Source organism: Natator depressus, chromosome 1, assembly GCF_965152275.1.
Source record: "Natator depressus isolate rNatDep1 chromosome 1, rNatDep2.hap1, whole genome shotgun sequence".
In the NCBI taxonomy this organism is placed as follows: domain Eukaryota; kingdom Metazoa; phylum Chordata; order Testudines; family Cheloniidae; genus Natator; species Natator depressus.
This window is the reverse complement of record NC_134234.1, coordinates 301,269,923-301,515,486: the sequence shown is the minus strand read 5'-3', so window position 1 is coordinate 301,515,486 and position 245,564 is coordinate 301,269,923. Positions and strand designations below refer to the sequence as shown.

At 43.4% G+C, this 245,564-nt stretch overlaps 1 protein-coding gene across 1 annotated transcript; it reads right to left on the bottom strand.

Annotated features, from left to right (window-relative positions):
• Nucleotides 1-48,145: 48,145 nt before the first annotated feature.
• MET (MET proto-oncogene, receptor tyrosine kinase) lies at nt 48,146-165,153 on the bottom strand. Its single transcript, XM_074942295.1, has 22 exons — nt 165,091-165,153; nt 134,741-135,955; nt 115,767-115,958; nt 101,527-101,661; nt 100,078-100,251; nt 93,093-93,253; nt 89,508-89,610; nt 89,141-89,277; nt 86,835-86,999; nt 86,311-86,410; nt 76,452-76,670; nt 67,611-67,757; nt 64,535-64,691; nt 63,864-64,004; nt 61,275-61,505; nt 58,689-58,769; nt 57,355-57,536; nt 54,360-54,469; nt 51,825-51,990; nt 50,845-50,981; nt 50,519-50,733; nt 48,146-48,652 (listed from the first exon to the last, which is right to left on the bottom strand). Exons 2-21 carry the CDS (start codon nt 135,938-135,940, stop codon nt 50,523-50,525), a joined length of 4,149 nt encoding a protein of 1,382 aa, XP_074798396.1. The 5' UTR covers nt 135,941-135,955; nt 165,091-165,153; the 3' UTR covers nt 48,146-48,652; nt 50,519-50,522.
• Nucleotides 165,154-245,564: the final 80,411 nt, after the last annotated feature.

The following is a 245,564-nucleotide window of genomic DNA, read 5'->3' as shown; positions in this document are numbered from 1 at the left end:
CAGCTGTATGTTTACGGACACACTCAGCATGGTGTGTCCCAGATAAGCTTGGCTAATAGCCTCCAGGAATTTATCTAATTCTTTTTTGAACCTCATTATACTTTTGGCCTTCACGATATCCACAGCAATGAGTTTGGCAGGTTGACTGTGCACTGCATGAAGAATGACTTCCTTGTGTTTGTTTTAAACCTGCTGCCTATTAATTTCAGTGAGTGACCCTTACTTCACATGTTATGTGAATGGGGTAAACAACACTTCATTATTCGTTTTCTCCACTCCATTCATGATTGGGTAGACTGCCATCATCTCTCTCCCCTTGGTTGTCTCTTTTCTAAGATGAACCGGCCCAGTCTTTTTTAATCTCTCCTCATATGGAAGCTGTTCCATACCCCTCATCCCTTTTGTTGCCTTTCTCTGTACCTTTTCCAAGTCTAATATATCCTTTTTGAGATGGAGCAAGCAAAAATGCAGAGTATTCAAGGTGTGAGCACACAATGGATTTATATAGTGGCATTATTATATTTTCTGCTTTATTATCTATCCCTTTCCTAATGGTTCCTAACACTGTTAGCTTTTTTTGTCTCCCACTGTACATTGAGCAGATATTTTCACAGAACTAATCACGACTCCAAGATCTTGTTCTTGAATGGTAACATCTAATTTAGACCCCAGCATTTGGGATACCAATTATCAGAGAGCAGCCACGGCAGGGAAGGAGTTATTGTGAACTCACCCTCACTATCACCCACTCTGGCAGGTTTTTCATCTCTCCAGCTGAGTGCACAAGCACCAGGATTTCCTAGAAAGGGAAACTACTCAGAATGTGGTACAGAGGGCTGATAGTGAAGACAGACACCCACGGGAACCATGGAGAGGGTAGGAGGAGAGTGGCTGCTCCTGCTACTAAACAGTCACTAACATGTCTCTCCTGGACTGTCATTCCACAGATGACAGTAGTCATGTATATACCTCTCTGCTGCTATCAGCACTAACATGATACACATGGTAACATGGACTGACCTCAGGGTTTGGCAACAGCAGCAAAGCCGCACAGGAGATGCCACTAGCTCTGAGTTGCACATGGTTCATTGTTGACACAGACTGGGCTGCATTTTCACAGGGAAAAAGCTGCCCATGAAGCAGGTCAGTAGCAAATACTTCAGTCTATAGCACCCACATTACTGCCAGCCTACAGTATGGGCAGCACGGGGCTGGGTGTGTCAGGAGAACTAGAGCTCCAGCGTGATGCTGAGCACAACAGACCCCCACCCTCCTCAGCATTTTCAGAATACACAATATTAATTCCCCTGTGATAGAGCCTGTGCAACTCTGTCCTTGCTTTTTGGTTTCAACAATAACATGAGCCATTTAAATCTCTCATTGGAAGTTTGTATGGGCAGACACACAGCTGAAAAGTCCAAGTTTTCAGACACCCACTCAGCAACATCCCCATGGCACAGTGACAACTACTGCTGCTTCTGGAAGGGATACACAGCTACTGAGGATGCAGCGTCTGGGCTGCAAGAAGGTGCTTTCAAGGGGACAGTAACAGATAAGAGGAAGAAGGCTATGAACAATAAGTGAACCAAATGTTTACATTGCCAATCCCAAGAATTCAAAAATCATGCATCAGGCCCCCAAGTCTTTTGGGTACTTTTTGTTTGCCTTCTGGTTTTTGAGTCTTTTAGGTTACACTTGTGTTTTCAAGCTTTTCTCCACATTCACTAGAAACTTAGTTTCCATTCTAAAAAAAAGTAAGATTCTCATGCAGTCACATGAATCTAGGAGCTGGGGCTTTAAGGAAAAAAACCCACCAAATGTTGCAAGACCTGCAATGAAGTTGTGAGTGTTGGCACCACTGTGTTCAGAGCACAAAAACAAAGTGTTGTTTTACAGTCAGGAAGACTGCTATGCTGTTTAAGAAAGTGAATCCTAAATTTGATATTATGCAGGGGAAGCCTCCACAAACATTTCATTTGCAGTAAAAAACACGTAATATCCCTTCCGAAATTCAAAACAAGCAGCCAAATATTTAATCACACCACATCTAACACTTTTGTTCCCTGTGTCTGCTGGGCTGTACAGTGCCTATTGCAACTGCTTATCTCCCTTTTCAAAAATGTCATGACAGTCCAAAGGCTCCAAAACCTCTTTTTAGCCACCTGTCCTGGGTCTAGCTGCACCTCTGGCCCCTTTATGGTCTCTTTGAGTACACCCCTTCAGCTGTTGGGCCTCATGCCCTTACCTGTCCTGGGTGGACTTTTGCAATTCTCCCATTCTTAGACCATGAGCAGAACTATGGTACCCTGTGTAATCAACCATTCTTACCCGACAGGTATGACTTGAGTTCAGGCTGCAGTGGTTCTTACCTTCAAGAGTCTGTTACCAGTGGTATATAGTGACAAAACAGCCCTCTTAAAACAAAAGTATTGTTTATTTTTGCAGTAGGCATTAAGTATTACAGAAAAAAGAACTTTAAAAGAAACAGTCTACATACATGTCTAATTTACCTAAAGTCTTACTACACCCTGATGGTAACCCAGACAGGCTTTCTGTATTCAGGTACCCCTAGCGAAGTCCTGGGTCTCACTGACTCTGGTTCCCCCCAGACAACTACTTACTTTCTTTTGAGAGAGGGTCTCATTAAATCCCACCAGAATTCTTTGGTTATTTGTGTTCATTGGGCTTTTTCTTTTCCTGGTCAAAACCAGTTTTGTAGGTTGGCTGGAGACAGAGGCAGCCTCATCCCGACAGCAACATGGAGCCCCCAGATCCTGAGACAAGGAGGGGAAAGATCTCCAGTGACTCTAGCTTACTCTCTTCTCCCCTTCTTGCTTCCTTCCTGTGCCCATCTGGGCTAATGAGTTAATTAGCCTTTTACCTCCTTCCAGGCAGCGCTTTCCAGGCTATCAATTGGGAGCCATTCCCGTAGTCAGGTATGCTCTGGGACAACTAATTGGAGATGCAGTGACGAGATCGCTGGCCCAGATCCTGTTGCCCAGGGTGTCACAGCCCCAACCAGGCTGAGATCATTCTTGCTGGCTGCCTGCTGGCCTTCCTCCTGGGAGGGAGCATGTGACACCACCACCACCAGGTTCTCTTCCGGCTGGGAGCCTGTTGCTGCCACTGTCAGAGGACTTGCTGCGGCTACTGCTGCTGGAGGAGGCTGTCAGAGGTGCTGGTGCCGCGACAGAGACTGCTGCTGTTACCAGGACTGAGTTTTGTTCCATCATTGTCTTTGCCGGCACTGCTGTCATCTGGGAGCAGGATGGGGGCATGGAGCTCTCTCCCCAGTCATCTGCTTCCCCACTACCACCATCTTCACCTCCGCAACCATAGATGTTGAGTTATATGGGCCCGTAGTGCCCATGCTCCACCAATATTTAGGAACGTGGGCCCAGCTCCACCAATGTTTGGGCTTTCTGCACTTTGGGGGGCCCTGCGCTTCAGGGGAACGCAGGGTCCCGGGCAGCCTGGGGGATTAGTGGGGGGCCTGGTGCTGCCAGCAGCCCATCTCCAGCCCACCCCACTGCACTCCGCCCCACTGGCTCCTGGCGTCTCTTGGGGGAGGGGGTGAAAGCGGGAAAGAGGCAGGGTGGGGGCTTGAGGGAAGAGGTGGAGTGGAAGCAGCGAGGGGGCGGAGCAGGGAGGGGCTGGGTTGCTCGCTGCTGCCGGCGCCAGGTCCCCCGCTAACCCACCAGGCCACCCTGGACCCCGCGTCCCTCTGAGATGTGGGGCCCCCCAAAGTGCGGGGCCTGGGGAGGTTGCCCCAGTCCCTCCTATGGACAGGACAGCTCTGCTTGGACCCATTCTGGGCACCACCAAAAACTATACAAACCTGGCGCCCACGTCCGCAACTCCTGTAGACCATCTGGAACTGCCTCCACTTACCAGACCAGCCAACTTGCCTTCACCCTGCTTGCCACATGGGACTCTGACAGCAACTGGGACTTTTTGCTCACGCGCATGCATGGGTGCACATGCCCCCCCCCCTGCACTTGCCATTCCCCCAGCTACACTGAGCTGGCGGGCCCACCCTTTGTTTACCCACCAGGCCCCCTGCAGCTGTTTGCTCCCCTCTTTGCTGCCTGCCCCATCTGCCCCACTACTGATCAGCTTGTTTCTCCTCCCTACCCTGCCTTAGTCCCCTTATACAGTTTACTTTGTTCGCCAGCCCCACCCTATCCCTTGGGAGTTTGGTTACCTTTCCTGCCCCACCTAGTCCATTCTCAGCCCATTCCATTCCCCATTATCCTTGGTTGCTTGACCCCTACCCCACTCCATCCTGCTCGACCAGTATGCCCATGCCCCCACAGCACTTGTGACCCCCCCCCTTTTTGTTGCTCACCCATTCACTGCACCCCACATTGTTGCTATTGTCCCCCTCCCAGTGCAACCGGAGGAGCTGGTACCGAGGGGTGAAAGTAACTTACCAGTACTCTGGAGTCCTGAGAACGGGGGTGTGGCCTCAACCAGAAGAGGCGAGGCCTTTAAATACCCACCATTGCGGGGAGCCTGGGGCCCTTTAAAGCTCCAGCCTGGGAAAGCCGGTCCGGTCCAGCACGGTGTACTGGCTCTTGCCAATACGCCATACCAGACTGTACTGGCTTACTTTCACCTCTGCTGGTACCCCACCTTGTGCTGGTTATCATGCTCATCCCCTTCCTTGCATTGTTTGGCACCCCTGTGGTCCATTCCTGTTGGCTCCTCCGCCCCTGCCCTCCGCCTCAGAGCTTGCTCCTGTCCACTTTCCTGGATGGCGGTGGAAACTGGGGGAGAGAGCCCCCTAGTCGACATCATTGCCCACCCTCAGCTTGCGCCCCCATCTGCCCTCGTGGCTACCACTACGACTGCTGCTGCCGAGTCCATTGCCACCACCCCTCCCAGAGCACTGGCAGCAGCGGGCATGGACAGGGTTTCCACCACTGCCACAGCTTCTGCCTCCAGCACTCTCAAGGGAGCGCTCTTGGCCAGCAGAAAAGGCCAGGGGAAAAAGAAGGGCAAGAGCCACACCCAGAAGGCAAAGCCTCCCGCAGCAGGGACCACTCCTCCTGCCACGGCCCCACTGTTGGCTGCGGCTCCCCCTTCCCCTGCCATTCCCTCCACCACCTCTCAGCCCCCAAAGTGTACACCCAGGTGGCTGCAGAATGAGTGGCTGGCACAGTGGCCAGGCGGCACAGTGAGTGGCTGAGGGAGCAGCCAGGTGGTGCAGCAATGGAGAGGCGCAGTGAGCGGCCAGCAGGGCAGCTGGCAGAGAGGGGGTGGTGAGCGAGTGCCCGAGCAGAAGAGTAAGGTGCATCCTTAACCGCGCCCCCACACTCCTCCACCCAGGGTGGGGGATGAACTGAGCAGATTCACCTTTGAACTGTGGGTCTGACCAAGGACAGCAACTGTGAGTGGAGTGCAGAGAAGGGACAGGCACAGTGAAGGGACTTTTGGGTTGCTGGATTTAAGAACCTGAGGGGAAAAGGACACAGCCCAACTTACTTTTGCTCATGGTTTATGAACCCTGTTTGCAGTGTTTTCCCAAATTAAAGCCGAGTTACTTCCCTCCTTTTATTAAAAGTTTCTTTTCTACACTCAGACTCTGTGCTTGCAAGTGGGGAAGTATTGCCTCTTAGAGGCACCCAAGGGTGGTGTGTAATTTTCCCAGATTACTGGGTGGGGGCTCGAGCGAGTTCTGTGTTGTATCAATGGAAAGGAACCCCTAGATATTGAACCCAGCCCTGCTGGCTCTACCTAGCAGAAGGGTTACATATAGATAGTATGTTTGCCCTTCTCCAATCCTCTGGGACATCACCTGTCCTCCATGAGTTCTTGAAGATAATTTCTAATCATTCTGAGATTGCTTCAGTTAGTTCCTTAAGTACTGCAGGATGAATTTCATCAGGTCATGCTGACTTGACTACACCTAATTTATGTAAATATTCCTTAACATGTTAATTCCCCTTTTTGGGTTGCATTCCTTCGCCCTTGTTGTTAATATTAATTGTGTTGAGTATCTGGTCACCATTAACCTTTTTAGTGACAATTGAAGAAAAACAGGCATTAAACACCTCAGTCTTCTTGATGTCATTAGTTATTAGCTCTCCTTCCCCACTAAGTAGGGGACCTACACTTTCCTTCATTTTTCTCTTGCTCCAAATGTATTGAAAGAACCTCTTTGTATTGGCTTTTATGTTCCATGCTAGGTTTAATGCATATTGTGCCTTAGCCTTTCTGATTTTGTCCCTACATGCTTGTGCTATTTTTTGTACTCCTCCTTAGCAGTTTGTCCATGTTTCCACTTTTTGTAGGATTTCTTTTTAGTTTTCAGGTAATTAAAAAGCTCTTGATGGAATCATATTGGCCTTTTACTATTCTTCTCATCTTTCCTTTACATCAGGTTAGTCTGCAGTCGTGCTTTTAATATTGTCACCTTGAGAAACTGCCAGCTCTCTGAACTCTGTTTTCTCTAAATTTTCTTCCCAAGGACCTTTGTTTGATAAAAATCTGCTTTTTTGAAGTTCATCATCCTTATTTTGCTGCTCTCACTGCTTCCTTTCCTTAGGATCATGAAGTCTAGCATTTCATGATCACTTTCACCTAAATTGCCTTCCACCTTCAGATTTGTTACCAATTCCTCCCTTTCGCTCAGAATCACATCTAAAATGGCTGTCCTGCTGGTTCCTTCTTCCACTTCAAAAATTTGTCCCCAATACATTCCAAGAACTTATTGGAAAAATTGTGTTTTGCCACATTACTTTTCCAACACATATCTAAGTTGTTAAAGTCCCCTATTTACCACCAGATCTTGTGTTTTGGATATTTCTGTTATTTTTTCTAGAAATGCCTCATCCACCTCCTCGTCCTGATTTTGGAATCTGCAGTAGACCCCTACCATGACATCACCCCTATTTTTTACTCCTTTTATCTTTACCCAGAGACTTTCAACTGATGTTCCTCTCACCTCCTTCTGGACCTCAGTACAAGTGTCTATATATTCTTGATGTGTTTTCCCTTTTTACCCTGCCTGTCCTTCCTGAACAAGCTATACCCCTCTATACCAATATTGCAGTCATGAGACTTATCTCACCAGGTTTCTGTGATGCCAATTGTGTCATAATTTAGACTGTGTACTAAGATTTCTGATTCTTCCTGTTTATTCCCCATACTCCTTACATTTGCATATAGACATCTAAATTAAGCAGATTCCCTACTGATTTCCCTCTTGTTGCTTCTATGCCCTTATTGTAATTTTCTATATTCCTCTCAACATCTAGCCTTCTACTAAGGTCATCTTTTTTATGCTCACCTGTGGGCTTCTATTACCTGGCCCCTTTGAAAGTAGTTTAAATCCCTTCTCAGTCGGTTGGCGAGTCAGTGTGAGAAGATGTTCTTCCCCTTCTTGGTCAGGTTGACCTCAACTCTTTCCAGCAGACCTTTCTGGAACAGAATTCCATGGTTCAGGAAGCTGAAGCCTTCCCATTGACACCATCTGTGCAGCCATGCATTCATCTCCAGGATGTCCGGGTTCCTGCCTGGGCCCTTAAACTCAACTGGGACACAAGAACACAAACTTCACCCCTGACTCTTTCACTCTTGCTCCCAGAGCCCTGTTTTCACGGTTGATCTGCTCACGGCCACACCTGGCAGTGTCATTAGTGCCCATGTCTATGAGCAGCATGGTGTAGTGGTCAGAGGGACAGATGAGCTTCAGCAACTTTTCCATAATGTCTCAAACATGGGCCCCAGGCAGGCAGCACATCTCCTGGCGCATCATGTCAGGTCAGCAGATGGATGCCTCTTTTCCCCTCAGAAGGGAGTCCCCAACCACAAATAGCCTATGCCTCCTCCTCTTGGACTGGGTAGCCATGAGCCTACTAGCCTTTGGGATAGGGGACTCCTCCTCTTAGGTCATTAGGATCTGCACCTCATCTCCAGTGTTCACTGCAATGGATGTGGGACATGGGTAGGTGTAGGAGCATTGTCTACTGCCCAAGAGGGCCAGCAGTTAATCTCCTCCCCATATAGCAGTCAGTTCTCTCCTTCTTCCTCTGGTGCTGCTCTACCACCTGTAATTGGCTAGCAACCTCCATCCCAGATGTTTCCACCTGCATCCTGTCAATGAAGTCCTCATGCTCCCAATGCTGTGCAGACAAGCCACCTCCACCTGTCTTACCTGCTTTCGGAAGGAACCCATCAGAAAACACCTCCCACACCAGGTGGCTCCCCCTGCCTGGCTTTAATCAGTGGAGACATGCAGGCCACATACTCAGCAAAGTCAAGACCAGGACCTGTGTGGAAGCCTCTAGGGTCAGGATGCCTCTCTGGTTGAGGGTCCCACAGGTGCAAGTAAAGGAAAAGCTAACAGTGGTGTTGGCTACACACCATTTCCCTCCCATTGTGGTTCTTTCTTGTAGAATACCTGCAGGTTAAGAAAAAGAAACACACCCAACCCTACCTCCCTCCCTCCGCTGGTGAGCTTCCTTACTCTCCCAGCTGCCTGCATGTCATCAACTGTGTATCTTAACAGCCACTGGGAGCCTGTGTGCTTTTTAAAGCCTGGGCCTCACACACAGCTGGAATGGGTAACTCAACCCCTGTTGCTCAGCTGCGTCTAATCACTGGCTTATCCAATCAGAAACTGCATGGCTCCCACTTCAAAGAGTCCTGCTCAAGCCCTTCAAACAGCCTTGCTAGAAAGCAGGTGCTTACTCACCTAACTGAAGGTCAACCTAGCTCAGCCAGCCAGCAACCAAGCTGAGATTTCAAAACACAGCAATCACACCAACCAGGCCAGAGTCCTACCAAACATGATGGCAAGTTCCCAGCACAGAAAGCGTTCCTCTTTTGCCCTTCCTAAAGTTAATAGCAATAAAGTGGTAGTGCCCCAGTGATACTCACCAACTGGCTCACTCCCTTAGTTTCCTAGCTGTCTTTGTGTCACCAGCCACATGTCTCAAGTTTAGAGTTTAACAGTTGATAACATATCAGACGTGCAAAAGCATCTCAGTCCAAAACTCTTTGATGAAATATTCCTGATTTCCTCCGGGAAGAAACACAATACTCTCATATCTCATTTACTAGGCAAAGAGAGATTAGCAGAGATTTATGGTGTATTTTGTTTCAAAGCTAATCCATTTATTTAAATTGCAGCTGCACCAGTTGTCTTTTCTTTTTGAAGCGCGAGGAACTGCAGTGTAATAAAAATAAGTTCTGAGATCATTACAAGGTAGTTTGATTAAGATATGCTTGCTTGTATTGAGAAATGATAAGGCTTGAAATTCCAGCACCAGTGTTATCTGGACTAAGGGGAAGACCGTTGGAAACTTTCTGACTAGTATGAGGATTGCTCACTGTGCCTTACTGAAAACTTGCCACTATGGGCTTTGGCCTTTCTGATGATGACAAGTATTTTTAAGTGAATGAGATGATAGCAATGTGCCCTAACTGTACAATAGAAACTAGAAGGCCTATTAGAGTTCCCATTGTATACCCAGTTATTCAGAGGTGGCAGCCTAGCCTTTTGGGGTTCTCCCTTTCCCCCGTACAGCTACCAATGGAGAGAAACTCAGGTGGGAATGGAACAGAATAGGGGAAGAATCCAGTGGAAAGTTGGAGAGGAATCCGAGGGGCATGTGTATGAAACAGAGCATTCAGTGACAAGAAGAAAGATTCAAGAAGGGATCAGGAGGAGAAGTAAACAAAGGCTGGGGAAACAGGATCAAGGAGAAAAGGGAAAACAGACCACGAGAGGCAGAAGGACCACTGGAAAGGAGAAAGAACAATGCTGAATTTGGCTGTTAGTCCTACGCCCCCTAGGGACTCTTTTACTTTAGAGGTATTCACTAGAGTGGGGAAGGGCAAATGCCCTAGTGCTCCTTTGCACCAACCTAGCTGTATTTCTGTGTCATCTCTACAGCAGCCCCCACACAGGCATAGCGGTATTACAGGATCACAGCAAGAGCTGGAGTAGGCAAAGGCCATCAGAGGGAATGGGCAGATTGGGAGTGGGAGGAGGCATGGCCAAGGTGGTCCTGAACCCTTGCAGTGGCTCATCAGGGCCATTAAGGTAGGGGCACAACTTAAGGAAGCTACAAGCATTCCCGGTAGCCTCAGTCAAGGGGTGATTCAGTCTCTAACAGTCCCTGAATATGGGATGCACCAGCTGCCTTTCTTCATCCCTGCTACACCAGGATGAATCTGGCCCTATGGGTAAACCTGGAGGAAGAGGAAAAGGATCAAGGAGCTGTAAGAGAGTAAAGAGAAACAAGCAGAGCAAGGCAGGAGCAGGGCTTGCCAGGCTTTTCCCAGACCCTAATCTATTAGAACAATATAACCACCCTAGTTTTCAGAGGTTGCATAAACAAAACATGCCAACTGCTTTCTTTCCCTTTCACCACACCTGATTTTTTTTACAAAAATTGGTTCGGTTTCTAAAAGAGAAACTGTAGTTTTCCAGCTGGTGTTTTAGAAAGGACACAGCCTGGCAATCTTACTTTTTTTCAACAGTAAATTAAAAATGTCCTGGTTTGTATAACCTGGTAGGGTTCCACAACAGGAGTCCAACATTCTTCTCTCCCTGCCCTCCTTCGAGTTCACTTTCATCTGAAGATAAAATCCCAACAAATAGAAACCACAGTTTGAGCTAACTTCCCTACATGGGCAGATGAATGAACTAAAGGTTCTGCCTGAAGGACTCCTGTTCTCTATAGAGCTCCTCTAGTTACTGGGAGAGGGCTTGGCAAACAGAGCTACATAATTCAGGGCCCCCTGCTGCATAATTCAGCTTTAGCATACCCTATGGAACACGGGCTTGGTTCTAACTGAGAGACTAGTGTGTACCACATATTACAAGAAATCAAAGAACACAAAGGCCAAGATTTTCTAAAATAGAAGCCTAAAGCCATTTTTCTACATACATGTTTAGGCCTCTGCTTGATTTGCAGGAGTGCTGAATACCCAAAATTCCCAGTGTACTCAGTGGGAGGAGCTAGGGCTAAGCATTGCTGAAAATCAAGCGCAGATATGGATGCAGAAGACTAACTTTAGGCTTCTACTTTTGAAACTATGAGTTTCAGCAATGACTAGTGATTCTGAGTGCCTCCGTTTCAAGGTACCCCATCTGAGGCAATTTAGAGTCATAGAGTTAAGGCCAAAGGGATCACATCAGATCATCAAGTCTGACCTCCTGTATATCACAGGCCGCCACCACCACCCAGCACCTGCACACTACACCCAACAGCCAAAATGAGACCAAAATGTTACAGCCCACAGGAGATTAGACTATTATGTGTGACAGACAGAGACTAGGAGGAATTTAGGTGCTCCTGAGGCCCCCACAATGGCAGGGAAATCATTACGTGAGATATACCCAGGCAAATGACCTGGCAAATGACCACCTGTACATGTGCTGCAGAGGAAGGGACCCCTTGACCTGGGGGATATTTCCTTCCTGACCCCACATATGGCTATCAGTTAGATCCTTAAAGGGGCCTGATTTAGAAAGAGCAGGAGCTCAGCAATGATAATCAGGTCCCTTTCAGGTGTCTCAGGTTGGGAACCCTGCAATTGCAGCACCCAAAAATCACTAGACATTTGAAAAGCTAGGCCTTTTGTCATAGGTGTTTCTCTTTGGTGGACAAGAACGTGAATGAGCAAAGCAATGATGACGTACAAAATGTACTGAAAAATATGTGAATGTTGCTTTCTACAGGTGGACGCCAGCAAAGTCCAACTGGCCTGAGCCCTGCATCTTTAGTGTTTGTGCAAATAGGAGTAGGCTCCCATTCACACTGGATGGGCAGGAAAAGAATAAAGTGACATTCTCAATTCAGCTGACCAATGGCTTGTGAATCAATACCAGAAAATGCAGGAACTGTACAGTGAGACTTAGGTAATGCTAAGAAATACAGACTGGGAGTGTCTCTGCTGTCTGAATAACTATGGTGTAACAGTATAACTACTGGTGAGCACTACTGATTACCTGGCTTTCTGTTGAGAGTGAGATGCAAGGGGAAGTTCTTGAAGCTGTTGGAGATTTCTGATATCAGTACTCAGAGTTTTCATGTATGGGCAGAAAGGTGTTTTAGTCCACATGCCAGCATGAGATTCTGTTCAGCTCTTTATGACAGTAATTCATTTTCAAGGGATGCTTCCAAGTTTTGCATCAAAGGAAGGAAAAAAATCATATCTATTTTATTTTTAAATGAGTTAACTATGCTGACAATGGAAATGGGCCAGATTCAAAGCAGGGTTACACCTGGGTAAATTCAGGCACAGGGTTTCCAAGACAAAAAGCCTGCCAGAGAAGGAATTAGGGCAGCTCAAATCAGCTACAACTTCAACTTCCTTTGTATGAGCCCAAACATTCAAATAAATGGGATTTGCAAAGACTGTAGGATTAGATCTTGTATTTTTATTTCTAAATCAATCTTGGCTCTCTATTTCTAATATAGTAGCTACCACCATGGTATCAAAGCACTTCCTCTCCATAATCCAAATATTATTGAAAGGCATGTTATAGAATTAAGTTGTATTTCACAGCATCTAGTCACCAGAGAACATTTAAAGTAGCAATTGGGTATAAAGAAGTTTTCATCATTTCAGTTGAGTGCAGCCTGTGAATTAATTACCCTTTGATGCCATTGCAATTGATGCAATATCAACTCAGACACCCCAACTAAGGAAGAGATCATTCAAGCCATCACATCCTTAAAAAATGGGAAAGCTCCCGGCAAGGATAACTTGAATGCAGACTTGTTCAAGGTAAATCCTGAGTTAGCATCTATCCTGACCCCTCTATTTACATCAGTCTGGGAAAGGGAAAAAGTGCCAGATGAGTGGACCAATGGGGTTATAGTGAAGATATCAAAGAAAGGAACTCTCTGTGATTGTTATAACTGGTGTGGCATCACACTTTTATCTGTGCCAAGCAAAGTATTGTGTAAGATCATAGTCCAGCATATATCAGAGGCAGTTGATAGAGTTCTCAGAAAAGATCAAACTGGTTTTTGGAAAGGGCGTGGATGCACAAACCAGATCTTCACTCTACGAAACATAATAGAACAATGCTTAGAATGGCAATGGCAGCTCTACATAAACTTCATAGACTTTGAGAAGGCTTTTGATAGCATTCACAGGACCAGCCTATGGCGCATTCTGTGGCCATATGGAATCCCTCTCCGTATAATCAACATCATCAAAAGCTTTTATTTCAACTTTACATGCAGTGTTGATCTCAGTGAACTCAGTTTTGAAGTCAAAACAGGAGTACGTCAGGGGTGTGTCATGTCTGCAATTTTCTTCAGTGTTGCCATCAACTGGGTAATGCAACATACAACAGAAGACATGCCAAGAGGCATTAAATGGACAACCTTTTCATCCCTTGAAGACCTGGACTTTGCAGATGATCTCGCTCTCCTATCACATACCCAACACCATATGCAAGAAAAAACAACTCGACTCAATGCATTCAGCCAGCAAATTGGACTGAAAATCAACTGCAATAAGACACATATCATGACCTTTAAGATTGCCTCACCATTACCAGCATGGATAGAAGATTATGTTCTCACCAATGTAGAAACATTCACGTACTTGTGCAGCACCATCAGCCAGGATGGCGGAACAAATCAGGACATCCAGAACAAAATCAATAAAGCCATGACCACCTTCAGGGGCTTAAATACAGTCTAGAAATCATCAAAATACAACACCAAAACCAAACTCAAGATTTATCAGAACTGCGTACTTTCAACATTACTTTACAGTGCAGAATACTGGGGAATGAGAAAGTATGACAGGTTCAAACTGTCTTCATTCCAGAACACCTGCCTCAGAAAAATCCTCCATATCTTTTAGCCCAGAACAATCTCAAACCAAGATCTATTGACACAATGCAGCCAAGAGAATATGAGCACCCTCATTGCCAGGAGGCATTGGAGATGGATTGGCCATGTGCTTCAGATGGAACCTGATTCCATCACCAGGGTAGCAATAAGGTGGACACCTGAAGGCAAGCAAAAACAAGGCCACCTGAAAACAACATGGTGAAGAGCTGTGGAAGCCAAGCTGAAAAACCTGGGGCACAGCTGGGGAACTATTGAAAGACTTGCCAGAAACAGACAGAAGTGGAGGAGCTTCGTCGCTGCCCTAAATGCCAGAGGTGTAATAGGAACACAGTCATGATGATGATGATGCAATTGCAGTAGAACCAATCCTCTTTCACAAACTTATCTCTGGGCTGGGTGGGAAGGTGGTTCTGAAGCATAAAGAAGTTTTAAAGCCTAGGCTCTCTGTTTAGGAGCAACTTCTTGTGATGAAAGTATATACCTGTCTCTGATTCCTCCCTCCACCCCCAGTTTTTTTGGCTTTACAACCACATTTTGCTATTTTTGAAAACATGTTTTCCTCTCCCCTGTGGTATGGAGCTTTCCTAAGTCCTGGATCCTGCAACTGCTTCTGTGCCGGTGAGTCCATGAGCCAATGTGATGCTCTGTGGTGCAGAGATTGACCCCTATGACTCCTCATGGCACAAGAATCTGCCCAGTGGGTGCAGCTGGAGGTCCTTATCTCTATACAGGGGAAGCAGTGAAGTTGACTAGTGCATTAAATGCCCAGTATAAACAAACTGAAAAAATAAAGAAAACTCCCTTTTTTCTGTTCTCTTTTAGTTATTATAAGCTTAGGGGTTATTGTAACTATATTAGCAATAAAGTTTTCAGAGAGCATGGGTGAAATTCTGGTGCCACTGATATCAATGGCAAAACTCTCATTGACTTCAATGGCACAAAGATTTCACCGACAGTATTGTGGTTCTTAAACTGAAGGTATCCTAGTGTCTTCAGCCATATGGAAAATGGAGATGATGATACTTTCTATTACTACCTACTGTGGTAAATTGTAAAGTGCTTTGAGATCTTTCAGTCTGACTGGCAATGTAGAAGTTCAAAATATTATTTTTTTAGTGCTTTTGTCCAGAATAAAACTAAAGCCATATTAGAACTCAAGGAGGAAGGTTATAGGCAAATGGGCCATGTGTCTAGGAGATTACACCAGATTCTTCTTTGAGCGTTTGCACATGTCCATTCTGATTTAGGTGTGTGTGTGCCCTGAGCACAGCTGTCGGAAATTTTCCCCTAGTGGTATCCATTTGTGCCCCCTCGTGTCACGCACTCATAGCACGGGTATAAGGGGGCCCAGCCGAGCCTGTGCTCCTCAGTTCCTTCTTACCGTCTGTGCGGCTGTTGGAACTTCACCTCTTTGCCTCGAGCAAAGTGTCTTAGTGGTTTCTAGTATTTTTATTGTAAATAGTTTATAGTTCATAGCATAGTAGTTTAGTAGTGTTAGTATAGTAGCTTGGGACTCCTCTCCATACTCGGAGAGGTGGTCCATCTGTCCCCTGGTACTGGGGCATCCCTCGGATGCCGGGGTTTAAGCAGCGTTCTTCATGTGGCAAGCCTATATTAACTAGTGACCCTCACTTGAGTTTCCTCAGGTGTTTGGGAGAGGGTCATAGAAAAGAACACTGCCCCATTTGTTGGGAATTTAAACCCAAAGCAGCAGGACAGAGCGGTGAGACTGAAAGTCCTCCTTATGGAGGCAGCACTGTGACCTGCCTTGGAACCAAGGTTAGACTCGGCACTGAGTACTTCGGCGTCAGTGCACAATGCGCCGCCGGCCGCTAAGAGCTCTCAGCACTGTTTCTCCTCTCTGGTGCCGAAGAAGAGACATCGAGGCCACCGGGAGAAGACCCGCTCTCCAGCACAGAAAAGAGATAAGTGGGCAGAACAGGATAGAATGAGACCTGAGCTGGGCTGCTCTCCCTCCCTGGCATCGCGGCAAACGCCGGTATTGGTGGCTGCACCAGCACCAGTACCACAGACCCCAGATGTCCAGCCAGCTTCGTAGCGCTGGGCAGACCAGTTCATGGTACCATCAATCCCGGAGGCCTACACGGTGGTGAAGGCCTTATTAACTTTACTTGTATCAAGCCCGGCCGGGAGGCAGGACACAGCACTGCCAGTGCCACCCAGCGGCACTGAAGCATCGACCAGCTTCAGACTGGTCTCAGGGCCAGCCTCCAGGGTCAAGCCACTTTCATTGCCTCGCTGGAGATATCCACACAGCACTGATCACCGGCATCAGGAGAATCGGTGCTGCCGTGGTCACCACAGTCCTCCTCCTCCCCTGCCAGTTCGGACTTGGGGTCCGATATTGCAAGACACTGGCACTAGCAGGAGGGTCCATGTCAATCCCTGCACCCAGCTATATCTTCGGGGGCGCTGGGAACAGTGATGCCACACAATACATGGCTCATTGGTCTGTGTGGCCTGGCACCACTACAATGGTCCTTTTGGAACCCGTGGGGGTTTCCCCAGGGCCAAGGCACCAGCTCGAGGCGGTCTTACTTGGTGCGCTCAGTGACCACAGCAGCATCAGGGGCGCACTGGGAGACTCTGGTACTGATCTCCAGACAATACATCATCCATGTACTACATCAATAGATAGGGAGGGGCTCATTCTTCCCCCTTGTGTTGAGAAGCAGTACATCTATGGGACTTCTGCATCGAACACTTGATCGAGGTCTCATATCTGCCAGGGGTACAGAACCAGTTTGTGGACTGGCTCAGCAGGTCCTTCCTGACTCATCACAAGTGGTCCCTATGCCCAGATGTCGCGATGAGTATCTTCCACAGATGGGGCTTTCCCCACTTAGAGCTGCTCTACACACGGTCCAACTGGATGTGCCAGCAGTTCTGCTCCCTGAGAGATCACAGCCTTGGCTCCATGACAGATGCTTTCTTGAAGAAGTGGTCTCATAACCAGTTCTACACCTTTCTGCCCATTCAGCTAATCCACAAGATGCTGACAAAGATCAAGCAGGATCAGGCTCAGTTCATACTGATAGCTCTGGCATGGCCCAGACAACACTGGTACACCTTGCTCGTCCGTTTGTCCTGCAAGGCCTCGATCAAGCTTCCCCTGTGCTTGGACTTGATCTCACAAGACTATGGTTGGTTACTCCACTCGAACCTTAGCTCCTTGCATCTGACGGCTGGAATCTGCGTGACTGAGCCCTGAGGAATGGACTTGTTCAGAACAGGTTCAGAAGATTCTTTTGGGCAGTAGGAAACCTTCCACGAGGTCAGTTTACTATGCAAAATGGAAGCGGTTCTCCCTCTGGTCTTCAGCTCATGGGGTCCTACCAATGCAAGCATTGATCCTGCTTACCTTGGACTACCTTTTATCACTGAAAGAGCAGGGCCTGGCCTTCTCCTCTCTAAAGGTCCACCTGGTGGCCATTTCAGCATTCCACCCAAAGGTTGACAATAGGTTGGTGTTTACACATGAAATGGTGATCTGTTTCCTCAAAGGCCTATGTAATGGGACGCCTGCCCCACACTGGCCTGAAAGGGGTTAAAGCAACCCTATAGAGGCTGCGTAGCACGCAGCCAATTGGAGAGGACCCTACGAAGTCTGTGCAGGAGACAGCCTATTGGAAAGGGGCTGCGAGGAGCAGCCAATCAGGGCTAGGCAGGCCCATATAAGAAGAACCACAGGGCAGAGCAGGTCAGTCACTTCCTGGAGCTCCAGGAGGGAGGAGGACTGGCTACCTTGCAGCTGGAAGGCAGCTAGCACCTTGGACAGAGTAGTACTGGCAGGATCAGGGGAGCGAGTGCGAGCTCCCGACTGACTGTGGACATGCTGGGGCCCTGAGACAAGGGTGGAGAAGGTGCTGGGGCTGCGGGGAAGTGGCCCAGGGAAGTAGACTGTGGGGTTGGAGGGGACGCAGCACATGGTTGCCATCTGCAGGGTCCCTGAGCCGGGTCCCAGAATAGTCGGCAGGCCTGGGTCCCCTCCCTGCCCCCACTTGCCACTGAGAAAGTGGCTGGACAGTGGACTACAGTTCCCCCGGAACGGGGGAGAACAGAGTGTGACACAGCCAGAGGGCTGTGTCCTGAAGAGGACGCTGTGTTCTTTGGGACGATGTGCTTCCTGAAGCAGACGTGAGGGCGGGGAGACATCACCAGATGAGGGCGCACTGGTGAACTAAGCTAATTCCCAGGACAGTCAGCAGGAGGCACCACAGCGGTGAGTCTACCCCGTCACAGCCTAAAAAAGACTTTTCCGCAGATAAGAGAACCTCTCCCTCCATGGGACTTATATCTTGTCCTCTCAAAACTAACGGGGCTACCCTTCGAGCCGATGGCGACATGCTCTCTGCTGCATCTTTCATGTAAGACAGCCTTCCTGGTGGCGATTACTTCATCCAGGAGGGGTTTCAGAGATTCAGGCCCTCACAGCGGAGCCCCCCTGTATGGTTTTCTTTGTGGACAATGTGCAGCTTTGGTTGCAGCTGAAGTTTCTTCCGAAGGTTGTGTCCCAATTCCATTACAACCAATTCCATTTCTGCCAGTCTTTTACCCCCAAGCCTCATGCAAATAGGGAAGCACATTGCCTATATTCCCTGGAAGTCAGACGTGCTCTAGCCTTTTACACTGAAAGGACCAAACCATTTAGTAAATCACCACAGCTCTTTGTGGTGATTGCCGAGAGAATGAAAGGATCTCATCTCGCATCACATCCTGCATAAGAACATGCTATGACCTCGCGGGCCTTCCCCCTCCATCAAACTTAACTGCCCACTCCACAAGGTCCCAAGCCTCTTCAGTGGCCTTCCTAGCTTAGGTCCTGATCCAGGACATATGCAAAGCAGCAACCTGGTCCTCAGCGCACACATTCTCGACGCACTATGCTATCACACAGCAGGCTAGAGACGATGCCCACTTTGGCAGAGCAGTTCTACAGTCGGCTTGTCCTTAATCTCTGAGCCCACCTCTGAGTCTACTGCTTGCTAGTCACCTAAATTGGAATGGACATGTGCAAGCACTCAAAGAAGAAAACTTGGTTACTAACCTTTCTGTAACTGTTGTTCTTAGATATGTGTGGCACATGTCCATTCCAAGACCTGCCCACTGGCTCCTCTCTCGGACAGGTCAGTAAGAAGAAACTGAGGAGCGCAGGCTCGGTGGGGCCCCTTATACAGGTGCTATGAGCGTGTGACACCAGGGGGTGCCAGAGCCAAGCCGAGGGATACCACTAGGGGAAAAAATTCCGACAGCTGTGCTCGGGGTGCACACACATCTAAAGCGGAATGGACATGTGCAACACATCTCGAAGAACAACAGTTACAGAAAGATTAGTAACTGTTTTTTTTATAAGATGACATATTGTCTCAATCTAACATTTTTATTTTCACTCATTAGTTGACTTCAAAAAGACTCCTTTCCTTATCTCTAGGTGTGTCCCCCTTGCTGTGAGCTAAGCTATGTGAGCTGCAATTGCATGGAGCCCTTTGCAGCCTCAGGGCCTAAGTCATAAGCAAACCCATCTGCCAGGTGGTGTCAACGGCAACAAGGGCCAGGTTCAACATCTAGGAATTTCTCTTAATCTGTCTAGTAATCTGGGAAAACTAGACACCGCCCCTGGGCAGCTCTAAGAGGTAATATTTCCCCACTCACCAGTACTGAGTCTGTGTATAATAACAGAAAACTTTTATTAAAAGAGAAAGGGAACCCAGCATTAATTTGGGAAAACACCACAACCTTGTAATCACAAGCAGGTAACCATAAGCGAACAGACACCCAACGGTGCACTGCGCAGTGTCCTTTGCCTCAGTTTCCCAGCCTGAAATGTGAAAGCCCAACAAATCAATGTCCCTTTAACACGCCACCTCCTTCCCCTCTGCTGCACCCCACTCACAGTTGGTTGTCTTTGGTCTTCAGAGATCAGAGGTACATTCACATGGTTCACCTCCCAACCCTGAAAAAAGGGGTGGGGCAAATGCCACCGCCGCTGCTGCTACCTCGACATCTGGTTCGCCGCTGCTGTCTCTGCTGCTGCTGGCTGCTGCCTCTGCCGCTGTGGTCTGCCACCCTCGCCGCTGGCTGCCGACTGCCGCATACCGCCACTTCTGCTGCCGCTATGGCTGCCGCTATCACCGTTGCTGCTTGCTGCTCATGGTCGCAACTGCACTGCGGCATTCTGAGGTTCTGCCACTTACCCAGCTCTTCGTAATTTCATGGGGTAGTGTGGAACCTCCCAGCTAGTGCAGTCTCTGCATTGTCCCCCACTGTAACACTGTCCCCACATCAGGTCTCCGCCCGGGTCTACACTACAGGCTGAGGCCGCTTACGTCAACCTCACTCTGTAAGTGTCCAAACTAAAATTTTGCTCCCACTGACGTAGATTACCCACTAACCTGACTTAATAACTCCACCTCCGTGAGAGGCGTAGCGTCAATGTATTAAGGTCAACACAGTGTCAGTGTAAGCACTGCATTGCTTACATCAACTGTTGCTGGTTTTCAGAAGCTATCCCACAATGCCTCACACTGACAGTTCAATCGGTGCAAGCGCTTGGTGAGAATGCACGCTGCTGACACAAGGAACAAAGTATAGACACCCACAAGTGATGTAATTACTACAGCACCTCTTTGTTGAGTCCCATCAGCTCTGTCATTAAACACTAGCAACAGAAGGGTCAAATAACGTCCTCTCTTTAAGTAACATCCACAGCACCTGTTAGGAGCATCAGTCCCCACTTTCATTTTCTTTTACTAGGATTTAGCATCCTTACTCCCTGCGTAGCAACTGAGGTTCAAAGTAGGGTGACCTCAGTTAGGGCATGTTAGATACACTTCTTCTACCATTCAGTAAGGATAACAACATTTCATTACCCCTGCATTCAATACAAAAATGAATTGTAACCCAAAAACCAGCCAGAATTGATCACTTTGGCAAAGCTGCTCTGTCTGTTGAACACCTAGGCAGAGGAGGTGTGTCTATGCAAATACAATCTCCTCCTGAAGTCTTTTCCCTCCAGTTTGTCAGGGGAGACGTCATTCAGACCCTGCTTATATATAAAAGGCCAGCTGCAATGCTTCCTGCTTCTCTCACCTTCCTCAAGTGGGCCCTGTGAGATGGTTCTTCCTTTCCATCCCTATCTCCTAGTCCTTTGGAACTCATCATTGGGCCCCTGCCCTGCAAGCCTCCCCAGCCGCCCCTGACATGCCACTTGAGCCAGCTGTATGACATCCAACTGGTCTGCTTTTGAACTGCGCCCAGAAAACATCGGTACATGCTCGTGCTTCATACCATCCACTTCCTCACCCTTGTGTCCTGCTCTGACACCAAGTGATGGGACCTCCTGCCACCAGAGGTGGGTAAAGAACCCTGGTGAGCCAGCCTGTATTCCACTCTGGTTCCATGCCCTGGTGGGGATATGAGTTGGTAGTTCTTCCACGGAGCTGTGAGCATGTGTGTGTACCTGGTGCAGTTCATGAAGTCCCCTGACTCATGCCCCTTCTGAGGCAAGAGGGATACCCTGGTACACATCTATGTGGGGTGCATCAGGCGGCAGCCCCTCCTCCCACTCTTCTTCCCTGCATCTCCTGATCTATGCATGCCCCATCCATGGCCCCATATAGTTGCAAGACCTCTTGTCAGCCTCCTCCTGGTGCTGGCCAAGATGGCCATCCACCATACCAGGAGGAAGATGAATGAGAGGCTGCTCTGTTACTGTGGGGCCTATTTTCATTCCCTGGTTTGATCATGTCTCCCCTGGGCCATGTCCACTGACTCCTTAGATACCTTTGAGGAGTGGTGGGCACTGTCTGGGGTTCTCTGCTCGTTGTCCTCTTCTGATTCCCTGATTTTCAACCTTTGACCTCACTCCCATTACTGTTTTTTCATTTGTTGACTCATGTATTCACTTGTGGCCTGGGCTTAGTGGTTCCTCCCCCTGAGCTAACTGGGTAGGCCTTTAGTTTTGGGCAGGCCTAGACCCGTCCCAGACCCGCAAATAAAAAAGAAAAGGCCAGCTGCAATAATTGTCCACTCCATGGATGTACCTCAATGGTGCTTCACTTTGATTTGTTTTATAGATTTCATATTGACAGCTCTTTACTGTTTTACTTTAGCAGCTCTAAAAGTATTTCCAGTGATGATTATTTATATCGGGACAGAGTTTTCGTTAAGGTTATAATTCATCCTATTGCCAATGGAACAATTAAAAAGAAAAGAAAAGTGATGTTCTTTTTGTTCTGGTAAACTGTGGTGTTGGGATTGTAATCTAAATTTCTCCCTAGCTTCTAAAAGGAATGTAGGGCAATTGACAAAGGTCTCATGCAAACCAAGGGGAAATAAATCTCATTACAGTTCTGCCAAGAATATAGACTTTTGTTAAGGAGGACAGCTCAGAGCAAAAACAACACTAGATTAAAGGTCAAATTGTGTTGGTTTTGCTTCTTTCTCCCTGCTACAAGAATGCACACAGGAACAAGCCTTAAAGCTAGTTTTAGCAGGAATCATTGCAATTTTCCTCTTTGTAACCCTATAATAGCATCTTGTTTGGGCTGACTGAGATAAGAATCCAGGTGCCAAGATTTTCTATTTTGGTGGTACAAGTAGTCGCACCAGAGACTTTCAACAACTCATTAGACTATCAGTCAATATTTTTTTAACTTAAATGTCTTACACATCTTGAAAAGGAATGATGTTGTAATCCACAATTACTATAAATTAGTTCCTCAATTCTTTATAACCTTTTGATTTGTTTTTTCCTTCTTCTGTGTACCTGTGCTCATCTGAATGCCTGCAGATGATGATGTAGTGACATTCCGAGCTTCAGCACTGAATAAACCTTGTTAAGAGTGATCATTAATCCAGAGTATCTCTCTCTCCAACAGAAGTTGGTCCAATAAAAGCTACAGAGCCATAAACAAGCATTTTAGCACCCGGGGTGAGCAAGCATATTTGTGCCCCCTGCAGATGATGCATGGGGGTCATGTAGGGTCATGTGCCCCCCCCAGATTTCTGCTTTCTATTTAGCACAGAGGTTTTCAAACTCTGGGGTGAACCTCCCTAGGGTTATGCACCCCACAGTTTGAAAACCATCGCCTACTCCTGAGGCCATTCTGTGCCAAAAAATTAAAAATTCTGTGCACAATATTTTAAAATTCTGCAATTGTTATTTGTCAAAATTATGTGGAGGCTCCAGCATGGCATTGGGAGAGCACAACCCACTGGCTGCACAGAGATGGGAGATGACTGTGCAACTCCAGCTTGGGACACGGACTCAGCAGTGAGGCGGCACCCAACCCTGACACAGTGCAAGGACTGGGCCTGCCCCAGAAACACCCCAGTGCCTTTTCCCTCCATGCCTGGTGCACCAGGTGTGGGCAGGCAGGATCCAAGTGTGGAGGGGCTTAGTGTGGAGGGAACCAGGGGTGGGTTGCGAGGGTTCTGTGTGGGGCAATCTGGGTGTGGCTGGCTCAGAAGGGGGTCTGGATGCACAAGGGCTTGTTGGAGGGTTCTGGGTGCAACAGTAATGGGACTCTACAGGGGGGTCCAGGTGAAGGTGCTTGAGGCTCAGTGTGGGGGGGATAGAGCTTGGCAGGGGGTGTCTGGGTGTGGGGGGCTCAGTGAGGGGTCCAGATGTTGGGGGAGTGGGGCTCAGTGGAGGTGGGGATCCAGGTGTGGGTGACTCATTGGGGTAGTCCAGGTACAGGGGGAGTGGGGCTCATTGGGGGGGGGGGTTCTGAGTGTGTATGGGGGGGTGAGGCTCAGTGGGAGGGTCTTGGTAGGAGGGAGTCTGGATGCATGGGGGTTGGGTGGATGGGGGAGCAGCTCCCTGTACAGGGATCCCTCCCTCTGCAGCTGAGGAGCGATGGGTGCAGGAAGCAGGGGTGGGTAAGTTTTCAGAGCTTCCTGCAGCCCGGGGAGAAATCTGGGCGTGGGTCTAACCTGGCCCCGGATGCTGTGCAGAGGAAGAGGAAGTCCCGTCCTCCCCAGCCCAGCCGGGACTAGCAGCTGAGCCCAGCACAGGGAGGAGCCACCAGTCAGGTCTTCTCCAGTCCTGCCTCCTGCCCCACAGTAATTTACCTCTCTGCCAGCTGCCCAGAGCACCCAAAACATACTGCTGGGGAGGGTTGCATGACTGCTCTTGTGGCTTCCCTTTGCTTCCCCATCAGAAAGTAAGAAAGAAATCTGCGGGGGTCATAAATTCTGCATATGCGCAGCGGTGCAGAAGTCCCCCAGGAGTAATCACCTGCTGTCAGGAGCCAGGATGTAATGTCAGAACCTACCACTGACTGATTTTGCTACCAGTAGTTACTGACATCCATGGGTGTTCTCTTTTGCTGCCCTGTCACAATTTGCTACCTCTCACCTTTGTCATCCTCTAGTCCAGGAGTAGCCAATTGGTAGCAGATAAGGTAAATTTGTGAACTGCTAGGAGACTTTATGCAAACATATAAGGGGTTCATTTAAACACTCAAAATGTGACACACATATTTTTACATATGCCCCCAAAAACTATTTCACTGAATCGAGTCTCCTGTAGCACCTCGGTACGTTATATCAGATAGAGAGGAGCTGCTGTGTCTAGGCCTTGGGAAGCCCTGTGCCTTTGAGGACACAGCCCAGGGAAGCACATGCTAAGATGTACTGTCCTGTGGGAGGGGAAATAAAAGAAGCCCCTCTGCTTCCCCACACCCTGTTTTTGCAAGCATCTGGGGTAACTGTTACCCCTTCTGTCCCTCCCTGTGCTGGGGTTTTGCCTTCTGCCACTGTCTGGCAGCACCTCACCCTTGGGGGGGATGTGGGACACTGAGCATCCTGGGCTCCAACCAATGCTGCTGGGTCTGATCCTGCACCACCCCATTTTGGTGCCCTGCCTGGCTTTGCGCCCTGGGTGGCTGTCCCTCTCACCCCGTCCGGTTGGAGTCAGTCTGCTGATCTGGGGCTATGAAGGTGGGTGCAGGGCTGGAGCGGGTCTGTAACAGACCTGGAGCAAGGTCAGAGTAGAGCACAGACAAGGCTGGAGAGGGCTGGAACAAGACTCAGGAAAGGCTGGGGCAGGAACAAACCCAGATCAAGGGCAGGCTGAAAGCCTAGGGCATGTGTGACACTGTGAGGCAGCAGCAGCAGGAGTCCTGGCCAGGTAGTTCTGTTGCACACACTAACTTGCAGCTCAGTGAAATACCTGTGCCTGGGGCTCATCTGACCTGGGCCCTACTCAGGGATAGGCTGTTGCCACATGCCTGAGGGCAGAGTCACTTCAGGCTTTGTTGGTTGAGGTGAGTCACAGCAGCTGAGTGAGCAGCCCTGGGCTGGCTGTGGGTTTGCCTCACGCTTCCTGAAATTACAGTAGTAATCTACTGTGAACATACAGTTCCTGTCCTCAAAAGTGAACAGGTCTGTTCCAACCTTTTCCCCGGGTCAGGTTGGGATTTCATGAGGCTGTACACTGGTCCTTCTGTCCTTGACCACTATTCTCATTACACACCTCCTGCAGATCCATGTGCACTCTTAATTGGGCATTCGTGCCTGATACAGGCATGCTTGACATGAACCAGGGAGTGAAGAGTGTATCTGTATCATCATGTCATCTCTTAAATCTGCGGGGGTTACTGCCTGGTCCCCTTTAAACAAAATCCCATTTTGCACACACAGTTCATCCCTTACCTGGCAGTAGGGGTAACCTCCTGTTGCACTTGCTCCTTGCGATCTAGCCGTATGAATTGTGTTACTGTCTGTAGCACATCATCCTGGTCAGTATTTTGTTGGATTGCCTGGAGCTTGCCATTGGAGGTGCAAAGGCACTGCAGTATGTTGACAGACTATCTTCTGTTCCACAGAGCCTCTGGAAGGGAGGCCCTGCTTGGTGTATCTGCCACCAGTAGTGACTTTCCTTGGCAGTGCCACATCCTCACATCAAATCGCTGGAGTCTCAGTGATATGCATTGTAGTCAGGTGGGTGCACTCAGCAGTGGCTTCTTCTTGATGCTTTCTAATGATTTGTGATCAGACTGCACGTCCAGCTGGTGCCCAAAGGTGAACAGCTGGAATTGTTCCATCCCAAAGAGCACAAACAGGAGCTCCTTTGTATCTGACCATATCCTCTTCTGTGTCTGCCAGGGCTCTCCTAGCAAATGCTATGGGCAGCAGGCTTTGCATCAGTGCTGCTCCTAGGCCTCCTTCCAAGGCTTCTCCACAGGGTTTCAGTACTTTAGGACTGGTGCCTTCCTGTGATTTTCTTTACTCTTTTAAATACCTGCTCGTGGGTCTGTGGCCATTTGCATAACACATCACTGTGTGTTAACTATCTCAAGGGTTCACAGGCTTCTGATAGGTGTATGGAGAATCTGAAAAGATTGTTGGTCTTCCCTCTAAATTACTGGACTTCCTTCACATCCTTTGGGCTGGACATTTCCTTAATGGCTCTGTGATGGTCCTCACTCAGGGGCTGGTTGGTTGGATAGTGTCATCTAGTGATCATGGATAAGGCCCGTGACCTGCAGGGAGGTTGTTGGTAGGGGAGCTGGGGCCTTCCCACTCCACCGGGCTCCGACCTAGGGCCCTTTGAGGGCTATCAGTGATCTGACAGCCAAGGCTGCTTAAGGCTGCCATCCCTGGGCCACTTCCTATCTTCCCTCCTTCCCATCTCTGCCCACAATTGTCCCAAAGTCACCATCCAGGTTCAGGCAGTGTGAAGGGTGCCTGCTCATCACAGGACACCTTCTGGTGGCGGCATGCAGCGTGGTAACTCTCTTTCTCAGGTGGCAAGTGCCTCCTTCTGTGGTATGGCTCACGCTCCTGTGCCAGATCAGTCCAAACTGATGGGGTAGTCCAAACAAAAAGTAAAGGGGATTACCACAGTCCAGAGTTCATATGAGGGGGAGAGGGGAATGCTTCCCTCTCTGGCTGTCTCTGTGGTAGGTCCTTCCTTCCCTCAGGGAGGGACCTTTGGGCAATTGTCTTAGGAAGAAATTCTGCCTTCCCTCCACTCTCCTCTGCTGAAGCTGCAGGTTGCAGGTCTGCTCTCTTCCCTGGTCTATCACCAAATGAGCTGTTCCCCTGCCTTTTAACTCCTGCCCTAGTTGGAGCATATCCTACAGGTATGGCGGGGTGGGGCTGGGCTAGATGGGCCCAAAGTAGTTCCTTAGCCCCTTGTTGCCCAATGTGGGATTTGTACACCCCATCACAGGCTCTCAGTTTCTCAGGGTCCATCTGCAGTCTCTCAGAAGCTAGCAGATATCCAGTGTAGGGGACTTCAGTTCTCAGCTTCAGCCTGTCTGCATTCAGCCTATTATTTCGCTCCTGGCACCTGCTTAGGAATTGTCACAGCTTGGTGTCATGTTCCTGGATTGCCTCTCCTTTGTCATCTCCTTCTCCTACAATAAGAATATCATCATTCAAGAATGCTACATCAGCCTGAGAGTCCGTCTAGTGCCTGGTTCAGATTACACTGGAACACCTCTGCAGCTGGGTTGATGCCCATAGGCATTCGTACCAGCAGTACCTGCTCATTAAGTTCAATATGCCAGAGCCCATTTTTGACATCACAAACAGTGAATACTTGTGCCCTGGTTAGATCAGGCAGTATGTCCTCAAACTTTGGGAGCAGGTAGTGACTTCTTTTCAGTGCTCTGTTAAATGGATTTGGATCAATGCAGTGTGCAAACAGCAGTGTAGATGAGGAAGGCACTGCTTGGGCACATAGAGAGCCATGTAGGATATATACCAGGGGTGGCCAAACCACAGCTCGTGAGCCACATGTGGCTCTTTTACAGTTACAATGGGGCTTGTGGAGCACCCTCATGTTCCCCCCTGTTCTCCGCCTACCAGACTGGGGAGATAGGGGGGAGAAGCACAGGGCTTCTGCCCTGAGGCAGAGTGGTGGGGCTAGGGGCTTCTGCCAGAGATGATTGGGGCCTGCTGAGCATGGGGGGAACACAATTTAAAGGTTTGGGCCCTCCCAACAGCTTGAGTCAGGCCCCCCTGGCATGACCCCCTCTTACCCTCAGTGGCCCCACCTCCCTACAACTCCCAGGTGTTAGCTCTGCAGGGAGTGGCAGCAGCAAAAGCAGGAGCTCTCCCTGCAGCTCTCAGCTGTTCGTCGCTGCCTCTCCCCATGGCCACAGCTCCCAGCTTGCCAGGTCCAGCAGCTGCCATGCAGGCAGTGGTGAGCTGGAGCCGGTTCGCACTGGCTTGCTAGAACTGGCTGTTAAATTTAGAAGCCCTTTTAGAATCAGTTGTTCCGCGAGGGACAACCGGTTCTAAAAGGGCTTCTAAATTTAACCGGCTCAAAGTGGCGCCTTAGGCGCCGACTCCGCGGGTGCTCCAGCCCTGGAGCACCCAAGGGGGAAATTTGGTGGGTGCAGAGCACCCACTGGCAGCTCCCTACCCCACCCCCGGCCCCAGCTCACCTCCGCTCCGCCTCCACCTGCTCCCCTGAACGCGCCGCCCTGCTCTGCTTCTCCGCCCCCACAGGCTTCCCACGAATCAGCTGTTCGCGCGGGAAGCCGGGGCAGGCTGAGAAGCAAGCAGCGGCTTCCCGCTCAGGCCCAGGGAGGCGGAGGTGAGTTCGGGCGGGGGGGGGGGGGTGCGAGGAGGGCTGCCCGCACTGCAGCAGGTAACCCGGGGGAGGGGGCGGTGCAGGGGAACCACTCCCCACCCCAGCTCACCTCCGCCACCCTCGGCCTGAGTGTGAAGCCACAGCCTGTGTCAAGGTTCCTCCACTCTGAACTCTAGGGTACAGATGTGGGGACCTGCATGAAAAACCTCCTAAGCTTATCTTTACCAGCTTAGGTCAAAACTTCCCCAAGGTACAAAATATTCCACCCTTTTGTCCTTGGATTGGCCGCTACCACCACCAAACAAATACTGGTTACTGGGGAAGAGCTGTTTGGACACGTCTTTCCCCCCAAAATACTTCCCAAAACCTTGCACCCCACTTCCTGGACAAGGTTTGGTAAAAAGCCTCACCAATTTGCCTAGGTGACTACAGACCCAGACCCTTGGATCTTAAGAACAATGAACAATCCTCCCAACACTTGCACCCCCCCTTTCCAAGGAAATGTTGGATAAAAAGCCTCACCAATTTGCATAGGTGACCACAGACCCAAACCCTTGGGTCTGAGAACAATGAAAAAGCATTCAGTTTTCTTACAAAAAGACTTTTAATAGAAATAGAAGTAAATAGAAATAAAAAAAAAATCCCCCCTGTGAAATCAGGATGGTAGATACCTTACAGGGTAATTAGATTCAAAACGTAGAGAACCCCTCTAGGCAAAAACCTTAAGTTACAAAAAAGATACACAGACAGAAATAGTTATTCTATTCAGCACAATTCTTTTCTCAGCCATTTAAAGAAATCATAATCTAACACGTACCTAGCTAGATTACTTTCTAAGGCTTCATTCCTGGTCTATCCCCGGCAAAGACAGAATATAGACAGACACACATACCCTTTGTTTCTCTCCCTCCTCCCAGCTTTTGAAAGTATCTTGTCTCCTCATTGGTCATTTTGGACAGGTGCCAGCGAGGTTACCTTTAGCTTCTTAACCCTTTACAGGTGAGAGGAGATTTCCTCTGGCCAGGAGGGATTTTAAAGGGGTTTACCCTTCCCTTTATATTTATGACAGCCTGCTTCTGAGCCCTCCCCGGCTTCCCGCCGAACAACTGATTTGCAGGAAGCTGGGGTGTGGGGGGGGGCGCGGAGAAGCAGAGCGGGGCGGCGCATTCAGGGGCGGAGGCGGAGCGGAGGTGAGGTGAGCTGGGGCCTGGCGCAGGGTGCGGAGCTGCTGGTGGGTGCTCTGCACCCACCAATTTTCCCCGTGGATGCTCCAGCCCTGGGGGCCTAAGGCACCACTTTTGATGTGATCAGTGGGGGAGCGGCTGCTCCCCCTGCTCCCCCCGCGCTACGCTCCCCCGCCCCTAGGAGCCAGAGGGACCTGCCGGATGCTTCCTGGGAGCTGCCCCAGGTAAGCACCTCTGAGACTCCCCACCTCAGCCCCCGGCAGGTGCCTCTGGCTCTTAGGGGTGGGGTGGGCACCTATTACGGTGGCCCACGAGACCCTCCTGCCCGGTTCTGGGGGCAGTCATGGGACAGGGGAAGGGGGGTGGATGGGGCAGGGGTCCTGAGGGGGGCATCAAGGAATGCGGGGGGGGGTTAGATGGGGCAGGAGTCCCGGGGGGTGGGAGTGGGCAACAACCCCCTCGTGGGGTGAGGAGGGAACCCGTTGTTAAGATTTTGGCAGCTCATCACTGCATGCAGGGAGGGGGACTCAGAGGCACCCTGTGACTGAGCAGAGCAAGCAAACCCTGTAAAAAATCTAGGGGGGGCATGTGACCCCATGTGCCCCCCCCACGCATCACCTCTGGCTTCTGCCTAGCTGGGAAGTGGGTCTCAGGGCTTCAGTTCTGTGGGAAGCACCTGCTGGGGCTCAGGACTTTAGCCCCACTTCTGCTGAAACCCCAAGCCCTGGCAAGTATGCCCCACTCTCGAACTTCTGAAGATTATCGTATGCAGCTCAGAGGGTCAGTAAGTTTGGCCACCCTTGATATATACCTTAAGGTTCTGGAATATCTTTACTCTGCTTGCCTAAACAGTGCTCACCGTCTACATTGCTCGGCGGGTGTGGAGTGTCTGTATTCTATATGCTACCATAAGTGAAGACATAGCCTTAGAGACATAAGGCTTGAGAGACTTGAATTGCAATCTTGCCTAGAGAATAAAATATGAAACCTAAATAATGCACAATTGACTCTTCTTTTTGTCATTTGCTATATACAGCAATATGTTTGTCATTTGAGTCTTACCCTACACTATTGCCTATGGGCGTAAGATTAGTAAAGTCAAGAAGGATTATAAAAAACACTGAAATTTGAATCCTCACAGTAGAAAGGAATCCTAGGCAATTGGCATCAAGATTATAATCTTTCTCTTCCTGTTATAGGATTTACAACCTTTATCTTGGGCTCCTTTTTATGGTACAGTCACTCTAAGTTAACAATAGACAATAAATATATATCTTAGGCTAGTGTGAGGTGCCAAATATAATCTCCATGTTATGCTTCATGAAAACTGCAGAACATTGGGTAAGGGAAGCAAAACTATTGTCCAGTGTTCTTGAAAGGCAGCATTCTTATAATAGGAGATACCTTGAATTAGTCATTCCAACAATACATCTTAGATAAAGTATAAAACAAAACAACAACAAAAGACAAGACTGCAGTCCTGAAAACCTGTTATTCATCCATGTAGTCCTTCACATGAGTCAGTCAATGGAACTATGCACATGACTAAATGCAGGATCGGCCCTAACATTTTTATCAACACTCTTTTGGTTTAACCAAAGTTATTGAGCTCAATTTAGGAGTATCTGGGTGAAATTTAATGGCCTGTGATATACTGGAGTTCAGATTAGATGATCTAATGGTCCCTTTTGACCTTAAACGCTAAGAAATCTATAACATTTACTTTATATAAAATAAAATCATTTTATTTAATTACTTAATTTTGTCTAATATAGAATTGGTACATAAAACCCCTATGATACTAGCTAGAGAATAGGATCAAAAGGCAAATCTGTCTAACAGATCCCATTATCCACTGAACCACTAATTAGGAAATGTTGCCTTCCTTTTTCCCTTCCTATTTTTATTCCCCGGGATAGCCTCTCAGAAAAACACAACTCCATATCATAAGAATCTTAGTGGGACCCCAGTCATAAAACTCTAACTGATAGTACTGCAGTGCAGAATAAATAGTTCAATGTAATATAATTATACTATCTAACATAGACAACAAGGAGTAGTTCAATTTCAGTTTTATGTAAAGATGTAATCCAATTGGCTGAAAAGTTATTGTTAATGTAGAGTTGTTAACTATGGCAGTTAATTCACAGCTGCCGTAATAATCAAATAGACCAGTCGTTATATTCTGATAACAGCTATTAATAATACAAAACCAAAGATTTTGTCAGTCTAGAAGCCATTTATTTTATGTTGGAAGGACTTTGGGGCGGGGGAGACTTTAAGCCCACTGAGTCATTTTCGTTTATGTCATTAGCTATTTCTATTTAGTAGTAGGAGCACCATCTGAAATGTAGAATCTCATACACAGAGCTTTGTTTGTTATTATTTAAGAACACATTGAGGCACTAGATGGCACTGTTGGTTTTAGTGTACCTACTACTTTCTCTGCTAGAAAGAACTAGTCTTTGAAACTTTAATTAGCTTCCTTTGGAAAATAAACATGGTGTTTCAACAGAAGGTCAGTGTACATTGTTCTGGGCTGCTGCTTTTATGTTTATAGTCATGTAATCAATATGTCGGAAGAATAATTAATTTTTAACTTCAGTCCAATTGTAGATCAAATGCCAGCGGAGTCACTGGGTGTAGAAGGTTTAATTTCTTTTGAAGCAAAGACACTGATTAGCTGAAAAAGGAGTTTGCAGTTAGTTGTTAGGGTTACACGAGACCTTGTGCTTTGAAATAGTGGAGCTAACCTTAAACTAACATTATTAAAACAGATTCAGATTAATGATTGGGTGCTGCAATACTGATAAAGTTACTGTAATACATCTGCTGTAAGTCTCCTTCTCTAATCATATTTTCTGGAACTTTTAAATAGCTTCAGTTCCTTTGACTATCGCGGTCATTATAGTCATAGATGTGGACTCCATGGGTGCTCTGGGGCGGGAAAAATATAGTGGGTGCTCAGCACTCACCAGATACCCACCGATCAGCTGTTTGTCGGGCCCCGCTCATAAGCTGGTCGGCGAGCCCTGCCAATCTGCTGCTTGGTGGGCCCTGCCAATCAGCTTTTTGGCAGTGGTGAGGAGGTGCTGGGGAAGGGGGTGGAGCGGGGGCAGGAAGAGGCGGAGCGAGGGCAGAGCATGCTTGGGGGAGGGGGTGGGGCCTCAGGGGAGGGGATGGGGCAGGAAGAGGTGGAACAAGGGTGGGGTCTTGGGGGAAGTGGCGAGTGGGGGCAGGGCCTCAGGGGAGAGTGGGGGCGAGGGGGAGCATCCACCCAGAAAGAAAGTCGGCACTTGTGACTATAGTGATGGAATACCACTAAAATATTATGTCACCCTAACTTAATCAAGCCCCCCCCTTCTCCTTTTTAACCATTCTTTCCCAATACTCTGTCATTCCAGTCCCTATTTTGAGGTATCCTGATTATTCCCTGCTTCCTTCTGTCCCATCTGGCCTCTTGACTTTGTCTTGTCCTTTCTGTTGATCTCCCTTGCTCCTGTTCTCATTCCCATCTCTTGTGTTAAACCCTAACCTCTTCCAGTCCCCTGGCTCCTTTTCTTCAGCATTCAGGCATGCTCTAGCATTTCTCACCATCAAACAAACAAAAATCCAGTAATCCGCAACTCCACTTGTTTATCAAATGACCTTTTCTCCCTTTTCCCCTTCATCGCTAAGATCAATGAAGGGGCCTATGATGGGGTAAAACCCATTGTGGGCTCAAAAAGGGTTAATAGTTAGTTAATGATGGCATAGGTGCAAGAGGTGTACCTAATTAGCCACAGGGACTAAGGAAAAATCAAGTGGTATCTTAACAAACACCTGGGCCAAATAAAAGGGGAGCGAATTCAGTCTGAAGGGAGAAGCCACAGGGAGCAGGCAGACAGGCTAGCTCCTGTGAAGGGCTAAAGAGCCAGAGCCAGTTGGAGGCCTCAGGAAGACTTTGGTTGGGCAGGTCAGCGCTTGATGATACCAGAGCCAGGGAAAGGCAGTGGAACGCCAGGAAAGTGCTGAACTCAGGCTCCAGAGGACAGGATGATTCCTTGGGACTTTGGACTAAACCTGGACATTGGTTACCCAGGAGGGCATTTGGTTTAGCTGCTTCTCAGCCCAAGGGCTGATTGGCATGAAAAGGTAGACAGCCTGCAACAGTGCCAGAGACAAAAAACCCTGCAACATCACACCCTGATGCAATGGGGTGCCCTGGTGGTGAGTAGCTATGTAATACATTATACCAAAAGTGGGATTAACCACTCTCCCCTCTGGGAAAGGAGGAAAGAGAGACAGAGTAAGGGTTTTATTATTATTATTATTATTGTCAGAGGTAGCCAGCCAAATGGAGAAAAACATCCTCATGTTGGCTGCACAACAGGAGCAGACTCACGTGTTATTACGACTTTCACCAGGGCAGCAGAAGCAGCAAGAGGCCCAACAGTTACAGCAAGAACATTTTCTCCAGTGCCTTGAGATATGGGGACCTGACAGATGGGTAGCTCCATGGGAAGAGGACCCTAGTAGGCCAGTCCTGATCCCATCAAAAGTAGGCCCTGGAGATGACATGGAGACATTTTTATATGCTTTCAAATGAGTGGCAGTAGTGTCAGATGGCAGTGGCAGCCCGGGTGGCCCTGTTCCTCTCAGGGGAGGCACAAGCCACTTCCTGTGCTCTCTTAGATGAACAAGCAAAAACATATGTTATCAGAAAGGGGACTAACTGTGGACGGCTACAAACTCTTCTTGAGAGCAGAGCCTTTGCCACGGGGAGGATGTCCCCACATGGTGGCTCAGCACCTACAGAACCTGGCAAAACAGTGGTTGCGTCCATAAATGAACTCATTGGATAAAGTGCTGGATTTTGTAGTCTTAGAACAGTTTTTACAAGTTCTGCCAGTTGCAGACTAAAGTTGGGTCTGAAAGTTTCAACCACAATCCATCAAAGAGGCTGTAGAGAGGACAAAGGCCTATCTAGAAGCCAATGGCATAAAACAGCCTGAGCAATGGCCTAAATTAAGGATATTTTACCAAGGGAGGTAGGATGGAGGAGAACCCCAAACTCCAGATGGTAAGGGAGATGGATGAGGAAAGACACTTCTTCATTTCTAAATATCAGGGACAAGAGGTGCTAAAAACACCCCAACAGTTCCCACAACCTGCAAGGGACCATCAGAGGGCAATCAGGAACACTATGTGGTCTGTTTCTGCTGTGGTCAGCCTTATCTGCTGCCTTATGGAATACAGCTCTCTGGGGTGCTATTATAGCCAAGTTTGTGGATGGGGACGCTCCCATAATAGGGGTCAAACCCCACCATATGTAGTACCCACTTGACTATGGGACCGAGTAGCCATGGGCTTGGTGTGACCTAGGAACCTCTCTGTGCCAAGGGGGGCATAAAGTCTTACAGGGATCCCCTGGCCAAGTATATGCACAACAATTCACCAAAGGGTGGCATGTAAGCTCTCTGCCAAGAGCCCATTGGTCATCATAATCATTGCCAAGTGAATGTACGGATACATAACTTCTTACATTTTATCCATATTGAAAGCTATGTTCTTCGTACCTTGAATTTAAAGGTTCTGTTCTGACAGGGGGTAGTAGGCACTTACCTCTCTGTCTGGTCATTGTGTGTCTCACAACCGTCTGCCTATTTGCACATGGAACCAGATGCTGATTAAAGTTGCAAAGTCAACAAGAGACGGGGGCCACAGGGGAAAAAAATAGCAGCGGGGTTGACCTGTTTACGAAAAAGAACTGTTCTTATATATCTAAAGGTACCAAAAGATACCCTGGATCTTTCACCTAGGAAGCAAACTGGCAGCTTGACTTGTCTCATGAATGTAAATCATAGGCAAGCCTGGCTGAAAAACGCTGGATGGATTTTGAGTGAGCTTTTTTTCATTAAGACATGAAAATATCTAGCTAAATGAGTTGAGAGTCTAGAATGCGTGTTATGATTTTACTTTATAAATAATCATTTGTTTCTAGGTTTCAGAGTAGCAGCCGTGTTAGTCTGTATCCTCAAAAAGAAAAGGAGTACTTGTGGCACCTTAGAGACTAACAAATTTATTTGAGCATAAGCTTTCGTGAGCTACAGCATGCATCTGATGAAGTGAGCTGTAGCTCACGAAAGCTTATGCTCAAATAAATTTGTAAGTCTCTAAGGTGCCACAACTACTCCTTTTCTTTTTGCATTTGTTTCTAATATTTCTACTTGGGTCACTTGAATCTCTATACTTGATTGAATAAACTTTCACTTGTTTTCACTATAAACATATTGAAATGCTGTGGGTTAAGCAGGGCGGTGATCTGAGGTGTAACAAGTAGGGAACAGCCAGTCTGAGTTGTAACTTTGGGAACAGCCAGTCTGAATACTGTAAGTGTCCAATGGAACAGGGGCTGGGCACTCCAGGGAGGGGTCAGGGGTTGGAGTGTGCCTATTGCTAACCTGCAAAGGAACAGCAGAACCTGCATGGGCTGAGATGGGACTGGTTGTGTGGCTCATGGCTGGTGGAGTCAGGGAACTGACACAGGGCAGGCACAGACAACGCTTCCTCATGCTAAGGGCGTGTGGTAGTGACGTGCCTCACTGCCCTCGGAATCCTGGAGAAGGGTCACACCTGGTCGACTTGGGCTCTGGACAGACATTGGTCTGGGGGCAACAGCCTTCTATTAATAAAGATGGACAGACACTTGCTGGTACACATTTCTTGTGTGCATGGGAAGAACCATGTTAACCGGAGAGCAGAGGCAGATATTGAAGTATGAGGTCAGTGGTGCTGGCTGTGGGTTAGGGTGGCAAGGTAGCTGCCCCGCCCATGATTGTGGGATGAGACAGGTGGGGTTTTCCAACCCTGAGGCAACACTCAGTATTTCCTGCATTGCTAGGTGACATGTCAGCCCTGGCCCAAGAACTAGGCACCAGGCTTGGGTTCACTTAGCCCTGCTGAACAGAAGGGAAGTGATCAGAGAGACCTGACTGTCCATGTAGGAGATGTTGAAAGGGCTGAAGAGAAAGCTTTAAAGTATCTTCAAAGCCTGGGGGTGAAATGACAAGACGTGAGGGCCAGAGATGAGGTAAGTGAAAGCCTCCCAGCAGAAGATTATGTTCGGACCAGAGAAATGGGAACAGAGGTTGCTACAAACCAAGGTGGAATGGGATCATAGAAGTTTATCCATCAACGGAAGCGCCAAGACTCAGGAAGTCAGGAACAAGCCTTCATGGGCACTGAAGGGGAAGAAAATTGGGCAGACTTTTGGGAAAAGGATGTTTTCTGTGAGAGGGCAGAGGAGTCTGCACTAACCATAGAACGTGGTTCTCAACCTCGGGAGAAATCAGAGAAGGCTGAGGGAAAGGCTCAGGGAACATAGACTGAGAAACTGCAGAAAAGATTGGTGTCTGCCAGTCAGGCCCTACAAAAGGTCACACAAGAAAAAGAATGGCTGGAGGAATATAGCAAGAGATCCTGGAGGAAAAAGACTTGTGGTTTATGTGGGTGGATGAACTGGAAGCTGGAACTGTGGTTTGGACCTCCTGATGAGGTACCTGAAGAGTACCCAGTTGGCAGGGCCAATCAGAAGGAGAGCCAGGAGGGCCATTTGGCCTGGGCCTCAAGCTCAAAGGGGGCCTCAAATTTAGACACTTGTTAATTTTTTGGCATTTGATAAGTTTCGCAGCTTGTTTTTATGCGCATCCCCATCTGACCAAAATGTGACACACTCTCTCAGCTTAGAGCTGCACATTTAAGAAATAAGAGATGTGATTTGGTAAAAGACATAATTTTTTTGTTAAGTGATATAGATTTTGTCATATTAAAGAGTTACAAATGTTCATAAATATTAATAAAAATATATCTGTTCTGATGGCACAAGGTTAGACCATGTGTTGTGATTTTTAATTTTTATTACAGCTAGGGGCCTCAAAATATGGAAATGGCCTGGGCCTCTCTGCACCCCTGAGAGGGCCTGCCAGTTGGGTACTGTCTGGAGATGGGGGAGAGATGTGTGATGGGGTGACGTGCATCATGGGCTAAAAAAGGGTTGAAAGTTAATTATGGAACAGGTGCAATAGGTGTACTAAAATTAGCCACAGGAATTAAGGAAAGATCAGGTGATAATTTAATGGATGCTTGGGCTCTATCAAAGTACTGGGATGCGTTATCTAGGGAGGTGGTGGAATCTCCTTCCTTAGAGGTTTTTAAGGTCAGGTCTGACAAAGCCCTGGCTGGGATGATTTAGTTGGGATTGGTCCTGCTTTGAGCAGGGGTTTGGACTAGATGACCTCCTGAGGTCCCTTCCAACCCTGATATTCTATGAAAGGGGAGAGAATTCAGTTTGAAGGGAGAAACCACAGGGAGGAGACAGGCTTACTTGCTTCTGTGAAAGGCTGAAGAGCCAGAGACTGTTGGAGGCTGTAGATCGCAGGAAGACTTTGTTTGGGCATGACAATTCTTGATACCTGAGCTGGGGAAAGGCAGTGGAAGTCCAGGAAAGTGTTCAGCACAGCGCTCAGAGGACAGGATGATTCCTTGGGACTTTGGACTATACCTGGACATTTGTTAGCCTGAAAGGGGTTTCAGCTAGCTGCTTCTCAGCTAAAGGGCTGAGTGGTGCACAAAGACAGATGGCCTGCACCACAGATGAAAACCCCTGCAACATCACACCCTGACACTGGTGGTGAGTTAACTATGTAACAACGAATGGCCTACTGACTTCTCTTCTAGTTGTCTCGAGATCTTCTCTCCAGTATATTGAAACTACTCATGCTATGGGCTCCAACAATCTATTTACCAAGAATGTATACAAAGTCCTGTTTCCTTGACACAGTAGGAACAAACAATGGGATGCAGTTTCCTTGCTAAGTAATTCAAACCTGTTTCCAACCAGCATTCTATCTAAAAGAATGTCTCTCTCTCTCAAGTTGTTTTCAGTGCCCAATTACCAGTGTTTCTCCCACTGTCTCCTGGCTTTCTCTAGTTGTTTTTCTGCTTCTTTCACACACAGGCACACACAGCTGCCCTGCTTGCAATCAGTTCCCAGGGAAACCCCTCTGATCACATAGCTCAGCTTCTGATCAGCCTTGTATGAAGCAAGTTTCTTGGGCAGTGATGTCTTTTGTTTCTGTTATCTTATTCCATAAAGGAGTTTAATTACTTTGTAGAGTTTAAGGCCAGCAGGACCACCAGATCACCTAGTTTGACATTCTGTATTTCACAGGCCATCAACACAACCCAGCACCCACACTCTAAACCCCACAACAGAAATTAGGTCTTTCGTGAGTCAGACAGGCTGGATACCACACCCTGGTTCCCCAAGAACACAGAGCTGATAAGAAATTAGACCAAAGTATTACAGCTCACATGGTATTAGACTTATATGCCATAGGAAGAGAATAGGAGGGACTGAAGCGCACCAGTGCCTAAGCAATGGTGGATTAACCACTGGGCCACCAGCGCCTGTGCCCAGGGACCCCGACCAATTGGAAAAATGGGTGATCCCACGCCCTGACCCCGCTCCCTCTGCCTGCCCAGCACTCCTGCTGGGGAGCAGGGTAGGGGTGTGGGGGCTTGCCCCACTCACCCATGTGGCACTCCTGCCAGGGAGTGAGGGAAGCTCCCGTGCCCCGACCCCACTCCCCGGCAGGAGCGCCAGGTGGGTAGGTGGAGCAGGCAAGCCCCTGCAAGGACGGGTGAGCATCCTCTGGTGTGTGTATGGGGGAACAGAGCAGGCTCCAGGAGGGAGCCCGCTGCACCTGCTTGCCCAGGCGGTACCCAGCTGCCGTAGGAACCCCTTGGTCCAGGTGCAGGACTCAGGCCCATCAGGGGGCTGGCGCGCTGCCCCCCCCCCAGTGTTCTGGTGGAGCTGCAGCAGCCAGTGCATCCTTTCCTGCCCCCCCCCCCGCCCACTCCTAGCCAGGCACAGGTATGGTAACCCCTCTCCAGTGTCAGCCCATTGCATCTTTGTGCTTTGCAGCTGATCCCCCACCACACCAGGCACGGAGGCCGCCTGTCCCTGCTGGGGATCTGCTCCTATTCCGTCCCCTCTCCGCTGAGGGTACGTCCCATCACCAGCTGCCCGTGTCACTGCAGGTTCAGCAGGGAGTGGTCCCTGTCAGAGCCTGGTTCCAGCCCTCCTCCGATTGCCAGCCCCAGCAGCTGTGCCCTTAGTAGAAGCTTGGGGAGGACAGTGACCCCCACTCCGCTGGAAAGCCGGGAAGTCAGCACGAGGGGACAAGATTGGTGATGCAGTCCCTCCCAGGGGGCCAGGCCAGAGCAGGGCTGCTCCCTTCCCTCCCTGCTGGAGAGGCCATCCTTCTCACTCTCTGCTCACAGGGTTACAAGGCCCCTTCGAGCAGAGCAGTAGCCCCCTGAAACTGAGACACCCCCCTCCCCGACACAGCACAGGCTCTGGGCTTGGAAGGGATTCCTTATCCTAAAGACCTCTCCACCTACAAGCTGCCTGCAGGCCATTCTAATATTGTTATGGCTCATGCTCTGACCCTGCTCCCTGGCAGGAGCCCCAGGTGGGTGGAGTGGAGACCCCGCTCCCAGGTAGGAGCGTCAGGCAGGCTGGGGAAGCCCCCACACCCTGACCCCATTTCCCTGGCAGGAGTCTGGGGTGTGTGTGTGGGGGGGAGTGAGGGGTGGGAGGGGGACTGTAGGCAGAAGGACTGGGGAGAGGCCCCCACTTGCTGTGGCCCAGGGCCCCACAAAACCTTAATCTGCCTCTGTGCCCAAGGCCCCTGCAATGATCAAGTGAGATATACCCATTTAGTTTTTGGGCCGTACCTAGATTATCTTTAATCTCCTTCCCATGCACATTGCACAGTGGCCCAGCCTCATCCTTTCTGAGTCTCTTTTTATTTATATACTATACCTCTTATTTATTTTAATTTCCTTGGCAAGAGCTAATTCTGCTTGACTTTTAGCAATCCTCACTTTATTCCTACATTTTCTAACCTTCGCAGCATTCTTTGCTGATCGGTCCCTTTTTCCATTCTCTGGGGGCTCGCTACTTACTCCTAGTAAGCTTTTTCAGGTGGTTATTTATCCAGGTTGGTCTGGAGCTTTTCCCTACATGGTTTTTTCCCCCTTGCTTGGATGCAGATTTCAGATAGTTTTAGTATAGCTGATTTGAAGAAATTCAAAGCTTCCTCTGCTTTTAAGTCCTTGAGCTTTTCAGTCCAGTTGACTTCTTTAACTAATTTACTTAATTTTCCAAAGTCTGCCATTTTGAATTAATAGACCATAGCTGACAACCTGGTTTTGATTATCCTTCCATTTAATTTAAACTGGATGACCTTGATCCAAGGTTATTTCCTACTACTGGCTCGTCTATGATGTCCTCACTACTTATCAAAACCAATTCTAAAATTTCATCACCTCTTGCTGGGCTGGTGACAATTTGATGAAGAAAACTGTCATCTGTCACAGCCAGGAATAACTGGGCCCTATCAGTATTAGTAGCATATAGTCTCCAATCTATAGATGGGAAGTTAAAGTCTCCAATTATGACACAATTCCCAGTGGTACTTCTCTCTCTAACAACATTAAAGAGATCTCTATCCATATCTGGGTCTGATCCTGGGGTGGGGGCCTATAGCAGACTCCTAACATTAGCGAAATAGAACATCTTTTACCATCCTTCGCTACAGTGATTTTGACCCAAACAGATACTGTTTTGTCCGTACTATTGCTTATTTCTTAACAGTTTATTGTATCATTGATGTACATTGTTACTCAACCACCATTACCTCTTTCTTTCTTTCTTTCTTTCTTTCTTTCTTAAACAGCACATACCATTCAGTACTTGTATTCCAGTGTGAATGCTATTCCACCATGTTTCTGTAATCCCTATAATATCTGGTTTGACTTCCTGCACCAGTAGTTCCACGTCCTCCGTTTTATTGCCCAGACTCTGCATTCACGTACATTGTTTCCCTTGGACCTCATCCAGTTTTCTAGCTGGGTTAGATGTAGTCCAATCACTAACTGTGACTACTTGTCCAATCAATATTTGTATTTTCTTTCTCCATGCTGTCCATGCTATTACTTCTGAGGTGTTCAATTGTCTCTTACTATAGCTTCATTTAGTTGATTTTACTCCTCCTGTGTATTGATGGCAGGAGTGGAGAGTTCATGAGTCTCTCCCAACCTTCTCCCTTCATCTCCTAGTTTAAAGACCTGATCAATCATGCCAGACTTGATCCCAAAAGAATAGTAGTCCAGGTACTCAAGTGGAGTCTATCAGTCGAGAATGCTTCCCAATGATTGATCATCCCAAACTTTCCTCATGGCACCAATCCTTGAGCCATCCATTGATCTTCATTATCTTATCATGCCTTCACCCTCCTTCTCTAGGGACTGGAAGCATTCTGCTGAAAATCACCTGAGCTTCCACTTCCTTAAGTGCCCACGCACCCAAGCGTAGTCCTCCTTGATCCATTATCTTGACTGAATGGTGGCTAGAATTCCCATCAGCTTCAGAGTGGTCTGTGATTGGCTATATATCAAAGACACACCTGCACATAGCCTGATGCTCTGCTCCTCAAGAAGTTTTATTTATTTAGATATTGATGGGAATGCTAAAAGCCACTTTACATGCCTTTTGCACCCCTCCTCTGAGTGCCTTTGATGTACATTTAAAAACACCATCACATAGGCATTACAAAACATAAAGCATCCAATGCAACAGTGCTTCTCCTTCCTACCACCCATCATTTACTTACCATTCATGTGACCAATACATCTTAAATCAGCATTGCACTTTCCTACCCTCAACCTCCTATGTCCATCACTTCGTGCTCCGACATGTGGAATTTACAATGTATCCAGAAGGTCAAAAGATTGGGGCTAGGAGGGGGAATGGGGAGAGGGGACGAGCATTATTCAGATCTCAGGGAAGCAGAGCATTCCAAAAGAAAGGATCCTTACAGAGAATGTTCCTCCAGCAGCTTTTATAGCTGCTGCCATTACTGTGGCAGTATGGGACCACTGAGACCTAAACATTAGTGATGGTAAATAAATACATAACAGAAAAAAGCAATAATATTAAACTACAAAAGACGATATCGGGCATCTCAAGCAGTGAAAACCTCTTATCTCATCTTCTTCTGTAATTTCCTGATTGTGGCTGAATGTGTGAACAATGAACAAAGATTCTGTGTCATCATTCAGGCATTTAAAAAAAAGGGGGGGGGGGAGGGGGACTAGTTTTCACTCAGATGAAACAGCTCTACAAACTGAATTCATGCTGAAAAATATCACAGTGATTACACTGCCAGCAAATGCCACATTTTATGAATGAGTCTATTTTATAATATCTCCTTGGCAGAACAAGCACATAAATATTACAGATATTATCTACACTAAGCATTGCATAAAGCATGGACACTTCCTAGTGTATTTTTAACGTGGGCCATTAACCCCTAATGGACATTCATTTTTTCATGGCATGAAGGTAGTATTATTATTATTTTAATCTCCTTGGGGTTTTATTCTGCAAAATATAGGACCAAATAATCCTCTGCAGAGAGGGATAAAATCCTGTGGATCCCAGCAGGAGAGCCATGGATGGGGAGAGCTGCTTTGGCACAATAACTCCTATGCAGGGCTGGGGATCTGAGCTATGGAGGGGCAGGACAGGATTAATAATTGTGATCCAGAAACCTCCTGGTGCCAACTGGCAGAGGGCACGGGGTACAAGGATCCACTGGGTGCACCCAGGGTCTCTATGTAAGGTTTCTATTTAAAGCGTGTGTCACACTGGTCATCATGATTAGAGCTCCGTGTCTGATACGGAGATCACCGTTCTGTGACCTCCATGACTTCTGCAGTGGCCCCTGGCACAGTCACACCAGCTGCTGCTCCGGCGGCCCTGGGCAGCGGCCCCCAGCCGGCCAGAGCAGCCCCTGGCAGCTGGTGCTGCTGGGCCCAAGTGCCCCCCCCTCAGCAGCACCCCCATTGCCCTCCCCCGGAGCAGCACCAACCCGCCGCCTCCAAGAGTTAGTCGCAAGTATTTTTAGTAAAAGTAATGGACAGGTCACAGGCCATGAATTTTTGTGTATTGCCTGTGACCTGTCCATGACTTTTACTAAAAGTACCTGTGACTAAATCGTAGCCTTACTCATGATCCTTGTGAAGTGGATGTGCAGATAATGTGTAAAGAGTTATGTATGTCTACCGAAAATTATGTTCTTAAAGTAGGCAAATTAAGACAGGTAACTAGATGAGAAACGGATTCTAGGCAGGAAGGGGTTAGTAAACACTTATCTGCCTGGCAGACCTTCATGTATTGTATACCTCTGGGCCAACTCAAGCAGCGTAAAAACAATGGCTGTTCTTGGAAACAGGCTATGTTTGCTGTCTGGGTCAGGTACAGACCTGAGGATTTACAAAGGCAAAGGAACCCCAATATCAGTCTCTGAAGCAGGAACCTCCTGGGGTAAGGGACCATGTTCTGTAACTGCATAAGAGAAGTGGAAAGGGGACGAGATTTCATCCTTTGGTGTGGGAAGAGAAGCTGTCACCAGGCTTGATCTTATCAAAGGAGTGTCTCAGCCATCCTGGTTGAGAATGCTAGGAAAAAGACTTGGGATAAGCTAGGCTAACAGAGGAAAGTCTTGTGTGTTACATTTAGGCTATAGAATGAGTGTCATGAGTTTGTTTTATATGTAACTCCTTGTTTTCAGTAGTCTGAGTTAGTATCATTTGCTTTCATAAACTTTATTCTTGTTTTCACTATATCTAAGTGCTGCGTGTTAAGTGCAGTGGTGAGTCTGAGGTGAAACTAGTAAGATGATGAGTGTTATTCCTTTGGGAGTAGAGAAGCTGAGAGTTCTGTGAGCACTCAGTCCAAGAGGGATGCTTGGAGGACTTGGGAGTTGGTGTGTGCCTACTGCTAACTTGGACACAGAGCGAGGCATGGAAGGTAGGGCTTGTGCTGCCAGAGGCTGGTGGAGTCTGGAAGCTGACCCACAGACTTCCTCACGCTAAGGGCAAGTGGTAGTGAGGTGCCTCACAACCCTAGATACCCCTGGGAAGCATCACAATAATGTCCCAGGCTTTGGAAAACCATCTACCAGTTTGCTGGAACTTGATGTGACTTCCATTATGACCAGTTTTGCTGTCAGTGGCTATAGGTTTATAATAACATACACGTCTATTTACCATTAAGTTCATACAGTCTCCATACTAATATTACAAACTTCCACTCAGCTTTCTTATTTAAATTGTGCTTCAGTTTTAGAGCCATAAGTGCAATGAGCAAGTAGAGACCTCCCTAGCCTGAAGTACTTTTTTGTGGCTTAATAGCCAGTAAGCCCCCCTGTCAATATGTACAAAGCATTCCTTTTGGCACACGCCCTGCACCCTAAAGTTTTTGGCAGTAGCACTTACTACACTGTAGGGGAGCGTTTTCAAGTCTCACTTATTCTGAGGAGGGGTTCAAATGTACTTGGTAATTAAAATGGGCAAATCTGAATCTCTTGTCAAATTGCCATAATCAGACACATTAGCTCTACTCTTGGTCTCAAGGAGGCAGAGATTTAGGGTCAAATCTTCCCTATCTAGGTTATGCCACTCATGGAGTTTCCTGTGTATCATTCTGTTGGGAGCTGCCTCCCATCCTGGAATTGATAGGGTGTTCAGACCAAAGAAGACACAGATCCCTCACACATCACTGAAGCCAGATCATGGCACAGTAGCCCAGTGTGCAACAATTTTCCCTGATTCCACATGACCTTTTAGTCCCACAGAGTTTCCCTGAAAGGCTGTGGCAGGGTCAAGGTTTATGCCGCTAAAGAGAAACTTCACAAAACTCCTTCTCTGGGGGTTCACATTTATTTTTATGTTATGTTACATACAAGACCACACAAAGTCCAAATTCCATCCCAGTCTCTTGCCACATTCTCCTCATATAGTTTACATCCTTGAACACCTATGATTTTATCTTTTCCTGATTTACAGAGCTGGGGCCAAATTTCACCCTGAGTTACTCATATGATTTCTGAGGGTAGAATTTGTCATATGGATTAAATCCTTTTGAAGCAGTTTTAAGAGATTCCTCAGCCTTACTAATCCAGGAAACTATAACAGAAATGTTGGCATACATTCTTATATAAATTAAGTTGTATATGGCAATTAGAGTGATATTATCAGATTAATATTTCAACAATAACAAACTTGCAAGAATACCAGTGGGAGGGAGGGAAATACTAGTGTGCAACACCTAGCCAGCTCAGTGTGGTAGTAAAGTATCACTGGTTCCCTTGTTTTAGTAGAAACTTTATTGTATTTTATTAAGTGTCTACTGTAAAATATAAAAGCCGTGTAAAAGGGCTGAGTAAACATTACATTAAAAACATGGGTGAAATCCTGGCACCATTTAAGTCAATGGCAAAACTTCAGTGTGGTCAGGATTTCTCCCCTTGATTTCTAACCTCTTGGCTTTTGTAGGCTTGATTTCTCAAATCTTAGTGTTTTGCTTTCTTGTTAGCTTTTGCACTAATGTACCAGAACAATAGACAGTATTAACATTAATGGAGCGATGCCAATTTAGGCCAGCTGAAGATCTGCCCCACCATGTTATGTGCATTATATAAAGAAAGTTACTAGAGCACATAACCAAGTGTTAGTCTTGTGATTCTGGTGTCCTTTTAGCAGCGCAGCAAACTTCAAGTCTTAACAAATCATGGGAAGGAAGCAGAGGAATGCATTACAAATCTGGTATTTCAGCTACGTACGTCATTCGGCTATACGTTGTAATGCAACAGACTGATGACACTGCAACTGATTTTTGACTGCAGTAAAATCTCCAGGTTCATTGAGAAGTTTTAGATGACTTTTTCCAGCGCAATCCTCAATCCCAACATGTAAGATGTACTAATGGAGAATAATTCACGGATATTAAAAATGGCAACACTATTAGTGTATTGGGCTTATGACACAACAAAAGTGCACTTTCATTCTAAGCCCTTATTTTCAATAACTTTTTTTTCAAAATTACCTTTGGGGTTGAAGTTGCTCATTCTTGTCCTCAGTCAACAAGTCAGATTTTCTCCAAACAAACTCTTCAGCTATTCCTGAGTTAGAGCACAAAAATGCTGTTTTCAACCAATTAGACATTGATTTTTAACCCCACTTAGTTAACTAAAAAATGGTTTGGATTTAAAACTTAGGCAAATCATCTAGGCCAGGTCTACACTACATAGTTTTGCCAGCATAACTATGCTGGTAAAGGGTGTGGAAAATAAGAGAAACAGCTATGTGGCAAACCCCCATGTAGACACAGCTTATACAGGCAAAAGAGTCTAGTATAGCATATGTCCTTTGGAAAGGTGGTTTATGGTTTAACTATACTGGCCAAAGCACTCCTTTGGCCAGTAGATGCTGCATCTCCACCGGGGGCTTTGCCAGTATAGAAATAACAGTATATAGCTGTATCAGCAAAACCTTTGCAGCTGTGATACTCAGAGCTCAGTGGTTCAGGGGCCAAATTAGTGATCAACATTATCCAAAAGAGCCACAATCGTGTGAATTCATTGTTTCATTTACTATTTTATTTATATCTATATATATAGATATATAAAATCTCACAGCAAAATGAATGACCAAGTATTCTACAATTGGTTAATAACAGTAAAAGCAGCCTAATTAGTTAATAATTAAATTACAGTGTTCTAATATCATGTGCGCAATATAGAATAGACAGGCCAAGGGACCACTGGCACCTCAGACACTGTTGCGTCTGGTCTACACAACAGAGTGGTTAGAACGCTGGCAGCCACTGGTGCTTTATCCGTACTAGCACTTTCACCACTGCATACGTGAGATCAGATCCAGAATCAATGCCACCGAATTAGTGACTACGGCACTTCCCTGAATATTCGCTGAATATTGCATTCCTGCCCATGCTCCCAGTCACCCTAGAGATTGCTGTAACTGGGAGAAATCTAAGAGGAAAAACACTTTGTTTCTCTGCTTTGTGCATCTGACAACACTTCAGCTGATTCCATCCATCTTAGAGAAGAATTAACTCCCACTCAAATAGCCACCTGGCTTAGAGAGGAGCATGCTAGAAAGTGTAGTGTTAATGTGGCCCTCCCTCTGTTGACACCCTCCTCCCACAGCTCTCATTGACTTGGGATGGAGCGTTTCTGTGGGGAGGAGGAGAAATGCAGCAGGAGAAATCCTTCCCCCCGACCTACAATCATGCCCAATTACCTATGGCACTCCCTGACACCAATTGTCATTGAGACCTGGAGCTTAGAAGGATTCAGGACTAGAGAAATCTCGTTCCATTAAATAGAACAAAAATGTAAAAATGATACAAACCTTGCTCCAGAATGGAAGCTGAGCACCAAATTCCTGCTGTCTGGAAGAGACTAATGGACAGGCTGTGCCACAATTGTCCATTATAGGGAATCTTGTGCCTTACTTTAAAACATCTAGTACTGGCCATTGCCAGGGACCGGATACTGGACTACACGGACCATTGTCTGATCCACTGTGGCAATCCCTATGTTTTTGTGTGTCTAAACTGTTCCCTCCCATCTGCTCCCTGAGTCCAGTTCCACAAGTTTCCGATCCCCTTGCTCATGTTAGTGGAAGGGAATATAAAGGCCTATGTCAGCTTAACAGTCAAATACAAATAGTAGTAACATGAATTATCAGCACACAGAATGTTACGATACTTCATTTTAATAACTTTTATTAGGTCACACCAACAACTATCTCCATAAGTACCATTCAGCTCATTTGCAAATGCATGAATTGACAAACATCAAATCCTTACCAGAATCATATACTCTTACAGGTGTCCCAGACACAACATTAACTATATTAAGCAAAATTCATAAATAGTAAAAATGTTTTTTTTTTTTTTCACATTGCAGCCTTCCTCAAGCATGGATGTACGGCTTTGGAGTATCCTCCCCAAATCTTTGTGTCATAAACTTTCTTAGCCATTGTAATGACCGTAGAGATGATTCTTTTTCCTGCAGTAAAATCTTTTGTCCTTTAGCAGTTTACAGTTAGTAGTGCTCTTAGCACACATGAAATGTTTGCATCTGAAATGAAAGTGGTGGTGTAATACAATACAGTATTATCAGCTTGTAGTTTGCCCACACACTCCACCCTCATTAGAAACCTTTCCGTTGTAACACTCTTCCTCAAGAACAATGAATCTCCCTCATAATCAGGTCCTTTCTAAACACTACCTCACCTTGCACATATTAAAGTGTTTGACTTCCAGCAATGGTTATATTATAGTTAGGGTGGAGTATCAATCAGTTCTTTTCCTCCTTAATATTTACATAGTCATTTTTAACCTCACTACAATGTATGACTCCAACGTTGACATACATTTTCTGAAACATTCACAGTGCAGTATTTTGTGGCCTGACCAAACCTGGTATATGTCATTAAAAATAAACATTTTTTATAAAAATAGAATACTTTAAGTGTTTACACTAACAACCAGTTATATCCTACACCAAACAAGCTATACAGTAATACGCACAGAATTCCACAGGAACAGAAATGACACATGATGCTTGCCCTAAAGCTACAGTACTCTTCCCTACATAACAAAAACTTTAATTAGTATCTCTTTTGAAAATCACTTCTGGTCATGATTTAGGAATATACTGTGTATCATAACTCACTGGGCTGGATTAACTCAAGGAGCAACTATGGGTGATAAAAAAATGTTTCTTCTTTTGTTCAATTTTCTTAATCCTTCAGTACTGGCATGCAAAGGATGGCAGCAATCCCACCACATTACAGCCTTGTTGGCTTTCCTCAGCTGGCTTGTTGGCTTTCCTCAGCTGGCTCAGCATCTCTTCTCAACCCCTTACACACACTATGCTGCAGCTCCTTTGCGTGGCTGGCTGGCAGAGTTGCAGCTACTAAACATGTGGTCATACCAGCTCCTCAGGGTCACTTGGCTCCTCGCACTGTTACTGGTCCACTGTTTACTTGACTCCCTCTCCAAATGGTGCTTCCAAAACTGCTGCATCATAGGCTTTAGCCTACTGGTTAATATGGACTCCTTAAATTTTTACTCTCATGGAACAATTAAAGCACTTTATTGACAGAAGAGAAGCCTCACAATTTTCAGTAAGAAATCTGTACATACAAATTATTTCTCAAAGGAGCGACTGAGTTTTGGAACGATAGTGACATTAACATTGAGATAGTTTTTTTCCGGGTGTGTTCCCTTACATTTTATGTGCAGCATAAATATACTGCTCCTCAAAAGCTGACATACTCATTTTATTTCATGGCATTTTGGAATGTTGACTATCATTTTAGAAACTTGCCATGAGACTGGCTCTAAGGAACCTTATTGATATAATGGGCAAACAAAGAACAACGGTAGAGTCTACTTTATACAACAGGAGACATTGTACAGTCTTGGAATTCTCATTATCTGGCCTGGTTTTGTGTGAAAACCGTTACTGCACTGCCCATTGCCCAATAGCACATGCAACAGGAATGGTACATCAAGCTTGAGCGATTGGTACTCTAGCTTTTCCCTTCTTTGCATTAATCATGAGTCTCTGTACATCCCTGCTGCTCACCCCTCATTCTGCTGTACATGCTCTAAACTACAATAAAACCCAGGCTGCAAATGGTGAGCACATTCATTTCACAAATGAATGAGAGCTGGTGGGTATTAGCACTAGATGGTGGTAGATGTAGTCTGGTAAATAGATACAGCCGCCCCAAATATTTGGGATTTACCACTGTAGTGTGTAGAATCCCATAGCTATAAACAACATATCTCATCAACAGTGCAGTTTGGACAACATCAAACATGTGCAACAGTGTTTTCACAAAAACTGGGCAGTGAAAAAGTAGTGGACAAAACATTTACTTTTGTTCATACTACTACTAATGGATTTCTCTCTGGCATTGTATTGTAGACAGACCTGGTCATGTATCCACATCCCTGTCTCTGTTATCTTGTGATGACAAAAGAGAAGGATAGGGAGCAACGCATTTCACATTGACATATGTAGCACTGACATGAACATAATGCTCGCCGATAAAAGTGGAGAAGATTGTTGATATATTAGAAACCAGTTCAGAAAATGCTGGGCGCATTTCAGGTTTTGGATGCCAACACTTTAGCATGACTTCATACCTGCCATTGAAATAAAAAGACAGTAAGTGCTCATCTATGAAATATGTAAAATAAACCCAAGAACCCAGAAGCAATAACATTTGCAGGATATGTTGCAATCTATTTACTTACAGTGGATCAGGGCAGTATTCCGGTTGCAGTAGCCTTCTTCCTTGTAACAAGTAAACAGTTATATCAAAAGAATTCACGTCTGGGTAGGGCGGTGCTCCTCTTGTCATAAGTTCCCACAACAACACACCAAAGGACCACTAATAAAACAAACCAATAGTAAATCACAGGGGAGAGAAGGTTTTGAACTCCACTTGCAGAATATGGTCTGACAGATCTGATCATATCCAATTTCCCTGTGAAACAAGCTATTTTACTGCATGCAGCCTATAATGCTGCAAAGAATTGAGGAACCACTTAAACTAGAACGAGAGAAACTGAACTAAGTAAGGTGAAATTGGCAGAGCTCCTTTGAGGTCAATTTACAGCAGCTGAGGACTGGGCTAATGCCATATAAATACATACTGGAGAATACAAATGGCTGAAATTCTATACATCAGACTAATCTGAATCTGAATTGAATTTAGGCTAAAATACAAAATGATGCAGCCAACTAGTGACTTCAGCTACTAACTTTTTTTCTTCATATGTAGCCAGGTAACATTTGGTCGCAATGGTCAAAGTATTTATAAAGCAAATAAAGCCTCTTCAAGAGGTGTTATCTGTTAAGAATGTGAAAGCTAACTTTGTGTTTTCTATAGTTGCAGACCTAGGAACTAATCCTGCTCTCAGTAAATTCAGTGACAGATTTATCCTCCGTTTTACTGGGAGTGTGATTAGGCCTCCATTTCTTTCCTGAGCAGCAACTGACAAAACATGCCAAACTGCTGTCGCTTTGTGATGAGCACAGATATCTCCTGTGCACTTGGATACCACCAATTTCATATTCTTTTGTGAGCTAGAGTAGGATTCCACCCTAGTCTCGGCTTGGACATATAGTCTTAGTGCATTAATCAAATGCCATAAAGATGCCTTTGGTGGTATTTCTAGGGGTGTTTTTAAATGAGGTACATAAAAATATACATAAATAGTCTGTACATTACCACATCTGATTTTGTAGTGAACTTCTGAGTTTGCAAACTTTCTAAAGCCATCCATTTCACTGGCAGTTTAGCTCCTGTTTTATTGTGCACACTGTAGTATTCTTTATCATAGACATCTCTAGCAAGACCAAAATCAGCCACCTTGACAGTGAATTTTTCATCCAGCCTATGAAAATGACAAAAATTATTATCTGTAGCTGAGCAGACAGGATTTACAATGACTGTGAATATTCTCTAAATTATAATAAGTGACTTGTGTGTTTGAGACCGTAACTTTTGAAGCCAGCACTCTATCTTGCATCTATTAACTCATGCTAAATTGAAACAAAAGACATGTGATATCCATTTAACAAATTGAATGAACTCAGAAATATTACTGCTATTGCCCTGATCATTCAAATTACAATTCTTTAAAAACAGTTGTATCATAAAAAAGGTCTCTAATACTGCCCTGTACATCCAGACAGTGAATGCTGAATCATTTCTTATATAGTTGCTTCTTCTTCCATCTACTTGGAAATCTACTAGTTTTCATATTGAGATACCACCTTTCCCATTCACTGATAGTTTAGACAAGACAACTCCTCTTTATCACACTAATTGTTCAGATTTGATGATAGTCCATAGCAAAGGCGGTATTAGGTGTACATATTGAAATACACAGAGCTGATCCATTGGTTGGTGTATTTTTGTTATTTAATAGATAAGTAATACTAGATGGAAAAAGGCCCATAGGGCAAATCCTTCCGCCTTCCTTCCTGGCTTTGGAGGGTCCCAGACACAGTATTATTGGTGTGGTTTTATTGGGTGGGAAGGCAGCATTTGGGAGCCCACACAGGAGGTTAATGTTTCCTGTGTGCTGTGAAACCCAGCTCTATGTGGGCTCCCAGGTTATCCATAAAGCAGGGCTTGGGGTAGGGAAGGATTTGGGGTGAAGGTGGACCCACCAGCTGCTGAGAAGAGTCACTGGCCATTACCCTGTATGAAATGGAGGTGGATGAGTGGCAGTAACTAGTGCAACCTCAAGGCTACAGTAACAGCCATGTTGCATCCGAGGAAGAAGGATGTTTCCACCCAAGCCCCAATAGGACAATCCTGTACCACACCCAGCCACCTGGATGAAGGGAGACATTTTAGCCCTTACACTGTAACTAAAATACATTTTTGGAGTAAACTTGAGATTGTTTGCCTAAGAAGGAGTCCTATAAGAGGTAACAAAATAGAAGTATGTAAACTAATGCATGTAACAGAGGAAGTTCTGTTCTTTCTTCCTCATAAAGAACAAGGTAAAACTGAACCATGGCAAATTAAAAACTGATCAAAAGAAATTATTTTTCACACAACACATGATTACTTAGACAGTGGAACTCATTGCCACATGATATCATTGAGGGATCTTGCTAGTAAGATTCGAAGAGGGATTGAACATTTATAAGGATAACAAAAACATCCAAAGAATTCTAATAGATAATGCTAAAGAAGGAGTATTGGAAGAGACATTAAACCCCATGCTCAGTGCTTGAACCAATCTCTAATTATTAGTGATTGGGATGAGACCTTCATCGGGCAAATTATCCCATATCTGCCGAAAGTGGGGTTTCTTGCATATTCCTCTGAAGTATCTGGCACCAGAGAGAGAGAACACTGTACTAGATGGACCATTGGGTCTGATCCAGTCTGGCAATTCCTTTGTTCATAAAAAGCCTGAAAAATATGTAACCCCTCACTCTTCATTACAAATCCCTGGATCTGCAGAGTAACTGAATTAGGAGATGCTTTCCACAGCAGGCACATTTAAAAATATTATATAGCAAGGGTGAATAACCTTTTTGCTACCAGGGCTCCACTTCCTCACACGTACAAAAAGTAAATTCCAATGATTAATACTGTAGCACATTAATTCCTACTGTAGGTGATGAATCAGCATAACATGGGCAAGTACATGGGCATGTCAGTCATTGTGCGAACTAAGCTGTCTGGTCACCCAGACACTAATAAGATTCTTTGCATAATTTTGTTTCATGCCCTTTTGTGCAGAATCAAGCCAAAATGATGTCAAGTCCGTGCAATGAAAGACCCACTGTCAAGCAGTCTCATTGTTACTGTTTCTTTGTTTTCCCCATTTTGTGTTCCACAAAGTTTCACCACATTTACCTCCTTACTGCCAGGTGAGGCAGCACAGAAAGGCAGTTTATGAGTAGCCTGGGTGAAAGCACAGCGTTAAAAAAGGCAAGTTGAGACAACGCAGTTTAAATTCCCTCAAAGGAGTCCTTTTTAATTCTCTGGCAGCTCAACCTTGAGAGCTGCCATCCTCCCTTTCCTTTTCCTTCTGCCTGCACAAAACGTGCATATGTGTAACCGTAAATCTTTAGCAGGTTAAAGCAGCTCATTTTTATGTGAGCATAATAGTATCAGTATAACATAAAAAATACATTTCTGCTGCAATATATAGTCCAGGAAGCTTTACATTTACCACAGGGTTACTCTCCCTAAATAATGTGATAATGTGGCATGGAATTAGATTATTGTACTTACATACAATTTCTTGCAGCCAAATCTCTATGGACAAACTTTTTGCTTGCAAGGTATTTCATACCTTTTGCTACTTGAAGGCCAAATCCAATCAAATCTTTAACTGTTGGGTTCTGTAAAACATGGACATTTACAATCGTTAAAAGGATATAGTAAATTATGGGGAGTACTGATTGGGAATGCAGTTGGCCATCTTTTGCTATGACCATAATGTTTTGGGGCTTTGTATCCTGCCTTCAATTTGTATTAAAAACTCCCAGTGAGAGGCAGAAGTTGGCAATGAAACCAGGTACAAGCTTAGATCAGGCTCCAGCTAATAGAAGCTAAACATAACTTTTATCTTGATAGGAAGACAACATAAGAAGCAGCAAGTAAAACCAACAAAACTTCCGGTCTGTGGATTCATAGAATATATAATATAATGGACCAGAACCCCTGGCCTAGTCAAGCTCAGTGCAGTACCAAGGGGATGGGTTAGGCAAAGGCTGGCAGGGGGCCAGTTTGACCCCCAGTATAATTTCAAGCAGCCTGTAGGCTGCACTAAATTACACCTGGCTGCCATTGTCCCAAAGGATCATCCCAGCAACTGGAGGTCACCAGAGTGCAGAGGACTCACACTTGGCCTTACCAGCCTCAATGCTGGGGCTGGGGTCACATGTAGTTACTATGCCAACTCTACACCAGGAATCCCCAGGTAGCAGATTAAATTTGAAGTTCACATCAGTAAGAGAACAGCATTTGGCCCATTCTCTTTACATACTCACTTCCAATATCACCTGCACAGTCACTACAATCTTTTGTTCCCTGTCACAGTGACTGTATCAATTTATGAATTCTTTTCTGTTTTCCGAACAACAATTATGATTGCAACCTTCAGTGTGGATTAGAACCTCTGTTTTGGGGGCAGGAACCGACTAAGGCTGGGAGACTGAAACAGGCCCATCGACAACTGAATAGGTCAGCCCTGGCAGAACAATGGGGTTGCTCTGACACAACCACTGACTTTTAATGACTCTGCCTCAGCAATTCCAGTGGGGGTTGGAGCATGGAAAATACCCACTGGAAGGGCAGAAAGAGAAAAGGCTTCACATGCAGCTTTTAAAATGACGTGCTCTCCAAGCAAGGAGAGTCATTCCAACCTGAGAAACATGACAAAGCTGGAGGAGTGGGGGCAGTAGGATCTGGCATTTCCCCAATGCCAATGCCAACTGACCAAATCCCAACACCACTCAGGAATGACAAGGACTTGGGATGGAGGGGTGTCTTCAAGATGTTGTTTTGCCTACATTTGCCTACAGGAGTATTGCTTCTGTGCTGAGAGTAAAGTGTGTGTGTTAAAGAAGTTCCTGTGCAAAGCCTGTGTTCCCTACTTTACCTGCCATGTGTTCACAAGGAGTTAAACTATACACCAGCATGCCCATGGGGGTAGAGCTCTGGGCGGAGTCTGAATAAATGACTGGGAAGGCTTGGGGGTTCAGCGCTGGTTTCAGGGCCTAGGGCAGTTGAACTGCAGGGTCCCACATCTCAAGGAGGGTGCCAGATGGGGAGTATGCACTCTGGGAGTGTGCCTTGAAGACCAGGCCTAGCAACAGTGTCTGGACACTGCCCAGACCCTGCAGGCCTCAAAGTATGTGGGATCCAAAGGTTGGGACTGATGCAGCAGACTGGTGACCATCCACTAGGGGGGCTCAGCCAGGACTGTCACAGTTGTTATTTTGAGTCCAGTCTGAACATACTGCCTAGGCAGACCTGATGCCCAAGGCCAGCAATCCAATTTATTCAATCAGAAATTACATAGACTCAGAAGTTTAATACCAATGTGTAAATTCTGTATCTGGCTGCATGACTATTTGTTATACAACTATAACACCCTCCAGGTTTCTATGAGGTTAAGCTTGCTCTGGACAGTTCTTTCTGTGAAACAACACTGTTCCACTGGCTTTTGTTTCTTTATTATATTATCATTTGTATCACTGTATCCCCTAAGAGCCCCAAACACGGACCAGGACTGCACTGTGCTAGCTGCTGTATAAACACAGAGCAACCAGACAGTCTCTGCCCCAAAGAGCTTACCATTCTAGCACATCATTTGTTTAACTGAATATTTACTAAGTGAACTGACTATTTACTAACTGTATCTTGCTACACATATACAGCCTCAGTTACCCAAAGGCTCCTTTACACTGCTATAAGTGAGCAAAAATGCGCCAGAGCCGTGTAAAGAAGCCTTAACAGAACAGAGAATCAGGTCCATTATCTTATACTTGGTAAAAGCGCTAAAACACATTCTACTAACTTGTACTCTTAGTGCAAATTTGAGAGACTTGAACTGGTACCAACCATTGCTCTGTTTTCTCATTTCTTAAAAAAAAAATCACAAAGACTTTGTTGTGAGTAAAAAGAAAAGGAGGACTTGTGGCACCTTAGAGACTAACAAATTTATTTGAGCATAAGCTTTCATGAGCTACAGCTCTCCGATGAAGTGAGCTGTAGCTCATGAAAGCTTATGCTCAAATAAATTTGTCAGTCTCTAAGGTGCCACAAGTCCTCCTTTTCTTTTTGCGGATACAGACTAACATGGCTGCTACTCTGAAATTTGTTGTGAATGTGGCACTGACAATAGCAGCCAGATACGATTGTCCCTTTACATCAAACACACAGGGCCAGATCTGCAGTGGGTGTAAACTGGCACAGCTCCCTTGAAGTTAATGGAACTGTGCCAATTTATACCACCGGATGGTCTCGCACACCAACTTTAATCTCAGAAACCAAGTTTGTTTATAACAAGGGGCTTATGGATGGCAATGGTAAATCTTTATTGTCAATGAGTTTTGGGACTATATTCTGAAAAAGAATATAGCACTCTCAGAACAGTGGTTAATATACAAAAATAATGCCATTTTATAAACAGAATGTAGTGGTCAGATCTGGTAACCTATAATACTGTTATAGGGAGTGCTCAAACGTCACCATTTAACAGATCTGATAATGTACTTACATGAGTCTCATTCCTAATGAAGTTTCGAAGATCTCCATGTTTCATATATGGAAGCACCACCAAAGGAGACCCCTCACTGGGCAAGCAAATTCCCAGTAGCGACAGGACGTTGGAATGAGTAAAATCTTTCATGATGATCCCTTCTTTGAGAAACTGAGCTACTTCTTCCAGGTCTGTAATTCCTGAGAGATACGGCAGTGGGAGTTGGGGTGGGGGGAAGAGAGATCAATTTGCAATACATCTAAGGTGCAATAAATTCTAACTTACCAGAATCTAGAGGGGATAGATATAATTTTGAAAACGGGCCATTTTCTTCCCCTTCCCAAGCAGGGAGGTATAGTTGAAACTATGATCCAAATCTGGTTGTGGAGTTTGACACATGGTTCACATTGAAGTCAGTGGACCTGATTCCATAAAGCAGGGGTTCTCAAACTGGGGGTCGTAACCCCTCCGGGGGTCACGAGGTTATTTCGTGGGGGTCATGAGTTGTCAGCCTCCACCCCCAAACTCTGCTTCGCCTCCAGCATTTATAATAGTATTAAATATTTAAAAACGTGTTTTTAATTAATAAAGTTGGTCAGGTTCAGAGGCTTGCTGTGTGAAAGGGGTCACCAATACAAAAGTTTGAGAACCACTGCCATAAAGCATGACTTTACTCATGAACATGCTCATGAACTACACATGTGAATAGCTTCATTGAGGTCAAAGTTACCAGCATGTATTGAGTGTTTTCAGGCTTGGGCTCAGTTTGAACTGCATACTAATATTTATATTTAGAGTATAGTCCAGTAAGTTTTCAACACTGTCAGGTTCAAAGCAAGCTGTGTTATAGAACATATTCAATAATCCATCATCTGGATATATCGGTCTCTCTCAAATACTTTATTATTTTTTATTCCCCCCTTTTTATAGTCATTTTTTAAAAAAGTAATGCCTGAAGATAAAGCCAGGAATGAATCATTACTATACTATGTACGAACTTCCTTCTGCTGGTTTTCAATTTCATTTATAAAAACCAAACCTAAGCCAAGTTAATGGTGTGCAAAATGCTATTTGCCCTCCCCTAGCTCTTCCCCCTATGTCCGTGTTTGTATTTGGAGAAGATGTGAACGTTCTCCTTGACAAACAAATTTACAGAGCCAAATTTATCCCTTCTGTAGCTGAACTGAAAGCAGTGGAATTACCCCAGGGATGAATTAGGCTAATAGTAGTTGCAGCTGAAGTCAGTCTTTTATAGGTGAAAGTGGAACTCTACAGAGCAATTTGCTATTTTGGGTTACTCTGGCTGCCTTATGAGCTATGATGATATCTCACTATTAAAAAATGTAACTCACTGTTCAAGGACTTCACAGCACAATGAATTTTCCTGCCATCATTATCCAACAATGTCCCATGGTACACACACCCAAAATGCCCTGTGTGAAGAATGAGTAAGGTTAACCTCAATCTCAATAAGTAAGATTAGCTTTATATTACATTTTACTTTACTGACTAGCAATTATGCTATAACATAGTCATAATAGACTCTAATTTCAGACTGTTGCAATGTATACTTTATAACACATTAAGCTGCAAGTACATAAAGCTAAAGCTCTATTTCCAGCATAATTGATATTTCTTGATTTAGATGAAAAGAATAAATAAATGACAAAAGGGTAGCTCCACAACTGCCTAATATTCTTGCAATGACTATTTTAAAAAACCAACATTCCTTTTTTCCCCCCATACTCTGCTATTTGATGTATTCTGGAGGAGGGGACTGAATGGCTCAAGGGAATGATAAGGGGGAACTGAGCATTTCACCTGCAGTTCATGAGTTAAAAATCCAGTCAGTAGGGCACGATCAGAAGTCTCTGTGAAATAAGCTGGGCATCTTGCATCAGGTCAGATTCAAAGCTCTCCGAAGTCAATTGGAGTCTTCCCATTGACATCAATGGGCTTTGGAACATGACCCTAGTTTCCACATGGTATGTCACCGAAAAATGATAATCACAATTTGCCTTCTTGCTGGCAGTCTCAGCAGAGAAATGAATAGGTGTGTAGAGGAGACTGAAATCCTCTCTCATCCCTGGAGAGGGGCCTTTGGGTTAAGGAAGGGGCAGTGTGGAGAAGCACCCCCAGTCACAGCCCATGCTAACCTGCTCTGTGGATCAACAGAGAACTTAGAGCTTCAGGGCTGTGCATTTTCTGAGAACACTTACTTATCACAATTAATAAAAACAGATATTCTGGAGGATCCCAGTCAATGAGGTTGCATGTTCTTAAACAGATCTAACGATAGGGTTTGCCTGCCAACATCATGAATGCACATTCATTGGGCACAAGAGGTAAAAGATCATTTAAAGTTAATATTAACATTTGCAGTCACAGAGCTGAAGCAGTTTTTCAAGCATTAGCACTGCAGAAAATAAGGCTGAGGAATTCTACTTAGGATCCAGAGTCACAAGTTCTGGGCAAATCCAAAGGCGGCTTTAGTCCTGCAAACTGGAATTGGCCAGGAGTCTGTTTTGCAAAAGCAACCAAAATTTCCCAATCTTGGAAACTGGGCACATTTTATGCAAACCCTCAAGTATGGGTCAGTTAAATTTTTCTGGTTTTGGCCCTTTTCTGGTTTTGGCCCCCTTAAAAAAGGGGATGATGGGACATAGTAAATGAAATCAATGACATTTTCTGGCAGTTTCCCAATATTTAAAAAAATGAAGGGAATTTTTTATGTTTGTTTGGGGAAAAATAATGCCCTGCTCTTGCTATAGGAAACATAATGTATAACTAGGGTTGGCAGAATTCAATTTTTTAAAATAATTTCAACAGATATCAATATTTTATTTTTAAGCTTTTTTATTTTTATCAATTTTAATTTTCAGTTATGGGAAATTATGGGGCATCAGACAACAATTATTTAATGACAGACCTTGAGATTCAAAAAGTTAAAGCTATACAACCATTAAAACTCACATTGCCAATATCACATGTCAAAATATACAACATAAACATCCATAAATCAAACTCTGTTAAGTTCTCAAGCAGCATTTTTCTTACTTTGCTCATCTGTAAATGTTGATTATTATCAATAGAAATATTGTGAGGTATGGTGAAATCAACATTTACAAATTCAGAACCCAATCCTTCCCAGTCTAACTATAATGCACTGAGGGGGATACAGTGCCTGTTTATTTGATTTGTGACTATTTTCCTGCACCATAGAAATTGGACAAATGGTTTACAGCCAAGTTTCCATCATTGTTCACTGGTTTTCTACCCCTCAGTTTTTGTGTGTGCAACTGGAGACATTTTATGCCTGATTTTGAGAGGTGCTGAAAACCCCAAACTTTCACTTAAGTCACTCAGGTATATTGAAGTGCACAAATTTAGTGAACACCTCTAAATATATTGACCTTGGCATGGGGGTCAGGAAGAATGGGGGACCCTGGTGTGTGGGGGAAAGGAGGAGATGGGGTGGGTCAGGCACACAAAATCTCGGGCATTAAAGGGAAGAACTGGGGCATTGTTATAGGGGGAAGGGAGAATGAGGGGCACACAGAGCCCCTGGCATGGGGGGAAAGGGAGCAATGACGGGAGAGGGACATGGTAAACACAGAGCCCATGCCATGTGGCAGATGGTGGAATGGGGGAGGATGAGACAGAGCCCCTGGCATGGGGGATAATGCAGGGAGTCCATGAAATAGAGGGGGATGGTGGGTAGCACACAGGGAGGTTGGGGTTGGGGTGCATATGGAGGGATGCAAGATGTCCCTGGTACGAGCAATGTGGTCAACCTATAAAAACAACAAAGTGTGCAAGTCTCTAGTTAAATGATTGCAGTATCTTTCAGTGATATGTAAGATGCTGCCTTCAGAAAGGAATATGATGAATGGCTGTGCAGAAATGTTATTTAGCAAGATAAGAGTTGAAATACTTACCTCTTCCTATTATCTCACTAAAATGCACAATCAGGCTGTCAGCACCAATGACTACATGCTGAACTTCTTTGACCAGGTCTGGATTTAAGGCACTGATGTCAATGTGGACATTAGTTTGCAGCAGTGGACTGGCTAAATCCGAGTCCCCACTAGACAGATTGGATGATAGGTCTGTGTGAGGATACTGTACTGGTCTGCATGAGCCATTCTGAGACAAATTTGGAAACTGATCTGCAAGATGAAGAGAAATTATTTTAATTCTTTTACGCTTCCTGCTGTGCTCAATGGAAGATCAAGAGGTGTATTTAACTGGTACTTGTACAAAGTCAGTTATATTCAATCAGTCTAGAAGTTAGCCTGCTTTACAACACACTCCGTCACAAAAGGGAAAAGAAAAATATACGTAGCTGCCTTGCCAAAGCTCATGTAAACTTCATCAGCGAAGACAGAAATTCACTCTGGGCCCAACCCAGCTTCTTTTGAAGTTAATGGCAAAACTGCCACTCATGTCAGAGGGAACAGTACCAGGCCCTTCCACTTCTAGCCAATGTAAAAAAAAAGAAGTGTGTAGTATATTTAGACTATGTAGCCATACGAGTACAACTGAAAAAGAACACAGATGCAAGTAGGAAGTAGTAAAGGATGCAAAATACAAAACTTTGGGTTATTGTCAGATTGTAATTTGGTAGGCAACTTTAAATTGCATGACATTTCATTAAATTCCCAAATTGCCAGTGACAAGCTATATTTATCTAATGGTCAATATTCAACCAGGGAAATGCCTAAAGGTGAGTCATATCCTGTAGCTTCCAAAGATAATACAGTTGGTGTAACATGAAAAAAACCAACAATTTGTCAACAGATTTTAAATTACAGCAATTGCAAAGTTTCAGTTAAGCATAGTAAATGATCTGGGAATAGGTTAAATCAATATAAAATTCACTTTTTTGGTATTGTTTCTTAAACATTTGTATAATAGAATCAAAGAGCCAAATTTTGCTTTCAGTTACATATGGAATGACTCCAGCAGAGTCAATGAGCAGAATTTAGCCCACGGTCAGAGAAAACGCCTAACAGATGAGACTATTTTATCAGAGAGAAAAAAGGAATTGGACATAGATATGTTACATGAAATTATAAAATGCAGACAGTGCTAAAATTATTCATTAGATTCCAGATACTAACTTCATGCTGTTATGTTTAGAAACACAAATCCCTCGCATTTATGCTGCACAAGGAGGGAATATATCCAATTATCACTACGTAACTGAGGCGAGTCTTTCCAGTTTTGTAAAATAATGTTAATTGCTATTACCAATGTACCTCAAAGTTTTCCAGTGTTCTTTTCGTTTTATTCCTTACAGTAACTGATATGCATATCAAAGGCATATTCAATATTAATTTAATTGTTGTGATTTTCTTGGAATAAGCTGTAGCTTTCTTTTATGTCAAGAAGATGAAGAAGCCTTGTAGGAGAGTATAGCAAACATGTCCTGCACAGAGCGAGGTGAATAACTTATTTTTCAGTTTGCTGATAGTTCAAAAAAAATTGGGGGAGGGGAAAAATCAGTTTGACCCAAACCAAATTAGAAAATTCTGAAAAATTTCAGAAGTCAAAAAAGTCCACAAAGAATTATTTTCTGGTTGAACAAAGCATTTACTTTGACCCATAATGAACTGTTTGGTGCCATTTCTGGACATTTTTTTAACATAAAAGCAAAGAAAATTAAGGGCTAGCTTCACCAAACAGCTGGAGGTGGAGGTGGTGGTACCTTTAGCCCAGTGGTTAGGGCACTCACCAAGGATGTGGGAGACCCACATTCAGTTCCCCACTCTGCCTGATGTAGACCAGCAATCTGAACTTAGGTCTCCCACATCACAGGAGAGTGCCCTAGTTATTGTGGTCTGGCTTTCTCCATTTCTCCTGTATATATCGCCTCGTGAATGCCCTAACCATCAGGCTAGCCTCCAGCCCAGTGACTTATTCAAGCATTTTGTACAAAGTGGAACAGCTTTGACAGGAGAGACTGAGAAAGACCCACATAAGCAGACTTAATCATACAGCTTGATTTTTGAACCATCAGTTGAGCTGCAGTGTTGGGCAGTTAGAATATACGTCATTTCATTTTTAAGTGAGCATAACTGATGTAGAAGTCATTGAGACACACTTAATGTTACCCTTGCAGGCTCTTTCTGGAGTAGAATTGCACCTTTACCTGGTAGACCTACATAAACATATAAGAGTGAAAAAATCATAAATCCACAGCTCCTCATTAAGGTTTGGAATATGGTATTTTTTTCTTTAATTTTTTTACCCTGATTTTACAATGTGTTCACTAATCTCATCTCTTTTTGCCACTCAGACTATAGTAAAAATTAAAAAAAAACCCTCAGTTTAACATGGTGAAATACCCCTGAAGTCTACTTTCTATAAAAAAGCAGGTGAAGGTCCCTAACAAAAGATAGACAGGTCTGATGAAAAATTGAGCAATAAGATATAGTTCAAAACAGGTGGTCATATGAAGATAGCTGAAAAACAAGAAAGTTAAAATATGGCAATGTCTGCTCAGATTAACAACAGAGACGCACCTTCTAGCAACGTTGATCTGTAGTCTACAGAGTCACTAGAAACCATTTCTGTAGTTGGACTTACGCTCCTTGCGCTCACAAGCCTATCCAAATGAGGAGTGTGCACTCTTCCATCATAACGAACTAAATCACTACCCAGATCTGAAAGGGGGTTTGAAAGAAACAGTGTCAAACATTCATGTTTTTGGCTGTGCTGAGAAGGGGGGCCACCAGGGAAATTCAGGGAAATGTGCTGTCCTGAGCCTCAACAAAAGTTAGGGCCGCTTGGGGGCTGCTTTAATTTATACCAGCTGGTTTTCGTCTCCCACAAGGGGACCCCACAACGGTTGAGTATAGATGAAGTACAGTTCACTCCAGTCATGCCCTCTTCCTGCCCCTTATGCCAAGACTGACTTGGGGAGAGGAATGGCTAGGGTTCTGCCCCACTTGAGAGCTCCCCGACCTCAGGGGAATTGTCAGCTGGCCAGATCTGCTCTCTGGCCCTTCACACAACCCTGGCACCAAAAAGGTGTTGAAATGCAACCGAAGATTGGGCCTATATTTTGCAATTTCTACTGGCGGGGTATATGAGAAGGATATTACATTACATGTAGGCAGTGCATAAAATAGTTTAAGCTTTAATAGAACCCACATATTTTTTAAATTACTTCATGAAGTTAGCAATGATGCACCTTTAATTTGTTTTTTCTTCTTCATCCATAGAACACCCCCCAACAACAATAAAAATAACAATGATGTTGAGACAACTCCAGCAATCAGTCCTGTGAAATTCTGATCTTGCAGAATCATCACTTTCCCAATAAGCGTTGAAAAAACTTCTTGCTTCCACTAACAGAAATAAAGAAAAAGATATTGTAATACTATGAAGATTTAAAATAAAAAATCCACCAAAAATATATAATACATATTAGCACTGAAATAGTGAGTCTGAAATACCCTTTATGGGCTAAATCCTGGCCTGAAAGGCTCCACCATGGAGAGAAGTTTGGAGTAATAAATTTACACTGGTGGAAATGAAATTGGAATCTGGTCCTCTGTGGTTCATCACATCCTTTCAAGAAGCCAAGTAGCCATCACACCCACAAAATGATATTATACACATGAAACTCAGCATTTGCACACACAGACAATTACTTTGTTTTTTGCATTATGTAGCACATAGGAGCTGCATGCCTGGACCAGAACCCCTTTGTGATAGGCATAGGCGGCAGGTGAATGTCCCCTTTGGGGAGTCTAGCCCCCAGCCTCGCCCCTTCTGCCCGAGACCCTGCCCTTGCCTGCTAGAGCCCCAAGCCACCCCCCTGCAGCTGGAGGAGCCCCGACCCCGCCCTGTGGCTGGAGGAGCCCCAGCCCATCTGTCTCAGCCATGCCGGTGGGCCCAAGCACTGGGCCACTGGTGGGCCTGAACACTAGGCTGCTGGCTTGTCCGAGCACTGGGCCACTGGCCGGACAGATCTGCCCTGGGCCGCTGGCCACAGCAGAGCCAGCAGTGGCTTCAGGGGAGAGGGGGAGTGACGGCAGGGCCTTGGGGCAGAGCATAGGTGGAGCCAGAGGCCTGGGTTAGGGGAGACTTAGCCTTCGCTGGCCTACGATACCTGCCGCCCATGGTGATAGGCGCTGCACAAACACAGAACAAAGATGACAGTCCCAGCTCTGAAGTGCTTACAATCTAAATGGCCACTTTGTGTTAATCACCTTTTACTCAAATTGCACTGGCAAAAGTGGGGGTTTATAGGAAAAAACACTGTAACTGATTTTAAAACAGCCCTAGTACATGTCCTTCTGGCTGAAATATGCTGCAGTTCCTGTAGTACAGTTCCCAACGTCATGTGATTCTATCCTTGACAATTTTTAGCTAGTCAACAAGTTTTAAAAAAACAAGCAAACAAACACTGACCAGCTACCAGGGCAAAATTATTTTAGGACACATGGCACTATCTCAGTCAACTGGAATGCATTTGGCAATCCTTCGTCTTTCTTGTGTGGAAGTCAGTCCTTTGGGTACTGTAATGAAGGATTAGTCCATCAAAAGTGCAAAATGTCTTCTTTGCTGGGCAGACAGCAATTTCCAAGACTTTTTGCCAGTAAACAAGAACACAACATGATTAACCCCTTCACTACTGACCTCTTTGCTTCCACATGTAGAATGTGCCACACCTGTGGTTGTTAGGAGTCAAAGGGTTAAGGAAATAGGACATAATAGAACTGATTAAATAAGTTACATAACCAACGACATAAATGTAAAAGTGCGTGTGTATTTAATATCATATATACATAGATAAAATATGAGAGACATGGCATTTTCAATCTTCTATGAAAATGTATTTGCCAAAGGGAAAGCTTAAGGAGAACATTTGATGTCATAGTTTGCCAGCTCTACATCCAAGAATTAGTGCCTGTGCTTTTAACAAAAATTGTCTAATATAATTATTTTATTTGTACTGAGGTAGAGCTTAAGAGGCAAGTCATGGACCAGGACCATATTGTGAAAGGTGCTGTACGAACACACGACAAACAAACAATCCTTACCCCAAGGAGCTTACCATCTAAATCAGTGGTCCCCAAACTGCAGGGCGCACCAAGGAACATTAAGAGGGGTGTGACAGGGCTCGGGCCAGCCCCCACAGAAAGTGTGGAGGGAGCCTCCCAGCTCCACTCCGGCTCCAGCCCCAGCCTCGCCCCCAGCAGAGGCCCTGGTTTGGCTCCTGGCATTGACCAAAGCTTGGTTCTGGCCTTGACCCCTGACTGCGGCCCCCAGCCCTGGCCCCACTCCTGCCTGTGGCTCTCGCTCCCAGCTGTGGCTCTGGGTGTGGTCTCAGCCCTGCTCCTGGCAGGGCACGGACAAATTACATTATGGGTAAGTGGGGACCATGACATAAAAAGTTTGGGGACCACCAAACTAAATGAAAGTCATACTGTAGGTTTCGATCCTATTCACTCTAAAGTCATTGTTGATTTCAGTGGAGCAGGACAAGGCCCATAATGTATAAGCTGCATAGTTTAAAGGAACATCATTTGTGATTTTTGTCTTTTCTCAACAATTTTATCAACAATTTTGAAAGATGCTTGTAATGCCATATGAATCAACACAGGGTCAAATCCTGGCCTTATTTTAATCAATGGCAACACTATCAGTAACTCAGTGGGATCAGGTTTTGGTTCATAGAGGGTGAAGGACCTGGGTTCAAGTACTTGTCCTAAATATCTGGATTTTATCAAACTAATAAAACTGAATTGTTGTAGGTGGAGAACAGGTTATTTCATGCTTTTTCTACACAAAGTGCCTGATCCCATTGACTCCAAGGAAGGCCTGCAGGATCAGGACCAAAACTGTTGCCTCATGGTTTCCACCTGCTTCCCTGTCTATCTGTCCACATCCACCTGTTGTCTCTTGTCTTACAATTTGATTGTAAACTCTTTGGCGGCAAGGACCGTTTTTTGTTGTTTGTCTGTACAGCACCTAATACAATGGAGTCCTGGTCCATGACCGGGGCTCCTAAGTGCTACCACAATACAGATAATAATCATGTTTCTCATAAAAGAATTCACATTTTTCTGAAGAAAGCTGGAACTTAGAAATAATAAGACCTACACACACACACACACACACACACACACAAAAGGGAAAGTTCATGAACTGAAACCACTACCAACATGAGGATTAGATTTGCATTTTAAGTTTGCAGGCACCATAATTCCAGTGGGATCGTTATTAGCTACATCATATATGGAGCGAGGGTATCCCACCTCTATATTTAGCTCACTGTGCAATTTCAGCAGATCTCTGGGAATCATACAGAAAACTGATTCAGACTGTAAGTAGATGTTCTCACAACTTCTATTTCCAACTTTTAGCACTTCGCCTTTAATAGCTTCTGAATCAATGTAATTTCCCTACAAAAAAATTTAAAAAATATTACATTAACAATCATTTAATATAATTCTTAAGGAGATGCTCTACTATTGACTCAGAAAATGTTATTTTATGGTGGCAAAAGCAACAATTATGAAATCAAACAAAATACTACACAATTGGTCTTCTATGGCCCAGCCAATGTACATGTTTAATTTCTGTTAATGTAAATGGCAATTTGGCAGAAAAACAAAAAGGGAAGTAAAATGTTTAAGGCCAAACTCTGTTCTCAGTTACACTCATGCAACCCACATGATTTCTAAAAATGTAAACATCCAAGGAACATATTCTGCTGGGTTTTTTTACTGTCTCACATTTTTGCATAATTCACATGAGAAAGGAAGCATTATATAGCCCTGTTTACACAAAACTGGCATTCTGTTATCCACTACACTGTAGGCATCTCAAACATTTTGTTTTGCAAATGGCGAGGGGAGATACATTATATTTACAAAGGGAGTGAAACTTGAGAGCGAACTGCTCTCATAGAATTGGGCAAATAGTAGGACCATCCTATTTTGGCTGGGACAGACCCCTTTTTAAGTCCTATCCCGGATGTCCTGACTTTTTTTTGGCAAAACTAGGCATTTGCTGATGATCAGTTGGCAAGAGCAAATGGGACAAATACCTGGTTTTGCCAAAAAAGTAGAGCGCACCTCCCTAGGGAGAGTGCAGAGGAACAGTCGGGGGGCGTGTGGTGACACCAGGGGGCAGGGCTCAGGCTATCAGCCCCAGCCCCAGGTGGCAGGGCTTGGGCGAGCAGTGACGTTCTGGCAGTTCAGGCCAGCCCCATGCAGGGGGAGAGGGCTTGGGCCAGCTCCATGCAGGATGGGTGAGGGCTCGGGCCAGCCTCTTGTGGTATCCTGTTTTCACTTTAGGAAATATGGTCACCCCAGTAAATTGGATAAAAAGAAACATGCTAAAGGAATTGGCGGATGTGATTGCAGAGCCATTGGCCATTATCTTTGAAAACTCGTGGTGAACGGGGGAAGTCCCAGATGACTGGAAAAAGGCTAATGTAGTGCCAATCTTTAAAAAAGGGAAGGAGGAGGATCCTGGGAACTACAGGCCAGTCAGCCTCACCTCAGTCCCCGGAAAAATCATGGAGCAGGTCCTCAAGGAATCAATCCTGAAGCACTTACACGAGAGTAAAGTGATCAGGAACAGTCAGCATGGATTCACCAAGGGAAGGTCATGCCTGACTAATCTAATCGCCTTCTATGATGAGATTACTGATTCTGTGGATGAAGGGAAAGCAGTGGATGTATTGTTTCTTGACTTTAGCAAAGCTTTTGACACGGTCTCCCACAGTATTCTTGTCAGCAAGTTAGGGAAGTATGGGCTGGATGAATGCACTATAAGGTGGGTAGAAAGTTGGCTAGATTGTCGGGCTCAACGGGTAGTGATCAATGGCTCCATGTCTAGTTGGCAGCCGGTGTCAAGTGGAGTGCCCCAGGGGTCGGTCCTGGGGCCGGTTTTGTTCAATATCTTCATAAATGATCTGGAGGATGGTGTGGATTGCACTCTTAGCAAATTTGCGGATGATACTAAACTGGGAGGAGTGGTAGATACGTTGGAGGGCAGAGATAGGATACAGAGGGACCTAGACAAATTGGAGGATTGGGCCAAAAGAAACCTGATGAGGTTCAATAAGGATAAGTGCAGGGTCCTGCACTTAGGACGGAAGAACCCAATGCACAGCTACAGACTAGGGACCGAATGGCTAGGCAGCAGTTCTGCGGAAAAGGACCTAGGGGTTACAGTGGACGAGAAGCTGGATATGAGTCAGCAGTGTGCCCTTGTTGCAAAGAAGGCCAATGGCATTTTGGGATGTATAAGTAGGGGCATAGCGAGCAGATCGAGGGACGTGATCGTTCCCCTCTATTCGACATTGGTGAGGCCTCATCTGGAGTACTGTGTCCAGTTTTGGGCCCCACACTACAAGAAGGATGTGGATAAATTGGAGAGAGTCCAGCGAAGGGCAACAAAAATGATTAGGGGTCTGGAACACATGACTTATGAGGAGAGGCTGAGGGAACTGGGATTGTTTAGTCTTCAGAAGAGAAGAATGAGGGGGGATTTGATAGCTGCTTTCAACTACCTGAAAGGTGGTTCCAAAGAGGATGGTTCTAGACTATTCTCAGTGGTAGAAGATGACAGGACAAGGAGTAATGGTCTCAAGTTGCAGTGGGGGAGGTTTAGGTTGGATATTAGGAAAAACTTTTTCACTAGGAGGGTGGTGAAACACTGGAATGCGTTACCTAGGGAGGTGGTGGAATCTCCTTCCTTAGAGGTTTTTAAGGTCAGGCTTGACAAAGCCCTGGCTGGGATGATTTAATTGGGGATTGGTCCTGCTTTGAGCAGGGGGTTGGACTAGATGACCTCCTGAGGTCCCTTCCAACCCTGATATTCTATGATTCTATGTTCTACAAGCAAAAGATGAGCATTTACCAGTAAAAATGACAGCATTAAAAGGACCCCATTCTGCACTCCTTAGCCAGGAAAACTGCCCTTGACTATATCCAGACTAAGATGAATAATCATTATTATTGCTACTTGTATCATGTTAGTGCCCAAAGGCCCTGCTCAGGATTAAGGAGGGTGGCCACTCATGCATCCCCAGAATACTGAACATTCGGTAATTCCGGGAATAGCATGGACCTGCCCCCGGCTGTGAGACTCCACCCCGCCAGTGTGACCTTGCATGCACAGTGCGTACAAGGTCACAATGGTGGGGGAAGAGCAGTGCATTCTTCAAAATGGTGTCCCGGTGATAGTGTGCTGGGCAACAGCAGCTGTACTGCTGTATCACCAATTAAATTGCCCTGGAGTGAACCTATGGGGCAAAGCTGTGCCCAGTTGATAGATTGGGGATGGGCAGGAGAGTGCTGCAAGGCTAATTAGCCCAGAAGGTAGAAGGGCACAGGAAGGAAGTGCCCATGGGGGAAGAAAGACTGGTAGCGTTTTCAGGATCAGAGCCAAGAGAGATCTCTCAGATGGAAGATACCTTGTAAGGAGCTAAGGAGTGTAAGCTATTGTAAATACAGAGTTGTGCAAATTTGTAAGGGTGGTGGGGAGAACACTAAATAAATTGCAAAGGTGTTTGACCAGAAGAAAGCCTCTGAGTGGTTTGTGGCTAGAAAAGAGACAGGATCAGGACTCCGTCCTGTCATAGTCCCGAAGCCATGATAGCAAACATAACCACTGCCGTTTTTGTCTCTGTACCGACAGGGACAAACCATTTAAAAACAGGGCTGTCCAACTTAAACCCTGTCTAGGATTAGTGCCCCCTTGGTGGTGGGCAGCATACAATATTTAAGAAGATACAACTCCTGCCATGAAGACCTTTCAATCTAATTTGAGACAAAACACAAAGAGTAATTTTAACAAACAATCGAGGGAAGTGGGGCAGGCAGGCTGAGGGTAACAGTAATAAGAACACACTTTCCATTGGCTAGCTATGGATTTATTATTAATTATTATTATTTTTCCCTAAGAAAGGAGTGCTGCAATGAGTTCCACTGCAATGAGTTCCATGGGAGCAGATCCCTGTACCCATGCATAGCAGATCATAATAAATATACGATCGATTTGTAGGATTAAATTCTAAGATCCTTAATCAAGCCTCTTATTCAATGGCAATTCTGCTCAGTTAAGGACCACAGAATGTGTCACATATTTAGGGATAGAAGGGAGTGCCTACTGATTACTACTGGGGTAGGAGAATAAGATTCCCTTTCATATTAGTTCTTTTGTTTTTTTTAAAAAATCTGTTACCCATCCCCACCCTGTTTTTAATAGTTGATGCCTCTTCAAGCCAGACGGGGCAGTTAGTTACTACTTGGAGTAGCCATCACAGACCAACTACATATACCATTTGCTCCCACATCTATGAGTATCTGAAGCATGTTGAAGAGTACTAAAGGATTAGAATGGTCCTACAGATCATAAGTAGGAATAATGGAATGCAATTTAAGAATGGAAGATGCAGGCTTAATGTCAGAATAATTCCGAATGGGAAGATTCTAGACTGTAACAATCTGCTAAAGGACATAGAAGGAGATAGATCAATAGAGTCATTTAAAAATGGACTGGACAAGCTTCTTAACGTAATGGGGACTACAAATTCCATACTACGCATAGACAGAGGCGGGAGGAGAGTCTCTCTGGTTTACAAACAAGCGGCTTGATCACACCCTGACATAGCTGCCAGAACTACCAATCCTGGAGGCAGGCACCCACAACTACAACCAATAGAGAAAACAACACCTGCTATAAAGGGGAGAGCACAGAGGAGGAAAGGGGAGGCAGAAAGGCCTGAGCTAGCAAAGGGGTGACAGCTCTACACCAGGCTGCCTCCAAGAAAGCAGCCAGGAGACTGAAGGAGACTGCAAGCCCTAAAATTGAAGGGCTGATGGACTTAATTGGATGTGAAGATCCAGGAACTGACCTGATTGAGACCAAGCTCAGAAGGGTCAGTCAGAAGAAGCTGAGACCCCTAAAAAGACCACACCAAGAGGCAGTGACACTTAAGATTACCCCACAGGGAACATCCTACACTGGACTGGGAATGGACAAAGAGGCTTAATAGATCACTTCCATCTTTGATTTCGTGTCAAGTTTGATTGTTTGACATAAAATTGTGATGGTCCCAATATTTTCCATGGCCAGAATGAGTTCTGTTTAAAAATCAAGTCCTGCTATATATAAGTAATACTTGTAGTCTGTCTCTGGTTTGGTATGTGTGTATGAGCTCTGATCAGGCAAAGCCTTGGGCCTGTTGCTCAGTCCCTGCTTAGAAATTGAATGGAAATGGGGATTGAAGTTGATATAAAACTGCAGTAAGAGCATGAGAGGAATCTGGTGGTGAGGACAGTGGACTCAGACAATACTCTGGAATCTGGGGGACTGGCCCTACAGAGATACAACCGGAGTCAATTGAAACTACCTTTGGCTTAGTTCTCTGTCCCATTTACACTGTTAATAGAATTGTCTAGTTCTTTAAGCTGATGGACTCCTGTAGAACAGCTGCTCCAGACATCGTAGTGCACTTGTGCACAATCTTGTAGGGGCTCAGATGTAGCAGCACTTAATTAAATAGCCTGCCTCTGACTCAGGACAGCACTGATGGGCATTTTCAAGAGAATCTTAAGTAATTATCACATGCAGAGCTAAGACAAGTTAAAGTGTCTCACTGATAATTCTAACCTAGAGCTGCTATGGAGTCGGTTGCAGCTGTTTCTTCTACTTCTGTGTATTTGCCTGTCACTTCCTACATGCTGGGACAAGCTGCTGACCTGATCTGATAGGCTGTTAAAATTCCTTGTTGCCCTGCTTGCCCGGCATGTCCAACCGAGGCTTAAAACAAACATTGGTCTGTACCTATGGCTTCCTTGTGAATGCCACTGGACTGCAGTTATGTACTACGATAATGGATGACAGAAATACCCAAGAATAGACAGACAGATATTGCATTTGGGAGGTTTTTGCATGTATAATTAGCCTATACATATGATACGGGGCAATTGGTTGAGTAGTGCCATAGAAGGAATTCAACAAAAGGAGCCGGCCATATGGACAAATCATCCATTCCTTGTGCAGTCTGGTGATGTTCACAAGCAAACTTGGACAGGAGGTCATTTTTCATTTACAGCTAGGATGCACTGGGCAGTCAGCAGGCCCAAAGTTCATAAGAACGGGTCACTGACTTCTTTTGGCTGGCAATAAGTAATTACATTTTCTTATCCAGACTGAGTTTTTGGTTGTCCTAGATTGACAGACAATAAGATTTATCCTAACTTGTGTGCTTTGCAAGTTGGCAGGAGATGGGAGCATTTCAGAAGCAGTGTGCTCAGCTCATTGGGTGGGAACTGACCAAGAGAGTGCCTCATGTCACTCTACCATGACCCCTCTGACCAGCCTATGAGTAGCACTGATAGACTTCAAAGAGAGTCATATACCTGGCAGGTTTCAGAGTAACAGCCGTGTTAGTCTGTATTCGCAAAAAGAAAAGGAGTACCTGTGGCACCTTAGAGACTAACCAATTTATTTGAGCATGAGCTTTCGTGAGCTACAGCTCACGATGTGAGCTGTAGCTCACGAAAGCTCATGCTCAAATGAATTGGTTAGTCTCTAAGGTGCCACAGGTACTCCTTTTCTTTTTGCATATACCTGGCAAAGGAAGATGGCTGTGATGAGGGACCTTGACACAGAGTGTAATATGGAGTTTTGGAAGCCCTCCACTGAAGACAAAAAACATCTGGCACTCCAGGAATACAATGCCCAGATGGACAAAGTCCTAGATAAAGCAATTGAATAAGTATAGTTTTTCTGAGCAATATTTTCTTATAAAACATCTTGTGTTCATCAAGGGAAACCAGAGAGAACCTTTCAGTCAGTATCCAGTCATTTGTTGGAAGCTAAATGTGTCACACTAGATTAATCCGACTGAAAAACTCGTGATAAAAGCTCTCCCCACTTCTAAAACTAATTAAGAAAAAGATAAAAGAACTTTGGTTTGGTAGAACAGTTTGCTCACTGAAGCAAGCTGCCATTTAATTTCATGCTGTGGTTGCTTAATTATTGCTCAAAATAAGACCATGAGGCATGTAAACTTACGTGTGTGTGATTTTATCTGTGTGTCAGGGGCGAGGGGTAAGTGTTGCCAGTACGGCTTATAATGATCTTTTGGCTCCTGAACATAAATTCTAAAGTCGCCTCAGTGTTTAGATGGAAGCATCCCACTATAACTAATTTTATTTGGAGGAAGATGTTAAATTGCCTCCTGCTCATGCTGTATTCTAGGAGACCAGCTTCGACTAACATCATTCTCTAGTTGGTTGCCAGGAAATCATCCGGGCATTGGGCTTCAGAAGGCAGCTGCCTAGGGCACCATGACAAGGTAAACCAACAGAGCTGAAGTGTCATTGCGGTCACCCTCCAATAAGTCAGTCCTAAACCAAACTCCTCAGCCATCATGACTGCTTCCAACAAAGCATAAACAGGACACCCTCTTGGAGGAGGAAATGGTAAATATAGTTGTTGGGACTAAGCTAGGAGGGCAGAAGAAAGCATGGAGTGAATGGGGAAGCACCAAATCCCAAATCTTCACCTACAGGAGCAGCCTGTCCCCCACGCAGTGAGTGTGCAAGACCAGGAGTGCAATGGCAATGCTACGTTGCCACTGCATGAAGAAGCTGGGTAGAGAGAGAGATTCCATGCTCTCTCTGTACGCTGCATAGCTGAATGCTGTAGAGGATCTCTCCAGCTGAAGGAGAGAGGATTGTGTGGGCAGGGGTTGCAGGTGAGGCTGGTTGGGAAAATGGCAATGAAATGCTCTTTTGTCAGAATTTGCTGATTAGTCAAAATCGAAATGTTTTGTGGACATGGTTGAATTTTGTTGAAGTTCCAATGGAACCCAAGCATGGGTCTGACAGAACCCTGTCTGATTTCCTGGCAGCTTGCTCACCTGATTCCTTGGCAGCCTACTTGCTGGACTGTCGCGGAGTCAGGGACCCCAGAGATCTTCCAGGGTTCATGGCTCCAGGACAGTCTGGCAGGTGGGCCCGCCTCACAGCTCAGCCCAACCTCCCTTTTGTGGAGAATTTTGAAATTTTTGGTTTTCATTCTGAATCACAATGAAACCAGATTTTGCTCTATCGAAATCCTCTGCACAGTGGAATTACCTTTCTTTGCCCAGCTCTAGTTCCAAGCACGCAGCCTGGGCTGTGTCTGCTAGTACACCCACATCCTGCATTAACCCTATATGCTGGGTTGGGACTAAGAATGCCATGCCTCAGCCTGATTACTCAGAACATGCACTCATTATCAAGTTTGCACCCTTCATAAATTCATAAATTTTAAGGCCATAAGGGACCATTAAGATCATCTTGTTAGACCTCCTGCATCACAGAGGCCATAGAATTTCACCCAGTAATTCCTGCATCCAAGATCTAGAATGCCAGTGCTGCTAGGGCAGTTCCATTTTCCTCCAGAGGAAAGGACACAAAACCATAGAGGAGAAATAGATGAGTCTACAGACCAACCATTTCAAATTCTGAGCTAGATCTTTACTCCTGCTAATTCTTAAGTGTGCAGCTGAAGATTCCCCAAGTGTTCCTGAGCTCATGGTGGGAAGGAGATATTGCTGGAGCATGCTGTGCTCTGGATTATCCATTCTGTTATAACAGCTTGTAATAGGCTGTTAAAAGCTGGTGCAATTTAGAACAGTCCTGAGGCTGCTCTAACTTGCACTGGGGCTGAATTAGCCCCTGGGTCCCTGGAGGACCAAGAATGTCACCTTTGCATTCCCACCCGGTGTGCCAAGTGTTCCCCTGGCATATTTGTGAAATCAGCTCTTTATAGTTCATGACAACTGGGACTTCAGAACAATGTGGTACAAGGAGAAAACAATGCTCTCAAGATATTCCCTGCTGAAAAATTCCCTACATTTTTCTGCAGAGATCCTTTAGATCTTTTCTCGAAACCTTCATTAAACATCAGGCCCCTACTACACATAAGTATTATGACAGATAGTTTGTGTTTTAGTACCTATTTGCTGGTGTAAGCTGCAATATTATTACAGAATATTGTTTACTGAATAGTGTTTCAGTTTATCTGCATAAAGTCTAGTAGATCAAAGCCAATGATTTAAAAGACCATTAAACATTTCTTACCTTAATTTCCAATATATTATGATTGCCCCTTGAGATCACCACTGGCTTTTCAAAAGGTTTAAATACAGGATTATTCACATAATCAAAATCAAAGTATTGGTTGCTGACTCCATCAAAAATGAAAAACACTTTTGTTGCAAAAGGTAGTTGCAGATTAAAGGATTTCAGTGAAGGAGTTGTGCAACAGATTATCTCTGTGTTAGAACGATGGTTACATGTCTGTAATAAGAAAGGGGTACAGAATAGAGAGATGCATTTAATATACTGGAGGTGCATAAACATTTTCAAATACCATACAAATACTTACATTAAAATATATTCTTCAATTGCCAACTCTTTTCAAATAAAGTTTATAAAAGCTGCAGAGCAGTAGGTATCTTGCTATAAAAAAATCAAATCATGCATCTTATGCAGCATTTTTCTTAGATCTGAGTGATCAGTGCAAAAACTTCACTTTGATAGCATTTGCACACTTTTGAGGAAGTATATTAGCAAACATATTTCCTAGCATCAGTGTGCACATATTAGGCGAATATTTTTCAGATAATTAATGGAAAGTAAATCTCAAAGCCAAGGATCATCAGTATATTATGTTCTGGCTGCTTTGTTACTGCTCCAGTGACACAACTCAGCCAAAACCCAAAATAACCAGTCTCTGTCAGAGGGCCTCCCATGTGGAGATCTGCTGGAGTGTCTTTATACTGCCAAAGTGACATGAAGTGACCAGCACATGGCTGCCAAAAATGCTATGAGAATCTGTGCCAAAAATTCTCTAATTTTCTTTTAAAATTATATAGTTAAGGCTCCAGTCCTGCAACATACAATGCTCAGGTGGACTAATGTGCCCATGCAGAGCACCACTGCAGTCTGCCCGTGTGTTGTATGCTACAGGATCCGTTTCAACCTGTATTTCCTGACAGCAGCTGAGACAAAATGATCCCAGGATGAGCTTTTGAAGGGCTGTGTCTTTGGTTATACCTTTTGACAAAAATGGTTAGAGAGGATGGTAGAGCTGCCACTGGAGATGGTCAGGAATATTTTGACAAAAGCTTTTTTCATCGGAACACGTTGATTCATTGGGAAGGTTTCTCAGGTCTAGGATGGAATTTTCTAGTCAGAAAGAGAAAGAGAGAGCTCCCACCCCATGATAGCTCGCAGGTTCAGAGCAGACTTGAACCTGGGTCTGGATGAGTGCCCTAACCATTGACTTAGTGGCTATTCTGGGGTGGGTCTTTCTCTCAAATATTTTTTGAAAGGTCGCAATTTCTTTCCAATGAGGGATGAAAACAAATTCTGAAATCTCATTTTCCACCCCCACCAATGTCTCTCTTCATCTCCATTCCTCTACTGTGCACCTCAATTGGGTGTAAACAGGAGTCAGCTAAGCCAAGGGTAGGAAATACATGAATACCAAAAGCGCAGCACTTAATATTTATTTCAATATTCACCTTAACAAAATACTTGGTATTTTGCAGTGGCAGTTGCTGCCAAAATAGGTGGCGCTTCCTCTGACACGTTAACCAGATTTTCAAACAAGGACACTGGTGGTGGATGTCATAGGAGGGGGTTTGGTGGAGGATGAAGGAGGTTGATTGGAAAATAGAAAGAAAGGAGCCCTCTCTTCCCCTACTTTGCATCCTCCCCATTTCAGAATGAAAACATAGGGCACATTACAATATAGGGCAGGGCACAGAGAAAGGAGTATTTGTCCCTGCGGGACTGCTTGTACTCTTGCCTTCCTGCTCCCTACTGTATACCACTGGCTCATCTACATTCACCTTCATTCACCAGTTCCCTCATTCCCAACCCCTACTCCTTCCATTCTCCCACCTCAGCTCTGCCAAACCTTCCCCCTCAATTCCCTCCCAGCAACCGAACTCACTTCTTAGAAATCTTCTCCTTCTCCTTCCCCTAAACCCTCATCCTGGGCAATGCCCGGCTATGCACACAAAACCCCTCCCATCTGATCATGACTCAAAACAACCCCCCATCAGAAAATCCCCTCTATCCCATAGGGTTGCCAACTTTCTAATCCCTGAAAACTGAACACCCTGACCTCCCCTTCCCCCGAGGCCCTCCCCCCCCCCCCCGATCCCCTGGGACTCACCTGCCACCTGCAGAGCCAGGCTGGGAGGAGCTGTTACAGAGCCTGCCCACCTGCCCAATCAGGGCACAACAGGGCACGGCAGGCATCAGTCCCCAGAGCGAGGGGCTTGGGTGGGGAAATCAGGGCACAGCAGGGTGGGGGGCTCTGTCCCTGGAGCGAGGGGCTGGGGAAATTGGGGCACAGCGGGGCAGAGGGATCCCCGGAGCAAGAGGCTGGGGAAATCGGGGCACAGTGGGGTGGGGGGCAGACAGGTTACCCACCTCGATGGCACTGGTACCTACTTTGGAGCCCAGTCTGGGAGACAGCCAGTACTCTCCATCAGGCTGGGGGGTGGGAAAAGCAGCACCTGCTAAGCAAAGCCACTTCTCCAGGCTCCAGCAGCCGCTGCTGCTCTTCCCACCCCCACCCCTCAGTAGCCGAGGCCAGTTACTGCAGGTAACCGAACTTTTAGTGTCTGGTCAGATGTGCTGACCAGATCTTGCCCGTTTTCCTTTTCGACCGGACATTCTGGTCGAAAACTGGACACCTGGAAACCCTACTGTCTCACATAGCACCCCCTCAGTTCAGAGCCCCCAGTTTTTGCTTGGCCTAGTCAAGAGGCAGAGGAAGCAAGGAAGGCCTATATCTACAGTAAACATATCTAGGGGGCATAGTGACTGTCCCTGAGACTCTAATATGAGTCCGTCCTACAGAAGCCTGTACTCTCTACTTTGAGTCCATTCCCTCTGCTGCCTGCAGCTCATATGCAGATGGGGTTACTTCAGCTCCGCAAGAAGTTCCCCAAAGGTAAGCAAGTGCACTGCACCCTCCAGCACAACAGCCACTTCTTAGAGACTATACTTGTCTGTAGCATGGCTGACAGTTGGGACATTAATGATGGTTCTTAGCACTACCAGCTAGGGTGACCAGATGTTCTGATTTTATAGGGAGAGTCCTGTTATTCAGGGCTTTGTCTTATATAGGTGCCTATTACCCCCCTACTCCAACTTTTCACACTTGCTATCTGGTCACCCTACAGCTGCCCCTAGTGTTCTGTACTCTAACCCCCCCACCCAAATCCTTAGAAAACCAATATACTGTTTAATAACTCTGCATACATAAATAGAGCCAAAATACTCCTTTTTAGTTATATTGGTTCTCATTATAAAATCCAGTCTGAATGTTGCCTTGAAATAATTTCCATTTGTTTCTTTCATACCAAGTTAATGCAGTACAATTTAGCTCTGTATCAAATTAGTATAATAATGGTTAAAGCTATTTACTCACATTAGCTTGGAATTAAATTATTTGTCTCTAGATCAGCACTTTTTCTTATCATCACAGTAATTCATGTTTTCATACCTAAAAGTGTGAAATCTTAGCTCTGCCAACATTTTTCCAAGAATCTGGAAAGGAACACTGGAGTTTTAAATCTGTACTACAAGTTTTACTTAGCTACGGACTATGGGCCCAGTTCTGCTCTCAGTTAAATGGTTGCTGCTCTCACTGAAGATAATGGGAATTGCACCCATGTAACTAAGAGCTATTTGGTTTTATGGACCATACTCTGTCTTCAGATATACCTACACATTCCTGTTGACACCAGCGTGATCTCTGGGGTGCAACAGAAGGTGTAGAATCAGGCACCATAATTTTATAGTACAACTAAACTATGTTCTTTTCTATATTTCAGTTGCATTTGTTACTTGGCTCCCTGGTCACAAGGTGATCTACTGCTGTTGGCATGAAAACTGTATTTTAACCGACAGTATAACACTTATTGAACTTCAGTTCTGCAGTGAAAAGCCCCAATTTCTCTAGTAGTTACAGGTTTCTTTGATTTTTTTAAAGAACTATCCTGGTGTCCTTCTGAAAAACCAACAGGTGGCAGAAATGTCCCAACGAGAGCTGCTCAGAATTTAACAGGATACATTTTAAATTCCCCCTTTTTTTTGACCAGCATTGGTCCCAGTGTTGCTATATTGCCAATTTTCCTGTGCATGGAGATCTGAGTTTTAAATCCTGCTCAGAACCCCTTCTTTCTGGTTTATGGATCAGTCTAAGGCAGAGCAGAATTTCAAAACTAAATTTGTGCCCATGCTGTAGGGAGAAAGGAGATAGCTTTTCTTACTGTTAAGACAATCTGGGATGCTGAAGATTAATGTGAACACACGTAACAGGAACATATTCTAAATGGGTGCTTCTCTCTCTCTCTCGTTGCTCTCGTGGGCCTCCCTTCAGATATTTAGGTGTGGGCCTTTCGCCCTGCCATGTCAAGCTCTAACTGAAGGGCCTGCAAAGCTCTCATCAACTTCAATGGGAGCAGGAACAGGCCCAAAAGTCAACACCCTGGACTTAACTACATGCAGGTGCCTTCCTCCCTGTAATGTCTTTTCAAATTCAGCTGGCTCGGAGCATACAGAGAGTTAATAATTCATAGATTCCAAGGCCAGGAGGGACCATCGTGATCATCTAGTCTGACCTCCTGTATAACACAGGCTGTAGAAGAATTCATAGAGCACATCTTTTAGAAAAACTTCCACTCTTAATTTAAAAATTGTCAGTGATAAAGAATCCACCATGACCCTTGGTAAATTGTTCCGGCGGTTACCATCTCTGTCTGGTCCCCAACAAGTCCAGCTCACTTGTCTTGTGCAACATAACCAAGTTTCTTTGGCCCAATGGAACGTTGTTGTAGGATTCTCTTTTTGACTCAAGTCTATGAACTCAGGTCTAACACACCCTAATATATTAAACCGACTAGCCTAGTATAAATGAATTGTTAAAAATAACTACTAAACAAGGTGGGGTCAAATCCTGAGCTGATGTAAATCGTCATAGCAATTTACTCCAGCTGAGGATGTGCTCTGGTATGTTTACTTCTGAATGCTGAGTGATGGGCCATGTACTGTAGTTCAAGTTTTACTGTGTCTAATGGACCTAGAAGATAATTTGAGTCAATGTGTTAATAACAAATGTATGATGAAAATATAGAATCAAGCTATTTTTTCCTTATTTATGACTATCCTTTTTAAAGATTCCTATAGCATTGTGCTGGTCAGCAAGTCATCACTAAAATACATATGTTTAAACAACCAAATACATCTTAGGTAATCATTATACTTATTTGATTAATGTGAATTCATTACACATCTTATCTACTGTACAGTAGTGATGTCTTTTAAATCAATAGCAGTGGTATTCATAACTTTGTTTGTGGCTATCTGTTGGAATTGGTTCTGAAGCCATCTACTTTATCAGGCCGGTCTCTGAAGGGGATGCTCTCAGAGAATGATAAAAATCTAATAATGCTCTTTAGAGGTGATGCAATGTGACTGATTGGTAAGGTCAAGATAAATCTTATTTGCAATGCCCTTTTTGTTACGTGATTTGACATGACATTTTTACCTTGAAATTGGTTTTAGCAATTGAAAAATATGATGGTTTAGTTTTCAAGAAATATTGGATTGAGAATCTATAAGGAAAGAATTATAATTCAATCAATTGCCTACTCAATTAAGATACTGCCTATCAGGCAGCACCTTTAACTTTTATTTAATTAGGTTTTAAAATACATTTACTTTAAAAGCTGAACCTGTGTTCTGCTTATGACTATAATCTGCATCAGAAGAAAATGAGGAAGAAAAGATGCCAAAAATGTGGAGTGTTTCACAAGCATATAGCAAATAAGTTTACCCAGCGGAGAATAATGACCCTTTGCTTAATGTATTTGACTCACCACTTAAAGATATGTATTTTTGCCTTCATAAAATGTGACTCTTGAGGCAATTAATGAAAGCTTGATTTACAGAATCTGAACTTCAATCCACAGTTTGATTTTTTTCAACAGGATAAAGAGCAGAAATATTTCTCCACATTTAAGGGATCACCCAGCAGCTGACCCAGATACCATGTGATTTGAAACTGTCAGAAGGGGCAGAGAGGAGAACTTCACCTTTGACACAGAGTCTAAAATTTTGGAGTTTTCCAATGATGAATGAAAGATGGATGAGATCTACAGCAATTTGGGAGACTTTTATATTGTCTCTGCTCCCCTAGATATCTGTATCTCAGAGTCCAAAGGGTGATTTCTCAGTAATCTGGTAGACGACAAAATGAGAGGTAGGGATAGGAATTCAATGGCCGGCTTGGGGAGTATAGTCTCCCATCTCAACAGGATTTTCTCTCTTGGTGAGAATGTCAGAGGTAACCTTACTTGGTCTGTTGATCATGAAGATCTGTCACAGAATGCACCAGCCTTTGCAAAGACAGATGCTGCTGTTTAGGCTGCTGCACAAGTGGGTATTAATGATCCAGTGGCATCTGCCCCTATTTCTCTTCTAGTCATCTTATTGGATGAAAATACAGAAAAAGAGTGTCTGTTCCAGACGGTACAAACTCCAAGCTGTCAGATCTCTGTGCCAAACAGTAGACAGAGCTACAGCCTCACCTGATTTTGGGTTCCTGCTTCTCAAGGCCAGACCTGGGCTCAACAGAAATTTCAGCTGCTACCAGTTCTACCACTGGCTTAGGGTCTTTAATGGACTCTACATCACTGGAGGATTAGTGTATCTTCAGCACTCCTCCCTTTTGCCCCTCCTGCACAGTCCATATACCAGGAGAGATGCAGGGCCCATGAACATCTGCAGGGAGTTCCCCTCCAACAAGGGAATTCTCTGCTGGGCATTTGTAGCAGGCTTACAGCTGCTGTGTATGACTGAGGTAATCCAGCTAGAGAATCTGACCCTCAGTATCTGTTAGGGGCAGGCAAAAGTTCTTCAAGAGAGGAAAAGATGAGCTTCTGTGATTTCCATGGAATAGAATAAACCAGCAAAGTTACCTCCAACATTATCTCATAAAGCTACCCCAGACTCGCATGATCCCAGGCTTTAGGGTTTGATGGGTACCACAAACAGGGATAGATTCAGGATATCCCAAATCTGAGAAAGCTTTTATACTATTCCTTTAATCTCATGGGAGGTGACTGGGAATAGACGAGAGAGAGCAGCATCACAGGGGGAGCAATTAAAAGGTTCTCAAGGCTATCCAATGGAAGGGGCTAGATATTGTGGACCCAGTTTTGTAAATGCTTGAAATGAAAAAATAATAATGAGAAAAGAGATGATCTTATGCTGTTACAATGCAAAAGCCACAAAATACCTGGTCTGATAGCAGGACAAATCCATATTGGATCATAGATGTGACAACTGACTATATTTTACAGGCTGTGGAGGTAGAGGAGGTTTTGTCTAAAAATCTAAGTACTTCCTAATTTTGCACCTCAGACACCCTGGGACATTCCTTTATAGAAGAAGTTAAGAGTATGAATATACTGTCCAAATCAATGGATGGGGATGAGGATGGGCCATTCCTCTACAGTAAAAGATTCCCAAATGACCACTTGTTTGCTATTAGGGAATCAATGCAAAGTATAGGCTTTCAAAGAGAAAATATTGACCTCAAATGCTTAGGGGACAGAAGAGATCCATTAACAAGGCTTACAGCAGAGGTTAGAGGGACTTCATTTTGCAGGCAGGCACATGAGCTGAAAATTTGTTTCCAGATGGTAAGGCCAGATTAAACAAAGCCTTTATATAACCGCACAAGAAAGAAGGAGCCTCTCTCCTCCTTCTGTCCTCAGCCTGGGATGGGACGTATGAGAGTTCTTCATCAGGCAATGCAAGGCCTCTGCAGAGCTAGTGCTATTCTTGAAACTAACTAGTGCTGGTCAGAAAATGGAATTTCCATTTGGAAGGAAATTCCAACTTCTCAAAATCTGATTTCCATCTGACTTGGAAGGAAGGGTCAAAATTTCAACATCATAGAACAGAAATGCAGAAAAAATTCAATATGGAAACATCAGAATGTTTCTTTTCAATAATGCAGAATCATTTTATTACAATAAGGGGAAATGTTTTGTTTTGATAATGTCAAAGTGTTATAATATTTAATATAAAACAGTAAACACAATATATATATATAATATTAAAATTAACACTTGAATATAGGAAAGTCTAAGTGAAATAAATCAAAATGATAAAGTTGAAATGAAACACTTTCATGTTATTGAAACGAAATATTCTGACATAAAGAAATGAGAAAACCTAAATGATTCCTGTCAAAAATTTTGTTGTGAAACATTCTGATTTTGAGAAAACTGCATTTTCTGTTGGAAAACTATTCCGCTAATTTTTTTTGACCAGTTCAAACACTGACTTCTTCAAAGGGCTGAGGAGAACAGGCAGAGCAGAGCAAACTCTCTCCAAAGCTGGCTAATTGCTGTGTTCCCTAAAGCTTCAGGCTACCCAGCACCTCCTGCAGCTCCCACTGGGGAAGTCAACTTCTGTGCACACATATTGCCCATCATGGAGCTGTGGCCCTATGTCATATACATGCAGGGCACTTGGATGCTTTGGATCCTAGCTGAGGGAAATGGAAGGAAGAGTAATATCTCCTCCTTCTCTTGACACCAGGGTTGCTCCTCTGTGAGCGTTCCTCATGGTTAAGGGCAGCAGCCAAGCCCACTTTGCACCACCAACCCCTGCAGGGTCTGAGTGCTGAGTCTGTCAATATTAACTCTCTCTCCCCCCGCACTTCTCCCTTTGCAATGCGGAACCTGCCTTGAGGAATAAATCTGGGGGCAGAGACAGGTGGAGGAATGACTGGCAGTGAAACTCAACAGGAGGTAGGCTGGCAGAGAAGCACAAAAACCCAAGGAGCACAGCAACAGGCTCCAATGTTTTATTCTTCTTCAAAGACTTAATTTAAAATGTAAAAAAAAAGTGTGATGTGATTTCTTATTTGTGCTTATCTTTATGTTTGCTTTTCTGAACTGCGCTTTGCAATGTAACTTGCAATTTAATTTGGGTTGAATCATCACTCATGTCTCAAGCACAGGTCCAGTCCCACACCATTAAAGTCAAAGGCAGTCTGGCAGTTGGCTTCAATTGGAGCATAATCTGTCCCTATAATTTCTTTAATTATTTACTTTGCACTATTCTATTGCTCTCAAATTGCAAAACTCCTCTATAGCATCCTTTATAAGATATTATTATTATTAGTGCTAAATAGATTTTAAAAATCTAGTTTTCAAATGATCATTGAGCTTTGTTGCACGTAGCAGAATCAATCAGAATTATGTGGATAATGAAATCTGGGTCTGATCCTGTTCCCAACAGAGTCAATGGAAAACCTCCCTGTAACAAGGAGGGGCTTCTCCCGAGCTTCCAAACACTCACTGTTATGCCCAGTCTCCTTTTGGAAGGCTCATTTTCTGACCCCAACCAAGTACCATAATAGAAAACAGTCTTTTAACTCACTCCTTTCCCCCTAGCTTCAGGTTCCACTGGTCTCTGGCCCTCCTTCTCCTGGCAGCTTCCCAATTTGAGTCCCCTCTATTTCCTTCCTGGGGCAGTAGTCCCAGGGCTGCTTCCCTGAGCACCTGACCCATTGCTCCAGGGACCCAGACACAGCCTGTCCCACCCATTCTCTTCCCTCTATCATTTCCTGCCCTCTGGCAGCCCTTTATAGGCCCACTTGTAGCCTAGCCCCCTTGAAGTGGCTGGATTGGGCTTACCTGCTCTGACACAGGGGCACTGGGCCCAGTTCTACTCACATGGACCAATTCCCCTCTGACACTTCTGTTGACTCCAGTGGGGGCAGGATCAAGCCCCCAAGGTACAAGGTACAAACAAGCCAGGCTGACCAAAGAGAACAGAGTCATTCAGGTTACAATGATGAGATGATATTTTATCACCCAGGGGGATGACTCACCACAGTGAAGTTCTTTCCTAGCTTAGGTACAGTGATCACCATCTGAGGAAGACACACTGAATTCAAGTTGATTCCATGAACTGTGATTGTGCTCCCACCACTGGTAAAAATTAAAAATGAATCATTACTATTGTATTTTCTAGAAAAATCCATATAATCAAATATATTTTAGATCAAATTACAGCATGGAAACAAAATTAAAGACATACAAATGGAATAGGAAATACAAGCTGAAATATAGCTTATAGTAGTGATATTTATTTCTGGGAATTAAGTTTCTTTCACACTCATGATAAAAAAACCAAACGAACAGGAACAAAAGAGAAAAAAGAAAAATAATTTACAAAACTGAATAATTGCATTTAATTTCTGATACACCAGAACAAAAAAAGGAAATGTGCATTTCAAAGGAAGATAGAAAAAAGTCCTAAGTATTTGCTAGTGTATTTTACACATTGCTTTCAAAGCACAGCTTAAAAGAGTCTGTCCTTTTCACACTGCTGACTTAAGACACTTTTACTCACCTAAGAAAAGATTTAGCTGGATGAATATTAAAAACAAAAGGGTCTTCCTTGTACGTAAAATGACCCTTAGCTTCTCGAGTAGCTAAATCAATCTTCATTTTAACAGGATATTCCGATGGAATTCTTTGTGCAGGTGTGTAACACACTATGGTGCTATCAGATTCACTGAAAGGAAATTACAGAAGAAGAGGGGAACTTGTCTTGCAATAATCATAAAACACATAATCTGTTTAAAACACACTCCTAAATTGGGCCCTGAGTTTGCAGGGGGATCCACTAGCACAAATTGCCAGTGGGGTCCAAACAAGCAATTCACATTGCAAGATCAGGGCCTCAAAAGTAAACATGAGATGAAGATGAGACAATAATGCCATTTATGCTAAACTGTCTTTCAAATGTCTTTGTCCTTGTCATCCCAGTCCTGCTCTGATGAGAAAAGACTGACATTGTACAATCTCTATAATGATCTTGGCCCTCCAAAAACAGGCTATGTGAAGTTAAACTGGGATTTTGATCTTGGAGAATGTTAGCATTTTAACCCTATTCCAACTACCTTGCATATATATGGCCACACAAGGCCAGATCTTTAGCTGTAGTAAATTGCCATAGCGCCACTGAAGCTGATGGATCTATCCTGATTAACATCAGTTGAGGATCTGGCCCATAGCCTTTAATAATAAGACAAAGGGCTTCTACTGAGTAGGCTTTGAAAGTCACCTAATACTGTACATGTGGAAGTGGCCTAAGATAATGGTTTGTCACTCAGCACAGGTCACAGCGCCTTTCAAAAGGTGAAGGAAGAATGAACAAAGGTCAATACTAAAAAAAAAACAAGGACAAAAGACCATATTGTAATCCCATGGTGGCAATTTGGCTGCAGTGGAGGCTATCTCACTTTGTCTTGGGGAGGAGGTGAGAGTCAACTTGTGCCTTTATTTATTCAGTAGTTTGAGAGATCAGTGGATGTAAGGCTCATCACTTTCACTTTCACCAATGAAACTCGGGAGTAACTTAACCAAAATCAGTGGAGTTACACTAGTGTAAAACAAGTACGAGTGTGAGGAGAATCAAACTCATTGCCTTAACAAACTGAAATAGGCTGTTAATGGGCAACAATATTTTCATTATTTTGAAGTGTTTTTCATACTTCCTGCAGTCACATCTGCAGAGGAGGTATGCCATTATTTTGCGTGAGCAATTCTCATAATTTTAAAAAAACATATACGATACAATACTTTGCACCTTAGATCCAATTGCTTCCCTGCAAGGTAAGTATCTCCATTTTACAGACTGGGAAATGGAGTTTCAGAGAATTCAAACAACTTGGTCAAGAACGTACATTAAATCAGTGTCAGAGCCAGGAATGAAATACAGCCCTCCTGACTCTGACACTAACACATAGACCATTGCTCTCTCATGTGTCCCACAAGTGTGAGTTTTTGCCATTAGGTCTCTCCATAACCATGTGGAAAAACTCAATATTTAGACCAATTCTGCCCCAAAGAAAATGGGTACAACTTTCATTACCTTAAGTATGCATCACACCCATTTAACCGAGGATAGGACTGGGCACAACGTATGTAACAATAAATGCAACATCAGTGTTTGTACAGCGCCTAGCATAACAGTGTCCTGGTCCATGACTGGAGCTAAGCACTACAATAATACAAATATTATTATTGTAGATGAGCAAAATAGCAAGAACTTCATGACATTTCTCAGCCCAAAACCTATAGCTATTATTATTATTTAATGATTATACGGAGGTAGCATTTAGGATACGTCTACACAGCAAAACAATACCTGCAGCAGCCAGTCTCAGAACCCGGGTTAACTGAGACTTGGTGCAGGGGGAGGCCTTAGAGGCCTCAAACAGGTCAGGGCCCCACTGTGCTAGATGCTGTACAAACATATAGAAAATACCTCAATGGTCTTAAAGACAAGATATAACAGATCGACCAGAAGAACAAATGGATTGGCATGGGGGTGGGGCAGACAAAAATAATAGGATGTGTGCCATTCTTAGCCAGTCAGGAGCTATCATCACAACTTGTCATCACCTTTTACTTCCTCTTGGGCTGTAGTGAAATGTATGCACTACAGAAGAGGTGAAATCTTCTCCTGACCTGTAGGGCAAAGGGACTACACCAGAACGGAAAACTAGCACATTCAAATATTCTGCACATATACTACAGTGCCACTTCTACATAGCATTAGGGGATGGATTCATTTACTTTGTATGTCCAAAACATTCAATCAAACCCAATTCATAATACAAAGCAAACACACTCTTGTGAATATAATACCTTTTTAAGGTGCATGGTTTCTCACCAACATAAATCTCTCTGGATTTTCCACTCTTTAAGTATTTCCCTGATAATGTTAATAATGTTCCACCAGACTTGGGACCATAGGTGGGAGAGATACTTGTTATTACAGGATTCTGTAGGGGTAAAAATAATAAATGACCTTGTTAAATTGTGCTTCAATATCTTTAAAAAAGGATTTTAGAAGATACAATCATAATATTCTTAGCACTTTAATGAGGCAACAATGACACAAATAGGAACATAGGAATTGCTGTGCTGGGTCAGATCCATGCTCCATCTAATCTCCTGTTTTAATGAATAATTAAATTAATTTTGACACTACAATTTTAATCAGAGTGCTTACCACATAGGAAAATGTGTTGAAGGGAGATGTGCCATGTCCACTTGAAACACTGCTGGTTATATTAAAACTGGGGTTCTTTGCAGCAGCAACAGTGCATTCTAGCCTTTGAAAAATAAAAAAGAAGATTTTTTATTTTGTTTTCTGGATTGCCTATTTCATATGAAAATGGAGTCACATGAACTCATAATAATATAGCATCTATACTAAACAAAAATCATAAATCCATCTGAGTGATGGATACTTTAGAAATAACAATCTAATGAACTGTAGTTCTTTAGTATCACACTAAACTTCACATCACTATAGTGTTTAAATAGCGCCAGAGAAAATTATAGTGATGTATCGAATATTATATTTCTGAAAACACTGAGCATGTGCCAGAAAGCCAGTGTATCTTATACATGTAAATAATTTGTTTTAAAAATTTCTCTTTACATCTGAATTTTGTCAGGCAGCAAAAATGTACAACTATTAGCTTCTTTTTTAAATTTAAACTTTACTGAAAAAATAAATTAGAATGTGATGGCAATATGCATCAATAAATTTTATATATATATATATAGTCAATTTCTTTTCCTTGTTTTATTTGCCATGTTAAACTATTCAGGAGAGTTATCATGGCATAGCAGTGACATCTCTATTAGAAAGGAAAGAGCACATCTTTGCACAGCTTAAGATAGCAACAGTGGCTATACATGGCATTTTCTATCTGGAACTAGATGGGTAGTGATGTATCTAGCAAGACCCTGAGACAGCAGGTTGCTCTATCAATATATAGGCAGATGTCATCAGCTGAAAGAGAATATTCATAGAATTTGCCAGTTCCTCAAGATGCTAACCAATGTCTCTGTCTTGTCCACAGTGAGCTTAAGACTTTTATCCTGGTGTCTCTGCCAGACATCAGGAAAATATGGAAACAGTTTTTTTAGTGTCTGAGGCAGAGGAGATGTACAAAGAGTCATCAGACTATTGGTGACAATAATGCATGTATCCCCTCATCATCTCCGAGGCAGCTTCTCAAATTTGAAAGGGAGAGATGGCAAAACCGAGCCCTATGGGACCTTGACTAAGGTATCATAGTTATGAAGAGCAGTTATCCATTACCACCTTCTTGGATCTCACTAACAGAAACAAGCAGAACTTTCCTAAGACCCTTTCACCTTTGTCAGGTCCCACAGATGTGGCAGCACACCTCATGGTCAATCGCAGTAAAGACTACTGAAAGAACTATCAGCCTTAGCTAGGATATCAGACCTCCAACATGGAGGTCCTCAATGGATTCCCCTTTTCTGAGGAGGCTGTTGCCCAAGACTAATGCTGTTTCTATACTACTGTATGGGTCTGAAACCTGGGAACTGGAGGAAGCCAGATGCTGTTGGAGGGCTACAATCCAGCAAGTAGAAAAGGAGTATTTGTGGCACTTTAGAGACGAACAAATTTATTTGAGCATAAGCTTTCGTGAGCTACAGCTCACTTCATCGGATGCATGTAGTGGAAAATACAGTGGGGAGATTTTATATACACAGAGAACATGAAACAAAGGGTGTTACCATACACACTGTAACAAGAGTGATTAGGTAAGGTGAGCTATTACCAGCAGCAGAAGGAAAAAAAAAACCCTTTTGTAGTGATAATCAAGGTGGGCCATTTCCAGCAGTTGACAACAATGTGTGAGGAACAGTGTGTGTGTGTGTGTGTGTGGGATAAACGTGGGGAAATAGTTTTACTTTGTGTAATGACACATCTACTCCCAGTCTTTATTCAAGCCTAAATTAACTGTATCCAGCTTGCAAATTAATTCCCATTCAGCAGTCTCTCGTTGGAGTCTGTTTTTGAAGTTTTTTTGTTGAAGAATTGCCACTTTTAGGTCTGTAATCAAGTGACCAAAGAGATTGAAGTGTTCTCCGACTGGTTTTTGAATGTTATAATTCTTGATATCTGATTTGTGTCCATTTATTCTTTTACGTAGAGACTGTCCAGTTTGGCCAATGTACATGGCAGAGGGGCATTGCTGGCACATGATGGCATATATCACATTGGTAGACACGCAGGTGAACGAGCCTCTGATAGTGTGGCTGATGTGATTAGGCCCTATGATGGTGTCCCCTGAATAGATATGTGGACACAGTTGGCAGTGGGCTTTGTTGCAAGGATAGGTTCCTGGGTTAGTGGTTCTGTTGTGTGGTGTGTGGTTGCTGGTGAGAATTTGCTTCAGTCTGGGGGGCTGTCTGTAAGCAAGGACTGGCCTGTCTCCCAAGATCTGTGAGAGGGATGGGTCGTCCTTCAGGATAGGTTGTAGATCCTTGATGATGCGTTGGAGAAGTTTTAGTTGGGGGCTGAAGGTGATGGCTAGTGGCGTTCTGTTATTTTCTTTGTTGGGCCTGTCCTGTAGTAGGTAACTTCTGGGTACTCTTCTGGCTCTGTCAATCTGTTTCTTCACTTCAGCAGGTGGGTATTGTAGTTGTAAGAACGCTTGATAGAGAACTTGTAGGTGTTTGTCTCTTTCTGAGGGGTTGGAGCAAATGTGATTGTATCATAGAGCTTGGCTGTAGACAGTGGATCATGTGGTGCGGTCTGGATGAAAGCTGGAGGCATGTAGGTAAGCACAGCGGTCAGTAGGTTTCCGGTATAGGGTGGTGTTTATGTGACCATCGCTTATTAGCACCGTAATGTCCAGGAAATGGATCTCTTGCGTGGACTGGTCCAGGCTGAGGTTGATGGTGGGATGGAAATTGTTGAAATCACGGTGGAATTCCTCAAGGGCTTCTTTTCCATGGGTCCAGATGATGAAGATGTCATCAGTGTAGTGCAAGTAGAGTAGGGGCATTAGGGGACGAGAGCTGAGGAAGCGTTGTTCTAAGTCACCCATAAAAGTGTTGGTATACTGTGGGGCCATGCAAGTACCCATAGCAGTGCCGCTGATTTGAAGGTATACATTGTCCCCAAATGTGAAATCAAGAATTATAACATTCAAAAACCAGTCGGAGAACACTTCAAACTCTTTGGTCACTCAATTACAGACCTAAAAGTGGCAATTCTTCAACAAAAAAACTTCAAAAACAGACTCCAACGAGAGACTGCTGAACTGGAATTAATTTGCAAACTGGATATAATTAACTTAGGCTTGAATAAAGACTGGGAGTGGATGTGTCATTACACAAAGTAAAACTATTTCCCCACGTTTATTCCCCCCCCACACACACACTGTTCCTCACACGTTCTTGTCAACTGCTGGAAATGGCCCACCTTATTATCACTACAAAAGGTTTCCCCGCCCCCCCCCCCGCTCTCCTGCTGGTAACAGCTCACCTTACCTGATCACTCTTGTTACACTGTGTATGGTAACACCCATTGTTTCATGTTCTCTGTGTATATAAGATCTCCCCACTGTATTTTCCACTGAATGCATCCGATGAAGTGAGCTGTAGCTCACGAAAGCTTATGCTCAAATAAATTTGTTAGTCTCTAAGGTGCCACAAGTACTCCTTTTCTTTTTGCGGATACAGACTAACACGGCTGCTACTCTGAATCCAGCAAGTGAAGACTCTAAGGGATTTACTATGCAGGACATTTTAAGTATCTTACTTGTTTTTGTTGCTAACTTTTACTTCCAGAGTACAAGGCTTTCCTCCAATAAGAACTGTTGTATTTTTTAAGTCGAATCTATTATTTTTGCTGAATCCAAAGTCCCAGCCACACACTGTAAGTGTTGTTCCGCCTTCTAATGGAGCGCTCCTTGGGACAATCTATAAGAAAAAAATATTCTGTTGTATTAGTTTTGCTAGAACTTCAGATGAATTTCACAGAATGTGCAAAGGAGGAGAATAGTTTTATAGAAGCAGTTCTTCTGGTAGACGGTATCCTACCATTTATCTTAATTGTTCATCACCTTTCGTTCATCACATTATGGGCTTCCTCAGACAGTAGCAATAAATAACAAAACCTTTGCTAGAAAGCTTTGAGGGATAGTGTTTAGGGGCACTGAACAAGCTGTGCACTGTAACAGCCTTTTTAATCCTCCTGATCTTGTCTTTTACGTCCCATTTCTGGTATGTTAAACATATAATGTATGTATTTTATTACGAGCTGGATGCTGAACAAAAAAAGAGTCCAAAAATGACCATGTAACTTTTTTGTTAGCTTGGTGAAAGGGCAGGTTCATAATGGAGCAGCTTCAAAGACATCTTAATCAGATATTGCTTGGCAGTTACAAAGTTAATAAGACTTCTACTATTCTTTGACTAAAATCTGTTACATTTGGTTACTTCTAATTCTGAGTTAAAAATAAACTACCTCTCAGCAACATACTGACAATCTAGAAAGGAAATGCTTTTTTTCTGTATATTGTAAATTGTGTTGTAAAATAGAACAATGGTGGGAAAAACATAGGAACACTATAGAAGTTGTACAAACCTCAGTTAAGGTATTCAGCAAAGCACTGCCAATAAAAATCTAAAAGACACGGGGGTTTAGGGTTGATGTGGGCTTTTAACAATACTGCCTAAGTTTGCAAACATTCCAGTCACTACCAGATAATCAACAGACTTAACTTACACTTGTGATCATAGTACTTAAATGTCTTTGGCTTAATGCTCCTAGAGATAGCACATTTGCCCTTAAAATTCAATACAATTGTGCCTTTCATAAATTCTACTTCTGCACTCTCAAGCTGAAAGAAAACTGCTTAAGAACTACGTGGCTATTATTTCATCTAAAATCCAGTAAGACAGACTCATTTCCTTTCAACTCTCCTAGTAGCTATACATGAAGAATCTCACAAATGAAACTGTAGGTAAAAAGCTGTTGAGAAATACTTCACAGGAATTATATCATATATTCTATACAGTGAAATTTACTACTGTCATCAAAAACCAGAAGAAGCTCATTGAAAGCAGTGGGAGTCTTTCAATTGACTTCAGCAGGCTTTGGATCAGGCTGTGACTGAGCAAAATACAGGGGACCTACCCAAGGGTTGGGGGAATGGAGTTAGAATAAAACAGAGATGCCCACATAGCCACTCAGCACATTATATTGCAGCCAGTATTACACCTTCTACAGTATGGGGCACTAGGCCATTATGGGTTTGTGTTCACTGGTTCTCAGAGTTACATTTTCCTTATTTGTTTTCTGTTTCTAGGTCCCCAAAGTTGAGACTGACTTTGGATCATTGCCCCTGCTCCATGTAACTCAGCGTGCACTCTGCCTTCGGAGTAACACTCACCATGAAGCCCTACTAGGGAATGAAATTGTTTTGTAGGGGTGAGGTAAATCCCATTGTCTGAACAATAATGCACAGGTCCGTACCATTTGAATATCCCCATTTGTAGCCAGTCAGCTATCAAATAAGGAAATTAAAAGCAAACTTCACAAAACTATGCAATATTGTAAGCGAAGGGACTTACCTGACCCCTCTTAAATGGCCTTATTCCTCAAAGGTAGGGTGTGACATCAGCCATATAATGTATGCTGGGGGATGACATGAATCAAGGGATACCAAATCTAGCCATTACATCCTGCAAAACAAGCTTAAAAGGTAAGTTTTAGAAGTGGATATTAAAGGATAGAAAACACTTTCTGATCTTTTGTGTTTTTTATATTGAATAAAAAGGCCTGCAATGAGTTTTAATTCATTTATTTATTTTTATTGTTTGTTTTGTACCTTAAATATATCAAAAGAGTCCAGCCTTGTTTTCCAGACTTTTTCTTGGAGGACTAACAGAAACTGAATTGTAAGCCTTCTGAAGGGTGTTTAACAAACAGGTCTTTCTGCAACCTCTTCATAGTGCATTTGCATTAATTAGGTGTTAATAAAAGTAAACAAAAAACAAACAGTTCTAAACAGTCAGAAACTCAGGACCTGTCTACCTGTTTTAATTAGAAGAATTTATGGAACGAGTGGAGAACTAGTAGGAGTAAGAAAACATCACAGATAACAGCAATGAAACCCAATTCACGGCTTGATCCAAAGCCCTTTGAAGTCAAAGGCAGTCTATCCATCATCTTTCCTGGGCTTTGGATCAGGCCTTAAATGAGAGCAGAAGTGATTTTTATTCAGAAAGTTTAAAACTCTGGTTTTTTTACTTGGTTTTAACAGCCACCTTGTTTAACTTCAAATGCCCTATAAACTGTTGGAAGAAAAAATGTTAAAGATTCAACAGCTCCATCCCTTCAATTAAGGGACAAGAAAGCTCACAATGCACATCTGAAACCTCGAATGAGTCCTCCTATTAAACAGGGAACAAAAGGCCTGACATTCCTGATATTTCTAAGATAAAAAGCCACCCTGTTTAAAAACAACAACAAAACCTCTCAGGGCTTCTTTATACACAGTAAACAAGCAAGATTGGACACAATCCTATTTTTTTCTCCTGTGCAGTTCACATGCCACAGTGACCTGAATCCCACAAATGGAGCATTGCAATTTGTTCCATTACCAAGTTATCTCTGATGAGACCCATCCAAGACTCCCAGATTTGATTTAGCACTGTCTGTCCAGGCTGAGAAAACGCACTTATTTGTTGGCATAAGCAATAATTGCAAAACATTTCGATAGGTGTACTGTGCCAAACAGTTGAGTGTTCAAAGAAACCCTGTCTGTGAGAACTGGAGTTGTTTGTCTCACCAACAGCTAGCTGTGTTTTTCTGTATGGCACGATGGAGGGATTCCGTCTGTTTTTACCATTTAGAGAATGTTTGGAAAGAAGCAGTTTGGAGTGCAAGAACCCCGCTGAGACCTCTCCAGTTGGGAGAATGGTCACTGTGACCCAAAACTCCAAGTAAAGATCTGGGATATTTAAAGCAAGGGGGAAACAACTGGGAGATCTACAAGGCTCCTTTCTTCCTCGCTTACAGGGAGAAAATCCCCTAGTAGATTTTTCATGGAATAAAACGCTATGGAATATACTGGGAACGATTTTTTCAGACCCTGATCCAAATCCCACTGACATCAACCATTTACTTCAGTGGGCTTTGGATCAGGCCCTCAAAGCATCTCTTGCATCTGCTTCAGGTGAAAGATACCATAGAACATATTTAAATCCTCTGCCTCCCTGAAATCTCGCTTACTTTTTGTGGGATTTTAGGATTGAATGTCAAACATCATGCAAAGCAGGCTTCCTCCATTTGTTAGGAACAAAACATGCTTAGCTCTTGTATTTTATGCACATGAGTTTAAAGATAGAACAGAAAAAGATTAATAATCTGTTTAAAATAATTTTTTCAGTAATAATGTTAAATGTCATGGTCAAGCAAAGCAAGAAATTTGCCTTAACAGCTAGCAATCCACAGGGAACTAAGCACTTAGCTGCATTATTTTCCTTCCAAGCCTTCTAGAAACAAGTTTTACAAACTTGTGCATGCTGTAATGCAAACCTTCAGGAGACTCACTTTGAAGACCAATCACTGCCACATAGTCACTGAAATTTAAAATATATATACACACACACATTTGAACACAGGGCACTAAATTATAAATAAGTATGAAAAAACTTATGAGATCTTGCTCTTTTTAAAGTTCTAGGGGTCCAATTGTGCAATCCTCACTTGTACTGAGAAATACTTTATTGAGAGTAATCATTGCATTGAACTTAAAGGGATTACCCTCATGAGTCAGCACTACTCAATATAAGGATTGCAGAACTGGGCTCTACAGGACAGGTTTTAAGAATGGCTCAGTACACTCAACTCTGATTGAAGTCAATGTACATGCTCAGGATATCTGAAAATCAGTACCTACACACAAAATAAGCTATGTTATATAGCTTTGAACAGTTTGGTCTTGTAGAAACATCATATGTATATATTTAATTATGATGCAATGGAGACTCTCTGGGCTTGATTCTCTACTGCCTTGTGTCCAGTGTTATGCACCCATGTACATGTGTGATTCACAAATTCATAGATTTTAAGGCCAGAAGGGTCATTAGATCATCTAGTCTGGACTGTATAACACAGGCCATAGAATGGGGTGGGCAAACTACGGCCCGTTGGCCACATCTAGCCCGCGGGACTGTCCTGCCTGGCCCCTGAGCTCCTGGCCGAGGAGGCTAGCCCCTGGCCCTTCCTCCGCTGTTCCCCTTCCCCTGCAATTATGCCGCTGCGCGGGCAGTGCGGCTTGCGCCTGCCCACCTCACAGGCTTTCAGATGAGCCTGTCCTGCTGCTCTGAGCAGCCTGGTAAAGGTAAGGGGACAGGGGGAGGGTAGGAGGTCCCAGGGGGCAGTCAGGGGTCAGGGGGCGGTTGGATGGGGTGGAGGTTTGGTGGGGGTGGTCAGGAGCCAGGGAGGGTTGGATAGGGGGTGGGGTCCTGGGGTTCAGGGAGGACCAGGGAGCAGGGGGGGTTGGATAAGGGGTGGGGTCCTGGGGGGGCAGTTAGGGATGGGGGTCCTGGAAGGGGGCGGTCAGGGGAGAAGGAGTGGGGGAGGGATGGATGGGTCGGGGGTCCCAGGGGGTTTGTCAGGGGGTGGGGGTGTGGATAGGGGTTGGGGCAGTCAGGGGACAGGAAGCAGGGGGGTTTGGATAGGGTGTGGGGTCCCAGAGGAGACAAGGAGCAGGGGGGGTTGGATGGGTCGGGGGTTCTGAGGGGGGCAGTCAGGGGGTGGATAGGGGGCAGAGGCCAGGCCGTTTGGGGAGGCACAGCCTTCCCTACCTGGTCCTCTATACCGTTTCGCAACCCCAATGTGGCCCTTGGGCCAAAAAGTTTGCCCACTCCTGCCATAGAATGTTGTGCACTTGTACAAAGTGAGTGTAAAACATTCCCATTCTTATTTTACAGACCTTTGCACAGATGTAAATGACTGCACAAGACAGCGGAGAAGCAGTAACAAAATCATTTTGGTATTCACAATCCTAATATAAAGATAAATAAGACTTTTGTAGGTTTGGTTCCCATTAAAATTTCATTGTTTGTTGATTGGGTTTTGTCTACTTTACCCCCAGAGTGACTTCGTATTTGAAACATAAATGTAGAAAAGAAAAACCACCATTTAAAATGTTTTTTATAGGTTATTAACAAAACTCAAACTTCTTTCAGCAGCTTTGCTTGGATATTATGTTTAAGCAGTTACAGCATGTGAAATCATCCACCTCTGGGTTTAGTGAAATATTATTTATTTTAAAAAGTGTCTCTCTCTTTGTGCTGAGTCTTTCAAGTTTCTAAGTTTCATCCCTATTTATGAGTTCAGATGTGCAAAAGGAATAAGAATTTAACACTGTATACATCAGTAAAAATAATGGCTATAAATGCTGTAAGAAGGTTTTATGCTTGTTCTCCGCTCCATTTACTAGTGTATTAACTGCTCCATGAAACAAGGCCTTCGTAATTGTTTCACACTTAACACAAAATGACTTGGTTAAATGCACAGTCAGCCAGTACAAATCTTGTCTTAACCATAGCTAAATGAAAACAGCAACGAGCTAGTGGGCTCTTTGATTATCAGTGTAATTTTGCTCTTGTGTACTTTTTAACATTTATGGGGTCTTCTACAACTGAAAGCAGCCTTCAACTGTCCTTTTTCCCACAGACAGAGCCACAGACTCTGCCCTGCCCCAGGGCCATGCATATGACAACCAGGCCTATGGGAATGACACTCAAGAAACTGTCCAGGCTGGGGAGATGTTTGAAAAAGCACCCGGCCTAAAGATGTTCCCTTTCTCTCCCATCAGTGCCACAAACCAAGAAGTGGCAGGGGTGGTGGGAGGGAAGAAGAGACAGAGCTATCCATCAAAATATGAGATGGGATGGGGAACTCCTCCACATCATCTCCAGCAGCTGTGAGCAGGAAGCTTCTTCTTACCCATTCTCCCTATGAGGAAGGCTTTGAGAGGTGACTTGCCCTCCTTCTCCCCACCAGGTGAAGGGAATTTCCTCTTTTAAAATCACAAACAGATCAGCTGAAACCCTGTCCCAGTTCCACATTTAAGACAGTAAATGGTAGTTACTGAAGATGAGGGCTTCTTCCACAGACCCCAGCAGAGGGACAAATCCAGAATGGGAGAGCTGTGGAGCACAGAATGTGGGGTATTTATTTACATGAGGCCAGCAGCCTGTTAAGGGTAATTACACTGAGGGGAAAGTAAAGACAGCGGAAACTTTATTTATCATAATTTAAAAAAAAGAGAAAAAATTTATATTAAAATTGTATCTATTTGGTTGTAGTCCTCTCCCCTCAGCATCCATGTGTAATTTGCGTTCATACACTGTAAGCTCTTTGGGGCAGGGCCATGCCTTCCTATGTGTTTATACAGATCCTAATGCGATGACACCACCAATCCTGATACTGTTGGAATGCAGAATAACAGGAATAAACAGTTACATGAACACAAACTCTCTTCATCACAGACAGCTCTGCTCCTGGTCTTGAAAAGCTCTGAGATTTTTAAGGGGAAAAGGCAGCTTGCCCTTTTTACTGCCTAGGCCGGCTAGCTGAAAAGCTAGCATCTGCAGACTTCCAGGGCTCAGAAGGCTCAAGAGGCCTGAGGTACATTCTGTTGGACAGGTATGCTTGAAATAGCATCCTACCTCTGAGATAGCAGTCCTACCTCTGAGATAAATTTTGGGGGAAAAAAATTTACCTCATAAACTCTCGGCAAACATGTCTCCCGGGTCCACATCCTTTTAACACACTCCCAGGACCTCACACACTGATCACTACACCAGCCACACTGCATGAAAGGAGGTGCTGAAAGACACTGACTGCAGGACTTAAAGTGATCACAGCCTGGTCCATTCAACGGAATCTTGGTTATCTATTGATAAGAGAATTATACACAGATCTTTACAAAAATATCTTAACTAGCAAGGAGAAACTCCTAATTTATGCAAAGTATAATGATGTTACTCTGGTTTCAAATGTGAAAATTACTCCTCTACTGTAGTTTAGTTCAGTAATTAGAAGATCTGATAAGTAATTTAATTGGCACATTCCTAAATTCACTCTTAAACCCTAAAGCCATACTGATAATATCTATAGTCACAATAAACAGCTGTTGCTTACAAAGAGGGGTTACCATCTTGTGATTAGAACTTGGACAGAGTATCAGGAGAACACCTGGTTTCTTCTCCCAGCTCTGCATTAACTCACTTGAAATATCAGTCAGTGTAAATCAGTTTACTCATTTGTAAAATGGACATAATACCTACTTCACAGGTATGTTGTGAAGATTACTTGTTATCTGTAACCCATGTTAAGAGCTTTAGAGCAAAGATGCTCTGCAAGTGGTTTTCATTTTATGACTTTAATTAATATACAGTTACTTCACCATATTTCCATGCCACATTTAAGCCTATTTTGATCATACTTTGTTTTAAGGTTACATTTATATCTAATTCTTAAAGGATTAGTAAATGATTAATAGATATTTCAATAAATGGTTAATCAATTCTTATAGATTGTTAGAGAATTCAACAGGTCAAGAGGTTGCCTATAACCATGGCTTATAATCATCTATAATATCTTCTACCGATGTGCTTTCAACCATTTATAACACATAGTACTCATGCCTGTAACATACTTATATCATCTATTAATCAATCATTCATTAACCTTTGACAAACTATTGCTAAATGTAATCTTAATATGAATTGTGACCATGGTTTTAAACACCCACAACTCCCCCCCCCACCATTTAAATAGTGTTATAATGTTACAATACCAATCTACAAAGACCAGGAAATTCTAAACACTATTTTTTACTCAAGCCATTGTGTATTTTTCTTTACAAGAGCTTGAATTAAGGACAGGGTGTCAGCCTTAAATTTGCATTTCCTGGCTTTTTGTTGGTTTCTATCACAATTCTCACATTATTTGCACATTTCTCAATGTTAATTTACTTGTTGGTTTAATAGAAAAAAAAAAAGCTTTTGAGGAAACAAACAACACACCCAAGAGACTGGAAAGGATGCAAAGGTTGCATGTTATGAGAACTCAAAATACTGTACTGACTAACCACTCTTATGTAAAGCTGATACTATGAATGTAGGTTTACATAATACAAAGCGTGATTAGATTATGAACCACTCACCTTCATTCCGGTGACAACCAGAGTATAGCCATCTGCTACTAATGAATGGTGAATAATAACTTGTGGGGAGACTGGGTGGGAGTCCAGGGGAAAATTCACATGTGGTGGAGTAGCTTCTGAACGGGAAATCACTATCTAAAAAAGAAAAACCCTCAAAATCAATAGGGGCAAAGAGTCCTGTGGCACCTTATAGACTAACAGACGTATTGGAGCATGAGCTTTTGTGGGTGAATCCCCACTTCGTCGGATGCAGACTAACACAGCTACCCCTCTGAAGCTTAACATCAATAGGCTACATGTTACTTGTGTGCACATTGAGCAGTGATTCCACATTCCCAATATTTTCTTTCTGATGGTTAGTACTAACCAGCATTGTTGCACTAACCCCTTTGAAATACATTATGAAGCAATAAAGCCACGCTTTATAACATATGCTTTGCTTAAACAGAGCAATCTCATGACTGCCTGAAAGACTTTTATAATATATCACATTTGTAACACTAAGAAGGAATCATCCCTTGCTTCATAATCCTTAAATTTCAGGTGTTTATGAAATAAATTGTAAAAAATTCAGTGTCTATTTAATCAGCCTCCCTGCATTTAAGAGAAAAGTAAAGGAATTTTGCCAACAAGGTCTATTTAAAAGCATATTAAACCAGCGAGTTTGTCCCCTCTCTGTTTTAGAAAGGTAACAATATTTTAATTTGTTTTCCTTTTAATCCTTTGGTTTGAAAATTAAGATTTGCTCTATATATTATATATTTAAAAAAATTTTAAGATCTGTATTGAACATATAATATTGAGAGCCCTCTCAACTTCTAACCTGGGATTTAAATTGGTACGTATTTTACTGCATAAACATATTGCACTTTTAAAAAAAACACATTAAAGTAGTAAAAGAAAAGAAAAAGAAGAGCAAGAATTGTACTATCCTTATTTAACTTTTCTTTATGGTGCCAGAGGTGTGCACAGCACCTTACAGAGAGAATAAGAAAGTCAATGATCTGAGCTCAGGCTCATTTAGTTCAACGAGACTCTATTGGCATGACAAGCTGTAAAAGAATTGCTAAAGTGTAAAAAATATCTGTCAGAGGTAGGTAAGATCCTCCCAGGACAGGGCTACAAGTGTGTTTGAGGTTTGAACCTCATGTTCGTATGCCACTGCTATCCACTCCTGATCTGGTGACAGGTTTCTGCAGCGCAGTGTTATCTCTGCTGTTTGGGTGCATGCTGCTTACTCTGAGTAGAACCACAAGGGATTTCAACAAGTGTTAGGTACCTAGGTGCTTTTGAAAATCCCACTAGATGTCTAGCCCCACCTTTAGGTGCCTAAACACCTTTGACAATCCAGGTCTATAATTCTGATCCTGTGAAAACATAGGCACATGCTTAACTTTACTACCATGATTAGCCCCACAGATTTCAGTCACTATGTCCGAGAGCAAGGATGTGCAGGACTGGGCCCATAATTATATATGGCATGAGCTGGAAGGTGATAACATCATGCAACAAGGGCAGAGGATCATTTAAACAAAGATTACAAGGGTACTGTTTCCAAAAGTTACACCTCAGGTTATTTATTTATTTATCTGAGGAATTTAGAATATCAGTATTTGATGAGAAAGTGAGACTCACTGGATATCATTATTTAGAGCAGTTTAACAATCTTTAAAACACCTAATACACAAAATGTTTACTTTGTGACTATAAAAATTTTTTACCTAACTGCTAAGCCAATCCTAAAACAGCTAGGCCATGGGTTTCGAGGATTTCATTGGCCTTCCACACTGCCATTGTCTTTCGGCAAGATGGCCGACTCCAGAACTAGCCTTAGAAATTCCCACTTTGCTGTCATTCAAAACTTCAATAAAATATGTTCCCAGTTAATTCATGGTGATATGTGTTTCACACCCTGCGGATGTTTAGACTCTTGGGTGGAAACAAATAACAGGGAAAGTTTTTCTTTAAGGTAAAGCTATTTTTGTTAAAGAATTGCCGTTCAGGTTTGATTCACAGCACAGAAAAATGCAGTTTTTAGAAATCAATAAATTTTGATGGTTTTCTGCGACACAGAGCTATGATCTTTGGCACAATACATTAGGAGATGAGCTCTGTTTTTATACACAGGACAGAGTGAAAAATGGAATGAACTGCAAAGCTGCATGGAAAAGCTTGATTAATGTTAGTATTATATGAGCAGAGGTAACACCACAGCTGCAAATATCTTTTTAGTTGATCATTAGCCATGTCTCCTCTCAAATACCCACTGCTATAAAATGCTAAGAATTCTTTTCTATCATTAATCCAGGCTTCTTCTTATTGCCAAACATTCTTTCTGATTGAGCAACAATGTTAACCCTTAAATACTTCTGGGTTTCAGCCAAAGAACAATATAAGAAATGATATTATTATTACTGTAAGTAAATATCTGTATTGCGATAGCACTGAGGAGTCTTAGTCATGGATGAGGATCTGTTTGTGCTAGCTACGCACTGTACAAACACAGAACAAAAAGACAGTCCCTGACTCAAGGGCTTATAATCTACAGGTATGTCTATACTTCAGGCTGCAGGTGTAACTTCCAGTTTGAGGAGACTTACCCATGATAGCTCTGATCAAGCTAGTACGCTAAAATTAGAATGTAGCCGAAGCAGTGCGAGAGGGGCTAGCGGCTCCCAGTATGATCACGTCTGAAACGCTAGGTATGTACTTGGGTGGCTAACCCCTCCCACCACTTGCACTCCCACGAATGCACTTCTAGTATTAGCATGGTAACTCCATCAGAGCTAGTGCAGGTATGTGTCCTTAAGCTGGAAATTACACCCCAGCTCAAAACGTAGACATAGCCTAAGTAAATTTAATACCCTATTTTTATGGTTCTAGAGAATGTTTGGTCTTTAAAACACTGAATGATTCATCACAGATAAAGTTCACATCAGCTGCTCAAAGCCTGAGTAAAATGGTTTTCTACCTGGTGATGTGATCTGAGGTTGGAGAAATAGAATTTACCGCCTCCTCCCCGCCCACATCTTGGGACTATGGTGTGAAATACCCATGCAACTGATCTACAGCCAACAGTATGACTATGTTTATACTACAGAGCTGATGTTGGCATAGCTATGCCACCACTGCCTCTAGTGTAAACACAGTACACACAGGAGTTTTTCTGCAGGTGCCTGAATGGCACTAGCTATATCAACAGCAGCACTCTTCCATTGGCATAGCTGTGTCTACACTGGGATTTTTGTTGGCACAGCTGTGTCAATCAGCGGTGTGTTTTTTTCTCCACTCCTCACCAACGTAGCTATGCTGATGCAACTTTTAAGCGTAGACCAAGCCTGTAACTAAGGAACTGTAGAGGTAGCCAAGAGATTCAAAATAAATAAATAAAAATTTGGGGGCCAACGTATCTGTGTAGTTTGTGATCTCACTGGCCAAGCCCATAGAATCAAAGAAATGTAGGTCTGAAAGGGACCTCAAGAGGTCATCTAGTCGAGCTCCCTGTGCTAAGGCAGGACCAAATAAACCTTGACCATCCAGGACAGGCATTTATGCAACCTGTTCTTAAAAACCTCCAGTGATGGGGTTTCCACAGCATCCCTCGGAAGCCTATTTGAAAGCTTAAAAACGTTTATAGTCAGAAAGTATTTCCTAATATCTAACCTAAAGCTTCCTTACTGCAGATTAAGCCCAATACTTCTTGTCCTACCTTCAGTGGACATGGAGAACGGATCACAATCCTTTTTATAACACCCCTTAACATATCTGAAGACTATCATCAGGTCCCCCCTCATTCTTGTTTTCTCAACACTAAACATGTCCAGGTTTTTTTTTTAACCTTTCTTCATAGGTAAGGTTTTCTAAACCTTTTATAATGTGTGTTGCTCTCCTTTGGACTCTCTCCACTTTGTCCACATCTTTCCTAAAGTGTGGCACCAGAACTGGATGCAGTACTCCAGCTGAGGCCTTATCAGTGCCAAGTAGAGAGGGATAATTATCTCCCATGTCTTACATGCAACATTCGTGTTAATATACCCCAGAATGATATTAGCCTTTTTTACAACTGCATCACATTGTTAACTCATATTCACTTGTGATCCACTTTAAGGCCCAGATCTTTTTCAGCAGTACTACCACCTAGCCAGTTATTCCCAATTTTGTAGTTGGGGATTTGATTTTTCCTTCTTAAGTGAAGTACTTTGCACTTTATTGAATTTCATCTTGTTGAGTTCAGACCAATTCTTTGTCAAGGTTGTTTTGAATTCTAATTCTGTCCTCCAAAGTTCTTGCAACACCTCCCAGCTTGGAGTCATCTGCAAATTTTATAAGCATACTCTCTACTCCATTATCCAAGTCATTAATGAAAATATTTAATAGTACTGTACTGAGGACTGACCCGTGGGAGACAGCACTAGATACAGCCTCCCCATTTGACAGTAAATAATTGATAAGTACTCTTTGAGTACTTTCTTTCACCCAGTTGTGCACCCACCTAATAGCAACTCCTTGGCCTGCCTAAACCTTGTCTTACATAATCCTACAGAGAGAGCACAAGAGAGATAAAAAGAAAAGAAGTACTTGTGGCACCTTAGAGACTAACCAATTTATTTGAGCATAAGCTTATGCTCAAATAAATTGGTTAGTCTCTAAGGTGCCACAAGTACTCCTTTTCTTTTTGCGAATACAGACTAACACGGCTGTTACTCTGAAACAAGAGAGACAGACTCCTAAGGCATGCTCTTCATCATGCAGCTGGGTTGCATGGTATTCCTGTGCAGTTATTCAGCACCTATCTTCTCGCTGCCGTGGGACGGGGTGGTGCGGCTGTGGTATGACCCTAGGAAGCGGGGTAGTGGAAGCGAGGATTACTCCCTAAAAATAACAAATTTGATTGTCTATCTCCTGGGGCACATATACCATTTTCATAAGAAATCAAACATCTCTCCAGAGCACACAAAGAGCAGAACACGTGTGCCAGCTACCCTCCAGAAAAGCACGTTCATAGACAATAAGCAGTGCAATTCTTGACATTCCTCTCAAGACCAATACAAATATAACATTTTATCCACTCCATCCTTGAGGGATATGGATAATTCACCAGTACACTGACTGAACTATAGACTTCAATTTACACTGCTAGCTTTGAAGGTGGGTATGTTTTACTTCCAACATCCAAAAAGACACACACAAAAGGAATCATGGGAACTGAAAATATATGTAGTAGCCTTCTAGTACAGCTCAGAGTATTTCAGTGATGCTGACTTTAGAGATGATAGGCTTTGAAGACAGGAGGTCAATAGATTAATTAGTATCTACTTTATACTGGAAATGAATCATCATTTTTATGTCCATGGATATCAGGTGTATTCTTTTAAACTCTATTTCATTATCGCAAACCAATCAACGTTCAGTCAGAAGCCTTGACATTTGGTTAATTTATATACAACTTTGCATATTAAGACCATAATAACTTCAGCACAAAAGCATGCATGTAATATATATTTTACTCATTTTGATGATCAGTCCTGCTAGTCAGTAGGATTGAGTTACAAATGTTACTGTATGCATGTCAGAATATCTTCTGCAAAAATCAGAGGCTACTTAAAACAAGCCAGTCTCAGTATCATATTGTTAGTTTTCCCTAGATGTCTGGCAGGTGTAGGCCATTATCCAGCAGAGATAGGTTCAGGGTTAATGTTATTATGTAACCCCCAAGCGCCCCAGGATATGCAGCATAGCCTTGTAAAGGGCACACATGTAGCTCTCTGGATGCTGTATATATATCATTGTAATCCATTGAGTATAATGGATCCACTTTGAAGGGCATAAGCTTTTCTACTGGAACTGAACATTAAAACATGTGCTCTCTCAAAACAGTAACTTGGTTCCAGGTGTTAATTTTAAACTTCAGTATAAAGATTTCCTCTCTTTTCCCTTTCTATTTGATTTTACTTTGGGATTATCTAGGCATGCTCTCTACCACAGAAACAAGAACTACTACTCAAAAACCCATTAAATATTAAAAAGTAAGTTTAAAAATATTAATAACTCTTTACTAATATAGATTATGGCATTTAATTTCATTGGTTTAAAACCAGAGAAAGAAAAGAAGCACTGTGATTGATTACACATTCACATAAATGCATATATGTATGTTTTATATTGCCAACTCTGGAAAGTCAAGTACTCTAGCCACAAAACATGGTATAACAAACAGGTATAATATAGGAAGCAGGCTTTGAGCAGGGGGGTGGGAGGGTTCCACGGCTCCACCGAACTGCCCTAACCCCTTTCTGGAGGGACCACTTCTAGGGATGTCAGCATTGTTCAATTCGGTGTTCATTCATTCCTTGGTCTCTTTGCCAATGCTTCCAACAAAGGTTGCCATTCATACTGGTGGATTTTCTTACGTGTACACCTGACCAGTAGAAAATGAATGGAGACCACCAACTCAAAGGCCACTGATCAGCCAAAAGATGGTAATGATTTCCTGGGACTTTAGATAGGCATTGGATTTGAATGACTGACCTAAAGCTGAAAGGCTCTGTACATCATTACTCTGAACCACTGCTGTTTATGAATATATACCATGGGCCTGATCCTTCACCACTGAAGTAATGGCAGTTCTGCCACTGACTTACTTCAATGTCAGCAGATCACAGCTTGTGAGATGCAAAGTGTTGAAGGCCCAATTCTGCTCCCATTGAATTCTGTGGCAATTCTTGACTTCAGTGGATACATGGTCAGGCCCCAAGTGTAATCACTGAGTTAAACACAGTTGTGATTATTTCTATCTAGCTTTCTTCCAAAAGTATCTATCATGCATGTAGGTATCTAAGCACTGAAAACAAGCATACAGTGTCCATAGCAGTTTTCTGCTCCTCAAGTATGGAGAGCAAGACCTGAATGTGCTAGGGGGTTTTCATTTGTTTGTTAGTTTTTAACCTGGGGTGGTGTCCTGGGAAAAGGCTTTGTCAAACAAGAGTGCCACATACTTTGAACTGAAAACGAACAGATTTGGGATCAGCGTGTGGAAACTCCACCTCTTGTTTGGCTATCAAAAATGTGGTGGAAAATGTATATAAAAATATTCCTCCTTGCCCAGGGCCCATTATTATTAACTATTTGTATTAAAGTAGTGCAGAGAGGCCCTAGTGAGGGTCAAGGCACCAGTGTGTTTGGTGTGGCATAAACCTATAGGAAGATATGTTCCTTGCCCCAGAGAGCTTACTGTGCAGCCACACTGCTGCTGTTTCTCTGCAGGAAGCAGGCAGGATGCAGAGAGGCTGCACAGTCGGGAGCTCTCCGTTCCCTGAGCACCAGAGGGCAGGGTTCTGCCGTGGTTCTCTCTACAATGCTGTGGAGTGGGGTTTGTCAGCAGGCCAAGGGTCAGTAGATCCATGAATGATATGGCTTCCCTGCCAAAGCCCCATATAGAGGGAAGATAGGGAACTGCAGCTGCTCCTACTGCTCTGAGAGGTTGTATGAATTGTAAGGAGAGGTTTCCCGTCCTGTGCTTCCACATGTAGGGCACCTACATGAAGCTCATTTCCTGGGCTTCACACTGGTGAGGTAATTTCACTCATAGTGAGCGTGCTAGGTGTGCAATTTCCAAACACTGGGAACCTCATTGTTTCCAAAACAGATTTCATCAGGCACATCAAAGACATATTCCTCTCACTGACAATTAAGTCCATTACAACTCTGAATATCACAGGGTGGCTGGCCGTCTATGGGAAGATGGGTCTTTCACTTGTGATGGATGAGCTACGTCTCAGCTGAGTCTGATCAGCTAGGGACCAGTTGGTTTTAAAAAATAGCAAGCAGCACAGTTGCAGTAGAGACCTGCAAGGACCAGGAAAGCTCCTGCAGGAGACCTTGGGGCACGGGGGATGGAATGGGGAGGTGAGGTGGGGTGGGGTGCAGTGGACAGAGGGGAAGGGGAAAGCACTACAAGAAGTAGAGTGGCTCTGTGGCAGGGTGACTCTCAGGCAAGTGGCTGGTAGAGAGACAATCTAAGGGGAACAGACTGATCCCTGCAGGAGATCCTGGGTTCCAAGAGAAGAGATGATTGATATGCTGAATTTGTCTTATTTAGAGGAAATAAAGCTAAGAGTCCAAACTAGACTCGTGGTAGGGTGTCACTCCTTCCTGGGATAGGGAAACAGGTCAGCAGCCTACACTGAGCATTTAAAAATGTCATTTTGACACCCTCCTCCACACCCCCAAAAATCAACAAAATCTCCCGTCAGTGAAATGGACTGTTCACACTGAGAGTTCAAAAATGGCCAAACAGAACATTATCGTATTCAAGGGAAAAAAGTTTCCCTTTGGGCTCCAGAAATTTCAGCCCAATTTATTATGGTAACTTTTGTGACAAGCTCTAACTGCCTGAAAATAGAGGCTTATTATTAGGCTTGGGAAGATTAGATTTTTATTGGTAAATGTCAGTAAACATCACCATACACACACAAACTACTCATAATTTACCAATAGTCAAAGAAAGAAAAATGCTGCTTGAGAACTTATTAGAGTTTGATTTAAGGATATTTACACTGCATATTTTGACATGTGATGTTGACATGTTTTAATGGTTATAAAGCTTTAACTTTTTGAATCTCAACATCCAAGGACAGTAAATTATTCTCTGAGCCCTGTCCCTACCCCCTGCCCATAATGTTCATCAACTGAAAATTTAAATAGATAAAAATAGGAAAAAAGCCTAAACATAAATATTTTATCATTTCTATGGATAATATCAAAGAAAATAAAATTCTGCCATGCTTATTTATAATGAAAGAGTCTTTTCAGTCATGAGCCAGATCTACAGGTGGTGAAAGATGGTGTAGCTCTTCTGACTTCAGAGGAGCTATGCTGATTTACACCAGCTAAGAATCTGGCTCCATAACTATAGCATCTCCATTGTGACAGTATCCTACTTTCAAATCAAATAACCAGTGTGAAATACCTGATTCACTTTGCACCCAACAGCTGTACTTGTGGCCTATGTTCCCAGCTACACACTCAAAACAAGGACAATAGGAAAGGCAGAAACAGCTGCAACCACTCAGAAGAAAAAAAAAACTGTTAAAAAAAAGCTTGTTGTCAGACTCCCGCTTAGGAAGGAAGTCAAACCATTTTTCGTTGCCTTCTCATGCGTGGCAGCTGTCTTAGAAAAATTATTACTGTTCTGTTTTGTAACAGAAACTCCATAGTATTTAGTAAACTATGAACTCCAAACTACTCATGGCCCAACACAGGTTTAATACTTTTGATGCAATCAAAACATTATCAGTGCATCAATGGGCTGCGACTTCTCTGTTGGAGAACACAGAATTCCCATCCTCCCCAATTACTTCCTTTAAAAGAACTTGTGAGTTTTCTGTATCTAGACCATACAGATCAATTTAATGAATCTTAGCTTGGCTGAGTAAAAATGCACAACTTTCTACATTTAATGCAGGAGAATGTGTCTCCTTTTCAACCAGTTCTCAATCCTCAAATAAAATCACAGAAGGTAAAGAATGAGATATCTTTTACTGACTCAATAAAATATGTAAGCTTTTGGGCCACATTCAAATGCATTTGTTAAACAAACAAAATACGACTACATTCTGATACCCTTTCTCTGGTTTAGTACTGTAGCACTTGACTTCAATGGAACCACTCACAAAGTAAGGTACTGTACCTTGTGAGTAAGGGTATCAGATTCTATCCCTAAATAAATACATGCAGCAACCACCACAGTAATTCGGGCCACAAAATCAGTGTGTTAGAGATTACATTTGTTTTGTAGTAGTGTTCTACTACAATTGTATGGAGAGCAGAGGGAAGGTTGATGGAGACAGAACTGGAGAATCAGAGAGAAGAGAGGTGGAGACACAGGGTACGTATGAAGGCGGGAGTGAGCAAGCAGAGGAAATAGTGAAGGGCTGAGAGAGAGGAAGGGAAAGAAAAAAAGAGAATAAGAATAACATGGTTGGTTACCAAGAGACTGATGGAAATGGTTTCAAATGCAGGTACCTAAAGTTAAGCACCTCAAGGTTTGATCCAAACTCCCATTGACTTCTATGGTGCACGATCAGAGCCTCCATCCTTGTTAGTGCTGGCCAATGTTTGTCAAATTAGACAAAAATTTTCATTGACATTTCAAAAAGAAATAAAAACTAAAAAAAAGTTGACAAAAATGTTCACTAATATTTCTCTTGGTTTTTGACCAGCTGCAATATTTAGGCACTCAGATAAACTGGCCCTGATTTTCTGAGGAGCTACGTAGCCACAATTCTTATTGATGTCAGTAGGAACTGTGGGTGCTGAGCAGATCTGAAAGTTAGGCCACCTAGTTAGGTACCTAAATATGAATTTAAGGCCTGGATCCACAAAGAGGCTCTGGTGTTGAAACACCTAACTTTTAGGCATGTAGAAAATTACAATGAAAAATAATGGGAACCACCAAAGCCTGAGTTAGGTGCCTTTATACAATGAATGGGGAGAAACAGGCACCTAAGAATGGGATGCACAAAAACCAGCTCAATAGGCAGGGCATCATTTAAGTTAGCCGGTGGGAGATACCAATGAGAGAGGTATGTCTTAAACCCGACCTCTCTCAGGAAATTAGGCACCTCAATCCATGCTGCAGGGAGGCACTTGTCTCTCTTTGTGAGTCAAGATCGACTCTTGGAGTGAGGCTGCCTAGGCACCTCAGCCATTTCTTGTCAGAAACACTGGAGAAGGAGGTACTGGCGCTGCTTCCCTTATTGCCTGTTAGCCCAGCGGCGAGCAACACTCACCCAGAATCTGGGAGACTCAGGTTCAATTTCTCCCCCACTACCAGAGAGAAAGGGTTTGAACAGGGGTCTCCCTCCTCCCAGGAAAGTGCTCAGGCTATTCTGACACAGTGGGGGGTGCTCCCTCAATCTCTCTTGTTCAAGCTGTTCTGCTTTGGATAAGTAATTAAATAGCCATTGGAACAGCAGGATTGGAGCCTGCGTCTACCATGTGAGTGCTCTAACCGCTGGACTACAGAGTCATTCTCACTCTCTCCCCAGTCCAATAACTCTTTAATATTTATCCAAAGTAGAACAGTTTCTACCGGAGAGACTGAGGAAGACCACTTCCCCCCCACATCAGAATACCCCATAGACTGGTGGTTAGGGCACCCACCAGAGAGATGAGAGATCCCTCTTCAGTTTGTTTCTCCCCAACATACGGAGGAGGGAACTGAACCTGGGATCTCCCACATCCCAGGTGAGGACTTTAACCACTGGGCTAAAAGTTATAAGGTGGACACCTCCTCATCTCTGGTCTTGAATGGGGCTCCATGCAGGCCTACTAGATAGGGCCCTGCAGGCTAGATAAGCAGGCGAATGCCTAGCTCCTGGTGGTTTGTGGATTGCACTGTGTTTTAGGAAGGAGACTGGTGTTGGGATGCCTAGTGTGAGGCAGCAGTGCACATACCCAGAGGCAGAAACTTAGGCACCGAGGAAACTCTACAGTGAAAATTTAGGCAGGTAGCAAGTTTAAGCACCTATAGGATTAGGCAGCAGCCTAGTGGGGTTTAGGTGCCTAAGTCCCTTTATGGATTGGGGCCCAACATTAGGGATCTACATTTGAAATTTTTTGCTTTGACATTAATAGTTGTCTTGAAAATTTATTTGGTTGAAATAGTATATAGGCACATATTTTCAATGCATGGCCTGTGTTTGTGTGCACTCAAAGTGTAGAAATTTTAGACCTTGATCCTGCAGCTGACCGCCCATTGAAGTTAAAGTGGCTCTGCATGATCACAGTCAATTTGCAGGATCAGGGTCCTAATATGCAAAATCTATTCGCTTGACCACAAACAGATTTTGTGCATATAAATTCAATTATTTACATACACAAATGCTAATACACTAAATGAGTGCAAACGACTTGTGAGAGCAAATATGGATGTGTACAAAGACAGGGCAAGTTGAGGCCCATTGCAAATTTAGCCCATCAGGTAGGTATGGTAAATAAAATCACTATTATGAAATGTGGCTTTTCGCTATACAATTTGAATACAATATTTGGAAGGTTGAGTGGCACACTGAATTGTTTCATTTTGAGGTTATCCTGATTTTTAGAAATTACTTCCCAGCAACACTAAAATAAGTGGCCCATATGCTATGAATTTATTTCTATTCATTGCAGATACCAGACAGATTACTATAGAAACTCCATTGCATTTTGCCTTTAGTTGAAAATTTGCTAATCAACACATGTTTGGAAGTAATACCTAGACTACTATTAGTGGAGTTAAAAAAAAGATATAATTTGCGTGTATTACATTCTGGAAAATACTGTAATTCCTGTATCCTGGAGACATGGTACCTTTTTTCAAGGCAAGAAATATTACATTTGGTTATACAGATGTGCTGTTACCAGTCATTAAAGGCTGTCTGAGTGTTCACTCTGCTGTTGGAGGTACTAGACCCTAAGGCTGTTCAGGATAAAGAAAGGCTTAGAGTGTTATTATAGTATGATCTTCCCGATAACTTCCCCCTGTAACTCAAGCCAATCTAATTCAATGATGTGAATATTTCTGTTAATGGCAATACGCAGCTCACACAATAGCCTTTCTTTTCATCTATGGCTGGCCCTAGAATGAGAAATGTAGACTGGAAGTATTTTAATTGTTATATTTTATTGTTCTGTGAGATGGACAAAATCCTGAATAAAAAGTCTGGTTCAAGACATGAATGCATAATAAAAATATAATAAATAAAAATACTGCTTTGTATTTTCCTCCAGAGATCACCAAAGGCTTTACCCAAAGCCCATTGAAGTCCCACAATGAACCTTACAAAGAGGGTAGTAAGCATTATTACCCATGCTTATAGATGGGAAAGTGAGGCAGAGAGGTTAAGTTACTTGCTCAGGATTACAGAGTGAGTCAGTGGTTACATTCAGGCCTAGAATTTGGGTCCCCTGGCTTGCAGGACTCTGCTCTAACCACTAGGCATCCCGTATTGAAAGCAATCTCCATCCTTAAGGCAGTGAGTTCATCACAGGGACTTCTAGTAAACATTACAGCATAATCACTTCATATTTTGCTAAATTCACATTTGAGATTCACACTGATTTTTTCTAAGGTGTCCCATGTGTCCTTTCCAGTAGGGTGGTGGGATTCCTTCAGCCCCTGCGGGGGCGGGACAGCAAGTATGACACGTACCTGGATGTCCTGTAACAATCTGTTAATAATGTATGTGGACTGGCTTTGGCATGGTTTTTTTCTGAACAAATATCTTTGATTAAAATGCTTCCCAATAGGGGGACCATCTGGGTGGGTCAGATGGGAAGGAGAAAATAGCTCAAGATCCATTTCTACTTCCTCTGATCAGCTTCCACTTAAGGATGGAAAGAGAAAATGCCAGAACTATTAGCTCTGATGACTCAGTTCAGTCCCCAGACAGCCTATGGAACTAATTTGACCAGGAGGTGCCAAAGTCCACCAAAAACTGATGAACCCTCCTGGAGCATAAAGAACACTGGCAGGGTTTAAAAGGACATTTTCTCCAGGTTGTAGGGGGCAGGGGGAACCTGACTGAGACACAGGCAACACGGGAATCTGTGGGGGGTGTCGCTAAGCCTGGCCTAGGTTGCATTATTCGTAGAGGCTCTCTCTTGCTTTAACCTCCTTTTTTCCTCTAACGTTTTGTTCTGACTGCTAAATAAGAATATTTTTTTTTAAGAAAGTTTTCAGCATTATAATACTGATTACAGGTCCCAGAAGGGAGGAAACTCATGTGCCCAAACCAAGTTAGTCCTGCAGAGTGTTAAGTGACTAATATAGGTGGAGCAGCCTGACCCTGGTCCCGGTCAAAGAGCGGGAGAATTGCGATATTCCACACAGAAAAAGGTAAGAGCAAGAGGCCTAAGATCCAAGGGGGTGCACTCAGTGAGACCAGAAAGGGGACAAGCTAACCTTACTACCCTGGCTACAGGGCTAAAAATAAGAAAGTCATAGAACCCTTGAGTCTTGTGATGAACTCAAAGCTGACTTCCTTCAGAGATGCTGTATCGGGTATTCTGTCTTATGTTTCCTTACAGATGCTTCAATTTATTCAGCTCACCTGATTTTCCATTAATCTGTGACTATATTGTCCCCACTCTTTCCCCAACCCCATTTATCTACAATTGGCTTCTTATGGTTCTAATTCATCTTGCTTACTCTTTACACTCACGTTAAAGTGTGCTAATGTCACAGTTATATTTACCTGCATGAAGCGGCCCTCAGACGTTCCCAGATTAGCAACAGTAAGATTCCCTTTGGTGAAGACAGATATTGAAGTTAGCAGGACACTGTTGAATCGCCCCATAAACAAGTCAACCCGTTGCAAAGGAGTTGTAACCTCTAGACGATATTCATCATCTTGTGCTCCACAGTACGACGCATTTCTTGAAAATGTCTGTCAGAAAATAAAGTTGATGTGAATAGTGTCTCTTCAGCAGGGCACAGGCAGGAAAAGCTCTTTGTCAGAAGAAAGTCATTTGGCAAGTGGACACAAATGCATTTGATCAGAAGTACTTAAGAGGTTTCAAACTGTAATTGTTTCACCAGTTATCACGTTCCAGGGGGAAGATAATGATTTCTTAACATTATGGGAATATTTCCCATTTGTTTTAATATGTTTTGTCTGGATGCCCAGCAGATAATGATGGTTTTTCTATTCAACAAGTAGATATTATGTAAGCATTGACATTAAGATATAGTACAGTATACATAATATATTTTATAGTGCTTTTCATCTGACGGTCTCAAAAATGCTTTAAACTTAGAGCTGCCCAAATATAGTATATTTTGCAAAAATATACAGAAAAAATTGGGAAGGAATGTTCACAGCATTTTGAAATTTTCAACCCCCCTCCCCCTGATTTTTCCTTCTCTCCCTCCCCATTTTTATCCTTCCCCCCTTTTCAGTGACAAAAAGTAAAAAAAAAAAAAAGGGGGGGGGGAGGGGGGAGAAGGGCAAGAGAGGAAGTGAGGGAGATAAAATGGGTAAAATCTATGTCCTGATTCTGATTAAAAATAAAACCAGGTCAATATAATTACTTAGGCTGAGATTATTTTGATCATCTACTGCTCATATATTATTCTTTTCAATCTCTTTTTATATTTATCATGAACATTATTAGAATAGGTTTCAGAGTAGCAGCCATGTTAGTCTGTATTTGCAAAAAGAAAAGGACTCCTTTTCTTTTTATTATTAGAATAGATGCTGCATTTGCAGAGCTTTTAAAAAATTCTCTTCTGATTATTAATGGAGAATACATGGATTTTTCTTTTCATTGGAAAAATTTCTTGAACAATATACTTCAGGTTAATCTTTAGAAAAGAAGATAACTACGCTGTACTGACAATTCAATAGTAATCTATTAACTGATAATTCCATTACTATTGATGCTTCATCTTCCATTTTGGTGAAATAATATAGATAATAAACAGGGATCCCTTAAAAGATCTATAGCCACTTTAAAATTGGAAATAGTCTAGCTATGTTTCTACTGGAACATGTTCTATGACTACATGTACAAAGAAAGCAAAATATCATGGATCTTTCTTTTGAAATCAGTATTGAGCTTGCGTTTTTTTCTTTCAATTTTTATTTATTGATTTTTTAAAAAAAGGAATTTTTGGTGGGGGACATTAAAGTTTGATCCATAACTCTTTGACGTCAATGGCGGTATTTCCATTTACTTCAGTGAAGTCTGGATCAGGCCCTTAAACAGCAAGCCAGAATAAGCTTTTACTACATAACTATTACATAACTATTACATAGTTATTCTAATTCTCCTGCTTACCTTATATTACTTATGAACAGAATATTATCAAAGAGAAGGCAACCAAATATGCAAATAAATTAGTTCCTTGAGGCTTGTTAGTGCTGGATAAATGGCCAAAGACATTTAAGGCCCTTTTCCAACCTACCCAATGGTTTTATTAATTGTAGTGTTTATGAAGAGACCCCCATTGGCAGCACTAGAAAGTTAAGACTCTCTTAACCCTCGGAACAATTCTAACATAAACTGTAGCAGTGCCAGCTTCCCCATGCTGCCCAATCAATGTGTTTTAACTGTGACCTGAAGAAACAATCACATATATGGATGATGGAAGGTAGTTCATGCATGTAGAACTGTATGCATCTCTACGGCAATACTGCCAAGAAGGGGTTCCAAATTAGGCCTGGTGTAGGGAATGGGGCATGGGTGGTCATGCCTAATGTTTAGCATCAGCAGCCTGGAACTCCCAGAGCTAGGGTCAGAGCCAGACCCCAAGCCAAAGGTAAGAGCCAGAGTCAGGTGCCAAACTGAAGGTCAGAGCCGGAGTCAAAGCCAGGCGCCAAGCCAGGGGTTGAAGCCGGAGTTAGCATCGGGGTAAGGTGTAGGAGCAGGGACCTGGAGTGAGGCAGGAAATCAAGAACTGGGAAAGACAGGGGTCTGGAATAAGGAGGAACCAAGAACAGTCTGGGAGGCAGGGCTCAGGAGTCAGGGTAGGGCTCAGGACTCAAGTAGGCAGGCTCGATAGCAGCCACTAGCCAAGGACTCCTTTAGTTGCGCAGGCAATTTCTTGTGTCTCTTTCTACCTAAGTAGAGCTTCCCCGCCAATCAATGGGGCTGGACGTCTTCCCCAGTCAGGAGCTTTGTGGGCCGGGCCCTTTGCAAGTTAGAGCTTCGCTGGCCCCTTTCTCCAGTCATTCAAGTGACCATGGTCTGAGCACTGCCTGGGGACATGTGGGCCCAGGTTCAAGGCTGTTGATTCCTCCCACCTGGTCCAGCACTGATTTTTCAGTGGGACTATTTGTATGTTTGAAGTGCTTTGCTGGATTGGTTTTGGTGCTGACAGTTACTGTGATGTGGACACCTGCCCAAAAGAACTGTTTTGGACAATGAGCTCATTTCATATAGGCCACCAAATAATCATCAGAGGGTAATGACTTTAGGTAATTACCACTATGCTCACTTCCTCTAAAACTCATGTTTGATTCATACTTAACAAATTTAGCCCCTCTTCTCTTCTGTCCTCAAAAGCAGGGTTATTTTGCAGTTCTAGTCTGGCCAGTCTAGAAGTGTCTTCAAAACATCTGCACAGAGATGCAGTGAGCACAAATAGTTCCACCAGAGCAGGATATACAACTCAGCTGTACCCCCTCTGAACATGTATCCATCTCAGCCTCTGTTCCCTTGCTATAATCCCTCCCCATATTGAGAGAGGAACTTTGGACTCCTCTACATCTGTGCTGCTGACCTCCTTTGAAGATTTCCCGTCTGAGGCACAAAATCTTCTACATCAAAATCTTCTACATCAAAACCTCATCTTCTGCAATTTGAACACCCTGCCAGTCCTCAGTAAACATTTTCCAATCCCTTATTAAGAACAAGTGGCCTATATTTTCCCTACTGCTCCTAACAGATGACACCTTCCTGTATCCTCCTAAAGACAGATATGACTAAACTGACCCTCCTCCCAGATGTCCAAGGACATGTTGAACACAAGGCCTTTCCACAAATCCTGGCTCTGCATGGGATAAACACAAAGCTGCTCTTTGAATGGAGCAGAGAGGCAAAAAGGTCACCCCAAAAACTAGAGCAAGAAGTGGGACGGAAAGTTTTAAATGGTCTCACCCATTTCTCTTAGCTTTTGCTAGGCAACCTAAAGTAAATCACTGTTTGAGCTAACACAAAATACTAGTGGGAAAAGGATGTGCTGTTGTTTTAACCCTTTGACCCTTTGAAGCCTGAGTCTCTTCCTGACACAAATACTCTGCCAAGTATTCTGTGGTAATATGGAAAATAACTGATCTCTGGGTTACACATTTACAATATTATGCCAAATCCTAGTGACAAATCATACAAACATTGAAATAACCAGGGACCTTGCTGGTATGAGTTTGGGTTTAGTTACATTGTTTTTTATGCATGAGTAGGAGTGCAAGTGGTGTATATGACTCAGAAAGAAAAATGTTAATGTGATAGAGGTGTGCCATTGGAATGTGATGAGGTGTAGTAGGCAAGTGTTGAATTCTGCCCATATCCAGTATGGACATGAGATAATAATCCTATTTGCTCAAAGGGGAGATTGTAACTACTTGGAATTTGCCCTGGATCCAGCCTGCAAAATACATGTTGCCAGTTGGTCAAAAAAGTCTCTGAACTAGGCTAGCAAGAATTGTCACTGCCTAAAGATTAACTGATGCGTGTACATTCAATTTAGCTGACATAAACTTAAAATGTCTTGACATAAAGTTGCACATTTGAAACCAAATGTCCAAAATGTGATGGCCTCAAAATATTTGCCACCCTCTCTCCTCCAACTACTCCAAAAGTGACTTTTTACAAAGCTACCCAATTAGACAAATATCATAATTCAAAATATCCAATATAAACCAGACTGAGAGAAATAAAGGCTTTATCTCAGGATTTTTACGAAGTCTCTGCAATAGCTAATCCCCAGTGGTCTGTACTGGGACCAGTCCTATTCAACATATTCATAAATGATCTGGAAAATGCAGTAAACAGCGAGGGACAAAATTTGCAAAGGATACAAAACTACTCAAGATAGTTAAGTCCGAGGCAGACTGTGAAGAGCTACAAAAGGATCTCGCAACACTGGGTGACAGCAACAAAATGGCAGATGAAATTCAATGTTGATAAATGCAAAGTAATGCACATTTGAAAACATAATCCCAACTATATACGTATAAAATGATGGGGTCTAAATTAGCTGTTACCACTCAAGAAAGAGATCTTGGAGTCATTGTGGATAGTTCTCTGAAAACATCCACTCAATGTGCAGTGGCAGTCAAAAAAGCAAACAGAATATTGGAAATCATTAAGAAAGGGATACATAATAAGACAGAAAATATCATATTGCCTCTATATAAATCCATGGTATGCCCACATCTTGAATACGGCGTGCAGATGTGGTCGCCCCATCCCAGAAAAGATATATTGGAATTGGAAAAGGTTCCGAAAAGGGCAACAAAAATGATTAGGGGTATGGAACAGCTGCCATATGAGCAGAGATGTGTAAGACTGGGACTTTTCATCTTGGAAAAGAGACGACTAAGGGGGGATATGATTGAGGACTATAAAATCATGACTGATGTGAAGAAAGTAAATAAGGAAGTGTTATTTATTCCTCCTCATTACACAAGAACTAGGGGTCACCAAATGAAATTAATAGGCAGCAGATTTAAAACAAACAAAAGGAAGTATTTTTTCACACAATGCACAATCAAACTGTGGAACTTCTTGCCAGAGGATGTTGTGAAAGCCAAGACTATAACAGGGTTCAAAAAAGAACTAGATAAATTAATGGAGGATAGGTCCATCAATGGCTATTAGCCAGGATGGGCAGGGATGGTGTCCCTAGCCTCTGTTTGCCAGAAGCTGGGAATGGGCAACAGGGGATGGACACCTGATGATTACCTGTTCTGTTCATTCCCTCTGGGACACCTGGCATTGGCCACTGTTGGAAGACAGGATACTGGGCTAGATGGACCTTTGGTCTGACCCAGTATGGCCGTTCTTATGTTCTTATTATGTTCTAATCTGCAAACATTAATGGTCTCTTCAGGTCTCTGCCTCTGCAGTCCAAAATCCTGCTCCCAAATTAAGTGAGTTCCTCAATCAGAAAAAAGACATAATATTTAATATCTTCAGTGAACTAGAAATGAATTATTAATCATGGCAGAAGCTTTCATGATTCAAGTGAATGGTGAATGTGTAAAAAAAGCACACTTACTTTTCAATACAAAAGTAAAATAATAAATGTGCAGGTAGCAGTACTTAGAGGTTTGGGGAATCTGAAACTAACTTGATAGCGAGAAATGGATTAACATTTTTGAAAAGAGGTAAAAAACATAATTAGAACATGGCAGATATGAAGACTTTATATTTCTATGTATTTAACTAAAATTAGTTAAAATTATGAAGTCAAGCAGTTACGTGGCATCTTTGTGCAGTCTGCAGTATGCAGTCTCAGGTCAGCTTCATCAAACACAAACGGTAGTGTAATCTTTAAAGATCTAAAAATAATTAAACATTTGCTTAATTCTTTTTAAGGCCCCAATGCAGGAAAACAGATTCTGTATGTTCCATTTAATTATGTTCCACTGAATGGTCCAATTAAGCACATGCTCAAATGCTTTCTTGATTAGGGTTGGACTTAAACATGTGCTCTTCAGGCAGGGACTGCCTTTTGGTTCTCTGTTTGTACAGCCCCTAGCACAATGGGATTCTGGTCTATGACTGAGCCTCCTAGGCACTACAGCAGTGGTTCTCAACCTATTTGCCATTGTGGGTTGTCTATTTATAACATGGGCCACATCCACACAATAGATATACTACCTTTATGGCACTGAGGATGTCACATGGGCTGCAGCTGTGTGCTGATTGGGCTGCAAGTGGTCACAGGCCACAGACTGAGAACCACTCTGCACTACAATAATACAAATAAATAAATAAATGTGCTTAAGCACTTTGCTGAATCAAAGCCTATATTTTTAGCAAAGAAAAGGCAAGGAAACGTTTGCAATATATATCAACACACGTACTGTCCCACAATAACATCTCCACGATCAGGCACTCCCATCCACATAGAGAGTGGGCAGGACTACCAGCATTTAGTGGGTCTGGAGATTTGTCAAAGATGGCATAAATATTAAAAAAATAAATTTGGTGTAAAGTGCACAGAATAGATAGTCTTAGATATTGGACTGATTTCCTAGCCTATTTGGAAGGGAGAAGGCCAAGGTCTCTGTAGAGACAGCTCTTCAAAACAATGTTTTGTCTCTATGGTTCCAAGGGTCAAGGAATTAGGATTAGCGATAAATAGTATTGTCACCCATAGAACACAATTTTCAAGTGTGTCTGCCCTCATGAAATATGGTTAAGAAAAAGTAGGAAGCTTAGATGTATCAACACAGTCTCAAGAGAAAGAGCAAATAAGGGGAAAATGGGGCAACCCTGGTGGTTCCCCTCTCTAAACAGTCTTGTATATTTTTAATAAAACACAAATACTTTTCTCCCCTATAGTGACTTCCATCTGAGATTTCAAGACAGTGTACAAACAATGAATTAGTTTAGTTTCATGACCCTCCAGTGAGGTAGATGAGTACTATTACCCTCCCTGTTTCGCAATGAAACCGAGACACAAAGGATGAAAACCTGACCCTGTGGACTTCAGAGAGGCCAGGATTTCACCCACAGAGCTAACATCACTTGCCCAATGTCACACTGGAAGTCTGTTGGAAGGCTGGGAACAGAACCCATATCTCCAGTTTCCCGGTCCTGTGCAGAACCCAAAACCCATTACAAAAGTGCCCAAAAGAACTGGACTTTCAGTCACTGCTTGCTTTGGAAGGAATTATTCCTGAGGTTTCACATAACTCATAAATCTCCGCTTCTGTCACATACCACGCTGTTTAATTCTGGGCTCTAGTAGAGACAACTACATGGTTCTTGCAGTTATAACTCTGCAACCAAAAGAGAAGAGGGGGAAAAACAACAATGTCAAACTTTCCTGTTTCTGACACAATTACAAACCCAATTTGCTTCATCCTTCTCTGGCCTATTTCCTTAACAAAGGACAAGTTGAAGAATCTCCTTTTTCATTTCCCAAGTGCTGTCATGGCACAGCTGGACAAAATGAATAAAATACAAGGAAAAAGGTAAAGCAGACATGTAAATATATTTCCCCTTTCGTCCCTCAAAGGCAGAAGGGTGAATTTTTTCTGCATGATTAAGTAGTACAGAATGTTTGTGAAACTGGACAAAATGTTATTTAAAATCTTGAAGATTTCCTACCTCTGCGGGTATATAAACTGGCACTCACGGTCTGAATTCCTTTCAAGTTACTCACATGACTAATTCACATGATTTGCCTTGGAAGAAAGCAGATTAGAAGAAAACTCTATAGAACAAACATCTACAGTACGATAGACCAAACTTCAAGAAATAAGTACAGTAAATAAATGAGATATGCAAATTCTGCAGGAACAGAGGCAATTGCAAGGTCCTCTTCTAGAATGTATGCAAATCCTCACCCAGGGCCACATTTAGATCCAGCACCCAGTCCAAGGAGTTGGGTGAAGCACTTGTGAAATGCACTAGGGAATGAGACAACAGATTTTCCTACCTGTGCCATAGAAGAGTTGCAAAGCCCAACTGCTGATGTAACCTCTTGGGGGAACCTATGCTGACAGGAGGATCCATGAAACACTGGGTTCCCTGATCCTAACCCTGAGCTACCTCCCTCCATATCAGCCATGGAAAGGACTCATGCTGAGCCATCATTTATGTCATGCCCGGGGCACATGCCCTGTGCAGACCCTCCCACTCATCCAATACTGTAATCAGTCCGGTTCTGCTCCTTAGTAAAACATTGCACAACTTATGCATGTTCCCAGAACAGGCTGGTGTGTTCCCAAGAAAAGCTGCAGCATGTAAATAAGCAGGAAATGCCATACAAACAATATTTGTTTTTCACTGATCCACAGAGTAAATGCTCATGAAAAGAACAATGTAACTTGTTGGTACCTAAGTTATTGCTGGTGCTAACTTCATGTCCATATCCTCCCATCTGGCTTTCTCAACAAAATATTATGAATAAAGGCACTGATTCACCCCCATTGGTACATTGCACCCTCCTTGCACTGATGAGCTGCTGAGGGAGGTTAAATATCAAGGAGGGCAGGCACTATCCTCCCTGGGTATCCTGGCTTAATAGGGCAGGTTTAATTTGCAGCAGAGACTTCATAGAAGCCTGTCCAGTATAGGCTGTCTGGGGGACTCAGTGAATTAGTACATGACCTAATAATGCTGCCCGGTTTTGGGGTAGCACTGGACCACTGCTCATTCCCATTGTAAAGTAGGAGTTGTGGTGTCTTGTGCCTTGTAATACCCACCCTCAGCCAGGCAGACTTTTTACCACCAGGCATTTACAGCCGGGGTGCTGGAACAATTTGTATAGTGGGGGTGCTGAGAGCCATTGAACAAAACGGTAAACGCTGTATACGATGAAAACCACTTCAAGCCAGGGGGTGCTGTCCCATCCCCAGAACCGCTAGTTCCAGCACCTATGCTTAAGGCTCCAATCCAGGACATGATTGTTCTGCATGTGTCCCCATCATAGGTGAATTCCACTCAGGAAGAATTTATTGGCTGTCTGCTGGGATTAGAGAAATGTCCATTTTCAAAACGGCAATCAAACCACATGGAATATTTTTCTTTGGCTTCAACAAAGCAGCGTCGGGACCCACACTTCTTTATCAGGGCTTTGGGTTTTGGAGGCCTGGGTCAAAATTTGAAACGGAGGTTCCCCCCCATCCAAAAAAATTACCATGGAGGTGAAAGAGCTTAAGAAGAGGGGAAAAAAGTGAAGTCAAAGAGGGCCCAAGCTTGTGGAGTTGCTGCCCTCCTCACGGGGATGGGTGGGGCTCCACCCTGCATGTGGCCAGGAGCACGCTTGTCCCTGAGCTCTGACCCCACTGCTGGTGTGATTGGTATCCCCCAACCTGCTCCTGCCTCTGGGCTCCTGGCCTGGTGCGTTGCCTCAGGCCTGGTACAATGATGCCAGTGGTGGCTATGATGGGATCTGGGCTCCACTAGGGCAGGCGAGTCACTCCATGCAATATTGAAGGCAGACACCAATTCTGAGTGGCACTGTGACCCAGTGTGCCAGGCTGGAATCCCACTCACTCTAATTTGGCCCCTCTGTAACGTTGGGGACTCTCTCAAATGGCGGGCCTGAGCAAACTCACCCTTTTGCCTCCTACACCCAGCCGTGCTCCTTGTGACAAATGAAGTGGTGAAACAGAGGAAAAATATGCAGAATGGGACAGATTTTGTTCTCATACACCTGGGCAAATCCACTGGGCTAAATTCATCCCTGGTATAAGCACATCCATCTTCCACTATCTTTCGACAAGTCAAATCTGAGTTTCTATGAACCAATGAAAGGCACATATATGCCTGAGGAACTATGGAGCTGATCCAGCACTCATTTAAGTCAATGGAAAGAATCCTACAGATTTCAGTGTATTGGATTGGACCCTCTGTCCTTTTCAAACATCAAGTTTCTAACAAACTTCAGCTAAAACATTAGAGCTTTTCTTTAAAACATAAAAAAAGTTGCAATTTTTTTAAAGCAGAAAATTGTTCCCACCTCCCACTCCTTTTGTGCTTGAAAATGACTCAAATGTTTTTGATGAAACTTTCAGGGGAAAAGTACACGGCCTTTCTGAGAGCAAGCATCTCATATTTTGGCTGCAAAGGTAAAGCTCTGAGAAAGTTATAAACAACTGAAAATAATCCTTTAGAAAGGAAATGTTTAGGCAACCTTAGCTATATGTGATGCTACATATGTTGCCTATAATCACAACTATGCACTCAAAAAGTCACATGGAAATAGCACCTTGTAGCAAAACAAAAAACAGACAAACAAAAAGCTTGGAAGGAAATATTACATTTAACACACACTTTACACTTTGAAGACCTGATCCCAAATCCACTGAAATCAACAGAGAGATTATTTAAATTGATCAGACCCCAAATAAATGGTAGTTCTGTGAAAAAAGTCACCGGTGTACATTTCTCATAGCAATATCATCATTCCAATCAACTCTTAATACTCGTTACTTTGGTCTATTTCACTGCTGAATAACAAAAAAAAAGAGGTGAGACTGATTATTTTACTTAAGATAACGAGGTAGAAAAGACGTACATGTTAGTGTAATTAGTTAATACAAATTAAAAACATTGCATATTCTATTGTCAAGATCATTCAAAGAATTATTTGTTTTTGTCATTGACCACCATTGCATTAGTTCTTGTAATCTAGTTAGTGCATTAGCACTAAGTAAATACTATTGATTCAGTCAGATATAATGGACCTATGCAATCTTTGAATTTCGTCCATTTCCTTTATACTAATTTTATGACTTTTCAGTCAGTACACATATTATCATTCTGGGGGTGGTGGTTCATTATTCAGTTTAATGAATTAAAAATAAGACACAGAGGATGTTGGTAAAATATCCCAGAGTCACTGAGCTAAATACAGACTTGGTGTCAGCAAGTGCATCTCCCATGGAAGTCCCTAGGACACATTCATTTGTGACTTATGGCTTGTCTGTGAAAGTTATTCCAGAAAAAGGTAGGGTATGACTTTACAATGGAATAGTTATTCTGGAATTCCATGTTTAGAGAAGCCCTTAAACAGTGGTGTAAGACAGTGCTACTCAAAGTGGTGGTCCGTGGAGCGGTGGTGGTCCGCGGACCGGTGCCGGTCCGCGAGCCATTGGCTGCCAGTCTGCACGCACATTGGAAAAAAAAATTGCCGGTCCCCCACATCAGATAGCTTGAGAAGCACTGGTGTAAGAGACGAGGGACGAAAGTAGGTCAGAAAATGGGTATGAGCTTCAGGGTAAAGTAGTATAATTTATACCTATTTCCATTCAGTAAGTGTGCAAAAGCAGAATAACGTACACACAGAGGAGGCAGAGCACATCCTCCTGTTGGGTGCTTTTTTTTTTGGCTGCAATCTCTTCTTCTGCTCCCTCAGTACTTTTCTTGCTACAACCATTCATTCTGCTCACCTGCTGCAAGCCAAATTGCACAGCTTGCATTGCTTTGCCACCTGAATTTGTCTTATACTAAACCATTTATGTCACTGCTTAAGCCACCAATAAATTTGGCCCATTGTTTGCAGTAATGGTATTCTTTATAAAATACAGGATCTGATTCTGGTTTCTCTGAATCAGGTGTAAATCAGGAGTCATGGAGTTACAATGATGTCAGACCTGTGTGAGAGCAGAATCTGTCCCAAAGCGTACGTTACACAATTGCTTACTTCTGTGACAAGCCAATGCATTTACTGTGAAGGTGCTGAAGGCAGACCTGGACTAAGGAACTGAGGTTCCTTCAAAGTCTCCTGATGCTGAAGCCCAATTTCCTATTGCTGCTCTACGGCTGGCAGTTGTGAAAGTGCCAAGGGGTCACCAACTCAGATAAAACTACAAATCAGATTGGACTGGACTGACTGGAAGCGATGCTGAGGATAGCTGAAGCAGGATAGGTACTGAGGGAGTTGAAGTGCCATACATATGTGTTTGCATGATTTAGACTTTCAGTTCAGACGTGACAAAAAGGGGGAACTAGGAGTGGAGGGACATGGGTTATAATACCAACCACCAGAAGGGTGAGATTCTGGAATAGCCTCCCGTTGGGAGTTGTAGGGGCAAACAACAGTTAGTTTTAAGAGAGAGCTGGACAGTCATGCGTGCAGTTGTATGATGGGGTTGTTTGTGATGGGAGTGGGCTGGGCTCACTTCCATAAATTATGTTCCTAAAAGCTCATGCTTCAGGGTCTCTGCTGGTCACCTGGGGCCAGGAAGGAATTTTCCCCTCCTCCAGTGTATTCTGGGTGGGTTTTTTTTAAATCACCTTCCTCTATAGTATCAGAAGAGACAGTGTCTATGGCTGGAGACAGTGGATGGGGAGAGCCAGGGCTCTGAGGTGAAAGTGAGCTTTGTCTCTCTCAGGTGGCTAGTTCTTACTCACATGTTCAGGGTCTAACTGATCACCATATGTGGGGTTGGGAAAGCATTTTCTCCTAGGTCAGATTGGCAGTGACTTTTGGGGTGAGGTTCATCTTCACCTGCCAGGATTATCTGTATATATTTCACTTAATCATTCCCCTGCCAATGCAGGGTCATTGGGTATTGGTGCACCTTGATCCCTCATATTCTCTTCCTGTGGCATATAATAGTCTAGTCTCCCAGGGTCTGTAATATTTGGGTCTAATTTTGGTTGTTGGGTTTAACATGCGGGTTCTGGGTGGTTTCGGTGATGTATAGGAGGTCAGACTAAATGACCTGGTGGTCTCTTCTGGCCTTAAACTTTATGACTATACTCAATGTGGTTATGCAGTAAGGCAAATGTGTACATTTGGATGATGCAGTGTGTTGTTATGTTTGTTCATTTTGTTTCACATAGGTGACATAGCAAAAGCGGGTTTTTAGGAGTGATGTGACTGAGGAGAAGGAGGTGACGTTAGAAACAGACCTAGGGAGAGTGTCCCAGGCATACGGGATGGGATGGAAGGAGGGTCAGAGGCAGCAGTGGGACAATGGATGGCATCATTTGTGGAATGGAGGGGATAGAGGAGGAACTTTGAAGGAGGCCAGGTTGCCTAGCCTGATATGAAAAAAACCTGTTATTTTGTTATGTAATTAATGTTCACGTGCTTTAAGAGACATTTAAAGGCATTTTACAAATCTGAGACATAAAAAAAAAATACAATTTTTCAGTCCACTGGTCAACATCTAGAAACTGTTCATTGAGCTACTAGAAGTTTGGGCTGTGCATTTTCAGAGTATGCAGTACACTCTCTTGCCATACTAGTGACCAATGGGCAGCTTTCTCTTCAATCAAAGGATTTGATTTAAAAGTCTGGAGGTGAGCATTATTAGTTGGCTTTACTGAAAAAGGAGCGCCTTTGCCAGAAGATGACAGGAGAACAAATGTCAGTTTCACAGAATAACCCGACTTTTAGAAAGAAAATTATTAAAAACAACAATAAAAAAATCCTCATCACACTGAACAACAGAGTAGGAGATACACAGAGACCAGTCCCCAGCAGGGAGCTCAGGAGGAGGGAAATTCAGCAAGGTTCTCTTTGCAGAGCTTTTTCCCCATCAGGGTAGCAAGTGGCAGCCCCAAACTCCATGGATCCCAGGGATCAGCAGGAGGACATTTCTGCACCACATCTGGGTCTCCAAAAGTAACCTCCTACTTCCTGGTAGTGTGATTCCAATGGAATGATAGGGCTTCTATACCTGGTTCCTTCCCTGGATCTCCCTTTTAATGGAGAATGATCATACAGAGATAATACACCTTTACACTGTATTATCTTTCTGCCGTGAGCTAAGCATGTTTTCCTAGAGGACAATGTACATTTCCCACTGCCCCGTCACATCCTGTTTACTCATCCAACAGATGACCTACCGAGAACCCTCTACAGATGCTGTAAAGGCGAGAGGGGATGCTGCAGCATACGCCAGTACCCTCTATGCATAGATTTAGTGGGTACAATCAGGCCCTTAACTTTTACAGCTTTTTAATTTGGATTACGGTAGTATACCAACCTTAAGGAAGGTTACATGCCCACAGTTCTTTTTAGCATCACGAGCGAGGATCTCAGATGATATTTTTATGTTTTTTAATATATAGCATTTCCAAAAGCATCAACTAATGAAAAAATTAGGATTCTAGTGCCTGATTCTTAGGAGAAATATTTCAGCCCATATTGTATTCTACTTGTAATAGAAAAGCCATTTCCTTTACTGTGCGAGATTGTTTAAATGAGCCCCTCCAAGCCTTTATAATCACAGAGATGTGGGGCTATTTTTAATTCTGCCAAAAATTTGTAATCTAAATGGTGTGGGAGATTACAGGGCCTCTAAAGAGTTATTTGTCTCTGTTTATTTTATTAAATATTACTAGACATACCCTGAGGATGACAGATCAATAAGGGTCTTTGTGGTTTCCTGATGGAAGGTCGCAATTATTTTCTTCCATTATAATATAAACATAACCCAATTTAACTCATCTATCATCTTTGCAACAGTAATAAAGAAACATCACTGCATATTTATTTTACTGTCTTTTTCATTTCACCTTCCTTCAAAATTATTTTTATCTGTTTGTGCTTTTCCTTTGATAGGAGTGGTGACCAGTTTGTCTGGCCACATCCCAGGGTATTTGGTGACAAAAAACAGCCTATGGTTTCTCTGTTTGGTTGCAAAGTGCTTTGCCATGCTTTGGATCAAACACACTGTATGGAGTAACTTTTGGATGTGAAAACTCACAGGAAAAACAAAACAAAAGGAATCCCTGTGCCACAGGAAATCTAGAGCGAATTCTGCTTGCAGTTCCACAGGCATGGCTCCATGGGAATTGGATCCACGTAACTGAGAGCCAAATTGGCTCACAATTGTTTACCACATAAAAAAAAATCAATGTGGAAAAACTCTAAATAAAAAAATTCTAAGCTTACTGCTCAGTAAAAATATTACAATGTAGAATACATCTGTACCTGTTGAGCCCAAAACCTGCTCATCTCACCCACCTAAGGAGTCCCATTGAAGTCAGAACTTAGATGGGCACCTTGAGACTATGTGCATAAGTGAGGAAAGGCAAGTAGGATTTGGCTCTTGATCTGAATCTTCATCTATTTTAGTAGCTGAACATGACTAATTTTGAACCAGTGACTAAGGCTCAATCCACTAAAACCGACACCCAGTTTCCACAGCTGGTGTGGGTGAGGAGATGCCAGAGCAATGATTCGAAAACCTCCAGGAGAGATTTTCAACCACTTCACAGCACTCTTCTTTCCCTGGCTTAGGCACTAAAAAACCTTTAGTTTTACTCCACTTTTTTATTTCTGATTCAAAACTGATTCTGATTGCTCTCCTGTTCCCATTTAAATCAATGTCAAAACTGGAGCAGGTCCTCATCTGGTGTTCACTGTCATATTTCCATTGACTTAAATAGGGCTATGACAATTTACACCAGCTGTGGATCTGCCAGCCTGACTTTAATGGGCTGGGTCTTGTATGAGCTTCCCTGAAAGACAGGGAAAACTGGAGCCAGTTTTGATTCATGTTTTGTAAAAACTGACAGGTTTTTATAACCAAAACCAGTTTTGTCAACCAAACTGAGGTGAGTTGAAGCATTTTCATTCAAACACCCAAATTAGGGAAGGAAAGGTAGAGGGAAAGTTTCAGAGAATTTGTTCTCATTTGGGCCCATTTCTCGCTTCAACTGCTTCCCACCAAACAACAAAAGCACGAGGAATAGTCATTCAAAGGGTTATCTATTAGCCTAACAGAAACAAAGGCAATGTGTCTTGCAACTCTTTCTGCTAATGTGATTTGTCCTTCACCTATCAGCCTTTGACTGTAAATGATCAAATATTATAGGATTGCCTTGAAAACAATGCCAAAGATGCAGCATTTGGTTTGGATGTTGCTAACATTACACTTTCATTACTGCAGTACTGTTTGAACTCTCTTATTATTTAATCCTGTAGAAGTCAGTACATTTTCTCTTGCATCAGAGGACTGTGGTTTGCATCTCTCATAACATTAAAGAGAGACATCATTTTGGCTAAATTACACAAAATAACATTCTGATTCTGCCAAAATAAGCTATGACAAATTGTCATAGTTTACAGAAAGTTTTATATCAAGTGAAAGGTGACCTACAAAAGGGAAAAGTTGGGTTGTGGCATTTTAAACTTCTCTATGACGCACAAAGAAAGCCTGAAAAGTGCTTTTGTTTGATGAGTGTTTAAAAGGAAATTTTTTCCCTGTTTGTTTTTTACATTAGAAATTTACATCCTTCTAGACTGGAAAAATATGTGAAATGGTGACATTACAAGAGTCAAGAAAATGAAAGCTGAGTAATTGACAGGGGAAGAGATTTTCAGTCAGACTGTTTAAAACTCTTTGATTTTTGTTTGTTTTTATAATCTCCTATTGAACTTCAAAAAGAAAAGGCGTACTTGTGGCATCTTAGAGACTAACAAATTAGTCTCTAAGGTGCCACAAGTACGCCTTTTCTTTTTGCAGATACAGACTAACACGGCTGCTACTCTGAAACCTATTGAACTTGAGTGATTAAAGAACACTCTGGATAAAGGAAACCGTGAGATAAATATTCAAACTCCTAATCTCTTCAATTAAGGTGTTGAAGTTCACAGTAAACATCCCTAAAACCACCCAGAGGTTCTCCAGCAAAATCTGAGATTTGACATTCTTGATATTTCTGAGATTAAAACAAAAAAAAAAGAAAAAAAAGACCTCTATTTCCCTCCCAAAACCAAACCAAAACCTTTTATGTCTTCTTTATACATCATAACGAAGCAATGAAAGGGCACACTCCCAGTTTTTAAAAATCCTTTGCTAATCACCTACCCCTTCAATCCAGGGCCGAGAAAGCTCACAATAGATATTTAAGCCTTCCAATGAGTTCTCCTCCAAAAAAAGAATGTCAATCTTGACAGTCTTGATATTTCCATGGTAAAAAACTACATTCAAGCCTTCTTTATACAAAATAAAGGTGCACAAAAGGCACGGACCCATTTTCCTCCTTTTGAAGCAATCCTTTATCAATGTTATATAGCTGAAGTAAGAGCAGAAATCTGCAATTCTGATGACATTTCTTGGAAACATGCAACTGTAATAAACCCTCTGTAGCCATAATACATTCAGCTCAGATATGCAAAACAGTGGCAGAGCCTAGAAAGCATTTTGAAGCAGGAAAAAAATTCTTAGAATGTGAAAACTCATAGATTATTCCATCAATATATTAAAGGGGCACTTTGCTATGAAAAGACCATCTTATTAAAGAGGTTTGGCTGGGTAACAGAAGAATGAGATAAAAGGATCAAAAGGATCTTAAACCGCCCCCCCCCAATAAATAATCCGAGAATAAGGAAGAAAACTATTTTCAGAGAATAAAAATGGATACTCAGAGTGAAACACAAAATGAAAAACGAAGAAGAAATATTAAGGTTTGAGAAAAGACGAGGACAAGGCACTAGAAAAAGATAACAGAAGCTACTATATTAAGAATTTTCTAAACTGTATCTATTTTCCTGAAAATTAGGAAGAAAAATAGTAAAATATAGAATGTGACATGTTCACAGTGCCAGCACTAAGTGGCAACTCCAGTATCTCAGCTCAGCTCTGGGAACCTCTGGCAAGGAATCTTTCACTGTAGGCTGCAGAATCATAATGGAGCCTATTTAGAGATTATTCTAGCCCAATGGCTAGGCGACTCTCCACAGTGGAGCATGCCTCTGCCACAAGGGAAATGCCAGAGGATCTGTGCAGTGATTGATTCGCCGAGTGTGACCTTCGCCCCATCCTGGTGCTGAACGCCTAACATCCGCTGCCATCCGGGAGGGACTGTGTAAAGCCTGTAACAGAATCTCACCCTACCCAGGTCCTTAACAGAATGGGTTACAAACAAATATGTCTACGTTTTAAATATTTTGTTTGTAAAATCCTTCTTGTCTAGTCCTGAATACAGGATTCCATATTTCTGCTGACATCACCACAGACCACACAATAGAGAGTAAGGAGGGGTTTTTCTTTTGTTTCCTCTTTGTTGTTCTAATTGCTTGGGATGCCACCAGCACCATCAGGGAAACCCTCAATGTGTAGTAGATTTGAGAAAGCACCGATGTAAAGATATGGAACCCTTCATTATCTGAATTCAGGTTGCGTCTTTTAGTAGACAATATTTACCACAAAAAACTCCTCTTACCCAGATTCCCATTAATCTAATAAACCCTACATTGCACTCAGAAAAAGTGAGCTTCTAGGTTACTTCTTTAGGACCCAATCCTTCACAGAGAAATTTGCAGAGACAAGAGTACATTTGCTTAGTTCTCACTGCAGGACTGGGACTGCAGTCGGGTAGGGTGAGATTCAGCACCTCACTCTACAAGAAATCTCACTGATTGGATTAACTAAACTGACTTCAGTGGGACTGCTTGTGTATGAAACATGAGTAAGGGTACCACAATCTGGCCATTAAATGATTTATATTATGAAACAGATTTCTTTTTCTAACAAAAAAACCCCAAACCTTTATTTCACCTTTAACATTCTCTGTGAGTTTTAGTTTTAGGGGACTCAATGCACAAGGGGACTGATATTAGTAAACCCCTTTTAATGATAGCAGGAGATATAATTCCCTCATTGTTCCATCTACGGCCTAATGATCCTTAGAAACGAAAGCACACAAAACCAGAAAACAAATTAGTTGTTTTTTAAAAAGAATTTTTTCAGTCCCTTTAATAGTTTATTTTATCTCCTTAAGCCCTTCATTGACTCCTGCAGTCGATTTACAATAACTGCTTCTTGCGAAGATTGGCAAACTTGTGCTAATCATTGCTTATTTAAATGGACAACTCAAATAACCTGTAAATGATTAGGGGCCTTAGCCAGCAAAGACTTGCACCTCACTACTGCAATCAATGGGACAATCACACAGTAATGGAGTAGTCAATGTGAGTAACGGGTGGAAGAATCCAGTACCAAATTTATATGACAAAGTAATTTTATATATGTAAAGTATATGACATAAAGTATATGACAAAGTAATTTTCACTTACCCTTTTCAAACAGTATTTGCTATCTTTCCCATAAAAGTGCTGAAGACATTTCATGTTTTGCTTGTTTACAATCTTGTTGAAGAATTCATTGATTGTTCGCACAGAGACTGCACAGACAGCAGATCTGTTTGTTGGTTCTGAAGAGTCCGGCTTGCTTTGTGCAAAAACACCATACAGAATGTCATCGTTCACGCTAAGCCCCATTTCATGGGCCAGAACTGCACCTGGCTTACTGACATATGCAGCCTGCAGAACATTAAATATCTCATTTCGAATTGACCTCTTCCTCCGCTTTTCAGTGAAAATGCACTCAAGAGGCATCTCCATGTAAGAGCGCAACTCGGAATCAAAAGAGCAGAAACGGATGATTCTTGTGTGAAAAGACTGGGAGTCAAGAGATTCACGCTGGACTGTTAGGAAGTAGACAAAGTGGTCATTTTCAAAGGCATGGACATACTTAATGGTATAAGAGTCCCTGAACTGTGGGAGAATGTCCATATAAGAATGATCTGTGAGAAACTCAAAACCATCCTGGGTTTCTTTTAACCTTCTAACCGACACTGAATGTAGTGCATACTGTGGTTGAAATGAAGACTTCACAGTATTCCCAACAAAAAAGTTTACAAATCTGTCCTTTTCGGTCACCAAAACTTTGGTTCCTAAAGTGCTTACAACACAGTCAGGGCAACTGTCTGACTCGCCATCCCTCTGCTTTGAGTACATGCAGTGCACTTCACTTTCTATGTCGGCAGGGTTGTCGGGGTGAATGATGTGACGTTGACATACACCTCGAGTTACGCTACCACAGCTGATGAGCTGATCATCATAGTACGTTTCTAGGAGCAGAGCCATGTTGACATTATCCTTCCAAACACTATTGGACAAATTGTTTCTCTCTTTGCAATCTTCACATGGTGCACAATCAGGATTCTCCAGCACGGGTCCAGTCTTGTACACAGAAATGTTCTGGAGGTTTTCATTTAAGACATAGATCTTGTTGACTGCTCCGATATAGATATGATGCTTATATAAAACTATATTCTGTATTGGCGTTTCTGTGATAAAATGAGGAAGATGATAATTGATGCTCAAATTCATCTCTGACTTTATAGCTGCTTCTTTACATTGTCCACTGGTCCTTTGCACCAAAGAAAACAGGAATATAATAATCCCAGAAGTAAACGCAGCAACAGTCTTCATTGTTATAGATTTAACCTGTCAAAATATATTTAAATAAATAGTGTTTATATTTCATATGGTAAAGCTTCAGTTTATCAATTATCAGAGATCTGCTTCTATGCTGTATGTATACTAGCCATTCTAATCCAGTTTGAGAACAAGTTGCAGTTTTGCCCTGTGTCCTGTTCTAAACTGTCGCCATTACAATGTCTAATGGGTAACTATCTCAAAACTGCCAGCACACTTCCCAGCAGCAATGGATTATGATGGATTTTGAAAGACCACTGGTGCATTGTGGGGTAGAAGTGGAGAGCTGATAATATCAGCTACTCTAGTTCCACATTGATGCTAAAATAGTTTAGACTGAAATGGCTTAGATCAACCCAATCCTTAAATAGTCTGAAAGAAATTCTCATCAGAGCAGTTCTTGAAACACATATAAAGTGGCTGAAGAACTTTGTGTGGAAGAGAGATGTTCTGCAACACCTAGGGGTTGGAGTGGTTTTTAGTATAGCTGGTCCAAAAAATAAAAAATCACAAAAAATATTGACATTTTGTATTTAAGTGGACTCATTTTGTTCTTTGCTCAGTGTTTCACAACATTTTTATCAAAATCATTATTGAAATGGTTAATTAAATTTTTCACTATCAGAAAGCCATTCTGTTTTTCCCTGCAAATTCCATAAAAGGCAAAAAATGTTTTGTCTGAAAAGAATTCAACCAGTTCTAGTTCTTGGAATGGTCATTTTCTCTCATGTAAACAAGGCATTATAATATATCCTTAAAACATTTTATGTATTTTGTGGTTCTTGACATATGCAAGTTTAATTTTAGGCCCTGTACCACAGTGATAAGTCACTTGGGAGAACCTTCAGAAGATACAGGCAAAGCCCTGTGTTGTAAACAAAGAGATATCAAATGAATTAGAACCATGAAGTGATGAAATCAACAAACCTAGCACATTTCTTTCTTACTTATTTTCCTCATGTATTTTATGTGGCTTTAAAAATCAAAAGCCCATGACTAGTGTGATATTTAAAACCCTCTCATTTGACCAAGTACATGAATTGTGGTTGGCGTGTATTTTGGTCCAGTGTCTACATTAGATCATAAATCATACCAGACATCATTCTCTTAATATCTTGCCACAATTGCTAAGCTCAATTTGGCTTCCTTATGTAGAAAACAATTATACTTTCTAAAAGAAATATGATTACATGCTGTTTAGAAGATTTTATGGAAAAAACGGCTTATAATTTGGCTATAGTTAAACAATTGTTTCTGATAGACAAATGCTCACAAGGACACTGAGTCTCTAGAGACCGAAATACAGACTTGAAAATACAGAATATAATAATCAGGAGTTTTGTACTGATTTTTTTTTTTAAAAAAAGCAAAATTTTGGTTAAAATGACAGAATTTTACAAGTCAACGAAAATTTTATATAACAAATATATAACTTTTATATTTTCGTTAGACTGGTTTAAACAACACAAATAATTCTGATGTACTCTTTCATATACTTTATTTCAATGTATATTGCATTCTTTCTGCGGCTTACATCATTAGTCTATACACACAGTGTTTGCAAACAAGAGAGTTGTCCCTTGTCCAAAAACCTCTCAACCGTCTGTCAAGAACCATGATCAAGAATGGAGAAAAAAATCAAAGACTATCAGCAACACTCTGTGAAAAACTGCTAGGAAAGACAATCCACTCATGTGGTAGTGAGTAATGAGAGTATTATTTTTTACGCAACTGGCATTTTCTGCTATTAATTAGCAATACAGTAGCAGAATATTGGGAAGAAAAAGAATTTGATTTGGGGGAAAAAAGAGCAGGGATATTATTATTATAAAATAGTGATAATTTGATTTAATATTTACCTGTAGTATCTACAGAGTGCTGGCTCCTGGCAGAACATATAGGCAGACACGTTCCTTGCCCTAACTAGCTTAAGTTCTAATATTGAACAAGACACAAGAATTGAGAGCTGCAAACAATAGGTTGAGAAACTGAATGGTGGATAGATGAAAGTTACAAAAATAGTCACAAGGTTACTTGATTGCAATACACTCATCTTGTTCCAATGTATTAGACAATACACACAAAACCTTCCCCTCTTCCCCGGTCCCCTAAAATCCTCTACAGAATGCAGATCCCTTACCCAAACCCACCTTCCTGGTCCCTTGGATATCTGAGAGGCACAGGGAACTCCTCCAGAGATTGTCCTGGGTGTTCAAGACCAAAAGAGCAAAATACCAGCTTTTAATGACACTGGGACCCAGAAGGTGTAAAGACAGGGTGGACTATTCTTTTCCCATGCCACACTGGTGTTCAGGTCCCAGAGGTAAAAGGAAAGCCCCAGCTGGGTCACTGTCCCCACTTCCCTCAGTGTGGCAGCACTAGCTGCTACTAGCAATTATGTAGCTCCTGGCAGGAACTGGTCCTACCCTGGAAAAAGTGTTGCCCAGCTCCCCAGGTTCCTTGTGGTCTTGAAGAGCTGCTAATCACAGGTGCTAACTAATCTCCTTGCTGGAGTTCAAGTCCCAAGCTTGACTCTGCAGTCTGGAGCAGACAAATTCCTGCTGAAGTTGATTTACAGAATCAGATCCAAGGTGCAGAGCTAAATAGCTCCCTTAATTCAGTGCAGTGCAATGGGGGGGCACTAATAATATGTACCACACTCAACTCCATGAGCAAGGAAGGAAAATATGAACAACACATGAGAACCAAACTTCATCCAGGCTTTGCAGCCTGAGTCCTCCCATCGTGTCTACACCTTGTCTTCCCTTCTGTTTGTGACATGTGCCAAGAAGTCTCAGATGCCGACTCCTGCAGAGTTCTATCCATACAACCCTCAAGGTTAATACATGTATACAGTTGCAAAACGAGATGGCTCCCCACAAACCCATACACTATGGAGTTCCTGCTTCACGGTGTCTAAGAATGGGAAGCAGAAGCAAACTGCTGTAGGCTCAACCTTGGTGAGACAGGAATGATGCTGATAGGCAGAGGGACACAGCTTCAGGAAAGGGTGCACGGTTCAGAATGCATCAACTCTTGGAGGCGTATATCTGGCATTTCAACCTTGGGGTTATACCATCTCCGTTGCTGCTTTTGGATCTCAAGGAGACACTGATGGCACACAATGTCTCTTTTCACCTAATGTTCGGCCTGGAGACTGTCACTATTCCTCTTTTGCAGACTTCAGCATAGTGAGCCATCTTGTTATATCCTCAAGGCTGCAAAATGCTTTACTTGGCGATACCCTTGAAAAGTACTTGAAAGCGTCAGCTAGTAAAAAATGCAGCAGCTCATCCCTTGAGAGGTGTTAGCACCCCAATTCAACAAAGTACTTAAACATATGCTTAACTTTAATTTGATTTCAATGGGACTTTAGCACATGCTTAGGTGCTTTGCTGAATCAGTGCCATAATACCCAGGCTATGGACTTGTTCCATTTTCTCTTCTTGGTGCAGGTCAAGGTATTAGTTAATACCTTTCTGTTGCTAAGGGAAAAAAACTAATCTGTTAGTTTCTATGTTGTATTTTAGTGACCTCCCTTTGATCAGTTTATCCCCATCTGCGTCATCTGTCTAGAGGAGTCTTTTAACTTATTTTGACCTGTGGTGCTTCCTATTAAGCTAATTCTGTGGATGGATTCTGTCTTTTGTGAGTGGATATTTTCAAAGGTCATGTCACAATGCCCCCATTTTTCCATCCCTCAGCAGACACTAGCTCATATAACCCATGAGAAATTGGGTTTTGGTCAGTCCGTGGTGCTGGCAGCGTAAGTGCTGTGGTTGATGCTTCCCATACATATTTGGTACTTGGAGTTTGTGTGCTAGTGACTAACATCCATCACTGGGAACTACATAGCTTTTTTCCATTGACAAGCCTCATTCACACTGTGTCATCATTTGTAAAAATACAAGTGCAATACCTTTTCTTGATGGCCATGAGGATGCTGCTTTTATTGCGGTGATATTCCAGACCAACGCTGGTTGCTAGGTAATGTCAAGTCTGCAACATGTGAGGAAGCCAAATGCCGTAGCTGTGCTTGGTCTTATGGCATTAATGTTAACAATTTCTCTTCCTTTTTGGTTTGATCACAGTGCACTTCATGAAACCTCAGAGAGAATGATACTATTTAACCTACAAATCCAGGCTTTTGTATGTTGTTATTTGGCACATCTCAATTTTCCTTGCTTTGTTACCTGACAAGAAATGATAGTGGCCTGTTTGTGTCATGACAAGTGATGGATCCCTGAAAAATTGCTCTTTTCTGTTCAATCCCTCTGAAGCAATTGTTCCCGGCCACTGTCAAGATACTGGGCTAAATGGACAATTCGTCTGACCCAGTATGGCCATTCTTATGTTGTTAACAGCAAGTTTACACTAGAAAACACATTCCTAAAATAGATCCTTTCCAGTGGGATATAGCCGAGCTGTGGTAATTCACACTTCACTAATCTGCAAACTCTATGATTACCACACAAAAATGATGACTTCTTCCCATTTTTAGCTAAGATTTAATAGCAGAGCACTACAGTTATTAATTATGAGATTGTAGATCTTATTAGTTGTGTCTCAGACACCACTTACTAAGACACCATGATTTCTACAAAATACAGTGCAGAGCAGTTAATAGAGAGCACGTCAAAGTACTGTCATAACTAATCAAATCAAAACTGCACTTGACAAATAAACTAGAGACATAGAGTCATAGAATTTACAGCCACCAGATCATTCAGTCCAACTCCTTGCACATCAAAGGCCTCCAACACCATCCAGCACCTGCACGCCAACCAGAACAACCAAAATTAGACCAAAGTACTACAAACCCACAGAGATTAGATGATTACGTACCACAGGCAGAGAATTGAAGGGACCCAGGTACACTAGTGCTCGAGGCCTCTGCAATGGCAGAGAAATGATTACGTGAGATATACCCTGGCAAGTGACAAAGAATATTTTGTACTGCAGGGTTCTTGCTTTTTATATTGTTTATTCACTTGGGGAAGGTGCACTGTAACATGTTAACCAGCGGAATATTAAACATGACTTAGCTCTTAGTGGGCTCATCTTTGCTAACTTCTGTACCTTGAGTTAATTGATTGCCAATTAATTTGAGGTACAAAGTACAGTGAGGACATACCCGGTGTGGATAATCACAGACAGTCAAATTAAGAAATGTGTTAGGTTGTTGTGCTTTCTAACTGATTTCTAACATGACACATTTTTTCAATGTAGACTACTCTGAGGGCAAATACAGCCCTTCCACCTCAACTGTGGGGCATCAATTAGCAATGGAACTGGTTCTGTGGTAAGGTGGGAGCTGGGTAGGGCAGGTTTGTGTGCACAAGCTCCATACACGGCAGAATAAATGGGGTGATGGAGCAAAGGTGGGCTGGGCGGAGGTAAGGCCAAGGCTGGAGGATGGGCATACTAAATGAATCGTCCAGTCCTCCTCTGCGGGGTGCATGTGTGTGTGTGTCTCAGGGGGAGTACCTTAGAGAAGTGCAGGTTTACTTCAGTCATTAGGCTGAAGCAGCCTCCCTGGAATGGCTGTGGAACTTCTCCATGAATTTGGGGAAGGGGAAGGAGGAGGATGCTTTCCCCTTTCCCACTGCATAGCTACACAGCTCCCAGCCCAAACTGCTTGAATAAAACGTTATGGCCTGATCCAACTCTCCATTGACTTTAATGGGAGATGGTTTTGGACTTCCTTCCTTACTTGCCAATTTTCAAAATGAAATAGTTTAACGTGTCTGAGTAATTAGTGCAAATTAGTGAGATCCCACTCTTGTCAAATAAATCTTTCTTCATTTATGAAGCAAGTTTAGACTCAAGTAAAGGTAATAACATTAAGATGTATTCTGCCACTGCTGTCTATACTGAGACTGGCATTCGCTTCAGTTTCTGGGATCTATTTGCTTGTGATTTTTTTCATAAATAACTGATCAGCAGCAAGCAAAACTGGGGTCAAGGTAATGGTATCTGTATATGTGCCTGCTTTTCAGCCAGAAGAAAACCATTAACTAGTTTCTCCCTGCTGGTAGGAGGGATTTCATTGAAAAGATTTGGGAAGGTTTCATTTGCTGAACCTTGGCCCAACTATTGCTTATATAATTGATGTGCAAGTGTCCAGAACATCTGATAAGCACATTTATTATATACACTGAAAGAAAAGTATAGGGAATCAGTGTCCTGCTTTATGCTAAAAAGCAAATTCTAATCTGAACAATACTGACAATATGTGCAATGGCTTTCCAAGAGATGAATTCATTAGCCTGTTGGGCTGATCTGAAAGCTTTTTACTGTATTCATTCTAAAATGAAAATCTAGTACAGTAGAAATCAGATAAATTTATAAACTCAATGCATAAAATATATTAATTAATATGCACAGTCCATTAACAGGTCCAATATATTATTATCATTTACAGTTGTTTACAGTAAAAAGAGTTTTCATTGTTTTGCCAGGATTATTTTTAACACACACTAGAACACAAAACAATCAATTTATTCTTTGCTAGGGAGAAAAATATTTTTTTTACTTGTTTAACATTAATTTACTGTAAAGTATATTGCAGTGCAATACAAATCCTGGCATTTCTTTTGAAACCTCCTGTAGTGCTTAACATCCTAAGGACAAGGCAGGTCTTGAGTCTGTGGCACAATTTTTGTTTTTAATTGCTTCTGCTAGTGACAGACTACAATGGCAGTAGAGGTGCTCTCATAATGACAGAGCTGATTGGTACATTCCAAATGAATGGAGCAGATTGATAGTGTTACATTGTTCAAAAAGGGCTAATTTGGAATTCAGCGTTTGTTGAGATTCACTGGGACTACTAGCGTGAGGAAGTGCTACTCAGTGTAAGGATTGCAGAGCCAAACCCATAATGAGAGAAGATCAGAAAGATGCTGAAAGTATTGAAAGAATAATTGAAAAACAAGACAAACACACAAGAATGGATAGTCCATATGTTAATCTGTGATACTGCTAACATTTTCAGATGGACTGGGACTTGTCAATACAGTTGTGTTTTCCACCTCCTGACGTACAAGGACATGGCTTTTCTTTTTAAAGGTGTTATTAGTTGACAATAGCAGGAAAATAGAAAACAGACTTTGAATAGCATTCATTTGGAATATACTAGTCAGTATTTGCTGAGGTTCATTATCATAGAATCATAGAACTGGAAGGGAGCTCGAGAGGTCCCCTAGTCCAGTCCCCTGCACTCGTGGCAGGACTAAGTCTTATCTAGACCATTCCTGACAGGTGTTTGTCTAACCTGCTCTTAAAAAGCTCCAATGATGGAGACTCCACAACCTCCCTAGGCAATTTATTCCAGTGCTTACCCACGCTGACAATTAGGCAGTTTTTCCTAAAGTCCAACCTAAACCACCATTGCTGCAATTCAAGCCCATTGCTTCTTAAGAACATAAGAACATAAGAATGGCCATACTGGGTCAGACCAAAGGTCCATCCAGCCCAGTATCCTGTCTGCCAACAGTGGCCAATGCCAGGTGCCCCAAAGGGAGTGAACCTAACAGGTAATGATCAAGTGATCTCTCTCCTGTCATCCATCTCCACCCTCTGACAAACAGAGGCTAGGGACACCATTCCTTACCCATCCTGGCTAATAGCCATTAATGGACTTAACCTCCATGAATTTATCTAGTTCTCTTTTAAACCCTGTTATAGTCCTAGCCTTCACAATCTCCTCAGGCAAGGAGTTCCACAGGTTGACTGTGCGCTGTGTGAAGAAGAACTTCCTTTTATTTGTCTGCTCATTAATTTCATTTGGTGGCCCCTACCCTTGTCCTATCCTCAGAGGTTAAGAAAAACAATTCTTCTCCCTCCTCCTTGTAACAACCTTTTATGCAATTGAAAACTGTTATCATGTCCCCTCTCAGTCTTCTCTTCTCTAGACTAAACAACCCCAATTTTTTCAATCTTCCCTCATCGGTCATGTTTTCTAGACCTTTAATCATTTTTGTTGCTCTTCTCTGGACTCTCTCCAATTTGTCCACATCTTTCCTGAAATGTGGCGCCCAGAACTGGACACAATACTCCAGATGAGGCCTAATCAGCAAGAGGTAGATCAAGGCACACAACCTCAAGTAAAGATGTGGGTCCTTTAACATTACTTTTGGTATAAGTAAAAAAAGTCACCCTGGTAGGGAAACATAGTTTTCTGACACTTCACTGCTCCTGACAAATTCTGTCCTTTTGAAGATCTGCTTGCATAAGTGCAAACATGTTGTGGTGGTCTGCACAGAACAGGGGCAGCCTAAGTTCCCTGGTAGGCAGTCTTTGCTTTCATGAAGATCCAAGTAGGCAAGCCTGGCTGTAAGTAGAGTTTTATTTCCACGCATTTGACTACCCTGATGTATTACTTCTCCATTTGTGTTCCTGCCATATGCGTAGTTCTTGCATTGAACTAGAAAGCAGGTTTTGTACACCTTTCCATACTTGTAGTAAAGCTAGCAGTTTTACATACTGGGATAATAAACAGAATGGAATGGGTCATAAAATGAAAGGGAAAAGGGCAAATAATAAGTAATCCAGGGAAAGTACAGAGATGGTCAAAATGTTATAATAGCAATTATGAACGATCCTGATGCAGAGCATTTCCTGGGGTTTAGTCATCAGTTAATGATTTTAACTGTACCAGAACCAATAACTCTTCCTAGCCAGTTACTAATTCCTAAAATATGTCCTGCACATCAATGTTTATTGCTCACAGGTAGAATATTATCTGAACATGAAGCCAACATAAAGGATCAAATCTATGTACATAACAACATATATTAAATGATTTATTAATTTTCTCTGAGGCCTTGTCTACAATACAGGGAAAAGTCGATCTAAGCTACGCAATTTGAGTTACATGAATGGCATAACTCAAGTCGACGTAGCTTAGATCTACTTACCGCGGGGTCCACACTATGCGATGTCAATGGGAGATGTTCTCCAGTCAACTCCCCCTACTCTTCTCAATCCGGTGGAGTACAAGAGTCAACGGGAGACTGATCTGCGGTCAATTTAGTGGGTCTAAGACCCACTAAATCGACCATCAACGTATCGATCGCCACACATCGATCCCCCAATAAGTGTAGACAAGCCCTTAGAGTCCATAGTAGTGTTGGTCAATTGCTTTTTTTGTCCTAAGGGCCGTCTATGGTCTGTGTCCTCACCCATCTTATTCAATATGTCTATGAGGAGAGTTAGTGCGGAGAACCAGGGCAGGGCAGGGCAGGCCAGGGCAGTCTACACTACAGGGTAAAGTCAACCTAAGTTACGCAACTTGTACCTTAGGTCAACTTATTGAGGTGTCTACACCGTGCTGGGTTGATGGGAGAAACTCTCCCATCTACTTACCTTATGCTTTTCGTTCCAGCAGAGTACTGGAGTCGATGGGAGAGCGGGTCTTCACTAGACACGCTAAACTGACCCCCCGGTGGATCGATCGCCACAGCGTCAATCCATGCTAAGTGAAGACAAGCCCAAAGAGTCAGGTATTTTCAGTAGGCTGCTGCCATGCTCCTTTATATAACATCTCATCTAGCCCAGACAGGATGATTGACTGCCCTCACTGTCTAGGTGAGATTGGTGCATAGGTAAGACTGAGTTGATTAAGCAGGTTGAACCTTAAAGACTAAGGTGATAATGGTGGGCAGGGGGAAGTAACCAGAGGAAATGGAGAAGCAGCCCCTTTGCTTATCTTACAAACTCCAGGAATCTTGCTCTCCAGCTCCAAAAAGGTCTCCAAAACCAGGCATGTTTTGGCCTAAAGAGTAAGTCTGAACAAATCTGAAATTAAGTGAAAATCATTTTACAAATGACTCTTAGGACCATTGGTTGTGCATTTTAGCCTTCTCAGATATCTAGAACTGGCTGGAGAAATGCTAATGGACCATATTCTGTCAGAGTATGTGGTTCCATTGAAATAAAATGATTTGTGAAATTGGGTTGATTTTGCCAGATTTTTATTTTTGGAAGAAAACCAGGAAAAAAAGAGTTCTGACAATGGTGACATTTTTTAAAATTACATATTTCAATTTTTCATTTGGATACAACTTTTTGTTTTGAATATTTTTAAATTTTGTATAATACAAAATAAAATTGAAATAAAAAAATATTTTGTTGAAACAAAACCTTTTGATTGCCCCAACATGATTTTCCCCCCACCCCCCAGAATTTTCCTTCATAAAACTTCACAATTTCAGTTCATTTTCATTCAGAACAAAGCCAAATACTGAAATTGCTAAATCCTTCACAAAAATAGAACTACGATCTTCTACGCACCGTTCGTTGGTGGTGTATATCCATCATATGTTACCAAAATTAATAATTTGAGTGTCCGGGTAGATTCCCTGTAGCTTTTGAATGATCAAATAGGTGCAATGTTTTTTTCCCATCTGTGTTTAGGCTCAGTGCTTGTGACTTTCTCTTTTGTATGCTAACCTTCACTTTCTCACAACAAGATTAGATTATTAAAATGTACTCTAGACAGGGTCATACCTTAACTCAGTTTAGAAGGTGAGCTACTGCTGACCCATTTGTTAAGCAAAATAGCTCGCTGTGAGAATGACACCAGTGCTTACTGATCTGTTTTGAAAGAGTTTCTGCTATTGGTGATGACTTATACATGCCTAAATTGCCTGGGACTAGCCTATCTGATGGGTCAGCTCTCTTCTGTGCAACATTGTTACAATTAGTGGAGATGGCTGAGCTGGAACTAACTTGGTTCTTGTTGGCAGGGTTTTCTCTTGAGGGTCCATCAACTATAGAATTCATTCCCACTTTTATTCTGAAAGCCCCCCAATCTGCTGACTTCAGGACCTGCTAGGGTGACCAGATTGCAAGTGTGAAAAATCAGGACGGGGGTAGGGGATAGTAGGTGCCTATATAAGAAAAAGCCCCAAATATTGGGACGGTCCCTATAAAATCAGGACATCTGGCCACCCTAGGATCGTCTGCAAAGCCCATTTGTTTGGTGCAGACTTTTGGGATGCTGAGTGGTCAGAGTGCAGGGATGGGTTTATTTTCATGCTAAGTGTCTGGCTTTGTGTTGGATGGGATCTGCTGTCATTTTGTTTATGCTTCTCCCTTCATTTTGGATCAGTTTAAAACTCCTATCTGAGTGCCTAGCACTTGGGATAGGTGTCTATTAAATAGTAAAACTGAAATAAACAAAATATTTGCTCCTGATACTGCTTGAGCTGTGAAGAAAGACTTGAAGCCAGACAATTCCATTAGCTAGATATCTGAAAAGGCTAAAATGCACAACCAATAGTCCTAAGGGTCATTTGTAAAATGATTTGCATTTAATTTCAGACTTGTTCAGACTTACTCTTTAGGCCAAAACATGCCTAGTTTTGGAGACCTTTTTGGAGCTGGAAAGCAGGATTCCCGGAGTTTGTAAGATAAGCAAAGAAGCTGCTTCCAGACTTCAGATTATTTATCTTTCACACAAGGGTGACATGAGGATAAGTAAGTTCATCCTTGCAAAATGCTTTGAAAATATAACGTGCTAAGTATTACCACTTACAAGTAAAAACTGGAGAGTAGCCTTGGATCTGATGGCAGAGATTAGCCTTAAGCATAGTTTCTATAAAAAAATATTGCATGTACAATCAATTTAAAAACTTCAACATCAAGGCCTTGATTTTATCCATTCCCACAATGAACTGGCAGGCCCGGCAGTGTTAGCTGAAGGGCTAATAAACTCTGGCCCTGCTGAACTAAACATTCCAGAGTTGAGGGCTTTCCACCAAAAGCACTCTACTTTCAGCACAGAGACTGCTTCTCAGTTGCTGGGGCAGAACAAAAGGTATTCTTTCAGGGGGCCAGGACTACCTTACATTGGGCTTGGATTGCACCTATATAGGTGTGTGATGTGTTTCAGTTGCTGTTAGTCTTGAGGAGAAGGATATTTTAAATAAATTCATTAATTATGAAGTCTGCTCTCTATTTGGGAGCAATGAACTAACACATGTTAAATCCTGCCACAGACATGCAGGTGGTTATTGACTGACAGAGTCCTACAAACCACAGGGATCTGTACGATTTTGCTTTTATATAAACAGATTCCAAAAAGTACAGGTGAGTCCCAAATAAGGGCTTGGAATGGGCTGGTGTGGGACACTACACCATAACAGCACCGACCCCAGATTGCTAACTTGTGCTCCAGAATCTCAGCTTTCATAAAATAAGGTTGCACCTTCACTAGAAAAAAAAAAAGGTTTAACTAACTTGAAAGCAAAATCCTAATGAAGCCAAGGCAGTTTGTAGTTTTCACATGAGTAGGGCAAGACAAGTTAGAGACAAAGCTCCCCCTTAGGTTACGTCTACACTTAAAATACTACAGCAGCATAGCTGCAGTTTTGCAGCTGCTGTGTTGTAGTGCTTCAGTGTAGACACTCACTCCAGTGATGGGATGGGTTCTCCCATCTCTGTAGTTAATCCACCTCCCTGAGAGGCTGTAGCTTGGTCGACAGAAGAATTCTAGCATTGTCTGCACCAGAGATTAGTTCGGCTCAACTATTTCTTTCAGGGGGGTGGATTTTTCATATCCCTGAGTAACGTAGCTATGCTGATGTAAGTTTTCAGGGTAGATCAGCCCTTAGTCTTTAACTTGACCTGCTAACTTGAAAGCAAAATAAAGTGACAGGGGTAAAACTAGCAAATGCTTATTTGGTATATGTGCGTCACTTAGGACTTGATCCTGCAATGTTTACTCCTGTGAGTAATGCTTGCTCAAATAAGTAACACCATTGAATTCAGTGCTTTAATAGCAACCCCTGGTATCAGTCAGTGAACCTTATCATGTAACAAGAGTATTGACTTTTGGATCCCTGACCCAGATCATGTAACTGGGGTCAGGAAATCAAGCTGAAGTTTCTTGCTTGTACTCCTGTGAATCAGACCTTTATCCCAAGTTGGACTCCTTGTGTGACTAAGAATTACTCACTAGAATAAGGGTTCAGAATTGGGCTTTTAACTTGCACAGGATACAGCTGCCAGGGATGGGGGAGTGGCAGGTCTAAGTTACTATGCACCTGGATATTTGTAGAAAAGCCTGGGTTTGGAAGTGAGTAAACAACATGCCTGTCTGGGCAAGTGATATCCCTTTATTGTGAACGTGCCACCTTTTCCAAGTAACTAAAGGCCCAGTCTTGCAACCCTTACTCAGACAACATTCTCACTGATTCCAGTAAGAGTTTAGCTGAGTAAGGACTGGAGAATTGGGCCCTTAAACATCCTAAGAGGCAGAAGAACTTTTAAGATAACAAAATCTCAATATTTCATCATTTAAAATGAGCAACTCTTAATACATGACAAACAATAAGTTGTGCAGGGCATAAGTCAAAAGGATGATAGGGAGTAAAACAATAAATCTTTAAAAATCTTACATATTGTTTAATGAAGAAATGAACTATTCTCTAATGAATGAGTGAAAAAACATATTATTTCCCAATAACATTAATTAATGGACATGGGCATTGTCTTTTCAAATATCTTTGAATTCCCAATAAATAAGGCTCTGGGTTTGTCACAGAGGTCACGGATTCCGTGACCTCCGTGACTTCTGCAGCGGCTGGTGTGCCTGGCCCGGGGGCCACCTGAGCAGCTCAGGCGGCCACCCAGGTCAGGTGCACCAGCTCTGCTGGGGCAGTCTTGGGCCCCTCCTCCCCTCAGCAGCAGGAGTTTGGGTGTGAGGGGGCTCTGGGCTGCGGGGCGGGGCGGTACTTACCTAGGGACGGGGGGAGGCTCCCTGGAAGGGCAACAGCAACTCCCCTCCCTCAGTTCCTAGCTGCCTCTGCCCGCAGGCACCACCCCCACAGTTCCCATTTGGCCGCAGTTCCCAGATAATGGGAGCTCCAGAACCGGGGTTTGGGGCAGAGTGGATGCAGCGCGTGGAGCTAGGAGCTGGTGCCTGCCCCAGCCCCATCAACCCCCCCCCCCCCCCGCAGCACCTGCAGCGCCCCCCAGGCCGCAACTCCCGCCCTGAGCACCCATGGCACCCCCCAGGCTGTGACTCTTCCCCCCCGCCACCAGCACCTACGGCACCACCCTGGGCCACGCCCCTGCCAGCACCCACAGCACCCCCCCAGGCCGCGCCCCGCTCCCCAGCACCCACCATGCCCCAGGGCCACCCTCCCGAGCTGCCCACCTCCCAAGTTTTAGTCAGGTGTATATAGTAAAAGTCATGGACAGGTCACTGGTTGTGAAGTTTTGTTTACTGCCTGTGACCTGTCCATGACTTTTACTAAAATTACCCGACTAAAACATAGCCTTACCTATAAATACACTCACTTGTCAGAGACTTGACTGATTGGCTTTTAGCCCCATTAATAATATGCATGCACTTCTCAGTCAATAACTTATGTTCAGAATTGAATTTGAAAAATGCTAAAGATTCACCAATAAGTAGTAGGAAAACAGGTCTCTTATTCTTCAGCTATCTCTTACTGTTTAGTGTTGTTTCCTGAAAGAGGTTTTGTACTGTAGAAACAATTAACTTGTATAAGCTTCTGTTGTAACCAGAAGGACCTTCAAGCCAAACATTGCTCTCAGATAAGCAGGAAGAACTCCCACCAAAGCCAATGGAAGTTGTGTGTGCTTATCTGAAGGCAGTTTGGCCTAACTTGTATTTAGTTTGAAAGCAGTGTGGTGTTACTTTCCGAAAAATACATTTTTGAAAGCATGTTAAGCAAAAAAACCCCTCAGTTTAAAAAAAAAAGAGCTATTTTCTCTGGAAGCAGCAAGCATGACACTGAACTACTCACAAGCAGATTTTATCATGACAGCTTAAGGTTTATGAAACAAAATCATGTGATTAATCTTCTAAACACATTCTCAGAAAAACTGAAATGACACAGATTCACAAGGAATTAGTAGTCCTTCAGACAGATAATGACCCAGCACCATGTTATCACTTTCCCACTCTGAAGAAGAAACAGGGAGTTCAGCCCCAAAAAGCAGCTGAACCTCTGAAGAATTTGGATTCACATGTGATATATGGAGATCAATGTGAGGGTTATACACCTCCATGCTGACTTCCAGCTTTCCAGACTCCTCTGAGCATGAAGCCTACAAAACCTACAGAATGGAGGGGAAAGCCCAGTAAGTTACTGCCAGTAACTTACCCATAAAAGTTCCAATGGATTGATTGGGGATTGGGGGGTGGGGACGGTGCTGCGTCTATGATCTTCCTTCTCCTCGCCCTGACACATATCCAGCAATTTGCCACCTCCCTGCACACAAGATCCTGACCCTTATGGAGTAATCCTATAGAGTTTGAGAGACATGTAACCCATGAGGTTCCATGGAATTGAATAGAAAGTGTTAACCATAGTACAGCGTGTGGCGGGGTTGTTTTGTTTTGTTTTCAATCTATAGAACTCTATAGCAAAAAATAATTCGCTATTAAATTCTATAAGGACGACTCAAAGAACCTATCGAAAGGTTCTAATTTAATATTAAATTCTATAGGATTTTTCCATAAGGGAAGCCTGGTTGGAGACCTCAAAGAGGGACTTTGGCGGGGTCAGGAGAAGGGAGGAGCAATGTTGCAGAGCTGGGCCTCCCCAGGCAAGGAACTGCTTGATCCTTAGACCCTTCACTCACAGAAGTGGAGAGTATAACATAGCTCCAAGAAATGTCACTGTACTATGTTTCCCTGCCCATCTTATTTGTAGAGCAAATGCACGCAACGCCAGGCAAAATGGTCACAGGTAAACTTTTTATTCAGATTTGAAACTGCTTGGTAAACACTAAATACTTAGGGCTGCCAACTTTCTAATTGCTGAAAACCAAACACCCTTCTCCAAGGCCCCGGCCCCCACTCACTCCATCCCCCCTCCCTCTGTCGCTCGCTTTCCCCCACTCTTGCTCGGTCGCTCATTTTCACCAGGCTGGGGCAGGAGCTTGCGTTGCAGGAGGGGGCTCTGGGCTGGGGAGTGGGGCCAAGGGATTTGGAGTGTAGGAGGGGACTCCGGGCTGAGGCAGGGGATTCGGGTGTGGGAGGGGTGAGGGCTCCGTCTGGGGGTACAGGCTCTGGTGTGGGGCTGGGGATGAGGGGTTTGGGGTGCAGGAGGGGACTCTGGGCTGGGGCCAAGGAGTTGGGGTGTGGGAGGGGTGCGGGCTCTGGGAGGGAGTTTGGATGTGGGAGGGGGCTCAGGGTGGGACAGGGAGTTAGGGCATGGAAGGGGGTTCAGGCTCCAGGTGGTGCTTAACTCAGGTGCCTTTTGGAAGCGGCCAGCATGTCCCTCAAGTTCCTAGGTGCAGGCGTGGCCATGGGGTCTCTGTGTGCTGCCACCATCTGCAGGTGCCGCCCCCGCAGCTCCCATTGTCTGTGGTTCCCAGCCAATGGGAGCTGCAGAGCTGGCACTCAGGGTGGGGGCAGTGCACGGAACCCCCTGACCACCCCTCAGCTGGAGGGACATGTCACTTCTTCCGATAGCTGCGCGGAGCCGGGTAGGGATGGGACCTTGCCTGCCCTGCTGTGCTGCCAACCAGGCTTTTAACGGCCTGATCAGCAGTGCTGATTGGAGCCGCCAGGGTCCTTTTTGACTGGGTACCTGGTTGAAAACCGGATGCCTGGCAACCCTATAAATACTGGAATTAGAAAAAATGGGGTCAAGGTGTAAATGAGGGCTCTAGCCTGCTCTCAGGACACATGCAACACTCCCATTCAAGTTGGTGGGAGTTTTACCTGAGTTTGGAGAGTAGATGGGGTCCTAAATTTGGCAGATGTAGCCCATGTACCGATAAGCTGAGCATGTTGATTTAGTAAACTGGAGCAGTGTGTATGCAAACAACGACACATTTTATTCTGATGCAACACTCTGTCCTTGCGCATTTGCCCAAAGGTAGTGGCAGACCACATTGGCAAGTTTGCCCTCATCAGAAGGGTTAACCAATAATCAAGATAACCATTATGAACAATCAGTTACTATGGGCCACGTTCTGTCCTTAAATTCACATGAGCATTTCCCAGTTACTTCAGTAGGAGCTAAGCACATTTCCAAGGCAAAACCTGGCCTTATAGTCTCTGGTAGTAGGAGGTCTATTGGATTTCAAAGTCCGCAATGTTGCAATGAGCTTTAGATAGACCGACTCCTGGGTATCCCAAGCCTGCATGGTATGCAAGTATGCATGATGCCTGTGAAGGGCTCATTAAAAGATCAGGGCCCTATTTTGTAAGCACTAAATGTACATAAACAATATTAATGTTTGATTGTATTAGTTTTAAACCACCGTTTTTGGGACATCTGGAAGGATGATACCTATGGCACCACCAAACACAAAGCATTAATTACAAACAACTTTCTTTCAACAAGATACGGAGCTCTGGTTTTTAGGAAAAAATGCAAAGAATCTAAAGATTTTAAACAAGGGATTTGCATCATAGTATTACGTAGTACTTAAAATTAAAATCCACTTAGAATTTGCCAGGAAGCCTGAATACTAGTCCAGTAATTCATTTATCATTTTCAGTAACATTTTGGAGAGGTAATTAATCGACTTATGACATATATTCAAGTACTGTCACCTTTCACTGTCTTTAATTAAACTCTCCATCTGGTATTTATCATATGTTCTCTAAACTGATTTACAGAAACTAATTTTTTGGGAGGTGGGGGTACAAGTTATATAAAAATATATGTGGTAACTGTGTTTTTCAAAGCAGAGATTCTAGTTCTGCTTCAGAGAAATATCAAGTCTTAAATAGATAGGGGTAAATTCTGCTCTCATCTACACCAGCATAAATCTGGAATAAACTGAAGTCTGTGGTTTTACTCCAGATTTACACCAGTGTGAGTGCAAAAATGTGTTCTTCTAAAAATACAGGATTTTATTACACTTACTGTAAAATCTACAAACAGGCCAAGCCACAAACTTCAGATCCGGGGGGCGTATTTAGATTTAGGCTTTTCCATGTTTTCACCATAAAAATAAGGGCCAGTATCAAAGTTTTGATCCTGATTCATCTCCAAGTATTCCTGCATTTTGGGCCTGTTCTGCCCAATTTGGGATGGGTGGTCAGCCTAACTGTAACAGGTTGTTGTTCTCATTGACCGTTTATTAGACCTGGGCAGAAAATGTTTTGTTTCCATAATCTTTTTTTTGAGAAAACTGCTGTTTTCCATGGAAGCTTCCATTTTGACAACAACAAAAAAAAGAATTTTTTTCTCAACAGAGAAATATTTCAAATGAAAAAATTCATCCAGCTCTGCTATTTATATTGCATCCCCATTGTGCTATGTACTGTACAAACACAGGCAAAGCATTGGGGTGAAATCCAGAGTCCATTAAAGTCAATGGCAAGACTCACACTGACTTCAATGGGGCCAGATTTCACTCATGAGTCCTGTGCCACAAAAGTTACAATTTGAGGGTCAGATTGTGCCTGGCTCCTAACATGGCCACATAGGGCAGTAAGGAGAAGTAAGTTTCTGTGGCCATGTTACAGATCCCTGCATTGTGGGTTTGGGCATGGGAGGGGAAAAGAGCAGTGACTATTCCTCTTGTACTTCTCACTTCAAGTAGGCCCCTCTTCCTCAAGGCACTAGCCAGCAGATCTGAGCTGGTCCAAAAGAGAAGGAACATACAGCTGGTAAAGGGCTATAGTGAATGACTTCTCCACAGGAGCTGTCATAAATATAAAGGGAAGGGTAAACACCTTTAAATCCCTCCTGGCCAGAGGAAAAACCCTTTCACCTGTAAAGGGTTAAGAAGCTAAGATAACCTCGCCGGCACCTGACCAAAATGACCAATGAGGAGACAAGATACTTTCAAAGCTGGAATGGGGGGAAACAAAGGGTCCTGTCTATCTGTGTGATGCTTTTGCCGGGACCAGAGCAGGAATGCAGGTCAGAACTCCTGTAAAGGGCTAATAAGCAATCTAGTTAGATATGCGTTAGATTCTGTTTTGTTTAAATGGCTGATAAAATAAGTTGTGCTGAATGGAATGTATATTCCTGTTTTTGTATCTTTTTGTAACTTAAGGTTTTGCCTAGAGGGATTCTCTATGTTTTGGATCTGATTACCCTGTAAGGTATTTACCATCCCGATTTTACAGAGGTGATTCTTTTACTTTTTTTCTTCAATTAATATTCTTCTTTTAAGAACCTGATTGCTTTTCCTTGTTCTTAAGATCCAAGGATTTGGGTCTGTAGTCACCTGTGCAAATTGGTGAGGATTTTTATCAAGCTTTCCCCAGGAAAGGGGGTGTAGTGCTTGGGGGGATATTTTTGGGGGGAGACATTTCCAAGTGGGCACTTCCCCTGTTCTTTGTGTAACACTTTGGTGGTGGCAGCTTTTAACCTAAGCTGGTAAGAATAAGCTTAGGAGGTCTTTCATGCAGGTCCCCATATCTGTACCCTAGAGTTCATAGTGGGGAAGGAACCTTGACAGGAGCAAAGTGGTGGGAGCCAGGAAGAAATTGTGACTTCCTCCCGGGGGCTCCTCCTAAGGCAGCACAGCTTTGTTCTGCTGCATACACTGTGCAAAGCTTCAGTCTAGCCCTAGAACAATTGACATATGGGGGAGAGGTGGGGGAAGAGGGATGCATTCAAATGCATACAATGTTAATATATATTTGCAATTTTTAAAATTGTTTTTATGGGTTGGATTAAACCTTGTTGCAACTGGTGGGTGCAACAGCTGTCTTTCATTTAAAGTAGTGGTAAGAAACCATTCAGCTCCTTTATGGAACCAGCTAGCCAGGGGTGAAAGTAACTTAAAGGACTTACCGGTATGCTGGAGTCCTGAGGGGGGCATGGCCTCAACTGGAAGAGGCATGGCCTCAACCATAAGAGGTGGGGCCTTTAAATCAAGATTTAAAGGCCCTGGGGCTCCGGCTGTGACTGGGAGCCCCAGGTCCTTTAAATCACCCCGGAGCTACCAGCTGCAGAGGCAGCTGAGAGCCCCGGAGCTTAGGGGAGAATTAAAGGGCCCTGGGCTCCGGCCACTGTGGTGCTCCGGGCCCTTTAAATCACTGCAGGAGCCCTGCTGCTGCTACCCCGGGGCTCCAGCAGCGGGGCTTGGTGGCGCTTTAAAGGGCCCCGGGCTCCCCACAGTGACAGGAGCACCGGGCCCTTTAAATCCCCGCCCGAGCCTGGCTGCCAGAGCCCCGGTGTAACGGCAGCAGGGCTCTGGCGGTGATTTAAAGGGCTAGGGGCTACCGCAGCGGCTAGAGCCCCAGGCCCTTTAAATCAGTGCCGGGGAAGCCGGTCCAGTCTGGCACAGCACGCCGGCTCTTGCCGGTACACTGTACTGGACCGGACCAGCTTACTTTCACCTCTGCAGCTAGCTGAAACAGCACCAGCCTCCACCCAAAAAAAGGCATATGCAAAGCACATGGAGACAGAGGGGGTTTACTGGGTATTGTTCTACTAACTGGGCATATGTATGCAAGAGAGAGAGCAGCAAAAAAATCCACCACAGAAGCAGACCAAGAGAAGAAGCAGAAAGCCAAAGACAATACAGCCTGGACAAACACTGGGAGAGTGGCCCTGAGAAAAAAAGCCTAGAGAGAGCTTTTGCAAATGAGTGTTGGCTGAAAGAGGCTTGGAACTGCAAGCAAAGAACTCTATCCTGTTTGATTCCTACTGTGTCCAGGGAAACAGAACTTTGTATATCCCTGACTCCAACAATCTCTCCTATTTCTATTAGCCAAGATGGTCAGGGATGCAACTCCTTGTTCTGGGTATCTCTAGCCTTTGATTGCCAGAAGCTGGGAATGGACAACAGGAGATAGATCACTCTGATTGCCTATTCTGTTCATTCCCTCTGAAGCACCTGGCACTGGTATATTGGGCTACATAGACCATTAGTCTGAGCCACTATTGCCATTCTTATGTTCTCCTAACAGAAACAACTTATAGGACCCCAAATTTTGGCAACTGCTTTGGTCAAAAGGAGATAATGCTTTTATACATAAAAGTAAGTGGCAGCTATCCCCATCTGCCTCTCAACTCAGCCAGGATTAAACTGGCTGATTTCTTAGAGGCATCTCAGTGTTAAATAAAGATATAAAAGAATAGAGGGTGATAGCTTATTTATTACCTCTCAAAAGATATGAAGCAGCTGCTGCACATTGGGTAAAATACATATTTAGAGATATTTTACACAGATACATATTTCCCAACATTATGTCTTTATTTATTATAAAGAAAAAATTACAACTAATTATTGACCCACAAAAGCCCTAACTATCGGAGCCAATGGGGCTCAGTGGTGGAGGGGTTGCCCAAAATTCTCAGCCCTGAATCAGAGATGTTGGACCCAGTCCTGCAAACCACTTCCTAGTGAGCAAAAATGAATGAGTAAAAGTAAAGTTTTAACCTTTCTACTCTAACAGAGTCAATGAGTCATTAGGGGAGAATTGTGGTAAGGAGAAAGCAGACCAAGACAGACTCTGGACTAGAGCCCTGTGCAGGACTATTTTTTTAATCCTGCTCCTGCCCTGCCCTGCAATACCCACTCCCACCCGCTCCTGCATTGTCATCCCGTTCCCACCTGCAAAAACAGTAGATCCCGCAAGAGAGACAGATTCCTCATACACGAAATTCAGACACAATTTTTACCATTAAAAGAATAAAAAATACTTTGGCTCCTGTTATAACAGACATCAAATCTCTTTCTGTCCCTCGCTTAAATTTAAGTATTGAAACCATTATTGTTTTTAAAAAAATAAAAACTTGCTTTACATTGCTAAAATTCTATTTATGACAAACTGACAAGAGATTTGATGTTTTCCCACAAATTAACACAATTGGGGGGGTTTTCGCCCATCAAATCCTGCCACAACAAAGTACATTTTACCTGCTCCTGCTATTATGGCAGTGGGCGGGATCCTATGTATCATTAGTATTTGTCTTCAGTCAAAAGCTACATGTGTGGGAAATGAGAAACTTACAATGTGTTACTGTATCAATAAAAGATAGCCACATAAATCTGTCTTGATTTACACCTGTGCAACCTTAATAAGTAAGCTCAGTCAGATTGCAGGAGTGTAACCAAGGGCATAATTTGGCCCCTATACTTTGTCATCAGCTCCAAATGCACAGTTATTTTGTAAAAATAAGTACTATATCCTGTCCAAAAAAGTAAGCTCATGGGATAGCTCGTAACTACCATTTTGGATTACGAAGAAAAGTTTGGTCAACACAGAGGAGAAGGTTTAGTTCCAGCAAACACACACAAACAGGAAATCTCTCCACAGTAAGAAGGTGTTTTTCTTTACACAATAGAATTTAAAGATGTGTCATCATGCAGTTTAAAACAAAAATGGCTATTGCTAAGTAAGTTCACCCTTTCCAGTAGGTTATGAGTATACCAGACTTACAGTACATTTCAAAACCTGTTAGAACTTGCATGGATGGCATACAAACACAAACAAATGAAACCTGTCTTAGTCTGTGCATGGTTTTTAATCAGTAAGCATGTCAAGCTTTGGGGGGAAAATCAATTTTCAGAAGGCAAATGGTAACAACTGCAGATTTAATCAAATTGCATCTGCAATCTTTTACTATTCTCTATATGTTTGAAATGAAGTAGCTCTGTGGTAAAAAATGAATTTCAATGAATGTCATATATTTAGTTATATGCCTTATTTTTTTAAATTTATCAAGCTAGATCACTGATCCTTAGCAGAAATTATGCCAGCACATGTCAAAAGAAGTTGGATGCTGTTTAGTAGGAGAAGCATTAATATGAAGGAGCTATAGTAGAGAAGAGTGACTAAGGATATGAATCCTTATTTGTACCTTACCACACAGGAAGAAAAATTATGCAGACATAGCTCATAAGACAAGAATTGCAGCTGTGGCATACACAACAGAATGCCGCTGGGGATCAAATACCACAATGATGGGTATGGTATAAGAAACTGAATAAAATAGTAATTCTTTGAAGGCACAGCATTTAAGTATTTTTCATTTCACATAAGGTTTCATCTGAATTTGATGAATTCCAGGATTGCCTCCCCTACAAAAAAAAATCTATTTCATCTTGATTTCCCTAGGGCTAGTAAGTAGAAGAAGCTGTATCATACAACTGTAAAACACACTTCAAAGACTCTTTGTTGAAGTTCTTCTGCAACTATTATATATTGCAGCAGTTCTCAAACTGTGGGTCAGGACCCCAAAGTGGGTCGGCACCACATTTTAGTGGGGTTGCCAGCGCTGGCTTAGACTTGCTGGGGCCCTGGGCCAAAGCTGAAACCCGAGCCCCACCACCTGGCGCCAAAGCCTGAGGGCTTCAGCCTTGGGTGACGGGGCTTAAGTTACAGGCCCCCTGCCTGGGGCTGAAGCCCTTGGGCTTCAGTTTTGTCCCCCTCCTCCCTGCCTGCACAGGGTGGAGGGGCTCAAGCTTTGGCCCCCCCATCCTGGGCCCTGGGGCTCAGGTGGGCTCAGGCTTCGTTTCCCCCCTCCTGGGATCGTGTAGTAATTTTTGTTGTCAGAGGGGGGTTGCGGTGCAATGAAGTTTGAGAACACCAGATATCGGTATGTTATGAAAACCATTGTTACTGAAATCTTCTAGCAAAATTGTACACCACCTACTCTTCGGAGAACTCTGCGCCAAAAAATTAAAAATTCTGCGCACAATATTTTAAAATTCTGCAAAATTCTGCATTTTTTTGGTCAAAATAATGCAATATAATCCAGCTGGCTTCAATTATTTTTGTAATTTATTTAAAACTACAGTACAATGGATGGAAAATGGGAGTGGGGAGCATTGGAGGAAATCACCAAACCCCTTCTGCCTAATAGTAATGTAGCTAGTATTTGACGGTTTACTTCTAGTTATTAGTCAACAAATATATGCATCCATATGCTTAGTGTTACATCCTAGGCAAATGAAGAGCAAGTGGGGGCTGGGGACTCAAACTCACAATTTATACTGGCTACTGACCATCTCCAAAAAAGATTAATAGCAAACAGTTCATGGAGCACATTTTGATAGGAAATTTTTTCAGTCCAAAAATTTAGACCAGTTCTAATCACTAAAGTACCATAAGCATTTATAAGGCCATACTGTCCTTTACAATACGGCTCCTTTACATCACTCTGGCAATGTAAAAGGAGTGTAAAATGTAGATGTAAAATGTAAAAATGTTTACACCTGTTTTATACTCCTGGGGGAATTCAATAAGAACAATGGGAACAATTCACTAAGCAGGTAGGCAGCTACATTCTCCTCTGCCTGACGGAACAGAGTCTGCCCCGCGTCTCCCTCTTCAGAAACACCCCAAAGCCCTGTCCCTCCATGCCGAGCACACCACAACAGCAGTTGAGAGAGACAGAGTCTCTCTTTCACATGCATGACTACTCAGACCACCACCCGCCCTGAGTGGTGATTTACATCTCTATTGGCTGCTGTGGGTGCCCAAACCGACCTGCTTCCACTGTCGGGAAATGGGCGCATGACCATTCTTGTGGTTTACCTTTGCTTCCCCGTCAGAAGTCATTTTTCTGCTGGGAAGCAAAGAAATCTGCAGGGGGCATGAATTCTGCGCACATGCAGTGATGCAGAATTCCCCCAGGAGTAACTACCAAGTGCCCCAAATTCTCTTGCTTCAGTTTCATGTCTCAACCCAAATATCTGTGCAAACAGTACCCACCTGATTCAAAGCCCATTGGAGTCAACAGGATAGACTGCAATGGGCTTTGTATCAGGCACTATCTGATCACATCAGGTGGCATAACAATATAATTGTGTAGTTTAAAAACAAAACAAGAAATGGCCCTCGATCTCCTTGAGCAATATTCATCCTTAAAACAACACCTTTTCCCTCACAGGCATTACACCCTGGATGAATCTGGCCCAATAACTTTACCTTTTTTTTTCTCCCATATTTAAAATTGCAGGAAAAATGCTCTATCTTCCTGTACAACATAATAATACTCCTGAAGGCAAATAGCTTGGCAATTTGAGAGATTTGTTAATGTTAAAGGAAACAAGTTAGCACACATACCATGTGTATGAATGCCTTTAGAAATTAGATTGCAACCCTGATTTGATTTCCTAAAAGGTATTTGAAACAAGGAAAGCAACACAAGGTCAGCGATTCTAAGAGTAATGAGAATTTGTGGGATTTCAAACAGCTCTACATAAAACAGGCCTGATGTTCTGGGGAAAAGAGGTCACCTAATTATTCCTTTCTTTAAGGCCCTGTCTACACTACTTTTCCCCTGGGTGAAAATACTGCTTTAAAGACGGTTTCTGCTAACATGCCTGTTTGCAGATGAGGTATAGATTTGTTAAAACCATTGCTAAGATAAATACATTCTTCAGAAAGAAAGCCCAACAAAACAGAACCTGATGGTTTGGCTGCACAGTGGGGGATGGGCAGCCCATGCAGATCAATACTTTACATTGTGGTCAGCTCATCTCCACAGTGGCTCACTCCATAGAAGTACGTGGGAGTGGAGAGGTTAGGGTAGACTAGGGAACTAGAAAGAGCATGGCTAGAATCTGCATACTGTGAATTCAATGGCTACACACTCTATAAAGGAGGCAATCATAGACAAGATGCACAAGATGATGCCTCCACTGACTGGTAATGGGCTGTTAAACAGTCGGTCTTTGTGCCAATGCTTTAAATGCAGCCCAAAGAGGTAATGACCATAAGTGTGGGAAACCTGGTCACGTGGCTTTCATGTACTAAAGCTAGGGGAGCTGGTTTGCAGACAAGAAACCCATATATGTTTGTTCAGAGTGACAGGTGGCAAATATCCCTGAGAATTCCCCGCTCTCTTCCCTCCCCGCCAACACACCTTGGAAATGGGATCCTTAAGGCTCCTTGGGGCCAGTGTTTCATGTCTTGGTCCTGGGATCTTCAGAGGATACCAGGTGACTGCTCTTTTATCTCCCCATTTTATCATTGGTATTATTAATATTTATTATGTATATTACTATTGAGCCCAGAGATCCCAGGCAGGATCCCATTGTGCTAGGTACTGTACAAACATGTGAAGACACTGCATCTGTCCCAATGTGCTCTCTTAAGTGAGTAGAGTTAAGATAGGTGCCTACTACAAAGGGGTGCTGGGTCCTGAGAGAGACCTCAGAATTCCTTGTGTGGACACTGCCCTGGAGTCTGCACTGTAGCTAGGGAAGCCCTGATTTCTGAGGTATCTTTCAGGCATCAGGTTCCCTTGGCTGCTGTGGAGTCAGGCATGTTTACAGCTACACAGCTGCCAGTTGGATGGGGTAAGCTCCAGAATGTCTTTACTCTGATTTGGAGTCCAGCAGACCGAAGAGGCCATCCCCTTTCCCCTCTGAGATAAACAATGTGGAGCAGCCACCTGGAGAATCACAGAAGGATGAGGAAAAGCCACTTGGCCCCCCAACAGCACTGGACAAAGCAGAAGGGAGTTGCAGGTCACCATGCAAGCCCCCAGAAGATTACAAATGAAGGAGGGGTCTCAGAGCCAGTAGGGAGGGGGAAAGAGGATGTTAGGGACTTGTAGACTTGGTGAGGTAAGAGGCCAAAATTTGCTAACAGTTCTTTATTCATGAACCTCTCAATGAACCTGTGCTAAGTTTTGGGTTTCTAATTGACTTAGGCCTTAATTACTCTGTTTCCCATTGCATTACCATCAACTGTAAGCCATAGGCTGGCTTCAGAACGACCTTTGTAAAGAAAGCAACCCTCTAACAAGAACATCTGCAGTTGTGTCTCAAGAGAAACAAGTGTTATGGAATGGTCATAAATTCTGAAAAACACTAAGACAAAAGACAAGACAAAACTTCTGCAACCCTCTGCAAATAGATTTTGATGTGAATTTAAAAACGATTGTTGTACATAACTAATTTTGGTGTATTTACCTTTCTTCAAATTATCAATTGTGTACTAAAAGACCTGTATTACAAATTCTCTATGGCTACAGAAGGTTTAAGGAGGTAATGGGTGCAAAGGACAATGAGATAATAACCTGAAAGAGTAACTTTGTTTTTAATGTGCGACTCTTGCAAAACAGCAGCGTTGTGGTCTTTATTGGATAACACACTGTAAATATTAGCTGCAAATATTTAAACAGCTCTTATAGAGAAGTGAGACGTTTTGTACCTTGCCTAAGTATGAGTTTGTGCCTTTTGAATCTCAAAAATGATTCCCACCTAATTCTGCTTGCCAGCAATGCAAAAGGACATTTTGAATGAGATATGTCAAAAGCAAATGAATTACCACCACATGCAAAGGTTTTTTGGGAAAACTGAAAACATCCATACATTGCAGCTTCTCAAAGTAAATCCTGTAGATTATAAATGCAACAAATCCCAATGAACTGCACAGATATTAAAGTATTTGTATTATTTAAATATTATTCAACATTTTAGGGGGTGAGGATTAACCTAAATATTTACAGTTTCTAGAACATACATAAATATTTATAAAGAAGAGACCATCTAACTTAATGTTGATATGGGCACAGTACTAAAGTTTCATTACAGAGTGTAAATTATTCCTAATCGTGGACAAATTTAATCTTTAAAATAAAAAATCTACAATACAACAGCAAGAAATATTTTAAATACACCAGATCTGTAAAGTACATAATCTGGTAATTTGGAAGATAGTATACTTTAAAAAAACAAAAAAAAAGCATTTAACTTGATGTAAGCCTGACTGACTATGCAAGAATTTATCAGTAGCCAAATATTTAAAACACATTTTTTTCTAAAATGAACTTTCAAGTTAAATTTGACAAAACCATCTGAATAACCCAAAGCCTTTGACTTCATTTACATTTCTGCACCTCTTATGCCCCAAACAGCACAGCTAATGGTCCATATGATCATTGCAAATAGACAGTCACAAAGAGAAAGTGTAATAGTTGACAAGAAAAATAGTACACAAGATGCATGTTAAAAACAACATATGTACGGTAGGTGGCTGGCTCCTAGGGACTGAAATACAAGCCTAAATATTGTGTTATACAATGTGATGCTTCTTACAACATTTCTGGAGAGAGTGCTTTGTAAGTGTGGCATTTTCTTTCTAATGCCGTTTGGAACAATTACCCTTGTAGTAACTGACTAGGATATCTTAAAAATGAAAAAAGTATATAGATAATCATCTGATGAAAGTTTAGAAGAACTGACATGATTCTGTCAAAATTAGACTCTCTGACGCTCCTCACACAGAGGAGGGTGGTAAAGGGTTTTATTATTACATCTCAAACCCAGGAAGTTTCCAGCTGCTAAAGCAGCGACTGCTGTAAAATAAAACACTAATGCAGAAGACACCAGAGTGGAGTTGACGTTTCCCTTGGTCGGAATTAATCTGACCCCGTTAACTGACTCCCACACCAGGGCAGTGCAACATGCATACAGTACCTGTCTCTGCTAAAGCCAACAACGCGGTATTCCCGCCAGGGTCCGCTCTAGGGGTTTCTAGCCGGACACCAACGCTTCCCGCTACATTCCCAAGCAGCGGGGTCATCTCATGGGGAACGGGTGAGGGCAGAAGCCGCCGGGGAGGCGCAGCGCGAAAGAGGCCAGCAGAGATGCACGTGCACCTGCAGGCAGAGCGAGGCGATCCCCTTTCAGCGCTGGAAGGTGCGGGGGCTGCTCGCGGCTACTGCGCCGCTTGGCCGCTTCCCCGTCGCGGCCGTCAGGCTGAGTCAGATCGCGGTGGTTCCAGAGTGGATGACTGTAAGCGCCGCACACGCACACACACTTCATTCACCTTCCCGCCTCTGCCCTCGGCGGAGTCACTCACTCCTGAATCATGCCGGCTCGCTCTCCTTGCGGTCGCCCGGAGAACTCCCCCTGACTCAGCCCCAGGAGCGCGCGGCCCGTCCCACGGCCCCGATCTCTCCCGCCCGCTGCCCCCGCGCTTACTGACAGCTACAAGTGCGCTAACCCCTCCTCCCCGCCCCCCGGCCGCGGGCTCCAGTCCGCGGCCACAGCCAACGGGATCGATTCGGTTTCGCACGAGTTTGGGGCCAGATCCTCCAGTCCTCGCTCAGGCTGAGAACGGCGGGATCTGGCCCCTTCCCCGGCCCCGGGGCACTGAGGCTCCAGCTCGCGGAGCCGGGCGATGGGGGAATCCCCCTCCTGCAGCGGGGGGGCTGAGCACTGACCCAGGCGCCGGGTGGCTGGACAGGCCGGTCCCCGGCGCTCTCCGTTTGTACCTTGAGCGGGCGGGGAAGCCGAGGCAGCTGCTCCGCATCTGGGTCCCCGACTCCCGCGCTGCGCTCCCGCCAGCTGGAGGCAACGTCGCGGCTGGGGGGTGGGCGCCGCCCTGCTGCTCCCCAAGGCACCTGGAGGCGCCGGTCACTCTGGCGCTGCGCACTTCCCTCGGCGCCTCTGCAGCTCCTGTGGCGGCTCCCAGCGGTAAATCAGCGGGTGGCCTCGGCTCCCCCGCCCCGCCCCGCGCAGTCCTGACCTGGCCGTGACTCACCGCCTGCCTCGCAGGGGCCCGGGAGCGCGGAGGAAGCGGCCCTTCCCCCTCTCCCGGGGAGGTGGCGGGGGGGCGGCGCTGCTCACGTGGAGAGCCCCCCGGCCCCACAGCTCCGTCCCCCGCGCCCCAACTTTCCAGGTGAAAAGGGGGAGTTTCCTGCGACGCTCCCCTCAACCAGTTGGGTCAGCAGCCCAGGGACTAAGCCCAGGCGGGCTCCGAGCTGCGGCCGGGGGCCGGGGCCGGCTGCTGAGCGGAGCCCGGGCTGCCGCGCAGCGACGAGCCCGACTCAGCGGGGACAACAAGCGAGGCATTGGCTCGGGGAGCGGGCAGTGGGGGTCTGGGAGGGGATCCAAACTTGGCCAGCCCCGCAGAGCCCCGGTGGCCTTTTGGGCCCTGCCACCCATCGCGATTCCCCTCCACCTTTGCCGCTGTTTGCCTCTCCCTCGTTGTGTAACTGCCTCCAAGCAAACTCCGGGGGACCCGGACTTCCCCCGAAGTGCCACGCACCGCCCAGAGTACATTGGAAAGACCGCAACTCTCCGCATCCCTAACCGCCCCGAGCCTGCTCCCCGCGGGAGCTGCAGAGCCCCACTGAACTCATTGATCGGGATCCTGCAGGCCCACCGGATCCAGCCCTTAGGTGGTTGGACTTGCCGGATCCAGCCCTTAGGTGGTTCCTCTAAGGCCGGAAGACAAAACGTGTTCAGACAGAGGTGGGCTATTTACGCTGCTTTCAAAAAACATCGGATTTAAAAGCAGATTTTCTCCCCTGTGTTACTACCCGAGAGTATTGGTACCTGAAGAAATATTAACTTCTCATCCAGCAACTCAGTGGCAGTGTCCCGGCCATGCTGCCCAAGCTACAGCACAAACCGGGCTGTCCTGAGAAGGGGAATTGGTCCATAGTCTCTCCACCGGCAGTGTCAGAGGTGGGAATTGTATTGTGAACATCTGTCCTCTAGGAAATGGATTTAAATAATCCCATATAGATAATTAAATAGCCATCTATCAGTAAAGGTGCCTCTGTGAGTTGCAAGGGATACTAAGTGCTCAGATACGAAGTACTGGGGATTTATCTTCACAACACCTCTGTAAGGTAGGTATCCTCTCCATTTTTACAGATCGGAAACTGAGGCACTGCCTGAGGGTATGTCTACACAGCAATGTAAGCCCGTGGTTTGAACTCACTCTCAAGCCTAACCCCCCTTCCCATCTACACACAAATTGTGCTAACCCAGGTTTCCGAGTCCACAGGAGTAGAGGGGCTGAGCCTGAGTGAAGCCGGGATCCAGGCTTCAAGCCTTATGGCTTTGCACTGGAGACACAGCCCCACTGGATCTGTGCTCTGGGAGTCTGCCAAAAGTATTCCATATTCCCATGGACTGACTTTTTTTGTCCTCTTGACAGTCATGTTTGGTGGACAGTCAAGTTTTCCCATACTGCACCATGAATAAAGAGCTAGAGCAGCTATAGTTTGGGAAGGTGCTAGAAAGTCTGAGATTTGTAGGGCTTAAATTCAGTTGGAGCTGTCTGGAGCAGAGCTCTGGTAAATAATGACTCCAGCCTGATTCTGTTGGTTCTCAACTGGGGGTCTGCAGCCCTTTGGGGGTCTGCGAGCTGGTTTCTGGGGGTGCTTGGGGTTCCACACCTGAAGCCCTGAGCAGCAGGGAGTACCCCCGTGGGCCTGAAGCCCTGAGTGGGATGGGGGACTAGGAGCTCCAGGAAATACTCTATGAGAATTTAGGCCCTGGAGATATGGGTTGTTGGATTGGGGCTTGCATAATGCTGGAGCCCCAGGTTGGGAGCCAGAGTTCAACAATTCCTAACCTGGGGTTATAAATGGTTGTAGATGCTCAAGCCCTGTGTTAATGAACCGCGGATCTGCTAACTTGAGTTGTACTAGTCCTGGGTTTTCATTGCAGTGTAGACAGACCCTGAGAGATTGAGGTCCAGTTTTACAAAGGGACTTTAGCTTTGCAACACTTGACTTCTAGGTGCCTACAAAAATCACTGCAATAACAGTCTGACCCACAAAGGCACTTCCTAGAGGCACTTCCTCATAACCTTTAGCCCAGTGGTTATTTTTATAAAGTCGGCCAACCTACCACTAATATGCATCATCAGCACTTTCACAATTTGCTTATATGTCTGTGTTTCACACTAAGTTGTTGGCTTTAGTGATAGAGACATCTAACCTAGATGGGAAATGATTCATTGCCAAAAGCAAATGTGTCATCAAACCAGAATTTGACTTTTTATTAAAAACTTTTTATTTTATCTGCTTAATTTGTGGAATCTCATACTATAATATCTTGCACTTCCAAACATAACATAAAGGAGTTCATATTTTAATAAGAAAAACCCTACAGTCCTGTGGCTACAGGACAACTAAAGGATTATTTTTATTTGTTGTTTCATTATTTCATAAATGCTGACAAAGTGTGTGGTGCTGTGCAAAACAAAAATAAAAACAGCCTTTGCCCTCCAAAACAAAATCAACAAAATCACATATCATTTTGATTGATTCAGGGCCTGATATAATTTGTTTCACAGTCAATTGGAATCTTTCCATTGACTTCAGTGGGTTTTGGATCAGGCCTTTATAGTGTAACAAAATATGATGAGGCCCTTCATTAGTGCTCAAAATACTAATACAGATTAAAGGCTCTTCTCTATTGCCTTCCAAGGAGGATATGGAGATAGAACACACAAATGCCAGTCCTCAGGCATTCTGTGGTGCTCCCAGGCAGACACAATGCTTCCAGGGGTAGTGAAAAACATGATTAGAGGTGCCTTCTACTTCTTTGTGGAGGTACAGTATGTGCACCCCTCTGCCAAGCAGTGTGGAAGGCTCTCCCCGCCCCACAATTCCCCTTGTGCTCCCATGCAGGATCAGTCATCATCCAGCACTAACAGGGCAGAAGTATAAACAGCTACGGCAGACTTGGATAGATCCTTATTATTTTTAAAAGGAAAAGGTAAAGAAAAAGGGATCAATCTAATGATCACCCACATGTAAGGATAGCCATGATCAAGAGCAAGTCATATGCTCTTTGTCTGCTCTCTAGTTCCTGATACACCTGCTTTGGCTGAAGAATAGCCAGCACCAAAACTGTTATTAATGTTATAGTCAGTGCTATTCTAACGTTAACAAATGGATTGTCACCCAGCATAAAAAGGAGAAACAGCTGTTTCCTTTCCATTTTTTACCATGCTGATGCCATGTTATTTTAGGTTAGCAATATGAGACACAAACTGCAGAACACTAGGATATCAACAGTTTCCAGATACATATTGATCCTAAAATCAGAGAGATGATTTATAAACACCTTAACTGGAAGCTGAAACCTCTTTCAAAAGCAAAAATTAGGTAAGCAGGACCTCAGCTTGATTCCCATTTTTTTCAAGTTCTTCTCATGACTTAACTTTTGCCATCTGTCCACAGCTGCACTTTGTAAAGAAGGCTGGCGTAGATACGATGGTGTGGAGCATTTTGGAAGCTGGCCCCAGCTGAAAAACAGTTCAATAGTGAGCTGGTGCAATCTATTCAAATAAAAGAAGTGGAATGTACAAATTGTACTGTCAGAGAGTCCTGGCTATATGCTTTCCACCCTTACTTGCTTCAAGATAAAGGTAGGATGAATAAGCACAAGCACTGACCAAAGAACAGGATTAGACAAATGACACAAGATATGAGTTTTCAAGCTGATCTCTCCAGGGTCAAAGATGGAGAATGAAAATGCAAAAATATGTATTTGTGAGTTACTACTGCTGTACCTGCGACACATAAGGGCCCAATTCAGCCACCCTTATTCATTCCAAATAGTACTCATAGAATACGATATTATTTAATATAATCATAGATGACAGAATTGGGCCCTAAGTGCTTTTCTTGCCTAACTTCGTATTCTTACATTCAGTATTAGAAATTGGCTATGAACATTTGTATAAAAATATATCATGCTATATCTCCAGCAGGCAGAGGGCCTGATCCTCTGTACCCTCATGTAGTCATTTATACCTGTGTAAAATAGATGTAAAAGGGACTAGGTACTACAGAGCGTTTATAAGACTTGCCAGAGATCACATAGCAAGTCCACGGCAGAGTCAGGAATAGAAATCATGAGTCGTGGTTCCAAGTTCCCAGCTTTAAGCCCTAAATCCCACTGAGCAATTCAGCTCCAGCCAGATGGGCAGAGCCATCCATGGGGCGGAGGGGGTGGGGGGAAGGAGAGAAGAGGGCCAAACCAAGTAGCATTGGGACCTGGTTTATGGGGTTATAGTGCCCCTCTGATTTGGCCCAGCCTGGCCGGGCCAAAGCTGAATGGCATTGTAACAATATAACTTTTGAACACTGTATACGATCAATTCCAAAATTTTAGAGAATATTCTAGGACTCAATTGGGTAGACCTCTATCGATTTTGGTAAAAACTGGTAAACCGGAAGGGAGAAATCAGGGACACAGAGTGCGCCTGGCATCTGGTCAGCACACCTAGCAACTTTAAGTAGGTCTGTAATTGTCTATAGAGCAAATAACTGGTTGACAGCAACCATTACCACCTTCCAATATACCCCTCTCCCATCTCAGCTCTGCCCATCCTGCCAATCAGACATAAAATGTTGACACCCTTAATGATTTATCTCTCAGATAGAAAGAAAAGAAATAATTTCACGAATTAAAAATTATATGAGTTTAATGATTTATATATGTCCCTGAAATAAATGGCGATGGGAGAGTGGCACTCAGAACTTGTGGAAGGAAATGGAGGAATGCAAGGAAACCATGGTGTGTGCAATGAGCTCAGCCAACAGAAGCAATGGTGTGATCTCTAGTACTTTTCAAAAGTTTACGGTAGTACATTAATTCAGAAGAGTGCATGAGTCAAAAACCAGCATAATACCAAATACATATCTACTTGGAGCGGTAAATTCAAGTATACATTGCATAGCTTAAAATTAGGTTGTTATAAATAGAAGGAAAATGTTTATGACATATGGGGTTTGGAATGAGTTATAGGCATACTGCAATTTATGTTATATCTTCATTGGATTTGGTTTATCTTAAAGGATCTGATAAATATGGCCATTCCTTGACATTTTTTCAGTGCCATCCTTTTTTCACTGGATTTTTTTTGTATCTGTTTTCACTACAAGGCAGATTGTATGGAGCTATGTGCTAAAGTCTTTCTGATTAGGATCTTTCCTATTTTGTGGGATTATCTTTAAGACAACTATTCCAGAATTGTCCATGAGCCTTTTCTAGTCTGATACGTAAAGTTCAGGCGACAGCATTTTTTTTTAAAGTTTACTGTGCCTGTTTACAGAGTTCATAGCCTGCATAAAGATCATTGCCCAGGCTGGAAATAGCAAATCTATCTATTTGAAAGCTTTGAGGCAGATTGTGTTCTCAGTTACTCATGCACAAATCCATTTGTTGCGCATGGTGAGGCGGGCACTGTGCGAACACGCTTTTGAATCTCTTTGCACACATAAGCAGTCCCATCGGCACTAATGGGACTATTTGTAGCCCTGATCCATCAAGATACATAAGTACATGCCTAACGTTAAGGGGCACTAGCTTCATTGCAACTTCTTATGTGCTTAAGTTAGGTACATGCATAAGTACTTTGCTAAAGCAGGTCATATGTGTAAGTGTTTGCAGGACTGGACCCTGTGGCTGTACTGCACCCTATGCTTGACTACGCAGCTCCACATTGTGTCACTTGCCAAACACAAGCCTGCACCACACTTACTCTACATTTAAAAAGATACCATCAACTTAAAAATTCTCCTTTATCTGACAATATTTTAGCATACTACTGCTAACATCACTAGTGCTGCAAGCAACACCTAGGAGGAGTATAATTTAAGATATTAAATAAACAGCTCTCTTTTTCCATTTGTTTACTCTTTGTATTTGGCAGCACTTTGGGTGTAATCCACAAAGTTCTGAGGTCCCTAAGTCCCGTTTTTGGGCAACACTGCAACCCAGAAAACTCCTGCATGGCTGCCGCTGAACCTTGTTGGTGTAGAGTTGCCAACCTTCCAGGATTGTCCTAGAGTCTCCAGGAATTAAAGATTAATCTTCAATTAAAGATTATGTCATGTGATGAAACTTACAGGAATACAGCCAACCAAAATTGGCAACCTATTAGGTGCCTAAACTCATTCGGTGCCTACGATTTTGCCTCTGGGCATGCGCTCTGCAGTCTCACTCTAGGCACCTGGGTGCTTATCTCCCACCGGAGCATGCACACTGCTGTCTCCTGTTAGGTGTCCGGATGCCTATCTCCCACCAAAGCCTCAGAGTGATTCACAAACCAGGAAAGATAGGCCTTCAGCTGCCTAAGTCACGTGTGGGGGCCTAAACTGGTAGATATGCTCAAACCTAGTGGATTTGGCTCCTCAGACAAGTTCACATAAAACATCCGGGGGGTGGGGTGGCAGGGGACCAAGAGTAGGAGATTTCCCTTATAACCTTGTGGACAGGGAACTCACCCAGATTAGGGGAAGACCCCCTGTTAAAATCCCCTATCTCCTGACAGGGAGAAGGGGTTTGAACTGCATCTATCACCTCACAGGTTAGTGTGTGATTCCTTCACTCTCCCCTATGAAGTTGTTCCATTTTAATTAAATAACTGAATAATTAAATATTAGTTGGGAGAGTGCAAGAGTTAGAATGTCTCTGTAGCTTAGTATGTAGGGCACTCACCTAAGGGGGTGGGCAGTGGAACTTGAATCATGTGTGGTAAACCCAGGACAAACAGCTACAAAAGGGGGATAGTAATTAGTCCCAGGGGATTAAAAGGCCCCTCCCTATCCACTGAGGAGAGAGAACCAGGGGGCAATAAGGTTCAGCTGGAAAAGGGGTTGGTAGGGAACCAATTAGGTTCAGCTGACTCCAACTACTTGGGACCTTTTTAAATCCTCCCCTGGGTGGTAGGAAGGGGAGAGTGAGGGGAGCAGGGAAGCTGCCAGTAGGTTGTTTGTAGTGAGACACCAGCCCTTCCTAGTAGGGAGGCTGCACTTGCTCCCCAGAAGGGAAGGAAAACAAGCACAAGGGACTGACTGACTGACTGAGGAGAGGAGTAGCAGGACCCTGTGCCACCTATAAGGATTTGCCTTGCCCCAAACCTGAGTCTCCAATGCTAGAAAGGACTGAGCCTACTGAGGTGAACAAGGTATTTTGCCACACATGGATCTCCCACATCCTATGTAAATACCCTAATCACTAGACTAGATAGAGGAAAAGGTACAACACTATTTGTAATAAAGCTAAGCACATGCATATGTGTTTGCATGATCAGGTTCTTATATCCAAGTGTAGATTGAAGCAGCCTTTGCCTTGCATCTCCAGTTTTGGGGAGCTGTAAACAAGTTTCAGAGACTTTTTTTTCCCCTTTACAGTCTTTCACCAAAAAGTTCCTTGCTGGTCTGGAAAATCTGGCCCTTTAAATACTAATATGTATATAAAATATATTTCAACATATTTGTGCATGTCAGAGCACAACTCTGAAGAAGGTTATTAGCTTTTTTTACTTTATGATGAATACTATGTACTTTCCAAATGTAATTTGGAGTGTGTTCTCTGCATTACCTATTTTGATGCAATTTAAAAGATAATGGGACATATTCAGTGATGAACTAATGAAGTGTAAGGCTGGATTTGGCTCATTATTTAAGTGTCTTCACTGTTTGGATTAACTTTTAAAACAAATTATTGTTTTGCACAGATGTAACTATACAATATTTGCCAAAAGCTTTCCTTCATCAGGCAGGTTTAGGATATAAATTTAGTCAGAAATCTTTATAGGAAACTTTTCCTTTTAATAACTTGCGTAATCTAATTAGACGTGCTGATAATGGATCTAATTCTACTGTGAATGAAGTCAATATTAAGCTCCCATTGATTTCAGTTAGGGAAGATCACACTCATTGTATAGTCTGCATTCAGGAAGCATTTGTTCCCTTAACATACTAATAGCAATGTAAAAAGAAAAAGGAAAAGGAGTACTTGTGGCACCTTAGAGACTAACCAGTTTATTTGAGCATGAGCTTTCGTGAGCTACAGCTATATATATATATAGCTATGCATCCGATGAAGTGAGCTGTAGCTCACGAAAGCTCATGCTCAAATAAACTGGTTAGTCTCTAAGGTGCCACAAGTACTCCTTTTCCTTTTTCTTTTTACGAATACAGACTAACACGGCTGTTACTCTGAAACCTGTCATAATAGCAATGTATTTTTTTGCATTAAAATAGCTTCAAATTGCCCTAGTTCTGTTAACATATCACTTGTGCTAGTCTGTCATGCAGTCAAAAACATTGCAGCATAATAGTCATTAGAGAGCTAGGCTTAACAAGCTGCCTGGGACTCAGAGTTTATTGTTTAACTTTGTGTTTGGGAACTTGTTCAAGTCAAACAGTATTATGGAAGATGTTTAATCCTTTCTAAATGTTAAAGCCAGATCATTGGTTACTAATCTTGAAATGCAATTTTGTTTTCACTTTTTTGTTTGTCATGTTAAGGTGTTTGGACTTTGAACTAACATGCCAGTAGCCTTGAAGCAAAATTCCATGTTAAAATTTATGTTTTTGTAACACTTGGCTTTTTTACCAATACCATCAATTTAATTGTCTACAGTAAAAAGAAAAAAGAAAAGGAAACAATAAATAAGTCAGAACTGGGAGAATTAGAGATGAACAGCACAGACAACATAAATTTTCCAATTAAAAGCTAGAAAGATGGCAGTTTTAAAATGCTGCTGGCAAGGAACTTTTGATTATTAATAGCATGCTTCCACAGGTGCTGGCTTCCTCCTTTCCCTGGAGGTGCTCCACCCCTTTCCCCAAAGCCCCAACCCCACCTCTCCTCTTCCCACCCCGCTCCTGCCCCTCATCTTCCTGTCCCTGCTCCACCTCCACCTGCCTTTTCCTGCCCAGTTCCCCCCCCACCTCCTGCATGCTGCGGAACAGCTGATCACAGCTGGCAGGAGGCACTGGGAGGGTGGGGGATGAGTTGATCAGCAGGTGGGAGGTGCTAGGTTGGAGGGAGAGGAACTGGCTGCTGGTGGGTGCTAAGCACCCACCAACTTTTTTTTCTATGGGTGTTCCAGCCCTGGAGCACCCATGGAGTCAGCACCTATGCATGCTTCTAATACAGAAAGATTTTTGTTTATAAGATCATTTAAATCTTCTAATAAAGGCTGGAACTACCCTCTCAAACCAACTCTGACTTCTTCGCAAGTGTCCACTCCATAACAATGTGGTGTCATTTCTTATGTACTCACCTGGCCTCCATTACCTAATATCAAGAACCTTGAAATGTGTAATGTATTTATACTCACAACACCTCTGTGAAGTAGGGAAGTGCTATTATCCCCGTTTTACAGATGGGGATCAAAGGCACAGACTGTGGCCTGGATGCACAAAGTTATTTAGGCTCTTAACTTCCATTAATTTGAAATCAATAGACATTAGGAGGCTAAATACCTTTGTGGATCTGGGTCCCTGAGCCTATCACTATAAGGCATGTTTTCTAATCCTGTGATCATTCTTGTGACTCTTCTCTGAACCCTCTCTAATTTGTGTTCTTATCAACTTCCTTCTTGAATTGTGGGCACCAGAACTGGACATAGTATTCCAACAGCAGTAGCACCAGTACCAAATACACAGGTAAAATAACCTCTCTACTCCTACTTCAGATTCCCGTTTATGCATCCAAGGATCGCATTAGTTCTTTTGGCCAGAGTGTCACATTTGGAGCTCATGTTCAGTTGACTATACACTACACTCCAAATCTTTATCAGAGCACTGCTTCCCCATCCTGTAAGCATAGCCAACATTCTTTGTTCCTAGATGTATATGTTTATATTTAGCTGTGCCCACTGCTGACTCAGGCAAGTATCTAGATGCCTACCTCAGGCCTAAGCCCCAACGCGATCCACAAACCAGGGGAAGAGAGACATTTCTCACCTATCTTGCCTGCAGAGCCCGATCAGGTAGGTGTGCTCAGAGGCACCATTAAAAATCTGGCTAGCAATAGCACCTTACTGATAGATGTCAGCCCAGTGGTTAGACCACTCACCCAGGATGTTGGAGACTTGGGTTTAGTTCCTCCCTATACCTGATGGGGGGGGGGGGGGAGGATTTGAAGAGAGGTCTCCCACCTCTCAGGTGAGTGTTCTAACCACTGATTTTTATGGAATATTTTGATACAGGCTCCCTTAGACTCTCCTGTTAAAACTGGTCCACTCTGGATTAAATTCCCATTTAATGGGAAACCCAGCATCCATTCCACTCCTCTAATGATTCTTTATTTATAAAAGTGGAACATCTTCCACAGGGGAGAGCCCAATTCAAGGACACCCTCTGTCCAGTCATTAGGACACTCATTTTGGGGGGGGGGGCATTCAAATTCAGGCTCCAGATTAGGGATTTAAACCTAGATCTCACACATCCCTGTTGAGTGCTCTGGCTATTGGGAATAATTCATCATCCTGGCCATCTTTCATGCAGGTTAGGTGTGCTTAAAGCATGCCAGGCAAATTGGGACCTGCTGGGGAGACAGGCAGGGGAAACCTAGTTTGTGAATCCTGCCAGGGCATAGGCATAAACTAGGGTGCCAAACACTTTGCATCACCAAGATTTAGGTGCTTTCCAAGTGCCCACTGACAGAAACCTAGGTGGCAGCTTGAGCAGGGATTTTGAGTGAATATTTGATTTTTCAGTTCAGCGGCCAAATCATTTTGTTTTTTGTTTTTTATTAGTTTTAACTGAAACTATTTTTTTGTTTTTCTCACTGAATCAAAAAAAAAACAAATTGCATTTGGGTTGACTGAAATGTCTTGACATTTCTGAATTGATTTTTCGTTTTTTTAAAAACAAACTATTTGCCAAATTAGATCCAAAATTGTAAATAGTTTTCAGGCCCCCAAAATGCATTTTTTTGGCACATTTACTATTGGCTGAAAAAATTTCACTCAACTTCAGATCTGAAGATCTCAGTGGTGGCTAAATATTGGATTTCATGGTAGTTGGGCACTTAAGTTCCTTTGTGTATCTAGCCCAAAGTTACTTAGGCACTTCTGAAAATGTTACCCCTTGCAAGAATGTATTAATATTTTAATAACATGGTTCATCCCAAAAGATTCTAAAGTGTTCTCATATCACATGGTCTAGCTGCATTAACTCCCATGTAGATTTCATCTTGGAAATACACTGTGTCCCAGGGTGAGTATGCCACAAAGAGGGTCTGCTTCCCATCTTCAGCCACATCCTGTCCCCAACATACCCCATCATAGGATGACCAGATGTCCCGTTTTTATAGGGACAGTCCTGTTTTTTGGGACTCTTTCTTATATAGGCACCTATTATGCCCCTAACCCCCATCCCTTTTTTCACAGTTGCTATTTGGTCACCCTACCCCATCACCACATAGAATCATAGAACTGGAAGGGACCTCAAGAGGTCATCTAGTCCAGTCCCCTGCACTCATGGTAGGACTAAGTATTATCTAGACCATCCCTGACAGGTGCTTGTCTAACCTGCTCTTAAAAATCTCCAATGATGGAGATTCTACAATCTCCCTAAGCAATTTATTCCAGTGCTTCACCATCCTGACTGTTAGGAAGTGTTTCCTAATGTCCAGCCTAAACTGCCCTTGCTCCAGTTTAATCCCATTGCTACTTGTCCTGTCCTCGAAGGTTAAGGAGAACAATTTTTCTCCCTTCTCCTTCTAACAACCTTTTATGTACTTGAAAACTGTTATGTCCCCTCTCAGTCTTCTCTTCTCCAGACTAAACAAACCCAACTTTTCAATCTTGCCTCACATGGAGGGGCTTCCATGGCTCCTCAGCACCAGAGGGCATGTACCAGAGCTGCTGCTTCCATTCCTCAGCCAGTTCCATTTGCTACCCCTTTGTCCCACTAATAAGAGGAAAACAACTGGCTATAAATCAGCAGGTGGAAGTTTATAAACCCATGAATCAGATTAAGTCTCAAGGACAATATTCCTAATAACCTTTGTTATCTCCAATGATCAAGACTGGAGTTAGAAATTATTTGAGTGTTGTGACAACTTGTTCTATGGCAACCCTCCACCCCAAAAACAAACAAAAAACCCAGTAAAGTTTATGGACTTATCCAGCTTGACTGAAGATGCTAGATATGGGATCTTGCTATGAAAGGAAGACATTTTAGATCACAGTGCAGAGTTCTCTCTTATTTACTAGTAAATGCAGGGAAAAGTAGATGGGGACATTTTCATTGTCTGTGATACGGATCAGTTAGCAAGTTTTATTAAAGGCAGGGCTAATCAGATGCAGTTGGAATCCTAATCTGTTTCTGCTAGAGTGGATTTGGAGATTGTTCCTAAATGAGCTCTAGAAGATAACATGGCTCATTTAAGGGTTATATTGTTTCCCTTTTGATATTTGTAAGGAAAGATCGGTGTGTCTTCTGGTGAGGATATGACTGGTGCTTACTTTTAAATTGAACCTATTGGAGATTTTTAAATTTGACATTTCAAATAAGAAATTGCTCCTTGAGATCATTATTCACAAATTTAAGCCTAAACTGTGCCTGTCTTGGGGAGGGTGCAGCCTGCATTCCCCTCACCTGGGTTCACTAATGGTGCTGCCATGCCTGTCCTCTCTGGAGAGTCTAATAGCACAGTGGCCACAAACCTCTTACAGACCTTGGGCAAAGTCCTTTGTAGTCACTGAGAGTCTTTCCAGATCCTGAGGCTTGTTGTGGCCTCTTTCTCCTGCGCTTATTTCCTTTGTACCCATTGTACAGTTAGGTTTTTATTTTTCACAGGGTGTACACTGGAGATGTGTTTTTGGATGTTTGGGGGCTTGTATGGGAGGATATTTTTTCCTTAAGGTTAGTTATTTTGCATTGATAATTTGTAAGAAAGCATTACACAGATGTTTTTTTTAAAAAAAAGCATATTAGTAGGCACATCCTGTATCCCGAAGACTTTTTTATTAAAGGGATACTGACAGATTAGGTCTAAATTCAGGGTGCTTGTTGGGGGACTGGCTGGTTTTAGGGTCTGCTCCTGTAAGGTACTGAGCACCTCCTGCAATGCTCTGTGCACCCATAATTCACTTAGCCCTCAACTATCATTGAGGTTCTCAGCACCTTACAGAACTGGGCATTTACACATTTGAGAGATACTAAACATGTAGCATGATTGGGCCCAAAATATGTTAGAGTTCTGAATTACCATGTTTTTATTTGACACAGGTGTGGCTGGATCTTGCTATGGTGCTGAAGGCCATTGAAGTCAGTGTCAATTGAAAGCATTCAACACTCTTCACAGTGATCTTAGAACCTCCCTGTATTGAGCCCATGATAATTAGGGACATGAAAGCTATCTTGCAGAAGCCATAGCTCCTCATATAGTTACACAACTAGTTCCAATGAAACTTCCTTATTTCTTTAACTTTGCATAACTGGCAGGCTATAAAAAGGGAATAGGCACCAGGAAATACTTCCTGAACATTCTTAACTAATTTTCAAGGTAAGGATAATGCTATGAATGTATCATTTAAATGTTTTTCCTTGCTAACTATGATACTGCCATCTGGTGGTTTCTATTACAATATAGCAATAGGTTTCAGAGTAGCAGCCGTGTTAGTCCGTATTCGCAAAAAGAAAAGGACAGGTTTCAGGTTTCTTTTTAAAAAAGAAAAGGAGTACTTGTGGCACCTTAGACTAACAAATTTATTTGAGCATAAGCTTTCGTGAGCTACAGCTCACTTCTATTATTTTATGGTGACAAGTGTGCATGATACTTTACACATAAATAAAAAGCAGTTTCTGCCCAGAGAAGTTAACACTCTAAGGGCTAGGTTTTCAGAGATATTTTAGATAGGTGCCAACAGGTGGCTAAGCAGGTGAGGTGCTTAACTCCCAATTATTTCAGTTAGATGAATAGGTGGCATGTCCTCTTCTATGTAATGTTTTTGAAAACACTGCTGGTTTAGATGTGACTCCTACAGTAATGCAGCCCCAGCATCCCATTAATGCAGGTTAACAACCTGAGTGGCAGTGATGCCTCCAGATTGCATTTGGGATAAGCTATGATCCTGAGAGGAAGAAGTTGTAAAATGTAGGAAGCAGAAAGCATAGCCTCATGGAGCTCCGTGGTTTTGTGGTGTAACCAGTGTCAGGCTGTCTGGAGTGGCTCAGGAGAATGAGTACCAACCTCATGGCACACTGTTAAAGGAGCAGGGCACAAACCCCAAACTGACTGAGTTCTATACTTAGATTTCACCAACCAAGTATCAAGTTTAAACTCTTCAGGCACTATAACAGCCTAACCATGGAATCACAGACAGTCCCTTTCGGTGCTCAGGTATATCTTGCCACCTAAGCAAACTTGCCTTTGTGATAGATGGTCCCTTACATCAAAAAAATAACAATACTCAGGTTACTTCCAATCCCAAATGACCAGTCACTTACCCCAGCTCAATTGCACTTTAGATCTTACACTAAAGACAACGCTTGTAGCCAATTCTATAATTATCTAAAGATTTATTAACTAAGAAAAAGAAATAATGGTTATTTACAAGGTAAATCAGGTAAACATATACACACAAATAAGTTAGTGTCTTAAGTTCCAAAAGATGATATAGAGCTTGCATATTATGGTAGTTTTTATGTCCTTTAGGGCTAACCTGAGCTAAGCAGCTGGGGATTCCTTGCTTATGCTTAGAAATCTTGCTGTCCCAAAGTCCAAGCAGCACAGAGATAGTTTCTTCCTGTTAGGGATTTTTATTCCCTTCTCCACAGAGTTCAAGGTGATGGGACGAGTTCACAAGCACATCTCTACTTTATGGTGTGTGGGTGGGAGGAATGCAATTAAAGTTTTTGTTCTTTGGTATTTCACAATGGCTTATTTGGTTTCAATGGGCCTTCTTGGTAGGCCAGACCTAACACCTTCTGTAGGAAGCCAGCATTTTACATTAATGTTTCCTTCCTGTTTGATAACTTACACAATTAGAGGATTAGAATGCAAAGACTTAATATTACTTTATAACATGGGGTACAGGTGTTATAAGTGAGATTACTACATGCAACCTCCTACAAGCCTTTCATAAAATCTAAATGCTAAACACATTCTTATACATGTAACCTCTACTTTAACAATACTAACATACATGTGAGCCAGACTAATTCCAGCAATGTATTTGTCAGTGTTCAGTTGAGACATTGGGTCCTTGGCAAGAGCTGGCATCTGGTCTGCCAGAGCCACAATCAGAATTCTATAACTGGCTTCTAAGGTTTTCCAGGGCTTTCACAGCTCAAGATTCCCCTGAGCTAGTGTAGCTATGTACATAAACATGGCAGCCATGATATGGTCAATAGTATTTGAGCAAATGTATCCAAAAAAAAAAGGAAAGAACAAAGGAATTAGTCAGAAATGTCCGAGCCATTCCCTCAGCATATCTTCAATAATTGCCCAGTGAATCATGGTATTCAAAAGAAGACTAAAGAAAAGGAGTACTTGTGGCACCTTAGAGACTAACCAGTTTATTTGAGCATGAGCTTTCGTGAGCTACAGCTCACTTCATCGGATGCATAGCATATCGTGGAAACTGCAGAAGACATTATATACACACAGAGACCATGAAACAAAACTTCCTCCCACCGAGGAAGTTTTGTTTCATGGTCTCTGTGTGTATATAATGTCTTCTGCAGTTTCCACGATATGCTATGCATCCGATGAAGTGAGCTGTAGCTCACGAAAGCTCATGCTCAAATAAACTGGTTAGTCTCTAAGGTGCCACAAGTACTCCTTTTCTTTTTTCTTTTTACGAATACAGACTAACACGGCTGTTACTCTGAAACCAAAAGAAGACTGGCCTCCTAAATGCTGAATTGTTGTTTCTTGTATTTACTAAGATTCAAACCAGAGTGGCAAATTCTGATAGAGAGAATATTTGAAGCAAAGCTGCTCATAAAATGTTGCTGCAGCATGAATTGTGTTAAGATGATAACTCTTATTAAAAAAATTGCTATGCTCAAGGTAGCAGAATTATTATTTCTGGCAAGACAACTCAGCCTTTTAGGGAAATGAGTAATAACTAACTCCTTTGAAAATCAGATTTAAAGACACTTATGGAAGGAGGTTACATTATGCTATACAAAGAAGAAATCCAGGGTCTTAGCCATGGTGGGATAAAAACACCTAAACAAATAATGCTAGAAGACCATGTTAGTACAAAATTATATGGGATAATAGACCATGTCACCCATTGTTGGCATACACTCCTTTTTTGTTCATGCTAAAGCCATCTTTTCATGTGCTGTAATATATATACTGCTTACTGTATTTTCCACTCCATGAATCTGATGAAGTGGGTTTGAGCCCACAAGCTTATGCCCAAATAAATTTTAGTCTCTAAGGTGCCACAAGGACTCCTTGTTTTGCTAATACAGACTAACATGGCTACCACTCTGAAACCTAAAGCCAGACAATGATTCATACTTTCACTAGACTCAGCATGCTGCAAAAGACACTTGAAATAATTAACAGAATTAAACTTAGATTTCATATCAAACTTAACTTTCTGTAATCTCCACTTCAGCTATTATATTATTTGCTCCATTTTTCCATTCTAATTACAAATATTTGTCTCGTAGTTACTTTAAATTGCTCAATTTGTTCTTCTGTGTCTGAACAATGACTGAAAGCATTTCTACACTCCCCTCTTGTACTGGAAGTGTTGGGACATTTCCATTAACAAAATATAACATAGTCCATCCGTTTGATTTATTAGCAGTTGTCCACAAGTTCATAAGCTCATAAGTCATTCTCAAGTGAGTCTCTGTCTCTGCTCTGTCATAAGTTCTGGTTCTGACGGTGGAGGCTTCTGCATCTCTCTTCAGTTTATTTCACATTAAGCAAAATTTCTGCAGCAATTTTAGTTCCATTGTCCAACTGAGTAGTCAGTTTGAACACCTTAAATCCCCAACTAGATTAATATCTTCTGCAATAACAGTTCGTGTATAATCAATGGTTAACTATTTAACTCCAAGTTACTGAGCATATGGCAAGCTATTTAGAAAGTGTACCAAACAATTACAAACTATCCAGAACTAGAACACACTTCATGTACTGATATCACATCAAACTTGGATAGAATGCAGGATAAGGTGCAGAAACAAGCGCTTGGAATGGCATATAACAAATATGAGCATAACCTCATGGGGCATTCACCAGTCCAATAGTTGGATTTAGACACTGATAAGTAGGTGTCCTTAATTGTTCATGTGTGTCAGTGTCTGACGGTCTCTTCTGTCTCTAGATGGATGACCTTGCTGTGTCAGTGGATTGTTGTGGTGATCTGCCCCCTTGCACTGCTGGTTTTACGTTCCATTTTGGCATTCATGTCTTATCAGTCTGACCAGCAGTTTCCAAGTTTACTGGATCAATAACATTTCCCAGACATGGATGAAATGTGTCTGCCTCTGGATTCAAAGTCTCTGTGCCATGAGCAGTATCACTGGAGTCCAAATTTCTATCTTCCTTTTGATCTCTTCTGTGCTAGTTTACGGCGGTCGTTTAGAGAGCGGTGTCATATCCAAGGCAAGAAATCAGTCACGGGATGTAAAACATTGTGAAGAACTAACATGTTTTTCTACCTTCTGCTTTTACTTCCTCTTTCCTTTTTAGTACTACAAGAAGCTCTTCTTCCCAGTAAAATCTTAAGTCGCTTGGTCCCCCCTCTCTCTGAAAGGCTCCTGACAAATACTGCCACTTGGTAATGCATGGCGCTGCCCTTTTTGCTGATCATAGGGAATCTTACCACAAGTAACAGCTTTTTAAGAACGTTTTGATGCCTGTTCATAAGCTTCTTTCATCTGCTGTTTACATTGAGAAATGGAATCTTTATGATGGCCAGGTGCAGATTCAGAGTTTATCGGTAAACCAAATGTGATGTCAGTGGGCAAACATGGTGATTTTCCATATAATAGAGTGAGAACCCTGTAGCTTCATTTTGTGTACAATTATAGGCATAATGACTTAAGAGTTCTTCCAGTTTGACTTTTGTTCTTCTGGTAAGGTTCCCAACATAGCCAAGTTTGGTTCAGCTTTTCTATCTTCCTATTTCTGTGTGGGTGGTGTGGGCTTATGCAAGATGTTTCAATTTTACAGTACTGCTGTAATCTTTGTAATAAACTGTTTCAAACTCTGGTCCTTGGTCATGATGGATTCTTCTGGAGAAATCACATTTTAAAACAAAAGTAATTGAAGCTCTTGTCTGTCCCAGTCTTGCCCGATTTGGTAGTGGTAGGGCAGGTTTGGAAGTGACCCACTATGACTAAGATGTGTACATATATTCCTTTGCTTCTGTCTAGATGCAAGGAGTCTATTGATAAAAGCTCAAATGGTTCTGTTGCAACTGTTAGCTAGTGGAGCTCCGGTAGGCTGGTGAGGTTTCTTTTGCTTGATGAATACACAGGCTCTGTGACAATGTTCAATGTCCCTCTTCATCTGCAGCCAGTAAAACCAGTCTTGTGTGGGACGGATTACTTGCACTGCTCCTAAATATCCCATCCCTTCATGTAGTTCTTGATACCTGCCTTTTGTAGTTGATTTGGTCACCTGGTTTTCCAATAAAGAATTCCATCTGTAGCCACAGGCAACAGATACTATTAGAATCATAGAATATCAGGGTTGGAAGGAACCTCAGGAGGTCATCTGGTCCTGCTTTGAGCAGGGAGTTGGACTAATCCCCAACTAAATCATCCCTATTCACCCATCAGGGTGGAGATCTTAGCACATCTTCCTGTGTTCTCTTGGTTATTTGGTTTGTGCCCAGAGTGCTTGTGATGAAGAATTGTAGCAATTGCTGGATCTTTCTTCTGAACTGCCAAAATGTCTTCTCGTGATGTAGACTTTATGGTGGCTTTAATACCCATGGAGAATTCTTCTACTGCCAAAAGATTGGTAGTAATAGCTGCTAATCAAAACACCTTGCCATCTCTTTATACATCCAGGACTGTATGACAGCATTAACATAATCTTTGCTCATATCTTCTGTGCATTCTCTCATATTTTCCATATCAAGGGGAAATCTGGAAAAAGCATCTGCTCCCACATTAGATTTCCCTGGACAATATCTAACTTTGAAGTTAGTCAGCTAATTCTGCAATCCACCAGTCTGCTGTGGCATTCAGAGGTGAAAACAGGTTAGCAGGCTATTATCACTGTAAACCTTAAAGGATTGTGTGTAGTCAGTGGCAGATTAGCCACTGGACTGACTGGGCCCATGCTCAAAGACCCTGGCCAATTGGGTGCCCATTTTTCTGGGGTCCCCCCTGCACCCTGCTTCCCAGCAGGAGCACTGGCTGGGTGGGGCAAGCCCCCACACCCTGACCCCGCTCCCTGGCAGGAGCAACCAGCTGCAGCCCTGGGACTGAAAGAGCTCTAGCTCCCTGCAATGGCCTCAGGGCTGGGAGAGCTCTCACTCCCCACCACGGCCCAGAGGCCATGCCAGAGGGCAGGGAAACAGTGTTTCTCTGGTCTTAGGGCTGCAGTGGGGGCAGGAAGGGAGACAAAGGAGAACTGATTGTGAGCTTCAGTATGGGGGGGGTGGAATGGGGCAGACCGGGGTGTGGATGGGCCCCCCGACTTGCTCTGGCCCAGGGCTCCACAAAACCTTAATCTGCCTGTGTGTAGTAAAGTAAATTACAGATTTTGTCAGTTACAGCCCATTTTAAAGCCAGAAACTCCAGCTCTCCTGAAAGAAGGTGGTGGTTTTTCTCAGCTGCAGTTAGCATTTTGACTCAATCTGACTCAGTTTACCTTCCTGATGTTGGTATAAGACTGCACCTAATGCCTTATTGGAAGCATCTACATGAAGGATAAAGGGTAAAACAAAATTGGAGTGGACTATTATTGGTGGCTGTATCAGGCAGTTAATCAACAGGTTTAAAATTTGTTGACATTTCTCAGTCCATATAACTGGCCATTTGTCCAGATCCCTTTCCTTGCCCTTTAGCTTCCTTCTTCTGAGTTCACTTTTGGCGATGGTGTTTGTCATACTCCAGTGGAACAGTCAACAAGTCGCACAATGATTTCGCTATTTGAAAAAAAAATCTTGAATGTACCTGCAATAGTAGGTGAGGAAACTGAGCAGCTTGTGAAGTTCCTCTGTGGTGTTCAGTGGTTCTCTGCAAAAGCCTGAGAAGCCACGGTGTCAGCTGAATCCATTTTATCACCTTTAGCAGATTCCATCATTCCCAAGAAAGGTACCTCTCTAAGAGCTCACATTTAGAAACTTTCAGCTTAATTCCATGCTTCTGTAATAGTTGCAATACTCCCCTTATATTCTCCACATGTTCTTCAAAAGGGCAACTGTACACAAGGACATCCATGAAGGGAATAAACACCTCATCCCTAAGTTCTGCAGGGCACCCTTGCACCTACTGCCTTCCAGCTGCATTTGGATTTGTTAAACTGAATGGGATTCTAACCCATTCATAGAAAACCCATGGAGTAATGAAGGCTGTGACGTGACAGCTTTTCACTCATGAAACCTCGATGTGAGATGGAGAAACCAGAGTTACCTCCTAATGCATTCAGAACATCTTGGATCCGAGGGATGGGTTGTCTGTCTGGTATTCTATTCAATTCTTGATAGTAGATGCAGAGTCTTGGACTACCAACTCTTTTCTGGCAATGAAGAGGATGACTTGATTTTGTGATCCATCCTTTGTATAAGAGATCTTGCTGATATTCCTTTACCTCTTTAGATAGTGGGTGAGGCACTGGGATGTAAACCTTCTGTACAGGTTGCTGGTCATATAACTTGAAACGCATCTGCAGACTGCAAAAAGAAAAGGAGTACTTGTGGCACCTTAGAGACTAACAAATTTATTTGAGCATAAGCTCATAGAATATCGGGGTTGGAAGGGACCTCAGGAGGTCTAGTCCAACCCCCTGCTCAAAGCAGGACCAATCCCCAACTAAATCATCCCAGCCAGGGCTTTGTCAATCCTGACCTTAAAAACCACTACCTCCCTAGGTAACCCATTCCAATGCTTCACCACCCTCCTAGTGAAAGTTTTTCCTAATATCCAACCTAAACATCCCCCACTGCAACTTGAGACCATACTCCTCATTCTGTCATCTTCTACCATTGAGAACAGTCTAGATCCATCCTCTTTGGAACCCCCTGTCAGGTAGTTGAAAGCAGCTATCAAATCCCCCTCATTCTCCTCTTCTGCAGACGAAACAATCCCAGTTCCCTCAGCCTCTCCTCATAAGTCATGTGTTCCAGTCCCCTAATCATTTTTGTTGCCTTCTGCTGGATGTGGCCCAAAACTGGACACACTACTCCAGATGAGGCCTCACCAATCTCTAATAGAGGGGAACGATCACATCCCTTGATCTGCTGGCATACCCCTACTTATACAGCCCAAAATGCCATTGGCCTTCTTGGCAACAAGGGCACACTGACTCATATCCAGCTTCTCTTCCACTGTAACCCCTAGGTCCTTTTCTGCAGAACTGCTGCTTAGCCATTCGGTCCCTAGTCTGTAGCGGTGCATGGGATTCTTCCGTCCTAAGTTCAGGACTCTGCACTTGTCCTTGTTGAACCTCATCAGATTTCTTTTGGCCCAATCCTCTAATTTGTCTAGGTCCCTCTGTATCCTATCCCTACCCTTCAGCGTATCTACCTCCCCTCCCAGTTTAGTGTCATCTGCAAACTTGCTGAGGGTGCAGTCCATGCCATCCTTCAGATCATTAATGAAGATACTGAAATTAGCTAAACTAGCTACTCCAGTTTGCTGCTTGGGAGTCACATGGTAAATGTCTGACTCCTGGTAAATCAGATGCAAGAGACAAACCAACTTTGTTTCTCCACTCTTGTGATTTTCCTGCCCAACATTCTGATTCGTAGTGTTTTTTACTGCCACATCTGAAACAGTGGGCACAAGTACTGTCTCCGCCAGCATGCCTGCAACTAGTACACCCTGTTCTTTGGGGTTGCTTGTCTACTCATACTATTATAAATTTTGTCATGTTCCAGGACAACTTGCTTTAATATGTTCATTTCAGCTTTCATAGCTTTGGCCTTTAATTCCTTTGTTTCATTCGAGTCATCTTTGGAGAGTTGTTGCTGTGTTGGCTCTAAGATATTCGAGAGACAGGGTGGGTGAGGTAATATATTTTACTGGACCAACTTCTGTTGGTGTGAGAAGCTTTGCAAGCTTGTAGCTGGGTTGACCTAACTTTTTTGTGTAGACCAGGCCTAACTCTGTCATGCTTGCAATCAAATTTCCCTGGCACCTCTTCCTGGAACACTCTACAGCAGCTTCAGGTAGGTTAGTCATTTCATTGCAATTCAGCCTTTTCTTGCTGGAGTCTCAAACTGTACACTCCCAGAACAGGGGCACTTTTCAGCATATCCAGTGCTGTAACAAAGAGCCTGATGAACAGAATGGCATGGATTAGTATTGTAGGACTATATACCCACTAGGATTGTAAGAAGACTTATGTCTCAAAGGCAGAGAGAACCAGGCAAACATGTTTGTTTCATTATTGTTCCATCAGAGTAACTATCTTAAATTATATAAACTTTTCATTCCTAAGGCTCCCATACAAAGGAGCTGGTGGAGATCTGTCAGACCCATTATTATTGTTAGGCCAGATTCTGTCTGGCCCATGTGTGTGTTCAGGGCAGGGAGGGCTTTCCATCCACCACTCCTCAACTTGGGCAAACCCACATAAGGTAAAATTCCAGTCCCTGTACTCCCATTCCCTCCCATGTTCCAGGTGGTGTATTTGTGCCCAAAGTTGGTGGGAAGGGGCATGGAGGAGGCAGGGCCATGGCTGTCCCTCTTAAATGCTGGCCAGCAGATGTGTCCAGGTGGTGAAGTAGAGTTACATGCATCTATGACCCTTAGACCTCAGAGGTAGAATTCTGCCTGCTGGTTCCTGGGATGGTGAAGCTTTCTTTCTATTGACTGTACCTACAAAAGACAATGAATAATAGTTATTATTTAGATTGTGCTTAGCATCTAGCTTGTACTAGGTTCTCTTCAAACACAAAGGAAGACACAATCTCTGTCCCCAATGAGCATACAATCTATGTAATACAAACACACAAACAGCTGCTGTAGCAAAACTAGATGTCATAAATATAAAGAAGGGTAATCACCTTTAAAATCCCTCCTGGCCAAAGGAAAAATCCTTTCACCTGTAAAGGGTTAAGAAGCTAAAGGTAACCTCGCTGGCACCTGACCAAAAATGACCAATGAGGAGACAAGATACTTTCAAAAGCTGGGAGGGAGAAAAACAAAGGGTCTGTGTCTGTCTGTCTGTGTGATGCTTTTGCCGGGGACAGAACAGGAATGGAATCTTAGAACTTAGTAAGTAATCTAGCTAGGTATGTGTTAGATTATGATTTCTTTAAATGGCTGAGAATAGCTGTGCTGAATAGAATGAATATTCCTGTCTTTTTTGTAACTTAAGGTTTTGTCTAGAGGGATTTTCTGTTTTGAATCTAATTACCCTGTAAGGTATTTACCATCCTGATTTTACAGAGGTGATTCTTTTTTACTTCTATTAAGTCTTCTTGTAAGAAAACTGAATGCTTTTTCATTGTTCTTAAGATCCAAGGGTTTGGGTCTGTGGTCACCTATGCAAATTGGTGAAGATTTTTACCAAACCTTCCCCAGGAAGTGGGGTGCAAGGGTTGGGAGGATTTGGGGGGAAAGACATTTCCAAACTACATTTTCTCAGGAACCCAGATAAAGTTTGGTGATGGCAGTGGAAGTCCAAGGGCAAACGGTAAAATAGCTTGTACCCTGGAAGTTTTAACCTAAGCTGGTAAAAGTAAGCGTAAGAGGTTTTCATGCAGGTCCCCCCCCATCTGTACCCTAGAGTTCAGAGTGGGGAAGGAACCTTGACACTAGAGTAATCAAAATGAAATTTCCCTGGCTGGAATTTGGCTTGGGGACTGGTCTAAACAACATGCCCAGACTTCTGTGATCTCCAGTCATGATGACTTCCTTTCCTGTTCTTGGTATGGCTGACATTGAACTCAAGGAGCAGGATTCTCTTCTCACACCAATTTTATACCAGTGTAACTCCTTTGACTTCAGAGGAGTTTCTGCTGTAAATCAGGAGTATCAGGCCAGAGAATGTTTATGAATTTGCTAAAAAGAACCCACACAGCTAGTTCCTGTTCAGTCCTATTTGTGACTGACAGATATTGCAACCATCAGCAATATCTTTGGGGACCATATTATATTAAGTTTATGAATCACTGTGGGCCAGGGATTTTATGCAGCACTGGGGAGAAGGACAGGGAGGCTTACCACCATTCCTCCAGGAACTAAAAAAACAAAACAAATAAAAAAAAACCCAATGGGGGGTGATTAAGGCTCATCACTAAAACTGTACACCCCTCCAGAGAGGTACCACTCCTTGGGGAGGCTTGAATATACTAGGTCAGGCTGGGTTTTCCAGAGACCGAGACAAAGCCCCTTTTGGTATAAAAGGGGTGACTTTTAACTGGCATGAAGACTTCCTTTGATTCAGGAAAAAGCACAGAACCTTCTGTCCAAAGGGAGCCCCAACCACTGTGAAAGTCTTGGGCTTACTAAGATCCCATAAGACTGAGGGTTGATATCTGGTAAGCTTTTAGTAAGCATATAGGAACCTTTATTATGTTTTTTTCTCTGATGCTTTTAACATAAGAATAAGTGTTCTACTGAGAGGTGTGTGTGTGTGGCCCATTGTAACTACTTTCAATGCACTGTTCCTAGCCCTTGGAGAGAAACCAAGGCACAAACACTGGCTGTTTGGCAGACTGGCTCATTGGGGTATCAGAGTCAGTGTAAGGCAGGGGGCCTATGCAGCCTTAAAACCCTGGTCAGAAGGGAGTGGGACAAGGGTACCTACTTAGACAGGTGAGCTGACTGGGCACACCCTGAGAAGACCATGGCATGGAGGGGTGTGTGTGTGAGGGGAAATACAGGTGAAGTTACCCTTAAACTGTGACATTAACTGTTACTGTGTCTTGATCTGATTATTCTAAATTCTATCTCAGTGGAGAATAATTTACTCATAGATGTCTGGATTAAGAAGATGTACTAAAATTAACCTTATCTGCTGTTCTAAATTATGCATAAACCCTTCTAGTAAAACACCAGGGACAAAATAATTCCTTCTCTCCATTTACTAACATGTTAAACGTGTGCTCTACCTCATGCAATGTATTTATGAAAATCAAGAAGGAAGGGGCAGTCTTTTTACACAGTGTGGCAAGACTGCTCTTAAATTTGTCAGAAGAATTTTCATATCTAAAGAAGTGTGGATTGAAGTCATTGGCAAAGCAAAGAAGAAAAGCTTGCATTGATCCATCATCACTGGCACCACTGTTTAACATTGAGCTTCTAACATCAGATACCATAATGTTTAGGAGCAGAAGTACAAATATTTGCACTCAATGTTTTGCAAAAAGTATGCCCTTTTTGTACAGTTACAAATGTGGAATAACATGTGAGACAAACCTTGAGACCATAAAAGGTCTACCCCAAAAAGGGACTTACACAGATCTCTCGGCTTCAACCAGATCCCAAGTTGGCATGAATAAGGGAAGAACAAGTAATGTTGACAAAATGTTAAATCTAAACCAGGCTTCTTGGATCCACAGACACAAGCAAGACAAAGGGGGTAGATCCTTCACTACATCTGAGGAGCACACAGTGGAAGTTTGTGTAAAAGGGTGCAAAGGTGACCTGCTGATCACATTTGCACTCCCCTGATCCTGGATTGATTGTGTGCTCTGCTAGCATAAAGCAGCCTGAAGGCCACTGTAAATCACACCAGTTAGCAATGGCTGCAAAGGGCCAAAACACCAGCTGGTGATTGGTCAGATGTAAGGAAACTCTGGCCATACCCCTTTTGCTCCAGCTATGCCTTCTATGCCTGCAGCAGGGAATTTGGATGCCATAAAAGCCTCTTCATCACTGGATCCCTTTGCACTGGAGTGATCCTTCTAGGGCTGGTTATGCTAGTTCTACAGCCAGATTTTGCCAGTAGTACAGTAAATCAGCCACACCATGCTACAGAATTTGACAGTCTTTTGTCTAGCCTAAATTAACTGTGCATGAGAGACTTAGCAACACAAATATTAGGGAGTACAAGAATCAGGATCAGGGAACTACTACAGAGATGTACAGTACCTGTGAAGATGCTTCTTCCCCCCCCCCCCCCCAAGCTATAATTTCTCCCCCAAAATATGCACACATGCATGGAACAAAGCAGGATAATTGCTTGGCTTGGAACTGTGGAACACCTGTCTTTTAAAAGGTGTCCTAAATGATAGGGTCCAGGTTTTTTTTAAATCTCTATCAAATTTTATAGATTATTCAGAGTACATATCACAGCAGGTGATCCCAGGAAGTAAGCACTTTGGGCAAAGTATCACACAAATTGCCCCTGCTCGCTGATGAATAGAGGATGACGTTACTTCTGCCCTTTTGCAGAAAATAGAATGAGGCATATTTTGCTATCAGGATGGTGACAATTTTGGCACTCCAAGAGGCTGAAACCTACGTAACTTGGCTGACAGTAAGTGGCAAACTGTGTGTTGTAGTTTACATCTCAAAATTCAAGAAGACTAACAGTCTCCTGCCAGATTAGACTGTAGGATTTGAGTTTCAACAGAAATAAATAACAGAAAGCTTCTTGTCTACCAATAGATCTTTAGGTTACAGCACAATATTTCCTGTATTATCACTGAACTAATGTGAATAATTAGATAGTTGTGGTGGTGTAAACCTCAATGGTAAACAGGTTTTTCTGAATTATCAGTCATAATTACCTCTATTCTCTTACCATTCCCCTCCCTACACATACTGTAAGTGAATTTAGAGCTCCATGAAAGATGCTAGGTCAATAGCTGTGGAGAGAGAAACGCTCTATCTGCATAACAATACATCAAAGGCAATGGCAGTATAAGTTTCTCCAAACTGCCTGGCCAGTGTACCTCAATCATGAGCTGGAGAGAACACCTTAGCTTTAGGGACACTAATGCTATTCAGTCTCCATGTCCATTCCCCTGCTGACAGCTGCATTGGTCCTCTAGTGGTCTCCCTATTAATATGCAAACAAAAGAGCTAGTTGTGGTGGTGAATTTTGTGAACATAGTTCCCAACAGAAGTTAAGAGTTTTTTTCAGTCTTTCTTGGCAATTAAATCGTGGTAGATTGTAAACATGTAGACTTTTTTTCCCCCTCATGAATCTGTTTCAAAATTTGCACCCTTTTGTCAGTGTCAGCAGAGAGGCAGGCCGGAGCAGGAAGGTTTGCTTTCCATAACTAGTCATTTTATGCCCTCTCCATGAGGAGTCCTTTCTAGGCATGAGAGAGAGATCTTTCTCTCTTTCTTCCCCCCTCCAGTGCAGGCACTGTCACTTCTCCCACTCAGTTCACTGGTAAAAATTCATCTTCTGTTTCCCTCAGGGCTAATTTTACAAAAGGAAGGTTTGCAAATCTCATTGGGAATACATAGAATGGTAGAAGTGTAGGGCTGGAAATGGTCTCAAGAGGCCATCAAGTCCAGCCCGTTGTGGTGACATAGGAGTAAGTGAACATTGACCATCCCTGACAGGTGTTTGTCTAACCTGTTTTAGATAAGCTATTACCAGCAGGAGAGTGGGGTGTAGAAGATCTTTATACACATGCTTTGTGTGTATAAAGATCTTCTACACTTTCCACAGTATGCATCCGATGAAGTGAGCTGTAGTTCACGAAAGCTTATGCTCAAATAAATTGGTTAGTCTCTAAGGTGCCACAAGTACTCCTTTTCTTTCTACTGACAGGGATTCTGTAGCCTCCCTGTTCCAGAGCTTAAAAGCACTTAAAGCTAGAAAATATTTCTTAGTATCAAACCTAAATCTCCCCTGCTACAGATTAAGCCCAGTACTACTTGTCCGTCCTTCAGTGGACATGTAGAACAATTGATCGCAGTCCTCAGATTTTTTTAACCTTTCCTCATAGCTTAGGTTTTCTAAACTTATTTTTGTTGCTCTCTTCTGGAGCATCTCCAATTATCCACATCTTTCCTTAAGTATGGTGCCCAGAACTGGACACAGTACTCCAGCTGAGGCCTCACCAGTGCCAAGGAGAATGGGACAATTATTTACTGTGTCCTACATATGACACTCTTGTTAATACACCCCAGAATTAAGTTAACCTTTTTCTCAACTGCATCACATTGTTGACTCAGATCCACTTGGTGATCCACTGCAACCACCAGATTCTTTTCCGCAGTACTACCACATAGCCTGTTCCCTATTTTGTATTGTGCATTTGATTTTTTCCTCCTTAAGTGAAGCACTTTGCACTTAATTCAATTTCATCTTGTTGATTTCAGGCTAATTCTCCAATTTGTCAAGGTTGTTTTGAATTCTAATCCTCTCCTCCAAGGTGCTTGCAACCTCTCCCAGCTTGGTGTCATCCACAAATTTTATAAGCATACTCTCCACTCCATTATCCAAGTCATTAATGAAAGTATGAAATTAATAACATGAATGAAAAGGTGTTCAGAGACAAGTTTTAAGAGTGGTGTCTGAGGTTGCTCTAACTTGTGCCTGGGAGTTGAACTGACTGCTGGCTAGGACCACGATCATAAGGGGGGTGTAAAGGTGGCATACACCCACCTTGTCCCCACCCCATCTCAAGCAAAGCTCAGCAAGATCTGAGGACGTAGCAAAGAAAGTCAGCAAGCAGAGTGGTATTTAAAAAAAAAAATTCATATTCATTACTGTCCTGAGTCTGCGATAGAGATATTAAGCTACAGATGTATGACAGAACGGCTATAAACTTGCTAGGAAGTAAATGTATGACAGATGAAAGTACCAGAAAAATCAAAGCTGAAACGTTATGTATGTCCTGTACACACTGCAATCCCTCAGGAGCTGCACTGACCAGTAAGGAAAACGACATTTTTGGGTTGGCATTTGTAGTTTCTATTCCACTAGAATTCAACAAATCTATCCCTGGATCAGCCAGTAAATATACTTAGGAACAGATTGTGCCTAGCTGTGAAAGGGTAGACTCACCACTGGAGCACCTCCTCATGGCATAGTAACCCGAAAGGGGTGGATTTAAAGTCAAACAAATCAAAGTCCAAAACCTTGTATCAGGAGTTGAGCCCCAACTCTGGACCCCATGGTCTTCACATTCTTCTTTCAGGGCTCTCTCATCCTTGTGTCCTTCTCCAGTCTTGTCACATTTTAGGGCAACTGCACCTGTATTCCTCCATTGTCCACCAACGGCACCCAGTTTAGGCTCCTGGCTCCTCAGCCACCAGCTCCATGGGGCACAGACCCATGTCTCTCTCTCCTGACTGGGTTTTTTTCTAGGCTGCACAGTTCTGGGCATACACTGCATTATCCTCTGCAAGCCAGATTGCCTAAAAGGCCAACATCTGTGCTTTGCTTTTTCTCCAGAGGTTATGGACAGCATAATTGCCTGCAATTATGCATTACCATACAGCTCTTAAGAATAAATGTGCTTTCTTAAAGTATTACAGAGAAAACATGTTAAAAACAACAAAAGGGACCCTTTAACCAGCCAAGGATTGCTTCATGAAGCTCCTTACTGTTGCCTCCCTGGATTTCTTACTAATTAGCCTTTCTCAGGCCTTTTCTGTTGGTTCACCTTTCTCTCAGGGCTGGGACTCTCAGGCCCTTGTCTGGAATCTCCTAACAAACCAAATGTACAAACTTAAGCCAACTTCTGCCCTCCTCAATCTTGCCTCTTATTTGCCATTCATGCCTCTTAAATTCCCCTTGCTGTTCTCCATTGAACACCTGCCAGAGTTCTCTACCAAAAAGTCTAAATCATGTTTTACCAGGGCATACCACTGGAGCCTTCCCTGCTCCCAATGGCTGCTGAGTCTCTCTCTCCTGGCCTCCTGCCAGACTTCTTGGTTCAGGAGAAGATCCTCCCCAGCCCGGGCTTCCTCCTTTACCTTCCTGGTGTGTGTGGATATGTAAGTATGTCTGTCATCCCAGAGAGCGACTGCAGATTCTCCCCTACGGCTTCTTCTACTCTCAATTTCCTCTGTGTATAATCTTCTCCCAGCCCCTCCGCCACTGGGTTTTATCATCAGTTAAGCCTGGACCTCCCTCCACCTGCAATCCAGTATGTTAACTGGCCTCTCAGGCCCACATTAATCCTTTGGGAATCCATGTGAGGTCCTGTGGTGGGGTGGCTGCCCCACACAGGCAGCCTTGGAGAGGCTGTGCAGAACCCAGCCAATCGAGAGAAGGCTTGCTGGAGCAGCCCATATATAAAGGGCTGCTCAGCAGAGGAAAGGTACTCTCCCCCTGGAGGGCAAGGATTATCTGCTGAGGTGCCCTAGAGATACTGCAGTGCTGAGCAAGGTAATGGAGAATAGGGGAGCTCTTGGCTGACCACAGCCAGACTGAGGCCCTGAAGCAAGGGGCAGAGAAGGTGCTAGGACTATGGGGAAAGTGGCCCAGGGAAAGTAAGGCAGCGGGAATAGGAGGAGGAGGGGCAGTAAGTGGCTGCCAGCTATAGGGTTCATGAGCTGGGGCCCACAGTAGTGGGTGGGCCTGGGTCCCCCCTTTACCCCTACTTGCCAGTGAAGAGAGTGGCCTAAATCCAGACTGCAGTTTGCCCCTGAATCCAGGGGCTGGGCTAGTCTAGAGACTTCAGTTGGCCAGTGAGGCAAATGGAGGGACTGAGGACTGCCTGTCCCCCTGAAGGAGGGAGACAGTGGGCTGGGACACAGCTGGAGGGCTGTATCCCAAAAAGGACACCGTGGTCCAGCAGCGAAGTGGGTCCAGATGGTGGAGGAAGTGAAAATAACAGCGTATGAGACACTGCTAGTAAAAGGCCCAAAAGAGCTAATTCCTAGCATAACCAATAGGAGGCACTGCAGTGCTACAGGGGTACACACCCCATCACACTAGCTCCTTACACATGGGGGGAAAGGTATGAGGAGTCTTTCCTTGGTCCTCCAACTTGCATACCCCACATATGGTTCTAGTGCTGGGGGAATGGAAGCATCAGTCCCACTGTGGAATGCCAAAGAGCTGCTATATATCTACTAATGAGATACTGCATTGGGGTAGCCTTCACATCCATGAACAAAGACTTTATTAATTGTTCCCTCCCCACACCCCTGGAGTGGAGATATGCATGTGGACTCCTCCCATCAGTCTGAACATTGGAAAAAGGGAATAATAATCCCTGACAAGAAGAAACTAGATCTCTTTATGCTGCTTGGACTCTGAGGGGAAAAGATTTCTAAGCATAAGGAAGGGATCCCTGGATGTTTAGCACAGGTTAGCCCTAAAGGACACAGAGCTTTCATATCACAGCAGCTTCTATCGCCTTTTGAAACCTAAGACTAACTCATGTGGGTGTGTAGGTTTACCCGTTTTAACATTGGGAAAAAAAACTTTTCTTTGTCTTAATAAATCATTAGTTTATTATAGGATTGGCTACAAGTATTGTCTTTGGTGTAGGATCTAAGGAGCAATTGTCTTGGAATAACCTGAATGTTGTGGTTTTTTTTGATGTAAAGGACTGCCTATCAAAAGGAAATTTGCCTGGGAGGCAAGACAGACCAGAGTACCCAACGGGACTGCCTGTGGCTCCATGTTAAGGCTATGACACTACTTGAGTAGTTCACACCTGGTACTTGGTTGGTGAAATTTAAGTAGAACTCTCAGCCAGTTTGGAGTTTGTGCCCTGCTTCTTAACAGTCTTCCCTGAGGTTGGAATTCATGCTCCTGAGCCACTCCAGGCAGTTTGACAGGATGCAGAACTCCTTGTGTGATCTTTTGGCAGCAGTTCTCAAACTGTGGGTCATGACCCTGTTGTAATGGGTTTGCCAGGGCTGCCGTTAGACTTGCTAGGGCCTGGGCTGAAGCCCCACCACCTGGGTGATGGGGCTCAGGTTACAGGCTCTGCAGCCCTTGAGCTTCAGCTCCCCCACCCCCCCGCAGGTATTGGGGCTTGGGGGGCGGGCTGCCTAGGGTTATATAGTAGTTTTTGTTGTCGGGAGTCACAATGCAATGAATAGACCAAACTGGTTCCTCTGCAGATAGAGACAACCTGGGACTTAGTATGGGGGAATTTTATATAACAGACTGTCCCAAACACCTGTAATTTAAATATTTTTAAAAATGTCAGTGAATTAGCATTCATTAAAATTGATGCTTCCCCACACAGCTCTGCCACTTCAACCCCTCTGCTATTGCAGTGCTTGGTCCGTGGCATTTGCTCAGCCCAGAATGTCAATCGTACTAATGATGACTTTGTAATGTGGGCATTGGAAGAAACTGAAAAGGAGTGGGGGTGGTCATGAGCTAAGATTTAAACACAGGTCTCCAAAGGGGTTGCACTCACCCAAATTTTCTTCCCTTATTTGCTTTTCTAGTGCAATTAATTTTTAAACAATATAAAAGCATTTGCTATCACATTGCTATGCACTCCTTGCCCACTTTCAAGCTCATACTTGTCTGCAAATCATTGAAGTAATACATGGAAAGCTGTATATGCTGAACAGATTCCATCTCAGATAAACATGGATTGATATGTAAGGTCTCATGTCAGGACAAGACTCTGTAGGTTTCACGGGTGGCAGGGGGGGAAATCTAGAGTAAGCCAAATGTGAATGTACTTGTACTTAAAGATGTTTTTCTGTGAGCAATTCTCCTCAGTGACATTAAACAGGAATAATTTCAACACCTGTTCCTTCCTGCTGTATATTTTAATACATTGTAGTGATGCACCCTTGAGAAAATATTTTAAAGCTCTTCTACAACTAGAGCTGCTATGGAGGGGCAGAAGGAGGAACAAAGGTAGTAAATTTTTCCCCTCCCCCATCTTCCATGGAGTGAACAAAGCTTGTATTTAGAATCTTATCTGGGGATGGTATAAAATAAAGGGAAATAATAGTTTTAAAGCCATGACCATAATTACTATTTATTTCAACAGCAATTTGCCTTATTATGGTGTATAGCATTTGTTACTTAGGCAACAGGTTTCTGTAGAGGCCCAGCTCAAATTAAAGTAAGTCGGGCAAGATCTAAAGTCAATATCAATAATATTTCAAAAACAAAGCTGGACAGCCAGCAATTTGGCCTAAGTGTCCTGCTCTTTCTAGTGGCCCAGCAACAAAGGGTTATGTGCATGTGTGTTACATTTAGATATGCCCCTGCAGCTATGGGGAAATACCCCCCTACTTTGCTCCAAGTTCTGTAGCTTGTTGTTGTAGGGTCAAACACAGTGCACAGCTTGATTTTTTTTTTTCCTGTTACTTGTAAAAAGAATTCCACTTGAGGGCTGAACACTGTTTTAGTGGTGTTAGTACTCAAAGGGTTAGAGCCTACTCCCACTGTAGTCAATTGCAAATATCCCATTCCCTTTAAGGGTGGAAATTCTGCACATGTAACCCCCTCAAAGGGAACTGTTCCTTTTCAAAATTCTAAGGGATCAGGGTTATTAACTGGATTGTCAGACAATCCAACGTTCGGGTTATTTTTGTAAAGAAGGTAATACTGTTTGTAAGTAATGCTGTGTGGTTTTGTGGAATATGGACACACGATTAACCTTAACTTTTAGAATGAAGGTTTTTTTCTTAATGAATTTTTCCTTTTTGAGGGGATGGTTGAATGAGCACTAAACATGCAAATCAGGTTGGTGTATTTAGGAGGCAAGTCCCACTCTGGCAGATCTTATGAGGCCCATGAAAATAAGGCTCCTTTCTGCAACTTTTAGACCAAACATTGAGATTTGGCAAGGCAGCACAGCTCCATGCCACTCCTTCCTCTACCAGAGTCCATGTCCCTTCTAGTCAGCCCACTTCATACCTCACCTTGTCTCCTCCACATTTCCCGCCCACATCCTTCCTATCCCCATCCATGCCTGAAGGCAGGTCAATTTATATTTACAAAGGTTTTTTTAAAAAAAAAACACCTTGCTCTATATCCACAATGGCTCTGTAAAAGCCTGGCCTATAGTGAATTCCATCCAGTGGAGGATGGTCTGCGCTATAGATGTAGATAAAAGGAAAGGAGAAAAAATAAAGCTAAAAGAAGCAGAATATTGCAGCATGCCATTTTAAGACACATGCATCTCTGCAGAACATTTCACCGCCTTTGCCTAATACAGGTGAAACCATTTTGCCAGAGGCTGCTGGGAACAACAAGGGCCAGGTTCAATATTTAGGGATTCCTCTTAATACAAAATCAAAATGACTCAAGCCCTAACCCAGTAATCTGGGAAAAGTAACCACCACCTTGGGTCGTTCTAAGAGGCAATACTTCCCTACTCACAAGCAGAGTCTGTGTAAAACAAAAAAAGGAAAGGGGTCCCAGCATTAATTTGTGAAACCACCACAACTATGATTCAAAAGCACGTAACCGTAAGCAAACATCCACCTCACAGTATGTTGGGCAGCATCCTTTGGCTCACTTTCCTACCTTGTGGTGTGAAAGTCTGACAAATGAATGCCCTTTTAACATGCCACTCCTTTTCTTCCACTGCACACCACTCACAGTTGGCTGTCCTTGGTCAGTGAACACCCAGGGTTCAGAGGTGCGTTCATATGGGTTCACCTCCCATCCCTGAAAGCGGGAGTGGGTGTTGAGCAATGTCTCTGCTGCTCCCAAGCACCTTTGCAACTGGCTTCTTGCTGCTGCTGTTTTCTCTGCTGTGGCATGATATCACAGTATTTCCCACACCTCTTGCATGATGGTGCATCATGGAAGATACAGCCCTACTGAGAAACTTGAACTATAGATTAGATTGGTGGTACAAAACAGCTAAACTATAACTTCTATGGGGCTCTGCAGTGCCATTTCCAAATTGAAGTGTTTTAGTTTTCAGGTGGTAGTTTAATTTTAATTCTTGAACAAAGACAACTTTCTGCAAAAAAAGCAGACGCTTTTTGTGACCAAACTTGTTGAGCCAGAAATCCAATTATTCCATCAAAAAACAATTCTGGTGAAAATTTTCAGCCACCCCTAGTTGGCTTATATTTTTATGTTACATTGGTGTGTCCCATTAGAGTTGCTGTATTTTGCATCAGACATATTAATGAAATCTGTGGTGTGTGAAATTATAGCTGTATATAATTTACAAGGCATAGGTGAATCTTTCAGGAGAAAAGGCACTCTATAAATGGGAGGAGTTGTTGTGACATAAGTTGTCTACCTATAAATGTGTGGTCAGAGTTTGTTAGGTAGTAACTAGTATGATGACAGAACATCTTAACTGGCTGAAAATGTGAAGCATTTATACACCAAAATAAGTGGTAAAAAAATTTCAGAATAAGTTCCACAGGAAGATTCAGGGACATGGACAAGATGACCTTGAATGGACTTATTGATTTACTTAGGTAACTATTTTCCTGGCAGTACTTAGCAGGGCTCTGGATGACCTGTAGCCTTCATCTCTGCTTCTATTCCTTTACATTCCTTTCCAGTCCTCTCTTTAAGTCCAACTCTGTGCGTGTGTGTGTATTGCTGCCCTATGATAAGAACAGCCTTGCCTTCTGTGTGTTCATGTGCTCTCCCTTACAGTCTTCAAATTTCTTTTCAAAACTCACTTCTGTGAAACCTTCATATTGTTGTCCACGCTACTGTGGCCTTGTCCCATTACTTCATGTTTTGTCATGTATTTGACATCTGTCTGAATAAGACTGCAAGCTCTTTAGGACAAGGACCCACAGCAGTCCTTTTTCATGTTTGCAAAGCACCAGGCACACTTACACCATTCTATAAATACTAATAAAAATGGGAGCAAATTACTCTTGTTCACTTTCTACATTTTTAGCACCATCCCTTTAAGCAACTTAGGTGGGTTATGCTGTGCTTAGCTCTGGCTTGCATGTGTTATGAGAATCAGATTGTTTTCCACAGCAAAGTGATTTGCTTAGGCTTGTAGTGGTTATAAATATTTCTGGAAAAGTCAGGTCTGAGTTTTTCAACTACTGTATTTTTGTGACTTATTACAATTCTCACATTTCTTCATGTTCACTTACTCCTAACTGTAACCCTTATTTATCAAACAAACAAAAGGAAAAGCCTTGGTTGTCAATAGGAAACTAGGGATAACATAAGAACAAATTAAGTTATATTTTCAAGCCTAACGAGCGCTTAGGAGCCTAAAATTCATTGAAAACCAATGGGATTTAGGCTCTTAGTTGCCTAAATACCTTTATAAATTTGGCACTTAACTCCCATTTAAATCAATGGAATTAGATGGCTACACTTCTAAAAATCTGGCCCTGAGTCACTTCGGTGTTTTTAAAAAAGTTACCCTATAAACAAGTTAATATAACTGAAAGGTATTGTATGTCATTTCCCACCCCTAACCGACTTTGACAGCATGGGCCACATTCATCCTTGGCACTGACTCCTTTGATGTAAATGGAGTTAAAGCCAGGGCTGTATGTTTTCAAGATGACTAAGTTTAATTTCACAGTACCCTAGATGAGAAAACTGCAGCGAATCTCTGCTTTTCTGTACCCTTTCCATGTATTGTACCCATTCAAGAGCTGTCTTTCTGATAGAGCTTTTACTGTAAATACATTGTAGCATTGTTTGGGGAATGAGGGGTGCTGGTTAATTGAATAGTCTGGTTAACTATGTTATACTTTACCAATGGAACACCAATTTTCAAAGAAGTAGAATACAATAAAATAGCTAAAGTATAAAATAGTATACAGGTACTCACCAATCCAGTAGTAGTACTGCACTGCAGAGTGGTTGGTTTCTGGAAGCACTTCATTTTCTATACAGTAGGTTACTCGTATATACCTATCTTATGACACTACATATCACTCTGGGCAGCATATGGTGTACACCCACATCACTAAAAATACACTTAACACTAAAATTACCCTGAACATAATTTAATCTCTTTGATTCAGAAGACACTTCAGGTTCTTGCAGTGACTCGGGGTCATCATTATCAACATCAATTATTGCAGATGTAGAAGGTATAGGAGATTGGGCTGAATCTGTAATGACGCTGACACACCCTGGAAGCTGCTTTTTTGAATAAGTCCCCGATATCCGCTTGCTTGCTTGCCTTCTGCCTCTTTTGCATAAAAGTAGAGTGCAGAATGTGCAATTGCATAACCTCCTGGTCAGTAAACTTGTTTCAGTTACCAGACTGAAGATTGATATTGGGAGATATCAGAAATGCCGGTTAATGCAGGCCAGATAACAGAGCTTTTTTTATATTGTGCCCAGTGAAATAATCTTGCTTTGCCATCTTTTGGGCTGCTCTCACTCCATATTCATTTTGCAGTCAGTTTTGCTTTCTATGAGGATTTCCTAGACTAGCTCACTTTGACTTAAAGAGCCAGGATTAGCTGACTGAATGAACTCAAAGGCAGTTCTACTCTGAAATGTGACTGCAAAAACAGGAGTTTCTGGTTCCTTGTTTGTCTCTTTATGGCTTATCAAATCTGATCAATTTACAAGTATAAAGATGATTTCATAGCAGACAGCCCTGTGATCTGCCCTTGGAATCTGAAAGTCAAGCTGGATTTCTTCTGATTAATCCGACTCTGCATTCAGCATGTGTTTAATAGTTTTGCGGATGTTGTGTGAACACAAACAGACCAATTCACTCTTCTGTAGCTGTGTTGGCTCTGCAGGGGCAACTGCAGTTAAGAAAAAAAGTAGTAAAATCTTATGGTAGCCAGACAAAAGAGCAGATTGTTGAAATACAGACAGGGATAAGGTTTCTATTGAATAAAGTATCATTTTACATGCAACTACTTTTCGGAGAACTGCACTTTAAGATAGTACTTGCTTATTAGGCTGTTCAGTCAGCATTGTCTTTGTCTTGACAGAGGGAGTGGATGGATCTAAATGATTGACAAAACTAGATGTAGAGCTTTTTTCAGACTAAAAATCAGTTTATTTTTTAATTGAGCTGAGGTATAGAAATCACACCATGAATCTTAACTTAAAAGGCATCTCTCCCATTAGTGCCTGTTGGGCACTCTAACTGAAGTAGATTTAAAAAACCACCAGAAAACAGACTAGCTGAATAGTACATAACCTTTTTAAAAAGACTTATTGGCTATATCCTAAGCTTAACATCTACAGCTGAATAGTCATATAATACAATATCAGCATAGTTCTTCTAAGTAGACCCCGTATGTATCATCATTTAGAGCAGGGGTGGGCAAACTTTTTGGCCTGAGGGCCATATCTGATTTAGAAATTGTATGGCAGGCCATGAATACTCATGAAATTGGGGTTGGGGTGTGGGTGGGGGGTGCAGGCTCTGGGGTGGGGCTGGGGATAAGCAGTTTGGGCTGCAGGAGGATGGTCCAGGCTGGGATCAAGGGGTTCAGAGGGCAGGAGGGGGATCAGGGCTGGGGTAGGGAGTTGGGGCATGGGAGGGGCTCGGTTGCAGGCTCCGGGCGGTGTTTACCTCAAGCATCTCCTGGAAGCAGCAGCATGTCTCCCCTCTGGCTCCTACATGGAGGCATGGCCAGGCAGCTCTGCATGCTGCCCTGTCAGCAGGTGCTGCCCTCGCAGCTCCCATTGGCTGCAGTTCCTGACCAATGGGAGCTGTGGGGGCGGTGCTTGGGACAAGGGCAGTGTGCGGACCTCCCTGGCTGCCCCTAAATGTAGGAGGGGGAGGGGAGACATATCACTGCTTCCGGGAGTCGCATGGAGCGGGTCCCAATCCTGCTCTCAGGCTGGAGCACGGGAGCAGGGCAAGCCCCAGACCCCGCTCCCCAGCAGGAGCTTGATTAAATCAGATTTATATATAAATCATATATATATAAAAATCAGATAAGGCCAGATTAAATCAGCTGGTGGGCCTGATGTGGCCTGTGGGCCACAGTTAGCCCGTGGGCCACAGTTAGCCCACCCCTGGTCTAGAGTGTAAATTAATTCTTTCTTTGCACTGCCAATAGTCCATTTTATATGCTGAACCAAGAATGGCAAAGTATCCCTACAAAGACAAGTGTCTGACTCCTATGCAAAATTCAATTGCTAATGTCAACACAAATCTTTCAAAATGTCATCCCGTAATCTCCCCCGTTCTTCAGACCCTTTCAAAATGGCCACAAGCAAAACTGCATATTGGCTCAGTTTAAATAGTGACTCTGAACTAGATCTTCATCTAAAAATTGTAAGATTTTATATTTCTCAAGGCAGTTTTGTCCATCTTTAAATCTGTGTCAGGGCCAGATTGTGAGCAACCTGTTGGCATGGAGTGAACTGTTCTGCATCAGGGCTGAAGGTCAGAGATCAATCCAGGGCTAGGCCAGCTCAAAACAGTGAAGTCAGAGTCTGTTACCAAATTGAGAGTATGAGGTAAGAATCAGGGTTGGTCAGGCCAGGATCTTTCACTGGGGTCAGCAGTAGTCTTAAGCCAGAGACAGTAAGCCAGGAGCAAGGTTGAGATCTGAGCAAAGGTCAGTCAAGGATCCAGACAAATCATAGCAAGCAAGGGCTATGGCAGAAGCACACTGGAGTCCTGCCTTACTCTGACAACTCTCAGAAATGGTTTCCTGGTTTAACTTTATATGGGGAGTGCCAGCCAATCAGGAAACAGAGGGCTGTAGCTCATGTCCCTTTGTGTAGGGCTTAACCTCTCAGTTCCTCTTGATGGTAACTACCAGAGCCCTTAGTGGTGATGGGGAAGCAGCAGCTGCACCTGCATACACCAGTTCTAGGCTTGTGGTTCTTACACCAGGGCTGCTTAAGGCCCAATCCTCACAGAAATCAGTGGGAGCTTAGTACAACTTGTAGAATTGGGTCCTAAGCATTTTTTTAAGCGTATGCTCCTCAAAGGACTTCCATTGTGTGAGACAATTCTGATGACTCATTCATCCCTATGTTTTCCAGTGAGATACATATGTAGCCATCCACAGTCTGCCACTTCCTATTTATTAACAAATTTTCTGAAAAGACTTTCTATCTATATTATTGTACAAGCAAGAGTAAAAATGGGATAACTGCCAATGATTCTGACACATTCAGATTCCAGCTCTAACATTGTGCAGCAGATTATCACTAACTAAATTCCCTCTAAGCATGGGTAACAGACTATTCTTTCCCCTGGCTATGTGGTTACATTTGTGACTAAATAATTCATCTTCAGAACCTCCCTCTCTCTATTTCTTTTATTTTCAGTTTAGAAGGTGGATATATTATAGTGATATTTGTATTGTTTGGAATGTTTGATTGCATTTATATTTTTGTACTGTCCTCTAACATGCCTGGGGCAGTGTGGGAGTCCTTCAAATATAATTTTTATTTATTTGAAACTTTGTATTAAGGCAAAATTACAATAAAATTCTAACACTACATCATACATTGCTTATTCAGGATCAGGTTAATACTCTAAGAACATGGCTAAAGATTCTGTCTTATTGACTGGGGAGCCCTGGCCCCGAGTATACTAAAAAGGGTGACCAAATTTCTAAATACCTATCTTCTTTTTGGTGCTGCTTTTGTGTATGTACTTAGTGTGAAAGCTTTTCCCTTACAAGGACAGTTCATGTTTTACGATACCACAGTTCCATAGGAGAAGTCACATTTTCCCAGTAATGTGCAATATAAAGTCTTGCTGCTAACCATAAAAAAATTAGTCATTCCATTTAAAATCCAGATCCTTCACTGGAGCATTAAGTAAGCAAGTATGGGGTTCTCTGGGAAACTGACATGTTATAAGATGACTTGCTTTAATCATTTCCTCCCCAAACTGTCTAATTCCTGGATACAATCACCACATGTGCAAGTATGTTTCCTTTCCTCACAACCCCTCCAATAGAGTGCCTCCCTACTAACAAAAATGATAGTTATAATGAAGTGATAGGCATTTGGAAGAACACTTTGCTAGAATGCATCCGATGAAGTGAGCTGTAGCTCAAGAAAGCTTATGCTCAAATAAATTTGTTAGTCTCTAGGGTGCCACAAGTCCTCTCTTTTTTTTTGCGGATACAGACTAACACGGCTGCTACTCTGAAACCTTTGCTGGAAGGCTTTCCCTTCACCCTCCCACTTCCTGGTTCTTGTCACACAGACAGCAAGCAGCAGAAGTCCAAAGTGAAGACAATGCAATGTTTATTGGGGTTAGTTTCCAAGCAAGCATCTTCCAAATCCCTTCACACCAGTCAGGTTTAATCTCTCTATTATGCTGATAGTCTGTTCCCCAGTGTCCCCCTTCTGAGCTCTGACACCACAGAGCATTTACCCTATGTCCCCCTCCCAGCCTAATGCCGCAGAGTCTTGCCTGTGTCCCTGTTCCTGTCCCCCCAGCAAGCATGATTCCAGTCCCCCCCCCATTTCCTGTTTGACCTCGGTTTATACAATACTATTCTCAGCTATAACTTAACCAACCAATCCTAACATAGTAACAATCCTCTAACCAATCATACCCCCTACCCTAATTAACTTATACCTAACAAAATTAATTATACAGCAGACAGAAATTAGAGAACCAGACAGATTATAGAAAAGTGGGGGCCATAGAGATGAAAAATACAGAAATGAGGGTTTCGCAACCATCGAAGTGATTTCTTGCCAGACGGGATGCTATCGAACTAAGTTTTCTTTAACCATCTTAAGATCTGTTTCTTTATCTGGTGGTGATGGGCACTATTGGGACAGGATTGTCATCCTAACTGTCTTCAGTGTGACAGGTTTGGAATGTGGGGATGTGACCATAGGCTTCCCAGCTTATGGCTGCCTCTGCTGCTTAGCCCAAGGCCTCAGACTATCCTAGTGACAGAAGGCCATACACAGGTGGACTGATTTTGATTCTTTGTTTTTATACCCCTGTAACTAGCTAAGTGATAAAAAAATATATCTAAGTTCTTAAAGTATAGGCCTTCACAGGCAGGCCTGAATATCTCTATTCTAACGCTTTCGAACTATAAGATTAAATAAAGGGACTAAAGAGAAGGGAGTCTGATCTAATTGTTAGAACAGAGGAGTGGGAATTCGGACCCACAGATTCTAGTCCTGCCTCTGACACTGTTTGCCTTCAGGCAAGTCATAACTTTTCTACCTCAGTTTGCCAATCTGAGGCAGATAAGGGGTTTTATAACTATTTTACAGTGATATGGAGGATATTCATTAAAGGTTAATGTTTAAGTGATTGCAGTGTTGGTCCCAGGATTTTAGAGACGAGGTGAGGTGAGGTAATGTCTTTTATTGGACCAACTTCTGTTGATGAGGGAAACAAGCTTTCAAGCTACAGAGCTGCTTCTTTTCCTCTTCCAGGTAGCATGAAAACTTCTCACTAACAGAAGCTGGTTCAATAAAAAATTACCACCTCACTCAACTTGTCTTTTATAGGTGAGTCATACCAATAGTATTTAGTCCCCCTGTTCAAAGATTGTAACAATCATTACACCTTTACAAAGGGAAAGGTATCATTTTTAACCTCAAGCATCACCACACATTTATTTAATTCTGCAGCAAAAACATTACTGACATTTTCAAAAATTCTGGAACTGTCAGATTTTTATAATTCTACTCCTTTCTCTACATTTCAGAGCTGACACTGATTTTTATGTCATGGTATACAGCACTGCCAGTGGCTTCCCACAATATATTATAATTTTTAGTGCAGTCATTCATTTTTTCTTACAAACCATATGATCTGAATCTTCCTTAGCAATCCTTGTAGTATTAGGAACCTTCTTTCTTCCCTTAGCATCAGTGTGAGAGGGTCAGGTGCATACTTCCTGTTCCTCTTCTAACTGGGCAGGGTAATTACATCTGTCCAGTTTCGCTGTCACACAGTTTAGGATCCAGGACTGGACACTGGAGGCCCTGTTCTCTTCTCACACAATGAGCCTTTTACCTCTTTATGTGCCCTGGCTTAGATGAGTCTTTTGTGTGCTTAAGCAGGAGACATCTGTGCAGGATGTGGACTAACAGGTCCAAATGTGCTGTGATGTCAGTTTCTTCTACACAACACAATGTTTATGACAAGACAAACAATATAAAGCCAACTTATAATTAAACATAACTAAAGAACATGACTAGGAGCCTGATCCTGCTCCCAGTAAAATTAATGAGTGTGGCCACTGACTTCAGTGAGAAGTAGTGGACTTCGGTGAGTACAGGATTCCTGTAGTGGCTCAAACAACTTCCTGTGCTGCTTACTGGTTGAAAAAGAGCGCTCCAGTCAATCAGGAGTGCAGATGTTTTCCACAGTTGGTAGCTTCAGGGGCAGGGCCCTTTGCAAACTAGCACTTCACAGGTTCCCTTCTCTGGTTGCTCAGGTAAACTATGGGCTTGTGGTTGTGGGCTGAGTACTGCCTGGGTTTAAGGCTCATATTCCCCTCACATCAGGTTTGTTTAAAAAAAAAAAAAAAAAAGACTTAGTGAAGAGCATGCATTCTGCAATCAATGTATTTGGTATTCTTGCCCCTCTGCCAAGCAGTAGCAGACATCCAAAGCAGGCTGGCTTGCCACAGAGGGAAAAGTCAGTAACGGGTCTCTGGATGTATTCTAACAATAACTTGCCTTTCTTTACATTCACACTCGTCCTGGAATGAGATGGTCAAACAGTATGCCAGGCAAGTCTGTCTTTCAGGAATCTCAGCCCAACACCAATGCCTAGTTCTCAGGGAACAACTCGGCCTCAAGACCTGATGCTAATCAGAGACCAAGGTAGAGATCAAACTCTCCCGCAGCTCCCTTTCTGCCTTTACAGGGAGCCCTGCATAAACAAAACTGACACAAATACACAGCATGTCTTCCCAAGCCTGAATGTTTGCTTTACCTCAAAGACTAAGAACTTGGAAAGCTCCATGTAACAGCTCCACCTGGTGACACTTGTCATAACAATGTTTAATGTGTATGAGTTCCTGCTGACCCAGCATAGTTCCCACTGGCTCCAGTTGGAGCAAGGCATGGCAGGTTTGTAGAAATTTTGGTGGTGCCCAGAGCAGCTAAACTCCTTCCCCCCAAACTCCACCTCCACCTGCCTAAGGCTCTGGGAGGGAGTTTGGGGGCAGGAGGGGGGTGTGGAGGGAGGGGGTGCAGTACTTACCTGGGGGTCCTAGGCAGGATGGGTCGGGGGCCTTTGTGTGCTGCTACCCCCAGGCACTGCCCCTGCAGCTTCCTATTGGCCACAGGGGCACTTGGGGTGGGAGCAGTGTATGTGGACACAGACCCACCCTGTCCAGGGGCCACAGGGAGGGGCCAGCAGCCACATGGAGTGAGGGGACAGAAGCGGCTTAACTCCGCTGCGGTGCCTGGTGCATAGGCACTGACTCCATGGGTGCTCTGGGGCTGGAGCACCCCTGGGGAAAAATTAGTGGGTGTTCTGCAGCCAAGCTCCCTGCCCCATCCCCCAACCTTGCCTCCTCCCAGTGCACTGCATCTCTGCTCCTCCCTCCCTCCCAGGGCTTGCTGCAGCCAAACAGCTGTAGCAAGTGCTGGGAGGGAGGGGGGAGGAGCAGGAATGTGGCAGGCTCAGGGGAGGAGGTGGGGAAGAGGCAGGGTGGGTATTTGGGGAAGGGGTTGGAATCGGGGCAGAGCAGGGGTGGAGTTGGAGTAGGGCTGGGGTAGAGGGGGGAGTCTAGCACCCAGCAGCGCCAGAAAAAGTCTGTGCCTGTGGGTGGGGGCCATAGGGCCATTCTAAATCACCCAGGGGGTACCCAAGGGGGGGGGAGCACCTGGGGATGGAAGGTGGGGCTGAGGGGAAGACCCAGCCTCAGACGGTGCTGGAGCGGGGCCCCAGGCCAGGAATATTCCTGATGCCGAGGCACCACAGACCCATAGAACTCACCGCCTATGAACTGCACTGTCTGTGTGCATAACGCAGAGCCTGAACTTGCGATTGCCGAGTATGCTCTGTGAGGTGTTGAGCGCTACCAGCTCCCATTGGTTTCAGTGGACGTTGAGGGCATACACTACCTTGGAAAAAGTTGCTCAGCGCTTTGCAGGGTCAGGTCTAAACTTTCTGTGTACACAAATTTGGGCAGATTTCAGCAATATATGGGAGCATAAGGGCGATTAGTATCAATGGCCCAATCCTTCTTACTGAAGTAATGGCTGTTACTATGGTCTCCTCCTGCTTACCTGGCTCCTGCCTCCCTGTCTGCTCTTCATCCCTGTTCTTATCCCAGGTCTCATCTGTTCCAGCTTTCCAGCCTCACTCCAGGTCCCTGCTCCTACACTTGATGTTGTCTCTGGCCCTGAGCTTCAGCTTGGCACCTGATACTGGCTCTAACCTTTGGCTTGGCACCTGACTCTATTCATCAGGCCTGGCTGCCCATGCCCTGGTCATTACACCTAGGAATCGTAAAACAAATATGCATTGTACATCTTGTACACAACCAAGGAGGCAATTTTTTTAAAGGGATACAAAACATTTTAAAACACTTGAAGCCTGCTTCTCATTTATGCTAAGGCCAATTTACACTACTACACTTTAGGGCCCCTTTACAGAGCTACAGTGGCATAAAGTGGCTATAGTACAAAGGAGAAATCAGGCCTTTGATTTTTGGAGCTGAACGAGCACTCCATTGCATTAACTAGCAGCTCGTTCCATTGCATTGTATTAGTTAGCAGATTCCAAACCAGTAACTGAACTTACCACCACTATTTAATACTCAAAGTAACGATTTCATGGACTTACAAACTGTAAATTACAATGACAGCCAGGCTGTCTCCCTTAGTTTTTACCTTAATTGTCTCATTACTTTTTGTAGTTGAGCACAGCAGTTAACAACCTCAGCAGTAAATCCAGCAAAGTGAGGTTTTAAATCACTAATGCAGATCTACGCTACTGATTTGTCTCACTTTTTCCATGTTGGTCTCTGCTACCATTATTTATATCATGCCCCTGCAACTTTCCCCACTCCCATCCCCAGATTTACCAGGCTACAGGTAATATTGAAATGACATTAACCCTTTCACTATGTATGCATTAGGAAGTGTAACCTCTTCAGCACAGACACTGTATCAGTGCTACGTGTATGTGCAGTGCGTATAGTCAGGGTGCCAGTGGGGGGAGGTCAGAAGTCACCTCCCCCCACAGGCACCAACTTTTCCTGCCCTGACTCCACCCCGGCCCTGCCTCTTCCCAGAGCGCACCATGTTTCCCCTTCTCCTTCCCAGCACTTGCTGCCATGAAACAGCTGTTTTGCGGCAGCAACCAGTGGGAGCTAGGGTGAGAAGCGGGGATGCAGCTTGCTCATGGGAGGAAGCGGAGTGGAGGTGAGCTGGGGGCACCCACCAATTTTTCTCCATGGGTACTCCAGCCCCAGAGCACCCACAGAGTTGGGGCCTATGACCCCACGCCTTGAGTTAACAGGAGGTGTGCGAGATCCCAGGTGGAGCTCTTAACTACAGCACAGCATTAGTCTGAAATGTAAGTTCTGCAGAGGAGAGGTACTCCTGGGGCAGAGAGTCAATATTTTGTTTACAAACAGAGGCAGGGTGATTATGATAAAGGGCTGGTGATTAAATTAAGGATATGGAAGTTTAGCTTGTAAAAGAGGAATCCCTCTGGAGAGGGAGGAGGGGTTGTTTTAGACACCGGGGACTCAAAATACAGCAAAGTACTGAGCCTAGGTTACATTCAGAAAAGGGGGGATTTGGGGGCATAGGTTAAAGGAAGGGATCAAACCCAGGGAAGGGCCTCGCAGTGCCTAGAGAAGTTCCCACTCTACCTGTGATACTTGTGGCCCCATCACCATGATATCTGAGGCTGCACCTCAATGTCAAACCTATTTCTTCTCCCAGTGAGGTACAGCAATGCTATTATCCCCATTGTACAGATGGGGCACTGAGGCACACAGACTAAAGGCCAGATTTTCAAAGATATTTAGGCATCTCGTGAGATTTTCAAATGCACTTAGGTTTGGTGCTTTGTAAACTGCACTAGATATCTAGCTGCATCTTTGGGTGCCTAAAAGCCTTTGAAATTCTGTCCATAAAGCACTGGTCTGGGTCAGATGGGGAGTCCATGGGGGGGGGGAAGCGAGGGGGGGGGGAGTACAACCCAGGTCTTTTAGGGCTAGCTCCCTGACCAGCCCTTCTCGATGCTGCATGCTGCCAAAAAACCAAAACCTCAGATGGGAGCAAAACCAATGTGGCCAGTTTTCTGAGACTCCAGCAAGTGGTCCCAGGATGGATGTCATGGTTGACAGCATGAAAAGCAGCACAGAGGTCAGGAAGGATAGAGAATGAGAGTTTGATGAGAGGAGCTCACTTAACTCCCAAGGGGTTGCAGGTTCTGCCCCATGCTGGGTAGTACAGCAATGGTTGCTGTGCAGTTTTACATTTTAACTGAAAACCATTTTGTTCAGTCATTTTTTTGTTCTGAGTTTGAGAAAAGGAAGGAACGAGTATCATAAGTATCAGATGTTTATGCCTCAAATTCTTAGGATTTCAGCTGGATTCAGGCCAATTCTAGAACAAACAGAAACTGCATCCAGAGTCCATGAAGTCACTGTTCAGAATATGCCAGAAAATCCTATCCCTGAGCCAATGCATATAAGATGTGTAACCCTGGGTAAGATGGCTCAGATATTTGTGTATAGTTATTGACCACACCATCACATGGTTACTGGGATGTTTATATCTGAGTGGAGGCACTGATGGCAATAGAACTTTTCATAGAATATCAGGGTTGGAAGGGACCTCAGGAGGTCTAGTCCAACCCCCTGCTCAAAGCAGGACCAATCCCCAACTAAATCATCCCAGCCAGGGCTTTGTCAAGCCTGACCTTAACAACCCCTAAGAAGGACATTCCACCACCTCCCTAGGTAACGCATTCCAGTGTTTCACCACCCTCCTAGTGAAAATTTTTCCTCCATATCCGAACTAAACCTCCCCCACTGCAACTTGAGACCATTACTCCTCGTTCTGTCATCCGCTACCACTGAGAACAGTCTAGATCCCCCTTTCAGGTAGTTGAAAGCAGCTATCAAATCCCACCTCATTCTTCTCCTCTGCAGACTAAATAATCCCAGTTCCCTCAGCTTCTCCTCATAAATCACATGCTCCAGCTCCCTAATCATTTTTGTTGCCCTTCGGTGGACGCTTTCCAATTTTTCCACATCCTTCTTGTAGTGTGGGGTCCAAAACTGGACACAGTACTCCAGATGAGGCCTCACCAATGTTGAATAGAGGGGAACGATCGCATCCCTTGATCTGCTGGCAATGCCCCTACTTATACAGTCCAAAATGCCATTAGCCTTCTTGGCAACAAGGGCACACTATTGACTTATATCCATCTTCTCGTCCACTGTAATCCCCAGGTCCTTTTCTGCAGAAGTGTGGCCTAGCCACTTGGTCCCTAGTCTGTAGCAGTGCATGGGATTCTTCCGTCCTAAGTTCAGGACTCTGCACTTGTCCTTTTTGAACTTCATCAGATTTCTTTTGGCATATCTACTACTCCTCCCAGTTTAGTGTCATCTGTAAACTTGCTGAGGGTGCAATCCACACCATCCTCCAGATCATTAGTGAAGACATTGAACAAAACCAGCCCCAGGACTGACCCTTGGGGCACTCTGCTTGATACCAGCTGCCAACTAGACATGGTTGATTAAGGACTAGAAGATTTGACCCTCCAACTTTCTCTCTAAGGAAGAGCTGCCCAGAGCTCCTGTGCCTGTTTATTTTCCTTTCCTGCCTGCAGTGGGTTGATGTCTTTTTCCTCAACTCTAAAAATATAGAATTTTCTTGGTGTTTAGTTTTAACTGTGCTCCTGTGAGAACTTCAACTCAATCACTGTAGTGTTATGTTTAAGAGCCTTCTGGAAAGTAACTAGCCTTTAAAAAGCAGTGTTGCCAACTCATGAGTCTCATAATTGTTTTTCTTAAAGCAGCTCCTGGAGTCAAGTGGATATGCTATTTCAGCCTTCATTCTTAAAGAAAAATGAAGTTTCTAGTCCTCATGGTTGTAGAGAGCTCCAAAATGTGACCCCAGTGCATCTTAAAGGCTCAAAAAGCAGAAGGCAAATAAAGAACCTCAAATCTATTTTTACATAATCTCATGATTTTAAATCCAATCTCATGACTTTTCGTGAACCTGATTCATAATTTTTGAATGTTTGGGATTGGCAATACTATGAAAGTGACGTGAAAGTGTCAGTTTAATTCCTGTTTAAGGTTAGTTTCTAGTCTATTTGTAGTGAGGTAATGCCCCTAAAGCCCCAGGCATGCGCAGTATAAACTATATCTATGAATCATGGGGCCTTGCCAGAGTAAGAGGTTTCCTAAGTTAAATGATCTATTCCAAGTTTGGTGAACTGCAAAAAAGTGATAGAAAGTCATCTAGATTCAAGAGCCCCATTCAAGAGTACTAATTCAAGAGTTAGTGACAAAAAATATACATTAAAAATTTAAACCTAACCAGTATTACTTAAGTGACTTCTCACAAGATGTGAGAACATGTTAGTATTAGAGCTGAGTGGGTCCAATATTTATTCTTTTTTCATATATGGGAATTAGATACAATGCTTTTATCTGCAAAAAAAACCCCCACAAACAAAAAAACTCTAGAGTTTTCAGCTACTTAAGTAGCCCTTGGACTCAAAGTTGCCACCCCCCACCCCCAGCCAAAATCTGAAATGGTGCCCCACCTATAGTATTGCCAACATGTTAAAAACCAAGAGTCAGTCCCCACCCCTTGTCCCCCACCAAGTAATGAGATTAGCTTAAAAAGCATGAGGCGATTTTGAAAACATACACTGTGGGTTATTTTTATTGGCCATGTGGGGATTGAGCCTTTCCAATTCAAGTTTTCAATCTTTTCTTACCAACCATAAGGGCTAGAGACCAACTGTATTTTAAAAAGAATGCTGAGATTTTCATGTAATCATATGACTCCAAGAGTGGGTGGGGGGTTTAAGAAAAACAAATATCCCAGCACTCAAGATAAAATTTCAAGAGGTAGCAACAATGTGCCTAACACAATGGGGCCCTGATCCAGGAGATCACCTGGATAATAATTAATAAGTAAAGGGATTTGGGGTTAAAGACCACTGCACTTAATATTCCCTTTCTTCCTCACTTTACAGATATTGAGCCTGATTCACTATTTTATCTACTGATTGCAATAGAGTTAAACAGTGCTGCATCAAGCCCTGCATGTGCTACTTATGATAACCACTAGAGTCTCAAAGCTTATAATTACCATCAGGATTAATAAAATTGAAATAAAATGTCCATGCTGTGGGTATGTCCAAACCATTGGCATTTTAAAAAGTGAATTTCAGCTGCTATATATTCCTTTATTCCAAACATTTGTAACCTCTATTGATCTGCTAAGGCAGAAGCTCAGAATAAAAGGTCTTTGATTGATTTGGAAAATACTACTTTGTTTTCAGTCCACAAATGTCTATGATGGCTTGCCATACTTCTTCCTTTTTCCATGCCTAGAAAACCCATATATATACATTTGGTACAATACTGGGGTTTTCCATACAGTTTAACTACAGCTGAGATTTCCAGCATTTCCACCAGCAGAGTGTAACAAATTTTGCTTTAATGGGGCTCATTGTGTTCACTTAACCTCTTGGTACTCCACTATGTTTGCATACAAACTCTTGGGGTTGCATCAACCAGTCCACATCCAGGCACAGAAGGGACGGGACTAGCACAAATATATTTGGCCGATAAGCATGGAAGAGGGAAGTAGGGTCTATGGGGCATCTTTCCTCCTTCCTTTGGGCTCTATTTTGCCACCCTTACTCACATTGAATAGTGCCTCATTATACAAATAGTTCCACTGATTTCAGGAGGACTGTTTGTGGAGGGTAGTACTACTCAATGTGAGGACGATAGAATGTGCCACCCCACACTCCAAGATGGAAGCTCCACTGTGTGAACACCACAGGGCATCCAGACACAGGAGGACCACGTGGGGAAGTTGTTCTATATGGTATGAGCCCCTACAGGTGCATTTTCCATTGAAAAATCCATTGGAAGCAAGTGTTGCTCAGAGCAGCGCTAACTCCCATTCCTGTCACCTCTCAGAGAGTGGGAGATACGTGCTCTGCTGCATCTGGGCTTTTACTGGACACAAGGACTTACCCATGCTGCCTGGAGATGGGGACTCCAGGGAGCAGCATGGAGGAGCTGGACCTCTGCACACATGGCCTAAGATGGGTGTGTTTAATAATATGGTTAACAGTTTTCCCATTATCTTCCATTTGATACTTGAGCCCTTTGCTCTTTGTGTCTGATGGTTCCAGTGTAGTAAGTAACAGTTTTCAAACCCAGCACAAACACCGTGAACTTGCAATGGCCCAGTAAAGTTTGCACATTGATAATTCAAGTGGCCTTTGTACTCTTATGACTTATGAGGCAGAACAAGCTCTCCAAGTTTTTCGGTCAGTGCATGGCTGTCATGTTTCATTTCAGCTGATACACATCAAGGTGACCTTCTGCAATTGCACTTCACTATGCTATTTGTTTACTTCTGCTTTCTAATTCCACTTACTGGGACCCAGGCAGTCGCTACATTGTTCAGAGAATTTAACTGGCTGTTCTCTATGCCCCAGTTAGTACAACTTTTCTTTGAAAGTCATCATTTTATGTCTTTTTATATCCTTGTATTTTCTCTCTCTCTCTCTCTCTGTGTGAATGCAGGTTAATATCATTGGTTCTTGTATGTACAGTGTGTGTGTGAGAGAGAATGAATGTTACTACTTATCAGCCTGCCATTTGAGTCTCACACATGTAAGGGACAGTAATGTTTCCTAATAGAGAATATATTTTTTAGATTTCCAATTTCTGAAATCAGTTTAAGACAATGCCCCGGCAATATGAAAGAATTGTTTTGTCAAGCTGTGTGTTTAGTGAAGTTTAGAATGTCATGTTTAGCACTCTAGATCAGTGCTTCTCAAGCTATCTGATGTGGGGGACCGGCAATTTTTCCCCCGCAATGTGTGCGCAGACCAGCAGCCGATGGCTCATGGACCGGCACCGGTCCACAGACCACCACTTTGAGTAGCACTGCTCTAGAGGCTTCAAGCAGGTTCTGGGCACTGTGTATACAAGAACCATACGTTTGCACCACAGAAAGAAGCTGGGGTTGCTGAAGTTCACCTCCCGCTGATCTGCTGAAAGTAGGAGAGCTCGCCCTCCTCCTCGGCCAATGAAGTGAGGCCTTCCAAGGCAGGGGAATGTGAAGTCAGAAAACAAGAGGTGCTGAGCTGATCCCAGTATCCTGCTCTGTGTCATGCTACACAGCCACACAATTTCCCCTGCAGTCAGGGCTCTCCAAGTCTGCGTTTGCCCTCTCTGCCCCATCAAGGTGTCTGGACTGGCTCAGGAATGTGAGTGCCAACCTCAGGGCATACTGTTAAAAACCCAGGCACAAACCCCAAACTGGTTATGAGTTCTATTAGCTTTCACCAATCAAGTATCAAGTGTGAACTCCTCAAGCACTATAACAGCCTTAACATGGACTCACAGACACTCCCTTTCGGCTCTCTGGTCTATTTTGCCACCCAGGCAAATATGCCTTTGTGATAGATGGTCCCTTAATACTGACGTGTGTTTCAGTGTCAGTTACTCCTAGTCCTAAAGGGCCTGTCACTTACCCCAGGTCAATTTGTACCTTAGATTTCTCACCAAAGACAAAACTTATAGCCAAATAAACTAACTAAAGGTTCATTACCTAAGAAAAATGAGTCATTTACAAGGTTAAAGCAGCTAAACATACACACCCAAATGGGTTACAGTCTTAAGTTCCAAAAGGTGACAGGAGCACCTATATATGCAAGCTCTATGTGCTCTTTAGGGATAACTCAAGCTAAACTTATGCTTAGAAATCTTTGCCCTCAGAGTTCAAGCAGCAGAAGGATAGTTTTCCTTAACATGGATTTTATTCCCTTCCCTCAGCATTCAAGCTGTCATAGGATAAGGGCTTGTGCACGTACACTCTTCAGGGTATGGCGAAAACAACTGACAGTCTTTTGTCCACTGATGTTCCACAACAGCTTGGCTGGTGACTGTATGCCGCCTTTTGTAAGGGAGAAGATAACACTTTGTGGGAAACTAGAATTTCACACTTGGCAATTCTTCTTCCCAACTGTAGGGGTTTAGAGTCTAAGGCCCAGTTTACACTACAGACCTATATTGGTGTAACTACATTGCTCAGGTGTGTGAAAAATCCACACACTTGAACAACTTAGTTTTACCGATCTAACCCCCTGTGTAGACAGTGCTAGGTTGATGGGACAGCTTCTCCCACTGACATAGCTACCACCTGTCAGGGAGGTGGATTAATTATGCCGATGGGAGATGCTCTCCTGTCAGAGTAGGCACATGTTCACTAAAGCGCCAATGCAGCATTTTAAGTGTAGACCTGTGAGTGGGTGGAGGGTCCGTGTCCAGTGCAGGGTGAGTGCACCCCATCCCTCAAGCTGCCTTGTGCCTCCAGGCAGTGAGGCCTAAGGTTTAAGTCCACCAATTGGCTCTTTGCAGTAAGGCTGTGCAGCCTAGGAGTCAGAATCAACAGCCCTTGACTCCCAGGGCCATGAGGCCTAACAGCCAGAGTCAACAGGTTCACCCTGGTCCACAGGGCAGTTAGGCTTAGTGGCTGGAGTCAATAGAGTTGGGCTGTTCCAGAAAGGTGGCAACTGGGGTAGGGAAACCCAGGCCCTCCCTGCTCAACCAGGTCTCAGCCCCGGGCCCTGGTAGTGGCGAGTGGGCTAACCATTTAGTCAGCAGGGATCCACTCAAAACACGTTGACTGCTTTGGGGACAATGGCTAGTCCCTCCCTGGGCTACTTCCTACCATGCAGTACTGGTCTAGACATCTTCAGGGTCTCTGGTCTCCTCAGGTTATGCTTATCCTGGGGGCTCCAACCTCTGAGTGGCATCCTCAGGTACCCGGGTATCTGCCTGAGTTTCAGTGTCTCCAGGTCTCTCAGCCTGAGGCTTCAGGGCCTACAGCATATGTCCTTGCTCTTCAGCAACTAGCCCAAACTGAGCTTGGCTGCTCCCTCTTATACTGGTGCTAAAGCTTGAGCATGCCCAGTAGGGATGTGAGGGTGTGGCTTCTTCAGCCCCCAGGGAGACGTTAACCCATCCCCATCCAGTGCGTGCACCCTGTCACAACCTGTCCTTAGCAAACATTTTTATAGTTCTAGCGCAAACACTTAAACATTACCTTAGAACATGGGGTACAGATATTATAGGTAAGATTAATACATGCTATTAATACATGCAGCAGCTGACAAGCATTCCATAAAGTCTAAACACATTCTTATATCTCAAATATCTATTTTAACAACACTAACACACAGGCAAGTCAGACTGGCTTCCAGCTATGCATTTGTCAGTGTTTAGTGAGGCCCAGTGGCCTCGGCATGAGGTGGCATCTGGTCTGCCAGTGCCACTTCCCCATTAAAGGGAGTGATTTAGGAACAAATGAATTACAAATAGCACTGGCATTTGTCAGTATAGATCATAATTGGCCGTTTGAGAAGCTGAAGACGTAGCACTTGATCCAAAGTCCACTGAGGTCAGTGGAAAGATTCCTATTGACTCAGTGGGCTCTGAGTCTGGTCCTACATGAGACTGGAGAGAGATTGTGTGTCCAATAATGGAGCTCTTTCCCAAACAGGTTTTGGATTCAAGGGTGGTGGGGTGGAGCTGAAGATGCTGTATATTCAGGCTTGGCAGGATTTGATTTAAATTGGTAGTGATTTGTAAACATCCATTTCACGTGATACACAGAAATTGTGGGGAAAAATATCCATCAATAGCATCAGGTGAGTATAACCTCCTTGCGCCTGCCGGGATCGGTGTCCCAGCCTTATGGACACACAGAGAGCCCTCTACAGCCCTGTGGTCATGTCCCACTAACTCACTCACTGGCTGGAAGTGAGGGGCCATTTTCTGGCAGGAGCTGGCTCAGCAACGGGATGGCCTTCCCCAAGGCTGGGGGCTCATCCTCTTCCTCTCAGCCCTGCTGGGGGTTTCTGTTCTGCCACACCAGCATTGCAGCCCTCACCAAACCTACTGCTTGCAGGGATCTGGTGTTACCAGCCCCGTGGCAGCACAGGGTACACCCTGCAGCCCAGCTTTGAAACTGTTGAAATTTGTTAATATTGATTAAAATTGGGGGAAAAAGGTTAAAAATAAACATTAATATTAACAGTTGAATTTACAGGACCCCTCCCTCCCCCCCCCCAACCCAACAGAATTCTGCCAGTCCCGTTTATATGGCTGCTATGTTTGCTGCACCTGGTCCAGGATAAACAAAGGACTTCATTATTCAGCGATGCATCATTCACGAGGATTAAGTTCATTTTAAAGAAATGGTGTAGAGATTGTGAGTAAAGCAACAGAGCCCAGAAAATGAAAAATGAAGGCCAACACTTTGTGAATGATCCATGTCATTCACCCCCCTACACACTATGGCATTTGATAAAGGAAGGGTGGCAGCCCTGAGTTACACCTGGAATGTCTTGGCCACTTTGAATGTTACTAGAGACAAACAACAGATATAGCACTTAAGCAAAGCAAAACAGTTTTAAGTATGCAAAGCAAAACACTTACGTATGGGCTTAGTTCCCACTAAAATCAATAGGGCTTCAAAATGTACTAAAAAGATCAAGCAAGTGTTTAAGCACTTTGCTGAAAGGGACCATAGCACCCAAAATTGATGTCCTGAATTCATATCTTGCAAAAGGAGGATTTGAATTTTGCAGTTTAGGCCTTGATCGTGCAAACATGTGAGCCCATCAGTAACATTATGCATGCAAGGGTCCCATAGAAGTCAATTATGCATTTATCCGTAGAACAGGAAATCAATGGGACTACTTATGTGTGTCAATTCTCTGCTGTGCACAAACATTGGCAGGGATGGGCACTAAAACTGTCTGTTCCAAATGAATTCTTTACAGAATCAAAGACATGTCACACCACTGACATCATTATCATTATGAAGGGTGCCCAAAATGACCTCATTCAGTGGGAAGAACTGGAAATATTTATATTTGGATACTGATCCTATTATTTGGGGGGGAATTTAGCTAGACTTTGCGTGGCACTGAATCCATTTCCAGGCTTTAATATTAATGTGTTTTAGATCTGGCTGATTTTAATATTCTAAATATGAAAATACATTGGACCAGTAAAGTCTTTGAGGTGACTAATTGTTTTTCTTTAATGTATCATTTTAAATGAACGTTAGTGCATGTAAAAGCTGTTAGATTGCCAGCACTGGAGACTGAAATACTCTATTTACAGAACAAGTACAGTAGTGGCACTTCAAGTATAGTACCTAAAAGGCCAGGCCTTCCTTCCCACAGAATACACCCCAATTCTTTCTATTTCATTAGCAAAGAAATAAGCTGAATATAGGAGAAGGTGAATAAGTGGAACTTTATTAAACCCTCTGCACTGCTCTATCCATGTGGCTAAGTTGCTTCCAGCCCAACTTCCTGCATTCCCTGGTCTCCCATCAATAACAGCCCCTCCAGAGAATATAAGCTGTGACTCCAGTTCCACAGATCATGATATACTTTACAAGCAGGATTATATCAAAGGTTGGAAATTTAGAGTCTTTGCCTATTCAGTCCTCAGCTTGTCTGTTGAGATTGCCAACCTGGGTTCTAGTTGTATGGTTGGTGTTGTGATATGGCTTAGAAACTGGACTGAATCTACTCTTTCCCATATGTCTCTGAAAAGTTGACAGATGGTAATGTGATGGGTTGGACCCCCTCATCCGGGATGCCACCTAATGTACTGGGATTTAACTGAGCCCCTCCTGCTCCACCAGCCTGGATTCCCTCTCCTTGTTTTGCTGAATTGGCTCTCTGGCCTCTTCCAGCACACACACAGGTAGGGCCACACCCAGCTGCAGACACAGACTGAAATCAGCTCTGTGTGAGAAGGCTCACCCGGCACTCACATGCACACCCCTTTTGGGAGAAGTATCCCAAAGTATATTGTTTTGCACCGTATAGAAAAATCGGCACAGCACAAACTCATAAAATTTCATCCTCTTCCTCAATGTGAAGAGAGCTATGCATGACTTCTTGTCCCCCCAGTTAGAAATTATATAAACTCGGTTTAATAATAAACAAAACAAATTTTATTAACTATAAAAGGAAGATTTTAAGTGGTTAAAGAGATAGCAAACAGAACAAAGCAGATTACTAAGCAAATAAAACAAAACATGCAAACTAAGCTTGATTCACTAAAGAAATTGGCCACAAATAGGAATTTCTCACCCTCAGTATTGTCACAGGCAGATTACAGAAAGTGTTGAAAGTCAGCTGCCCTGGCCTGCAGCTTGAGACTGGTATTATTATTCAGAAGCCAGACACTCTTCCAGCTTGGGCTCAACCCTTCTCCCCTCAGTTCCATTCTTCCTTTCAGGTGTTTTTCCAATGTCTCTTTTGGTGGGGAGGCAGAGGAGAACCACAATGATGTCACTCCCCTGCCTTATATAGCTCTTGTGTATAGTGTGAACCCTTTGTCTTCCCATGGAAAAACATTGGCATTCCAAGGGGTGGGTCCAATACCAGGTAACCCAGACCCATGTCTCTGCAGGGCTGTGGCAGCCATTACTCACAGCCTGTCTGGAGTGTCCAAAGGAAGACTAAGCCTTTTTACAGTCTATTGTCTTTGCTAATGGGCCATCAGCCCTGTCTGGCTTTTTCATCATTGTACCTGAAGACTAGTTGTGGGTGACACCTAAAGTAGCACATTTGAAATACAGATACATGGTCCACATTCCTAACTTTGGATACAGAAATGATACAGGCATACAAATTGGGTAATCACATTCAGGAAATCATAACCTTTCCAACAATATCTGTGGCAAATTGCCAGTACGATTATGATGGGTCCCACACTTCCTCTTTGGGGGGGGGTTCATGGCACAGTTTCCTGCCCCTGAACTAGGGTATCTATTGTCCCATTAGTAACCCAGAAAAGGGTAGTGGAAAGGGAGGGACTCAGGCCCACCCTCTACTCCGGGTCCCAGCCCAGGGGCCCTAGGGATAGTGGTAAAACACTTGAACTAGTGTTTCCTTCCCCTGGGCTACTTCCCTCTCCTGCTCTTCAGTTTGTGGGGCTTCCTGCCCTCTTTCTGTGCACAAGCCAGGTCTCTTTACCTAGGGTCTTGGTCTTCTAGCCAGCCACGGAACGTCTCCAAACTCTCCTCTACTTCAACTCCTCCAAACTGCACTCTGCTCCAACTCCTTCCCCTGGCTGATCTAAGCAGGGGGTTTTTATCAGGTGACTAGCTTCAGGTGCTCTAATTAGCTTTAGGTGCTTTTAATTAATCTATAGAAACCTTTCTTCCCTCTATAGGGAATAAGGCTTCTCCTCATCCTGGGACTTACATATTTCTCCTATTTCAGAGTGGCAGCCGTGTTAGTTTGTATCCACAAAAAGAAAAGGAGTACTTGTGGCACCTTAGAGACTAACAAATTTATTTGAGCATAAGCTTTCGTGAGCTACAGCTCACTTCATCGGATGCATGCAGTGGAAAATACAGTGGGGAGATTTATATACACAGAGAACATGAAACAATGGGTGTTACCATACACACTGTAACGAGAGTGATCAGGTAAGGTGAGCTATTATCAGCAGGAGAGCGGGGGGGAGGAACTTTTGTAGTGATAATCAAGGTGAGCCATTTCCAGCAGTTGACAAGAATGGGTGAGGAAGGGTGGGGGAATAAGCAAGGGGAAATAGTTTTACTTTGTGTAATGACCCATCCACTCCCAGTCTTTATTCAAGCCTAAATTAATTGTATCCAACTTGCAAATTAATTCCAATTCAGCAGTCTCTCGTTGGAGTCTGTTTTTGAAGTTTTTTTGTTGAAGAATTGCCACTTTTAGGTCTGTAATCGAGTGTCCAAAGAGATTGAAGTGTTCTCTGACTGGTTTTTGAATGTTATAGTTCTTGATGTCTGATTTGTGTCCATTTATTCTTTTATGTAGAGACTGTCCAGTTTGGCTAATGTACATGGCAGAGGGGCATTGCTGGCACATGATGGCATATATCACATTGGTAGATGCGCAGGTGAATGAGCCTCTGATAGTGTGGCTGATGTGATTAGGCCCTATGATGGTGTCCCCTGAATAGATATGTGGACACAGTTGGCAACGGGCTTTGTTGCAAGGATAGGTTCCTGGGTTAGTGGTTATGTTGTGTGGTGTGTGGTTGCTGGTGAGAATTTGCTTCAGGTTGGGGGGCTGTCTGTGAGCAAGGACTGGCCTGTCTCCCAAGATCTGTGAGAGTGATTGGTCATCCTTCAGGAAAGGTTGTAGATCCTTGATGCTGAGTTGGAGAGGTTTTAATTGGGGGCTGAAGGTGATGGCTAGTGGCGTTCTGTTATTTTCTTTTTTGGGCCTGTCCTGTAGTAGGTGACTTCTGGGTACTCTTCTGGCTCTGTCAATCTGTTTCTTCACTTCAGCAGGTGGGTATTGTAGTTGTAAGAATGCTTGATAGAGATCTTGTAGGTGTTTGTCTCTGTCTGAGGGGTTGGAGCAAATGTGGCTGTATCGTAGAGCTTGGCTGTAGACAATGGACCATGTGGTGTGGTCTGGATGAAAGCTGGAGGCATGTAGGTAGGAATAGCGGTCAGTAGGTTTCCGGTATAAGGTGGTGTTTATGTGACCATCGCTTGTTAGCACTGTAGTGTCCAGGAAGTGGTTCTCTTATGTGGACTGGACCAGGCTGAGGTTGATGGTGGGATGGAAATTGTTGAAATCTTTTCCATGGGTCCAGATGATGAAGATGTCATCAATGTAGCGCAAGTAGAGTAGGGGCATTAGGGGACGAGAGCTGAGGAAGCGTTGTTCTAAGTCAGCCATAAAAATGTTGGCATACTGTGGGGCCATGCGGGTACCCGTAGCAGTGCCACTGATTTGAAGGTATACATTGTCCCCAAATGTGAAATAGTTATGGATGAGGACAAAGTCACAAAGTTCAGCCACCAGGTTCGCCGTGACATTATCGGGGATACTGTTCCTGACGGCTTGTTGTCCATCTTTGTGTGGAATGTTGGTGTAGAGGGCTTCTACATCCACAGTGGCTAGGATGGTGTTTTCAGGAAGATCACCGATGGGTTATACTTTCCTCAGGAAGTCAGTGGTGTCTCGAAGATAGCTGGGAGTGCTGGTAGCGTAGGGCCTGAGGAGAGAGTCCACATAGCCAGACAACCCTGCTGTCAGGGTGCCAATGCCTGAGATGATGGGGCATCCAGGATTTCCAGGTTTATGGATCTTGGGTAGCAGATAGAATACCCCAGGTTGGGGTTCCAGGGGTGTGTCTGTGCAGATTTGTTCTTGTGCTTTTTCAGGGAGTTTCTTGAGCAAATGGTGTAGTTTCTTTTGGTAACCCCCAGTGGGATCAGAGGGTAATGGCTTGTAGAAAGTGGTGTTGGAGAGCTGCCTAGCAGCCTGTTGTTCATATTCCGACCTATTCATGATGACGACAGCACCTCCTTTGTCAGCCTTTTTGATTATGATGTCAGAGTTGTTTCGGAGGCTGTGGACGGCATTGTGTTCTGCACAGTTGAGGTTATGGGGCAAGTGATGCTGCTTTTCCACAATTTCAGCCCGTGCACGTCGGTGGAAGCACTCTATGTAGAAGTCCAGTCTGTTGTTTTGACCTTCAGGAGGAGTCCACCCAGAATCCTTCTTTTTGTAGTCTTGGTAGGAAGGTGTCTGTGGGTTAGTATGCTGTTCAGAGGTGTGTTGGAAATATTCCTTGAGTCAGAGACGTTGAAAATAGGATTCTAGGTCACCACAAAACTATATCATGTTCGTGGGGGTGGAGGGGCAGAAGGAGAGGCCCCGAGATGGGACAGATTCTTCTGCTGGGCTGAGAGTATAGCTGGATAGATTAACAATACTGCTGGGTGGGTTAAGGGAACCACTGTTGTGGCCCCTTGTGGCACGTAGTAGTTTAGATAGTTTAGTGTCCTTTTTCTTTTGTAGAGAAGCAAAGTGTGTGTTGTAAATGGCTTGTCTAGTTTTTGTAAAGTGCAGCCACGAGGAAGTTTGTGTGGAAGGATGTTTTTTATGAGAGTATCCGGTTTTGAGAGCTCATTCTTAATCTTTCCCTGTTTGCTGTAGAGGATGTTGATCAGGTGGTTCTGCAGTTTCTTTGAGAGCATGTGGCACAAGCTGTCCGCATAGTCTGTGTGGTATCACACTCCTGCTGCATTCTGGCCATGCTGTATCACATATCTTACATGAGCCATCTTGCATAAAGTATATCTCAATTATGTCATGTCTATATCATAAGCATATTTTCATAAAGAATATGGAGTGTAACGTCACGGGTAATGAATGCCAATATTGAATAATAAAAGGCCTATTCTCCCTACATGCATGTGTGTGTGTGTAACATTCTCTAACATGAGAAGTTGCATGCATACATTGAAAATGTGTTCCTCCCTTTGAGGATAAAAACATAATAATTCTAATTTAAATGTGCATATCACCATATCTTGCATTTAGAAAAACACAGTGAATACAATGCAAGCATGCCAAAAGGACATGCTATTGTATGTATTGAAGAATTTCAATTCACTAAACATTTTGCAGAGAGATTCTAGCAAGACACTAACTTCATGTATTAGATTGAGAAGCTGAAAAATCTGTGATACATTCATTGAGTTTATAGTTGAACATACAGTGACCAGACTCACATAGAACTGCTGTTGGCTACCATTTCAGACCTTGTATATGAACCATATTATACATGCAAAAAGAACAGGAGTACTTGTGGCAACTTAGAGACTAACAAATTTATTTGAGCATAAGTTTTCGTGAGCTGTAGCTTATGCTCAAATACATTTGTTAGTCTCTAAGGTGCCACAAGTACTCCTTTTCTTTTTGCGGATACAGACTAACATGGCTGCTACTCTGAAACCTGTCATTATACATGTGTAAGCAGTGTCAGGATGAGCTCCACCCTGACATCTGGTGGTGAGGTGTGGCAAGTTGTGGAAAAGAACTTCAGGGGCCGATCTCATTTGCATAGGCACACCCACCCCACCTAGAATGAGGCCATAGCTGCCCAAATGGTCACTTTGGCTGCTGTGGGATCCCCAGTGTCTCTGTTATTGGGGCAGGAAGAATAAATTGTTATTACCCTGATTATGGGAACTGTGCTTGGAACTGTACTTGGCCTTTTGTTATGATGGAGGGACTCACCATCAACTAAGTAGCACTCGCTAGGCAAGGATCATGGGTTCCAAAACTCTGTGAATTGAGAGAGGCTGGGGACAAGTATTAATACTTGGTGGTATGGGCCCCTTAGTGAGGCCTATACATGCTAATTGCACTTGCTCCTGTTTCCACTGTGGAATATCAGAGCTAATTTTGATTCTATTAGGAGTCTAGTTACAGGCTGCTGAGCTCACTTTGGGCTAATGGTGCACCAGTACTGAGGCTCCCCTACTACAAGCTGAATTCACCTAAGAGCTGAAATCACTGAGCGTTGTGTTAAGTAGTGGGGGAGCCTGAAGATATATTGTGGAGCAGTTTGCGGGACGGCTGGAGTGCCTTGTGGACAGGCTGCTGGAGCAGTTCGTGGGACGGTGGGAGCTGCTTGTGGGATGCGGAGCGGAACAGTTTGTGGGATGGCGGGAGCTGCTTGTGGGACAAGGAGCGGAGCAGTTCGTGGGACGGCGGGAGCGGCTTGTGGGACAAGGAGCCGAGCAAAGCAGTTCGTGGGGCGGCTGGTGGAGCAGAGTGGAGCAAAGGCCTATGGAGCTGTGGGGCGGTCAGCTTCAGATCATGTAAGGTGCCCCTTACCTCTCTTTCCCCCGCTACCCCCCCCCATCTCTACCCAGGTTGGGAGGTAAAGCTCTGCAGATAAACTTTCGAACTCTGGGGCTGCCCTGACCAGGGACAGAGACTTTTGGGTCATTGGACTTTGGGTGATTTGGGGTTGCTGGACTCAAGAACCAAAGGGAAAGGTTTGCATGCCCCAAATTTGCTTGGGGTGGGTTTTTGCTCATGGGTTGTGTTATGAATCCTGTTGGTGGTGTTTCCCCAACATAATGCCACATTGTTTCTCTCTGTTATTAAAAGGCTTTTTGCTACACTCAGACTATGTGCTTGCGAGAGGGGAAGTATTGCCTCTTGGAGACGCCCAGCGGGGGTGGTATATATTTGTCCCAGGTCACTGGGTGGGGGCTCGAGCCGGTTTGCATTGTGTTATTGGAATGGATCCCCTAGATATTGAACCCGGCCCTTGTTGCTGCCAACTCTGACGGGCAGAAGGGTTACACATGCAGTCCATCACTTCCTTGTTATCATTTAGGCTGTGTTTTTAGTAGTTGTGAAGGCATCTAGAAAAGATTAAGCCTGAAGTATATCCATACAATGTCGCTAGTTAAATGTTCAGATTTAATACTTTCTAAAAAAGGGGCATCTCTCAATGAAAACACACACTCCATATATCAGATTAGTAAGTTTGAACACATGATCAACAAAGATAAGGACTATTTTGCAACTCTGTGTTGAAAAGCAATGAAAATTAAACACAAAGTGGGAAACTGCAAATGTTTTGACCTCAATGTCAATGGTTGGTTTTGGTTCTGGGAAAAAAAAATGCAGAAAGCATGTTTTATTTCCACGATAAACAATGAGATAATGAGGGTGGGTTTTGAGCAGTGCTCTTGATCATCAGGCTAAAGGGCTTTGTGTTTTTGGTCAGCACCTTATTCCTTTGGATAGTGTGGATTTGCTGGAGTGTGGTACCTAATCAAGGAGGGTAATTGTTGTCTAAGCATGGGGCCAGGGCTCTGTTCCTGCCCCTACTGTTGACATATCATATGACCTGTTTCCCCCTCTGTATAATGAGGAAAATAATGCTTACCCTCCTTTGGAAATCTGTATGAGATTTGCAAATGAAAAATCCTAGCACTATTTTTATTTATTTATAAATATTAAGCACCAATCTGCTCCTGCAGCTTTGCGCTGCTCTTGAAATGTCAAGCAACTGTAGACTGTATAACTGGCTGGGTAAACTGTGTTTATGGCTGATTTGCAACACTAGAGAAGCACAAAACAGCCAGAAGCTACCTACCAGAGAATTTGGCTCAAAGTCTCCCCTTCTCACTCCCCTTCCAGGTTGAACTGTCTAGGGATTTTTGTCCTCAGTACCATTATTTAAGGTTCTTGTTGAAAAGACGGGGCTTCCCAAACAAAGCTACTCTCTTAGAGTATCAGGAATTAAAAAAAATTATTACAAGAAAAACAATCTTTTATTTTTGAATCATTCATTACAACTCCCTTAACACCACTTTCATCAGAGTACTCCAGTGATCCAAAGCAATTCAGTTACGGGTTAACTGTTCAGTTCTGATTGCTTTACAGCTGCTTTGCATGTCCAGAGCTCGTCAGTGAGCCTGGTCCAACATGGGATTTTAAAAAAAACTCGCAGGAAATATCTCCTATCCAGGGTAATATTGCCTTGCTTGGCTTCTCTACCCAATCAACAATTGTGCAGATAGGAGCTCTGCTTTTCTATGTGTATTTCATGCTTTATTTTCTTGCTGGGTGCCTTTTCCTAGTGTGCAAGCTCTGTGTACGGATGCATTCCACTCAAAGCAGAATGCCAGTGTATCCATTTTCGCTGCACTCTGGGGAGAGTTGGATTAGATTTGCCTCCTCTTCCCACGCACAGTAAAAGAAGACTTTCTAAAAACCTTTTATTAGGATGAAAGCAGAGGGCACACTTCCATTGGTAGAGTGGCTCACAAACATTTGTTTCACTAGATGAAATGCAAACCCCCTTGTGAAGCTGGCTGTTTTCTGCCAGTCAATATGTGTCTGTTTATAACTGTCCTTAATTCAGGAAATCAGGTAAGCATGTGCATATCTTAAAGTGCTTGCTTAAGTCCCACTGAAATCAATGGAGCTAGAATGTAAGTAATTTCCTGTATTGGTACATATATGAACATAGAATCATAGAATATCAGGGTTGGAAGGGACCCCAGAAGGTCATCTAGTCCAACCCCCTGCTCGAAGCAGGACCAATTCCCAGTTAAATCATCCCAGCCAGGGCTTTGTCAAGCCTGACCTTAAAAACCTCTAAGGAAGGAGATTCTACCACCTCCCTAGGTAACGCATTCCAGTGTTTCACCACCCTCTTAGTGAAAAAGTTTTTCCTAATATCCAATCTAAACCTCCCCCATTGCAACTTGAGACCATTACTCCTCGTTCTGTCATCTGCTACCATTGAGAACAGTCTAGAGCCATCCTCTTTGGAACCCCCTTTCAGGTAGTTGAAAGCAGCTATCAAATCCCCCCTCATTCTTCTCTTCCGCAGACTAAACAATCCCAGCTCCCTCAGCCTCTCTTCATAAGTCATGTGCTCTAGACCCCTAATCATTTTTGTTGCCCTTCGCTGGACTCTCTCCAATTTATCCACATCCTTCTTGTAGTGTGGGGCCCAAAACTGGACACAGTACTCCAGATGAGGCCTCACCAGTGTCGAATAGAGGGGAACGATCACGTCCCTCGATCTGCTCGCTATGCCCCTACTTATACATCCCAAAATGCCATTGGCCTTCTTGGCAACAAGGGCACACTGTTGACTCATATCCAGCTTCTCGTCCACTGTCACCCCTAGGTCCTTTTCTGCAGAACTGCTGCCTAGCCATTCGGTCCCTAGTCTGTAGCGGTGCATTGGATTCTTCCATCCTAAGTGCAGGACCCTGCACTTATCCTTATTGAACCTCATCAGATTTCTTTTGGCCCAATCCTCCAATTTGTCTAGGTCCTTCTGTATCCTATCCCTCCCCTCCAGCGTATCTACCACTCCTCCCAGTTTAGTATCATCCGCAAATTTGCTGAGAGTGCAATCCACACCATCCTCCAGATCATTTATGAAGATATTGAACAAAACCGGCCCCAGGACCGATCCCTGGGGCACACCACTTGACACCGGCTGCCAACTAGACATGGAGCCATTGATCACTACCCGTTGAGCCCGACAATCTAGCCAGCTTTCTACCCACCTTATAGTGCATTCATCCAGCCCATACTTCCTTAACTTGCTGACAAGAATACTGTGGGAGACCGTGTCAAAAGCTTTGCTAAAGTCAAGAAACAATACATATTAAACGGGGTACAGTAGTCTAGAAAGGTTCAGAGCCACTGCTGTAAATGTTACAAAAAATTTATAAATACACATTCATTTTTAGATCTAACTCTAGAGTTTAGTTGTTCTCTACGTCTAACCACTTGATCTGCAGGGATGTTATTGTTATTTGGTTTGTAGGCAGCCAGTAGATGGCAGTCTGAGCATTATAATTCAATAGGAGCCTTTTAAAAAAAAACAGCTTTAGAATTTTGTTTTGTCAGCTCCTGGAATATCACAGCTACAGTTCATTTAACAGAGTCCTAGATGTATTGGAATCTCCCTTTCAATCTCAATTTTGCTAAGACCTTTATTTTTACACTACAGAACATTAAAATAAAATCGATCATTATTTTTCCATTGTAGAACATTTACTATAATGAATTTCAGGAAAAAAAAATTGAAAGCGCTATATTATATAAGGTGATCTATCATTCTGTCACCACTAGCTATGAGCTTCAGAATTCCAGAGGGTGATTTCCTCAAACCTTATCTCAGACCACAAGGGAAAAAACAGACCGATTGCTTATACATTTTGGGATGTATAAGTAGGGGCATTGCCAGCAGATCGAGGGACGTGATCGTTCCCCTCTATTCGACACTGGTGAGGCCTTATCTGGAGTACTGTGTCCAGTTTTGGGCCCCCCACTACAAGAAGGATGTGGAAAAATTGGAAAGAATTCAGCAGAGGGCAACAAAAATGATTAGGGGACTGGAACACATGAGTTATGAGGAGAGGCTGAGGGAACTGGGGATGTTTAGTCTACGGAAGAGAAGAATGAGGGGGGATTTGATAGCTGCTTTCAACTACCGGAAAGGGGGTTCCAAAGAGGATAGCTCTAGACTGTTCTCAGTGGTAGCAGATGACAGAACAAGGAGTAATGGTCTCAAGTTGCAGTGGGGGAGATTTAGTTTGGATATTAGGAAAAACTTTTTCACTAGGAGGGTGGTGAAACACTGGAATGCATTACCTAGGGAGGTGGTGGAATCTCCTTCCTTAGAAGTTTTTAAGGTCAGGCTTGACAAAGCCCTGGCTGGGATGATTTAATTGGGGATCGGTCCTGCTTTGAGCAGGGGGTTCGACTAGATGACATCCTGAGGTCCCTTCCAACCCTGATATTCTATGGTTCTATGAAACCAATTAAACTGCATGAGCCTGATTTTGTTCCAGTAAATCAGGAGTTACTCCATTTTAGTCAGTGGAATCACACTGGAATAAAAATGATGTGACAGGTTTCATTTATGTTCTCATTTTTGGACATTAAGAGTGAGATCTTTAGATGGTGTAACTCTTGAATCTCAGAAGAACAGGGCCAATGGTGCAAATCAGAGGAGAAATAGTGCAGCAAATCCTGCTTGCCTTAGCTAGTAACTCCTTTCAATGATTCAACTGACACAGTAAAGTGAGAATGATTTGGTTCAATTACTAGTTTTGGTATCTGATTTTCCATGGTCAATAGTAAAACTCTTTTGACTTCAGTGGGAGAAGAGGCCAACCGTGGCACTTTGAAATTCCCACCATAGATATACAAGATACAGATGCCTCTGAAATATTTCTTACTTTGAGGGACATCATTCATTTGAGTCCCGAAGTTCCTTACGTTCTCCCATCACTTTTGATACTGAAAATGATTTACATCAGAAATAGAGAATCATGAAAGAGGGGTTGTAGACAGAGCTGTTTACAATAAAGGAGTGAATCCCACAGCATGAATACTCTGTGTCCCTCATTTTGTGACTTTGTCAGACATTTGTGCTTTGGCAGGTTGGAAAATACAAGGTACAATGTTTATAAGGGCCAAATGTGTCCCTAATGCAGCTCCAATGTCTTCAAGCATCTGACACTGCTGATGAATTAGGCTCACTGTCTTAAAAATAGGAAAGCTTTTTGATTTTGTACAGTTGAACTTCAGAAATTATAATGGTTACTTCAGCTCTTGTATTTTTGTTATTGTTGTTGTGAATTGACAAAAATCACACACTAAGCTGAGTTATGACTGGAAGTGTCTCTATTTGAGAAAGAAAAATCTTTCCCTCAAGAAAGAAAACCTTGTACTCTTTGGTCTTAGTCTTCCTACATTTTTGTCTGTGAGACTCAGGGCTCTGATCGTATGCAGTTTGAAAAATGTCCAGCTCACAGGCCATGTGGGATGGGTTTAGGTCAGCAAAGATTTAGATGTCGAAACTAAATATGGTCATAGGGTTACACTCCAATTTTTTGCCCATTACTCAGACTACGGCATGGTGTGTATCATCTACCTCTTCTGTTTCTACTGTTGTAGATCTCATTCCAGACAGAATTTACTCCATGTTTAAAGATAAAGCAGTTTTAATTAAATCTCAGAGAGCTCCATTTATACAAAAAGAGTATATTTCGGTGTCTACCTTCTTTCCTAACAGTGAAGTTGAAAAGTGTATTAAAAAGAACCAGTATTAAAAATGAGAGGGATGTTACATGCTAGGTTCACTTATAAGGCTCCATATTACAGCACTGACTTCCAGTTGTATGGATTGCCATTGTTTTCATATTATAATCTGCCAAATATATGATAACAACACAAATGGAACATATTCTTGTTATATAAGGCTGTATCTTTTCAGCAACAAGAAGTCTCAGAAGGAAAATTTTATAATTATATAAAAGTACAGAAGGCACAAGTTCTCATGGGAGTAAGAAACCTACATCATCTAATGATACCACATTTTACAAAGGGACTTGGTCAGATGACTAAATGGACCAAAGGATGCAGGTGGGGCCTGATTCAATACTTTGGAATAGCCCCTATTTGTCTGTGTTCAGTATGTGCTTTAAATGTGTTTAACATGTCCTGTAGCAGCACTGTTCATAAGACATTCATCTGTGTAGATGCAACATTTACTTTAATGGGCATTCCACTTTCATTCAGAATTAAGTATGATACCATTAACATACAGGGACCAATGGTTGATAGGACTTGAGTGCACATATGCATAAATTCAAGTAAGTGTATAATCCCAGTGAACTCAATGAGACTACTCATGTTCTTAAAGTAGGACATGTTCTTAAGTACCTTGCTGAATCAATATATTGGTGGGGAAATAGTTGGATACCTGATAGTTGATCTCTTTGCACGTTAGAATTTCTGAGCGAATTTGTGGCAACAGAGGATTTCTATAAGATACCAAGAACAGGAGTTATTCTTATAAAAAAATTGACTTAGATGGCTTAGTAAATTGGTATTAGATACAGCTGTTCCAGATTTTTTAGTTGAACACTTTTTAGTGGAAAAAAATTTTTTTTGCAGAAAATTTGGCCCTAAAAACCAAAACTATTTCCATTTTCAAAAGCCCCAAATTGAAAATGTTTCATTTTTAAAAAGTTTTCTGTCTATGCAAAATTCTACTTTTAGGTACCTGATTTAAATCTACGCCAGATTTATGAGGAACAAAAGACATTACTGTCTAATCACTGTTTAATGGCCTTGTCATAAATATAAAGGGAAGGGTAAACACCTTTAAATCCCTCCTGGCCAGAGGAAAAACCCTTTCACCTGTAAAGGGTTAAGAAGCTAAGATAACCTCGCTGGCACCTGACCAAAATGACCAATGAGGAGACAAGGTACTTTCAAAGCTGGGGGAGGGGAGCGGAAACAAAGGGTCCTCTCTGTCTGTGTGATGCTTTTGCTGGTACCAGAGCAGGAATGCAGGTCAGAACTCCTGTAAAAAGTCAGTAAGCAATCTAGTTAGATATGTGTTAATTCTGTTTTGTTTAAATGGCTGATAAAATAAATTGTGCTGAATGGAATGTATATTCCTGTTTTTGAATCTTTTTGTAACTTAAGGGTTTGCCTAGGGGGATTCTCTATATTTTGAATCTGATTACCCTGTAAGGTATTACCATCCTGATTTTACAGAGGTGATTCTTTTACTTTTTCTTCAATTAAAATTCTTCTATTAAGAACCTGATTGCTTTTCATTGTTCTTAAGAGCCAAGGATTTTGGGTCTGTGTTCACCTATGCAAATTGGTGAGGATTTTTATCAAGCCTTCCCCAGGAAAGGGGGTATAGTGCTTGGGGGGGAATATTTTGGGGGGGGGAGACATTTTCAAGTGGGCACTTCCCCTGTTCTTTGTGTAACACTTTGGTGGTGGCAGCGTTTAACATAAGCTGGTAGGATAAGCTTAGGGAGTCTTTCATGCAGGTCCCCACATCTGTACCCTAGAGTTCATAGTGGGGAAGGAACCTTGACATGGTGGCAGAGTGGTGGGATTTATTTGAAATCATTTTGAGATTTTTTTTTTTAACCCAGAAGCACAGAAGGATTTTAAAAGATGTTAAAGGGTTTTGTAAAAGGGGACAAAGCAACAAGCATAACAAAAGGGATTTGTCTTTTGTGAGCTGGAGTTTCTCTACCTAAAGGCAGGGTACTGAACCTCCTGCAGGGAAATTCACAAGTCTTCACAGACCTGAAGAAGTTTTTTTTTAGTTAAGAGCAACTAGAGGTTTTTCTGACTATTTGCCTGGAGACAAAGGTGTTAGTTTTTTTTTTAAAAGGATTTTTCTGTAGGCTGACAATCACTATCAGAGAACACAAGTATCCAGTTACAGCACAACCTATTTTTTTGACAAGACAAGTTTTTTTTTTTTGTTTGTTTTGTTTTATTTCTAACTCTCGGGTGTAAAGTTAGTTTAAAAAGAGAGAGGCAAACATGACAGAACCCAAGGCAGAAAAAAACCAAAGAGGCTGCCCACAGGAGAGAACTGGAGGCAGCGAAAGAGGCAGAAAAAAACCAAGAGGCTGCCCACAGGAGAGCTATGGAGGCAAGAGAAAAAGAAATGGAGGAGAAAAAAAAAGAGAGGAAGCATGCAGAGGAGAAAAAGGAAAAAGGGAGGAAGCATGCCCTGGACATGGAGAAGGCAAAGGCTCAGCATAATAACAATCCTTCTCCAGGTACCACTTTACCTCACATCCCAGGAAGTTCCCCACCTACAAGGCAGGCGATGATACTGAGGCCTTCTTAGAAAACTTCCAAAGGGCCTGCCTTGCGTACAGCATCTCTACAGACCAATACATGGTAGAGCTGAGGCCGCAGCTCAGTGGACCCTTAGCCGAGGTGGCAGCTGAAATGCCTAAGGAACACATGAACAAGTATGAACTGTTTAAAACCCAGGCAAGAGTCAGAATGGGGCTAACACCTGAGCATTCCTGTCGGCGGTTCAGAGCCCTAAGGTGGAAACCAGACGTGTCATTTACCTGACATGGCTAGCACACTGTGAAACATTGGGATGCCAGGATATCAGGAGCAAGTGTTAAATCTCCAGAAGAGTTGCCCTTCCTAATGCAAATGGAGCAGTTCTTAGAGGGTGTTCCTGAGGAAATAGAAAGATACATCCTAGATGGGAAGCCCAAAACTGTAATCAAGGCGGGGGAGATTGGAGCCAAATGGGTGGAAGTGGCAGAAAAGAAAAAAACTGGTCGCAGTTGGAGCGGATACCAGAAGGGACACCCTCAGACCACACCCTACGACCGGGGGCAGCCCAAGGCCCCACCTTACCCCCCCAAGGAACCCTCCAGCCACCTTATTGTGCTGCCACACCGTTCTCCAGCAACCCACCTCACCCCAGTGACCCGTCAGCTGGATGATGTTTTAAATGTAATGAGCCGGGGCATGTAAAGGTCAACTGCTACAAGAACCCCAACAGATTACAGTTCATTGTACCGGAATCACACCAGAGGTTCTCAGGCCCAGATGCCTCCCAGATACCCTCTGAGCGGAGGGAAACTGTGACTGTGGGCGGGAAGAAGGTCACAGCACGGAGGGACACCGGAGCACAAGAGTTGGCTATCCATGCTTCCTTAACGGACCCCAATTTAATCGACCCTGAGATCCAAGTGACAATTCAACCCTTCAAGTCCAACTCTTTCAATTTGCCTACCGCCAAGTTGCCTGTCCAGTACAAGGGCTGGTCAGGAATGTGGACTTTTGCAGTCTATGATGCTTATCCCATCCCCATGCTGTTGGGGGAAGACTTGGCCAATCATGTGAAGCTAGCCAAGACGGTGGGAATGGTCACCTGCAGCCTGGCTAATCAAGCTGTCACACCTAGCTCTGTTCCAGAAACTTCTACCAGGACCAGGTCAGAGGTGATGGAACCGGACCCCATGCCAACGTCTGCAACAGCAGTAGTGGATCCAGTCCCAAAGACTCAGACAGAGCCAGTCCCAGAACCGGAACCGGTGGAACGACGAGCACCAGACCCATTGTCAGCACTGAATCCAGTACTTGCAAACCCAACACCAGAGGGCCCCACCGACCCTGAAATGGCAGCAGCCGATAACCCTACACAAGAGGCTCAGCCGGAGCCTGAACCCCAACATAGTGCACCAGCGGAGAGCGGTTCACAGTCAACGGAAACAGCCCCATCCCCTACATCGCTTCCAGAGGGACCAAGCCTAGGTCCACAATCCAATGAGGAACTGATGTCTCCAGCATCAAGGGAAGAGTTCCAGACCGAACAGGAAGCAGATGAAAGCCTCCGAAGAGCTTGGACGGTGGCACGGAGCAACCCACCGCCTCTCAGCTCTTCTAATCGATCCAGGTTTGTTGTAGAAAGAGGACTTTTATACAAGGAAACTCTTTCTGGTGGACACCAGGAAGACTGGTTTCAGAGTAGCAGCCATGTTAGTCTATATTCACAAAAAGAAAAGGAGTACTAGTGGCACCTTAGAGGCTAACCAATTTATTTGAGCATAAGCTTTTGTGAGCTACAGCTTACTTCATCGGATGCATTCAGTGGAAAATACAGTGAGGAGATTTATATACACACAGAATATGAAAAAATGGGTGTTATCATACACACTGTAGGGAGAGTGATCACTTAAGATGAGCTATTACCAGCAGGAGAGTGGGGGGGAGAGAAAACCTTTTGTAGTGATAATCAAGGTGGGCCATTTCCAGCAGTTAACAGGAACGTCCGAGGAGCAGTGGGGGGTGGGGGAAATAAACATGGGGAAATAGTTTTACTTTGTGTAATGGCACATCCACTCCCAGTCTCTACTCAAGCCTAAGTTAATTGTATCTAGTTTGCAAATTAATTCCAATTCAGCAGTCTCTCGTTGGAGTCTGTTTTTGAAGTCTTTTTGTTCTAATATTGCGACCTTTAGGTCTGAAATTGAGTGACCAGAGAGATTGAAGTGTTCTCCGACTGGTTTATGAATATTATAATTCTTGACATCTGATTTGTGTCCATTTATTCTTTTATGTAGAGACTGTCCAGTTTGACCAATGTACATGGCAGAGGGGCACTGCTGGCACATGATGGCATATATCACATTGGTAGATGTGCAGGTGAATGAGCCTTTGATAGTGTGGCTGATGTGATTAGGCCCTATGACGGTGTCCCCTGAATAGATATGTGGACACAGTTGGCAACGGGCTTTGTTGCAAGGATAGGTTCCTGGGTTAGTGGTTATGTTGTGTGGTTGCTGGTGAGTACTTGCTTCAGGTTGGGGGGCTGTCTGTAGGCAAGGACTGGCCTGTCTCCCAAGATCTGTGAGAGTGATGGATCGTCCTTCGGGATAGGTTGTAGATCCTTGATGATGCGTTGGAGAGGTTTTAGTTGGGGGCTGAAGGTGATGGCTAGTGGCGTTCTGTTATTATCTTTGTTAGGCCTGTCCTGTAGTAGGTGACTTCTGGGTACTCTTCTGGCTCTGTCAATCTGTTTCTTCACTTCAGCAGGTGGGTATTGTAGTTGTAAGAATGCTTGATAGAGATCTTGTAGGTGTTTGTCTCTTTCTGAGGGGTTAGAGCAAATGCGGTTGTATCATAGAGCTTGGCTGTAGACAATGGATCGTGTGGTATGGTCTGGGTGAAAGCTGGAGGCATGTAGGTAGGAATAGCGGTCAGTAGGTTTCCGGTATAGGGTAGTGTTTATGTGACCATCGCTTATTAGGAAGACTGGCATCCTCAGAGAGAGTTGGTAGTTCCAACTAAGTACTGGGTCAAGCTCTTGAGCTTAACCCACGATCATCCTAGTGGCCACGCTGGGGTGAACAGACCAAAGACCGTTTGGGGAGGTCATTCCACTGGGAGGGAATGGGCAAGGATGTTTTTACCTATGTCCAGTCTTGTGAGGTATGCCAAAGAGTGGGAAAACCCCAAGACCAGGTCAGAGTCCCTCTCCAGCCACTCCCCTTCATTGAGGTTCCATTTCAGCGAGTAGCTGTGGATATTCTGGGTCCTTTTCCGAAAAAGACACCCAGAGGAAAGCAGTACATACTGACTTTCATGGATTTTGCCACCCAGTGGCCGGAAGCAGTAGCTCTAAGCAACACCAGGGCTAAAAGTGTGTGCCAGGCACTAACAGACATTTTTGCCAGGAAAGGTTGGCCCTCCGACTTCCTCACAGATGCAGGAACTAATCTCATGGCTGGAATTATGGAAAGCCTTTGGGAAGCTCATGGGCTCAATCACTTGGTTGCCACCCGTTACCATCATCAAACAAATGGCCTGGTGGAGAAATTTAATGGGACTTTGGGGGCCATGATACATAAATTTGTAAATGAGCACTCCAAAGATTGGGACCTAGTGTTGCAGCAGTTGCTATTTGCATACAGAGCTGTACCACATCCCAGTTTAGGGTTTTCACCATTTGAACTTGTATATGGCTACGAGGTTAAGGGGTCATTACAGTTGGTGAAGCAGCAATGGGAGGGGTTTACACATTCTCCAGGAACTAACATTCTGGACTTTGTAACCAACCTACAAAACACCCTCCGAACCTCTTTAGCCCTTGCTAAAGAAAACCTACAGTATGCTCAAAAAGAGCAAAAAGCCTGGTATGATAAACATGCCAGAGAGCGTTCCTTCAAAGTAGGGGACCAGGTCATGGTCTTAAAGGCGCTCCAGGCCCATAAAATGGAAGCGTCATGGGAAGGGCCATTCACGGTCCAAGAGCACCTGGGAGCTGTTAATTATCTCATAGCATTCCACACCTCCAACCAAAAGCTTAAGGTGTACCATATTAATTCTCTAAAGCCTTTTATTCCAGAGAATTAAAGATTTGTTGGTTTACAACCCAGGGAGGAGATGATGCTGAGTGGCCTGAAGGTGTCTACCAAGAAGGGAAAAGTGATGGTGGCGTGGAAGAGATGAACCTCTCCATGACCCTTGGGCATATGCAGTGATAGCAGATCAAGGAGCTGTGCACTAGCTACGCGCCGACGTTCTCAGCCGCGCCAGGACTGACTGAACGGGCATACCACTCCATTGACACAGGTAATGCTCACCCAATTAAAGCCCAACTTTACTGGGTGTCTCCTCAAGCTAAAACTGCTATAGAATGGGAGATCCAGGATATGCTACAGATGGGGGTAATCCGCCCCTCTGGCAGTGCATGGGCATCTCCAGTGGTTCTAGTTCCCAAACCAGATGGGGAGATATGTTTTTGTGTGGACTACTGTAAGCTAAATGCTGTAACTCGCCCAGACAACTATCCAATGCCACGCACAGATGAACTATTAGAGAAACTGGGACAGGCCCGGTTCATCTCTACCTTGGACTTAACCAAGGGGTACTGGCAGGTACCGCTAGATGAATCCGCCAAGGAAAGGTCAGCCTTCACCACACATGTCGGGCTGTATGAATTTAATGCTCTCCCTTTCGGGCTGTGGAATGCACCCGCCACCTTCCAAAGACTTGTAGATGGTCTCCTAGCGGGATTAGGAGAATATGCAGTCGCCTACCTTGACAATGTGGCCATATTTTTGGATTCCTGGGCAGAACACCTGGAACATCTACAAAAAGTCTTTGAGCACATAAGGGAGGCAGGACTAACTGTTAAGACTAAGAAGTGTCATAGGCCTAAACAGAGTGACTTACCTTGAACACCTGGTGGGTCAAGGAACTATCAACCCCCTACAGGCCAAAGTGGATGCTATCCAAAAGCGGCCTGTCCCAAAGTCAAAGAAACAGATCCAATCCTTCTTAGGCTTGGCCGGATATTACACGTGATTTGTACTGCAATACAGCCAAATCGCCGCCCCACTGACAGACCTAACCAAAAAAAAACAGCCAAATGTCATTCAGTGGACTGAAGAGTGTCAGAAGGCCTTTAACCAGCTTAAAGCGACACTCATGTCTGACCCTGTGCTAAGGGCCCCAGACTTTGACAAACCATTCCTAGTAACCACTGATGCGTCCGAGCGTGGTGTGGGAGCAGTTTTAATGCAGGAAGGACTGGATCAAGAATTCCATCTAATAGTGTTTCTCAGCAAGAAGCTGTCTGAGAGGGAAAGCAACTGGTCGGTCAGTGAAAAAGAATGTTACGCCATTGTCTACGCTCTGGAAAAACTACGCCCATACGTTTGGGGACAGCGTTTCCACCTGCAAACCGACCATGCTGCGCTACAGTGGCTTCATACCATCACGGGAAATTAAAAAAAAAAAACTTATTCGGTGGAGTTTAGCTCTCCAAGATTTTGATTTCGACATCCAACACATCTCAGGAGCTTCTAATAAAGTGGCTGATGCACTTTCCCGTGAAAGTTTCCCAGAATCAACTGGTTAAAATTGTCTTTGAGATGTGGAAAATATTGTTCGTCTTTATATATTTGGTAGTATATTTAGAGGTGCATGTGTCTTATTAACTCTGTTTTCTCCTAGAGCTCCAGGAAGAAATAACAGGCAGCGTTTCACCCTATCTGTGATTTGGGAGGTGTCATAAATATAAAGGGAAGGGTAAACACCTTTAAATCCCTCCTGGCCAGAGGAAAAACCCTTTCACCTGTAAAGGGTTAAGAAGCTAAGATAACCTCGCTGGCACCTGACCAAAATGACCAATGAGGAGACAAGATACTTTCAAAGCTGGAGGGGGCAGGGGAACAAAGGGTCCTCTCTGTCTGTGTGATGCTTTTGCTGGTACCAGAGCAGGAATGCAGGTCAGAACTCCTGTAAAAAGTCAGTAAGCAATCTAGTTAGATATGCGTTAGATTCTGTTTTGTTTAAATGGCTGATAAAATAAGTTGTGCTGAATGGAATGTATATTCCTGTTTTTGTATGTTTTTGTAACTTAAGGGTTTGCCTAGAGGGATTCTCTATGTTTTGAATCTGATTACCCTGTAAGGTATTTACCATCCTGATTTTACAGAGGTGATTCTTTTACTTTAATTAAAATTCTTCTTTTAAGAACCTGATTGTTTTCCTTGTTCTTAAGATCCAAGGATTTGGGTCTGTGTTCACCTATGCAAATTGGTGAGGATTTTTATCAAGCCTTCCCCAGGAAAGGGGATGTAGTGCTTGGGGGGATATTTTTGGGGGGAGACGTTTCCAAGTGGGCATGTCCCCTGTTCTTTGTGTAACACTTTGGTGGTGGCAGCGTTTAACCTAAGCTGATAAGAATAAGCTTAGGGAGTCTTTCATGCAGGTCCCCACATCTGTACCCTAGAGTTCAGAGTGGGGAAGGAACCTTGACAGGCCTATCTGAAATGGATTTGTGGTCTCAGTCTAGTAGTTTTTAGTGACCAGACCTCCAGACATCACAGAAACCACCGACACAATGAACTTGCATTAGCTTCCTAGTTGTCAGTTCCAGCAGAGCCAAAAACTGAATGTCCATGGAATTATCTTCTTGCTCTTAAGGCTGTTTTCTCCAGGACAGAAATTAGACATGTTTGCAGGGCAGTATGGGGAAAATTGCATCTCTGCTGCCTCACCTGTACCATGCTTGTTCTGGAAACAGAGGACTTATTCCCAGTGAGCTCTCCATCTGCCATTTTTCAAGAATATCCAATCCACTTTAAGATGTATTAAAAACAAGATGAGGACTAATTCCCTGCAACAGTCATGTTCTTTATCTGGACTTAAGTATGGAGAGTACATTTTTTACCAGTCTTGGTTACACAACTAATTCTAATGTACAACTCCCCCAGAGTATAGATTCTGCTTCAGACAATATTCTTGTATTTACACATGTTCAAAATAGATTGTACATGGCCCTGCACCTGCTCCCATTGTAAGCCAATTGCAACACTCCCATTGACTCCACTGGTACAAAGTCAGACTCTCTGAGGCTGCACCAACAGAGGTCATGCAGCATCAAATGAGTTGTTGGGATCAGTTCAGAATGTATACTGGATCAGTTCAAAGGCAAAGGGTATGCCCTTGACTCCATTGTCATGAATGGAGCCACAAGTAATCCCATGGAGCAAAATAAAAAAAAAAATCCAGTCAGTTGAAATGTTTTGTTTGGATAAAATTGAAACATTTCATTCTGATTTTGACTTTCCAAAAGTTTTATAGCGTATAAAATTAAAAATGGAAAAATTATTTGAAAATGGAGACTCAAAACATTCCAGGCTGGAGTACTGGGTCCAGTTTTTGGCCCCACACTACAAGAAGGATGTGAAAAAATTGGAAAACATCCAGAGGAGGGCAACAAAACTGATTAGGGGACTGGAACACATGAGTTATGAGGAGAGGCCGAGGGAACTGGGATTGTTTAGTCTGCGGAAGAGAAGAATGAGGGGGGATTTGATAACTGCTTTCAACTACCTTAAAGAGGGTTCCAAAGAGGATGGATCTCGACTGTTCTCAGTGGTATCAGATGACAGAATGAGGAGTAATGGTCTCAAGTTGCAGTGGGGGAGGTTTAGTTTGGATATTAGGAAATACTTTTTCACTAGGAGGGTGGTGAAGCACTGGAATGGGTTACCTAGGGAGGTGGTGGAATCTCTTTCTTAGGGGTTTTTAAGGTCAGGCTTGACAAAGTCCTGGCTGGGATGATTTAGTTGGGGATTGGTCCTGCTTTGAGCAGGAGGTTGGACTAGATGACCTCCTGAGTTCCCTTCCAACCCTGATATTCTATGATTCTATGTGGAGCCCCACACCGAGCTAAATTGCATGAAGGCTCACTAAGCCACTCGTGAATTATACAGCGAGGGGCACCAGGCAATCACCCTACCAGATGTTACAGTCAGCTCAGAGTTCCTAATACACAGGCTGGATTCCCTTCCTATCCTGGGACCAGTCTCCCCAGTTCAAAGTCTTTGTCTTCCAGACAATCTTCCAGGTGTTGAGATGGAAGAGGAGAGAGGCCAAGTGACGATGTCACTATCCCTCTTTTATACTTTCTTCCAGCTGCTAGAAAGATCCTTGCTGTGACTTGGGTTAGGCTGCCCTCATTGAATACATGCCCTCTATGAGGCTTTTCTGGGATGGCCTTTGGGAGAGTGGAATTCCCTTAGTGGGCCATCAACACATGTCTGGCTGGTCCTGATGTAAATCTGTCTTACTAGGTGCTCCTTTGTAGCCAGTGAAAGGCTGGCTGTGGGCGTTTCCCAACCTCACAGCATATTTCAGTAACACACGCATAGTAATACTTCGTAACTTCTCATACAAGGATGGCACATACAATCCAACAGGATATTCATGTTCAACAGATAAAGCCTTTTAAAAATGATATCTCAGAAGGCATAGTTTACAAAACATATCAATCATATCACAGTGGTGAAGATGAGGGTCCAGGGTGCTACTCTGAGCTACAGAGTGTCACAGCTTTGTAACAAAGTAAAGGCTATAATTGCCTGAACAATATAAGAGAATGATAATCTGCTTTATATGTTTGCAGCATTGTTGAAGCTGTTGTGTTGGTCCCAGGATATTACAGAGACCTGTGTCTTAGCATGCTTTGTACTTCTTTGACTGGTTTGAGGCCATAATTTCCCATTTTACATTGATACTATTGACATGAGGTTATTGCTAAATGGTACAAGATCCCTCCCTTCTGAAGGATTTAGTTATAAATATTGGCTTACTACATATTTCTGCCATTTTCGATGGGAGTTTTGCCTGCAAATGGAGCATGGGATTCTGGCCTTGAAGGTGCAAGATGTTACCTTCGCATTATACAGACTCATCTCCTCCTGCCTGGGTAGTACATGTGATTCAGATTTCTGGGACCAGAGGATAATTAGTATTTGTATTACCGTAGCCCTTAGGAACCACATTCATTGAACCAGGACTCATTGTGGTAGGTGCTATACAAACACAGAACAAAAAGATGGTCCCCACCCTGGAGGTCTTGCAGTCAGATATCATCTT

Excerpts from the sequence above, each read along its gene's own strand:
- MET (XM_074942295.1), bottom strand. The coding sequence starts at position 135,940 with ATGAAGACTGTTGCTGCGTTTACTTCTGGGATTATTATATTCCTGTTT. Across the intron at positions 87,000-89,140 it reads AAACCATGCACCTTAAAAAG|TGAATCTGATAGCACCATAG; the intron begins GTATTATATTCA and ends ATTTCCTTTCAG. Across the intron at positions 86,411-86,834 it reads CCAGCTAAATCTTTTCTTAG|TGGTGGGAGCACAATCACAG; the intron begins GTGAGTAAAAGT and ends AATTTTTACCAG.